Below are 288,358 nucleotides of genomic sequence, written 5' to 3' on the forward strand. Positions count from 1 at the left end.
TGCTTTAGCCTCTGTTAGAAAATGCTTCCACTCATATCATTTTCATCAGTTCAATATTGTTTCACTGAAAGCACCCATTCATTCATTCAAGCCAATCTGAGGAAATAAGGCTGTTGTCTGACCCCGAGAAATGAATTTCAGCAGACCATCTACACAAGAACTAGTCATGCACCTGAGGACCGTGACTCCAGCATTAAATGCTCTTGCTTGGATTTTCCTCAGTTCATCTCTTGTTCAATGTGAGCATCCAATGGGCCACAAGATGAATATGACTACTTTTTCACACATCAGTGACCTCTTCTTATCAAAGGTATGTGAACTTCAGAAACATTTTATTTATGAAGGTAACTTTTCACAGTTAGTTATCATAACTAGACTGGTATCTGATTAACTTTAAAAATGTTGTGGTGTGAATACCTTTCTCTTAGACCGACTTAGCAAGCAAGTTAGGTACACTCACTCGTTTAACCTCCTTTAGGGTAAGTCCAGAAGATCTCGCCTGAGGAAACCATTTAGGCTAACAGGCCAAATTGTGCATTTTCCTGCACATTTTGGAATAACTTAGCAAAACACCAGACGTTTTGAAGGGGCATCATTAATATATTCCAACACTTTTGAAGCATACCAGACAAGACTATCTGCCCAAGAGGTGTTGAGATGCTCTCTTTCTCTCTCTCTCCACTGTCTCCCTCTCTCTCTCCACTTTCTCTCTCTCTCCACTCTCTCTCTCTCTCTCTCTCTCTCTCTCTCTCTCTCTCTCTCTCTCTCGCTCTCCACTCTCTCCCCCCTCTCTCTCTCTCTCCCGCTTCTCTCTCTCTATCTAAAAACATCTATCAGAAAAATGGCGGTAGATAAGTTGATTTTTTTTAAAACAATTTTTATTGAACATTCCTCATGGTATTGATTTGACCTTATTTGTATCCGGCATACAGACATATATTCAGCACTATATGTACAGTCATTCCCATAATCTTTAAAATACAGTTCCATCAGTACCGTTATCATTTTTGTGTCTATCTATCTGTTTCCAGAAACCATACATTCGAAAAGGAACCCTTGACGCAATCTGTTCACATGCGAGTATCAGACTCAGAATCCTCCAACTGGGGGGGGGGGGGTCACATATATTGCCCCTATAAGCATTCCAGCCTCCCCAGATCTTCGCTCACTTTCTTGGACATCCTCGATGTATATACACTGATTTTTCCGCCATCATTGCTGCATCCATATCTTTACACCATAGGCTGAGAGTAGGACCAACCCTGGATCCCCAGCATTGTGCAATGTTTCATTTTGCTATTGTCATGCCCAGAGTTACCCAGTCCTGGGCAACCACATTGAGATCTGTAGGCTCCCAGATGTTGAGTAAGCAGCATCTCGGGTCTGGCAATATTGTAACACGTGTGACCTGGGATAGTGTTCGCATCACCGCCGTCCAGTAAGAGACAATCCTCGGGCACTGCCAAATAGTGTGATAAAATGTACCCTCTTCTCCGCATTGTCTGAGGCAGAGTGGTGTGTCTGTACGGTGAATCTTATGGGGGAGTGTCCTAGCGTAATACGTGCAGTGTAGAATTTTTAGCTGCACTGACCTAAGTTGCGATGAAATTGCAGCCTCTCTGGGAGAGGCAAGTGCTTCCTGCCAATCTGCCTCATCAATGTCTCCTAACTCACGTTCCCTTGTAGACTTCAGTGTTGTTGTGGGATCCGAGTAATTGTTAATTGTTTTACGATAGATCAGTGAGATTGTTTTTTTGTGCAAATGATCTGTTAAGAGTCTATCCTCAAGCGGTGAGGATTCTTCAGGTCTTGTCCCTAGCGGTAGGAGGGATTGGAGTGCATGCCTAACTTGCAAATATCGAAACAGTTCTGTTTGCGCTAGGCCATAGGTGGCCTGTAGATGGGCAAACGTGACCATTTCCCCTTTCTGCCATAAGTCCCCAACTTTGGATATACCTATTAGGTCCCAGTTGCGGAAGCCTTTGGATTGCCCAGCATCCCAAGTCTCTTTGTATCCCATAGCAGCATCGCTTGCGTGACCACCCCTTCCCAGCCCAATGCCCTCTGCGCCTCAAACCATATGCGTATTGTGTGTGAGATTGGACCTGTTAAATTGTGTCGCTTCTTTTTATTGTATAGTGCTCCCATGATCCTTGTTGAGGCTAGCACATGTCTGTCTAGTCTAAACGCTGGATCCTCTTTGGGGATGCGAAGCCATTGGTTAATAGCCACAAGCTGGGATGCCCAATAGTATACTTTGATGTTAGGAAGAGCTATTTGTCCATCATACCAGCTCCTGGTTAGTTTGTGTAGTGCTAAATGGGGCGCTTTCCCATCACATCAGAAGGTTGTCACTTCCGCATTTATCACAGCGAAGTAGGCAGCGGGGACCGGGAACGGCGTATTCTGTAGTGCGTACAAGAACCGTGGGAGTGCCATCATCTTAAAGAGGGCGGCTCTCCCCAGTAGCGGCAGAGGTAGTGTGCGCCAGTACTTGACATCTTTTTTGAATCGCGATAAGGGTTGCGTCAAGCTCCTTTCCGTAAACTGTGCACGGTCATGTGTTATATCCCAAGGTACTTGAATCCGTCTGTGACTATCTGAAGTGGACAGCCGCGTGGGATTCGAGGAAGGGGTCATGCAAGACATAGAGAAGCGACCTTTCCCAGTTGATGGTATATCCCGATACGCGCAGATAGGCCGCACAAATGTCTAATAGACAGTTGATGGATACTGTCGGGGACGCTAAGTATAATAATATATCATCCGCATAAAGCGAGATGTGGTCTTCCCATCCGCTGGTCCATTTCACCCCTCGTATAGTCAGGTCTTGCCTGATCCATGCCGCCAATGGTTCAAGTACTATCGTAAATAGAAGGGGCGATAAAGGACAGCCTTGCTGTGTCCCTTTACCTAGTTGGAATTTAGTAGACAGATGCCCGTTCCCCAATATCTGTGCCACTAGTTGCTTGTATAACAGCTGGACCCATGTACATAACTTAGGTCCAAATCCCATACGCCTAAGCACTGCGAAAACGAAAGGCCATTCCACCAGGTCAAATACCATTTGCGCATCCAGCGAGAGTATAGCTGCGTCTTCTGCAATGTTCGATCTACGTTCCATCACACCATGCAGTCTTCTGAGATTTAGCGCCTTGTTGCGGTGGGGCATAAAGCCGGACTGATCCAGATGGATCATCACTGATAAGTGTAGTTGTACCCTAGTTGCAAGCGTCTTGGCTAGTATTTTAGCCTCTGCATTCAGGAGAGAGATCGGTCTATAGGATGTACATTCTTGTGGCGGCTTACCAGGCTTATGTATCGCGACTATGATGGTAAGTCTCTGGTATTTAGGTAGGATCCCTCTGTCTAGGCTCTCCCTATACGTGGCCAGTAGGTGTGGAACAAGCTGTGGATCTGTCCGCTTATAAAACTCGACTTGGATCCCGTTTGGCCCCAACGCTTTCCCTGTGTGTAACGCCCTTATCGATTGTGTAAGTTCCTCCGGTGTAATATCCTTATCTGGGGCTGCTATGGCCTCTGCACCTAGCGCGGGCATGTGTATATCATGTATAAATGCAATGTTCTCGTCTACTGTTGCAGAGGCAAGGGGTGTATAGATTGTTTTGTAGTGTCGTGCAAGCACTTCACTAATTTGGTGTGGTGTAGTGACTAAGTCCCCGTCAGTGGACCTTATCTGAGCAATCCAATTGTGTGCCCTTTCTTTCTTTCCCAACCAGGCCAAAAACGGCCTGCCTTATCCCTTGCTCATAGATCGTGTGTTGAGTCTTAGTCAGTGTAGTGGTGGCCTCTTCATGTGCGAATGTCTTATAGTCCTGCTGTGCCAAGTGTAGTCTATGTGCGGTCTCTTCAATAGTGCTGGCTTCTAGGCCCGCTTCTGCCATTGCGACCTCTAGTTCCAGCCCGTCAATGTGTTTTCGGCACTCTCGCTTATGCACCATAATTAGGGAGATAGCGTGCCCTCTGAGCACCGTCTTGTATGCCTCCCATAGGGTTGTTGGGGAGGAGACCGAGTGGTGATTTTGTTCGAAATAGCATCTCGTCGCCTTAATGAGATCTTTGCTTATTTTACGATCCTTGAGATATCTTGGGCGGATCGGGAGCAACCTCTAGTTTTGTTGTGCATATGGTAGCCAAGTCCTGCAGTGGCCAGAGTAAATATGTAGTCAATTCTGGATAGGCTATTATGAACTCCAGAATGGAATGTGAACTGTCTGTCATCTGGATGTCTAGTCCTCCATATATCCAGCAGCCCAAGCGCGTCTACAAACTCCAGTAGTCTGTGAGTGGAGTTACTTGGGTTTCTCTGGGGCTGTCAGCATTGTCTGCATTCATGGTGGTATTGAAATTCCCCCAATAATTAGTTCCCGCAGGGAAGTGAATGCAGGAACTTCCCGAGATCCAGGAAGGTGATCTGATGTAGCGTCGGCGGTATGTATACTGACACGATATTGTACATCCTACCATCCCACTGGCATGAGATTGCCACAAATCTTCTCTGCTCGTCATGATGGGACCCGGTTACTATTAAGGGAAAGCACTTGTTTATGAGGATCCCAACTTCCCTAGAGCCAGAGGTAAAGTCGAAGTGCACTACCATCCGAAAGCCACAGTGGTCCAAAGCTTTGACCGGTGTTCCTTGTAGGTGGGTCTCTTGGAGGAGTGCCACCGCTGGAGTCTTCCACCTAAGACATTGTAAAACCAACCCACGTTTAATGTTGTCCCCTAACCCATTTAGGTTCTATGAAATCACAGTCAGCGGGGGGCCTTGCCGCTGGGCGGTTTGCGTCTGCAGGGCACCGTCCCTGTCATCTTGGAGTACGTCTGTCATAGTTGTCATTCATATTAAAACTATCCTGAGCTATTTCAGGTCTGTATGCCATGTAATACCTTAGAGCAATTCTTCTGACAACCGTACAACAAAAGACTTGAAACATATCCAATAACCTTGCCATTAACTGATCCCCTCCCTCCACCCCCTCCCTGCCTAACGGATTTAGAACTACCCACCTCCCCAACTTAGCAGAGTACTTTAACCCCATAAATGTGTACTTGCGTGAGGGGGAAGAGTCGCTCCGTGCCCCCGCAACACTCTGAAACAGTTGTTCAGTCTATGACATGCAATCCGCACTGTGTGTCCTTCCCATCTGGGGTGCAATGTTCACATAGCATCTCATAATTGAGTCTAGTGTTCTTTGTATATAGTCTGCAGGGTCAATGATTTTGTCTCCGCTTGGCAGCCTTCCTACATGTTGGTGGGTGGGCTCCGGCCTGCTATAGAAATGCATCCCAGCATAGTAGCAGCTCGTAGGACGCATCTCATATTGTAGAGGTATTTCCTTCAGGGCGTCATTCTTCTTCACTCCCATTTTCTGCGTTAGTGCTCGTTACTGGTGATCCTTCCATCTCCTCGGGCAGAGCAGTTTGCGAGGGTTGTTGTCTGCTTCAGCCACCCGTCTGTTGTTTCCCTAGGCAGGGCGCCAGCCCTCCAGCCAGTCTTACTCCTCTTCCAGCGATGTAAAAAAACGTCTCCTGCCTTCTGCTTCGACTCTTAACTTTGCCGGAAAGAGCATTGCATATTTTAGTTCTCTTCTGCGGAGCTCTCTCTTGACTTCTGTAAAGTTCCGCCGTTGTTTAGGGACTGCAGCTGTGTAGTCCGGGTACAGGGTTACTTATCTCGCAGTTATCAATCCGCAGGGGGGACCGACCCGAGCCGCCTGTAAGATCGCGTCTTGGTCTCTGAAGTTGAATATGCACTCGGTGGGCTCTTTCCACCGAGACGAATTTAGAGTCCCCGTAGTTGTAATTGGGATTGGATCAGTTCTGCCACAACTAGATCTAGAGCCGGCCCTTTGATACTTTCTGGCACACCTACCAGGCGGACATTATTGCGCCGCGATCGCCCTTCTTGATCGCCCAGCTTCTCCACCAGCTGCTTGGTTGTAGCTTCTAGTTGGCTTACCTGTTGCTGCAGGGTGACCATGTCTGTTGTTAAGGTTGTCGTAGTGGCTTCAAACCCCGCTATTCTCATGCTCATTTTGGAGATGTCGGCTCTGAGCACCAATATGTCGCAGGATATGGTGCCAATTGAGTTTTGCATAAGCTGTAGTGCGGACGTTACATCGTGTAAGGTGATCTCCTTCGGTTGCTCTGGCTTCTGACTGCTCATGGCGGTCGACGTCGCGTCTTGCGCCTCCTTGTGTTCCTTGGCGGTGGCGTATTTATCTATGCGGTTGCTCTGCACCATCCTGGGTCCCCTTCCGGCCATGGTGTTCCTGGTGTGGTGTGGGCCGATCCCGCCCAAGCGGTATACAAAAACAACAATTGGGGGGCAGCACAGGTCACTCACTGTCCTTGCCTGATCAGTGCTGCGGGTGGGCGCACGTCAGTTCTTGTTGTTGGCGCCTTGCTGCACCCCTGCAGGCATGGTGCTTCCTCACTGTCTGGCGGGCAGCTCACAGGGGCCAAAGGGGTTGATAGTGAGAACTGGCTAACGTCCGACTTTTACTGTGTGCAATCTCGTGGTGGCCCTATGGCTGTGAACCCAGTTGCTCCCTCGCTGGGCAATAGTCACACTCCCTTCATGTTCATTTCCTGCAGCCTCCCCATAGTCTGCCGCCGTCTCCCAAGGCAATATTCTTGCTACCCGGAGTGCCCCGTTTCCTCCTGCCCCAGTCAGTCCACTGATGCGTCCACTCGGCGTCTCGGCCTCGCACCCCAATCAGACTAGTTCAATGCAGTTGCTGGAGGTCTGCAGTGTGAAGTGTGGTTAGCTGCGACCCTCCGCCATGCATTCCCCAGAGGCACTTCTTCTATTTTGCCACACCGCGGCTCTCGCCCCGGGCCCACTGTGGTGCCAGACTTTGTCTCCCGCCTCACCTCCACTCTGTTGGCTGTCCGATTGACGCCGACTTTGCGTCCTCAATGCTGGGTTCCTTTGGCCAGATTTTGTCTGAGGCCAGGAGCGCGATCCGCTGACCGTGCTGAGCCGTCTGGCAGTCGCTGCAATCAGTGGGGGCCCCGGCTTCTCCACAGGGTCTAGGCCGCTGCTCTGACCCCCGGTCGCCCGAAGGCACCGGTAGCTCGTTTCTCGCACGTACTTTCACAGCTGCTACCGGAGGTGTTGCGGTGCTTCGGCTGCTAGTTTCCACAGCGGGGAAATCAGGATTAGTGGCAGGATTACTGGAGCTCTCTTAGGCTGCGGCTATTTTCGCCGGTCACAAGCCACGCCCCCCATAAGTTGATTTTTTAAGGATGGTAGTTCCCTTTCACTGTTGGTTAAAGAGATATGTAAATCACAGGCAGTTACGAAAAATCTGGTGACGCATGATCACAGTCTCTCATTTTTGAAATATACACAACATTTTAACTCACTTCATTTTCCATCAGTTTATTGATGGATTCCACCAAAGGTGCCATAAAATAGCATTGCACACACATATGCATGATTGGCATTGGCAGAATGTGCATGCATCCTTTTATGCATATTCATTAAGGACAACACCCACGCTGTGCATAGACAATGGTGGAGGTGTTGTACCGATGTAGTGAGCCAAAATGTGGTACCACATTCTAAGTAGTGTCTGCATGCTATGTGTAGTAGTAACACAATAGCTGAAAATAAGATAAATAGAGATTTGACGGAGTGCACCGTTTGTGTACCGTGGCCTCTGCTGGCCCTGTGCATGTGACGATAATAATGGGTGCATGCTCTAGGGTATATGTTTCCACCTCTAGATGGCTCATGCAGGGGAACACTTTTTACATTTTTTTATTTTTTTTAATTTGTATTTTACAGAGTTATATATAGCGCAAACTTGACCCGAATCTGGTATCAGAGTGCTTTACATAGCACCAGTTGCATTACATGAGGACATATTCATTTTTGTTAGGCACAGGGAGATTTAGGGGCAGATGTGGGTAATTCCAGTTTTCCGACTCGTAAATACCGAATCATACCGAATCGGTATTTCAGAATCGGAAAACGGGATGTAGGAAAAAAATCGGAAAAAATTACTGATTCGGTAACACTCGGAATATGTAATCGGTATTTACCGAATCGGTATTTTCCGAATCGGTACATACCGATTCGGTAATACCCATTCATTCCTATGGTCCTCCTGGCCCATAGGAATAAATGGGAATTACCGAATCGGTATTTTCTTCAGTAAGTACTGAATCGGTAAATAGAAAAATAACCCATGTGAGCCTGTGAACCAATCAGGAACACCCACCACACCCCACAACAAAGCTACAGAGGAACCAACCAATCAGATGCAACCACCCCTCCCCAGTACCTGGAATTGGCGACACCCATACAGGTGCAGAGCAACTGAGCTGTTTGGAGAGCAGGAGGAAACACTTATGTCCAGCAATGCATCATGGGAGACGTTGTCATAGGTACATACATCAATGCAGTCACCATAGAATTACGCAAGGCATGCCACACACTACTTCCAGAAGCTGATGAAGACTAGGCAATTGTGTGATAGGAATGTGATTTAATTATGACACACAGGGGAACAACACCACTGACCCAATGTCCATATCTGTCCACAGGAGAGTCATTGCGCAATACAGCACAGGAAAGGGAGGAGAGGGCACCGATAACTGAGAGGAGGGAGAAGACAAAAGAAAGAGCAGGCCATAGCGTTGTTCAGAAAGACAAAACCACAGCGCAGGCAGCCACTACACCTGAGCGACCCACCACACCACAGCCTCCGTCACCTCTGCTGTTTGGGTCACAAGAGTTGGAACCACCAGCAATTTCCCCCACACCAACATCACAGTCATCTGTGCAGGGAAGGGCAAGGAGGCTTGATATGCCCCCTCTCAGGATTCTGGAGACGCCAGATGAGGAAGATGAGGAGGGTGTCACACCAAGTTCCACCTGTGGCTGACAACGCTGGGCAGCAGACTTCATCAGGAGCTGTGCGGTCCAGTGTCCGAGGCCGAAGGGTACGGTAGAGAGGCGAAGGCCAGGATGGAGAGGGGTTCTTCTGTGGTCTTGAGGCCACCATGGTAAAAGTACAGAGCCTGCAGGCTAAGGCAATTTTAGCAGTTCACGGGCAGGTGCGCAGTATAAATTGCAAGATGTCAAACATAGACCAGGGTATTGGCAACATGACAGAGAGCATGCAGTCCATGGCAAAGGGGATGATGGACATGACACCTTGCATGAGTGCTCTCTGTGACAAATTAGATAGAGACCACTCCGAGAGGCGCAGGGATCATCAGTGCATGCGGCAACAGACAAAAGCCATGAACCGCTTTGCTACAGCAACCTCCCTGCTGTGCCGGAGTTCTGTCGGCATGCATTATGCAATTGTGCACTGTTGCTCTGATTTGTCAAGGGGGATGGGGAGAGTCACCTCTGCCATGGAGCTTATGCTCACACACCAGGCAGCCACTGCTGGAGACACAGGTGTGGGGGAAACAGAAGACTCCACCAGCAGGAGTGGCTCTGGCACTCCTGTCCCTGACATTCGTAGGAGAAGCAGGCGCCAATCTGCTGACCCAGGCACCACCGAAAGCGGTGAGACCCAGCCTTGTGCATCCCGCACTGTAATGCGTGGGCACAAACATTGAAGATAGAGTTCTGCTCACTGAGGGGATTGGTAATCAATACTGATAAAACTAAGTATTTGATTATGAATCCCCCCAAAAAACCTGGGCGACCTCCGGTTTTGAATTCTGTTCCATTGGAGAGGATATCCGAGTTTGACTATTTGGGTATCCGCCTTAATGATTCATTTAGCTGGAACTCACACATCCAAAAAATGCTCCTCGGTCATAAAAGGGTGGGTGGAGTATTATTCAAGGAACAACGCTCCTCCACAAGCAAACCTATAGCCCCAGTTGTGGAGATATACAAAGCTAGAGGGGTTAGTGCTGCCCTATACAGGGCGGAGCTGTGGGGTACTTGCAACCTGGATGAACTAGTAAAATCGGAGAGCAAATTTTTGAAAGGTCTGATGGCTCTCCCGTTGAGTACTCCTACTGTACCAGTGTTACTGGATCTAGGTTGCAGATCGATCAAGAACCAAGCCCAACTCCGCCCCCTGCTTCTTTGGGCTCAGTTGTGGCTAGGAATAGTTGTTCCTATGCAGAAGCGCTATCAGAGGTAATGGCCATGGAAGGCCGGTCTAGGATCAAATGGTTGAGGGACGTAAAATGGCTATTAGTCGAGATAGGGCTAGGCGATGCATGGGCATTGAGAACCGCCCCACCTAAAGCCATGATTAACATTACAATTGACACAATCTGTGTCACTCCCGTGCTGCGCTGTTGAAGAATTACTGAATTAGTGTAATTATATTTATTAGCTTTGCCTTTACCTTAAGCCTAGCTGCAGTACCACGGTGCGTCCAGGGCTTAGTGGGGCTACAGCACTACGCCCCAATGGACGCACCGAGGCTGCTGGGGTGCTGTGTAGCAGGCCAGCCAGGGGCAGGTGTGAGACTTCTGCATCATGACAGGGAGTGGCGATATTTAAAAAACATGAAGGTTTAGGAAGCTGCTTGACAGCTTTCCATGTTCTGTTGATTTTCTTCTTGCCTTTAGTTCATTCACAATTTCATGTCCCTCACCTGTGTTTTTTCCCCCTATGACTTTCTGACCTCTTTGCCTGTTATGCTGACCTTGCTCGTTGTATTTCATGATTTAACTTCTTTTCCCTCCGGTGTTTGGTTTTGTCTGGTATTTCCTTCTTGGTACAGATGGAGCCACATTTTGGGGAGTGAGGCAGATTGCCATCAGAAGATCATTTACGCAAAACCTGACAAACTGTTTGCGCCATAAAGATATTTCAGATTATTGGCAGATCGCTGCAAAGCATGGGAGCTAAAATGCAGGTGAACCTGAAAGGGTAATAATGGAGGATAGCTGAACAACTGAACAACCCACTTTGTACAGTTATATGAGGAAGAAAAGTTACTTCAATTAGATGAGAGTGAGCTTGTAACAGAAGTGATTATGAGCCCTATGTTTACATTCTAATATTTTCTCAGGTCGGTTAGGCAAACTAAAAACATTGTAAGCTCTGGGCCCAAATAGCCTACCAATTGCAGTTTTAAGAATTAAACCGAAATTGTGGGTGGCCCACCTCTATCTACTTTTATACTTCTGGGTCTGCTACTTGTAGTTTTCCAGAGTCGTGCTGGAGAGCGTGTTGGTCTCTATTCATTGGAAATGTGCCGGATCACACCAGAGAATTGTATAATAAAAGCTGTTTTGTAGTATGAATGGCAACAATACACTTGTTTAAGTTGGATCACCCAAAGAAATGGATTAATTATATAAATCTTTAACCAGTTGAGCAAAGTGGTTTTAGCAAAGGTGCAACTGCAACACGTAATATTATAATTACAGTTCAATAGCCACGACTGCATTATAGAAGGAGAAAAGGTGAAATTGCGGTTTGATTTTTCCAATGCCGCCTTTGAGAGTGTTAGAGGCGAGTGACTATGGATTAAATTGTCAAGCATGGGTATAGACGATAGACTATTAAAAATAATAATGATGTTCTATAGTAAAACTTGGTTTACGGTACAAATAGGCAAGGAAAGTGCCAACGCACAAGGATTTTATCTAGGAAATGGCCTAAAACAAGACAATGTGTTGGCCCTAGAGTTTTAAAAGTGTACATGGCTGATTTGCTAGGGTATTAAAGTAAAACTATGCAACATGAAATAGCGTAAGTATATCTCAAAAGCAAGATTCACAAAGATTATTTCGTGAGTAGGTGTGTCAGAACTAAGTCAAGAGTTAGACACAACTACTCACAGACAATGCTTGGTGGATTGGGCCCAAAAGGAGGTGGGATTAGGGCCCTCATTACAAGGGGCTCAGGATATGGTCTAAAATGTCCCCATCCCTGGAGCCACCTTTACCAAGAGTACAGGTAACTCCAGGGGTGGGAAAATCCTATACATTATGGGTTGGACCTTGAGGGTCAACTGAGATTCGAGACATTACTGGGGGATTCCCCCAGTGACTCCTCATTTCGGCCAGAGTTAAAGCTCTAAGTGAAAGTAAAAAATGCTGAATTCTGATGGGGTTGGTAACAAGCAGATTTAGGTGCACCTAATCTGCATGTCTCGTTATTTACCAGGCCTTTTGCACCCCGTAGATCTCGGCATATCTGAGCTGCCAATCAATATGTATCAGGTGGAAAATGTGACTCTGCTTTAACAGTTATTCTCAAAAATCAGACAACGTTTGCAGGGCGAGGGGGGTTATTCAAGGCACTCATAATTGTAATGTTACTCTTTCTTCCCCCAATAACTCTCGGAGTCGGATGGCGGTACCAACCTCTTTATTCAAGTACATACATACAAGGAGCGCAAAGCATGTCCTGCGCCCAGCCTGCTCGCGCTCTGAATGCCGCGCTCCGCCTGCCGCGCCTCTACGTCAACGCACGTCACGTAGCCACGTGACGTGCCGTGCAAGCGCGCTCACTACATATCTCCCTTTTTTCCAAAGAGTTATGTGAACAAGTCCTGACTCATATCATAGTCTCTGAACCTCACTGGTGGGACCACCGCCCTGCCCCTTCTCGTCAGTCTTACCGGGGAATTGGCAGTCGTTGCTTCTTCACTCTGTCCACTCTCTAGCGCAGCCGCGCCAGGCACACTCCGACTGCTGTCTTCCTCCGGCTGACATTCTGCACTGGCCCCTTGATCTTCGTTACTACTTTCTCCTAAGTCCGGGTCTTCACCTCCATAGTCACTGGAGTGGTCACTGTTGCTCTCACTCTCATCCCTGTTGTCTCTGCTTCTCCAGTTGAGTATTTTATTGCACCTGGCCATGCGATCCTGCGACCACACGTTTCCATCGCTCAGCAAGGCCGCCCGGCCCTTGATTTCCACAACTCTCAGGGGCCTGCTGTACTTACTTTCCCCTTTTTTCTGTAGAGTGGGCAGTCTTACTCTCACCCATTCCCCCTTTTCGAGGGCAGTGTCTTTTACATTCCTCCTCGCATCATAGTGTTTGGTATACACTGCTTGTGCCTTCTTCAGATTGGCTTGCACCACTGCCGGTGACCACTCACTCTTGATAACTCTGTCCTTCCATATCCTGTTGTCTTGGGTGAACGGCTCCCGGCCCCTTAATATCTGGAAAGGGCTATAGCCAGTGTTCGTGGGAGTTATCCGATACGCCCACACCATGTGCCATATCTCCGCCTCCCAGTCTTTGTTGTCTGCAATAGCCGCTTGTATCGAGCCCATCACCACTCTATTGAAGCGCTCCACCAACCCATTCCCCGCCGGGTGATATATGGATGTGTGTTTAGACGCTATTCCATTTCTTTGCATAAATTGGTTCCATCTGTCAGAGCGGAATTGGGGCCCATTGTCACTGAGGACACACTTAGGGATGCCCTCTCTCACAGGTCTCTGCCATGAAGCTCACTATTTTCTCAGTGTCCATTGTTTCTTCGATCTTTACTTCCGGCCATTTCGAATAACGATCCACCATTACACAAATGTATTTCTGTATACCCTGTGCATTCAGCACTGGCCCCAAAATGTCTATGGACAGTTCCTCCCACGGGTTTTGTGGAGGATCAATCTTTCCCAGGGCAGGGCGCAATGGTTTGAGCGTTTTGTCCGCGCCTTGGCACCTCAGGCACTCTCTCACGTGTCTTTCCGCTCTTATGTCCATTCCTGGCCACCAATAATTCTGCTTGGCCCTTAGTTTCAGCTTTCCCACTCCCAGGTGGCCTTCGTGTAACATGTCCATCAATCTGGGTATCATCGTTGACGGGGGTATGACTCTTTCCCCTCTGTATATAAATGTTCCCTGGTCATCCATAGATAGTTCCTCTCTCACCTCGAAGTAGGGAACAAGGCCACGCTCTAATTTGCATTTGTCCGGCCAGCCTCTCACAATGTAGTCCTTCACTTTCTCCATGTTCGGGTCTCCTTCATATGCCGTTTTCCATTCCTGTTTGCTGATAGATACTTCGAGGTCCTCGGTGAGTGGACCCACTCTTCCCCCGCCTCGGGGCATTCTGTGCTGGGCTCCATCGCTGCCGCCCTACTCAGGTAGTCCGCCACTTTGTTCCTGTTCCCTGGAATGTGTTCAACATCATAGCGGAACTCCATTAATTTGAGCGACATTTTCGAGATCCTCGGTGTTGCTTCCGCATGTCCACTAGATGTGAGCACTTTGAGGAGGGGCTTGTGATCGGTCCTCAACCGGAACCTCGTGCCCCACAGGAACTGCCGGAACCGGGACATGGCCCACACCACCGCCAACATTTCTTTTTCAATCACACTATATCTCTTTTCAGTGTCATTCAGGGTGCGGGATGCGAAGCATATGGTCTCAACTCTCCCCTGACCTCGGTCTTGCATGAGGACTGCCCCCAGTCCTTTATCACTTGCATCTGTGGTTAGTATGGTGCTTCCTTGGGGGTCGAACCCTTGCAGTGGAATTGCCCCTGCCACTTCTCTCTTTATCATTTCAAAATTCCCGTTGAGCTTCCTCTGACCAACAGAACTCGCTGTTCTCACGGGTTGACAGCCTCATGTGGTGAGTTTTCGAGGCGAAATGTTCAATGAATTTCCCATAGTATTCCGCCATTCCCAGGAATGACCTGACTTCCTCCTTGGTAGCTGGTGATGGTGCGTCGCAGATCGCCTTTACATTTTCACTCTTGGGAGTCACACCTTGAGCACTGATTTCGTGGCCCAAGTACGTTACCTTCTCCATCCCTATCCGGCATTTGGCCCATTCTGCTGTGAGGCCCTTCCCTTCCAGGATGCCCAACACCGCCTCCAGCTTCCTGTCGTGGTCCATCCTGTCCTGGCCCATCACCAATATATCATCCTGGAAGTATTGCACTCCCTTGAGGTCCTGAAACAGCTGATGCATGAGCTTTTGAAATACTGCAGCCGCCGAGGCTAGTCCGAACGGCATGCGGCGGAATCGATAGCATCCGAAGGGAGTTATGAAGGATGTTAAGCTGCGGCTCTCTGGGTGTAACGCTATCTGGTGATACGCTGAAGTCAAGTCTATGGTGGAGTACCTCTGAATACCCCTTGTGCTGGCCAGCATCTCCTCTATCCGGGGAAGAGGAAACTTCTCCACCACTATATTTTTGTTCAATTCACGTAGGTCCACGCATAAACGGACCTTTCCGTTTGGTTTCTTCACCACCACCAACGGCGATAGCCATTCAGCACAGGCTATCGGCTCGATGATCCCTCTTTTCTCCAGCTGTTGTAGTTCTTCCTTCACATCGTCCCTCACTGCTAGCGGGATGTTCCTCACCTTGTGTGCCACCGGTACAGCTCCTTTTTTGAGTACGATCTTGTGTGCAAATCTGTCGAGTTTGCCCACTGAGCCTCCGAAGACCGTTGGGAACTTCTTCCTCCATTTATTCGTGTCCAGCGCTTCCTCCGGCTCCGTCAATAATATCTGTTCCTTGCCTCCCGGGTCCAGCTTGATGCCCAGGTCTCCTTGGTCGAGCCACCCTAGGACGGAGGGACCTTTCTCGGAGACATACAGTTTGCACCTGGCCTCTCTGCCCCTGAACTCGAAGTTCAATCTCCTGCACCCGGCCATGGGGATTCGATCACCGTTGTAGGTAACGGGACGTATGTCCAGCTTGTCCAGCTCGGGGCCCAGTCGCGGAGCGAACTTCTCTTCCCACACGCTCCGGGGGATGATGGTGTAAGGCGACCCTGTGTCTGCCACCACCTGGACTTCGACGCCTCCGATCTTCATTTCCATGACGGGTTTCATCGTTCTTCCTCCGCCGGTGCCACGGCCTCGTCGTTTATGCTTAATATTTCGTCGTAGATGCAGAGGACTGTGATCACCTCTTCCTCTGCTGCTTCTTCTGGCTCCTCCGATGCTTGGGCCACGTACTTCACTGCGTTCTTGGCTGCCTTCTTCCTGCACGCCTTTTCAAAATGGCCGATTATTCCGCAGAACGTGCATTTGGCGCGAAGCGCGGGGCACTTCCGGTCGTGCGCCTCGTGCGTCCAACTGCCGCATCTGTAGCAAGGCCGTTTGTTATTTCCGGCCTGTTTGCCAGGGTTGCCTGGGCTGTTCCGCCATTTGTCGGGACCCTTTTCTGGCTGTTTCCGTGCCTGATTATCCTTGTGGTGTTCTTCCTCGTCTACTTTGTTCACCGTCCCGCTGGGCACGATCTCCTTCTTCGTAGCCGCAGCACATCTTCGTGCCAGTTCAGCCCTTTTCACTATCACCAACACGTCCTTGAGAGAGGTGTCCCCTGCGGCCCATAGCTTGTCCTGCACGCTCGTGCACGTGGTGTGCATCACCACTTGGTCTTTTATGAATTCACTTTCCCAGTTGGCATATTTGCACGATACCGCCAGTTTCTTCAACGCCGCCACATACTCTTCCACCGTTTCCCCGGGTAGTTGCTTCCTTTGCTGGAAGTTAAACCTGTCTACTGAGACGCACACTGAGGGTTTGAAGTGTTCTTCTAGGTCTTCCAGCGCATGGGCATACACGTCGTCATCCTCTGTCTCTCTCTTCTTCGGCACCAAGCTTTTGTAGATCCTTAGGCCTTCAGGGCCCAGATTCAGCAGCAGGATACGTTTCTTTCTCGGCGGCTTGAACTTCTCCTCACTCTCGTCTTCCATCACTTCTATGAAATTGTCTATGTATTCCTTCCAGTCCTCCCATTTCATGAGCGGTTCTCCTGGTCGGGGAAGGAACTGGACTGGCGCTATCGCGTAGCCCGCTTGTGCATTCATCTTCTCCGCCCGGGCTGCGGGTAGCGTACCTTCCAGGCTTCTCGGACTCCCTGGTGCACCGTTTCGCTCTTCCTTCTTGAGCAAGGGTGGAGGGCTGTTCCTTTCAGCCCTTTCCTGTTCGGGTGGAGTAGCCAGTGCGTATCCCGGTGGGCCGTGACCGTGACTGGCTTCCTACCTCGGTTGTTCAGGGTTCTTCGACCGTCGCTATTTGTGCTCTCGGTGCTCTGTTCTCCTTGCTGATGGTTGCGTTGCGCTCCTTGCCGTGCCCTATGAGGATGGGGTCGCTGTGCGTACCCTCGGGCCTTCCTCGTTTCTCCTGCGCCACCACTCCGTTCCGCCGTGCTTCTCGTAGTCTGCGTGGTGGGGGTCGTGGGTCGGTATCCCACCCTCGTCGCCACTGTAATGTTACTCTTTCTTCCCCCAATAACTCTCGGAGTCGGATGGCGGTACCAACCTCTTTATTCAAGTACATACATACAAGGAGCGCAAAGCATGTCCTGCGCCCAGCCTGCTCGCGCTCTGAATGCCGCGCTCCGCCTGCCGCGCCTCTACGTCAACGCACGTCACGTAGCCACGTGACGTGCCGTGCAAGCGCGCTCACTACAATAATCTAGGCAAAAGTGTTGTAAAATGTAGGCAACCGAACTTTACAGCACCCTACTCAAGTGAAAATAAATAACTGGGGTGCCAGATTCCTTGTCTTTTTTTTTCTCTTAACGTCATTGAGCAACTCCCTTTCGGCATGTAATGTGATAGTGTATGCAGAAGGAATGCATTTCCTTTCAATAACATAAGCGCGGGATTTTCCCTTATGGGGGAATTTTCCTAAACTTGGCATGAAGTCGATAAATACCACTACCGTAATTTCCGGGGAATTTCTTTAAGCAGGCAACCCTTGCCTTCAAAGCATGTGGCTGATCATTCTCTCTTGACCAAATCGGTTTCACGCAGATAGATAGGGTTTACACTTCTTTTCTCTTTTGAATAAAGGCCAAGGGGCCCAATCAGATATTATTCAAATGAGCAGAGACGATTATACAGTTTTTGTGATTTAATCACTAGTTGTCATTTTTTTCTGCGTGTGCAAATGAAGGAAATTATTTGTACCAGACTGAATTAACAATAAAAAAAATACAGAAGTATTACATCATGACACAAAAATGCCTTATATTATAAGTTTGGCTTAGAACGCACAAATAGCAGTTATATAAACAATAATAAGACTTATTTAAAAAAAAATTATGACACTAGTAAAATAATGTTTACATACCACTTCACACCGCGCGTCTTCCGTTTTAAGAAATCTAGAATAATTATTGTCCTTTACTTGAGACTTAGGGGCCCATTAGGGTGACGGGCGGACTTTGTCCGCCTGCCATCTTGTCGTGTAAATGGACCCCGCGCCATAAGGGCGGGGGTCCCGTAGTTACTATTATGATGCGCCCCTAACATTGTGGCGGGCGGTGCACTCAGCACCGCCCGCCACAATGTTAGCGAGGCATTTATGCACTTCCATGCACAACATGGCAGGCACCGTGCGGTGCCTGCCATATTGTGCATGGAACTGCAGGGGGGTACCTATGGTACCCCCCATGTGCACCCCCCACACCCCCCGGAGTCCCTAGGGGCCCGCAATGGGCCCCCCTTGCAGACTCCGCATGCCTTTCCGTGGCGGAAAGGCATTCCTTAATGCACATTGTAACATGGCTGGCGGTGTTAGACAGACACCACCACCATATTGCAGCATTTTCCTCCCCCCGGTCGCAAGTCGACCGGGGCGGAAATGCGGCAGATGTTCTTTCCGTCCGCCGCGGACCTCCCAGCCATAATAATATGGCGGGGGTCTTTCCTACAGGGATGGCGGGCGGATTGCTCCCGCCGGGCCGGCAATGACCACCTCCGGCCCGGCGGGGGCAATCCAACCGCCATCCTAATGGGCCCCTTAGTTGGAGCAACTATTTGCATAACTAAACTTTTCCCTTATGTCCAGATCAGCAGGTGGTGGAAGGGTGCAACGTTGTTCGTCAATAGGGGTCAGCAGCTACTCTCTTCCCCTCAGTTTATGGGTAGGTACAAGGACTGGAGTTAAAGTTTCACCAGAGTTGCAAAGTATGTTCTGGTCTCCTCTTTTCCAATACCAGGAATGTGATGCAGATGGTGAAACAGGTTATGCCTTCAGTCTCAAATTCAACTGGTCATTGCCAAAGTCAAGTCTAAGATGGTGCTTACTCTACACACCTTTCACCACCGTATTATGAAAACAGGATTCTGGAGTTGGTAATGTGTGAGAAGAACGTTTGTGCACATTTGCTGTGCAGCATTTTTTTGTGCTGGTGATGTGTTCTGTTTTATTTTTTTGCATTGCTGTCTTTCGTGCTGCATTTTTGCAATGTGTTTTTGTTTCTATTGTACTGCAGTTTTTGTGCTGAGTGGTTTTGACTGTTTTGTTGCGATGTGCTTGTTAGGTTGTCATATTGCCTTTTCTAAAATACTGTGCTGGTTAATTGTTTATTTTTGAAATGTCAACAAACACTGCTATATTTTCAGCCAAAAGCACAAAAAGCTTTGAAAATTTCTGGAATACACAGTGGCGGCCAACACAATGAAGAGGTGGTGAGGCGGGTGGAAGGGGTGCGGGGGAGCGCTGGATGGGAAGGATGGGGGGGGGGTTAATATTTTTTTTAAAACACCTACCTGAAGCTGCCGCCTCATTGTTCTGCTGCTTCCTGGTCCCATTAGACACTGGGACAGCACTAGCGGCTCCCCGTGCAATCCCCACTCTGCTCTCATTCTATGACAGCAGTGTAGGGATTGGCCTGAGTCTGCTGTTTTGATGTGCTGTGCAGGGTAAGAAGACTGTGCTGTTTCTCCAAACCGGCTGTTCTATACAGCCCGGTTGGAGAAACCTAAGTGCGCATGTGTGTTTGGCCGGCCTTAGATGACTGCCCAAACACACATGCACTTATAATTCCCCTTCCTCCTCCCATGAGCCCGGCCCGCCCCTCCCTGCACACTCTATCTCAGAGCTGGCAAATGAAAAATAAAACGATTATAGTATATTGCTTTATTTTTCTCCTGCTGGCTCTGAGCCAGTGAGGTGACGCACCTCCGCCATTGCGGAAGAGCTGCCCCTGGGGACACACACCTGCTTGGTAGTTTCTAAAGTGGTAAAATAGCACTTCTCCAGCTCTTCAACCACATAAGACACCATCCAAAACTGTGGCCGCCACCAGTGCTCACTTTTTGTGATACAGCCCTGGAAGTTCTAATTTAAAGTAGATAGCTGACACAGTTTTAAACTGACTTGTTTCTTAAATAGTTGAAAAGCTGAAGGAGTGCTACTTTACCACATTAGACAGTGGTGAATGGTGTCATGTCACAGGAATCTTAAAGGGGTTGCTCCTTTTGGCTGGGAATATAGCATTTGTTGACATATTTAAAGTAATAAGCAGACCATAATAGAGTGACATACACAAAGCTAAATCTCAAAACAATTTAAACATAACAGGGCACAATACAAAAAAGCAGACATAGTGTGAACATAACATCCAGAGTACAACACAATACAAATACACTGCAGTAATGCAGCACAAAAGCACACAACAAAAATAACACAACACATCCAGCCTCAACAAAATGCCACAAAATAAATTTGGTTGTGCATGTGTATTGAATACTCATTTATACAGAAATGGTATGTATGCAGAGGGTATTTGCAGGCGACAAATAAATATGGATGAACAACGGAGGCTCGTGTGCACAAACTCAGTAAATGTGGATGGGAGAATACTGTACACAAAGTATATGGACTGGCTGGATGCAAATGCTCAGTGCCCATACTGTGATCAATGTGCTGGCACTGTGCACTACATGAGAAAACTGTTCAGACTGGATCTGGAGGGTAATGGTGAACACGAAAGCTGTGTGCACAACTCCATGCCCCGTTTGAAGTTTGTGTGCATGAGTTAATTGCAGGAAGTGTGCAGGAGCTCAGTGTGCAGGAGTACACCATGCAGGCTCTGCTAGAGACTTAATTGGTTTAATGCGAGTACAACCCCAACATGCATGCAAGAGATCAGCATGCAGATGTATGGGCTGGTCATTGTGAAAGTTGTTAGGATAGGTTTGTGAACAGTGAGCAAACTGTGTGCACATGCCTGTACTAAACCTAAAGGGTGCCTGTGCAGAAGCATGGGCGATGTGCACTCTTTCTGCACGCAGGTTCTGACAAATGGATGCGGGCAAGGACTTTGCTTTCAAAGAAGTGTGTGCACACTGGGTTTGCAGGCTGTGTTCATGGGTTCAGACTGCAGGTTCAGGTTTTTGTGTCTGTTTAAAGTCAGTGGGAAGGCTGATTGCCAGTGTAAAACTTGTGGACACAGAATCATGGACAGTTTTGAGGCTTTATGCTCAAGGCTATATTGGGTCATTGTATAGGATGAATGCACAGACATGAGCACGATACTTACCACTCCCCAATGCTCCCTAGTCCTGTTGCTTCCCATTAGCAGTCGAGCCCTGCAGCTGTGCATTTTTATAAAGCATACATGTTGCTCTGTGTCAGAGGTGTTGTATGTGCATGGACTTATTGTGAGTACTGCGTGTGTCCATACCTTTATTGAGAGTACAAGTGCAGGGCACGTTACTCCATTCCAGAATGTGGCAGCCATCTTGTTGTTAACACAACTTAAAGATACATGATAGTAATAGCATATTATTAGATCACCGCTACTGCAAATCATGTCAAAAGTGTTGTGGTTGGTGAACTATGGAACCATACTGACGAACATAGGTTTCTTTTTAAATAATAAGGAAAATGAAGTGGATCCGCCAGCAAACCCAATTGGATTGTAAGAGGAATCCCCTGATCTAAAACCACGAAGATGAAGAAATTCCCTGAGTGCACCTTTCAGTACATTCAAAGGTATGCAACTACTAAACAATTAAATGATGCCTGCGGTTTGCTGAGGAACAGTGGCCCAAAGACTGGAAAATCTGCCTCTCAGCAGTTAGCACTGTTCCAAAGGTAAGTGTTGCTAACTCCAGCCAATTTAATTTGGCACACACCTGAAGTTTTTCTAAAATTGTAGCTCCTAGGTTTGACCCAAAGACCTCTCAGTAGGTCTGGTCTAAGTCCACTCCTAGGTTTAGCTCACAGACAATGTAAAATGGTTTGCTGTAGTCCCTCCTGCGTTTAATCTACAAACATCTCAGTAGGTTTTATCTATGTCTGCTCCTGGATTTTACCCATGGAAATCTAACTTGGGTTGTACTAGTTAGTTCTGGGTTTAACTCGCAGACTTCTCAGTATGGTTGAACTAACTTCTCTTTTGGGTTTTGCCCACAGACTACCCAGTTGGTGGGCCAATTTTATTTCCAGATGTAATCTGGATTGGAAAAGTCCCTCCTGAAAAGCAACAGTTGTGATCATCATAGAACATTCTTGCAAAAGTGCCAGTAAGTTACAAGAACACCACAATAAGACACTAATATGGCTGCTGTAACCAGCACAGGTTCGATAAAATTGGTGTGCACGTTGCAAGAACCACCACAATTCAATCAGACCAGGCTGGTACTGGTATACCACCTCAGCTGTCAAGTTCAGACAATTACTCAAACATCACAGGAAGCAGGATAACTGGATTCTAGATTGGCTGGATGTAATCAATGCAGGCTCAATGACAGTTACACCATTATTCTTCCTAATGAAACACTCATAGCGCAGATGTCTATTATCTTGACAAATCAGAGCTAGTTTATAAGAAGTTTATGCTGTCAAAAAACTACTACCTATCTAGACCAAACCACTAAATACCAAATAGGGCATGCACCCAATTCATGAAGATATCTGCCTAGTGCCTAACTTATAAAATAATCAGTGCCAGTGTCCAAAGGTCTTCTCAGTAGTGCTTGCCCCATGCAACTGAGTTCCGACTCCCTAAATACAAAGGCTGTGTATTCCTAAATCCACCTCCTGCCTTTTTAATCCAGTTCAAGACACTTCCTGGACGTTTTTCTCACTCTTGCAGGTTCCTGTTTTCTCCCTTTGTGACATCGTTTTTTTCTGTCTTCCTCTGTTTTTCCATTTTGTGAGTTTTTCCCTCTCTTGCTCTTATAAATGTCTATTGCGGAAAGATAAGTTACAGACCCCAACAATAAGTGCTGGTGGCCCCCATCAGCAACCACCAGCTCAAATTAGGCTCCAGATCTGCCGCATATGATGCAGTTCCAATCCTCATTTCCCACCATACTCAAAATCGGACACCCTAAAACATTATTCCAACATGGATAACTATAACACAAGCGTATGCATGTTCTCCCTCTGCCATAGCTTTCTCTTTTCTAAATTCACAAGGTTCACAGTGTGGGGGGCAACTGTTGAACGCATAGAAGAGATTGACTGAAAATGATATATAGTAGCTATAAACTCAACATGTTATGTTAGCGAGATTTGTAGAGCGCACTAATGCCTGAGGCGTCTAGGCGCTATCAGCTCCAGCAAGGGAGAGAGCACAGAGAGTGAGCCATGCAGGGACCTGCAGGAAAAATGACTGCAACCAGCTTATTAGAAACTCTTATGTATCTTTCCTCCATCATACCACTAAGGTTGGCGACCCAGGACACAATTAATGCACCAGTCTCGGCCCACACATACAACACCAAAACATTTCCCACATAGGTTTACTTTAAGTAAAAGCCCTTCCAACCAAGTACTCCACTACGGGGTAACATGTTACCCATCCAATATTGGGCTTCAATGCCCTCCAAACGGTTATGAGGTGGTATATTAATGCAAGTATAAAACAAAGAAAATCATATTTTTTCTTGACCGTGTGAGTTCTTGCATACAACGTTTTCTCTAGCTAGACTTAAAATGTGACCGTCAATGGACTTTATGTATATAGACACTTTTAAAACAGTGTGACATTTTATTTCTCAAGCAATGCTGTTATTTGAATTTTACAAACAACAGGGGACTATTGATGGTATTCAACCTGGATTTGGACACTGCATGTGGGGGGGAAATAATTAGCATTTGCAATGCATGCTGGTAATTGCAGTCTCTACAAAGACTTTCATGACACTTATTGGCTGTTTTATACTGGAGGGTTGAGCATCATGACAATCACCCACACCTGTGAACAAGGCCCATGAAAGGGCTATAACGGGTCAGGGACATGGTAATTTTGAACTTTGTCACTTTAAATTGTGAATAAAAACAGAGAGTACTGCAAGGTTTGGCTTCATGATCTCCCTTCTGATATCTATATCGTCCTTCATGGCCTATAGTACGACGGCACACAAACTCCTCAGACGCCGTCCTCCGTAAATATCACCCTATCACCCTTTTATTTTTATTTTTCTTCTCTCTCCCTCTATATATATATATATATATATATATATATATATATATATATATATATATATATATGTATATATATATATGTCGCAGTTTCCGTATCAGCAAACACAGAACTACAATCCAGGTAGTCAAGAAAGATACGGACACGGACCACAAATTAGTGCTTCTTCTTTATTTTTTGTGCTTAAGCGTCACGACGCGTTTCGGTCCCGCCTTGGACCTTGATCACATGACACAGTGTAAAGAATCACATTGGTTTAGATACTATGCAAACAGTGATGACATCAGCACAGTACAATAGGTAAACGTAACCATAGACATGGAAGAGTTTGATTAAAACAAGACCACGGTTCATTCAATGACTTGACTCGATATGTCAATTGAAAGGCACATAAAACCAATGTTGATTAAAAGAGATTTTTAAACGTGATAAAGTGCAATTTTGAACATAAATAAAAAATTTAAATTTTTAATCAAAGTGCAAGTGCAAGTGCAAAACAGGTAACCTCTCATAGGTGCGCAATGATGTCTACAAAAGTAATCACAATTTTGAGCCCAAAATTGGTCAGATGTTATGCGCAAAGGTATTTCGGATGACGGTATAAATACCCAAAATGTCCCATCACTAAAGATGGACATATAAAAAATGGATAGTTGGAGCCCCAATAAAAATAGTTTGACAAATCAGTTTCAAATTAGGATAAAAATCTGTTGAGTTATAATCAACCAGGAAAGACTAAAGTATATATAACCACACTCATTAAGCAGTTACGTGGTCCGAGTATCTGTATTCTAACAGTGGTCTCATCATCATTATTGCACTCTTGTTGTGGCCAATCTAGTTACGAAAGGTATAAGGTTGTCCACATTTGGGAAACGCAAGGATCTTCATAGGATGATCTCGTGCTAATGTGTATATATACTCATGACTAATAAAATTCATAAATACATCCTAAAATTCATATAAATATAAATATCAATATAAATATGGATAAAAATAGGATTAAAACTGCATACACATTGTATAGACAACCAACAACATATCATATATACGAGTCTAGATTGTTTTCATATGAGTGAGGTGACTGTCAGGATACAGACATCTATTTTAGTTTAAATAATGAGGTATTTGGATTTGATCACACAGAAAAACATATGTGCTTATGTATGCCAGTAAATCTAACATGAGGAGGATTACAGACAAGTGGATAAATCCTCCGTCATATTTAGGCCTGTTGGTTGGTTAGTATTGAGCTCCAGGATATATATATATCGTAAAATTCCGTCCTTCATCCTCACTCGTGCAAGAAACGGAGACGGACTACTTTGATAGTGCCAAATTAATTTATTTGCTGTTGCCTGGTCGGTCCTAACACGTTTTGGCTCGGGGTGAGCCTTGATCACATGACACGGTACAACAACCTTTTTTCATTTTTAAAGTGCAAGTGCAGGTGATAGTGCTCATGTGTTACTACACAACAATAGACATAGTGGACATACTCTTATGGCATGGTGAAAATGTTACCGATATATTCTAAACACTGTTATATATATATATATATATATATATACACATATTCACTGAAAAAAACATAGGTTTCAGGCACGTTTCTGGCATGTTATACTTAGGAATTAGCATTTAAAAAACCTTAGAAATTCACAGACAAAACCATAGGTTTTAGGGGCATTTTAGTTAGCTGGACATTTCACTCGTACAAAACCATTGAAATTCCTCCGTTATAGATAGTTCAGTTAACTATAACTCACGCGCTGGCAATGCACTGCTGATGACGTCACATATTACATCACTCATACAGTGGCTATATGTCTGGGGACAAGGGCTCTGGAGTTGGTTCTCAGCATCTCAGACTTGCTCTGGTGGCTGCAGTTCAAGAGTGGTCTCAAAATCCCCTCTTCACAGTCCTCTTACTGTCCAAAACTCTCTACCCTTCCACACTGCTCCCCTCCTTCCATGCTGCACCCCCCACACTGCACTCCCATCCACACTGCATCTTTCCTTCCACACTGCTCCCCCTTTCCAAAACTCTTGCTGGTCATCATGCTAGCGCTTCTGCAGCCACGGGAGTAGCAATACCCACAACATCGCAGCACACTGCATGCTTTAGTAATGTATTTATTTATGTTAACAAACCATGCGCTGATTGGATTACATCACAATGTAGATTGTTTTTTTAGTTTGTCACAAGTATTCTCGCACCACTGCATCTGCCTGCTGTCCCCTTTTGAAATGTTTAACCACTTCAGTGCTGATGACGAGCCCAGGCTCGTCATGCAGCACAGTGCTCGTGTGTTGGTGACGTGCCTGGGCTCGTCATGAGCCGTGAAACACTCACATGCAGGGATAATTCCCCCGCTGTGCTGAGCGTTCCATTGCGCGGACGGGCTCATGACGAGCCCAGGCTCGTCACCAGCACACGAGCACCGTGCTGCATGACGAGCCTGGGCTCGTCATCAGCACCGCGGCGCCCTGCGCGTTCCCCCTACTCCCCGCACCGCAGTGGAATTAGCCCCTCGGCGAAGGGGTTAAAGGCAACAATAAATCGCAGGCTTTTGCTTCACTAAACTTGTAATACTCGAGGTGTTTGCATTTCAAGATCTCCCTCTAAATGCATCAGCTTGGTTTAGGGGTGGGTTATCTCCGTTCTCCTGAGTCACCCTCCCATCATGCACCCACCCTTAACCCCTTCCTCTCTTTTGTTTTCCTGAGCCCCAGCCAGCACAGGACAAGCACATTCACTAAAAACATACAGCGCCTCGAATCTGGAGTCTCTCTTCTGGGGCCCCTCCATTCCAGCCCTCACAACATCCGCAGCAACACATAGCTTGTCATGTTCATCGGGCCATGTATTTTCACAGGCTGTCCATTTGCTTTGCTCTCAATTCCACTCTCCCGTTGTCCGTGTGTTACAAATGCTTGTTATTTAAAATGAAGAGAGTACGTTTTTATTTTTTATTTACCCGGGAGGATTCCTACAGCCCTTTTTATTTACACCAACCCTCTCCGTTTACCTTTTAAACGTAACTCTTCCCCCCCCCCTTTGCACCATCTCCCTTTGACTGCCCCCAAACAACTAAAAGTCGGAAGGTTCTAGAAACCCATGTAACCAGCACCCTGAGCGCCTACGTAGAAACCAACCACTGCCTCTCCCCTCGGCAGGCGGGCTTTCGCCCCCTCCACTCCACGGAGAAGGTGGTGATCTCAGTGATGGACAGCCTACGCGAGGGCATCGATACCAACCTCCCTCAGGCCCTCATCCTCTTAGATCTGTCCGCCGCTTTTGACACGGTGGACCACTCCATCCTCCTTACCCGTGTCAAGGCGGCGGGCATAGAGGGCCTGGCCCTCGCCTGGCTTACGTCCTTCCTGTGTGATAGGGCTCAGGCGGTCCACCTAGCTGGTTTCACCGCCGCCTCTTATAAGGTTGCATGTGGAGTCCCCCAAGGTTCCTCACTTTCCCCTCTTTTGTTTAATTTATACATCTACCCCCTTATTTTTATGTTACAGCAGCTCGAGGTCACGGTGTTTAATTACGCCGATGACCTCCAGCTAATTTTTAACCTTTCCCACTCTTCCTCATCTTCCTCGAACGTCCAATCCGTCATGTTGTTCATCCAGGATTGGATGTACTGCAACCACCTCAAACTCAATCCGGATAAGATGGAGCTGGTCCTGACCGGAGGTGGTTGCAGTCCTTGGTCCCCCTCCCATTGGCCCTCTTCACTTGGTGTCCCCCCGCTCCCAGTTCCCAAGGTCAAAACCCTTGGCATCTCCCTGAATCCCTCACTTTCTGTTCACTCACAGGTTAATTTGGTTGTTTCCTCCTGTTTTTTTTCTCTTAGAATCATTAGGAAGATTTCTCGATTCTTCTCTCTCCCTGCCCTAAAAATCATAGTGATGGCCATGGTGCTCTCGTGCCTTGATTATGGGAACATCATCTATAATGGCGCTGCAGCCTACGCCATTCGCCGTCTGCAGCTAGTGCAGAACCAGGCTGCTCGCCTGATCTACGGCCTGCCCAAATTCCATCGAGCCACGCCTCTATTGCAGGCCCTGCACTGGCTGCCGGTGAAAGAGCGTGCCTTGTTCAAGCTCGGCTGTACCACCTTTCAGGCCAAAATGGGCCCCGCCCCGGAATTCATCTGTTCGGCCATCACCCCCTACACTCCAGGAAGAGAGCTCCGATCCACCCATCAGGCCCTGTTAACTACCCCCCGCTTCAATAAGAAAAAGGCGGGTGGAACAAAATTTGCAGTGCTCGCTCCTGCGTTTTGGAACTCCCTCCCGACGGAACTCCGTATGACACCCTCTTACATCGAGTTCCGGAAAGGTCTCAAAACTCTGCTCTTCTCCCGAGCCTATAATGCCTAAACTCCCTCCGCTCCTGTCTGTCTCCTCACAATCCAAAAGCGCCAAGAAACCGCATGGTAGAAGTGCGCTATATAAATGTTTTTAAATTCAAATTCAAACTAAAACAAGCATTTACAATGCAATAGGTCTCGCATTTCGAGAATTTGAGCCATTTTCATTGTAAATAACAATGCCTTTTTTATGCCTTTTATTTACATATTGGTTTTCAAAACAGAAATAGAAGGCATTGTCATTTATAATAGTTTAAACGCTGGCAAATGCGAGACCTATTGCATTGCAAATGCTTTTTTTATTGCATTGTGATTTACTATTCTTTAAAGAAGTGTGCTTCAAATCTTTCGTACATTGCAGCATTGTTCGGGTGGTGTTAACGGATATGAGGATGTTGTTCTAGATACTGGGTGCAGAGATGAAAAAGTCTTGTTCTTTTGCTTTTTAAACTTCTTAGTCTTCAGTCTGATAGTATCCTGGTGTGCCCAATCCCACGAGCCCTCTTTATTTATCGGGCTTCGCTATTCATCCCAAACATTTACACCCTCACCATTTTAAAATGTCACCAGCCGCCACTGGTGATAGCATGGGACATCATCTAGCATAACGTCCAGATTGAAACCATATCACATGACGCATTTATCGAGCTGCAACAAATGACGCGCGATGCTACATTTCCTGACCTTTGAGACTTTTTTTTAAATTGAAAAATGTGTGAGTATTGTGTTGAGGTATTGTTTGTCAAGGGCGAGCTTTTCTGTAAAGCACTTCTTTTTTTGCATTTGTCATTAATGTGTGCTGTTGACGTGTACTTCTAAATATGTACCCATCTAAACATAATTGCTCATCAAGGGAAAGCACCTACACTACTCCTTTTAGGGCAACTGGGAGTGGGAAGGTTTCCTACGGAAAAAACACGCACTTACATTTGATAACTCTTCCCAGACTGAAAATATTTTTAAAACCTGGACGATTCTGTGAACCCGAGGTCCCACACAATCCTGTGCACCTCTTCTAAATGGACGGGAATCCCGGGTGAACCGTAAACACATCACAAACAAGTCATTCTTTTACAGTGAGGTGCGGCTGCGCGCATTTTCCAGAATGTTCCTGTTTGACCACTAAGTATACGAGACATCACAGCGCTGTCCTTACGCGATTCTATTGCTGATTTGTGTAACCCCTTCAGTGACAAGTTAAGTACATGGCTTTTTTGAAAAACATTTGTTTTCTTCTGAAAACAGATTTTAAATCATAAAATAATTCTCCAGCAATCACGTAATAAGGAAGCGGGGACGAGTGACACATTGAACTTTTTTTTTTTTTGTGCTTACCTTTCTTAAGTGCTTCTTCCCCCAGCGCCGAGAAGCTGTTTGTTTGCTGCTGGGTCACAGCGCAGTGGTATATAAGTTTCTTTATCCGGGCACCAGGTTAAGCTCGCCCTTTGAAATAAGTAATGAGGAAATGGACGCTGGAAATTCCTCCACTGTTCCTCGTAGATGCCCAGCGTTCTACCTACCACAAGCAAACACCCACGCATCTCGTTTCTTATTGTTGCCAATGAAACTTTCTTTCAGGGTTTTTAGTAAAAAAAATGTTTTAAAATTCTTGTTTTTCTGGTGACCCCATTTGAAGGTACCCCCAAGAATGAATGACTGAACACATTAATGAATATTGAATTTATAAAGCCCAACTGCTGCAACATCATGTCCTGGCACTTATCAAAGTTGCCTGTTCGACCAGGGCTGTCACAAATTCACAATTTTACCAGCACTGAAGAATCCTGGTAATATCGAAGTCTTTTGAGTATGCTGTGGAACAAAGGAATACGAGATATTGTAAAAATAAAAAAAATAGCACTAGCATAGAAAGATTTAACTTTATATGGGGGAAAGAAAATCATCTGTATCTTGTTGTATGTGCTGCAGCTTTCCAATGTCGGGAATTTTTACGGTTGCCCGGCAATTAATAAATGTGCAATTGTTACAAGAAACAAGGCATTTTGGGAGAGAATTTTAGCAACAAAGTGAATTGCGTCTCAGATGATGGAGAAGGTGTCAAGAGTTTTAATCCCAATATTGCTTTCTGGGTTTGTGACAGCAAGCATTTAGGTTTTCCAAAGTGCAATATACATGTGGTTGGGAAGGATGTGCAGATGATGGCTGAGTTGTGTGCATGATTCACGATTCTTGGGAAGTCATTGCTATGTGAAATTTGGGGAGAAAGATGTAACTATCACCTGGTGTTCAGTCAGTTGGTTACACAGGTCATAACGAAGAGTTGATTGGGTATTTCTGGGGCGAGATGAAATTTGAGGGAAAAAAAAACTAAAAGGAAAATGTACGTAGCATAGCGAGAGGATCCCATTCTTGGATAGCCGCATCAACAGGATAGGTAATGCGTCTTGAACCTGATGCTGTTCGTCATGTGAATGTCATTGGGGATAATTAATGTAATACATAATTGGTATTGTTGTTGAAGCAAAGATTTTACAAGGTTTTCAGGGAAGAGATGGGTCAACTTGAAGATTTCAAGCATAGAATCAGTTTGCAGGATAATACTGTATCAGTCAGACATAACAATCAGAACCTGCCATTGACATACAGAGAGAAATTGAAAGGAATGCCTAAGGATTTATACGCAAAGAACATAATTGAGCCTGTGGTGATTTCTTTGAAAGAATTGGGTGATTTGAGACTGAGCATTGACCCGTGTAGCTTAAACACTTAAATATGGATAGAAAGGCATCCTTTACCTACTCTCCATGAAAGGTTTTCCACTTTGACCGGTGCATCACTTTATTTAACAAGAGCTTATCACCAGACTGCATTTGTGGAAGAGTCCAAACACCTGACAGTATTTTTGATGGCTGAAAGGATGTTCAGTATCACTGAACACCCATCGGTCTAGCAAGTGCAACTTCAGTCTTTCAATACTTAATGAAAAACACTTTAAAAGATGTGCCTGGTGCAGTAGCATTTTAGGATGATGTTTTAGTTTTTGGCAAAGACTATAAGAAACATAACAATCTTTTTGATGTGATAAATATGTTAAAAACACTTAAACTGGCTAAGGAGGTATAATATTTGGGACACAGGCTTTCAAAAATAGAATTAAACTGGCAATCATGTATGCTCCTACACTTCAGACTCATGAGCAATTAATATAATTTCTAGCCTAACAACCCTTTATCCCAGATTTGTCAAGGGCTATGCAAGCAAAGTGGCTCCATTAAGATGTCTTTAAAAAAATCTGTTTAGTCGGGTAGCAGATCAAAAGCATGCATTTGAGGGTCTAAAGAATGAGGTTGTACAAGCACCATTTTTTATATTATTTGAGATTGATAAAAGGTGTGTGGTAGCAGATGACACAAGTTATTGTGGAGCGTGGCAGCCCTTATACCACACAATACAATTTATGAAAGGGATGTATCCTTTGCATCAAGAACATTGAAGGATGATGAATGCAATTATTCTCTCTTCAAGAGAAAGTTATTGGTGTGCACATTGACAGCAGAACATTTTAGGATTTTTGTGTGGGGAACTATGTTTGGGTTTAGAACTGACCAAAAACCATTTGTTAGTATGCTGCCACCCAGTAGTGAAAGATCACTTACAGTATGCATGGTTTGGTTAGTGTCCAAGTTGCAAGCATATCTGTTTGCTGTGGAGTACATTCATGGACGAGCAAATGTACATGTCGCTTGCATGTCATGGTTACCTCAGGATGCTTTGAATGTTGCAGAAGAGGAGTGAGAAATGGCTTTTACACTGGAGGAGAGGAACTTGCGGAGTTGTGAGAAGTATGTTCACAAGTGACACTGTAGGAACTGAACGGAAGAGGATAGGGAGTTGAAGATTAATTTTGAGTATTTTGTCAAAGATTGGCTTGAAGAACACAAACTGAGTGGTATCCCTGGTGTGGTTTTTAAAAGGAGGACTTGATGGTGAGCAATAGGATCCTGATGACAAGAGATAAGATTATTCTCACATTTAGATTAATAAGGGGACATTTTATTCTGGAACATGAATCGTACTTAGGTATTCCTGGAACCAAAAGAGGAATTATAGTGCATTATTGGTGGCCTGCTATTAACAAAGTTAATGAGTGACTGAGAAAATGTGCAGCATGCGCTGGTAGTGACAAATCGACTGAGCCTTGTATCACACAGTCTATGCCTGTTGAATGTCCAGAAAGGCCTGGAAGGAAACTGGTGATTGATCTCATGTGCCCCGTTGGGAAAGAAGAAAGGAATCAAGATTCTGTGTAGGTTAAGTACTTCACCAAATAGTTGGAAGTGAAGATGGTTAAGACAGCTCAAGAGCTGGAAATGAAGATGATCAAGAGAGTTACATCTGGGATGGTGATTGAGTTTTTGGAACATTTCCTATGATAATTGTTTATGATTATCTGATATGAGTAAAGAAATGTATTCTCCTGTTGTCTATGACCCTATTCCGAGTATGATCTTGTGCTTTTCTCATGTTAGGCGCCTGTCTTCCACGTTTCAGGAATTAGTTATTGATCTTGCTATTTTGGTTTCTGTGTGACATTATTTGTTGTATGTGTGCTTTATTGTGTGTTAATTGCTTTATGGTAAGGTGTTCTCTCTTGTGGGGTTTGTGTGAATGTGTGTGTTGGAATGTTAGCATGATTCAAGAATGTGTTGGTGTAATAATTTGGGTTATTGGTTGAGGGAGGTGGAAGCCCAACTCAGGCAACAACCATAAACCTTGTCAGGGTGAACCACAACAGTCACTAAATGGGGCTATGTTGAGGGTCACTGCTCCATGCCCTGGCAGGGGACCCCACTCCTATGAGCAAGTTGCCCTCATCCATTTCCTCCTCAAGGTGCTGCACCCAAGGGCCTGTGGCCAAGTCATCTCTTTTCACCTCCTCCTTCTCTAAGTCCACCTCCCCCTTCTCCTGCTCCTCTGCAGTGACCTGCATCCTACTGCCTCAAAGACTATGAGGGATCTCTGCTAGTCCACATTGGTGGCCATCCTTCCCAAATTCAACCCCCATTTCTCCTGGCAGAGCCTGTGCAGCTCTACCCTGCTGAGGTTGTTGATGTTGCTCAGCCATCTCCATTGGAGCAAAAAGGATGTGAGACAAGACTTAAATTTGCAAAAAGAAATTAACAGCCAAATCAAAAAAGTTAGGAGGATTTAAAAAGAGGTTGAATATGATGTAAGATTATTTATATGAGACTTTAGTGTTATACAAAATCACTGAGTGGTATTGCACAAACACAAGTACTGGATCTCACCGCCACCACCAATGTAAGAAATTGTGTTATTGGTTGAAGGGGTGGAAGCCCCACTCGGGCAACAACTACAATCCTTGTAAGGGTGAACCACAAAAGTCACTAAATTACCGGGCTTATCCCATTGATCGCTTAGCACAAAGAGTGAAGCTTTACTTAGAGGCAAAGTGTAAAGTATTTATGCAGCACCCAAACAGTAATATGGTGAAAACACAACACAATAAAAATCCAAAACCAGTTTATAAATATAAAGTACATTTTAATAAATTAAATTAGAGCATAATAAAAAAATTCCAACCAGTAGAACCATAGATATGCAATTTCAAAGTTTAAGGTAGATATAGCAACTAAAAGCATAAAGTGTCATTCACGGTTATCTAGTTGTGCTAGACCGGAAGAAAGTCATAGGTTCAGGCCCACCACAACCGAGACCGGGCTGGGTTACTGGGGCAGGTTATTCCAGCTGGAAAAATACTTTTTCAAATCCGGCATGAAGAGTTCCATTCACAAAGGGGAGGTTGCGAGGAGCCGGAATAGCATTAATGTAGTGCGCAGAGCAAACTGGCCAGCGTGGGTTGTCCTTGCTGTCGCGCAAAACGCTGGTCAAGGGTCATAGATGGTCTTTGCCGAAGCTTCACGTTAGAAGTCAGGGTGGGTTGTCATTCCTGTAGCTCAAAGTGTAGATCTTGTAGCACGAACAGTCAGGTTTGCATTGGTAATCGTAGCGGGCAGCAGATTCTCAGTATGAACTGGCCCGTTCACGGTTGCGAACATCTCAAACATCAGGATTTCACGGTTTTTACAGGAAGAGCTCAATTGAGGCCAGCCAAGAGTCCAGGACCTGGAGAGGCACCTTTTGGGGATCAGGAACTCACTCCAGCAAAAGCCAGCAGGGCTCAGACAGAGCACGTTGCAGGTCCAGGCCTCAGGCACATCCTGTTGCAGGTCCAGTAAGGTCCATTGCAGCAGCTCAGCTGGGCATTTGCAGGGAGTCCTTTGGAGCTTGTTGAGTACCAGTAGCTCAGACAAGAGGTCAGTCAACTAACCCTTTAAGTCACCAAGTTTAGCCTGGGATTGTAATTGTAATTGTAATTATATAGCTCTTACAACCGCTAACGAAGCGTCAAAGTGCTTTTTCGGCGAGTAGCACACTACTCCAGAACCCAAATAGAGTTAGAGATTACATTAATTGGAGCAGTGGACATGTGAGTTTGTTATTTCGATTGAAAAAGAATAGTGGAGGAATAGTAGAGGGAAGGGTTTGCATTTATATAGTGCTTGCTACCCTTGATGAGCTGTTGGAGCACTTTTCGGCGATAGCACAGTACTTTGGAACCCAAACAGGATTAGTGGTGAATTAATATAGGGAACAATGAAATTAATTTGTGCAGTGGACATGTGTTAGTTGGAATGAAAAGGATAGTGGAGGGCTAAAAGAGGGAAGGGTCTGGAAAGTGGTTTTTCTTAGAGCTCATAGCAATGGAAGGAGGTTTGGGATGAGTAAAGAGGAGCTGGAGGGGGGAAGAGTCAGAGGGAAGGGTTTAGAAAGGATTGTTAGGGAGATGTGAATAGTAAAAGAGATATGAGATGATGCAAGGAGAGGTAGAGGAGCAACGATTCTAGAAAGGGGTGTTCTGTGGATTATAGTAGTAAAATGGGGTTTGGGATGAGACCGAGTATGGAGGAAGAGGCTCTATTGAGAGAAGTATAGGGTGAGAAATAGTGCAGTACATTGGAGAGAGTAGTAGAATGAGGTTTGAGATGAGGTAGAGAGTGGAGGTAGAGGATATATTGTCAGAGGTATAGGGTGAGATATAGGGTAGTGCAGTGGAGATGATGAAATAAAAGTAAAGTAATAAATATAAAGATACATAAGTAAATTGAAGATATATATGTATAAGTAAGGTAATGTATGTAGTTGTAAGATGTATTTAATAAACTAAGACTTTCAAGAGTTGCTGTAATTTAGGTTAGTTCATTAGTTTTTATATATTTTTTGTAATTCAATAGTGAAGCAATTGTAGAAAAATAGTTATGATAAAAGATTTACTTATTTATGCTGTCACCTATATACATGTTAAACATAGAATAATATAAGTAATATGTATATTTGTTAAGCAGAACTAACAAATATCTATATATGTATACACATAATTAATACACATCTTTATACAAAGTAATACACATATGTAGGTACGCATCAATAGTCCCGAAAAAGTTTATATACAGAGGGAAATGCTGTATATTTATGTTTGAGTATTTGGGGAAGAGCCAACTCTTGAGCAGTTTTCTTAAGATAAGATAGTTCTCCTTGGATCTTTTGTTTGGGGTTAAAGAGTGCCCTAGTTTGGCTGCTTGAACAGAGAAGGATGTGCCACCTATAGTGTTTTTCTTGTATGGTGGGATTTTGAGGCGAGGTGCCAACCTAGATCGGAAGTCCCTTTGATGGATGTATTTGGTGATTTTATTCCTGATGAACAGCGGTCCTATTCAATGTATTGCTTTGTGGGTGATAAAAAGCAGTTTGAATGTGGATCTCTGGCAACCGGTAACCAATGTAGGGCCTTCAAGGCGGGGCAGATGAGGACTTGTGGCTTTATATGTGAGAGTAGGTTGGCAGCAGAGTTCTGAATCAGTCGTAGTCTTTTCATAGTTGTTAAAGATGATCCGTGCTAGAGGCTATTAGTGTAATCGAGTTTAGACAGAACAAGAAAGATAGTAGCCTGGACCTTGTGTGGAAATCCCAGGTGGTGGAAGATGCATGTCAGACTTTTTATGATAACGAAGCATGATCTTGCTAGTTTGCCCGCTTGGAGTCCATGTCAATTCTGAGGTTTCTTACTTCCTTAGATACTTTTGGCTGCATATCAAGATCAGATAAAGAGAGCTGGTCCAGTCTACCTTTTCAGAGACCAAGGGGTCCTCATGTTGCAGGGCAGCACTCTTGGAGTCAAGGTAGTCCTCAAGCAGTGGGTAGTCCTCAGGTAGCAGCAGCACAGTCCTCTGGGGGATGCAGCCCTCACACTGCAGGGCAATCCTCCGGGGAATAAGGCAGTCGTTCTTCTGTAATTTGCACAGGGTCTAGGAGTGTACTGAAGAGTGGCTATGAAGGTCCAATATTTGTACCTGATGCCAGCCTTTGAATTGGGGGTAGTCCCTATACTATCTTCACATCTGGTTCCCTTCACTTGTCAGGACTCCAAGAAACCCGAGGTAACAAAAGACTAGTGTCAGGTTTCTCTGTATGTGCAGGAGGCAAAGCCATTTGAAATGCAAGTGGGACTGGGTACAGCTCAGCCCTAAGCACCCTGGCAGGTATTACATCCTGTCAATACCTAATCCCCTTTTGTATCAACGTCTGGAAGGAATACACAAACCCCAACAGCAGAGCCATTCACAGTCATGTGACCCAAGATACTGGTAGAAGGCGCTAATGGGTAAGACAAGAAAATGCAAATTTCTACAAGTGTTATTTTCAGAATTATGACTTTAAAGAGGATTTTAAATTACAACTCATGTGAGTGTAAACACCATGGCCCAGATTCACTAAGGTGAAGTTACGCTTCTGTGTAAGTTTCCGATTTTGTGCAATTCACAAAGGAATTTTATTAGTAGTATATTTACAACTGCCTATCTATTTATGTGTGAAGTCTCCACCACGACTCCACAGTCATAAAGATACTACTCGTAAAATTCCTTTGTGAATTGCAGAAAATCATAAACTTACAGGAAAGTGTAAGTTTACCTTAGTGAATCCGGCCCACTATTTCTATCTGCTCCCAATCTAAAGTTATAATCTATTAAACCTAATAAGGTAACCCAGTGTTAGTCATTGGGAGACATAAGTCATACAACAGTGCAAAACGATGTTGAAGTTTTTCACTGCGACGACACGTAATACTTACTCAATACCACATGTCCGTCTTTTTAAATAGTATGCACTCTGCCTTAAGTGCCCTTGGGGCCTACTATAGCAGTGCTTTACATGTATTAAAAAGGATGGTTTAGGCGTGGTAAAATGTTTTGCCAGAGTGAAATGACAGTTTAAAACTGCACTACAGGCTGCAGTGGCAGGCCTGAGACACGTTTTAAAAGGGTTCTTTAGCTGGTGGCGCAATGAGTGCTGCAGGCCCACTAAACGCATTTAATTTACAGGCCCTGGGGATATGTAGTACCATTTCCTAGTGATTTACAAGTACATTAAATGTGCCAATTTGTTGTAGGCCAATTGTATCATGCTTTAGAAAGAGAGCACAATCATGTTAGCATGTATTAGCAGTGGTAAAGTGCACAGAGTCCTTATGCCAACAAAAACCATATCTGGCAACATTGGGCAAAAATCTGTGGAGACCCTGCAAAAGGGGACATGTCCAACAGTTGGGGTTCTATTGCTTTAAGGAGCTAGACTCTTGAGCGGTTATGAAAGGTTGTAGCTCGTAAGATGTGGTCATCTTTGTGGCAGCTCCTGTAATTTGGAACAAACAGCTTGCTCAAATCTCATTTGTCTGAATTGGTCTTTTCATTTTACATTATTTAAACCAGACTTGACCTGTTCCCTTGAGATGCAGCTAACCCTGCAACACCACCAGATAGTGCTAAATACAATGGTTTCCCTTTCCCTAGCATGTTTTCAAAATTGCGCACTGCAGCTTGGTGGGAAACCAATAAGGGCCCCAAAAATGTTTGTTCTCTAACCCCAACAAAGCTTCTGGTATACCAAAATAAACACAGGACTCTGCAAAAGCAAACTAGGCAAAAAAAGCCAATTTTTTGCTGCTTGATTACTAGTACGGCAGCTACAGGACCGCCATACTTGCAGTGGGGTGGTGGAAACTGCCGCACTGGAGATAAGCTAAGGGGCACCTGCTGGGCCCCATATTTCCTCATGGCCATGGGATGCATTTAGGGGCGGCACATGTTGTGCCCCCCTGTGTGCATGAACACCAGTTTCTGCATGACATGGACTGCACCAGTTCTTGCCATGCAGGAATGGGCTGTGGTGCTCCCTCAGGGCTGCAGTACAACCAAAGCTCAGAGCAGCGCTCTGAGTGAAAAAGAGGTGCTGGATCCTGGAAGAATGGACCAGCCCTCCTAGAACAGGGCAAGAAGACTGGGGGGACCAGCTTCTACGCAGAACCCAAGTCAGAACCCCTCTTGCCAGGAAGAGGACTTGGTATTCTGAGAGGGAACTGAGCGTGAAGAGATTGGACCTTACCAGGCAGATCTCTTGGGCCCAGGGGGGCCCTCTAGGATGGATCTGCACCACGGACAAGAAAACTGGCCTACTCTTGAAAGCCAAAGTCAGTAGGCTGCTGCACAGGAAAGGGGTGATATCAGTGGCACCTACAGGGTCCATGGTGAAGATGGGCTCCTATACTCTGAGGGAAGAGACCCCAAACCTGGTGCAACCAGGACAGTGGTAGTGCCTCAGAGATTTAGAGAATTTCTCCTTACTTTGGCCCAAGGTATACTGTTAGCTGGTCCCCTTGGCCAGTTAACTACTTCTACTGGCCAGGGATGTCTCAGAAGCTGAAGGACTTTTGCCAGTCCTGTGTCATCTGCCAAGCCAATGGCAAGGCAGGAGGCCACAAAAAGTCCTCCTTAATTTAACTTCCAGTGATCGGGGTACCCTTTGAAAGTGTAGGGTCGACATTGTTGGCCCCCTGTACCCTCCAACAGCCTCAAGGAACAAATATATTCTGGTGGTAGTGGAACACACCACTAGGTACCCTGACACTATTCCCCTAAAAGCCACCACTACTCCTGTGGTGGAAAAAACCCTCATTAGTATATTCACCAGGGTTGCTTTCCCAAAGGAGGTAGTATCAGACAAAGATACATACTTCATGTCTGCCAACATAAAATACATGTGGGGTGAGTGGAGATTGCACTACAGATTCACCACACCCTATCATCCACAACCCAATGCCCTAGTAGAGAGATTCAACCAGACATTGAAAGACATGAATGGTGGGCTCCCTAGAAATCTCAGAAACTACTGCCATGCCTGTGTTTTGCCTACAGGTAAGTGCCACAAAAGGGAGTGGGGTTTTCAACCGTTGAACTTTTGTTTGGGCACCCTGTTAGTGGTCCTATAAACCTTGTCAGAGAAGGTCGGGAAAATCTCAAAGAAGCAAAACAAGACATAATGTACTATGTGCCTGGCCTTCATTCCAGGATGACGGAGTACATGGAGAATGCAAGCCAAAAGCTACAGACCAGACAAGATCTGCAAAAGCAGTGGTATGACCAGAAAGCTGTTCTGGTAAAACTGAAGCCAGGACAGAAGGTATGGGTATTGGAGCCTGTGGCCCGTAGGTCCCTCCAAGACAAGTGGAGTGGGTCCTACCCTGTCTTTGAAAGAAAATAGGAGGTTGCCCATCTGGTTGACCTTGGCAGTTGCAAACACCCCCAAAGGGTAATACATGTCAACCAAGTGAAGCCCTATTATGACAGATATGACATGACCATGCTCCTGGTCACAGATGAGGGTCAGGAAATTGAGAGTGAACCTCTCCCTGATCTCCTCTCCTACAATCACCAAGATGGGTCTGTTGATGGAGGTTTTTTCAGATACCCTCACTGACCAACAACAGGCTGACTGCAGGCAAATTCTATGTCAGTATGCTGAGGTCTTCTCTCTGACCCCTGGTCAGACAAGCTGGTGTACCCATGATATGGACACTGGTGGCAGCCTACCTGTCTAAGATTTACAGGCAGTCTGATAATGCCAGAGAGAGCATCCAAGCTGAAGTCAGAGAGATGCTGCAATTGGGTGTATTGAACCCTCAGAGAACCCCTGTGCCAGCCCAGTCGTCTTAGTCCCCAAGCCTCACTCCCAGGGTGAAAAGAAAGAAATTTGGTTTTGTGTGGACTATAGGGTCCTAAACACTGTCACGAAAATGGGTGCACACCCAATACCTAGAACTGATGAACTAATTGACAGGTTAGAGGCAGCCAAATATCTCAGTACCTTTGATCTCACAACTGGGTGCTGGCAGATAGGTCTGAACCCTGGAGCAAAATATCAGTCAGCATTAGCCACTCCAAATGGGCACTTCTAGTTTACAGTGATGCCCTTTATATTAAATAATTCCCCTGCCACCTACCAACGGTTGGTAACAAGGTCCTTACTTGGATGGAATCCTTTAGTGCAGCTTACCTTGATGATATTGCTGTCTACAGCTTGAGGTTCCGTGACAATTGTAAGTGGTGTTTTCGACTCGCACGAATATGGTGGAGTCTGGTATCTATGAACCGCAAATGATGAGTTTAGTGGGTGTACGCGTTTTCGCTGTGCTAGCCTAAACCGTTTGTTTGTTTCATGGGTTTCTTCATCTGAACCCACGGGTTCCATCTTAGATACGGCATCCATTTTGTTTCTTGCCCTCAAGTAGCCAGCGAACGGACGCTGTCCGCTTCGCGACCCTGGGATTCCCAAACTCCTGCGGAAGACACGTGTTCCTTTGAAGGTGTCTTTATGATGAGGGGGATGACACTGTAAGGCAGATGGCCCCGCTCGAGGCTCATCTTGCCGTGCCGGTCTATTGTCTCAGTTGTGCATTCATTAGGCACGTCCCCTTTGATGCCTGCAACTCGTGTTTCCTGATACCACCCCTTTTACACCCTCTTCGATCTGTTCACTGTTCTCGTCTTCCTCTGCACCTGTTTCTGTCTCTTCCTCAATTCGTTTACAGCCAAACGGAATGTACTAATGGTGGGAAGATGTACTTTTACAGTTGGGAACTGCTAAATGCTACTGTAATTATGTTCCGGGCCCTGAATACATGAAAGCGACCCCCTATGACCTTTACGATAGGAACCAGGTTGTAATCCTTTGTGCATCATGTTATCCTATGCCCAAAAACTGTATAAGAAGAGCGATCCACAGATACAATTTGAAGCAGACTCCTCGAACTTGCACATGTTGTACTTCCTGTGACTTCTGTGTTCCCTGCAGTAATAAACCTTGAATCTTTGACGCCGAAGGAAGTGTCCCGTGTCTCTGTCATTTGTACACCGGAACAGGTTACCCACGAAGGTTTTAGGTGTTATCCCTGGCACCGCTGGGTCTTAGAAAAAACCCAGTCCTTCAAGCTCCACCTGGCAGGATCATCTGATCCCTATTGGTAAGGTCCTGGAGGCTCTGAGAAGTGCAGGCCTCAATATCAAGGCAAGCAAATGCCAGATAGGGAAAGGTTGTGTACTTGGGTAACCTGGTAGGTGAAGGCCAAGTTCAGCCACTCCAACCCAAGATCCAGACAATTCTGGGCTGGATAGCTCCAATAACCCAGACCCAAGTCAGGGCATTACTTGGCTTGACTGGCTACTATAAGAGACATGTGAAGGACTATGGGTTCATAGTGACTCCCCTCACAGAATGCACCTCCAAAAAGATGCCCAAGAAAATAAACTAGACAGTGGGCTGTCAAAAGGCTTTTGACATTTTGAAGGATGTGCTCTGCCCTAGTCCTGAAAGCTCCAGACTATACCAATCAGTTCATTGTGCAGACAGATGCCTCTGTGCATGGGATAGGTGCAGTCCTAGCCCAAACAAATGATGAAGGTCATGACCAACCTGTTGCTTTTATACATAGAAGACTGCTCCCTAGAGAACAGGGTTGGTGTGCCATAGAGAGGGAAGCCTTTGATTTGGTCTGGGTCCTGAGAAATGTTAAAGCCTTACCTGTTTGGCATTCACCTCCTAGTTCAGACAGACCACAACCCTCTCAGGTGGTTAAAACACATGAAAGGTGAGAACCCCAAACTGCTAAGTTGGTCCATATCCCTACAGGAGATGGACTTCACAGTGGAACACAGACCTGGGACTTCCCATTCCAATCCAGATGGCCTTTCCAGGTTCTTCCACTTAGAAGATGAAGGTTCTCCCAGTGAAGGTTAGTATTATCCTCTTTTGTTTGGACGGGGCAGTCATGTGGGAAAGTGCCTCTTTTGCATGGTTAGACCCCACTTTTTTCCTGGTTTTGATGTGGTTTTGAATGTGGTGCACAGAGTCCCTGCCATCCAGGTCCTTGAGGGATCCACTTGGTCCCACAACCCGAGTTGCCTACACAGCTCTAGGCCCAAGAGACTGTACTCTCCGTCTAGTGGCTTTGCAGGTTACCTACTGCACAGCTGATCTGACTGCGATCTCTCCAAGATGATCCAACAACAGCAGACCGCCATCCAAAGTACAGCCATCAACCACCAGCGACCGTGACGGTAACTATGTTGGCTGCCTGATAAAACGTATCCCGCTCATTGCCCCGTCGACCGCATGGGTAAAGATCCTTTCTGGTATCGACAGCCCCGGCAAAGATTCTGAAATCCGCACCATATGGGTGCCCCTGTCCCCCACGACCTGCACTCTGTGTGGGTCTGACCACCCGAGAAGAGTGGGGTTGAGTGTTCCTAAGGTAGGGTGTAATGGCCCTGTCCTTACAATGGAGGACAAAGACAGGTTCTAGGTTCCCGAGGTGGTTTCTGTGTGGAGCTACTTAGGGAGGAGTTGCTGCAGGGTTGTCTGATGAGGCACCCACTGTGCTCCTCTCCTAACACTGCCAGTGTGATGGCGAGTCATAGTCTCGACTGGTGTACCCACTGGGAGCCAGGCCAAGGGTACATCTCCACAAGGTAGAGGTACCAGGAGTTACGAGTGAGCAGTTCTTTCTTTAGTGAAGACAGTCATCCCGAAAGGGTGGTGGCAGCTAAAGACCCCAGTATTCCTGCTGTGAGTTCATCTTCGGGATGTAGAGAGCAGGAATAAAGAGGGTACTCAGTGGGGTAATCTCCAAAAGGGGGACCAGCCCATGACCCAAAGGGATGGGTTCTAGACCTTATCTGATGTAGAGGCATCTGTGCGGAGGCACTGAACCCTTGTCCCAGGGAGGGGTAGGCATAGCGTTGCGTGAGGCATGGAAATGTTAGGCCTAGTTATGCCCAGTCCATGTAGGAAGTCAGTGACCTAAATGAAGCCAACCTAGATCTATGAGGGTTCTTATTGTAGACTGGGTTCCCTGAATGAAAAAGATGTCGTGTGGATGGATGAGGTAGGTCTTCACGTGTGAGGGCTCTGGGTGGGAGAATCATCTCATATGCAGCCCAGTAACTCGCGCTCCGGTTTGGCCGCTGGCCGTGATCTTCAAGGGTCCTTGTGCTTGCCCTAAGGATGTGGGTAGGTGCTCACGCGCCTATCTCCGTTTACTTTGTCAGCCGTCTTGGGCAGTGTCATTCAAGCCCTCTCAACGCGCTCCTGGCTTGTGTGTGGTTGACACCATTATTAGCGCGTCATCATCATCCTCTCCCCGACAGGGTTTTGCCGCCACCGTCCTGATGCTGCCGCTCGCTCGCGGATCTGTGCGTGCGGCCGGCTGGCTGCACGGCGTTTCCTTTGCTCACCTTTCTTTCTGTGATGCGCGGGGCTCACGCAGCAGCTTCCATTAGTTCGGGGTAGGGAGAGCAGTTGAGAGGTGGGAGCAGTAATGTGCAGGGGGGGGCCGCGGGCAGCAGCGACAAGAAAGGGAGTGAAAAAAGGCAACAGAGAAAACAAAAACAAAACAGGGAAAACAGAAGACAGAAAAATGGCACAGACAGACAAAAAGGCATAGACAGACATAAAAGGCACAAACAGACAAAAAGGAAAACAGTAGACAGAAAAAAGCAGAAAGGCTGGCAGAGCGGACCTACAGAAGAGCAAGGCTCTCCCACTGGACCAACAGGGATGAGGCGCAGGCAGGAGCCTGCGGGTGGAGGAGAGCCTCGAACACCTACCGGGAGACCAGAAGGCACTGGGGCAGTGCCTTAAGGACAGAGCTGCGCAAGGGGAGAACGGTTACCTTGACCAGGAGGTTGTGGACCCACTCCAGTGTGTAGAAAGATGACAAGTCCTCTGTGCAACCACTGTATGAAGCCATGGTTCAAGATAGCCAATCATGTCCCTGCCTTCCACTTTTTCAGGCAATCCCACCACTCGGATATTGTTTTTTCTGTTGCGGCCTTCCGCATCTTCGACTCTGCACTTGAGTGTTTTCACCCTGCCCGGAAGGTCCACCACTGGTAGTGTCAGTGCTGTGTCTGCAGGTGCGAGTTCTGCTATGGAAGACTCTGCTGTGTTTACTCTGTCGGACAACTTGTGGTGTTTAGCTCTTAAAAGGCCCAGTCCCACTGACACTGTGCTGATATCCTGGTGCAGCATGGCTTTGGTGTCTGCTATGGCTTCTAGGATCTTAGGCAGCTGTTGTTGCACTGGGTCTTCTGGTGCCAAAGATTTCGGGTTCAATTGTTGTGGGTCCAGGGAATCAACTTCGTGTTCCTGGGGTACCTCAGCTGATTTTGTTCTGGGCTTAACATGACTGCCCATGCTGCTGTGTCGAGTGTCATCATCCCCCGGCGTATGTTTGTGGATTACTCTGACTAAGGCGTTTCAACACGTGAGTGGGGTGTTCCTCAGCAGGGCTCTGAGTTTGCCCACCGGCCTCTGGGAACCCCCTGTGTAGACAGTGTGCCCAAGGATCACACTCCCAATAATTCTCAAACTGTGCATGCTCAGCCTCTGTCCAGGGACCCATAGGGGCCACCTCTCTCCGCCACTAGCACTTCAATGTCTCCGCAACGGCTCCTCATCTCCACCTGCCTCCTTGAAGAGAAGGGTGAATGATGCGCATGGAAGTTCACTCTTGGTCTCTCACTATCCGCATAGGGCCCCTGATTCAGGTCTTGGCCTCATCCATGCGTGTCACAAGTTCAGGGTGAAGGTAAGAGTCAACCTGCATCAGGAGTTCAAAGATGGGAGGGGAGATGGTAGCTCCCCAGGTGTCTCCTACCCCACACCGGGCTTTGACTCAAGCTTCATGCAACTATCTATTGTCTGCAGGACCCCTCTCTCATTTGGCAAAAATATTCCGGTGGAGCCTCTGCCTTCTCACCACACAGCAAAGTAATGCCAGTACCTGCCCGAGGTAGAATCAGCTGAGGAATCATTACGGCTTAATCCACACCCATCAGTGGGCTTCGGGGGGACCTATTGCTCCGGTCAAGGGCCTCCAGGTCTCCCCATTCCCCCAATGATAGTGTCTGTGGCTCCCAGCACCCACACTCTTTGGCTGTCTCCGCCACCTCTTTTTGAGAGGGTCCTGCCGTCTGGAGATGCCTTCAGGCCCTGGTTCAGCCTTTTGTAAAAGCTGCGGGGACTAAGCAATAGCCCACCCATGCTGCGTCGGTATCGTCTCCTGGCTCACCTCCTCAGTAATCCTCCTCTCTGCCGGGACCAGCCCCCTCCAGCACGGCAGCCAGCAGGCTCAGTCCCGGGCCGGGTTGGGCCTCCGATAGCAGGCCCCAGCAGTGCACCACAGCTGGGGCCTTCTACGGCCTCAGCTCTTAGGGACTCAGCATTGTCTCCAGTCCACAGGCCCAATCTCCTGTCAACCAGCCGCTATCATCTCGGAAAGTGGCCCAGCCGAGCTTTTAGAGGCACCCACACTCTTTGGCTGTCCCCGCCACCTCTCTCTGAGAGGGTCCTGCCGTCTGGAGATGCCTTCAGGCCCTGGTTCAGCCTTTTGTAAAAGCTGCGGGGACTAAGCAATAGCCCACCCACGCTGCGTCGGTATCGTCTCCTGGCCACCTCCTCGGTAATCCTCCTCTCTGCCGGGACCAGCCCCCTCCAGCACGGCAGCCAGCAGGCTCAGTCCCGGGCCGGGTTGGGCCTCCGATAGCAGGCCCCAGCAGTGCACCACAGCTGGGGCCTTCTCCGGCCTCAGCTCTTAGGGACTCAGCGTTGTTTCCAGTCCACAGGCCCAATCTCCTGTCAACCAGCCGCTATCATCTCGGAAAGTGGCCCAGCCGAGCTTTTAGAGGCTCTGCCTTTATCGCCTACCTTGGGCCGTTGTATCCCCAGAAAAAAACTAAAGTAGTGGCCCGATGCGGAGCTTCAGGCTCACGCATCCTCCATGATCGGCTGCCAAACCATACCCCGTCCAATTATTGCATTTTAATACAAGTGAATGTTTTGGCATGTGATGAGTGGAACTATATCCCCTTTTGGGAGAAGTAATAGTGATTTAGAAATGTCATCAAAATGTTATTCCGTCAGCTAATGTATATTTTTAAATTACTACATAGCAATGAGTAGTGATGTGTGTGTAATACATTTTCCTTTTTCTTTATCAAAAGAAAAAGCACAACCTGGACAATCACTTATTGAGTGTTACTACTAGGTATCTGTGAATGTTGATTACTAGCCCACACCACCTGCCTATAGCAGGTGGTGTGCTCTACTTTGCTACCCTGAGGGAGTTTAGCGCTACAATGTAGTGTTTGGTTCCCAGTGGATGACACCACTAATGACCCATTTTCTGCACTCACAGTCTGAGATCACTACACAATGACCAACTGCCAGCTACACCTAGTCATGTGACCCAGGATACAGTCTGCAGGAACCAAATGGTTACACCAAGAAAAAGCTGACTTTCTAAATGTAAAAGACATACAGAAAACTATGGATTTAGGCCCAGGTCTCTGTACTGGGGTGAATGTATAGCACTGTTCTGCATTCTGTCCATCAATTGTTCATTTTGCATTTGTCAACCAGAGTGGGATGGGTATGCCCAGACGTGGGTCCCGTGCCCTCCATGCCACTGGAGTCAAGCTATCATTGCTGATCAGGGCTGAAAGCCCGAAACTGGTCCTAGGATGCTTGTTTCCAGTCCAGAGAGGATTTGGCCTAGCAGTTTGGGCTGGACTGTTCCTATTGGGCGCAGGGTCAAGACTGATTTGCATATGACTGGGTCCAAACTGGAATGGCATGGTGAGCAAAAAAAGGATGGATTTAGTCCCAGATCTCTGTACTAGGGTGAATGTATAACATTGTTCTGCATTCTGTCCATCAATTGTTCTTTTTGCATTTGTCACCCCGAGTCGGACCGGTATGCCCAGATGTGGGTCCCGTGCTCTCCATGCCACTGGAGTCAAGCTATCCCGGCTGATGAGGGCCTAAAGCCCGAAACTGGTTCTGGGATGTTTGTTTCCAGTCCAAGGAGGACCTGGCCTGGCAATTCGGGCTGGACTGTTCCCATTGGGCGCAGGGTCAAGACTGATTTGCATATGGCTTGGTCCAAACTGGAATGGCATGGTGAGCAAAAAAACAATGGATTTAGGCCCAGATCTCTGTACTGGGGTGAATGTATGACATTGTTCTGCATTCTGTATATCAATTGTTCTTTTTGAATGTCTAAAAGTGGCATTTCGAGAATTGGGACTTAAAATCCGACTTTATCATTAAAGAGGGTTTTAAATTACAATTCTCTAGCTACCAAACTCCATATTTCTACTTGCTCCCAATTGAAAGTTAGCACTTATTAAATATAATAAGGTAACCCAATGTTATCCTATGGGAAAGGTAGGCTTTGCAGTAGTAGTACATGAGTTTAAGGGTTTTTCACTAACAGGGCAAGTATAATTTAAAAGTATATGTCCAACCTTTTAAATACTCTGCATCCTGCCCTTTGGGCTGTTTAGAGCCTACTCTAGGGTTGACTTATCTATATTAAAATGGAGTTTTAGGCTTGGCAATTCATTTATTAAGACAGGTCACAATTATAGTTTAAAAGTGCACATAGGCTGCAATGGCAGTCCTGGGACATATTTAAAAGGCTACCTAAGTGGGTGCCACAAGGATTGCTGCCTGCCCACTAGTAGTATTCAATTCACAGGCCCTGGGTTCTTGCAGTACCACTGTTCTAAGGACTTACAAGCATATTAAATGTGCCAATTGGATGTCAGCCAATTTTCCATGTTTATTATTTATTTATTTATTTATTAGTCTTATAAAGCGCACTATCACCTTGCAGGTATCCTGGCGCTGGAAGCTTAAAAGAAGGACAGGACAAAAGTCAGACGGAGCAGGACAGTCGGATTACATCACTTGGGAAAAAGCCAAGTTTTAACCTTTTTCCTAAAGGGGAGAAGCTCCTCAGTTTGCCTAATCTCGCACGGGAGCAGATTCCATAATTTGGCAGCAGCCACCTCAAAAGATCTACCCCCTGATCTAACCTTCTTAAACCTAGGCACTCTCACCAGCCTAGCTGCTGAAGAGCGCAGCCGCCTGGCTGGGGTATACCAGGAAAGTTTAGCTTGCAGGGGTAGAGGACCTATTCCTTGAAGTGCTGTAAAAAACTAGGCATAGGGCCTTAAATTGTACCCTCTGTCTCACCGGGAGCCAATAAAGTTTTGCCAGGGCTACCGGCGCATGTGCTCTCCTAGGAAGCCCCAGGACCAGCCTAGCAGCCGCTGATTGCATTCTTTGAAGCCTGTCCAACAAAAAGCTAGGGGACTCCAATAGTAGGGCATTACAGTAATCTATCCTGCTAAGGATAGTGCACCTGACCACTTGGGCGCGCGCCTGAAATGGAAGTAATGGCATGATCTTCTGCAAAGACCGCAGGATAGCAAAACAACAAGAGGTCATTTTTTTAACATGAGTCTCCATGCTCAACTTCGGATCAAGCATAACCCCTAAGTTGCGGACTGATTCCACTGGCCGTACTGTGGTCGTTGTCTCAGGGGGCCAAAAATTCTCTGGTAAAGGACGGGAGATTTTATTCCCAGTGCTGAAAAGCACCTCCGTCTTCCCAGCATTGAATTGAAGAGAGTTGTTCTTCAGCCAGCGTGATGTATCCCGCAGACAATTGTGGAATACCTCCACAGGAATCGTTTCCTCTCCCTCAAAGGAGAGGATCATATGCGTATCATCCGCATAGTTTATTATCTTGATTTTATAGGCTTTCATAAGCAAGATCAGAGGTCTTAAGTATAGGTTGAAGAGGATGGGGCTAATTGCTGATCCCTGTGGCACCCCGTGTGGAACATGAGAAAACCCAGATTGAAAAGGAGGCTAGGACACCGCCTGCTGTCTGTCCTGCAAGAATGACCGAAACCACAACAGAGCACTACCTCTCACCCCCGCATCACTTAAACGGCCCAGTAAAATCTCATGGTTAACCGTATCAAAGGCGGCAGACATGTCAAACAGAATCAGAACCGCTGCCTGTCCCTTGTCTGCACGCCTTTGAAGCTCATCCACGGTGGTGACCAATGCCGTTTCGGTCCCATGAGCTGGCCGGAAGCCAAATTGATCCCCCTCTAATAAGTGATGCTGTTCCAAGTGTTTTGAGAGAGTAGAACTGACCATACTCTCAACAATTTTGGCTGGGAAAGGCAGCAAGGAGATTGGTCTATAATATTTGGAACAGTCAGGGTCTAAGGATGGCTTCTTCAACAGGTGAGATACCACAGCCTGCTTCCACTGGGATGGAACAATACCAGTGGCAAGAGATTGATTACAGATTAGGCGAAGTGTCGGAAATAATTCCTCCTCGTACTCCTTCCAAATCTTGTGTGGCACGGGGTCCAAAGGAGATCCATAGGAAATCCCCTGTGCCAGCCCACTAAAGGCTTCTCTCGTCAGAAGTGGAAGCTCTAGTAAAGGTTCACCCAACTGCCAAACTGGATCATTAGTCTTATCAACCAGAGACCCGTGTCCGGTGGCCAAGAGTCCACCGCTCTCAGGGGAGTCCTCTAAATCCTCAATGATTAACTAAATTTACTCCTTGAAGAATTTGGCAAGACTCCCACAGAGCTCCTGAGATGGGACAATAGAGTTCTTGGTACACTCAGGACTTGTGAGACTGTTTAGTATGTTAAAAATACTCCTAGAGCTGTTGGTAGCATTACAAATCAAGGACAAAAAGTAGTCAACCTTATATTTCCTGATCAGAGTCTTATATTCCAAGATTTTATTCTTCCACTGCAGCCTATTAGATTCCTCATAATCACACCTCCAACTTCTCTCTGCTTGTTTACAACCCCGCTTCAGATTTTTCAACGTGTCATTAAACCAAGGGGCAGAAGTTTTCTACGAAGCTTAAGGGGGGCATAAAGCTCCAGTGACCCCATAATTTTTGCGCAGAGTGAGGTATAGTTCACCCTCCACTTGCTTATCCAGAGCGAAACCATCTCCAACTTTAAACACCAAGTCAGAGGACTTCACTCGAGCAAGAGCCTTCCAGTCTCTGCACAAAAACTCCTTAGTTACCTGAGGATCCATAGTCTGGGAGCCCTTAATTTTGACATAAAATTCGACGAGGGAATGGTCTGTCCATTCCATAGGCAAGATTTCCCCCATAACCAGTGAGTCTGGAACAGAGAACACCATATCGAGTAGGTGCCCCGCTTTATGAGTAGCTACTTTGACTTGCTGAGAAAGACCAAAACTTTCGCAAGATTGGAGCAGATTTACTAAACCTGGGTCTAAGGAACCATTCAACCAAAGGTTAAAGTCCCCCACAATTATCAGCTTATGGTGGGTAGCTGCCATTTTAGTGAGGGTAGCTAGTAGCTTTTTTTGCTGCTGAGCACTAAAGGCCCCAGGAGATCTTTAACATAAAACACTAGTAAAGATAGTCCCGGAGCAGCTTTGAACAGATAGGCCCAACAGTTCACTACCATCGACAGGGTCCATGTTAATGGCTTCAATCTTCCAAGTTGCTTTAAAAATTACTCCTACCCCCCCACCCCTCCCTTTTGGCCTGGGGAGATGTATAAATTTGAAACCAGATGGACAAGCCCAGCCGGGATCAACCATACAATCAGGGCGAGTCCAAGTTTCCGTCATGAACAAGACGTCAAGCTCAAAGGACAGAGCAGTCCTAAAAGCTAACAACGGGTTCATAAAACAGGAGGGTGAAGGCGCAATGTTTGGGGATGATCCTGTAGAAAGTGACAAGTGCAACTGTTTATCAATGATTTTTTAACTCATAAACACTACATCATGTTGTCACACGGAAGAATGCTACTCTGACCCCCATAGTTATTCTTACTTAGCTTTAGCCAAAGGTATAGTTTGGGTAGAACATTTTCAATTGGTAATTACATCTCCAGTTCTCCCATCTTGCCCCCAAATTATTTTAATATCGATGTCTTTTATTGTTAATGTCATTATGATCAATGTTTCATTCCTTCATTGCAAAACTACACTTTTTTTAAAATGATGGTGTTTATTGTTATCCTATGCTCTTCCTAATAATTGATGAAAAATTATCGAGCACCTGCCCTACTCATGCTCTCAGTCCCTCCAATATGGCCGCTACCCATTAGTCCTTCTTCTATTCCCTTTCCATGGCCCTCGCACCACTGCAACATGGCCGTCAACCTGCCAGTCCTATTTTTATGATATCACCAAATTGTGTACTTTCCCTCAACACATTGATTCCATGAGCAAGAAGCATTCTCCTTTACTGGCTTGCTCATTCAAAGCATCTTCTTTGCTTCTGGACATTCTCGTGTTGTTTACTACCCTTTATTTCTGCACTCCTGTTCCTCAGGTCAGCTCCCTAGGAAAATAATCCATTTGCAGTTGTTGACCTTCTCCCAAACCTTTTGCCTACTGGCCTCCAATTGTTTTGGTAGTGAAAACTCCAGAATTCATTTTTCCCTACTGTGAGGAATACCCCTCAAAAAGCATAACATTGGGGATTCACTATTACATCTAATAAGCTGTAATTCCTAATTGGAAGGAGGTGGATCTATCATGTGTAGTACTTATGAAGTTGTAATTATAAATCCTGTTTAACGGCAAAGTTGAATTTATCATTACAATTTTATAAATGCCACTCTCAGGAAGTTAGCAACAACATGCATGCCGATACGGATACTTGATCAACAAATGACTTTTTTCAACTTTATTTACCATTTTGGCACATTTTAGCAATACAAGCATAGTTGTTCAATGTCATTATCACATAATTGAAAGAAAAAAGGAGGGACGAAATACATCAAAGTAGGAGTTGGCATGCCATGCATCTAATAACCGAAGAGACCCAGCAATACTTGAAAATACAGTCTCAGAGGCTAGTCCCCTTCCTCGGAGAGTAGGCATTCACCATCCAGAGGTCGGCCACCCGTCCCACCCGCACCCAGACAGTCACAGTTATAACGGCTTAAGAAAAGATTCACAAACACTGTAGGGCTCATTGGTACATTGGTAAACAAACATTTGAAAGTAACAAACACATTACCCTACCCCTTCGGGAACTATGTCCCGCTCTAGTTGTGAGTCCGAGGATTGTCGCACAGATTCCACATAGGTTCTGAATGGTCCCCAAATATCCTTGGGATGGGAGGAGCAAGGCAGTGTGCTGGAGTATTTTTCGCTATTTGTGTTGCAGAACGCCATACTGTTGAGCCAGCCTTGTAATGTGGGAACTGTCTTGCAGCCCCAGTAAAGGGCTATTTCTCTTTTGGCCAGCAGCAAACTGAGTGAAACAAACTTTCTAATGCTTCAGGGAAAGTTAACTACGTAATCCAAACGTGCCACTTCAGGTGTGGGGATGAGAGACAGTTGGGTCATGTCACCCAGCGTTTTGTGTACCATCTCCCAGTAGGGCTGAAGTCTTGGACAGGACCATGTTAGGTGTGCAAAGTCGGCATGCGGGGCGTCACATTTACAGCACGTATGGGGTCTGGACGGGTCAAGCCTGTGGGCTGTGGCAGGGGTGATGTATATTCAATGCAGGAATTTGAAATGGAGCAACTTATCTCTGCTTTTTAGGGAGACTACTTTCATCGCTGCAGCATTTAGCCCATTGGTCATCTGTAATGGGGGCCCATGTCGTCCTCCCAATCTTTGCAAACCCTGTTATCGTTGACTGGTATAATCCCAGAGCACGCCTTGTACAATTTAGAGATGAGGTGTACCCAGTTCTCGCTCTCTATGATCAGGGAAAGTGGAATGAACGAGGTCGGTTCAATGGGAAAGCCAGGCAGGGTAGCTCATTGAGCCAAGCGAATCCGACCGAGAACAAAGCTATCGATGAAGGTGGTGTTTGGAAAGCGGACATCATCCATCACAGAGAAAGCGTGTCCATCAGTGTGCAAATCTCCCGATTTAGAGACATCAAAACATGGTCAGTAATCACTGCACTAGTCTTTCACCAGTGATAGGCAACCAGTGGGCATTGGGGATAGGCAGAACCGAGGAGTACAGTGTGGCGGTGCCAGTTACTCGCCTTAGCTTCTCCAACGCCCAGCTGCTAGTGGAAACTGTCTCTATATCTTTCGGATACCTGGGAACGCCCTTGGATGATACTGTAGACAACCGCTCAGGAAGAACCAAATCTGCCTCAGGGCGGAGAAATTGGATCCTGGCGTCGGGGTGGAACCAAGCGAAGGCGTAGCTGCATTGGGTCACTAGGTAGTACAATTGTAGGTCTGGAACCCCGTACCATCCCCTCTTATACGGTAGTGTAAGCACTTGCCAACGTACGTGTGCCTGTTTGCCCCCCGAGACCAGCCTGATAAGGTGTGAGCGTAATGTCAAAAAGAAACTGTTTGTAAGGGGTACGAAAATATTATTAAAAAGATACTAAAATTTGGGGAGAACCACCATCTTGATGACCACAACCCTGCCGGAAATGGACAGTGGTTACAGGAACCATTACTCCACTTGAGCCTCAAGGGTGCTGACTGCTTGCCCATAATTGAGGTGAAGGATCTGGGCCGTCTATACATGTATATGGATGCCTAGGTAACTAACAGAATCTGTGCACCATTCAAGTGGGTAGTCGCATACCCATGGAGTCGTATTGGAGGTTAAGGGGAAAATAACCAACTTGTGCCAGTTAATGCCCAGGTCAGAATGTTGACCAAATCGGAGTGTCTCCCTGATGAGAGGCTCTAAGTTGACTTGAGGCTCCCTGACATAGAGGATAGTGTAGTCCGCGTAGAGAGAGACAGAAAGGGGGCCAGTGTTGAATTGGAGGCCTCTCTGTAGGTGCTTTTCTTGGAAATGACGGATTAAGGGGTCCATGGCAAGTATAAACAATAAGGACGACAGGGGACAGCCCTGTTATGTGCCGCGAGATAGGGAAAAAGGGCAGGAAATTGTGCCATTTAGGCAAAGCCTCGCCATGGGGAGGCTGTATAGTGATGTAGTGGTGGCTATGAATCCCACAGGCATTCCCATGCGATGCATGATGGACACGAAAAAAGGCCACTCTGAAGAGTCTTAGGCCTTTTCAATGTCTAAAAGGATTGCAGCAGCAGGGACCTTGGACTGATTCTGTGGAGAATTGAGAAGAGCGTCCAGAGATTTAATGATGTAGATCGGTGGGGGACAAATCCGGGTTGGGCAGGAGAAATTATGTATTCCATCAACTGGTACAAGCGCATGGCAAGGATCTTGGCCAGAATGTTATCATCTACATTGAGTATGGACAAAGGTCTATACGATCCACATAACGAGTCTTTGCCGGGCTTGTGGAGGAGTATAATGACCGCCTCGCAAAGGGTGGGGGCAACATTTGTTTCTCGAGGGCCTCCACATATACCTCAATCAATTGCGGCGCCAGTAAATCCTTGTATGCCTTAAAAACTCCCCAATAAAGCCATCTAACCCTGAGGCTGAGGAGCAACGGAGGGTGTCAATGGCTCTAAGGACATCAACCTCAGAGATTGGCTCAGCCAGAAAATCCTGCATGAATAAGCTGTCTGCGCAGAGGGATCTTGATCCACTTTGGAAGTGTAGAGAGCTGCAAAATAATCCATGAATTCATTACGAATCCCAGAGGTGTCAGTTAGTACTTGATTTGTGGAAGACCGCAGTTCGGTAACAAAGGCCGTGCTGTATGGGGGCCGAAGCACCTGTGCTAGTACCCGGCCTGGCCGCGCGCCTTCGCCATATTGACGAGTAGTTTGATATTTGCCTAGAAAGAGGACCTCACGATCTGCTGAGTCCCTGTATTTGGTGAGGAGAGCCAACCGTCGCACCGCCGTCTCTGGACTAAAAGAGCGGTGAGATGCGCTATCCAATTCTGTCAGGTTGCGCTCCAATAGAGAGAGTGTATTTTGGAGAACTTTCAGTACCTCAGCATGCTTGGCAATGGAGACAACTCTAATGTATGTTTAACCTTCCCAGAGGACTGCCTAAGTGTCTACCGAGCGGGTATTAATGGTGAAATAGTCTTCGATGGCTTCGCGCACTTAGGTGTTGAAAAGATTATCGTAAAGGGAGCGACTTGGAAAACACCATTGCCGTTTGTACCCATCTGATCTGGGGACTCTAAGGTGAAGATTGACAGGGGAGTGGTCAGAATATGTTCTCAGGAGTGTCGTCTTTGAGTGGAACCAACTTGAAACGCCGGGGGAGACAAGAAGTAGTCAATCATAGTTCAGGTATTGTGTTATCCAGCATAATGCGTGTATTCAGTAAGGGAGGGGTTACGCATGCGCCAAATGTCTAGGAGAGATAGTTGCTTGAAAAGGTCAAGAAGGGCATGGCGCACAAGAGCTTTAGAGCCAGGAGATTTGGTGGTGCTATCAATGGTGGGGTTAAGGAGCAGATTGAAATCCCCCCCCCCTATTAGCAGAAGAACGGGATCAAGCTGTATGAGCTGGGAATGTAAGGAATTAAAGAATTCCGGGGAATCAGTGTTCGGGGCGCATACGCATAAAAGCGCCGTGTTGAGACCCATAGTGACCCAGTGAAAATTGTGTACCTGCCCTCGCTGTCCCCAATGACTGATCGGAGACAGAAGGGGACCCGTTTGTGGATGAGAATGGTCATGCCCCTAGCATAATTGCTGTAGTTGACAAAATACCTGTGTGCGCCCCAACTGGAAGCAAATCATGTGGAGTCAGATTTGGGCAGATGTGTTTCCTGCAAAAAGGCAATGTCCTTCTTGTGCCGAAGTAAATAGTGGACCACATGTTGTCTTTTACGGTGATCATTTAGGCCCCTGATGTTCCAGAACATCAGGGACAGGCCTGAGGGACCATCAACATTACCCAACTGGGCCATCTAGTAGTCGTGGCATGAAGTACAAGAACAAATAATTGTGGTTAAATGCCAAGTGTGACAGTGAACAAAATAGTAAATAGCCAAAATTGTCCATACAATAGCAAGTGTCCTCCCCCACCCCTACCCACCCTCACTAAGAAAAGAGCGAGGCAGAACCCTATCAGAAAACAATACGTGATGTATCAAGTGGCTTTACAATGGAATGGGAAAACCCTGAAACTGTACATCCGTGTAACTAGAAACAAACCCTAGGTGTACACCAAGAGGGGAGCCACGTCAGCCGGGCAGGCACCCCTACCGTACTGATGTGCAGTATTATCCCAAAACAACCATGTAACCGTGTGGTAAGAGTAAGGCAATAGAGTCAAACAGGTCCGGCACCTGAGAAAAGTTCCATGCTTGCGTTGGAGCCTCTTTGTGATGGAGAAGACCTGGCCCTCTCTGCAACCAACCAATTGTTGTTATGCTTGTCTCTGGCACCCCCAAAAGCAAATATTATTGCGCCGACTGCATGCCTCAATCAATCAATCAATCAGTAATTTGTTAGGCGTACTACATAACCGGGAAAGGTCTCAAGGCGCTGGGGGGATCCCCTACTGATCGAACAGCCAGGTCTTGAATATCCTCCTGAAAGTCAGCAGGTCTTGGGTCTGTCGTAGGCTCAGTGGGAGGTGTTCCATGTCTTGGCGGCGAGGTGGGAGAAGGATCTCCCGCCGGTGGTTGTTCTTCGGATGCGTGGGTCGGTGGTGAGTGAGATGTCGGCGGAGCGTACCTGGCGGTTGGGTGTGTAGAAGGAGAGCCGTCTGTTGAGGTAGGCTGGGCCGGTCTTGTGGAGTGCCTTGTGTGCATGGATGAGGGGCTCGAAGGATATCCTCTTGTTTACGGGGAGCCAGTGTAGGTGTCTCAGGTGGGGGTGATGTGGCCGTGTCGTGGTACATCGAGGATCAGTCGTGCCGAGGCGTTTTGGATGCGTTGTAGTCGATTGATGGGATTGGTCGGGGCTCCCGCATAGAGGGCATTTCCGTAGTCGAGTCTGCTGCTGACGAGGGCCTCGGTGACTGTCTTTCTTGTATCTGTCGGGATCCATCTGTAGATCTTGCGGAGCATGCGGAGGGTGTTGAAGCAGGAGAAGGAGACGGTGTTGACTTGCTTGGTCATTGAGAGCGATGAGTCAAGGATGATTCTCAGGTTGCATGCGTGGTCGGTGGGGGTCGGGGCTGCCCCCCAGTGCCGTTGGCCACCAGGAGTCGTCCCAGGCTGACGGGTTGGAGCCGAGGATGAGGTCCTCCGTCTTGTCCGAGTTCAGCTTCAGACAGCTGATCTCCATCCCGTTGGCGAGAGCCTTCATTCCTTCATGGAGGTTGGCTTTGGCGGTGATGGGGTCCTTGGTGAGGGAGAGGATCAGTTGAGTGTCGTCGGTGTAGGAGATTATGTTGAGGACGTGCTGTCGGGTGAAGGGTGCGAGCGGGGCCATGTAAATGTTGAACAGTGTCGGGCTGAGGGAGGATCCTTGGGGTACACCGCAGATGATCTCGGAGGCTTTGGAACAGAACTGGGGGAGGCGGATGCTCTGGGTTGTGCCGGAGAGGAAGGAGGTGGTCCATTCCAGAGCCTTGTCTCGGATCCCTGCGGCGCGGAGGCGTGCGTATAGTGTGCGGTGGCAGAAGGTGTTGAAGGCGGCGGAGAGGTCTAGGAGGATGAGTGCTGCAATCTCCCCATTGTCTAGCAGGGTCCTGATGTCGTCTGTGGCAGCGATGAGGGTGGTCTAAGTGCTGTGGTTGCTGCGTAACCCTGACTGGGAAGGGTCCAGGATTCTGTTCTATTCGAGGTATCGGGTTAGCTGTCTGTTAACTATTTTCTCAATGAACTTGGCTGGTAAGGGGAGCAGAGAGATGTGTCGGACGTTCTTGAGGTCTCATGGATCTGCCTTGGGTTTTTTGAGTAGGGCGTTGATCTCCGTGTGTTTCCAGCTCTCTGGGAAGGTCGCGGTCTCAAGGGAGAGATTGATGACGTTGCGTAGGTGGGGTGGGATGGAGCTGCTTGTTTTGTTGAAGACGTGGTGCGGGAATGGGTCTGACGGAGAGCCGGAGTGGATTATGCTCATGGTCTTGATGGTGTCTTTGATGCTCACGCTGGTCCAGGCTAGCAAGGGGACGTGGTCGATGGTGTGCGGAGTGTCTGTTGTGTTGCTGTCTGTTGGGGCTATCTGGGTGTTGAAGCTGTTGTGGATGTCTGCTATCTTGTGGTGGAAGAAGGTGGCGAGGGAGTCGCACAGGGCTTACGATGGCGGGATGCCGTTGGTGTTGGAGCTGGGGTTGGAGAGTTCCTTCACGATGTTGAAGAGCTCCTTGCTGTGGGTGGGCTGAGAGAGAGATTTGCATGTAGTTGGTCTTCGGTGATTTTGCACCAGCGGCGACGGGGGAACTGTTGGGTGCGGTGGTGTGTGGTGGGTTTCTGGAAGGTCAAGTGGATGCAGCGGTGGTCGGTCCAGAGGAGTTCGGTAGTGTGGGTGACGGAGACGTGAGGGTTTGAGGAGAAGGAGGGGTCGAGCATGTGGCCGGCGGAGTGGGTGGGCAGTGGGACGAGCTGTCTCAGTCCGAGGTTGGTGAGGTTATCGATCAGGGTTGTGGAGTTGTTGTCGTTGTTGTTCTCAAGGTGAAAGTTCAGGTCTCCAAAGAGGATTTAGTTGGTGGAGGTCAGGGTGTGCATGCTGATGAAGTCGGCGATGGAGTCGCTGAACTGGGGGCGGGGTCCGGGGGGTCGGTAGACGAGGGTGCATCTGAGGGTGGAGTTGAGGTCTGTGTGGAACTGGAAAAGCATGTGTTCGGCGGTGCTGAGCGCGTCGTCGGTGCTAGTCGAGACTCCAATGCTGTTCTTGTGGACGATGGTGATTCCTCCTCCGACTCCATTGGTGCGGTCTCTGCGGGTGATCTTATAGCCGTCTGGGATGGCTATGGGAAGAGTTGTTCAACCAGGTCTCTGTCAGGAAGGTGACGTCTGGGGAGGTTGTGTTGAGCAGGTCCCAGAGCTCGACGGCGTGTTTGCGCGCGTAGCCGGTGTTCAGTAGTCGGAGGTGGTTGAGGTATTTTTTTGGCGGGTGGTTCGTCGGCTCTATAGCTGGTGTAGCTGCAGTTCCGGCAGGTGAAGGAACTGTGTGTGTGTGTTTCGGGGCGGCCTTGAAGCAGTTGTGGGTCTGTCTGGGGTTGAGAGCGTGCAGAGTGCTGGCGTCGTAGTTGCTGCGGTCATCGTGGCGGGTGTGGGGGCCAGGGGTTCTGGAGCTGGGTGCGGTCCAGACGTGGCGGTCACAGACAACCTTGCCGCACGCCAGCGGCGCGACCGCGCAGCGGCCGGCATGTGCGGGGAGGTAGGAGTGAGGAGCAGGTGGGAGACGGGGCAGCGAATAGGCAGTCAGGGGGGCGGAGCCGCAGGGGACGCAGCGGCGGGGGCGGTGAGGGGCGACGAAAGAAACAGAGGGCAAAAGAGCACAACAATTGAGGGGGAAACGATGGCACAGAGGGCAGAAAGGTCACAAAAAGGGCAAAAAGGTCACAAGAATACAGGGGGAAACGAGTGGCACAGAGGCACAAAGGTCCCAAGAAAGGGCAGAAAGGTCACAAAAAACGGGGGTAAATGAGTGGCACAGAGGCACAAAGGTCACAAGAAAGGGCAGAAAGGTCACAAAAAAACGGAGGGAAACGAGTGGCACAGAGGCGCAAAGGTCCTAAGAAAGGGCAGAACGGTCACAAAAAATGGGGGGAAACGAGTAGCACAGAGGCAGAAAGATCCCAAGAAAGGGCAAAAAGGTCGCATTAAATGGGGGGAAACGAGTGGCACAGAAGGCAGAAAGGTCACAAGAAAAGGCAGAAAAGGTCACAAAAAACGGGGGGAAACGAGTGCCATCTTCTATATCCGATACTTGTGCCTCCACCACATCCAAGCCTCTGGGATGCACCTGTATTTTGCCCCCCAAGCTTTCAAGTCGCTTATATAAAGTGTCAAACAGCCATTCCAGCGATCTGAACCCCACTTGTAACTCCTATAGTAGTGAGGAGGACTGGGCTACGCTGTCGTCATCCTGGTCTGCCCTGGCCCCACCCTCAGCCATGTCAGCAATTTTCTCGAAGGGCAGGGTTTTTTGCTTTGGATCTTTGCAGCCCATGCCACTGTGCAGTGTTGAGGGAGGGGGGCAGCAAGCAGATCGCTGGGCAAGTGGAGGGTGTGAGGCAAGCCCAGGACTCCCTGTCAGTAGGATGAGAGGAAAAAGTGGCGACCTAGTGGAGGGTGCACCCCGAGGGAAGGACCCACCTCTGCGTGTGGACCGTTGAGAAGGTTGGTAAGTGCCCAGGCCTCAATCACTCCGCTGAGATTATGCAGGTGATGGTGAATGTGCCACATAGCAGTTATGAGGTATGTCTACAGAAATGTCAGGGGTCAGGAGCAAGAGCGGCATGGGGCATCGGTAGATGAAGCAAGGCAGAGGTGAAGGGCCCAGGCGCCCTGGTTTGGGGCAGAACGCCACCAAGCAGAGCCACAAACCACAGGCTCCCAGATATGGGGGGGAGGGCCTGGGAAGCAGGATCTCCAGCCAGTGGTCATGTACTGATCAGGCCGGAACAGTTTTGCATCGCGCGGGGGCAACCAGGTGCCGGGAATGATGGTTCCACTCCCAAGCCCCCCCCCCACAACCACACAAGCAAACGACCGATTGGCCGCCTCCCAGGCTCACTCGCGGGCCCTCTGGGATCCGGAACAGGCGATACCACCCAGACCCAGAACTCAACGGCGCCCCAGCCGGATCGAAGAATGCGTGGCGCAGTGAGAGACCCGCACCCGGTGCACTCACAGAAGTGACTGCAGGTTACTGTCTTCGGGCCTTGCTCCTTTGCCTTGGCTAGCCTCACGTAAAGCCGAGCAGGGCTGCAGGCCGTGGCCGTTGCAAGCCACGCCCCTCTGGTCTCCAAATGCTGGGATGTCGGTTGCCGAGCACTCAGCAGTGCATCTGGAGGTTCATTTTGGCACCGCATGCTCCTTGTTCTATCGATGTCGAGCTGGGGAATGTTAATGGCGTATGAGAAGGGGATATAGCAGCGGAGCCGGATGCGACAGGCGGAGCTTCAATGCCGCGCAACCATCTTGGTCGGCGGCTTGGCCACGCGCCCATCAACAAATTACTTCATTAAATCACACGTGGCACTCATGGTGACTGAAAAAAAACAATTTGTTAATTCTTTGATTTATATAGGATTTTGAAATTCAATTTTGTCATTAAACTTTATCAGTTCACACAATAGTCTATTAATCAATTTTCATAGACCACACTAGTTCCATCACATACATAACATGAATAACATATAATATTTGTCACATATATTAGACGACACTAGACCATAACGTCTAGTGTCAAATTCACACAATAATGATAATTGAGCAAGCTCAGGTTCCAAACTTTACAAAACATGAAAGATAACAAAAATTAAAAACAGGGGAAAAAGAAAAAGCCCAAAAGTGTTGAAAGTTATTTTAGAAATGAAGGGTTTCTTTTTTTGAAAAAAGCAAAACAACACAACCCCAGTGTGGGCACTGACCAACCAGTGTGTTATTCAGGGAACCAAGGCAATTATTTCCATAATGTTTCAAAAAATTAGTCACAAGTATACAAAAAGAGGTTTGCCTGATAGTGAATCAGTGTTCACTTGTTTTGTCAGAACTTAGTTCAACGTGTTACGAACCGCTCAACAACTTGGGCGGGGTTCTCCTCAGGACCTGGCACAAAAAAAGAGTTAAAAGAAATGAGAGAAAGTGTTTGTGTTATTACTTGCAACACCAATTATATAAGGCACACCTGCCCTATAAACTGTAGCTATAGTTTACCTTATTTGAGATTATCCAATCTCTTGCCAAAAAGCTTGTGTGGCTTTTGCTTAAAAACTGCAGAAAAGAAAGAAAAAAGAACAGAAATAAGAAAAGAAAAAACTGCGTTAGTCTTGTTTATGGCACTTCTCGGAGGGAAACATTGTGGAGGTGCTGTTGTAAATGAATATAGGACCCTAGTGGGAAACATCCTTTACAACGCAACTTTTACAACGCAGTGCCTTTACGACGCAAGTTTCACAACGCAAACCATTACAACGCATTGTGCTGGGGGGCGCTCTAGGATAGGGAATGAGTTTAATTTACTATCCAACGCCTTCCCTAGTGTCCACGGGGATTTTAGTTGGAATAGTAAATTAAACTATTCACTATCCAGCACCCCAAAGCGCTATGCGTTGTAAAGGTTTGCGATGTAAAAACCTCGTTGTAAAGGCATGCGTGGGAAAAGCATGTGTTGTAACGTTATACATCCGACCCTAGTGGAAATTTTCCCGACTCATGCCCTTATATAGGTATACTTTATCATATCCTTCTATAGGCATAGAAATCACTACCATATTTGGCCTAAGCCTTACAGCCCAAATACGACACACCTACTTCAACTAAGTTCTGAGAATCAACAACGATTTCTTGGAAAAACCCGCCTCCAGCAGCTAGGGACTTCTCCCTGCTTGAATATTGAGTTCTCCTGGAAATCCTGGAGTTTTCAAAGAATCTAGCCTTTGAGTGACGTTATTAAGTACAATCATGCGTCAAACTCAGCACCTTCAAAGTATAAATATGCCTAGGTTTGCCCAGACAAACACACAGTGGTTTGGAGCAGATTGACTATCTACTTGCCGACGCCCTGCCGCAGCAAGTGCCGAAGGAAGCCGACCCTCCAGCTGACGCACTGAGAGACTCTGTCTTTTCTCCTGCTTAGAAATCCAGCTCCAGTGTTTCCGGCTTACCCTTGCGGGTATCTGGAAAATTGAACCCTGAGAGAGAGATACAAGGCCTCCTTCATTCTAAAACCAAGGTACGGAGCTGATTAGACCCTTAGAGAATTCTTGGAATAGATTCCTGGCAAGGAACTACTAAACTTAAGCTACTCCTCACTTACTTCTTCCCTTGTACTAGACTTAGGTTAGGTACACCGGGGTAGGCATATATTAGAAGCACCAGTTGAGTATTTGTAGTCATTATTTTATCACTGTATGTATTTTATACATTTTAGGCAACTTATGGCTTAGAAACCATATCATGCTTTTACAGTACTACTTTATAATACTGTTCGTATTATATGCCTTGTACTTTATAACCAGTATTACGATTGTAGCAGTACATTTCTTATGCTGAGAAAGAAGACTGTTCAATAAATACTTTTGTTTAAAAACGCCCATCACTCTATTTTCTCAGCACCTCTGGTGAAACGAAGCATGCACGATTAACTGAGTAAAATAGCTATCCATTGTTTCTGCGACTCTAGAGATTTGATTTCTTATTCTTGGGAAGCAAAGTTGTCATGTTTATGCGGTTGTCAGAAACTAATCCCTTCTTGTTTATTCGAGAAAGTATCTAGTGACCTCTGAGCTAGCTGGCACTCACTATTAAGTTTAATATATTCGGTAGAGACCTAGTCGACCTCAGTCATACGTCCAAACTACAGTATATATTATTCCAATGTGCAGAGCCTATTGGGAATATAGGAACTACACTACAGTGCTTGGGACACTTACTTCAAGTTCGTTTGGAAAATTGCAACAGTGTGGAAGTTGTCTTTAATAGTTTGCTTTTTCAATATGTTGTTGGAGAGGACTCTGTATTTTCATGAACTTTGGAGAAAAGAAACATGAAAATCTTAAGGGGTCTGTTGCTAGCCGCTGTTTTCTTTAATTTTCTTACTGAAAAAAATGAAAGGAACCTTTGAATTTCTTCATGAGCCCAAATGTTAAAGTGAGAATTGTATGCTCTTTTATTAACTGGCATAGTCCATGTCGAACTGAGTTTATGTGGCAGCCCTTCATTTGATCTCTTAAATATGTCATTACTCAGGGTCTGAGTGACTCAAAAATGCCATCCGTGCATTGGTTCAAATACTCGTGCCGCATATGCAAACATTGCTAGTTTGTTACCAAGCTGCCTACCTCTGGTTTTGTCGTAAATCACTGCCCTGTCTCCTTCCAACTCGATACTGCCGCTTCTGACTTTAGTAACGTATATTTTGAAGAAATAGCGTGCGCATGCTGGGTCAGCGCGTCACCACGCTTTTGTGTTATTTGGTGCAGACGGGAGATGCTTTGGAGTACACCATAGAAAACGTAGCGTACAGTCTCCACATGCATAAATAGGCCGTTTCCTGGCTGAATGAAAAATAAGGTTGCCAATTCTTTGATGCGTGCACATGCTGTGCTGCCGCATCGCCACGCCTCTGTGTATTTTTGGGTGTGGTAAAGGTGGCAAAGGTGTCAAAAAATTGTTTTGACTAAAAACAAAAACAATATCAAAGTGTTAAAAAGTGATTTTCTATCAAAATGACTTTATGTGCAGATATTGTAAATATAGCTTTCAAAAGAGGAGAAACTAATGGACTGTAACCTCAATTTGAGCGGTAGGAAATGGTTCAGGTACATTTAACATCAGATAATATGAAGCAGCAAGGGATCTGCAGGCTGAAGGACGTTTCATAAATTGTAAATTTCTGATAGCTCATTTAAACCATCAACAGCAGTGTTAAATTTCACAATAAGCATTGCTTCTCTCTGCATGAGTTTTCTATCTAAATCACCACCACGTGGATCTTTCTCAACTTTTAGTAGAAAAGTCCACTTCAAGTCGTTTTCAGTGTGATTGTTAACTGACCAATGATTCACTAGGGCGTCTTAGCTGTTTTTTTGCGAATCCTCGTTTTGTGTTATATTATTCACTGTCTTATCTCCTGATTGGTTTTGCCTGTATAAAGTTTTAGGCATGGGCACAAAATGCCGTAAACCACATTTTGCAGTTGGGGAACACGTTATGTTTCCATTTGATGTCTTTGAATGAAAATCGAGATCCTTCAATAGTATGAGGGCAGCACACGCAAGTTCCACATTTGTGATGCCCAACAATTATTGGTAAAGTTAGTTGTTCCCATAGTGTGCTACTATTGGATGCTCGTGGTAATGCTGCACGAATGATTCGGTTGCCAATGCTACTCTTCTTTTCAAGGGCAAAAAGTGGTCTAGTGAAAGATGTGTGAGCAGGATTAGGTGCCAGTTTTGATGAATCACTTTCTTTAAGAAGTTGGTGCATGGGCAAAACGTGGTCACACACACAAGACGTTCTGTGTTGGTTTTTTCTTTTTCTGCAGAAGGACTTCTCTAGGTGTCCACCAGGCCCATTTCATGGCATGCTTTAATAATCTTTTGGGTTAACCTCGTAATTTTATTTTCTCAAGCAGGTTGGTCGCATGGTGCATATATTCAGATTTTAATGTACAGTTTTGTTTGATCCCAAGAAATTGTCCAAACGGGAGATTGTCACAGAGACTTTGTGGATGGTGACTTGTTTAGCGCAACACTTTGTTTATGTCCGTCGGTTTTTTATGCAGTGTTGTAATTAATATTCCATCAGAAGCATATATCTCAACATCCAAGAATGTCATCCTGCTTGAATTGTAGTTTGAACTAAATTTAATGTCTGGTGTACGTTCGTTCAACCAGATGTGAAATTGCAGTAAGTCGCTTACATCACCATTCCATATTAGAAAACACATCGTCGATTTAACTGACACAATTTGAAATATGTTGAAAAAATGGGTTGTAATTGTAATTAAATCTCTCCTCAAATTTTGCCATGTACAACCCAGCAATCTACAGCGCAAAGGGACAGCTCATGGCAGTCGATTTGGTTTATATATAGTAGTCATTGCCAAACCTGAAGTAATTTTTCTTGAGTGCAAAGCTGGCCAATTGCATTATAAAATCAGTAGGGACTCTCACTGGTTTTGGTCTTTGCTTCAAAAAAGTTTCAATTGCACATAGCCCATCTTCCTGAGGTATCTGGGTGTATAGTGACACCACATCTAATGTGACCAAGATCTGATCTCTTGGTCTAAACTCTTTGGTTTCTATTCTGTTTATAAAATCAGTAATATCTCGAAGATAAGATGGCACCTTTTCCAGGAAAGGTTTCAAAAAGAAGTCAACATATTTGGATATGGGCTCTAATACTGATCCACATCCAGAAACAATTGGTTGACCTGGTGGATGAGTTTCACTTTTATGAATTTTAGGCAGGATGTACAGCAAGGGAATCCTCAGGTGTTTTTTATTTAGGAAACCAAATTCTTTGGGTCCAATTATTCCTTGCTCAAAACATCTTTGAGTAGTATTGTTAGTTCACCTTGAATTACTAAGGTGGGGTCTTTTTCAATTCGCCAATAACATTGTATGTCTTGTAGCTGTCTTAGAACTTCTGCCTGATAGTCCGAAGTGCCCATAATCATTATAGACCCACCCCTGTCCACCAGCTTTATTAATATAGAAGGATCAGTCTTACATGTGGATATTGCATCCTTTTCAACTTTAGAGATGTTGTGTTTTACAAAATTTCTTTTTACCTCCATGTGGGCGATTGCAGACAAGACCATGCATTCAAATGTTAGTATGTCCTTTGGAACTTTGTTGATGGGAGGACAGAAGGTAGATTTCTCTCTTAGTCCAGTTGGTTCAATATTCATGAGAAACTCATTCTCTAAAAAGAACGACTTCAATCTGATTTTCCTACAAAACTTAATTATCTCTGTTTTCATTTTTACGAAGTTGGTTGGTTTGGTGGGGACAAATGAAAGACCTTTTTCAAGATAGATTCTCCTTCCTCTGCTTCCTCTGAAAAGGGACGATCAGATACGTTGAAAATTGGGAACAGAGCTATGTCTTCTAATATTGTCATCTGGTTGTCATCTCCCATTGTTGGTTTTGATACTTGTTTCTTTCTTGTGGGCGCTGTTGGCCTCTGCCTAAAAAAGATTGTTGTTGTTGGTTATTTGTTCTGCAATTAGACTGTTAGTTGCCTTCCATGGTGTGAGTTTCACCACTAGAGGAGGAGGATGTATCCGAAAAAGAAATAAACTTATTTCTCAATCTTCCTTGGAAGTCAGAGAACTATCTTCTTGAACCCGGACGAGAATAAAAATCTGCTTGTAAGTAAACGTATGTTGTCTCCAATTAGAAATTTTTCTTGTCTTTTCTATATTTTGGCCCTTTTTGATTTATTGTAAAATCCTTAAATTCAGTTATCTCTTTTTCAACTTTGGCCAATATAGTCTTTGCGTCTGTGATTGTTTGGCTGTCCTTTATTTCCTGCACTAAAGTTGAGATTTCAAGTAATTGTTGTTGTGAAAGTTGTTGTGCTGTCTTAATTGTTAACACCTTTAGCTCTCTGCTGCATTTAGTCTCAATGCAAATACAGCCTTTCTTGTATGTTGTGTATTTGTGATCCTGCTGGAATTGTTCAAGTAAAAAATGGTCATGTAGGTCGGTCCTAATGAGCTTTTTTTTTTAGTCTGATGAGTTTTTCGTATTCGTTTTGTTGTTTGGCAGTAGTTCTGAGGGAAACTGAAGAAAATAGGGAAGTTTTTGAATGTGGTCCTCTGTATAAGCAAAGGTATCTTGTTCCGTCATAGTCAATAGAACCAAGGCGTTTGGTAAGTGTACCACAAAGGAAATGAAAGAAGAAAAGATTTTTGAAAGACCCCAAATTCAAGTGGAGGGAAAGAACCTCGCAGGTGGGTGCCCGATACACTATTATCAACAATAGAGGGTTCTCACACATAATCAGTAAGGCTAGGCCAATCTTCATAAGCTAGCAACAACACACATGCCAATACTGATACTTGATCAACAAATTACTTCATCAAATCACAAGTGACACTCATAGTGACTGAAATATATATATTTTTAATTCTTTGATCTATAAAGGATTTTGAAATTCAATTTTGTCAAAAAACTTTATCAGTTTACACAATAGTCTATTACTCAATTTTCATAGACCACACTAGTTCCATCACATACTTAACATGTATAAAATATAATATTTGTTGCGTATATTAGACGACACTAGACATAATGTAGACAACAAATTCATACAATAATGATAAATGAGCAAGCTCAGGTTCCAAACTTTACAAAACATAAAAGATAATAAAAATGTAAAACCAGGGAAAAAAAGAAAAAACACAATTATTTTAGAAATGCAGTGTTTCAAAACACAACCCCAATGTTGGCACTGACCAACCAGTGTGTTTTTCAGGTAACAAAGGCAATTATTTCCATAATGTTTTAAAAAAATTGTCACAAGTATGAAAAAAGAGGTTAGCTTGATAGTGAATATGTGTTCAGTTGTTTGGTCAGAATTTAGGTCAATGTGTTTCGAACCCCTCCGCATCTTTGGGCGGCGTTCCCCTCAGGACCTGGAACACGAACGAGCTGAAAAAACGAAAGAAAAGAGAAAGAGTGCTCGTGTTCTCACTTGCAATACCAATAATATAAGGCACACCGGACCTATAAATTGTAGCTATGGTTTACCTTATTTGAGGTTATCCAATCTCTTGCCAAAAAGCTTGTGTGGCTTTTGCTTAAAAACTGCAGAAAAGAAAGAAAAAAGAACATAAAGAAGACAAGAAAAAACTGTCAGGGTGTTGGTATTTTTTGCTCCAAGCCCTGTTTGCCTACAACCTGCCTCTGATGAATGTCAGGGGATGGTGACAGCTGGGCATTGGGTATTCCACCTAGACAGCCACAAACAATGGAAGCTTGGTGTGACTCGATGGGCCATCCTGGGAGGATGGGAGGGAGGAGCTGGGTACACTCTCACACTTACACCTGAATAGACTGTGTCCTGTCCATGGACATCGATTCACCAAAATGCTAGGAGTAGCGGAAGTGACATCACACACTTTTTAACCTTAATGACATCACAGGAAGAGATATCATATGACCTTTGACCCTGGATCTTTCCAAAAAGTGATGTCATGTGACCTTAATCCTGAAGACATCACAATAACTGTCATCGCTGACTTTCCAAACTGCATTCATAATATGAAAATACAACACAAAAAACTGTCCGTTTTTGATACCACCTATATTATGGTTCTGACATGATGTTCTGAATTGTAACTAGTGGAGCAAATGGGCCAAGCTTTCTCTACAGAGGGGCCGATTCCGATCTTGGAAAAACGCTGTACAAATCGTGGTATGGAGCGTTTTCCCCATACAACTCGTACTTGTAAGGATTCCCCTACAACCTAGGAAGTACGATCCATACAAATAGACCCACTCCATACAAATTGTAAAAAAGACCATACAAATTGTAAAAAAGACCATACAACTCGTATATACAAGCGATTCTGATTCGGATTGCTCTGTACGCAACATTCCCATGTATTCCCGGCAGCAGTTTACAACCCGTCAAGTACGATTCGTACAAACGGCACTCCGTACGGCTCTTTTTTTACAGGAGCCAAAAAGTGCCAGGAAAACCTTGTACGCCCCGAAAACAGTACAAGACAGACCCCCCCCATGTAGGCGTCATACACTCCATGAATACAGGAGTACGGTGCGTATGTACGGTGCGTACAGATGACACGGAAAGTGGGGTACGGTGCGTATATATGCGATGAAGTGGTACTGGTCGTGTACGCACCGTACAAGCACCGTACCCCAAAATTGCATATGTACACACGTACCCCGAAATCGCCTGTGTACGCACCGTACCCCAAAATCACGTATGTACGGTGCGTACATGCGCGATGTTGGGGTACGCACCATACACACGCCTCGGATGTGGGGGGAACCCTGTACGCCTCATACCCCTATACGACCCATACCCCGGTATGAGTCGTACTCCAGAATGAGTCATACCAGGGTACAAGGCGTTTAGGGGTTCGCTTCGTTGCCCGGTACGAGTCATTCCCCGTATACAGGCCATTTTCCATACAAATCGTGTGCTGCCAACCCGGTACGAATCGTACTTGACGGGTTGGACAGCCTTTTTACAAACTGTATGGCCTTTTTTTAAAGTCCGTGTCGTACAGCTTTTCCCGATCCGATTTGTAAGGATCGGGCCGATTTGTTTCTTTTTTCCCCGTACGAATTGTACTACACGGGTTGGAAGGGACTTGTACAATTTGTATGGAAAAAAATACGGATCCGATTTGTATGGAAAATAAAAATCCAGGATCAAAATCGGCCCCAGAGTGTGCATAGGGGTTTCAGAGACTAAGAAAATATTTTTAAATATTGGGGCACAGTAGTGCATTGTAAGGCACATTTTCACATAAACTAGCTATACAGAAGTAGGTTCTGAGTGGGCTCACATTAAATATTCATGTATTTTCATGGTGCGCTAAACCAATCAACTCCATTATTTCAAAATTTCTCTGAGATCCCCATACACTAAAACTTTTCTTTAGCATGTCAAGACCAGCATTTTATCATAGTTGCCCCCTCGCATATGTCACTGTTGCCCTCGCATATGCCAGGTATTACCACCAATGTGCTAGTGTCCGTCCGCATTTTGCCGTGGCTTACCCTCTGCCAATACTTTCCTCAAGTATGCCAGCACCAGCATTTTTTCCAAGGGTGCCCAATATGTCAAGAATTATTTGCAGTACGCCAAGAGTAGTATTTTACATATTTTACCATGGACTAATTATGCCAAGGTTTACCTCTAAAATGCCAGTACAAGAATTTAATCAAAGGTGTCTGCAGTGATCAGATTGCTTTCAGTACACCGGCACAAGTATTTTGCCATAGGTGCCTCCCTAAGCCAAGAATCTCTTGGTTATGCCTGGGCAAATCTAAGACTCACAAGCGGATCACTGACAGAATATCGAGGAGCAAAATATCGACTTGCCAAAATATCGAGGAAAAAATATAGAATGCCAGAATATCTACAAACAGGTAAGTACAAAAATATCTACTCCAAAATATCGATTGTAAAAAACTATAGTCAAAATATCCAATTTTTTAAATGTCTTAAAAGTAATTTAAAATCAATATAATAATAAATATAATTAATTTAAACATACTTAAAATAAAATAAACTTAAAATTAATAAATAATTAATGTAACTTAAAAAAAATAATAATAATAAATATAATTAATTTAAACATACTTAAGATACTTAAATAAACTTAAAATCTTAAAATTAATAAATAATTAATATAACTTTAAACAAAAAAATTAATAATAATTTATATATATATATCAGGAGCCGAAACATCATGCGATGTGCTTGCTCGAAATAAATTGATTTGCACATACTTGGACCGTGTCTGCGTCTTTCTGAGGTGTGGGAGGACGCCTCACCTTGTGGAAATCGTGCGTGGATTTCTTGGATATATATATATATATATATATATATATATATATGTATATATATATATATATATATATATATATATATACATATAAATCCAAAGGTTGCTTGTAAGCATAACGCTGTGAACCCAAGGGGGGACCGAGTTGGCTGTTATGATTTATATGCTTTATTAGATACAGCAGGTAGCAGCCTTTTCAATACTCTAATACGCCTATCCATATTTCTTGCTGGACCCAGTCTGGTCCTTGTAAAATTATGCATTTCTAAACCCTCATGACAATCAGTAATTTAGTTTGGTGTTAATTCACTCCATTCCAAGATGGCGCTCAAATTTACCAGTAATACCAACAAGCCCTGTTTACGTGGACGTTTTCTATGTAGTTTATCAATGTCCATTGTCGATGTTTATTTAACACAAGCAAAATGTTTTGTTGGTTAACGTGTGATCAAGACACACTCAGTGTCGAAACGCGTAACGTTTTTGTGAGGAATAAAACAATTTGAGCATACATATTGCTGAGTGCGCATTATGCTTAAAAGCAACCTTTGGATTTATAATTAATGGTTCGGCATTTCGGGTTCGCCGATGAACGCGCCACCTGACGACGGGAGCAGGATCCCGGAAGAACCCCTCCTTTGAAACTGATCAATATATATATATATATATATATATATATTTGTTACAATTGTCGCTTCACCCAGGAACGCCACAGGAGCACACTCAGGCTTGATTTAAAACACATTTATTTCATCTCGCATGACGCGTTTCAGCCACCAGGCCTTTATCAAATGCTGTGTGATGAAAACCGATTGTTCATATTCCACGGTTTAAATAGCTCCAGAAGCACAGCTTCTTTGTCATGGCAAACAAGGGAGGACTACAATTGCATCATGGTCCTGTTTGTTGTTTTAGCGGCGCCATCTTTGAAGGTGAAAAGGTGCATTTAAGTCCCATCTAAATTGATGTTTCTTTTTATTATCGACTTTGGAAATGAATTTCCTCCCTCGTGATGGATCAGATGTTCATGCCTTTACACAATTGTCCGATATTTTGGGCCATTGTTAGACTCTCTCCAAATGCTGTTGTTATTTGTGAGCTGTTGGTGTAACATGCCTTTCGTCAGCCACTCCGTGCATATTCGAATTCATACCTGAAATTGCTGATATAAGTAAACAGCGCGTTAACATGTCGTCATGTCCTAACTTCAGAGTCAGCAGGCACATCATTCTTTTTGCTTGGGTGGTTCTAGCAGTTTCCCCTAATGTCCATACAAATGCCAAACAAACTGCCGAACTCCTTACGTGACGGGTGCCTCCTTCGTGCATTTGGCTTGCACGTGTTTAACTTGTTACAATTGTCCCTTCACCCAGGAACGCCACAGGAGCACACTCAGGCTTGATTTAAAACACATTTATTTCATCTCGCATGAAGCGTTTCAGCCACCAGGCCTTTATCAAATGCTGTGTGATGAAAACCGATTGTTCATATTCCACGGTTTAAATAGCTCCAGAAGCACAGCTTCTATGTCATGGCAAACAAGGGAGGACTACAATTGCATCATGGTCCTGTTTGTTGTTTTAGCGGCGCCATCTTTGAAGGTGAAAAGGTGCATTTAAGTCCCATCTAAATTGATGTTTCTTTTTATTATCGACTTTGGAAATGAATTTCCTCCCTCGTGATGGATCAGATGTTCATGCCTTTACACAATTGTCCGATATTTTGGGCCATTGTTAGTCTCTCTCCAAATGCTGTTGTTATTTGTGAGCTGTTGGTGTAACATGCCTTTCGTCAGCCACTCCGTGCATATTCGAATTCATACCTGAAATTGCTGATATAAGTAAACAGCGCATTAACATGTCGTCATGTCCTAACTTCAGAGTCAGCAGGCACATCATTCTTTTTGCTTGGGTGGTTCTAGCAGTTTCCCCTAATGTCCATACAAATGCCAAACAAAATGCCGAACTCCTTACGTGACGGGTGCCTCCTTCGTGCATTTGGCTTGCACGTGTTTAACTTGTTACAATTGTCCCTTCACCCAGGAACGCCACAGGAGCACACTCAGGCTTGATTTAAAACACATTTATTTCATCTCGCATGACGCGTTTCAGCCACCAGGCCTTTATCAAATGCTGTGTGATGAAAACCGATTGTTCATATTCCACGGTTTAAATAGCTCCAGAAGCACAGCTTCTATGTCATGGCAAACAAGGGAGGACTACAATTGCATCATGGTCCTGTTTGTTGTTTTAGCGGCGCCATCTTTGAAGGTGAAAAGGTGCATTTAAGTCCCATCTAAATTGATGTTTCTTTTTATTATCGACTTTGGAAATGAATTTCCTCCCTCGTGATGGATCAGATGTTCATGCCTTTACACAATTGTCCGATATTTTGGGCCATTGTTAGTCTCTCTCCAAATGCTGTTGTTATTTGTGAGCTGTTGGTGTAACATGCCTTTCGTCAGCCACTCCGTGCATATTCGAATTCATACCTGAAATTGCTGATATAAGTAAACAGCGCATTAACATGTCGTCATGTCCTAACTTCAGAGTCAGCAGGCACATCATTCTTTTTGCTTGGGTGGTTCTAGCAGTTTCCCCTAATGTCCATACAAATGCCAAACAAACTGCCGAACTCCTTACGTGACGGGTGCCTCCTTCGTGCATTTGGCTTGCACGTGTTTAACTTGTTACAATTGTCCCTTCACCCAGGAACGCTTCAGGAGCACACTCAGGCTTGATTTAAAACACATTTATTTCATCTCGCATGACGCGTTTCAGCCACCAGGCCTTTATCAAATGCTGTGTGATGAAAACCGATTGTTCATATTCCACGGTTTAAATAGCTCCAGAAGCACAGCTTCTATGTCATGGCAAACAAGGGAGGACTACAATTGCATCATGGTCCTGTTTGTTGTTTTAGCGGCGCCATCTTTGAAGGTGAAAAGGTGCATTTAAGTCCCATCTAAATTGATGTTTCTTTTTATTATCGACTTTGGAAATGAATTTCCTCCCTCGTGATGGATCAGATGTTCATGCCTTTACACAATTGTCCGATATTTTGGGCCATTGTTAGTCTCTCTCCAAATGCTGTTGTTATTTGTGAGCTGTTGGTGTAACATGCCTTTCGTCAGCCACTCCGTGCATATTCGAATTCATACCTGAAATTGCTGATATAAGTAAACAGCGCATTAACATGTCGTCATGTCCTAACTTCAGAGTCAGCAGGCACATCATTCTTTTTGCTTGGGTGGTTCTAGCAGTTTCCCCTAATGTCCATACAAATGCCAAACAAACTGCCGAACTCCTTACGTGACGGGTGCCTCCTTCGTGCATTTGGCTTGCACGTGTTTAACTTGTTACAATTGTCCCTTCACCCAGGAACGCCACAGGAGCACACTCAGGCTTGATTTAAAACACATTTATTTCATCTCGCATGACGCGTTTCAGCCACCAGGCCTTTATCAAATGCTGTGTGATGAAAACCGATTGTTCATATTCCACGGTTTAAATAGCTCCAGAAGCACAGCTTCTATGTCATGGCAAACAAGGGAGGACTACAATTGCATCATGGTCCTGTTTGTTGTTTTAGCGGCGCCATCTTTGAAGGTGAAAAGGTGCATTTAAGTCCCATCTAAATTGATGTTTCTTTTTATTATCGACTTTGGAAATGAATTTCCTCCCTCGTGATGGATCAGATGTTCATGCCTTTACACAATTGTCCGATATTTTGGGCCATTGTTAGTCTCTCTCCAAATGCTGTTGTTATTTGTGAGCTGTTGGTGTAACATGCCTTTCGTCAGCCACTCCGTGCATATTCGAATTCATACCTGAAATTGCTGATATAAGTAAACAGCGCATTAACATGTCGTCATGTCCTAACTTCAGAGTCAGCAGGCACATCATTCTTTTTGCTTGGGTGGTTCTAGCAGTTTCCCCTAATGTCCATACAAATGCTAAACAAACTGCCGAACTCCTTACGTGACGGGTGCCTCCTTCGTGCATTTGGCTTGCACGTGTTTAACTTGTTACAATTGTCCCTTCACCCAGGAACGCCACAGGAGCACACTCAGGCTTGATTTAAAACACATTTATTTCATCTCGCATGACGCGTTTCAGCCACCAGGCCTTTATCAAATGCTGTGTGATGAAAACCGATTGTTCATATTCCACGGTTTAAATAGCTCCAGAAGCACAGCTTCTATGTCATGGCAAACAAGGGAGGACTACAATTGCATCATGGTCCTGTTTGTTGTTTTAGCGGCGCCATTTTTGAAGGTGAAAAGGTGCATTTAAGTCCCATCTAAATTGATGTTTCTTTTTATTATCGACTTTGGAAATGAATTTCCTCCCTCGTGATGGATCAGATGTTCATGCCTTTACACAATTGTCCGATATTTTGGGCCATTGTTAGTCTCTCTCCAAATGCTGTTGTTATTTGTGAGCTGTTGGTGTAACATGCCTTTCGTCAGCCACTCCGTGCATATTCGAATTCATACCTGAAATTGCTGATATAAGTAAACAGCGCATTAACATGTCGTCATGTCCTAACTTCAGAGTCAGCAGGCACATCATTCTTTTTGCTTGGGTGGTTCTAGCAGTTTCCCCTAATGTCCATACAAATGCCAAACAAACTGCCGAACTCCTTACGTGACGGGTGCCTCCTTTGTGCATTTGGCTTGCACGTGTTTAACTTGTTACAATTGTCCCTTCATCCAGGAACGCCACAGGAGCACACTCAGGCTTGATTTAAAACACATTTATTTCATCTCGCATGACGCGTTTCAGCCACCAGGCCTTTATCAAATGCTGTGTGATGAAAACCGATTGTTCATATTCCATGGTTTAAATAGCTCCAGAAGCACAGCTTCTATGTCATGGCAAACAAGGGAGGACTACAATTGCATCATGGTCCTGTTTGTTGTTTTAGCGGCGCCATCTTTGAAGGTGAAAAGGTGCATTTAAGTCCCATCTAAATTGATGTTTCTTTTTATTATCGACTTTGGAAATGAATTTCCTCCCTCGTGATGGATCAGATGTTCATGCCTTTACACAATTGTCCGATATTTTGGGCCATTGTTAGTCTCTCTCCAAATGCTGTTGTTATTTGTGAGCTGTTGGTGTAACATGCCTTTCGTCAGCCACTCCGTGCATATTCGAATTCATACCTGAAATTGCTGATATAAGTAAACAGCGCATTAACATGTCGTCATGTCCTAACTTCAGAGTCAGCAGGCACATCATTCTTTTTGCTTGGGTGGTTCTAGCAGTTTCCCCTAATGTCCATACAAATGCCAAACAAACTGCCAAGCTCCTTACGTGACGGGTGCCTCCTTCGTGCATTTGGCTTGCACGTGTTTAACTTGTTACAATTGTCCCTTCACCCAGGAACGCCACAGGAGCACACTCAGGCTTGATTTAAAACACATTTATTTCATCTCGCATGACGCGTTTCAGCCACCAGGCCTTTATCAAATGCTGTGTGATGAAAACCGATTGTTCATATTCCACAGTTTAAATAGCTCCAGAAGCACAGCTTCTATGTCATGGCAAACAAGGGAGGACTACAATTGCATCATGGTCCTGTTTGTTGTTTTAGCGGCGCCATCTTTGAAGGTGAAAAGGTGCATTTAAGTCCCATCTAAATTGATGTTTCTTTTTATTATCGACTTTGGAAATGAATTTCCTCCCTCGTGATGGATCAGATGTTCATGCCTTTACACAATTGTCCGATATTTTGGGCCATTGTTAGTCTCTCTCCAAATGCTGTTGTTATTTGTGAGCTGTTGGTGTAACATGCCTTTCGTCAGCCACTCCGTGCATATTCGAATCCATACTCATGCACGAAGGAGGCACCCGTCACGTAAGGAGTTCGGCAGTTTGTTTGGCATTTGTATGGACATTAGGGGAAACTGCTAGAACCACCCAAGCAAAAAGAATGATGTGCCTGCTGACTCTGAAGTTAGGACATGACGACATGTTAATGCGCTGTTTACTTATATCAGCAATTTCAGGTATGAATTCGAATATGCACGGAGTGGCTGACGAAAGGCATGTTACACCAACAGCTCACAAATAACAACAGCATTTGGAGAGAGACTAACAATGGCCCAAAATATCGGACAATTGTGTAAAGGCATGAACATCTGATCCATCACGAGGGAGGAAATTCATTTCCAAAGTCGATAATAAAAAGAAACATCAATTTAGATGGGACTTAAATGCACCTTTTCACCTTCAAAGATGGCGCAGCTAAAACAACAAACAGGACCATGATGCAATTGTAGTCCTCCCTTGTTTGCCATGACATAGAAGCTGTGCTTCTGGAGCTATTTAAACCGTGGAATATGAACAATCGGTTTTCATCACACAGCATTTGATAAAGGCCTGGTGGCTGAAACGCGTCATGCGAGATGAAATAAATGTGTTTTAAATCAAGCCTGAGTGTGCTCCTGTGGCGTTCCTGGGTGAAGGGACAATTGTAACAAGTTAAACACGTACAAGCCAAATGCACGAAGGAGGCACCCGTCACGTAAGGAGTTCGGCAGTTTGTTTGGCATTTGTATGGACATTAGGGGAAACTGCTAGAACCACCCAAGCAAAAAGAATGATGTGCCTGCTGACTCTGAAGTTAGGACATGACGACATGTTAATGCGCTGTTTACTTATATCAGCAATTTCAGGTATGAATTCGAATATGCACGGAGTGGCTGACGAAAGGCATGTTACACCAACAGCTCACAAATAACAACAGCATTTGGAGAGAGACTAACAATGGCCCAAAATATCGGACAATTGTGTAAAGGCATGAACATCTGATCCATCACGAGGGAGGAAATTCATTTCCAAAGTCGATAATAAAAAGAAAAATCAATTTAGATGGGACTTAAATGCACCTTTTCACCTTCAAAGATGGCGCCGCTAAAACAACAAACAGGACCATGATGCAATTGTAGTCCTCCCTTGTTTGCCATGACATAGAAGCTGTGCTTCTGGAGCTATTTAAACCGTGGAATATGAACAATCGGTTTTCATCACACAGCATTTGATAAAGGCCTGGTGGCTGAAACGCGTCATGCGAGATGAAATAAATGTGTTTTAAATCAAGCCTGAGTGTGCTCCTGTGGCGTTCCTGGGTGAAGGGACAATTGTAACAAGTTAAACACGTGCAAGCCAAATGCACGAAGGAGGCACCCGTCACGTAAGGAGTTCGGCAGTTTGTTTGGCATTTGTATGGACATTAGGGTAAACTGCTAGAACCACCCAAGCAAAAAGAATGATGTGCCTGCTGACTCTGAAGTTAGGACATGACGACATGTTAATGCGCTGTTTACTTATATCAGCAATTTCAGGTATGAATTCGAATATGCACGGAGTGGCTGACGAAAGGCATGTTACACCAACAGCTCACAAATAACAACAGCATTTGGAGAGAGACTAACAATGGCCCAAAATATCGGACAATTGTGTAAAGGCATGAACATCTGATCCATCACGAGGGAGGAAATTCATTTCCAAAGTCGATAATAAAAAGAAACATCAATTTAGATGGGACTTAAATGCACCTTTTCACCTTCAAAGATGGCGCCGCTAAAACAACAAACAGGACCATGATGCAATTGTAGTCCTCCCTTGTTTGCCATGACATAGAAGCTGTGCTTCTGGAGCTATTTCAACCGTGGAATATGAACAATCGGTTTTCATCACACAGCATTTGATAAAGGCCTGGTGGCTGAAACGCGTCATGCGAGATGAAATAAATGTGTTTTAAATCAAGCCTGAGTGTGCTCCTGTGGCGTTCCTGGGTGAAGGGACAATTGTAACAAGTTAAACACGTGCAAGCCAAATGCACGAAGGAGGCACCCGTCACGTAAGGAGTTCGGCAGTTTGTTTGGCATTTGTATGGACATTAGGGGAAACTGCTAGAACCACCCAAGCAAAAAGAAGATGTGCCTGCTGACTCTGAAGTTAGGACATGACGACATGTTAATGCGCTGTTTACTTATATCAGCAATTTCAGGTATGAATTCGAATATGCACGGAGTGGCTGACGAAAGGCATGTTACACCAACAGCTCACAAATAACAACAGCATTTGGAGAGAGACTAACAATGGCCCAAAATATCGGACAATTGTGTAAAGGCATGAACATCTGATCCATCACGAGGGAGGAAATTCATTTCCAAAGTCGATAATAAAAAGAAACATCAATTTAGATGGGACTTAAATGCACCTTTTCACCTTCAAAGATGGCGCCGCTAAAACAACAAACAGGACCATGATGCAATTGTAGTCCTCCCTTGTTTGCCATGACATAGAAGCTGTGCTTCTGGAGCTATTTAAACCGTGGAATATGAACAATCGGTTTTCATCACACAGCATTTGATAAAGGCCTGGTGGCTGAAACGCGTCATGCGAGATGAAATAAATGTGTTTTAAATCAAGCCTGAGTGTGCTCCTGTGGCGTTCCTGGGTGAAGGGACAATTGTAACAAGTTAAACACGTGCAAGCCAAATGCACGAAGGAGGCACCCGTCACGTAAGGAGTTCGGCAGTTTGTTTGGCATTTGTATGGACATATATATATATATATATATATATATATATATATATATATATATATATATATATACATATTATTAAGAAAACATATACAATCATTTTACCGTAGGTTAGCGAAAGGGTTACATTTACTATTCCCACTCCAGTGAGTGCAACAGTAGGAAAAGCGTTGAATAGCGTAGAGGTAAAAATTACTATTCCCACTCCAGAGAGTGCAACAGTAGGGAAAAGGTTGGATAGCGGCATCCTAACAGCATGGGGCGCCGAAGAAGGCTTACTCGCCGAAATGCATCCGCCTGCGCTGGGACCCTAGAAATAAAGCTGTTGTTTTTCTGAACTCCCCTCTTGGTCTTTGTCTTCTTCTCCACGGAAAAGAACCACTTGCAATATTTCTGTGATCGCCAAGGCTCAGCCCAAAGACCCTGCAGCACAAAAAAGACCCGGAATAAACTTTGGCAAACCGCTGCTTGCAGCTACCCTTTTCCAGGTTACTGGAATTTCCGGCGTTCTGCCAGCAACATCAGGAAGATAAAAGAGAGGATCGAGATATTTCATCTCAATTGGGCACTCTGTCTGACATTTGACCGCCCCCACCCTGTTTGACACCTGAGGACGCTGGTCGCTGCAGTCAGAGGGGACTAGGAAGAAAAACGGCCATTTCTTCTGCTCTTCGAGCCGAGCCACTCACCTGTGAAACTTGCACCAAGCCCATGCTTACTGACTCTCCCATGTATGACCATCTCACCTACGCAACTACATTGCATGTTGGGACTTGGAGTTCGACATATTCTACACGAACTCGGATTGGTCAGCCAATTGCTAGGGGGAGGAGACTCAGGTGCGAGTAAAGACCTTTTCAGGAGGAGTAAATTATGGACGGCATCCTAACAGCATGGGGCGCCGAAGAAGGCTTACTCGCCGAAATGCATCCGCCTGCGCTGGGACCCTAGAAATAAAGCTGTTGTTTTTCTGAACTCCCCTCTTGGTCTTTGTCTTCTTCTCCACGGAAAAGAACCACTTGCAATATATATATATATATATATATATATATATATATACATATTATTAAGAAAACATATACAATCATTTTACCGTAGGTTAGCGAAAGGGTTAAATTTACTATTACCACTCCAGTGAGTGCCACAGTAGAGAGAACATTGGATAGCGTAGGGGTAAAAAATACTATTCCCACTCCAGAAAGTGCAACAGTCGGGAAAACATTGGATAGCGTAGAGGTAAAAATTACTATTCCCACTCCAGAAAGTGCAACAGTAGGAAAAGCGTTGGATAGCGTAGGGGTATAAATTACTATTCCCACTCCAGTGAGTGCAACAGTAGGGAAAGCGTTGGATAGCGGGAAATTAAAAATTACTATTCCCACTCCAGTGAGTGCAACAGTAGGGAAAGCATTGGATAGCGTAGAAGTAAAAATTACTATCCCAACTCCAAAGAGTGCAACAGTAGGGAAAGCGTTGGATAGCGGAAGGTTTAAAATTACTATTCCCACTCCAGTGAGTGCAACAGTAGGAAAAGCGTTGAATAGCGTAGAGGTAAAAATTACTATTCCCACTCCAGAGAGTGCAACAGTAGGGAAAAGGTTGGATAGCGTATGGGTAAAAATTATTATTCCCACTCCAGTGAGTGCAACAGTAGGGAATGTAAATACTTCATATATAAATATCAATAACATAAATATTATTACTAATTACAAATTAATTAAAATAATTTTCAATGTTATCAAATATATTAAATAATCAATTAAAATAAATTACAAATTATATTTTAATTAATTACCAATTAATAATTAATTAGCAATTAATTCAAAATAAATACCAATAAATTCATTAAGATATTTAATTTTTTATAATTAAATTACTTACCACCTTACAAAAATTAACATATTTATCTATTAATCCATTAAATTAATTACCAATTATATTTTAAATAATTACAATTAATAATTGATTAACAATTAATTTAAAATAAATACCAATTAATTAAATTAACATATTTATTTAATTATAATTAAATTACTTCTCACCCTATTGCCCTATAAACCCACAACCCGCTACAGAAAATAAATTACAAAAAGTAACATATTTATCAATTAATCTATTAAAATTAATTATCAATTATATTTTAATTGATTACCAATTAATAATTAATTAACAATTAATTCAAAAGAAATACCAATTAATTAAATTAACATATTTAATTAATTATAATTACATTACTTCCCACCCTATTCCCCTATAAACCCAGAACCCATTACAGAAAATAAATTACAAAATTTAACATATTTATCTATTAATCCATTAAAATTAATTACCAATTATATTTTAAATAATTACCAATTAATAAATAATTAACAATTAATTGAAAATAAATACCAATTAATTAAATTAACATATTTAATTAATTATAATTAAATTACTTCCCACCCTATTCCCCTATAAACCCACAACCCACTACAGAAAATAAATAACAAAAATTAACATATTTATCAATTAATCTAATAAAATTAATTCCTAATTATATTTTAATTTATTACCAATCAAAATAAATACCAATAAATAAAATAACATATTTAATTAATTATAATTAAATTACTTCCCACCCTATTCCCCTATAAACCCACAACCCGCTACAGAATTATATTACGCAAAAATTAAAAATTAATTTTAACTTACTTACCTCAAATTCAATATATTTGTAGACTATATTCTGTCCATTCGATAGTTTGTCCATTCTATATTTTTGATTCGATATTATTGCTATTCGTTTCGATATTACTACTATGCTAGTCGATATTTTGGTAGTCTATATTCTGCCTAGTCGATATTAAGTCTATTCTATATTTTTGACTCGATATTTTTGCTAGTCGAAATAAAAAACTCGATATTTTGACTCTATACCCTCACAAGCATAACACTACATTCCCAGTCTCCCTCATTTGCATTTGCTCACTCACACTCATTCTCACTCATTGACACTTGCTCTCACTCATTTGCACTCACTCATTCTAATTTTCTTTCACTCATTTCCAATAACTCTTGCCCATTCTTACTCTGATTCATTCGCACTCGCACTCTTTTACTCTCAATCCCTTAATCTAAGTCACTCTCACTTATTCTCTCTCTCACTGATTCACTCTTTCTCACTTGTAGTTACAATAACTCACTGTCACTCACTAATTCTCACTCACAATCTCTACCACTCCCTCACATGTATTCTTACTAATACATTCTCACTCACTCTCACTCACCTGCAGTCACTCTTGCTCTCACTCATGCTCACTCCCTATCTGTTGGTGAGACTCACACACACACATGCTGAGATACAAAAGCCCACACATGTACAGGTTTCGCTCTCATGGGCACACTGTTGCCCACAAGAACATGCACAACCTACATTTAAAAGCATTTTCATTACCTCAGCTGTCAGTGAAGGGCCATTTTTATATTTTTTGAAACACGCAAAAATGGAGGGTGGTGCAATGATGTCCAAAAGGGTAGGCAACGCCTGTGTTCTTGGCACTGAATGTTCCGCCTCTGAGGCCAGTCAAGGCTGGAAAAGGAACCAAAAGCAGCTCTGGCAAATGATGACATACCAGTCACTATACTGTGCTGAGTGAGCAGAGTGAGTTATACCAACAACTACAAGGGGAGCTTAGGGAGAGTTCTCACCACACCAACGAAATTTTCAAAACAAAAAGTGGAAAATAGTGCATTATACCACACCTGGTTCATCCTACACTAATAGTCCCATCTCCTTTCTGAGCTTTCCTCTTTTGCTCCCCCATCCATTTTCGGAATTCTCATCTCCCTTCCCTAACCATAACACCTCTATACCTCCTTCTCTCAGCCTTTCTTTCGACATCTCTCTCCTTTGAACCAGCACACTCTTGTTTTTACCTAACTTCTTAACTCTCTCTCTCAGGATCCATGCAATTGCCCACATCACTTTCTCTCCTCATTCCCTATGATGTTTAATCGTTTTCCCCATCATTCCTTTTCTCTTGTGCGCACTGTTGCTTTTCCTCCATTCTTTCTCTATTTTTCTCTGGATACCTTCCCCCTCTCTCTCTGTCTCTTCGTCTATCCTCGTCTTCCTTTCTGGTCTTTTTTCCGCTTTTCCTTTTACATTTTGTTTCTTTATCCCATTACTTTTTCCTCCTTTCCAAATCATTAAAAGCACAGGCAATTATCAACAGAGGTAGTGCTTGTCAGACCTGATCTCCAGTAAGGAAGGGTGGATTTGATGACCATGTAGAGTTTGACAATATGAACAAGCTGGACACTGGACATAAACCTGGTGAGTATGTAATGGCAATGGATAGAGAGAGGTGAGCCATTATACCTGTTGCAAATATTTAATGGCAGACAACAAAATAAAAGACAAGTTCCGCTTGCTAAATGAAAACACAACTTGAAACCAAAAAATCCCAGCAGGCACCATCAAAAACAAGTTGCATTGGGAACACGTTTAGAAGTGTGACTGGGAATCGAATGGAAATTCCTCAGAAGATCAGTAGCTATCAAAATCCAAGTACCAGCAACTTTACATTGAAGTGTTGGTTAAAGTGAAGAAAATGTTGCGGCAAGGTATATAAATGTAGATTGCAGCAACTGCTGTTTACATGGATTTTGCAGACCCCATTTTTTTGTCTCTATGTGCATTGCTTTCTTGAGGGCTTACAGTTGTGTCTGCTTTCTAAACCTGTGCTTTCAATAAACAGGTGGTATCCGAGCTGCTCCGGAAAAGCTTTTCCTGCACCTGTCAACAATGCTGATATGTAATAGGGCACTGTTTGTATTTGCCTACAGTGACGATACATTTTCCACAGCCATACCTCAGACTTGTCTTACAATGCTTCTGCAACGTTAATTAATTGATCACTATCTACAGTTGTCATCATTGTTATTATTTAAAGGGGAAGCAACTGAGCCTACTATCAGTGTTTCTACATTCAGCGGGACTTTGTTTGAACTTGTTAGCAATTATGATATATTCATAATCCGTCTTTTTTGCCAGTCCCAGAAGTGTTTGCTTGGTGTACAATAACATTGTGTCAATGACTGCTAATGATGACTAAATAAAATCGATAAATCCCTAATGTTTATTTTTTAACGATTAGCAAAAAGCTTTTACCATCCGTTCTCGTCAGCATGAGCATTTTCCATATATAATTTCCCCTTTCTTTCCCTGTCTGCCAACGTCACCCAGAGCCCCGCCCTCCCTTTTACTGGAGCTGTCCTTGTGTTCAGGTCTGCCTGGGGAATTTGTGTGCCATTTGCCTTAAGTATCTGTTTTTGCTGTGCTCTTCTGGGGCTCTGGCAGAAGTTTACAAGCATTGGCAAAGGTCTTGCGCCGCCGGTGCGTCACTTTTAAAATGGGAAAAAGTGACGCACCAGTGGCGCAAGGCCTTCATAAATGAGGGCCCTAGCCTTTACCAGAACTATTGGCTTTGGCAATGTGTGTTGCCATGTTGTACACCAGTGTGGCAGCATTTCAGCATGGCTAAAAATTAGTAGTGTGGAGTGTCTTAGAGTGGAGTGGGGGGACTAAAGTGTCTTAGATTGGATTTGTTGGAGTAGAAATTTGTAGAGTGGAGTAGGGGAAGTAGAGTGCATATAGTTGAGTAGAGGGGAGTAGAGTTCAGTGGTTCAGTGGCAAAGAGTGCAGTGACGTGGAGTGGCGTGGAGTGGGGTAGAATAGGGTGGAGTGGGATGGAGTGGATTAAGGTAATGGGGTGGATTGAAATGAATTGGAGTAGATTGGGATGGATTGGATTGGGGTACAGTGGGTTGGATAGAGTGGAGTGAGGTGGATTGGATTGGAGTGGGGTGGGGTGGATTGAAATGGGATGAAGTGGATTGGATTGGGGTTGATTGGATTTTGGAGCGGCGGATTGGATTAGAGTAGGGTGGTTTGGAGTGAAGTAAATCAGAGTGGAGTGGAGGGGGTGGATTGGACTAGACTGGACTGGACTGGAGGGGTGGATTGGATTGGAGTGGAGTGGAGTAGGGTGGATTGGATTGGACTGGAATGGGGTGGATTATACATTTAAACTAAACAAAGCATGCTAAAACTTTACCTGAATATTTAGAAGCGAGTGCCACAACCAGGTGTACTGCGATTGGAGCAGCTAGCTTATAGATTGAAGCGAGAATCCATCAGTAGTGTAATCACCTACCACTTGCACAGAATGACTTCACATACATTCTGTAATGATTTAACCCCTTCAGGTGTAGGGCCCTTCTTTCTGTACACTTTTTAAGGAGCACCCTGTGGAAATGCTCAATGCAAGCCATAGTTCAGAGGTCGCAGTGACAGTGACAGGTGTCACAGGGGGCAGGTTAGGGGTTTCTAATGTGACCTCTGATGACCCCTAAAGGATATCCATGCTCTTGTCCCCTCACAAAGGGCTGCATACCCCCCTGTAGTGAGTCTTGACCGAGGGCAAGAGGGGCGGACCTCTGTGCACATCAAAGACCTTTTATTGAAGACTCCCCCACTTCAAAGGCACCACTGGGTATAAAAACTCGACCTCAGACCCTACCACTTCAGTACACTTCAGTACACTTCTGGACCTGTGGATATTCTGCCGGGAAGAAGGACTCCTGTGCTGCTTAAGGACTGCCTCTCTGCTGGACTGCTGCTCTGGAAGAACTGATTTCTTGCTGTGCTGCCCTGCTGCCTGCTGCCCTCCTGGTCTGGGTGAGAAGGACTGGACCTGCATCACTTGACCCTCAGAACTCAGAGTGACTCCAAGGGCTAGTTGGCTGGCATCCTGATCTGAAGTCTCAGGTACATAAAAGACTGCACCTGGACTCTGCAATCTGTGAGTCGACTCTGCCAAGCAGTGACACCCCAGTCCCAGACTCTTGGAAGTGGGCCTAAGGTCCTTGCTCAGCCGAACCAATGCACCATCGCCACTGTGGAGATAGAACCGGTGCATAGTCATTACAGCATGGTCAGTACCGACACATCCTCGCCACTGTGCAGATTGAAACCAGTGCATCGCCCCTGGTGCGTGGACCAGAACCTATGCATCACTGCCTTTCCGTGGCTCATACTCACCTCTCTGCCTTCAGAGCCACCACTTTGCGACGCTCTTCTAAAGTCCATTCATCTCCTTCAACGACTGCCTCAATGAGCTTGTTGATGCTGAGTGATTTTTGGCACTATTTTGACTTCATTCTTTAAAAATCAATATCTCTGGTTCTACTTATTGGATTTTTGTTGTTTTGATGTCAAATAATTTGTTAAAATATAATTTATTTTTTCTAAATTGATTTTTCTTTTGTGGTATTTTCACTGTATCACTGTTTGTGTGGTGCCCAAATACTTTATACATTGCCTCTAAGTTAAGCCTGACTGCTTATTTGGCAATCTACCCGGGGTTAAGCACAAGTTAATTTAGTGACTTTTTGTTGTTCACCGTGCACGAGATTGTGGTTGTTGCTTGTCAAGGGTTCACATCTCAGTCAACTAACAACCCAATTTCTCACAAAAGTGCATTCTCTTTGAACTCACGATCTCTAAGTTTCACATACCACATTTTCCAATTAGACTGCCAGCATTACCTAATTCCACAAGTTCCCTTTCAGATATATCACTTTTGCTTGTGCTCCCGTTCTATCCACCCAGACATCCTGCAGTTTACATGTGTTAGAACAAGTACATTTTAACCCTTTGGTCAGATACTCGTTTTCTCTCCTAATACTCAGTTAATGGACAGACATTTTGACATGAATTACGCTTTGTATTCATAAAGTCTACAGACCTCCTATCAGTGACTCCTCATGTAGAAGCCCCAAATGCCATTGTTATGAAGTAAATGCCTGTGTGGAATTATAGTAAACTGCATATAAAGTGTCTGTATATAATGCACTTATCGTAAAGTGTATATAAAGTGTCTGTATATAATGCAATATACATTTATGTTTTCCATTTTTGTTTTTGTTCTGTTTTGACCCCTCTTCAATGTACAAATGGGGGTGGGGTCACACACTACTCACACACCGGCGGTGTCGCCCCTAAGGACTCTGGTCAATGTAGGAAAGTGTTCGCGATGCATCATCTTTCGATCTTCTGCTATCTTCGCTGTCTTCGCCATCCCTGGACACGTGTTTCGGGGTATTACCCCTCATCAGCAGGGATAGGCAGTGTTCTGGGGTTGCCGATGGCTGCCAATATCTGCCAGGTATAGTACCACTCCGGCGCGTAGGTGCGGGATCCCCAGCTCGTCAGCCCGCTGCTCAAGGGAGCTTTAAAGTTACAAATGGGGGTGGGGTCGCACACTACTCACACACCGGCGGTGTCGCCCCTAAGGACTCTGGTCAATGTAGGAAAGTGTTTGCGATGCATCATCTTTCGATCTTCTGCTATCTTGGCTGTCTTCGCCATCCCTGGACACGTGTTTCGGGGTATTACCCCTCATCAGCAGGGATAGGCAGTGTTCTGGGGTTGCCGATGGCTGCCAATATCTGCCAGGTATAGTACCACTCCGGCGCGTAGGTGCGGGATCCCCGGCTCGTCAGCCCGCTGCTCAAGGGAGCTTTAAAGTTACAAATGGAGGGTGGGGTCGCACACTACTCACACACCGGCGGTGTCGCCCCTAAGGACTCTGGTCAATGCAGGAAAGTGTTCGTGATGCATCGTCTTTCGATATTCTGCTGTCTTCGCTGTCTTCGCCATCCCTGGACATGTGTTTCGGGGTATTACCCCTCATCAGCAGGGATAGGCAGTGTTCTGGGGTTGCCGATGGCTACCAATATCTGCCAGGTATAGTACCACTCCGGCGCGTAGGTGCGGGATCCCAGGCTCGTCAGCCCGCTGCTCAAGGGAGCTTTAAAGTTACAAATGGGGGTGGGGTCGCACACTACTCACACACCGGCGGTGTCGCCCCTAAGGACTCTGGTCAATGTAGGAAAGTGTTTGCGATGCATCATCTTTCGATCTTCTGCTATCTTCGCTGTCTTCGCCATCCCTGGACGAACGCGCTAAACGGATTCTTCTAGATTGTCAATTCTTTTAATTTTCCAATTCAAGTAGGACCCTCGTCCAAATTAAAAGTGACTGAGCGCTACTTGGATCATCCCATTGAGAGATCTTAATTGATTTAAACCAATATTCTCTCCGGAAAGCGACAACCAATTCAGTTGCATTGTCAAAAAACCATCCTTGCCTGATAACGCATCAGCAAGTTTCAGGAGGCTCATCAGTCCTGATGATGATCTAAAGCTATATAGATCGAAACGCCGTCGACCCACCCAAGGAATTTCACTCGTTCTATTGTATATAATTGTTGTGTTTTTAACCTTGTTGTTGTTGTGTGACAGTCCGTTCACTTAGATCACTTATGTCACGTCCTGCACCGTACTATTCACTTGAGCACCTGAAATACAGTATAAAAATATTTATGTTTATCTATAAAAAAGAAAGAGAAAATAAAAATTCCTACTTGTACCTACAATTTTCGCTCCCTAGCGTTTATTAAATACTCGCTACTTTCACCTTTCTCCCTAGGACCTCATTAGGCCGACTCTGAACCATTGTTCCTTAAAAGTATCGTTCTACCCCAGGTTCAACTTTATGGGGTTCCCTTGTTTACAAGAAACACTGGTGAAGGCAAAAGCATGAAGATGCCAGGAAGAGAGTAAGAGGATGCAGTGAGGTAAGTGGGGCTGGGTGGGTAGTTTTCAGGGCTGGGAGGTCATGTAGTTTGAGCGACATCGCGGAGGCGGGGGTAGGGGTAGTGTATGTAAAGGGGCAGGGTTTTAGGCTTCAGGACAAGGGGGGGAATGGGTAGTCGGGGTAGTGTTTAGGGCTGGGGTGTCAAAGTAGGTCTCAGGGCAGAGGAAGGGGTTGGGTTACATTTAGGGACAGCACGGAGTGGGGTGGTTGGGGTAGTGTATGTAAAGGGGTAGGGTTTTAGGCTTTAGGTCAGGTGAGGGGAATGGGTAGTTGGGGTCGTTTTTAAGGCTGGGGGTAGGTCTCAGGGCAGTGGAAGGGTTTGGGGTAGTTTTAGGGACAGCGCGGGCGGTGGGGTCGAGGTAGTGTATGTTAAGGGGCAGAATTTTAGGGGAGGGGAAACAGTAGTCAGGGTAGCTTTAGTGCTGGGGGGGTCGGGGTAGGTCTCAGGGCAGTGGAAGGGGTTAGGGTAGTTTTAGGGTCAGTGCAGTATGGGGGGTCGGGGTAGTGGCAACAGCCACATATACCCACTTATCATTTATGTCTTTACCACAAAATTGTGCGGTAAGGGACTCCGTGGTAAAGGACTGCGTGGTTAGGACGCATTCGGGGTTCAGGCTGCATGGTAGAGGCATGGGTGGTTTAGCCATGCGTGCCTCTATCATACAACCATTGCCCAACAACCATGCCACATCAGTTAGAGCCTTCCTGATACTGTTCAGAAGTTTCTTCCTCCTGACTGTTGGCAATTTGCTGCCCCCAAGAGCATGACCAGGTGCATTTGCCTTTGACATCTTTGTAAGGCTTGCACCAGCTGCACCGGCGTCGTGCCTGGTAGGCCTTACCACTCTATTTTGGTGTTATGCAGCCTGTCTTTCCTTTTGGGCGCTGACATAGTCACCCTGGTTTAGGCCCTTGACACATTTGAGAGGCTGATCACCCACACCCTCTTTGGTTTTTCTCCTGTCAAAACAAACAGGAAACTCTTATCAGGTTGGTCTGTTTGATGGTGTGGGCAGGTGAGCGTATGACTCATTGCAAGCAGGGTTTTAGCGAATGTTATATGCCTTCCATTGCGTTTTCCCTGGTGCCATAATCCTGACTTCCTGCATACCCTGCTGTGGGGCTAACCATGCAAAAAGAATTTGGGCCACACTGGGCCGCAGGCAGTCCCACTTCCGCTAGTGCGTCTGCATTACCACTGTGAACTGAAAGCTGCTATCCTCTGCATTACTGATTGAATTTGAATTTTAAAAAATGTATAAAGCGCGCGTTCACTGTGCAGTTTCTTGGCGCTAGAGGGTTCTTGAGCTAAGGCGGACACAGGGGGCTATGGGCTAAAAGCTTGTTGGAACAGAAAAGTCTTGAGAGCTTTGCGAAACTCAAGATAGGAGGGGGAAAGTCTGACCTGGGATGGGAGAGAGTTCCAGAAGGTGGGTGCAAGAACCGAAAATTTCTGACCTCCGAATCTTTTTTTCTTAAATCGGGGGATAACTAATAAAGATTTAGAAGAGGAGCGTAACGCTCTAGAGGGGCAGTAATTAGCGATGGTGGAGTTGATAAAAGAAGGGGCACTGCCCGCCCGAGCTTGAAAAGTGAGACAGCCAAGTTTGAAAAGAGCGCGTTGTTTGATGGGAAGCCAGTGAAGGGCAATAAGAAGGGGTGAAGAGTGATGAAATTTGGACAGGCCATGTGCCAGGCGAGCAGCCTGGTTCTGCACCAGCTGGAGACGCTGGAGTGCGTAGGCGGGAGCACCATTATAAATTATGTTCCCGTAATCGATCTTGGATAAGACCATGGCCATCACTATAAGTTTCAGTGCAGAGGGGGAAAAGAACCGAGATACTTTCCTGAAAATGCGCAGGGTGAAAAAACAAGAAGATACAACAGGGCTGATGTGAGAATGGAATGTCAAATCATGATTGAGAGTAATACCAAGGGTTTTGACTGAAAAAGAGGAAGTGGGAGGTGAGCCAAGGGAAGGGGGCCAAAATGAAGGAGACCAGGGATTGCCACTGCCTCCAGTCAAAATCAGTTCTTTCTTATCCGGGTTGAGTTTGAGATGGTTTGCATTCATCCAATCCCGGATAAACAGCATGACGGACTGGAGGCTAGCGGTGCCGGATAGGGGGGAAGATACATTAAAAATGAGTTGGAGGTCATCAGCATAGTTGTAGACTGTGACCTCCAGTTGTTGCAGTGCAGAAATAAGGGGGAAAATGTAAAGATTGAATGAGAGGGGGGAAAGAGAAGATCCCTGGGGAACGCCACAATTCACCCTGCGGGGCAGGGCAGAGAATTCCGCATGGTGGACTGCCTGAGTACGATCGGCCAGGAAGGAACCTATCCAGGTCAGTACCTGTTCCCCCATGCCCGCCACCTTGACACGGGACAAAAGGATGGAATGGTCCACCGTGTCAAATGCAGCGGACAGATCTAGGAGGACCAGGGCCTTTAGGGGTGTTAGTGTCAAGTCCCTCCCTGAGTTGGTCCATGACCGAGAAAACCACCTTCTCAGTGGAGTGGCGGGGACGAAAGCCCGCCTGACAGGGTGCGAGATAATTACTGTCCTCTATAAAAGAGCTGAGCACCTGAGTGACGTGGGACTCAGCTACCTTTCCCAGATAAGGGAGAAGGGATATGGGGCGATAGTTTGCCGGGGAGGCGAACTGGAAGAATTGTGGCAGTTTTGAAGGAAGCAGGGACAGAGCCAAGCGTTAGGGAGTTATTCAGGAGGGTGAGGGCGGGGGCTGAGCATTCAGTAAAGATCTGACAGAGGATTCGTGCCGGGCAGATGTCAGCTGGGGAGCCCGACTTGACACGCGTCAGTAGAGGGAGTAGAGATTCTTTAGTCAGTGGTGGAATGGTAGTGAGGGACCGATTATTGTCCGGTGGCTGAAAGGGTGACAGGGTGAAAGTGGGCGAGGGAGGGGGGATGTTAGCTTTGATGCAGACTATTTTTTCGATGAAGAACTCGTTAAGTGAGTTGCCTAGGGACTGGGAGGAGGGGATCTTGGGTGAGGTTCTGTCTGATGATGCCAGCTCGTGGACGGTGGAGAAAATCTCCCGAGACTGGTTTTCTGCGGCTAAGATGCGCCCAGAAAAGTATTCTGTTTTGGCTGTCAGGATGGCTTGTTTATATTCACTGAGTTGGGTGGTGAAGAGTAGTCTTCGGGTCGGGAAGTAGGTCCTTCTCCAAGCTCGTTCGGCCTGCCGTAGCTCTAGTTTCTTGGCTTTAAGGCCAGGATTGAACCACTTGTTAGCATTGTGGGTGCGGTTGATGGTGACCCGTTTCAGGGGAGCCACTGGGTCACAAGCTTTGGTGAGCCAGTGGTCCAGGATAGTGGCCTGAGAGTGTGGGGCTAGGCCCGATAGATCTGGGCAGGTGGCAGTTAGTGAGTTACACAGGGATGGTATGTCGACTTGAGTCCAATTCCTTGCCCAGGGTTTTTAGGGGAGGAAGATGTTATTTTATGGCTCAGATCCAAAGAAAAGGCGAGCAGAGAGTGATCTGACCATGGGCAGGGCGATATGATAGGAGTGGAGGTCGGGATGTTTAATGTCCAAATCTGATCGAGAATGTGGCCCTTGATGTGGGTGGGGCCATGGACATGCTGAGTGAAATTGAGGCTGAGGAGTAGATGGGTAAAATCTTTGGAAGTGATGTCTTCAACGGGGTCAGTAGGCCAGAAATTAAAGTCTCCCAAAACGAGGACAGCGGCATTATTGACTACTAAGGTGGCCAATAGGTCCTGGAAAGCAGAAAGAAAGCCAGAAATTGGCTGGGGTGGTCTATACATCAACACACAGGTGATAGGGATCTTAAACGAGGTTGAACGTACTACGAGGCAGTCAGCTGCTGGCAGCCTGGGTGACGCGAGTATCTGAAAGTGGAATTCCTTGCGGGCAATCAGGGCTACACCGCCGCCTGGTCTATCCTCAGGCCTATCTGCGCGAAGCATGGAGTAGTGAGGCGGGAGGGCTGCCAGTACACTCGGTAGGGAATCAGATCTGTACCAAGTTTCAGTTAGGAACAGTAGGTCAGGGGAGTTGGAATCTAAAAGGTCAAATATTTCAATCTGATGCTTGACGGCTGATCTCGTGTTCAAGAGGAGAGCAGTGGTGGAGGGGGGGGGGAGACGTGGTGCACATAGGAGAGACAATGCCAATGTTTTGAGCGTACATCAGGGTTGCAGGGTTTAGCGGCCAATGTTTATTGAGGGTATGCAGTTGTTCAGAGGAGTAAGTTAGAAAACGTGTGTAGTGGGATGCCCCTGGCCGCGGACGGGCGCAGACGGGCTTGGCTTAGGCGCACTGACTGCGCGCCCGCTGCGAGGATTGCACATATTTATAGGGAGGGGGCGTGGCCTCGCGGCCGTGGGTATGGCCTGTGGGCCAGTGTGGAATGGCGGCGGGTGTAATCTCAAGCCTCGGCAGCGCTAAGGTCCGCTGCACGAGGGGCTGCCACATCTGGTAATAAGGAAGAATGCCCAGAAGAGAGGGAACAGGTAAATGAAAACCAACAATACCATTTTCAAACTTTAAAAAGTCACAAGCATTTGCTCCCGGCTTTCTGCCTCAGGAACAGGATTAGCCTGATGTGAACTGAAACCTACGATCCTCTGCATTATCGTTGTGAACTGAAACCTGACAACCTCTGCATTGCCACTGTGTACTTAAATCTGCTAAAGTACCCCCAATCTGCATGCAAAACAGTGGGCAACCCTCCAGCGACCGTGTCCGCAAGAATTCCTTTAATAGACATGGTGGGCAGCAACACTGGTCAGCTAAACATGCCAACTTCACCTTGGCCCCTTTCCCCACCTGGTTTGTCCTGGACTGTTGCATCTGATTACAGTGTCTGTTTCCACTAGTCGAATTTCGTTCACTTTTAAGCATGTGTCTGCCACCATCTCCTTTGTGGCAGCCACAACTCAGCTCCTATAAATGCCCCGAAGAGGCCAGCGTAAATGCAGATTAACAAAGCATTGTTTCAAACCCTTCCTTCTTGATTGACTCGACTGCCTTCAACATGGGGACCAGCCTATGGAAATCTTTTGGGATGCTTTCAGCCTTTCCTGGGCACCACGTGCACTTTCAGCCTTTATGGCTAATCTCACAGAATGTGAGTCTGTAGAGTTGCTGCCTGTTTCCAACTTTGAAAAGTGAGCCACGGCTGATAAATGTGTCTCTGACCCTGAATTAGCATTCTTTTCATTAAACACCCATTCCATAAATTGCTCTACTGCTCTTATAGTAGCGTACTCAAATCCTGCAGGCTTGTTAACTGCCTCAAATTGTCTGCATGTCTATGGTATCTTTTATCTTTTAACCCCACGTCCATGTGTGTTCAATTAGGCATCCATTTAGCCAGGTCCCACAGATCATCCGGGAAGGGGCTAATCAGTTGGTCTACCTCTGGAGCTAGGTTTTTCAATTTGTTCATCTGTAAGTAAGAGAGCCATCAGTTTGTGAGTTATTAACACCTGGCACATACCTTGACTTCGTTTTTAAGTTCTGCACCAATTGAAGTCTAACCATACAGCGCATGAGTTTAAGAACCAGCGACCGCTGAGCCTGTTCCAGGCGAGGTCGCCCCCACACCGCTGCTCCTGCCCGCTGTCTGCCAGCACCCTGCACTGCTGACTGCTACGGACTTCCTGCTGCTGCCTCATTTTTCCCTGCATTCCGCCGTCTGTTTTTTACCCGTGTCTCCCCTGTTGCCTTTTGCCCTGTTCTCTTAACTCTTGTCTCCCCCTCTGCTCCGCCGTTTGTATTGTGCCTCTGTCCCCCCTGTTGCCTTTTCGCCCCGTGTATTTAACTTTGTGTTCCCCCTCCCCTCTCCCCTTTTGCCTTCTGTATCCCCCCTGTGTGCTTCCTGCCCAGCCGCCGGACAACCCAGCCACCGCTGAGCCGCCCTCGGTCCTCCTTTCCCGCCACTGCCCTCCGGCGTCTCCGCCCCCCTCCCGCCCATTGGCCACCCCACTCCTGCCACCCAGCTGACCCGCCCTCCCGGCTCCTCACTTAAGGGGACCAAATGCTAGGATAGGGAGCGACCGCTGAGCCTGTTCCAGGCGAGGTCGCCCCCACACTGCTGCTCCTGCCCGCTGTCTGCCAGCACCCTGCACTGCTGACTGCTACGGACTTCCTGCTGCTGCCTCATTTATCCCTGCATTCCGCCGTCTGTTTTTTACCCATGTCTCCCCTGTTGCCTTTTGCCCTGTTCTCTTGACTCTTGTCTCCCCCTCTGCTCCGCCGTTTGTATTGTGCCTCTGTCCCCCCTGTTGCCTTTTCGCCCCGTGTATTTAACTTCGTGTTCCCCCTCCCCTCTCCCCTTTTGCCTTCTGTATCCCCCCTGTGTGCTTCCTGACCAGCCGCCGAACGACCCAGCCACCGCTGAGCCGCCCTCGGTCCTCCTTTCCCGCCACTGCCCTCCGGCGTCGCCGCCCCCCTCCCGCCCATTGGCCATCCCGCTCCCGCCAGCCAGCTGACCCGCCCTCCCGGCTCCTCACTTATGACGCCCCCAGAGCGACCGCGCAGCGGACGCGCACAGCGGGAGCGCCGATTGAGCGCCGAAGGTGCGCCAAAGGTAAGCCCGTCTGCGCCCGTCCGCGCCTGGACCGCGCCCTTGGCCCCCTCAGACTCCAGCCCTCCCGCCGGACCTACAACTCCACCGAACTCCACGCTCTCAACACCGGCCGAATCCCGGGATGCTACCGAGCCACCCCGAGACACACCCACGGACCCTTCAGCTGCCACGCCTGCAAGTACACCTGCAACCGGACCTGCACCACACCAGCACCCACCAAGCCAAACACCAGCAGCAACCACCTCAAGTGCATCCTGCTCAACACCCGCTCCGTCCACAGACACTCAGTCGAGCTCTGGAACCTGCTCGATACCACAGCCCCTGACGTCGCCTTCCTCACGGAGACCTGGATGAACGCCTCCTCAGCGCCCGACATCGCCATCGCCATCCCGGACGGCTACAAGATCATCCGGAGGGACCGCATCAACCAGACAGGAGGAGGCATAGCCATCGTCCACAGGAACACCATCCGCATCACGACCAACACCGACGACACCCTCCCACCCGCCGAACACCTGCACTTCCAGATCCACATCAACCCCAAGACCACCCTCAGAGGCACCCTCATCTACAGACCCCCGGGACCACGCACCCAATTCAGCGAAGACATCGCCGACTTCATCAGCCCGCATGCCCTCCCCTCCGCTGACTACATCCTCCTTGGAGACCTCAACTTCCACCTGGAGAACAACAACGACCGCAACACCACCACCCTACTGGACAACCTCGCAAACCTCAGACTCAAGCAGCTGGTGACCACCCCCACCCACTACGCCGGACACACACTCGCCCCCGTGTTCGCATCCAGCAAGGACATCACCTTCAGCCACGCCACCGGACTCCACTGGACGGACCACAGCTGCGTCCACTTCAGATTCAGAAGGACCACGATCCACCACCACCAGCAACAGGTTGCACGCAGAAGCTGGAACAAGATCACAGCCGACCTGCTCGCGACTTCCCTGAGCAAGAACCCTCCCACCGGCACAACGAACCCCAGCCAGGCGGCCACCAACCTCACAAAGTGGATCAGCAACTGCGCAGACGACCTCGCCCCTCTGAGGACCCCGCCTAGCAGACCCGGCAGCAAGAAAGCCCCATGGTTCACCGACGAACTCCAGAACTCCAAGAGGAACTGCCGAGCCCTCGAGAAAACCTGGCGCAGAGACCCAACACCGGACAACATGACTGCCCTCAAGCTCGCCACCCGAAATCACCACCAACTGATTCGCACCACCAAGAAAACTGCATTCAAGGAACGACTGGACAACAACGCACACAAAAGCAAGGAACTCTTCAACATCGTGAAAGAGCTCTCCAACCCCAATGCCGGAAACAACGACATCACCCCCTCACAAGACCTCTGCAACTCCCTCGCCTCCTACTTCCACAACAAGATCGCGGACATACACAACAGCTTCAGCACTCAACCGACGCACGCGACGACCGAACCACCGCCCCCCCACCACCACCCTCCACGCCTGGACCTCGATCAGCACCGAAGACACCATCCGCACGATGAACTCCATCCACTCCGGATCTCCGACCGACCCCTGCCCTCACCACATCTTCAACAAGGCCGACGCTGTCATCGCACCCCACCTGGGGACACCATCAACACCTCCTTCGACACCGCTACCTTCCCGGAGAGCTGGAAGCACGCCGAACTCAGCGCTCTACTAAAGAAGCCATCAGCCGACTCCACCGACCTCAAGAACTACCGCCCCATCTCGCTGCTCCCGTTTCCTGCAAAAGTCATCGAGAAGACCGTCAACAAACAGCTGGCCACCTTCCTCGAAACGAACGGATTCCTCGACTTCTCGCAGTCTGGCTTCCGGGCCAACCACAGCATCGAGACCGCCCTGATCGCAGCCACCAATGACATCCGAGCCCTCCTCGACAACGGAGAAACAGCGGCCCTCATCCTCATAGACCTCTCCGCGGCTTGCGACACTGTCTGCCACTGTACCCTAGTGCAGTGCCTCAGCAACGTCGGAATCCAGGAGAAGGCACTAGAGTGGATCATCTCCTTCCTCGCCGGAAGGACACAGAGAGTCCGCCTCCCCCGTTCAGATCAGAAGCCACCGAAGTCATCTGCGGCGTTCCTCAAGGCTCCTCGCTCAGCCCAACCCTCTTCAACGTCTACATGAGCCCCTCGCAGCCATCGCACGCCAACACAACCTCAACATCATCTCCTACGCCGACGATTCAGAAAACGGGGTGGTGATGAACGGAGTGTCTGAAGTAAGCAGACCACTCTTACCCAGTACAAAGATCAGGGCTTGATCCATCACCGTTATTTATCTCACTGCACCATCCCAGCTCAGAACCTGGCTATATGCAAATCAGTCTGTCCCTGGCCCAGTGCATCATGGGAACAGGGCAGACTAAACTACCAAGCCAATTCTTCACCAGAAAGGAGACAAGCTACCGGGGACTGGTTTCTGGCGTTTCAGCCGTCTTCGGCCCGGCTTGCTTGAATCCTGATGGTGCAGTGAGAAAGGGACTCATGTCTGAGTATACCCTGCCACACCTATAGTGGCCAAAAACGATTCAGAAAAGGGGGTGGTGATGAACAGAGTGTCTGAATTAAGCAGACCACTCTTACCCAGTCAAAAGATCAGGGCTTGATCCATCACCGTTATTTATCTCACTGCACCATCCCAGCTCAGAACCTGGCTATATGCAAATCAGTCTGTCCCTGGCCCAGTGCATCATGGGAACAGGGCAGACTAAACTACCAAGCCAATTCTTCACCAGAAAGGAGACAAGCTACCGGGGACCGGTTTCTGGCATTTCAGCCGTCTTCGGCCCGGCTTGCTTGAATCCTGATGGTGCAGTGAGAAAGGGACTCATGTCTGAGTATACCCTGCCACACCTATAGTGGCCAAAAACGATTCAGAAAAGGGGGTGGTGATGAACTGAGTGTCTGAATTAAGCAGACCACTCTTACCCAGTGCAAAGATCAGGGCTTGATCCATCACCGTTATTTTTCTCACTGCACCATCCCAGCTCAGAAGCGTGGAAGGGTATACTCAGATGTGAGTCCCTTGCTCATTGCACCATCAGGATTCAAGCAAGCCGGGCCGAAGACGGCTGAAATGCCAGAAACCGGTCCCTGGAAGCGTGTTTCCTTCCCAGTATAAGAATTGGCTTGGTAGTTTGGTCTGCCCTGTTCCCATGATGCAATGGGCCAGGGTCAGACTAATTTGCACATAGCCAAGTTCTGAGCTGGGATGGTGCAGTGAGCTAAAAAACGGTGATGGATCAAGCCCTGATCTTTGGACTGGGTAAGAGTGGTCTGCTTAATTCAGACACTCTGTTCATCACCACCCCCCTTTTCTGAATCATTTTTGTCCACCATAAGCGTGGAAGGGTATACTCAGATGTGAGTCCCTTGCTCATTGCACCATCAGGATTCAAGCAAGCCGGGCCGAAGACGGCTGAAATGCCAGAAACCGGTCCCCGGAAGCTTGTTTCCTTCCCAGTATAAGAATTGGCTGGGTAGTTTGGTCTGCCCTGTTCCCATGATGCACTGGGCCAGGGTCAGACTAATTTGCATATAGCCAAGTTCTGAGCTGGGATGGTGCAGTGAGCTAAAAAACGGTGATAGATCAAGCCCTGATCTTTGGACTGGGTAAGAGTGGTCTGCTTAATTCAGACACTCTGTTCATCACCACCCCCCTTTTCTGAATCATTTTTGTCCACCATAAGCGTGGAAGGGTATGCTCAGATGTGAGTCCCTTGCTCATTGCACCATCAGGATTCGAACAAGCCGGGCCGAAGACGGCTGAAATGCCAGAAACCGGTCCCCGGAAGCTTGTTTCCTTCCCAGTATAAGAATTGGCTTGGTAGTTTGGTCTGCCCTGTTCCCATGATGCACTGGGCCAGGGTCAGACTAATTTGCATATAGCCAAGTTCTGAGCTGGGATGGTGCATTGAGCTAAAAAACGGTGATGGATCAAGCCCTGATCTTTGGACTGGGTAAGAGTGGTCTGCTTAATTCAGACACTCTGTTCATCACCACCCCCCTTTTCTGAATCATTTTTGTCCACCATAAGCGTGGAAGGGTATACTCAGATGTGAGTCCCTTGCTCATTGCACCATCAGGATTCAAGCAAGCCGGGCCGAAGACGGCTGAAATGCCAGAAACCGGTCCCCGGAAGCTTGTTTCCTTCCCAGTATAAGAATTGGCTTGGTAGTTTGGTCTGCCCTGTTCCCATGATGCACTGGGCCAGGGTCAGAATAATTTGCATATAGCCAAGTTCTGAGCTGGGATGGTGCAGTGAGCTAAAAAACGGTGATGGATCAAGCCCTGATCTTTGGACTGGGTAAGAGTGGTCTGCTTAATTCAGACACTCTGTTCATCACCACCCCCCTTTTCTGAATCGTTTTTGTCCACCATAAGCGTGGAAGGGTATACTCAGATGTGAGTCCCTTGCTCATTGCACCATCAGGATTCAAGCAAGCCGGGCCGAAGACGGCTGAAATGCCAGAAACCGGTCGCCGGAAGCTTTTTTCCTTCCCAGTATAAGAATTGGCTTGGTAGTTTGGTCTGCCCTGTTCCCATGATGCACTGGGCCAGGGTCAGACTAATTTGCATATAGCCAAGTTCTGAGCTGGGATGGTGCAGTGAGCTAAAAAAACGGTGATGGATCAAGCCCTGATCTTTGGACTGGGTAAGAGTGGTCTGCTTAATTCAGACACTCTGTTCATCACCACCCCCCTTTTCTGAATCATTTTTGTCCACCATAAGCGTGGAAGGGTATACTCAGATGTGAGTCCCTTGCTCATTGCACCATCAGGATTCAAGCAAGCCGGGCCGAAGACGGCTGAAATGCCAGAAACCGGTCCCCGGAAGCTTGTTTCCTTCCCAGTATAAGAATTGGCTTGGTAGTTTGGTCTGCCCTGTTCCCATGATGCACTGGGCCAGGGTCAGACTAATTTGCATATAGCCAAGTTCTGAGCTGGGATGGTGCAGTGAGCTAAAAAACGGTGATGGATCAAGCCCTGATCTTTGGACTGGGTAAGAGTGGTCTGCTTAATTCAGACAGTCTGTTCATCACCACTCCCCTTTTCTGAATCAAAGCATTCAAAATAGGCATATGAGACGATGCAGACAATTGGAATTCATTTGTCAAACAAGATTTGCCCTTCAAAGTGGAAACCTAAAAGGTGAAAACTCTCAGGATGTGCTGAGAGTGGTCAAAAATCTGACAAAGTGTCCACTTTGGTCATCAATTCCCCTTTTCCCACCACTCTCACGAGGCGAATGGTATCAGTGGAGAAGCGTGGCTCAATGATTAGAGCAGCAGATCCTGATGCAGACGTCTACCCCGGGACCAGGGTTCAATTCCCTGCCTCGGCGGGTCTTGGGCTCAAAATTCCATGGACCTGATAATTCTCGCCTCGGTGCCTATTCCAATCATGGAGTCCCACTCTGCAACTCTTGCTTGTGGAGATTAAGCAATAGCTTGCTTAATCTCCACAACGACCTCAACAACGCTAAGGATGCCTGGCCTCCACCTTGGGGGTGCCCAGGAGTGGACGCCTCACAAGGAAAGCCAGGATGGGTTCCACAGCGGTATTCGTACAAGCGCCTTGAGACCCTTGCGGGTGAGTAGTGCGCTATACAAGTATCAATTTACATTTACATTTTTTACATTTATCATCAATGAATGCACAACCAACAGAACACTTCTCGGGATCAATCCCATCAATTGCTGGCTCACCTTTGGAAAATAATAAATGGTAGATTAATGTGTATTGGCTCATGTCATTCTTTGACAGCACCCCCAGCAGGGGATAAGAAAAGACCTATAAGAGAGGGTTGTTTAAATGGTCCCTGAATGCAGCATTATGTTCTTTCTTTTACATATTTTTGGTACACTGACTCCAAATGATCTGCTGTTGATTTGAGATTTTTGACCTCCTTCGTGTCATTTACTCCTTCAAGTGGAATTTTAAAAGCTTAGTCAAAATCTTCCACTAGCAGCAAGGCATCCAACTTGTCGTGGTAACTGTTGAGTAGCTCCTTTTGCCTTGCTTTCGCTGCTGCAGCATTGTTTTGGTTATGGGCAAACTGGCTAAATACCGTGCTAGTGGGCCTCAACAATTTATTCTGCTCCTAGCTAGGTACGTGCTAAAATGGGGTAACACTGTTGTCTAACCTTAAGTTTGGGCTAGATCAGTGTCTAGTGGTCAGCATGTTTCAAGCTCCCCAAGCTTTTCATCAGGACCATACAGGGTCCAGCCCTGTATATTCCACTCCTATATTTAAATAAATAGGATAAAGTAAACTATTGCGCTGTTAATTATAAACATGCGTTTGATACATACGAAATTTGTATATCATTGTAGTATATGTATTAGTGCTAAATTGCACTTCATGGTCTCAGGCGAGGGCGGGATCACCTCGTGGAAACATTGTTCCTTATCAGCGAAACCGCACCGGATTACCTGCTCGATCCTCACCCGACCGCATACATATATATTTTTTTTCTGTCTCTATTATTACTCAGCACTCACCGTAGCTACACTGGCGACGACGGGGGGGCGGATTCAAGCTCCGGCACATCATCGAGGATCAGCCGGCAGCAAGATGTGGCCAAGGCAGCGGCCTGAATCACGCCCCAAGTTTAACATGGTCACCGCCAGCCACAGTCCAGCCCCAGGCGAGAGGCGATCATACCATCAGGGCGGAGGCCAAACCACCCACAGTGCAGCTTTTGACTGCCGGTAATACGCAACCTCTGCCCCCACATCAAAGCTCGCACACAGCAACCTCCACACGCCTGCCTGCACACGCCGCCCCAAGCAGCACTACCCATACGGCCTGCTGAGGACCACAGCGGCTGACCCCAGAGTATACAGGCCCGAGCACACGGTGCAACATTTGCAAGAAAAATAAAAGAAGGAAAGACCAAGACAGTTCCACCAAAGACTCACACATTCGCCAAAACAGCAGCGAGTCCCTAGGAATGCGGGCACAGTAGGCACGACTCTCTGTCAGACGTGGGTACAAAAAACAAGCTATGTCGCCCATAACAAGGAAAAATGGTAGACAATCCTGATGGCCAACCAGCACCAGTCTGCATCATCCCGCGCCTACAGGCGTACTACCCTGGTTCAGTGAGGCGGCTGACCCCACAACAGCATCCCCACGGTGGAAAACGTGGCTGCGTCATCTAGAAAATTACTTCATAGCCACCAGGGAGATGGATGGGGCCATTAAGCGTTCGCATTTACTTCACTATGCAGGGGAGGAAGTCTACCTGTTGTTCAAGCACCTCCCGGGCATTGGGGGCCCAACTGACTATGATGCAGCGGTGGCAGCGCTCAATGCTCATTTAACCCCCAACTGAATCCGGACTATGAGAGATTCAAGTTACGCCAAGCCAGACAACGGGAAGGTGAGTCTATCGATGCCTTCCAACCAAGACTGAGAGAGCTAACGAGCACGCATGTAGTTGATGAAAGGGCCACGGAAGAGATTCGAGCCCAGCGTATCCAGGGAGTGTGCCGCAAGGTACTACGAGGACTCATACTAAGGCAGCCGAATATAGCCCTAAATGACATACTGGTCATGGCCAGGTCACACGACATATCAGCAGCACGAGCAGATGAAATGGACTTACCGTTGATGCGCACAACCGAGAAGAGCACAACCATCAAAACTGAGAGGGCCAATGCCATCACGACATGGTACAAGAGGAGCAGACCACGGGCCTGCCCCAGACTCCAAGAGGTCAGCCCATCGAAGATGGAGATATTTGCATATGGGAGCGATTCACCCCTGCCACTCTGGGGCAAGATGACAGTACCAGAACGATCGGAGGACAACAAGATCACGACCGACATTCATGTCATCAACCAAGAGGCCGACACTCTACTGAGCAGCCATGCAGCCGAAGATGTAGGACTAGTCATGTTTGCAAGGAGTGTGCAGGCAAACCAAACCAAAGAATTACTAGACCAGTTTGCAAACCTGTTCCATGGTCTAGGTTGGATTAAGAGAGCAACAGTCAAACTACACATTGACTCCTCGATCGCACCGACGGCACTACGACACAGAAGGATTCCTTTCCACCTCAGACCCCTAGTAAAACATGAACTGCAAAAACTAGAAGACCAAGGCGTCATCAAAAAGATCTCTGGAACCACACCGTGGGTGTCCCTCATGGTGATAGCCGAGAAGCCCAGGCAGCCAGGGAAAATCAGGCTGTGTGTAGACATGCACCTTCCCAACAAGGCCATCAGGCGCGAATGTCACATCACACCAACAAAGGATGACATAGTGGCTGACGTCAACGGGTCTTGCTGGTTTTCAAAACTATATCTGAACGCAGGCTATCATCAGCAGGTCTTGGACAAAGAGAGCCACTACATAACCACGTTCAGTACCCACCTTGGACTAAGGAGATATAAACGCCTCAACTTTGGGATATCGTCTGCGGCGGAAGTGTTCCAGGACGCAGTAAGGGACATCCTAACTGGCCTGCTGGGAGTATTGAATGTGAGTGATGATATTCTTATCCACCCGGAAACCGCTGACGAGTACTACTTCCATCTGAGGGCCATACTGAAGCGACTTCAGGACCATGGTGTTACCCTACACCGGGAAACGTGCCTCTTTTTTCAAAAACAAATAGAATTTTTTGGCTACATGTTTTATCAGAAATGCATACAAGTAGACTCGCGGAAGTCCCAAGCGATCAAGGATGCCCAAGCCCCAGTAACAGTGTCCGAAGTACAAACCTTCCTGGGGATGGCCACATACTGTGGCTGGTTCATCACCATCACGGAGCCACTCCGAAACCTCACCCGGACAATGTGGAAGTGGGGAGCCCTGGAAGAAACAGCATTTCAGAGGAGCAAGAACGCCCTCCTTGACCACACCACCCTAGTATACTTCGACCCTGTCAAGCAGATGGAATCCTAGTCGATCCCTAGCCCCATAGGCCTTGGGGCAGTACGAGCCCAGGAGCAAGGACCCGGAAGATGGGAAGCCTTAGCATACGCCAGCAAGACACTCTCACCCAAAGAGAGGCGCTATGCACAAATTCAAAGGGAAGCCGTGGCCAGGTGGTGGGCGTGCCATCACTTTCATTTGTACATCTGTGGCCAGTCATTCAGGGTCATTACCGACCACCAACCCCTAGTGCCGCTGTTCAGAGGGGGCACCACACCCACCCCGAGGATCGAGCGGTGGGCCATCGGACTCCAGCAATATGAAATGGAAGTGGCCTATCGCCCAGGCGCCAAAAACCCTGCCGACTTCCTCTCGAGACACCCAGCACCCCAGGATGAACAAGAGGATGAGTTGGTTTTCGATGCACTGGAAGCCCATTTGAAATTTATCTCAAAGATCACATGTCCAAAAGCCCTGACGTTGGAAGATATCACCACTGCGGTAGCAGGGGATCCCGTGCTGTCCAAAGTTCCAGCAGCTGTCCAAGGAGGACACTGGCACCAGTTCCTGCAGTCGGCTGATGGCTGAGCCAGGCCTAACAAGGAGTGCCCACTGAAGATGTGGACTGAGCATAACTCAGGGAGGGACTCTACTAAGAGGATCCTGGATAATCATACCGGCGTCTCTACAACACCAGGTGACCCAGCCAACCCATGGGGGACAATAAGGAGTTAAGAGAATGAAGGCCCGGATGCGAGAAAAAGGTGTGGTTTCCGGGGCTTGAGACTCAGGTGGAAGAAACCATGAGAAGATGACCGACCTGCCAGTTGACCAGAACCTTGGGAGACTGTTACATTCTCTCATGCTTCTGTATATCACTGTTCCTTTAATTCTTGTGGAATGTTGGTGACTCCACTTTGTGTACTTAGGAATGCAAGAGCAGTTAGAGCTTAGCTTTTCTACCTGTGGCATCTCAGGGTTTTATCTCTACAAATAAACTACAGAACAACATCTGCTTCCTGTATTTCTTACTTGTAAAAGTGGCGACGAGGGAGAAAACAACCCATCAAACCCTTTGATGTCTTCAAGTATATTTTAAAAAAAATTGTTTCTACAAAAGGATTCCAGAGAAACATCTCTACAACTTACAGGAAAAGGAAAGATCTTCAAAACTACAACTTACAAGAAAAGGAAAGATCTTCAAAACTATCCACGTCTATGCAGTGAGTTGTGTCTATATTTTTTTTTTGTCAGTATCTGCTCATTTCGATTTTGCTAAAAAGCACTTGTAAATATAAAAAAAAAAACGACATTCTTATGACTGCCATTTCGATTTTCATTGGAAGCGCTTACAAACGCTTGGAAAACGACTCGTAATTGTCTTTGATATTTTTTTTAAAAGTAATCTGAAAAACCAGCGCTTTTCCAAATACTTTGCATCTTTTAAAAAGGCATCTTGTTACCAGCGCGAGTTCTGTGCCAGCGCGAGTGTGTACACGCGCGTAAAACATTCTTTGCTGATCAACCTCTGTACGCGGCATTCAGCGTCATCGCCAAGCGGAAGCCAACGGACAACAGCGTCATCGAGTCTCCTAGCAACCTCGCCAGGCGGAAACTATCAGACAAGTCAGGCGCTCTGCACAACAACGCTGCGTCCCGTAGCGGCCATTTGTATTACCGGTTACTTGGCAACGCTTTGCCGATATTTTTTTTCATAAACCTGTGTTAACAAAACAGCGCTCGATCACAAAATAAACGATCAACGAGGCTTATGATCGCTCATCAATCTCTCTCTTTATACAAACATCAACAGTTTATCTCAGCAATCAACAAACATCCTCGCATTAACAACAAATAAAGCAGAATCGACATGACACACTCACCTACAATTTTCTCCGTTTTTTCTTCGCTAAGCATCCTGGGAAAATGACAATGCATTCTGGGAGATTTTAAAAAAAAAGAGAGAACATACTTTATCAATCAACAAACATTTTACTATAAACAATTTTCTTTCAGCATTTCCTCCTTGAAACCAGCTAAGACAACGGTGACTACTTTTTGTTTGTTAATTTATTATTTTCTTCCATTCTTCCTTCGTATATGCATTTTAATAATATTATTGTCATTGTTGCATTTATTATGTATAGCATATTGTAACCAATTATTCTCAGCATGGAAACTAATAATATTTTAGCTCCCCCAAAATTTCTACAAGATCCTGGTGTACCTCCTATGAATTGGGAGGATTGGCGTGAATCCTTCGAAACTTATTTAGAGGCAATTGGTGGAGAGGTGTTTCTTGCCTCACGTAAATTGGCTTTGCTCAAACATAGTCTTGGTGTTGAAGGTAGGAAAGTACTGAAAACATTACCAATTGTATCTTCCATTAATTCAAAGGTATGTGTAGGCGGTGATGAAGATCTCAGTGAGGAAGAAATTGTATTTGATTGTTCAAAACTTGAAGCATCTTTATCTGATGAATATTTAGATGCACTTAATGCTTTAGAAGAAAATTTTGGTAAAAAAAACCAGTATTGTTGTAGAAAGACACAAATTCTTTTCAAGAGCACAAATGGTTGGTGAAACAGTTGAACAATATGTTACTGCCTTGAGAAGATTAGCAGTTACCTGCAAGTTTAAGGATTTACATGAAGAAATCATAAGGGATCAGTTCATTAATAGAACTAACAATGTTAAAATCCAAGAGAAATTACTTGATTTAAAAGATCCATCTCTTCATAAAACCATTTCTATTGCCAGGAGGGTTGAAAATAATTCACGTTATGTTAAAGAGTTGAATAAGACACATAACACTGATCGAAAGTTATCTGAAAACAAAGATTCTGGCGAGGTATGTACTGTGTCCAGTAAGCCAAAAACTTTTGATAGTAGATATAATGTTAAACGTGATAGTAGAATTAGACCTCGCAATCTTTCTGGTGTCAACAAAAGCACTATATCATATAACAAGGCATTTTCTAACAAGACTATGATTCCTAACAATAAGCAATTTTGTTTCAGGTGTGGTAATGCCAAGCATACCACTGAAAATTCTTGGTGTCCTGCGTCAAATGTCACTTGTTTCAAGTGTAACAAATCCGGTCATTTTTCAAAAATGTGCAGGTCAGGGAATCCTAATGCTTGGAAAAGCTCTGTAAATGTTATTGATGAATCTGTCTACTATAATAGTGATAGTGACATTGAAGTTATGACCATTTGGAATGATGATGAAGTCAATCAAATCTCTGATGAGATTCAGCCACCTAAATGTGAAGTCACTATCAACAACCACAAATTATTTCTTTGGGCTGATTCTTGCTCGTTGTATACCATTATTGATAAGACCATGTGGGAAACGTGTGGTAAACCTGTATTAGTTCATTCACAAAGATCTCCTGTAGGTTATCTATGCATTAGACTACCTGTGATTGGATGTTTCACATCTGAAATCATTTTTAGGGATAGGAGCACTCTTGGAACTGTGTATGTTGTGGAAAAAGGAAGAGCATTATTAGGGTGGAAGGAAGTTTGGAACTTAGGATTGACACTTGATCCTAATCATCCAGACCAAGTTTTACTATCTCCCAATTGGCATAAAAAAACTGCTGAAGAAGTTTTAGTAACTCAGGATGACAATGCTGTGTTGGATTTGCATAATAAGTTCCCTGATTTGTTTAATCCTAAATTAGGTTGTCTCAAAAAATTTGAACACAGAATTGTTCTTAAACCAGATTGTGTTCCTATTGTCCATAAAGTACGAAATGTACCGTTAGTGTTAAGATCTCAACTCAAATTAGAATTAGATCGCCTTTGTCATCAAAACATTATTGAACCAATTGAAGCATCTGATTGGCTTAGTCCAGTGGTTTTGGCACGAAAACCCAACGGAAAATTGCGCATGTGTGTGGATTTAAGAGATTTGAACAAAAATATTTGGGTAGATCGCTACCCCTTGCCCAAAATTAACGAAATGGTTGCTTCTGTTAAAGATGCAAAATTTTTCTCGTCCATTGATCTATCCAATGCATACCATCAGATAAAGTTACATCCAGAATCCCGTCATCTTACATCTTTCATCACTCCTGAGGGTGCATTTCAGTTCTTGAGAATGCCTTTTGGGTTATCTTCTGCCTCAGCTGTTTTCCAAAGAGTCATGTGCAAGGTCCTTGAAGGCACACCTAATATGTTAGTGTTTCAAGATGATGTACTTGTATGGGGTGCAGATAAAAGTGACCATGATATGATTCTACATGATGTATTGGGTAAACTTCAAAAAGCTGGGTTAACTGTAGCTGCTGAAAAATGCAAATTTGCGACAAATGAAATAGAATATCTTGGGCACACTTTATCCGCTGATGGTGTTAAACCAAAAAAAAATTTGTTAGATGCTATCAAGAATGCTCCGGCACCATCTGATAAAGACCAGCTCCGTTCTTTTTTAGGTCTTGCCGAGTATTACTCGAAATTTGTATCAAATTTCGCTTCTAAAGTCTTTTGTTTGAGATTGTTGATGAAAAAAGGCGCCAAGTTTATATGGTCCACTGAGTGTCAAGCTGTGTTTGATGATGTAAAAAGAGAAATTGCAAGTGCTGTTGCACTTAAACCTTATGATCCCAGCAAGAGGTCGATCATAGTTGTGGATGCGAGTGCATATGGGCTTGGAGCTGTTTTGATGCAAAGGAAAGACAAATTTGAGTGGGTGGTAGCTTTTGCATCGCGCACATTGAAAGGTGCTGAACCTTCTTACTCTGTCATCGAGAAAGAAGCTTTAGCTTGCTTTTGGGGTGTGAATTATTTCAGGAACTATGTCTGGGGCACTAACTTTGAGTTGAGAACAGATCATAAACCCCTTGTTGATATTTTTTCCACTAAGGGTGCAGGGAAGGCCACTCCTAGAATTGCCAAATGGATTTATAAGTTACAAGAATATGATTTTTCAATGGAATATGTACCGGGAATCAAAAATGTCGACTTCCTGTTGGAGGTGAAGATGTTGTGGGTGAACAAGATGAAGACTGGTCAATTGCTTCTGTGGATGAAGCATGTGGTGGTGCCATAAGTTTGGAAGTATGGAGACAAGCGGTTCAGGATGATGCGGTATTGAAGGAAGTAATTGCACGCTTAACATCACCATGCAATAATTTCTCTTGGAGTGATTCTGACTTGTCTGAATACAAAACAGTGTGGGCTGAACTTTCTTATGACCTTATGGTTGGTGTAGTTAGAAGAGCTGATAAACTTGTGGTACCGTCTTCGTTACGAAGTAAGTTACTGGATCTTATGCATGAAGGGCACTCAGGCATGTCTGGCATGAAAAGAAGATGTAGGTGTGACTTCTGGTGGCCAGGTATGGACAAGGATGTCGAAAGGTGTGTAAGGAATTGTGCCGCTTGCACATGCAGTGACAAATCTCATGTCTCCCAAGAAACTACAATCTCTGCTGTTTCATTTCCAGACGGACCATGGCAGAAGTTAGCTATGGACATTTGCGGTCCGTTCAGTGTTGGTAACATTACCGGGAAGTTCGCCATTGTGTTAATGGATTATTATAGCAAATGGCCAGAGGTTGCATTCGTTAAGGAAGTTAAAGCTTCCAGCATTGTTAACTTTTGTGAGGAGGTTTTTCATAGGGAAGGTTTCCCTGAAAACATTACGACTGACAATGGCCCCCAGTTCATTGCTTCTGAGTTCCAAAACTACTTACACCAATGTGGTATAAAACATATTACCACGGCTGTTTATTGCCCAAGGGAGAACGGCATGGTAGAAAGGTTCAACCGTGTTTTAAAAGATTGTATACAATTAGCTGTGTCTGGTGGCAATGATTGCAAGGTTGCTGTCAAAAATTTGATTTGGAGTTATAGGAACACTCCACATTCTGCTACCATGGTATCTCCATTTCATCTTTTAAAGGGGCGTTCTGCTGGTAATAAGGTGACTCCTGCATGGATGCTCAAGATTTCTGCTGGTCGTAATTATAAAGAAGGTCTCGACAGTAGGATGAAGTCTTATCAGAAGAAGTATGTGGACAGGCATAATGACAAAGTTATGAAACGTGTAAATAGTTTTCATGTGGGAGAGTTAGTCAGGTCTTCTCGCTTTGGGTTATCCAAGGATGGTTCTTCCAGATGGTCTCATCCTAAAAAGGTGTTAAAAGTATTGGGCAATTGTGTATTACTTGATGACGGACAGAAATGGAATTTATGCAATGTTGCCAGGTGCAATGATCTGGAACGTGATCTTTGGTTGAAAAAGGAGTCTGGTTCCATTTCTGCTTCTAGTTCTGTTCAGTCTTCTCATGTTCAGTCCACGGCACCTGAACTTCCAAAGGAGGATGTTCCTAAGCCCAGAAGATTATCTGGACGCATTATTGTGAAACCTGTCAAGCTTAAGGATTATTTGATGTGATTCTGTACATATGTATAATGACCTTATTTTCATTGCAATGTATATAGTTTTTTTTTGTTTGTTTTTTTTATTTTAAGAGGAAAGATGTGTTACATTCTCTCATGCTTCTGTATATCACTGTTCCTTTAATTCTTGTGGAATGTTGGTGACTCCACTTTGTGTACTTAGGAATGCAAGAGCAGTTAGAGCTTAGCTTTTCTACCTGTGGCATCTCAGGGTTTTATCTCTACAAATAAACTACAGAACAACATCTGCTTCCTGTATTTCTTAGCTTTTCTACCTGTGGCATCTCAGGGTTTTATCTCTACAAATAAACTACAGAACAACATCTGCTTCCTGTATTTCTTACTTGTAAAAGAGACCAGCACCCGTTAGAACAGAGGAGCAGGGCAAAACTCCTTGGGAGAAGGTGAGCATCGATTTCGGGAGTTTCCCCAACCGTCGAACGACCGTGGTGATGATCGACAGCTACTCCAAGTATAGAGCTATTTTAGCAAACTATGCATATAAAATGCACCTGCATATTTAAAACTGTGGGATGTATTAAAACGGGCATATTTACAAATGTGTTTCTTCTCCAGTCCAGCCCATTGAACCTTGGGCCCTGCCCACATCCCCAGCCAAGCCAACAGACTTCTACTTCACAAACGTAATTGGAATACGCAGTTTTGGAAAGGTAGGTATTCCTTACCTCATATGATATCCTGTGTATACAGCTTGTGACAAGCTGTAATTTGTACTTGACTACATCAACATTGGCAAGGTTGACACGATTTTTAAATTCCTGTCTCTTTACATTTCCCGTCCTGTCTGTTGCCCTGTCCAAATTTAAAATCTAAACATTGAGGTGGGTGGTTTCTGGAATGTACCATCCCGTCATAGCCTGCCAGGTTTCTGTTTGCTTCTGGCTCCATTCCACTTCCTGCTATTGTCTTGAGGCTGTCTCCACTAAGCTGGGTATCTAGGCCTAACTCCAGGTACTGTTTAATCTGTACTTGGCAGAGTGAATAACACCCATGGCCATATTATCAAGAACGGCGATAACATTATCGCCGTTTAGAACAGCGATAATGGGCTTGATAATATACCCTTGTGAATTCCTATAGAAACCCATGTACTGGCGTGGAGAACAGCAAACCTGGGCTTCTATAGTAATTCACAAGGGCATATTATCAAGCCCATTATCGCTGTTTAACAGCGATAATGTTTTCGCCGTTCTTGATAATATGGCCCTGTCTTATATGACTCCTGCAGCTGTCCTAGAGCAACAACCCTACAGAAGAAGGGAATGTGTTTCACTTGACTAGTAGATAACCGGAGCACTCAGGGTCTCTCAAATAACAATGCAAATATGGCAGGCAGGGAATGGGGTCAGGTAGGGCTCAAACACCTGAAAGAAACAAAATAATGGCAGAATGTAGTATCCATAGTAAAAATATATATATATATATTTTATTCAAGTTCAAATCATAAATGGGAATTTTAAGGACTCAATAGGAGTATTCAAACTGGGTAATAAAGCAAATCAAATTGAATAATCCTGTACATATTTTTTCATGTTTGTTCCCACAGAATACAATGATGTGATTCATAGGATGTCCGCCAATCCCAGTGAACCATGGCAAATAAACATCTAAAAATCATCAATAACATGTACAACATTCTTCCATCAACTCAATCATACTGTACAAGCATCCATACAAATGTCATACTCAGCATACTAATAATACAATTTGAACATGAAGACAGAAACTTTGCATGAAATGCAATTGTGATATCATGTGTATCTAGAAGTCTGGGTGCAGCCTGTGGTGCAAAATAAGTTGTACAGATACAGGGAACAACAAATGCACCTCAAGGGTATGAATAGATGGACTGGTGTCAACAGATGGCTACATACTTATTTTGTTAGATCTGTCTCACTAGTACAATAAACATTGCTTTGCTTATGTTCATAGGGAGAGAGAATAATGGATTCGGCATTTTTAAACCATGCAGTCTTCTATCTTTTCATAACATGTATTGCTGCAAGGTTCTTGTTTGAGCGAAGTGCAGACGCGCGTTTCGGTGAAGGGCTAAAAGTTAAAGCTAAAGTGTAGCCGCCACCTTCTTCAGGGCACTTGGTTGTCCTCAGCTTCAGTTCCTGACTTAGTTCAAGCACTACCGCCAGACTACCTAATTCAACAACACAACAGACCCTCAGGAATAGGAGGGGGCGTTGCGATCATCTATAAAGATCACCTGTCCTGCCGTTTTGCAGACAGCCCTGTCCAGGACTGTGAAAATTTATACTTCTCCATCCAGCTTTCCCCGTTAAAATCTTTTTCGGGTATCCTTGTCTACCGCCCTCCAGGAGCACAAGGACAGTTTTGCAGCTCTCTGCTGGAAGCCACCACCTCCTATGCCTGTGTGTCCCCCAATTTTACCATACTGGGAGATCTAAACATCCACTTTGATGATCCAACAGACAAAGTGGCTGAAGATTTAATGCTAGACCTTGCTTCCTACAACCTTCACCTGAAAAACCGCTGGCCTACTCACGTCAAAGGCCATCTTTTGGACCCCGTTTTCTCAAACATTCCCGAATTAGACTCAGACCAGCCCCTCCCTGTCCCCTGGTCAGACCCCTATCTAATCCCTTTCAAGTATCAAATTCATTCTGAAATCCCAGGCAGACCCCCCTCCACCCCCATCCCGTCCATGGTCGAAATTAGATATAGAAGACTGGACACAGAATCTCGAAGTCCCCATACCAGCCCTAGACACGGATCCTGTCCTAGCTAACCTGCAACTTGCCACCTGGATCGAAAAAACCTTAGACCTAGTCCTGCCAAAAATACCTCTCCCCCAAAAAAATGGAACATTCAAATCCCCCTGGTTTACTCCAGAGTTGCGTGACCTAAGAAAACAATGTAACAAACTGGAAGGTTTATGGAGAAAGGACTGGTCTATTAAGAGCAAAAGAGATTATAAATTAACCTTGAGGTCCTACAAAGCCAGCCTAAAAAGCTCCCAAGCCGCCTTCTTTGAAGGAAAAATTCAAGCTGCTGCTAATTCCTCAAAGGAAACGTATCGTATCATCAGATCACTGATGAAATTTCCAGACCCACAACCGATTGCCGACCCCTCTGGCCTAAGATGCAATCAGCTGGCCGAGTTCTTCTCCTCGAAGATCCTTACCATCCTAAAAACACTCCCAAACGGTAATCACTCCTTTGATCTCCCTTCCCCCATCCCCGCACCAGACACTCCTTGCCTTGACTCCTTTTCCCAGCGAACCAAGGAGACTTTTCTCACAATTTTAAATTCTATCTAGAGTGGTTCTCCGACTGACCCGGCACCCATTAATAAACTTAAATTGGTAACCCCCACTGTGACCCCCCTCTTCATCAACCTAATAAACTCATCTCTTGGTCAAGGCATCGTCCCTCCCAATTGGAGAAAGGCCACTGTCAGAGCATTGTTAAAAAAAACCTCATCTTGACCCCTCAGACCTGGCCAATTACCGACCATTCTCCCTTCTACCTGGAATCAGCAGGATGGCGGAGAAATCTGATAATCAACAGCTCTCCACCTTCCTTGAATCCAACGGCCTTCTGCGTCTTTCCCCGACAGGATTCAGACCAGGACAGGGAACGGACACCGCCCTCATAGCAGTGGTCGAAGAAGTGAGATTCATCTTGGACGCAGGGGGATCAGTGGCAGTGATCCTTCTGGACCTTAGCGCCGCTTTCGACACGGTGGACCATGCCATTCTTGTCCACCGGCTGAGTAGGGCTGGAGTCACTGGCCTTGCTCTGGCCTGGCTCCAATCTTTCTTGGAGCATAGAACCTTTGAGGTCACTGATGGCATGTCTGCTCTAGAGCACTGCCCCTGCAGTGTGGGGTTCCTCAGGGCTCCTCCCTGAGCCCCACGCTCTTTAATGTGTACATGTCACCACTGGAGGAAATCGTGACACCTCTTGGTATGAAGGTAGTTATGTATGCCGACAACACTCAACTTGTCGTCTCCCTAAACCAGTCGGCTCAATGTCATGAAAACCTAGCCACATGCCTTACGAACATCTCAAAATGAATGAGCGGGTCTCTCCTCAAACTTAATGGGGAGAAATCAGAGATTCGACTACTTGGTAATGCATCCAAACTCCCCACTAAGCTTCTATGGCCACCTTGTATGGGAACTCCTCCCATCCCTAAAAGAGAAATAAAGAGCCTAGGTCTCTGGCTCGACCAGGACCTTAATTTCAAGACACAAGCCAGAAAAACTGCGGGAATATGCTTGTGCCTTTTGCGCACCGCTCGCAAAATACTCCCCCTTATACCCCCTCAGTCTAAGAAAATTTTCATTCAGGGCCTCATCATATCAAGGTTGGACTATGGAAATGCTCTATACTTGGGCGCCCCAAAATTGGTCATTAATAAACTTCAATATGTCCAAAACGCAGCAGCAAGGCTGCTGACTGGCATTAAACGCAGATGCTCCGCAAAACCCGCCCTCATTTCGCTACACTGGCTACCAATCTATGAAAGAATCACCTTTAAAACCCTATGCATCACTCACAAAATCCTTCATGGCAAGGGCCCCCCTATTCTGAGACCCCTTATCAAACCACATAAAGTCAACAGGCAGCTGAGATCTAACATCCTCTCCCTGGCTAGCGTTCCCAGAATTAAAAGAGCGCGGTCGGGGGGTGTCTTTTCTCATATAACGCCCCTAAACTATGGAATGCCCTACCCCTCGACATCCGGAGGGAAACTAATCTGTTGGCCTTCCGCAAGCTACTGAAAACCTGGCTGTTCCCCTGAACCATTTTGCGCCAGATCTAACCTGACGAGTCATAGCGCTGGGACGCCCTCGGGTAGCTACGCGCTCTAAAAATCCAATTCAAATTCAAATTCAAATTTAAACTAGGGGGTAGATATGCTGGAATGTGCAGCAGGGAGCAAATGGAGGAAACTGGTGGGTGCAGCGTCAACACAGACAATCTGAACATGCAGTCCTCAAGAGTTATCAATGGGTGTGGATGCGTGGTCTTGATGAACGAAGGAAGTAGGCATCTGGAGTGAAGTTGGACCAAAGATTGAATAGCTGGAGCAGCAATGATAAAGAAGGGAATAAGACCCTTATGGGCAGGATATTAGGTCACCAGCTATCAGCTGGAAGGATGTTGAATCAACAGTAGAGTGAAGAGATGAAAAGGAGTACGCTGGCACCGGCATAACAGCATCCGGCACTCTGAATGAGACCGGCGCTTGTAGTAGCGGGTCCGTCCAAGATTCAACAAACTCTTTTTTAGCGGACATGAGTTCCTAATGCTGTCCAGGTATTAGAGGATAGAGGCCGTCGGAAGAAACGAACCTCCTCACAGGCAACCCCAAATCTCATCTGCTTTTTTTTTTGTTTCCTTACCTGTTTGTCATTCATTTATCTATTGCTCTTAGCAACTGCTCCTGCTGTAGTTCAGTCTGGACCTTCTGAGTCATTAGCCACTTTACATTTACATTTTTTTTTGCTTATTGCCCCTTTCTCCTCCATATGGCGAGCATTAAGACATTTGGGTTCACAGATGAAGATTTTGTGAAATTACTAGGTCAAACACCATCTGGTAATAAATCTTTTACATTATCCAAGGGCCTCAAAGAGGATTGGATAAGACCTTTGAACCTTTTAAAAAAAAGCCAAACGTACAGACTCCTGCAGCTGTTCTGCCATCTCCAGAGGGAACGGTGCTTCCTGCAACCAAAAGTTTGTTTTTATGCTACTGAAATTGCCAGTGCACTGGGCTATTTACACTCACTGAACATAATATACAGTGTAAGCTGTTTCCAAGGGCCTTGTTTTCCCTACTTCTCTCTACCTACCTCTCTGGCAATGCACGAGCCTGCACTACTAATTTTCCTGGAAACTCTATGACTTTGAGCCCCTTTTTACCAAATATGTCACTTTTGACCAGTATACATTTCAGAGGTCATAAAGAAAGTTTCCCTATCTCCTCTAAACATGAATTAGATAAGAAAGCTGACGGGGATCTAACAATATTTTTTACATCTTTTGCTTGAAAGGCACCCCTTTTCTTAAATTAATGCATAAAGAAGACTAAATAGACCTAAATAATTTCCCCTGTCCTGTCCTTTCTCTGCACTCTCAACCGCTACAACATTTTTTAAAAATCCTTGTGGTTGCATGCACTTTCAGATAACTGACAAATGCTCATTTCGGTTGGATATACACAGGATACCGTTCAAATAATATATTTGTGGAATGCTTTCATTCTTACAGAGACTTGCAGCCAGGGAACATACTGCTCAACTCTCAGGGACACATCATCTTGCCTGACTTTGGGCTGTGCGAAGAAAACATTATCTAGAATAGCACAACGTCCGCCTTCTGCAGCATACCAGAGGTAAGCAAATATAGCATTTTACTGTTTTAATATCAGGGGGCCACTGGCAAGCTTGGCTGACAAAATGATATAATATAAGAAGAGCCACTCTCAGGATCGAGTTGTTATAAGTAGAAGTGTTTCACATACTTGCAGTGCAACATAAATGTGTCACTCACTTGCAGTCATAAATCCAACCACCTGAAGCACTCCACATAATTGAAATCCACTGCATAACACAAAATACCATTCCATATATTTACACGCCATTACCATTACACACAATCCCACAGAATGTAATTTCAATGCAAACAAAAACACATCATTATTATCCAAATAATACAACTCCTCACCATGCCACATAATTCCACTACACAAATCCACTCCACACCTCACAATGCACGCCACGCAATGCCACAACTAACAATCCTATCCATACCACATGCATCCCTCCCAATCCATAACACATAGGTAAAAGACATATTTGATCCACCCTTTGCTTCTGGCCATCCACGTTGCTCCCCCATTCGTTACTTGGGATCAGGTTGTCCATGTACCTAATTAAGAGAGCTAAAATGATTTGGAAAATTCATAAACGAACACAAATTCAAATTACATGATGTGAAAACACACTAAATGGAAAAAAAACATGGTCACGTGGCCCGGTCAAGGGAGTTTTTAATGGAAATGTTCTTGCTTTGTGTCTGACACATGAGCCTCAGACACGCACAGTATTATTACTCCTGAAGGGAAAGCTCCGGATTTATTTGGCAGTGGTAGTCCTTCCTCATCGTGAAAAAAGCGTGCCTTTGTACGCAGACACGTTACGTAAGGAGCTCCACAAGAGACCACAGAGCGGGATAATCCTGGGCGTGAATACAAAACAAGAGAAACCTCTTCTGGCACATAGAGGCTGGTTCCAGTTAGAGGGCTGGTCCGTAGCAAAACAAAAGTGATGACTAAACGTTTGTTTATTGTTTCCAGAGGGACACCGGTGTAAACAGAGCCAGGTAAACATTATCCAGGTGCCAAGTTTGTAGTGGGAAATTGCTGAAACATTACAAGTGGCCAATAAGAACGCTGTAAACCTTTAAATCAGTATAACTGCCTAATGATTGATCTAAAATAACAAAATCACCCTAACTCTGCTGGTGAACACCTTATTATCTAAATTTACAAACACTCTTTCTAACCATGTTTTTCCATATTCCCTTATTATTTCTGCCCGCAGCTATTTTTCTTGGTTCCTACTTCCTCATAGTGTTACATTTTTCTGTTGGTATTTCCCGAAGGGCTGAAATACCTGTGATACCAGGAAATTGAAGCTGTTCCTATGGCTGAAGGGCACAGACTTCAGTACATCGGTGTTTTTTTCTTTTTACTCAGTTCATGGTGAGGCCAGCTTTCCCGGAATTGTAGAAGCAAAAACACTGTACCTCAAGATCTAGTCACCCCAAAATGTATCTCGGTGTACCCACATTTTACTGGATCTGAGATGGTGTTAAAGCTTAGTTTCATGAGGCAATGGGTCTCCGCATTAAGACACCTCCCAAAAATTGTCAAAAATAAGAAAATGCAATTAACTAGTCAATTGAGCCCACTCAGTAAGTGAATTGTAGATCAGTGAAAAGTTAAATGGTTTTAATACAAAATTAAAAAAGGAAGCAGTATAGAGCCAATACCATGGAGGCTCTGAATGCGGAGTTTTAAAGACTATACAAAATTAGAACATATTAAAAATCCCAAATAGGCATCAAAATCAAGAGAAACAAATAGGCAGCATCCCTTGTGGCATTCAGGATAGAACTGGCTCACCCTCAAAATCAAGGTTTTTTTATATATAATATTTGCATATGAAATCTAAATTTCTGCAGCGTCATTATGGTGTGAGCTAAGGTATCAATTCTTCCGCAAATCAGAGCACATCATATTGCCTTAACACCAAAGCACCAACAAACTACAAGAATAATTTCTCGGCGCCCTCTATGCAAATGTCGTCTGGAGATGCTTGAACAGAACAAGATACGTTAACAATAACTTGTTATGTGAATAAATAGGTCTCTGTGAACGGTTCCATGTTTAAATATTGATAACCAAAAATATAGTCAACAAAAATATCGATGTAAAAATATCAATTACAAAAATATAGACTCTCTATACTTAAACAGGTAAGTACAATAATATCGACTCATAAATATCGATGAAAAAAATATAGATGTAAAAAATATCGACTTTAAAAAATAACATAACTTCAATTAAATTAATTAAATAATATTATTATTATTAAAAAAATGTAATATATATTTTAACTAATTATAACAATAAACTTCATTTAATAAATATAAACACAAAAAATGTGTACATATACATATATTTACTAAAATACATTTTAGTACCTATTATCTTTATTTAATTTATAAACTTTATTAATTGTATACAAATAAAAAAACACATATATAAATAATTTAAAATAAATTAAAATATTCTATATTTAAGTAACACATTAAACGATTAAAAAAAATACATACATTTAATAACAAAATAAAAACATTAGTAGTTAAAACATTGGATAGCGGGTGGGTAAAAATTACTATTCCCACTCCAGTGAGTGTAACAGCAGGGAAAGCGCTGGATAGGGTAGGGGTGAAAATTACTATTACCACTCCAGGGAGTGCAACAGTAGGGAAAGCGCTGGATAGCGTAGGGGTAAAATTTACTATTACCACTCCAGTGAGTGCAACAGTAGGGAAAGCACTGGATAGCGTAGGGGTAAAAATTACTATTCCCACTCCAGTGAGTGCAACAGTAGGGAAAGCGCTGGAAAGCGGAGGGGTAAAAATTACTATTCCCACTCCAGTGAGTGCAACAGTAGGGAAAGCTCTGGATTGCGGAGGGGTAAAAATGACTATTCCCGCTCCAGAGAGTGCAACAGTAGGGAAAGTGTTGGATAGCGTAGGGGTAAAAATTAATATTGCCACTCTAGTGAGTGCAACCGTAGGGAAAGTGCTGGATAGCATAGGGGTAGAATAACTATTCCCACTCCAGTGAGTGCAACAGTAGGGAAAGTGCTGGATAGCGGAGGGGTAAAAATTACTATTCCCACTCCAGTGAGTGCAACAGTAGGGAAAGCGCTGGATAGCGGAGGGGTACAAATTACTATTTCCACTCCAGCGAGTTCAACAGTAGGGAAAGTGCGGGATCCCAAAACAATAAAAAACAAAACTATCAACATTTTTATTAAATGTAATTTTCAATTTTAACATAATTAATATATAAATGTAAATATATTTTTATTGACAAAGATAATAAAAATAATTAATTATACATTATTTAGCACTATAATATCCACAACACACACCTAAAATTAATTACACAATTACATTTACTAATTAATTATTGAAAAATTATTTATTATTATTATTTATTAATTAATCAATAAAAAAGTAATTACTTACCAGCTTTTGCACTATTTACACATATAAACAGCACAACACACACCTCAAATTAATTACACAATTACAATTAATAATTAATTAATGGTAATTAATGTTAAAATATGTAATAATTGATCAATAAAAAATTCATTACTTACCACCCTTCACACCATTTACGCATATAAACACCACAACACACACCTAAAATTAATTAAACAATTAACATTATTGATTATTAACTGACTAATTGAAATAATTAACAACTAATCATTAAGCTATTATTAATTAATAAATTAACGCATTAATTAATAAATTAATTTTATATAATTAAATTACTTCCCACCCTATTCCCCTATAAACCCACAACCCGCTACGGAACTAATAACGCAAAATTAAACTTAAAATAAAGTAATAACCAGGAAAATTCTAAAACATATAATAAAATGACAAACAATTCTTATTAAAAACACTAAAATACATAACACTATTAATAAATTCATATTTTTGTCAACTATATTATTGTAAATGATATTTACTACAACTATATTTTTGTAATTGATATTACTTCCCTGTAAGTCGATATTCTTGTCTACTATATTTTTGTTGTCGATATTTCTTCCAAACGATATTTCTGCGGCGATATTAATGTCCCACGATATTTCTCTGTCGATATTCCTGCTCTGCACCGTATCATTAACATTAGTAATTAGTTAGAACAGAGATGAGTTTTAACATTCCTGTATTTGCGTATCCACAGATCCTAGTCCATTGCATTTCATGCACAGGAACTAATTGAGTAGCAACCCCGTGAGGGACTATTTTAATCCTCATCCGCTGAGTTACTGAGGAGCGCTCGGCGTCCAATATTGAACAGAAACAGGTATGCTTCGGCGCCGACTCAAGCTGTCATAAGATTTAGGTCAGGGAGTGGGAGGGCCAATCTATGCCTGATGTGTTCAATAATCATAGGGGCTAAGAATGTCAAAATAGAATTATGGGCTAACCTTAGAAGTGCTTGGTGTCTAAAACTGAATAATAAAGGGTAGGGTTTCTGGCGCTGGTTTAACTTGGCAAAGGAGTCATATCAGTAAATGGGAGGGGCCCTCTTTGTTTGCCATGTACAATAATCAAAGGGGTTAAGACTTTTGAAATAGAATTACTGGCCATACTGGGAGCCTTGCATCTGCACCTTATTTTGCGACAATGTGAAAATATATTAACATACCGTGCAAGTAAGAAGTAAATTGGAGTATGTGAGATAGGGGTAACAAGGTAGGAATGTGTAATGAGTTTACCATGGATTTAGTATTTTTCCAGAGTATATTTGAAGACTCAAATGTGGAGTACTTGATACAAAAGATGGTCGACAAGCATCCAGTAATTGCTAGAAACAACACTGAGAATTGCTAGATACAATACTGAGATCTGCATCTGCCCAAAGGTAATCATGGCAGTACCTATATGTGTGTAATTATTCTGTGGGCATGATGCCTGCTTCATGGAGACAGTTCAGACAATATACTGATCCCTTTATACAGGTATTGACGAATTAGAGCACCTGCTGGCAGTGTCTTCTCTTATTTCCCGCTGGCATTGCATTCTGGAGATCGCTGCGTGCTCAGAATCTACAGGTACATGAATACCACTGTTTTGATACATCTATTTTGATATATGCCATATGTGAGGGCACACTCTAGCATCAATAAGGTGGGAGATATGTATCCCACATACACCCCTGGGATTTGCCTAACATATGTGCAGAGACCGAGATATGGGTGATGAATACGGTGACCCCAAACAAAACCTTAACAATAGAGATATACTAAGGGAAAACTAAATTGTTTCCAACTTGAAAACAGGCATTAAACGTGTGGCATCTGAGTTTATGTTGATGTATGTGTTTGCCTCATCTCCATCACTAGTGGGTTGTGGTGTGGACAGGGGGGTGTTGTATAAAAAAAAGGGCTGGGTCCTGGATTTGTTATAAAAAAATGACTGGGTTGCATATATTTATTGTATTATTCATGTTTTTCAGATGTTTTCTTTGATTGGGACTTTTAAATAAACTTTCCTAAAGAAGGTGTTTGCCAAAAATTAACGCCCACCGAAACGGTTCAATGCTTTTAGAAGAAAACTCTGTAAAATCTGTGGTGACAATTGTCTCAAATTTCAGCATTTTTAAAAATTATTTACAGCTGTTACAATTGATTCATTCTGGAGGACGAGGGAAAGAGCACCAGATGACCTCACACCTTGACGATGCCGTGCAGAAATAAAATAATCGAAGGTTTCAACCCAGGTAGTCCATCTGTTGCTAATATTTAGCTTTTTGCCGTCATCAAAGGGAGACAGTGGTTTCAAGAAGGCAGCAACTCCAAATATTGTGCTTCATTCAGCAGCCATTGAAAGATTTCACGATTCCGACTGCAGCTCACAACCTTTCAGTTGGACCAACAAGGTTGAATGACTCTCTTTACTGAGGTTCTGATCCTCCCATGTTTCAGTGTTCAAATCATCAAATATTTGGCAAAATATAAAGGGAAGAGGTTGAATTCCTATCGCCTTGGGTACTATGGAAAACGAACCGCATAATGCCGCTCACTTACTCTAAAGACTTCTGCAACTGCCCGAGGAAGGATTTCCCAGCACACGGAAGGTGCATTCTGCTGCTAAGGCTTAGTGGGAGGTCGCGCCGCTGGTGGGAGCTCTTCCGCATTCGGCGGACTGCCTGCACGCTCCCAGCGTGCGCTTGACCCTTGGACGAATTGCCGCCTTCACCGGGGGACTGCGAGGACCAGCAGCCTTCTCATCTCCCAGCTGGTTCCTCTTCCCCCGGCGGCCACGCCCCCCCGCCTGCTGCTATATACCTTTCGCGACACCCGCTCCGCGGGTGCCGCTCACTTACTCTAAAGACTTCTGCAACTGCCCGAGGAAGGATTTCCCAGCACACGGAAGGTGCATTCTGCTGCTAAGGCTTAGTGGGAGGTCGCGCCGCTGGTGGGAGCTCTTCCGCATTCGGCGGACTGCCTGCACGCTCCCAGTGTGCGCTTGACCCTTGGACGAATTGCCGCCTTCACCGGGGGACTGCGAGGACCAGCAGCCTTCACATCTCCCAGCTGGTTCCTCTTCCCCCGGCGGCCACGCCTCCCGCCTGCTGCTATATACCTTTCGCGACACCCGCTCTGCGGGTGCCGCTCACTTACTCTAAAGACTTCTGCAACTGCCCGAGGAAGGATTTCCCAGCACACGGAAGGTGCATTCTGCTGCTAAGGCTTAGTGGGAGGTCGCGCCGCTGGTGGGAGCTCTTCCGCATTCGGCGGACTGCCTGCATGCTCCCAGCGTGCGCTTGACCCTTGGACGAATTGCCGCCTTCACCGGGGGACTGCGAGGACCAGCAGCCTTCACATCTCCCAGCTGGTTCCTCTTCCGCCGGTGGCCACGCCCCCCGCCTGCTGCTATATACCTTTCGCGACACCCGCTCCGCGGGTGCCGCTCACTTACTCTAAAGACTTCTGCAACTGCCCGAGGAAGGATTTCCCAGCACACGGAAGGTGCATTCTGCTGCTAAGGCTTAGTGGGAGGTTGCGCCGCTGGTGGGAGCTCTTCCGCATTCGGCGGACTGCCTGCACGCTCCCAGCGTGCGCTTGACCCTTGGACGAATTGCCGCCTTCACCGGGGGACTGCGAGGACCAGCAGCCTTCTCATCTCCCAGCTGGTTCCTCTTCCCCCGGCGGCCACGCCCCCCCGCCTGCTGCTATATACCTTTCGCGACACCCGCTCCGCGGGTGCCGCTCACTTACTCTAAAGACTTCTGCAACTGCCCGAGGAAGGATTTCCCAGCACACGGAAGGTGCATTCTGCTGCTAAGGCTTAGTAGGAGGTCGCGCCGCTGGTGGGAGCTCTTCCGCATTCGGCGGACTGCCTGCACGCTCCCAGCGTGCGCTTGACCCTTGGACGAATTGCCGCCTTCACCGGGGGACTGCGAGGACCAGCAGCCTTCACATCTCCCAGCTGGTTCCTCTTCCCCCGGCGGCCACGCCCCCGCCTGCTGCTATATACCTTTCGCGACACCCGCTCCACGGGTGCCGCTCACTTACTCTAAAGACTTCTGCAACTGCCCGAGGAAGGATTTCCCAGCACACGGAAGGTGCATTCTGCTGCTAAGGCTTAGTGGGAGGTCGCACCGCTGGTGGGAGCTCTTCCGCATTCGGCGGACTGCCTGCATGCTCCCAGCGTGCGCTTGACCCTTGGACGAATTGCCGCCTTCACCGGGGGACTGCGAGGACCAGCAGCCTTCACATCTCCCAGCTGGTTCCTCTTCCGCCGGCGGCCACGCCCCCCGCCTGCTGCTATATACCTTTCGCGACACCCGCTCCGCGGGTGCCGCTCACTTACTCTAAAGACTTCTGCAACTGCCCGAGGAAGGATTTCCCAGCACACGGAAGGTGCATTCTGCTGCTAAGGCTTAGTGGGAGGTTGCGCCGCTGGTGGGAGCTCTTCCGCATTCGGCGGACTGCCTGCACGCTCCCAGCGTGCGCTTGACCCTTGGACGAATTGCCGCCTTCACCGGGGGACTGCGAGGACCAGCAGCCTTCACATCTCCCAGCTGGTTCCTCTTCCCCCGGCGGCCATGCCCCCCTGCACGAACACCTTATCTTGATTAGCTCTACCCGCGACGCGGGACGCGCGCGGGGCGAAGCCCGGGCCAAGGGCGGGCCCGTTTAAGCCCGTTCAAGACTGGGCAGGACTGGACTGGGCCACGGTATTTCCCTTTTATTTTGTTTATATTCTTACACTTACCTGTGATCCCTAGGTAGATACTATACTGAGCTGCACTTATCACTGAACCGGTTGTATTCTCTGCAACAATGAATAAGAGCACCAGAAGCAAAAAGACCCCCAAACTTACCGATATAACTGGACCCATAGACCTATTTATCACCAAGACCCATGAGGTCATAGACAAAAGTATACATATTCTAGAACGCAGGGTATCACACGAACTGGAGGTTGCTAGAAGATCGTCCATGGGGCCCTTGGCTTCTGCCCAAACTCCTATCCAACAGGGACCAATTATCCCACTGCTTAACCAAGCAGAAAACACTAATGTATTAATACACACGGTCCCAAATACTGTAGACCTATCCGCTACCCAACTGTCATTAGGGTCTAACTACAGCGAGCATTTAGAAAAAACACCAGATCTACATCTATCCCATAACCATGTGGATATCTTACTCCCCAACACCACGGATAACCGGGAGGGCGCCATAGCTAAGAGACAAAACACAAAGATGACCTCACATGAGACCACACTCCCTCCGCATAACATCATGACCTCCCTCAATCCAATTAGTGCTACAATTTTGCTAGATCATCCTATCCCCACCAACAGTAGTGCTGATCATATCTTGATTTCTCAAGATAATGGCCGCCGAGAGTTGATAGAGGACCAGGGATTAGGGGGCGGTACATAGAAACCATGCACCGCATGTGTAACACTTCACGATTTCCTCATAAAAAGCTTGGGGGAGTTGATAAAACGCCATCTGCAACCCTTGGAAAAGAGCATTATGATCATCGAGAAACAATTAGCAAAACTAAATACCCCAGCATTCACACAGAAATCATTAGGCACACTTGCCAAGGGGGCGGGGACATCTAAAGACTCAAATAAACTGGCTCAACCTTTGTCCTTACCTGTCACCCGACCGAAGCCTCTGTCGCTCGAAAGAGTTGTAAGCTCCGAAACTCCTAAAAGCGACAGGCAAAACAACCAAAATACCTCAAAACCCGCCCCAATAGAGGGGAATGGAAAATCAAAGAGCAGTACTGATAACTCCCAAAAAACTCCGGCGCTCGTGGAGCCAAACACCCAGTTAGGCAAGCAGAAGGACCCCCCACAGATAACACACAAACCTCAACCATCCCAGCCACAGGCCAACGAGAGGAAAGGCCCTAGGTATAGGCGTCCGATACATCTGCCGCCCGAGGCGACCCCATACACTGTCATTCTCACGGGGGTCCCCGAGTTGGCAGATGGTACAGACGAACCCCCATGGTCTCTGCGTAACAAGGTATTGCAGTGGTTGAGTCAAAATAGACCTCTTCAACCATTTAATCACAGTAGAATCAACTCTATGAGAAGAGTTTTTTGGATTGGCGATACCAAAAAAAGCTTGCAGGGAGACTGCATCATACTAAACTGTGAGGACCCTGCCACAGCCGACTATATTTCCTCATGGCCAGCCTTGGAAAAAAGGGGGGGGATTGACGTACAGCGTCTCTCCTTCTTCTACCCTCCTTTAAATACTTTTGACTATGGCGATTCTAACGGCTGGGAGGAAGTCCAGGACTGGCCGTGGACACAGGTGGGGCACCACAATAGAAATAGAAATAGGAACAGCAATAATTATTGGAATAGAGGGTGGGATGACCGTCCCTGGTTACCTAGAAGAGAAAATCAAAATCCTGGGTACTGGAGGTGGGCCCCCACAAGGAATAGGTACGATTGCTTAGACATGGTCGATTGACCAATAATGACAACAAATGGGAAAGGAAATATCTTAGTCACCCCAGCGGAGACCCTCAACGATGATCCCCAGACCCTTAACAGTAATATCCTCCCAATAGGGAATATACCTGATTCCCCAGCGGGGGGAGCACTATTACAGGTCCAGCAACCACCAGATCACTTAATTAAGGCCTTAGGAGGGGAAGGATCTTTAGCCCAAGAGAAATTCAATGGTGGGACCACACTCACAACCTTGCTGGACACCACACAATCCCAAAAGGAGGCAGAACATAGCATAGAGGGCACTGAGATGTTAATTTCGAAGACGTTGACGGCAGAAGCCAGCTCACATAAATCCAATTTAAAAATAACCTCCTGGAACATTGCAGGGCTAAATAAAAAATCAAGGGACCAGCTATTCTTAACCTTTATGGAGAAGCAGGATATAATTTGCTTACAGGAGTGCTGGGATCAGGAGGAGACCCATATTGAGGGCTTTAGCACCTTCTACATACCGGCGCTACAGGGCAATCGAGGCAGAGGGTCCGGGGGTCTGTGTATTTTTGCCTCCAATCGGAGCAATATAAAACTGACCACATATGAGACGAGTGGATCCAAAGCAGGTGTAGGTAGATCACTACAAGGACTTATGATTAAAGCAAATGGGCGGTCCCTTTTTCTGATTAACATGTATATTAACGTGCCAAAAGCAGATCTCAAAGCCTTAATAGTTGAGCTCACTTCAATGCTCAAGAGAGGCGGGAAGGACGCAGACTGTACCCTTATAGCAGGAGATTTTAATTGCCATCTATGTCCTTATAGCGCCACAAAAAACTGTGGCATTTATAATTTAAGAGGGGATCCCACCACACACTTTGAACACTCCACTTTGGGCAATATGCTAAACCAACTTATGCATGATTGGGACTTGGGTTTCGCTAACGAACTCTGTGAGCCACCTGCAGCATTTCAGATAACCTTTTCTGGGCGAGGGTCAGGCACTGTAATTGACTACATATTAGTGTCAAATAGGAATCAGGGCTATTTGGAGGAATTTAATACGGAAGATCTGGCTTTAAGTGACCATTTTCCGATTAGCGCCAGTATCTCGGTAGGAAAGCCTGGGAGTCATACAACAAGTACATCTAGTATCCTACAAGGTCACTTGGTGTCGTTGGCAAGGAAAAACGGATACGCCATAAAATGGGCTAAAATTGACTCCACAAAGTTCTTGAAGGACTTAGTACAGACAGAATTGAAACAATTCACGACCTGCTTAGAACTTAATATTAATCCCCAGCTAATTATAGTGGCCTATGCCAGGATAATTACCACTATAAATGACAAGCTAACTAAAAAACAAAAGACAGGAGCTGAAAGGAGAGTACGCGGTTGGTTTAACTCCGCCTGCTCCAAAGCCCATAAAGATCTGCTACAGGCACTAAAGACTGTCCCAAAAGACAGCAGTTTGGTTAAGGATGCCAGGCGAGCCTACAAGCAGACCCTTCGAAGTAGACAGGATGAACTGAAAAACCAAGCCTGGGAATCCCTGATAAAGGCAAGTGCCTTACGGGATAATATCTCTTTTTGGAAAGAAATTAATGCCCCTTTCTTTGCAGATAATAAGGCAGACTCGATGGAGATAGCCATAACGGAAGACATTTGGGTTAATTATTTTACCTCCTTATATAAGAAAGATCCAATAGTAACGACCCCACAAGAAGTTTCGAATACCAGGCAGGTGGAACATGCACTGATGCAACGCAGTTTCCCATTAAATGTAGTTATCACCCCCTTAGAGGTTGAGCTAGCAATTACTCAGAGTGCTAACTTAAAGGCCCCTGGCCCAGATGGAGTCCCCATTGATTTATTTAAAGAAAACGTAGATCTTTGGGCTCCTCTATTAGCAAATGTAATAAATGCATATAGTAAAATAGGTTTTCCCGATACATGGCATGAAGCTATAGTAATCCCAATATTTAAAAAAGGGCACAGGCAGGACCCAAGATGCTATCGCCCTATTTCCCTGCTAGATACCCTGATGAAAGTCGCAGGCAGATTGTTGCTAACCAAATTACAAACTTGGTCCAAGAGTAAAGGGATCCTCTCGAAATTCCAATATGGTTTCAAAACGGGTGTGGGCACCGTAGAGCAGGGTTTAAACCTCGCCCTAATAGTGAACAAATACATTGGAGTAAAAAAAGGGAATCTGTTTTTAACATTCGTCGACTTAACCTCGGCTTTTGATTGTTTAGACCATAGTCTCCTATGGAAAGCCTTGGTTAAGTTGGGGATAGATAAAAACATCTTACATTTTATACAGGAATTGTACAGAGATGCAGGTGCCACGGTCAGATACGGCAAAAACGGAGAGCGAACTAGAAAATTCCCAATAGAAAAGGGTGTTCGACAGGGCTGCATCCTCGCGCCATTCCTTTTTAACCTATAAATTAACGATGTAGCAGACTTTTTAAACGATCTTGTAGTGAATTACCCTAAAATAAATGGCATCTCAGTACCACTACTTTTATACGCTGATGATGCGGTGATCATGGCTCGCACACAGCTGGGTCTCCAGAAGGCCCTAACGGGATTTTCAACCTTTATGAGTACCAGAGGTCTAAAAATAAATGAGGGAAAAACATTCACAATGTCATGTACTATGAGAAAAAACATACCAGACTGTAAAACCTTTGTCAACAACACTAAGATAGCCACGACTAAAACATTTTCTTATCTAGGCATTATCTTTAATAACAGGGGCACATGGTCATCAGCAATTACCTCACGGAATTTGGCCTTTTCTCGCACGATAGGTGCTGTTAAACAATTTGCTAAAAGACTGGGTGGGAAACCTGTAGATATACTACTTAAGATCTACACAGCTAAATGTGTGTCCACTGCTGTATATGGGGCAGGCATCTGGGGACTGGCAGATTGCACACAAATACAAACACTGGAAAATGCGTTCCTGAGGCACCTATTATCAGTCCCCCGTTCTACATCTACCACTATATGCCACAATGAACTTGATAGAATCCATATCACCGATTTGATAAAGATAGCGCCAGTCATGCTATGGTTTAAGATCTGGACATGTGAAGATACAGGGTTCAATAGGGAAGTAATTCAAGACTGTCTAAATCAATCCGCTCCTAGTAAGCAGCCATGGTTAGCCTATGTTAAAAAGTTCTTGAACTCTATTGGTAAACCAGATCTCTTTCTAAATCCAACATCATGCTCACGAATATCAAAAAAAGCTTTAAAAGTGGCATGTCTTGATCTATTGGAGGAAAGGAGATGGTATTTAGATGGGAATAAGTCTACTATTGTAGCCCACCGTAGCATCCTTCATGGTTTGGGCCTTCATCCTTATCTGGCACCAACCTACTCGTGCTACCATAGAATGCTCCTGACACGAATGAGGACTGAGTCTTTTTTAGGCTAATAACATTTCCCGCCCCGAATGACTGGTCTGCCAACCTGATAAAATGTCCGTGTGATGACTTATCTAACCAGTCAAACATGCACTGCATTTTTCTTTGTAAATATTATCAGTGGGGGAGAAAAAGATACCTGTTACCTCTGTTAAAGACATGGGGCTTGAGAAATTGTAAACCTGCACTGAACAGACTGTACATGTTGCAAGATGAACTTACCATTGTGTCAGTGATAACATTTTTGACCTTCACCGTAAAATGCAGAGGGACCATGCGTAATGATTAGGACCTTAAGGTTAAAAATGTATTATATTGTGCCTAATTACATCAAATGATACATAATCATGAGAATGAAATATGCATCCCATGAAATTGTTTGAATTTTATGAATCTTTTAATGAACTGTAGAACTATTTCATGCAATTTAAGAATCCCATCTAATTTGTTTATATGTTGTCTATTCTTGTAATAAGTTTTTAATGAGAAAGTTATTAAGCCTGCCTATGTGTGTACTTTGTATTTATGTCTGCTTTTATGGTTTTTTGTCAAAATACCGAATAAAGCTACTTTTGAAACTTTGAAACTTTGATTCATGTATGATTTACTGGTTTTCTTCAGAAATAGGAATTCGTTTTTCCTTTTTATGTTCCCAATTTTTTCTATATATTAATGTGTTTTGTGTACATATATGTGTTTTTAAACAAAGATTATATTGTGCTGTAGACTATATGGTCTGAGTACTATTATTCAGTCCAGGTCTGGAAGCATTATGAACTGTGTATGTATGATGATAAGTACAGTGTTTTTTAATCATGAATACATTTGTATTCTTTTAGATTTGTATTTTCTTAGATCAATCTTTTTTGACTGCATCCCTCGTGTCCATTGTTATCCTACTGGTGAGAGGCAGTTTGTGTATGAATGGCGTGATAAGGTTGCATTGATCCACAGGGGTTTCCACTTTCTTTAATGACTTTGGTCTTCTTTGGTATCCCTCCCTTTGTCCCTCTCTCTTATTCTGAGACTCAGGTATCATGCACCAGACTGATAAAGAGTCCTGTAAATCAGTAGCAAGGTCTTGGAAAGGATACTCTTCCTAGTGCAAAGCCATTGAAGCTCTGTAAGACAGGGGGATACATGAGTTCTTAGTTGCAATCCGAGAAGCGTGCAAGCGGCTACATTTTGGACCACCTGCAATCCGGTAATCAGGCAGGCCCAAATACAGTGCATCCTCATAATCAAATCTAGATGTTATCAAAGCCTGTACTACCAGTTTCATAGCAGAAAGAGACAGAATGGGAAGGAACTTCCCAAGCACACACAGCAGACCAAAGCAGGTCCCTACTACTGTATTAACCTGTGACAAAAAAGAGAGCTCACCATCAAACTTAATGCCCAGATTTTTGACAGAGCTAATGTGGCTCTATGAAAGGAGGAGCACACTCCAGCCAAAAGGATTGCCATGACTCGTCTAATCTTATGCCGAAAAATATTGCTCAGTTTTACCCGTACTACACTTATGCTGTTGGTGAGACAGCCATTTAAAGACTGCCATCAAATAGGTTCTGATTTTTTTGCCAGAAAACACTTCATACCTGTTTGCAAGTGAAAAGTTAGAAATGCAGTTATCTAGCAAGCGCAAGGGTCAGGATTTCAATACTGCCCCAGGTGCAGTGCCTCCGGGACCAAAAGCTCCAGGCACCCCACTAAACACCGATTATGCAGTTATCTTTTAGGCACTAGGGTCATGATTTGATTGGGGTGGGCGTAGTGTGTGTAGTTGGGCTACACAAAGCTTTGTGAACTGGGCAGGAAGCTATGCCCAGCCCACACACTTCGCGTAGCCTCACTACGCGCCGCCCGCCTCCCTCCCGCCCTCTTCTACATGCCTAATTTGATTTAAAAAATAGTGTAAAACAAAATGAAAAGCACTTACCTGAATATGTGGTGTCCCGGGTCTCCCTCTTCTGTTTCGCGCCGACTTCTTCCATCCAAATGTGCATGCGCAGGCGGCCACGCATGCGCATTTCTTGTGAGAAATGGACTGGTGCTTGGACTGGTGCTTGGCTGGCGGTGTGTATGGATGGCGCTTGCCTGGCGTTGTGCGTTGGATGGTGCTTGGCTGGCTGTGTGCATTGAAGACGCTTGGCTGGCAGTCTGCATGGACTGGCACTTGTAGTTGGTGTGTGTGGACTGTGGCTTGGCTAGCTGTGTGGCTTGCTTGGATCCCCCAGAGTTTCTTACCCTCAAATTTATCTAAAAAGTCAGATTTTCCTCACATCTATGTGGGAAAGTTGAAAGATCACTGTGCCAGCTCAAATTTCCTACCACCCAATGTTCCCCTCGATCCCCTGATAAAAATGATACCTCATTTGTGTGGGTGCCCAAAGCACAGTCAGCGTAACAATGTATTTAAAAAACTGCCCCTTTGGGAACGTTTTGGTGCCCCTTCAATCTCTACACGTTTTTGGCTCCTCCCTGTTGCAGGCACTTGACCCACCCACACAAGTGAGGTATGAGTTTTTTCGGGAGACCGATGCAAACGCTGGGTGGTAGGAAATTTGTGCCGACACAGTGATCCCACACAGAACTGTGAGAAAATTTGTTTTTTTAGTTACATTTGAGGTTTGCAGGGGATTCTGGGTATGGAAACCTTGGGATATACACACAAGCCACACCTCCCTCGACTCCCTTGGGTGTCTAGTTTTCAAAAATGTCTGGGTTTGCTAGGTTTCCCTAGATGGCCGCCAAGCCGAAAAAAAACACAGGTGTGCCTCTACCTATCAGAAAACAACCTGTTTTGGCCAAGGGGCGCTTGTGATTGGGTCCCGGGGAATGCTGGGTGGTTGGAAATGTGTGCTGGTGTGGTGATTCCACACAGAAATGTGTGAAAAATGAGATTTCTTTAGCTAAGTTTGAGGTTTGCGGGGGATTCTGGGTAACAAAATATTGGGGAATCCAACACATGCCACGCTTCCTGGACACCTGCAGGTTGTTTTGTGAAAGATAATTTTGATGTCTCCACAATACATTTTTGGCCCTTCCCTGACGCAGTTACTTGGCCCACCCAAACAAGGGAGGTGCTATTTTTATTGAGAGACCTCGGGGAAGGCTGGGTGGTAGGAAATTTGTGTCGGCCTGGTCATCTCAGGACTTTCCCACGGAGAAATGTGATAAAAGGTTTATTTGTTTAGCCCAATTTGAGGTTTGTAGGGGATTCTGGGTAAGAAAACCTTGGGGGATCCACGAAAGCCACTCCTCTCTGAACTCCCCTTGGTGACTAATGTCAGAAATGTCTGGCTTTGGTAGGTTTCCCTACATGGCCGCTGAGCCCAGGACCAAATAATCTGGTTACCCCCTTGCAAAACCAGGTAATTTTGATGTCTACACAATACGTTTTGAGCTGTTTCCTGTTTTGAACAGAGGTGCCAATACTGATGTAATAAATTCAAATTAACAACTATACCATCCAAACCCAGAAAAGAAATTCATGAATGGGAATTGCTACTTAATAGCATTTTATTCAAAAAAGTTTATTTTAAAGGTTTTTTCAAGTTTAGTTCATAGTGCAAAAAGGGATTTATACAACAAACACATAACACATTAAAGCATTAGCCAGGCACTCAATAGTTTCATTCAAAATTTCACACGTATCACAAACAACCAAATCACATTCACATGTTCAAATAGAGGAAGATTATTATACACTTTATAATAATCTTCCTCTATTTGAACATGTGAATGTGATTTGGTTGTTTGTGATACGTGTGAAATTTTGTGTTTGTTGTAGTAGCTCCTTCGTAGGTATTATCTTTATTAAAGTACATCCAAATTCATAGAAACAAACAATAACCAACGCGTTTCGTTAATCAACTGAACTACGTAAGGGTAATGTGTTAAGAGCAAAAGCGTCACTTAAGGTAAAGTGAGGTCCAATAGAGGTCTGTCTAGTAGAGCATCAATTTGTAGCGTAGGTCTCCATGATAAGAGTCCGCGGAAAATAAGCCTGGAGAAGTGGTCTCAGCGTCACGGCATTCCGAGTCACTTTACCTTAAGTGACGCTTTTGCTCTTAACACATTGCCCTGACGAAGTTCAGTTGATGAACGAAACGCGTTGGCTGTTGTTTGTTTCTATGAATTTGGATATACTTTAATAAAGATAATACCTACGAAGGAACTACTACGCTTCATTTCTGAACTCTACATTACCTTGGGAGTGCACTGCTCCATTGTTTTCATAGTTTGTCTCCCGCCTGGGCGGGTTGCATCCCTCAACGGCTGGTGCAGGAGTTGCTTGTGCACACCATTCAACCATCTGATACCTAGACTACACTTTGGGGGACTACTTTGAGGATTGTGCGGCATTTGGAGTCCGCTGTTCGCTCTCTAATGCCTTAATTTCAATATTTGTTTATTTTAACTGTTATTTTCTATAGGGAAACCTTGAAGGATCCAACATTTGACCGCTTTTTGAATTCAAACTTTTGTCCACTTTTCAGAAATGTATAGCTTTCCGGGATCCATTATTGGTTTAAGACCCTTTTCTATCATTGACTGGAAGGAGGTTGAAAGCAGAAAAAAAAGGAAAAGTATGCTATGTCCCAGTAAAATGGCAAATCTGTGTAGAAAATGTGCGTTTTCGGACAGAAGTGTGCCTGTTCCTGAAAGCTGGGACAACAGTGATTTAACACCGCAAACTCTTCATTGATACAATTTGAAGGGAAGAAAAACAGATGCTCTCTTCTGTAGAACTTTTTTTCCCATTTTCCCAAAAAACACAAAAAACCTGCATTTTGGCTAATTTCTCAGTACCCTTCAGGAGAATCCACAAACCCTGGGTACCTTTAGAATCCTAAGGCTGTTAGAAAAAAGGTCTCAAATTTGGTGTGGATACCTTATGTGAACAAAAAGTTATGGGAGCCTAAGTTTGAACTACTTCAGATAGCAAAAAAAGGCTTAGCACAGGGGGAGAAAAGGCCTGGCAGAGGTTAAAACAGTGCTACAAGAGTACTACTTTAAGTATGCTAACAAGCCTTTGTGAATAGGCCCTTTATCTTAGTAAACAAATTAAGACTTAAGTTAAATTAAAATGTTAATTAAATGTAGTAAAATCACATAGTGTGCTGCATTCCCAGTATCACATAAGACATTTTAACGAGTAACAGAGTAGTAGAAAGTTTTTAAACTTCTGAGTTGTGGTTTGAATTTCAGTTGACCAGTTATAAATGAATCATCTTTGGCATATTATTTTTTTGACATGCGCAAGTAGCCTATTTCTAGGTGTATATTTTTCTCTCTATTTAAACCGTCATGCTCTCTTTCTCATCTGTTATCAAATCTACCTTTTTAATGACTCTTTTATTGAAGTTTAAAGAAGCATTCCTCACAGTGTTTTAAATGTACCCTCCAAGCATGACTGGATGTGGTTTTCAAACTGCTATCTTCTGGAAATATTTGCTAACTATACGCAGCCATGCACCAAGAGCCCGATTAACAAAGGGACTTACTATCAGCAGTGGCCGGTGCAGGTAAGTGCGATAGGGCAGGGCTTTGTGGGGGTTGTCGGCAGATGACGGAATAGGGCAAACTAAATAAATAAATAACTCCTATTCTGTTGTATGTCAACATCCCCCCTGCAGCGCCCCACTCCACCCCCTCGCTTACCTGCAAGGCCACTGCTGCTTACTACTCCCAAAGCTATGAGTGTTGAGTGTCCGCACTCGTAGAGGAATCTCCACACCAGGGCTGGTCCTAGGATTTGTGGGGCCCTGGGCAGAATAGGAACATGCGAGGCCGCTGTAATTTGCATAAGGTTTGATCTGACAGGCAGTGACCTCATAGGAGGTAATATCAATTGGCCATTAATTATATGGCATTGTTTGAAGCCGCTTTGCAAGAAGCTACTTACCTAGTTTTGATATAAGTATAATGGGTAGAAATAGCAATAATAATCCTAATTAAATACGTACCTGAAGTTTAAATCTCTAATAAGTGGAAATACATTAGGTGAATTTAACTTAGTTATTGTTCTCGGGCATTCTGGCACTAAGAGAGCTCCAAAGGAGAGTTGTAGACGGTACTAATGTAGAGAAAGGACAGTTTTAAGTTTTTCCCCCGAATATTGGAGTCACACCATAGCTCAAGAGGGAAAGGATCACAGTCCAGCACAACTAGAAAGGATAAGGATCTGTCTCCAAACAGGGCCATCTAAAGTTTAGGATGGCATAGGAGTTTGGATGGCACAGAGTATAGGATTCTGTGCACAATGACAAATGGATAGTGCCTTGCAGACGTAGGGTTTCAAATCAAAAACACAGCAGACAGCAGAAAGGTGAGAAGACGTAGCAGGTGATGAAGCAGTCTCAGATGAGGAGCCTAGCACTGTTCTGAATTATTTGAAGGGTACTGAATGCTAAAAGGCGGGAAGCCCAAGAGAGAGGGCATTTGCATAATCTAGTGAGAAGAGAACTGACTGCACAATAGCTTCACTGTAGTGAGAGGGGAGAAAAAGGGATGATTTGGTGTTGATTATGGATGTAGTAAAAGTAAGCGGATGAAAATTGGTTAATCTGTTCCGAATAAAAAAAGAGAAGATGCTGGAAAATGAATCAAAGATTTTTTTGCTGACTCCAACAGTGTGGGTGATTGAACCAGCTCCACCAGCCACCAAACAAAACACCATAAGGTATGAGATACTTTAAATTGAGAACCCTTGATTTGTCACTCAAAGGTTTGAATGAATTTGTCTTCATTCAGAAATCAACTGTTAGCATACAAGTCCACAAGTCCAAACATATTCTTGGGCAAAGAACAGATTGCCACTGAAGGAAGTGATGTTTGGGTATTAATATGTGCAAGATATCAGCAAGAAACCAAAGTACTGTATGAGTAAGACTAACTGGGAATTTTATAGATTAAACAGTGGAGACCGAATAAATTCCACAAGTCAGAGGTTTAGATCATAATAGAAATAGGTGGCGAGTGGATTGTTTGATTTCTTAAATTGGATACAGGTAAACCACACCAGGGGGATACTTACATTCCAGGTTGTACTAGTTGATTTATAAGCACAGGCTGGGAAACAGTGTCAAATATGGTGCTACGTTTTAGTAGTATTAGGGATGCTCTAACACCACAAACAAGAGACAGCCACAAATCATCTGATATAGCATAAGCGCTACTTCAAACTCCTAGAGTTGTCAGAAGCCGGCACTTTGTCAATGAGTGAATTACGTTTTATGAAAGGATTTTTGGTATTTTCTAGGATTCAAATTTCTCTTGCTGGTTGTGACCCTTCTCACTTGCACCTCTCCCCTCCTGTCTCATCCCGCCTTATCTCTGGCACCTTTCAGTGAACCTGCTTTCTTCCATCCACCTCTCACCAATACTTCTCTCTCCGCTCTGCTTATGTCCCATTGCTGGTTCTGTCTCTCTTGTATCTACACATCGTATCCATATACTCCCCATCAACTCTCATCTCTCCCCCAGCCTCATACCTTCTTTCCTTTTTCTGCTTCATTTACATCCACCTCTCTCTTTCTATCCTCCTGGAGCATCTTATCTTTTCTTGTTGATGTTGACCCTTTTAAATCCACCTCCCCCTCAATGCTCTACTCTTTTTCTCATCTTTCCCTCAGCTTTCTGTGATTTCATCCAGAAGTATAAGAAAACAACTGACTAACATCAAAAACAGCCAGGGGTATTGGTTTTGTCAATGGCTGTTTAAGATAAATGAGTAACAACAATACATTATTTTATGTCCACCCGTCACTGTTTTGACCAATGAGTACCTCCTTCACACACAGTTGCAAAGATTCCAACTCAAACTGGAATATAGGACCGTTGTTATGTGTGCTCTGCAGAGAGGCCATGTATTGAATGATCATGTATTCTGAACACCTTTTTGATCCATCGACAGGTACAGTATGGAAGTTGTACTGCCTTCAGCCTCAACTCCAAAGCCCTCAACTGTAGCCTGTTTTAAACACCTGGAGGCGACTCACTACGATGTATGCCCCATAAAAAAGTAATTTGCTCTGAAATGAAATACAGAAACACAGAACCTGGACATAGCAAACACTCTTGGGGAATGCAAGATTGAGTAAAGCATGTGAAATATAAACAGGAACAAAATCGCTGCCATGGATTACCCTATCATACAGTGTAAGACTGGGTCAGTAAATAGGGCCCGGCACAAAAATAAAAGTGGCCCCCATTAGTGAATCAGTTAGCTAGAAAAGGGTCCCATGTTTCCAAATTAGAGCAGTTTTTGACTTGTAAAGACATGCTGTTTACGTTTTTTGTATGGTATGGGAGGCTGCATGGCTTTGATTTTGCTGCAGGCAATGTTTGTTTTAATATCATGAACATCAACAGTAAAAATTCTCTCACCTGACCATAAAGCAGGCCAACAAACAGCCCAAAAAAGGCCTACATACTAACCTGACAGATTAGACCATCGCACACTGCTTAATTGCCCTATAGGCCAGCCCAACACAGCTACCGTGTTATACATTTATTGTGCTGATACTGGATCATTGTTCTTGCAGGTAAAGCAAAGGACATGAATATAGGGTCCGATAGGGGCCTGGTTCATTGTCCGTTTTAATTGACCACCAGGTAAAGACTCGAGGGACCCAGCACATCTAAAACCCTAGTCCAGCCACTTTTACATTCTTACTGTGCTCCTTTGTGTGCACCACTTATCTGGCTCCTGTACTCACATCTATCTGCTCTCCCGCCCCTTCTCACTTTATTCCATTTGTCGTACCCCTTTCATTCACCTCTGTGTTCCCTTTCCCTAATCCTGGGTGAACTGAGCGGTTTTCATTGTGAGGCGCCAACCTCCTATCTTTTGTTCTGCGCCTTGCCGATTATCCTGCTTTTCATTCAAACAGGGGCAGGGTGCACTTCACACGTAAGGGATCTTCAATTACCTGTCAAATCGCTGCTATTCTCATGCAGCTGCAGCTATTAGGCCAAGAGAGAGGGACCAGCCAGCAGCAATTGATCAAAATAGAAAAAATATAAACTCTTAGGGGGTCCCCTGGGCCTCCAAACTCTGGAGTTTTTGAAAGTGCGAGGCCCCATGGCTGCGAACCGGCGCGGGGCCCTGGGCAGCTGCCCACACTGCCCATGCCTAGCGCCACCCATGCTCGGCAATGAATTGACTATTGAGGTTCCGTGACAATTGTAAGTGGTGTTTTCGACTCACACGAATATGGTCGAGTCTAGTATCTATGAACCGCAAATGACGAGTTTAGCAAGTGTGCGCAGTTTCGCTGTGCTAACTTAAACCGTTCGTTTGTTATGTGGGTTTGTCATCTGTACCCACGGGTTCCATCTTAGATACGGCATCCATTTTGTCTCTTGCCCTCAAGTAGCCAGCGAACGGACGCTGTCCGCTTCGCGACCCTGGGACTCCCAAGATATTTGCGGAAGACACATGTTCTTTGAAAGTGTCTTTATGACGAGGGGGATGCTACTGTAAGGCAGATGGCGCCGCTCGAGGCTCATCTTGCCGCACGGGCTTATTGTCTCAGCCGTGCATCTCATTAGGCACGTCCCTTTGATGCCTGTATCTCGTGCTTCTCGACACTCCCCTTTTACACCCTTTCCGATCTCCCCACTGTCCCCGTCTTCCTCTGCACCTGTCTTCGTCCCTGTTTCGATCTACTTTACTGCTGATTGGAATTTGCTAATGGTGGGAAGATGGGTTTTTACAGTTGGGAACCGCCAAATGTTTCCGCACTTATGTTCCGGATCTTGTGTGTTTCAAAGTGATCTAAGCGACCCCTCTGAGAGCGACTTGTGGGAACCAGGTTGTAAACTATTGTGTATCATGTTATCCTATGGGTAGAAACTGTATAAAAGGAGCGATCCACAAATACAATTTGAAGCAGTCTCCCCGAACTACACTCGATGTACTTCTTGTGACTTCTGTGTTCCCTGCAGTAAATAAACCTTGACTCTTTGACGCCGAAGGAAGTGTCCCGTGTCTCTGTGATTTGTACGCCGGAGCAGGTTACCCACGAAGGTTTCAGGTGTTGTGCCCTGGCACCGCTGGGTCCAAAGAACCCAGTCCTTCAGTTGGCGCCCAACGTGGGGCTGCATCAGTGGTACCGGTCCAAGCCTGACGATCGTGAGGAACTTCGTGTGAAATCTCCGAGGGAAGGTGCACCCCGCTTCATCGATCCTGTTGTCGAAATAAGTGGCCCGAAGACTTTTCCCGCGAAGATTCCCGCCTCCTAACGGCTGCGACGGACTGCTACCCTGACTGTAGACCTGTTTTGGCGCCTGGCGTAGACCTTGGTATAGCGAGACGATTGACGGGCCTTCCTGAGGACGCCATTGATCTTTGAGTTAAGTATTTGTGGGTCGCTCCCAGAGTTCTTGGTTGTAGACACTTTAGCGAGTGTCTTTGTTGTAAACACTTTAGCGAGTGTTTTTGTTGTAGACACTTTAGCGGGTGTCTTTGTTGTACACGCTGTGTGAGTGTTTTTGTCGGTGACACTTTGCTAGCGTACTTTGTTGTTGTTGTATTTGTTTGACGACTGCAGCCGCCAAAGACCGAGGGTTTAGTTCTTTGCTGGGACTTGGTAAATCCCGAAATCCCGTAACCCTTGAAGTTTGTGAAACTCGGCTAGTGTGCAAGATGCCTGGTCGCAGTACTTTGTTCAGTTGCTTTAGACCTTGTGGTGCGGATTCCCTGCTGGAGGACTCGTGTCCGATACCTCCGGTTGGAACTCCTACATATGACTTATATAGCAAACATGGGCTAGGCCCGATTGCTTTTAACGATTATTGGATCAAATATACAAAGAAAGACGGCGATCTTCGTTGGCCACCTCACGGTAGCTTCGAAGCGTCGATCTTAGATAATTTGGAAATAAAGTTGTTCGAACGTAAATCTAGGCCGGCCATGTTTGATGCCTTTCGGTTCTGGCGCAAAGAAGCCCGACAGAAAGAGATCAGACAAAATAAACGTAGTCAGCGAGATACTGTTGCTACTATAGTGAAGAAAGCTGAGCAGTTTCAGCGTGATAAGGAGGATAAGGATAAGGAAGTGTTTGAGAGATTACAGCGTATGTCCATAGACAAATGCTATCCTGTTTTGTCTACGGAGTCGGATAAGAAGGAAGAGGCAGTTGAGGATTCTTTAATGTCCTATCTTATGAAGTCGCCACCTCCGTACGTACAGGGTACCGCAGCTGCTGTGGTCCCTGCCGTACCTGTTCCACCAGTTCCTCAACCTGCACTTGCTCTTCCGACTGTTCCTGCTCCTTTGCCTCTTTCTATTCCTACTGCTCCTCCGCTTCCACATACTCCTGTTCCCGCTACTGCTCACGCTACTGCTCCTGTGTTGTTAACCCCTGTTGCTGCTAACGTCTCTACTCCTTCTCTTGTTAGTCCTGTGTCTTACTCTTCTCCCTCTACTCGTAATCGTGATTCTCCCCTTGCGACAAACTTCTTTCAGTCGCTCGGACCTGTTTTTGGGTCTGCAGGTTCTGATGGTCCACAGAGACGTAGCCAGCTTCCTGGTAATAGAGAACGTGTTGCGCTATACAATATGGCGATGGGTTGGATGATAAACCCTGTTAGAAATCCACCTCGTGTTGTCCTCGAAACGTTTGATCAATTCAACATACCTACTCAGAGATATGTGTTTGATGAAATGTGCAAGTTCTTACATGATCAGATAGCGGACAATGCGCCTGACGAGGTGCTGACCGCCCTGTCTGAACTCCGGCTTCAGTTCGCAACTGGACTGATAGTCGACACTAATGTCCGACGTGCTATTGAACGGTTGCTATCTCTTCGTCCCGCTCCTATTCCTCATGCATTGTTCGTTGAGGACATTGAACAACGAGATGGGTCTGGCCAATATCCTATGCGAGAAGTTCCGCCAGTTTGGGTACCCGCTGATAATACTAATGCTAATGCTCCAATACCAGCACATTTCCAGAGAGTGTGGATACACCTCCCTTGGAAACGATCGGAAGTGCTTCAGGTGAAACAAACTTTGCCTGATCCTCGCAAAAATCCTGCGGGGTATTACAAAGAATTATCGCAGCTCGTAGACGCTACGATAATGAATCTGGCCGATATCGACATGTTGTTTGGCAATATCGTACCGCAACCGGTATGGGCCAAGATTCGTCACCAAGATCACGCGAATGAATTAGGTGGTGATTGGGCTGCCATTACAGCGGCAGACGCTGGACAAGTGGCTGCTACTAAACCCGATCAGTTGATTGAACTTCTTCCCCAGCGAATCATTACGTTAATGAAAACGCTTATGCCAGCTATGAGGGTAAATTGGGACAAGTTGTCAGCCTGTAAGCAGAAGAAAGATGAGAGTGTTTCAGACTTCTTTACGAGGTTCGAGGAAACATTCGTCGATCATAGTGGGCAGGATATGGGTACTGAGGGTGGACAGAGGTTGTTTGTGGATAAATTTGTATCGAACTTATTGCCCGACTTGTGCAATAAATTGAAAAATTCAGAAAGTTCATGGGCCGTTTCTACCTCAGCTCAGATTCTGGCTACGGCACAATATTACGAAAATAGAGAAAAAGAGGAAAATGACCGTGCCGATAAAAAGACGAAAGAGCTGAAAACTAAAGTGTTGTTACAACAAGCATATCCGCCGCGTTCTAATCAGAATGCGCCTCAGCAGAATAGATCGCAGTCGCAATCAAATCGATCGCAGCCGCGTAATGATTCATCTTTTCAGAGATCTTCGTTGGGGTACAACCAATGTGCTTATTGTAGACAGGAGGGACACATTAAATTCAATTGTCCTGCTTTAAATGACCGTAGTGGTGGTAATTCGTCTAGAGGAGGTCGTGGTGGTGCACAGAACGCATCACGTGGTAGAGGTCGTGGTGCTCAGAACGACCGTTCTGATAACTCGTCAAATTCTAATAATTGTTTCGACCAACGTGGATCATCGCAAGGACGATCTGCGCAGTACAATGTAGACGATTATTACGTCGATCAGGGAACTGACGATAGTAATTACTAGGACAGCCAAAGACAAGGAGAGGGAGTGGTATCAGTTCCGGTTGATCAGAGAGGGCCTTACGTCGCAGTTGCTACATCGGGCGTCGTTGAGCCTTTTCTGTTGGACACTGGTGCAGCGAAAAGTTCTATCATGCATTCGAAACTCCCTGGCGCACCTTTGTCTGGCTTAACAAATGTATCTGTTGGATTCTCTGGCGCCCCCGTTAGCAATCCAGTTTCGCGCCCTTTGCCCCTTAAAATTGGGCCTCGTGAGCTCGAAGCTCCGTTGATTTTAACCACTGGTTGTGGTGAAAATCTTTTGGGTCTGGATTTGCTTAAACGCTTGTATGCGACTTTGTATTGTTCTCCTGCGGGTATAAAGCTTACGTTAGGAGAGAGGGTAGTCTCTCCCATGTACTTGTCCCTCGATAAGCTTCCACCGGAATTGAGTTCTCTTCCTGCATCTTTGTGGGCGACGGGTCCAAACGACGTGGGCCTACTTGATATCTCCCCTTATGTTGTTCAGTTGAAATCGAATGTGCGATTGCCACGTATTCCCCAATATCGTATCTCCCTGGATGGTGAACGAGCTTTGTTAGCGATCATCTATGATTTGATCGAGAAAGATGTCATTGAAGAAACTCGGGGAAACGTGTGCAATAGTCCTGTACTGCCCATTCTTAAACGTACTGATCCTACCAAACCGCCTGTTTATCGTTTTGTTATTGATTTACGGGAGGTGAATAAAATTGTGGTTCCTCAATTCCCTGTTGTGCCTGACATTACGGCGCTACTGACTCTGATTCCAGCTACGGCTTCATGGTTTTCGGTGATTGATTTGAAAAATGCGTTTTTCAGCATCCCGATTGCCGAAGAGAGCAGGGACCTTTTCGGTTTCTCTCTTGGTGGACGTAGCTTCCGGTTCAAACGCGCTCCTCAGGGCTACTGTGAAAGTCCATCGATTTACAGTCAAGCTTTGAAGGGTCAACTAGATGCGTTTAGGTTGCCGGTTGGTGCGGCTTTAATCCAATACGTCGACGACTTATTGGTGGCTGCTGATACTCAGGACATTTGCAAAATTGCTACAGTGTCGTTGCTGCAACATCTCTGTGAGTTAAATCACAAGGTGTCACCTTCTAAACTCCAATATTGTTGTCAAGAAGTAACCTATCTAGGTCACTTATTGTCAAAGGAGGGAAGGAGATTGACCCCAGAGCGAATTGCAGCGATTGCGCGCATGGCTGTGCCACAAACCCAAAGAGATGTGCGTGCCTTTCTAGGTATCACATCGTACTGCAGGCAGTGGATTCCTAATTTTTCATTGCTGGCGAAACCATTGGTGGCTCTTACGTGCAAGGATGTTTCGACTCCTTTACCATGGACGGAAGAATGTCAGAAAAGTTTTTCTGAATTACGTGATTCATTGTGTTCGGCTCCTGTGTTAGGTACCCCTGATTACAGTAAACCGTTCACGTTATATGTTCACGAGAGGGAAGGTTGTGCTTTAAGCGTCTTAACGCAACCTTTTGGTGGTAAGCAACGTCCATGTGCATATTTTTCCTCGACCTTAGACCCAGTAGCTAGAGCATTGCCGAGTTGTTTGAGAGCAACTGCGGCAGCTGCGGTCTCCATCCGACAATCAGCAGGATTGGTCATGGATAATATGCTTACGGTGATGGTTCCGCATGCAGTCGATACTCTTTTGAACCGTACGAAAACTCAGCACTTGACGAGTGCGAGGTTATCTGGGTACGAATTGACGCTCTTGGCAAGCCACATTCAGATAAAACGTTGTAATGTCCTAAATCCGGCAACTTTGTTACCAATTAGTGCAGAGTCAGATGTAGTAGCAGAACATGACTGCTATTTGCGTACAGAGGAGGAAACAAAAGGTCGTGTGGACCTTAAAAACACCCCATTGGAAGACCCGGATGGCATCCTGTATGTGGATGGGTCATGTTTTAAATTGCCGAATGGTGATGTGACTACTGCTTATGCTGTGGTGACATTGAATACTGTTGTTGAGACTGCGAGATTGAATCAGAATTCTGCCCAAGCTGCAGAGCTGATCGCTCTTACTAGAGCATGTGTATTAGCAAAAGGTAAACGTGTGAATGTGTACACCGATAGTCAGTATGCTTTCGGTGTAGCGCATAGTTTCGGACGATTGTGGCGAGAACGTGGTTTCTTGACGTCACATGGCACGAAAATACAGCATGGCCAGCTTGTGAACGATCTTTTGGATGCATTGACTTTGCCTGCTCAAGTTGCAATTGTTAAATGTAGTGCGCATCGTAAGGTGACGGATGATGTTGGTCGTGGTAATGCGTTTGCAGATGAGATTGCTAAGGAGACTGCCCGGAACCTTAGCACTCGAATGTATGTGACGAATTCGGTTAGGTGGCCTACAGAATCAAGTATGTGTGAGAATACTATAGAGAGTGTGAAAGCAATTCAGAATGGGGCCACCGACACTGAAAAGATGAAGTGGAAAGAAAGTACGGGAAGGTTGGATGTGAATGGTTGCTGGATTGATTTGTCAGATCAGAAAAGATGGATGTTGCCTGATGCGTATGTACTGGCCGTTGTGCAAATGGCACATGGGTTAGCACATATTAGCGCGAAAGGTATTTGCAAGTTGTTGGTTGATGTGTGGAAGAATGATGGAATTACTAAGTGTGCTGAACGTTTGGTGAAGAATTGTATGGTGTGTATAATGTACAATCCTGGCAAAGGAACCCCAACTCCCCCTGGCAGTTTTGCTCCTCCTTCGTATCCCTTTGAGGTGATCCAATTGGACTTTATCCATATGGAGCGATGCAATAACCTGAAATACGTTTTGGTTGTGGTTTGCGCATTCTCCCGATGGATCGAGGCCTATCCCCTCAAAGATAATACTGCCTTGTCTACTGCGAAAATCCTACTGAAGGAATACTTTCCTCGGTATGGAATGCCTAGAGTCGTGTGGTCAGATAACGGAAGTGAGTTTGTTGGAAGTGTGATGAGGAGTGTGTGTAAGGGCCTTGGAATTAATCAGAAATTCCATAGCGCCAATCATCCCCAGTCAGCTGGATTGGTTGAAGGGTACAATGGCACCCTTAAACTGAAATTAGCGAAGATCCAGGCTACGACTGGACTTTCGTGGCCTGACGCTTTGCCTCTAGCATTACTGTCAACTAGGGCGACTGTACACTCCCGAATAGGGCTTAGTCCCTATGAAATAGTGTTCGGCCGTCCTGCGAATGTGTGGGGGGTTCCTAGGCCAGGTATATTCGTTGATCTTGAGTACCCGATGTTGATTGACTACTTACATGACTTGACTGCTAAACTGAGGTTAATTCATCAACAGGTTTACGACGCCTTGCCGACGCAGACGGAGGGTCCAGGCCACCAGCTCCAGCCTGGTGATTGGGTTGTCACCCGAAATTTTTCGCGCAAGAAGAACCTGGACCCCCGCTTTGTTGGACCTCACCAGGTGCTTTTGGCCACGAGGACTGCCGTTCGTCTTGAGGGACGGAAGAACTGGGTACATGCTACCCATTGTAAGCGAGTCCCTATTCCTTTGCCGGCAGACCCGTGGGTGAGGAAAGGCATTGCGTCAACAGAAGCAGCGACATTGCCGGCGTTTGTACCTTTCAGTGACGCACAACTTGTTGGTGAACACTCAGTGCAGCAGAAAGCCATTGTTGGAACATTGTCAGCAAAAGACTCAAGACCAAATCAGCAAACTGATCAACAGGACGCTGTCTCTTCGACAGATCCTTTGTTCGACGTGCAGACACGTCCCGGGAAACATCGATATTCTTTGCGTTCTCATACTAAGGACAAATAAATTTTTTTCTTGCTTTGCTGAAACTGATAACTGCAATATCTTCGTTTCCCCTGATCAACTGTGAACAATTCGTATCACTGAAAATTGTTTTGTACATATATCAAGATTTTTTTCTTGTATCTTTTTCCTTCCACAGCTGAATTATTGTGCTAAATAAATACATATTGTGTATTGAGGGCCGTAGGGCCGCGCGCGTACTTCCTTCTGGACAGTAGGTCTTGACGCTAGGTTAAAGGCCGTCGGTTCCTAGGAACTCCTGGGAATTGACTATTGCTGCACAGAACGAAGTGCGTCAAGAAACGTTGCGGACGGTCGTAGGGAAATGGCATTTTTGAAGCTGAATGATTTGGAAGGAGCTCAGGCATATAGAGTCAAGCTGCAGAAACTTAGTCGTACGAAATGTTTTGTATCCCAATTGTTTGTATTGTTTTTAACTGCTTCCGCATTTTTGGCGGGTGGGGTGTATTACACTATGTCTTACTTCTTACTTCCTACCCCTACTCCTACTCCTTACCCTAACATTACTTCTACTGCTTCTCCTCATTCCTTTCATATGTTACCAGAACACGAACAGGCTAGACGTGTAGAATTCCGCAACAATTCCTTTATCCAGCTCCTCCATCAGCATCAGTTAGTGGTTAACACTACTAATTGTTGGGTGTGTGGGTTGATGCCACATACTACGGGTAAGGGAATTCCATATCTGGTGTTACCGTATAGTTCCCAAGGGTCAGCTCGAGCATACCAAACAATGCTTCGAAGCGCACTAGGTTTCCACCCCTCTCCAGAACGTTCCCCCAAACCGGGTCCTACCTCATGGCAGTGGGTGGTATCGATGATAATACAGGATTTGGAAGATGAGATCTATGATGCTTATCTCATCCCTAAGGCAGAGGTACAAGCCTATAGGGCACCGAATAAAGGGGAATATAGTACGTTCACTAATGAAAAGCAGCTTAAAAGCTCGTCTCCAATATGGGTCGTACCCCACACTGGTAATCTTTGTCTTGTGGGTCGTGGCTCGCAAGCCTCACTTGGAGTAAGTGCTTGCACTGAAAGTTACGTTCTGTCAATGTCCCCGATCCCTGTGCTTCTGGCTGCCAAGGGTACGTACTTCATCTGTCATGATCGTGCATACACATGGTTGCCCGCAGACTTCATGGGCTCATGTTTTGTTGCAAATCTGTTGCCTCCGACGTTTACTGTAGATGCCGATTATCATAAGACTAGAGTTGTACGAGGCGTAATTAGTGAAGAGGATACTGCCGGTCAAGAGGCAGGAGACTTTTTCAAGGGTTTCCTCCCGTTTTGGGGACCTATGGTTAATAGTAGGAACCTGAGACATTTGACTCGAGTGGTAGAATCGACAGCTAACATTACTGCCAGTGCCCTTGGTAATATCACCACAGAACTTCAGGCGGAGAGACTTATGACATTACAAAACCGTATGGTTTTAGATGTTGTCTTAGCAGATCGCGGTGGGGTATGTAAAGTGATCCATTCGAGCTGTTGCATTTTCATTCCAGATAATGCTCCTACTGTCTATCAAGCCATCTCGAAGTTGCACAAGATCTCCGAATCCATACACGTGGATGTAGGGGATTGGACGCTACTTGGTTGGTTTTGGGGCCTGGTGTCGACTTGGGGTTGGAAGATTCTGACGATCATCGGGGTTGTGGTAGTGTTCCTGTTCACGTGTTGCCTTTGTGTGCAGTGTGGTCCTGCCTTATGTGGCCTCTGTGCTACAACGTGTATGAGACAACCATCTGTTACCAAGGGGACTCGGTTGGACAGAGCTATGCTACAACGACATCTTGATGGTCTGATGAATATCGAGTATGATTCCGACTAGTGCTTGCCTACATGAGGGCAAAAGGAGCGTCTGAGGTTCCGTGACAATTGTAAGTGGTGTTTTCGACTCACACGAATATGGTCGAGTCTAGTATCTATGAACCGCAAATGACGAGTTTAGCAAGTGTGCGCAGTTTCGCTGTGCTAACTTAAACCGTTCGTTTGTTATGTGGGTTTGTCATCTGTACCCACGGGTTCCATCTTAGATACGGCATCCATTTTGTCTCTTGCCCTCAAGTAGCCAGCGAACGGACGCTGTCCGCTTCGCGACCCTGGGACTCCCAAGATATTTGCGGAAGACACATGTTCTTTGAAAGTGTCTTTATGACGAGGGGGATGCTACTGTAAGGCAGATGGCGCCGCTCGAGGCTCATCTTGCCGCACGGGCTTATTGTCTCAGCCGTGCATCTCATTAGGCACGTCCCTTTGATGCCTGTATCTCGTGCTTCTCGACACTCCCCTTTTACACCCTTTCCGATCTCCCCACTGTCCCCGTCTTCCTCTGCACCTGTCTTCGTCCCTGTTTCGATCTACTTTACTGCTGATTGGAATTTGCTAATGGTGGGAAGATGGGTTTTTACAGTTGGGAACCGCCAAATGTTTCCGCACTTATGTTCCGGATCTTGTGTGTTTCAAAGTGATCTAAGCGACCCCTCTGAGAGCGACTTGTGGGAACCAGGTTGTAAACTATTGTGTATCATGTTATCCTATGGGTAGAAACTGTATAAAAGGAGCGATCCACAAATACAATTTGAAGCAGTCTCCCCGAACTACACTCGATGTACTTCTTGTGACTTCTGTGTTCCCTGCAGTAAATAAACCTTGACTCTTTGACGCCGAAGGAAGTGTCCCGTGTCTCTGTGATTTGTACGCCGGAGCAGGTTACCCACGAAGGTTTCAGGTGTTGTGCCCTGGCACCGCTGGGTCCAAAGAACCCAGTCCTTCACTATGGAGATTCCGACCCAAGTGTGTAGACTCCGCACTCATAACTTAATGAGTCATAAGTTCCTTTGTGAACCAGGCTGCAAGTATGAATTATATTAGCCAATTAATACCTATTAGTTATACGAATAATGGTCCTAGACTACTTCTAGTTGATTTTTAGTTCTGAATGATATTAATTAAGTCAAGATCGGTATACATGGTACAAATAGAAATCAAATTGCATGATATATATACCCCAATTCTTTCTCAATTCACTTAAATATATCCTCAACATGACACACAAGCATTATAAATAGCTCCAATAGTGACTGTTTAATTTCACAGTTATAACAGATCACTGTAAACAATGCTTCAAAACAGAAAAAGGGGGTTTCTTCAAGGGGAATGTGAAGAAGAAGAGTGCTTGTGAAATAGAACAGATATATAGGCAGGGAAATCAAAGGATACATTTGAACAATCAATTTCACATAGTAATGTCATTTGTAAACTGGTTGTAGTTTAAAGTAGCACCAGTGTTACAATTGGGCTGGTCTCTGATGGATTTACAAATGTTTGCTGTTACCTGATAGCGCACAGAGTTTATTCATCTGTGAAGAGGCAGGGCTGGGGTGAGGATAGGTACAGGCCCACTGAGGGAGAGTGCCTCACTCACAGTCTCTTACTTGAGGAGTACAGCACGGATCCCCCGGACTGCGCCTTGAATGCCAAATTAGGTCGTTTTATGGTTAGAATGACGGCTCTCTATTCCTGCTCCTTCCTGTCGTATGGGAACTAATTAGCACTTACTATTTTCTTATGGTTAATTTCAGATGTCATGGGTGATTTATTCCCCTGTGTTTATTCTATCAACACTGCATCCTTGATTCCTTTGAACCAATTCACTTCACTGCTGAATTAATGCGGTTAAGTAGACAGTGGTCTACTGAGCTACGACAGATATATTTCTTCCTCTATGATATACATCATATTATAATTTTAACCTCTATATCTTCAATCTTTACAGATCGCCGCCTGAGGGGCTGTAACCCTGACTTCACCTCATCATAGGTCAGTGAGTAGGTACACTTTTGCATATTTTTGGTCACAATTAATTCATGTCTCTAATTAGTCCATTTGCACCATCAGGTTGTCTAACACTCCCCGACCCGCATACAGAGGCTATAAACTACCCTCCATGCGCCTGGGTAGAAATGTCAACACTCTCCCTCAGTGGGCCTGTACCTATCCTCACCCCAGCCCGGTCTCTTCACAGATGAATAAACTCTGTGCGCTATCAGGAAACAGCAAACATTTGTAAATCCATCAGAGACAGGCCCCATTGTAAGACTGGTGCTACTATAAATCACAACTAGTTTACAAAGGACATTACTATGTGACATTGATTGTTCAAATGTAGCCTTTGATTTCCCTGCCTATATATCTGTTCTATTTCACCAGCACTCTTCTTCTTTACAATCCCCTTGAGCCACCCCCTTTTTCTGTTTTGAAGCATTGTTTACAGTGATCAGTTATAATAACTGTGAAATTAAACAGTCACTATTGGAGCTATTTATGATGCTGGTGTGTCATTTTGAAGATATATTTAATTGAATTGAGAAAGAATTATGGTACATAGATGATGCAATTTGATTTGTATGTGTACCATGTATACAGATCTTGACTAAATTAATACCATTCAGAACTAAAAATCAACTAACTAGAAATAGTTTAGGACCATTATTTTGTATGCCGAACATTACCCAGGACCGGGGACTATTGTGGGTCACCCCAATATTTCATAATTATTAGCTATACGAAGGCTGCTCTTTACGTCTTAGTAGGTACTTGCATTAAGTCATGCACTGCATGGCAGGTTACAACAGGCGGAGCACTGGACAAGCCTACAGGGACTTGTTTTGTTTGGTTCATTTATTTGTTTAACTTATTTATGCTGTTTACTTCCTTAGTATCTCATTCAACATGTCCTTGTTTAACTTTCAGATGTTGCAGGAGTTATTTCCAACTTTTCAATGGAGATCATTGCACTGGTTGCTATGGTAAGGGTATGCCAAGATTAGTGGCTGCTTCATTGCAATCTTCTTTGTATCTTTTTGTTTTGGTGGCAACGAAGAAAACATCTAGGCCCTGATCATTGTTGACTTGCTAATTATGATATATGCAGTAACACCTTCTACAGCAGAATTGTGAATAGTGGGACTCTCTGAAGGAACTGAAATCGGACCGCAGAAGGCGCTTTGCTCTTTGCCACCGGCGCTTTGCTCTTTGTAATCGGACCTGCTCTCCACCTCGCCGGACCCGCTACGCGGGTCCCGCGGCGTGGCATCTACTGAGGGGCTGCTGTTCTGGGCTGTTCTCCGGACCGGCAGGGCTGCGAGCAAAGCAGGGACTCCGTGGACCAGGAGCCCCTGCGAGCCCCATCAACATCAGCTGGGCTGCTCTCCCTGCCGGCCGCGACCCCGCCCACGGAGCTTTAACTGGCGGGATCTCCTGAGCCTAAACGGGACTTTCTGAAGGAACTGAAATCGGACCGCAGAAGGCGCTTTGCTCTTTGCCACCGGCGCTTTGCTCTTTGTAATCGGACCTGCTCTCCACCTCGCCGGACCCGCTACGCGGGTCCCGCAGCGTGGCATCTACTGAGGGGCTGCTGTTCTGGGCTGTTCTCCGGACCGGCAGGGCTGCGAGCAAAGCAGGGACTCCGTGGACCAGGAGCCCCTGCGAGCCCCATCAACATCAGCTGGGCTGCTCTCCCTGCCGGCCGCGACCCCGCCCACGGAGCTTTAACTGGCGGGATCTCCTGAGCCTAAACGGGACTCTCTGAAGGAACTGAAATCGGACCGCAGAAGGCGCTTTGCTCTTTGCCACCGGCGCTTTGCTCTTTGTAATCGGACCTGCTCTCCACCTCGCCGGACCCGCTACGCGGGTCCCGCAGCGTGGCATCTACTGAGGGGCTGCTGTTCTGGGCTGTTCTCCGGACCGGCAGGGCTGCGAGCAAAGCAGGGACTCCGTGGACCAGGAGCCCCTGCGAGCCCCATCAACATCAGCTGGGCTGCTCTCCCTGCCGGCCGCGACCCCGCCCACGGAGCTTTAACTGGCGGGATCTCCTGAGCCTAAACGGGACTCTCTGAAGGAACTGAAATCGGACCGCAGAAGGCGCTTTGCTCTTTGCCACCGGCGCTTTGCTCTTTGTAATCGGACCTGCTCTCCACCTCGCCGGACCCGCTACGCGGGTCCCGCAGCGTGGCATCTACTGAGGGGCTGCTGTTCTGGGCTGTTCTCCGGACCGGCAGGGCTGCGAGCAAAGCAGGGACTCCGTGGACCAGGAGCCCCTGCGAGCCCCATCAACATCAGCTGGGCTGCTCTCCCTGCCGGCCGCGACCCCGCCCATAACGTGCATCAGTACTTTAAGGCCCTAGCACGCCCGCTGCGCGGGAGAGCGCCCGGGAGAAGCCCGGGACAAGGGCGGGACCGTCTTAGGCCGTCAGTGGCCGAAGGAGGCCGGGCAGGGCCCCCTCTCTTGATTCCTTTTCGTGCCATAACCAAGGTAATGCCCTCGCCCACACACCGGGATACCCCCTCAAGGGAGGGAGCCTCTAGCTCCGGGACTTTGGATAACTACTTTAAGTCCAACAAAGGTGAGGCGGACACGGACGGCTCACTTGAGAAACGCAGGGCGGAGCGGAGGCGCTCCATTGAATCTATGAAAAACAGGCCCTTGATTGACATCAGCCCATGCCCTCCCACCCAAGAGGGAGGCACGCTATCCAGCAGTCCAAACATTTTGTCTCTAGAGGATTTTCCTCTTCTGTTAAGGGAAATCCCCCCCAGTTTAGGGATAGCACCTGTACGAAATGTAGAGCCAGCCCCCCTAGAGATTTTTCATTCACCTGCCACCCTGGTAACTCAAACTCCACCTATCCAAGTGGCCAATAAGACCAAGCCCAAAATAAACGTAGCGGTGGAGCTACATAGGCCCCCACCCAGCAAACGTGCTCGTAAAACAACGGGAGGGCGGGGGAAACCCCAAATATCCCATCTGGATTTTGGCAAGAAACGACCAAATATTGCTCAACCGGGGAAGCACCCGGAGATCTCAAATACCGGTACCAATGCCACCACCAAAGATCAGGAGGGCACCACGCCAAACCCGAATAATCCACTTTCTGCTAAGGGGAACATTGAATTCCTACTCCGCTCCCTTTTACAGCCAATCACCGACAGCTTAAAAAAAGTCGAGATTAGGCTCACCTTACTAGAAACCTCTCTCACCACCCTGAGCACTCTAGTAAGCAAGCAGACCAAGCCAGTGGAAATCCCTCCCCCGGCTGCGGAACCTTCCAAAGAAGACGTGGCAAATATTGCCAGCAGAGCCCCCCCTAGAAGCATGCCATCTGCCCCCCGCTACAACCCCTTATGGCCATTCAAACCCAGGCAAGGCACAATAATCAAAGCACCAGACCCACCCATCTAGTGGACTCAACCCCACACAGCTCACAAATAGAGTCCTCTGGAACGCATCAAGGCCAGGTCAATGTTCCCCCACTCACGCCCGTTTGTCCAACTCCCAGACCACGGAGGCCAGACCTTCCACCGGAGGCCAATAGATTAATGGTGGTTCTAGCGGGTGCCCCTCACCTAAGATCAGGGGAAAATGAGGATTACCAGTCTCTCAAGAAAAAGGTAATCAAATGGCTCAATTGGAACCGACCCCTGCCTCCCCAATATAATAACGAAATCATCATGGTAAGAAGGGTTCCATGGCTAGGGAAGACTAGGAAAACTATAGTGGGGGACTGCATTATGGTAACCTTCAAGGATCCAGGCACGGTCCGACACATTTGCAGAGGAAGGAACCGATCCCTAGATTCCACCATACAGACCCTCCCAGTATCTTTCTTCTTCCCCCCGATTCCTAAGAGCCAGGCCCCAATATACGATGACTGGACAAGGGTGGAACATAGACGTAATCACAATGGCCCTGCACAACGCCCTTATTTTCAGCCACCAGATACACCTTTCTGTGACTTCAATCGCTTTAACTGCCTGGACGGCTTGGATGGGGTCGACTGACTTTCTGCCTGTAAGACAGTGTCAGGGGTTTCGAGCCCCTATGGGTCGCACGAGCATTTTATCTCTTCCACCGGCCCAAGCTCTGGCCCATTGAACGATCCATCTGCCATAGATCACGGCAGAATTGAATTTTCTAACCTAGTCACTGATGGAGAAGTTCTTGCTGAGGGGATAACTTTGGCTCCCCTCCATTCGGGAGAGGGGGACAGGGGTTCTATGATGCCGCATGCAACCTATGTGGCCCTCGCTCCAGGCCTTGCAACACAGGAGGAGCCAGGCCCGACCTCTTCCAATCTTTGCACTTTGACATTACCCACTCCTGAACATCTGAGGATAATCTCCTGGAACATCGCGGGACTAGCAAACAAACTGGAAGAGCCGACCTGGGAAAACTATATAGAAACTGGCGACATATGCATGTTCCAGGAAACCTGGGCTAGAGAGGACTTTGGACACCAAGGCTACACATCATTTTTCATCCCAGCCAGGTGGGAAGGTAAAGGCCGCCCCTCAGGGGGCCTTGTGATATGGGTTGCTGCTCACCTGGGCTGTGCGGCTTCACGGCTCCCATGCAACTCCGATGACATCCTGGTGGTCTCATTAACATGGCCAAATAAAGCAAACCTCTTGCTGGTTAACATCTATTCACGGCCGATGGGAAAGGCAAAAGAATCACCGACTTTTAATGAACTCTCGAACTTTTTATCTGAACTGTCGACTGATTCATACTATGTGGTGGGTGGGGATTTTAATTCTCACTTCGAGCCACTCCCCGGCCTTCAAGAAGGGTTCTTATCAGATGAAGAAGCCAGGTGGGCAGTACCAGGGGTTGATGTTCCATCGCCGAAGGCCTGGACCCCATTGGCGCTGCAAATCACTGCCCTCACCCTAAGGTATGGACTTAGAGCGTGTAATGGGAGAGTCAACTCGGACACACCAGGCAAAAATACCTACAACCGCCGGGGAAGAGAGTCACACTTGGACTATGTTCTGGTCCAACTAGCGAGGTGGTCTACTATACAAGATTTTAGGGTAATAGACAGGCTGGACAGTGACCACAATGCCCTTGAGTTAGACCTTGTTCATCCAGCACCCCAGGGCTTAGCGACCCAGGAAGAAGGGAACCACCCCACGCTTCTCATAGATAACAGCAGGAGAAGACTCAGGTGGGAGCAAATGGTCACAAAAAGGACAAACTCCCGATGCTCTATGCAGAGATTACCCCTATCTTGGAAATTGTGGGGGACCTTGATAGTGTGGCAAGTAAAATAGACATAAGGAGTAAATTGTCTGATGCCCACAATGACCTTATAAAAATTGCGGCACCCCACTTCACATGTAAAGTCCGGAAGACAAGAGATAGGTGCCATGGCAGAACTCAATGGTACAATGTGGCCTGTAGACGGGCCAAAACAGAACTCCTCGGAGTAATAAAGGAGGGCAAAGGAGGGGAACGCCTTAAGCAATGCAGGCATGCCTACAAGAAACTTCTCGCCCAGGCTAAAATAGAATGGGAGGAAAGCCAGTGGGAAGAACTCACCAAGGCCCTAGCAGTGCAAGACCAACGCCTGTTTTGGAGAATGGTGAACGGGGGATCAGGGAGCTTACATTCGGCCGTGGAGCCTAACATAGCTCCTGGAGTGTGGCAGGCCCACTTCCAGTCCCTATATAGCGCTGAGCCCGGAGAACTCCCTGCGGTGATCGAACCAGAGAGGCAGGGCTCTCAGGCGGACCAAATAACACTGAGGGAGGTCACTGCTGCCATTTCAGGCCTGGCTTCAGGGAAGGCCCCTGGGCTGGACGGGCTACCGGGAGACCTGTACAAGCAGGAGCCCACCGTCTGGGCGCCCTACCTCGCTGCTCTCTTTGATGGCATTCTCGGTGGGATGGAAATCCCTAGTACTTGGCTGGGGGCTGAGGTGGTCCCGATTTATAAAAAGGGATCCCCCCTCCTCCCAGCCAACTACAGACCAATTAGCCTGATCGACGTAGCGCAGAAGTTGTTCGGCAGGGTCCTCCTGAACAGGCTTCAGGAATGGATTGAGGAGGCAGGTGCCCTCAGTCCATACCAGGCAGGCTTTAGGAAAGGGGTATCGACTGTGGACCAGGTCTTTAGATTGAACCTGGTCTACTGGAAGACAGTGAGGTTCGAGGGTGGCAGTTTGTACACGATTTTCGTGGACCTACGAGCCGCCTTCGACCTCGTCCCCAGGGGAAAACTCTGGGTCATTCTGGCAGGGATGGGCGTACCACCAGACATCTTATTGACCTTACAGAGGCTGCATCACAACAATTATGCCCAGGTAAGGTGTGGGAGGTCGGGGGAGTTGACTGAGAGATTCCCCGTGGGCAGGGGGGTAAGACAGGGTTGTGTGCTGGCGCCGACCCTGTTTTGCCTCTTTGTCAACGGGGTAATCGCTCATCTGAACGCCACTGACTATACAGATGCCCCCAAACTAAATGGCAACAGTGTGCCCGCAATAATGTTTGCGGACGACACGCTGTTGGTATCCAAAACTCCCATGGGCATCCAAAGGATACTTGATGCCTTTGTGGACTTCTGTCAGGACAGAGGACTGGAAATCAATGCCATGAAAACCAAATACATGGTATTGAATCCAAGCCCCAAACAGCGCCCGAATCCACTGCTGGGAGCAGTACGGCTGGAAAGAGTAGCCACGTTTGAATATCTCGGCGTGACACTCAACGAAAATATGACCTGGGGGACCCATCAAACCAGAGCCAACCTTAAATTAGTACAAATTACCGGGGGTATCTCCCGGATGATGACCGGCTCAACCTATCGCCCATTGGGGGCCCTAATTCAGATATATAAGGCACAAGCCAGGGGGGCAATTTTGTACGGGGCTGAATTGTGGGGCCATACTCCATGTCGGAATCTGTCAGCCACGGAAAACAGATTCGTAAGGCAAATTACCGCACTTCCTCCCAGCACCCCACTTCTCCCTTTGAGGCTTGATCTAGGGCTACGGCCTCTCGCCGACGAGATAAGTCTAAGACCCATAGCCTTCTGGCGCAGGCTTTGGAGCAGTGACGATCTCGCCGACTATAGGGCGGAACTGGTCGAAATATTAAAACACCCCAAGGCGCTCAGTATCCCCTGGGTCCAAAATATCCAGTCAGTCTGCACAGATCTGGGGCTCCCCGAATTGTGGACTAAACCAGCAGATACAGCACCCAGAATCTCTAAGAGATTTCTGGCGAATCTGTATCATGAACACAAAAAAAGGGCATTAGCTACCCAGACAGAAGGGTCCCTGTCCTCTAAATTCCTGCAAAATAAGGACCTTTACGCATTTGAAAAGGCTTTTGATCCCATATATCCCGTTCTCACTAGAAAGTTATTTCTTCAGTGGAGATACGGCACACTGCCTTTGCGCTCCTTTTCTAGTACCTGGTCGCAAGTCCCTTCCACCAAGTACTGCCCCCTTTGCGTTGACAAAGAGGAAAATGACTTGCATGTGATTTTTTTCTGCCCAGCATATATGGCAGCCAGAAAGTACTGGCTGCTGCCATTGATCAAGAACTTGGGTGGCAGGGAATATATGCCTATGTATAGGATTCTAAAATGTGATGTTTCCGGCCCAATTGTTTTTGCGCTTGCCAAATTTTTTACAAATGTGTGGTATACACGTAATCGTCTTTTAAAAAATGCTGGGTAGACTGTTGAATTGCTTTATTTTTAAGATTGTTAATAATGTTTAATGTGGATCTTAAATCATGCACTGATGTTTTATCAAATCTGACACAATTATGTGATTTTTAAATTATGTGTATCTTTTATGACCAAATGGTCGAAATAAAGATTGAAAAATGAAATGAAATGAATAGTGTGGTAAACACTGAACCCACTACAGTTTTTCACAGATACATTTCAGCACATCAAACCTGAAGAAATTTACTCAGGGAAAAATACACTGAGGATAATGAGGCATGCGGATTCGGGCACGGAAAGAACCAAAATCCATGTTATGATCCAGGTTTCAGAAAATAACTGTAATTTGTGCTATTTATCATAGATGATAAATTCTGAACACTGTGGTGTCATAAGGCCAGATTCATCAAGCTTAATTGCGCTCGAAAAGGGCCAGATTCTGAGAATCTGGCCCTTTGCGAGTGCAATTTTTGCATTTGGGATTCATCATCCCAAATGCAAAATTCGCTATTAAAGAATTTGCACATTTGCAAGGAATTGCATTTAAGGAATCTCTATTTGAGATTCCTTAAATGCAATTCATGAACCATTTTAAAATTGCGAAATCGCAATTTTGGGCCGCTATTTACCGCTTGGTCAAACCTCGTGGTAAAAGCGAAAACTTAGAAAAAGGCATTTAAATGCATTTTTCTAAGTTGAATGTTACATACACACATGTCCTTAGGACATGTGTGTGCGCAACACCAAAGTAGATTACATTTCAGGGGTGCTACAGGGTGTCCTTTGGACACCCCTGGCACCCTTGAAATCGCTTCCTTATTTGCGATTAGCTAATTGCTAATCGCAAATAAGGAATGACTCCCCATTCATTCCTATGGGCCTTTAGGCCTTTAGGCCCATAGGAATGAATGGGGAGTCATTCTTTATTTGCGATTAGCAATTAGCTAATCGCAAATAAGGAATCAGTGGGAATCGCAAATTCAATTGCGATTCCTACATGAATCCCGTTTTGTGAGTCCTTAATAGCGAATCCTTAAAATTCACTATTAAGGACTCGCAATTCCTTACCTTGATGAATCTGGCCGTAAATGTATCCAGTTTCTCCCGGCCAATTGTAATCAGGATGTTAGTTGATCAACGCAGGTACTAATTTTGGGGCCAATAAAGGCTGTCTGTTTACCTGCTGACTCTAGGTCAAACCTCGACTCCAAGTTTACACCCTGTAGGATTGTGCTTTAGACCCAGGGTTAAATGAGATTTTAGTAGAGGTACAATATATTTTAAAGGGTTGCTTCCTACTAACTATTACACCATTGGAATGATGTGGAATGTGAGGTAGATACACAGTAGGAGAATGGTGGCTGGTCTGGCTGCAGAGACCCCACACCCCCTGCAGGGTAAAGGTACTATATAATTCCATGTCACAGAGGACATGGAAAGTGACACTGTAATGCCACCAGGATCAACAGTCACATGACAACTTCCTGTGATTTCATCACGGTGAAAGACAATGTTACATCACTTCCTCTGATGACATACTCTGTCTCTTTCATGCAGCACAGTCAGGGGGATATTCTCAACAAATGGCAAAAACTATTGCTAACCTCAGCGTGCTTTTTTTTATTGCCGTGTACCGGGGGGAACTACCGCCGTGTTAGCGGCGTATTCACAACATGCTGCTAACAGGTGATAGTTTCCCCTACCGGGTAAAATGTCCGGCGATGAGATTAGTGGCACGGCGATAAGAATTATCACGCTAACGTGAAAAAAGTGGCGATGGGCCAATTAGCAGCCAGGAACAGCATGCTTATTAGGGTCAGCGCACTTTTTTTCACATCATCTGGGAAAAACTACTATAATCTTTCAATGGATGGACGCCAACCACCTCCGCTGCAACTCGAATAAAACCGAGATCTTGCCCATTGGAAAGAATGCCTCTTTCTGCCCTGCCCTATGGTGGCCTGACAATTCTGCTGCTCCACCTCAGACAGTTTCATCGGCCAGAAACCTCGGGGTTATTTTTGATTCCGAACTCTCATTCGATATCCACGTTTCGACCGTAGCAGGAAAATGCTTCGGTATAATTAAGTCCCTGAGAAAGTTCTTTGACTTCCTCCCGCTTGACTCCAGAAAGACTATTGCGGTAGCCCTTATACTCTCTCGAGTAGACTACTGTAACAGCCTTCTGGCAGGGACCAAAAAGTCCACCCGATCGAAACTTCAAAGTGTTCTGCACACTGCTGCCCGTCTTGTCCTTAAACTTCCACGCAAATCCTCAATTTCCACAGCTCTTAAATCCTTACATTGGCTCCCCTTACACAAGAGAATACTCTTTAAAAATCTCACTGTAGCCTTCCGAGCCTTCAACAAATCCGGTCCGTCCTATTTGTCTAGACGCTTCCCTCACTACACTCCGGGCCATGCCCTTAGATCCTCACAAGAAAACCTCATGACCCCCACCAAATTCAATCTGAAGTCTAAAGGTGGAAAAACGCTCAGCACCCTGGCTATTATTTATTTATTTATTTATTTTTTTCTATTTTTAAAGCGCGCAAATACCCATACGGGTGTCTCGGCGCTAGTGATCAGAGAACTCCTTGCTCTTTGAGGGTAGTTAGACAGAGGAGAAAAGCCATGTCTTGAGGCTCTTTCGGAATTTGATGAGGGTGGGGGCAGTTTTGATATGGAGTGGGAGGGTATTCCATAATTTGGCAGTAGCTGTAGTAAAGCACCTGTCTCCCCAAGTGGCTTTTTTTGTCCGAGGGACAGACAGCATGCAAGTAGTAGAGGATCGAAGTGTTCTGCGATGCTCCAGAGGATGAAGAGCTATTTTTAGGAACTTAGGCCCTGGATAATTAAGGGTCTTGTAAGCTATACAAAGAGCCTTGAATTTTATTCGGTTCCTGATTGGGAGCCAGTGGAGCTCTTTGATGCGGTGGGATACTGAAGTGAATTTGGAGATTGAAAGTAAAATTCTTGCAGCCGCGTTTTGGACGGTCTGGAATTTGTTAAGGACTCCTTCCTGCGCATTAAGAAGCAGAGAGTTGCAGTAGTCCGTTTTTGAGAACACAAGAGTACTAATGAGAGTTTTGCCAGCTGACTGAGGTAGATATGGAAGAAGTTTCTTGATTTTTTTGAGTATAAAGAAAGCAGATGATGTCACGGCATTGGCGGTGGAAGGTCAGTTTGTTATCGAAGATAACTCCCAAGTTACGAACCTTAGTCACCGGTTCGGGGGGGGGGTCCCAGCTCCGGTGGCCACCATTGTGGGGACCATGCTGGTTTCAAGCTCCCGAATGTCATCACCTCCGTTTTATCAGAGTTAAGCTTGAGGCAGTTTGATGACATCCAGGAGCTTATTGCCTTCATACCCTCCTGGAAGTTGGCTGCTACGCTAGCTCCGTTATCATGTACCGATAGCACTAATTGCGTGTCATCGGCGTATGTGGTCAGTGCAATGCCATAGGATTTTATCACCCTCGCTAAGTCCGATACATAGATATTAAAGAGCGTCGGACTTAGCGAGGAACCTTGTGGGACTCCACAGGGGAGAGAGAAGGTCTGGGAGGTGTAGTTACCCATTTTGACAATCTGTGGCCGGTTGGCGAGAAATGAAGCAATCAGGTCTTTGGCTGTTCCTCCTATTCCCAGGGCTGCGACACGGTCAATCAAAGTGATATGATCGACCGTGTCAAATGCAGCGGAGAGATCTAGGAGTATCAAGACAGCTGATCCTCCCTTGTCCATAGTTGTTCTAATTTCGTCCGCGGCTTTCAGTAGTGCCGTCTCAGTCCCGTGTCCCTGCCTAAAACCGAACTGCGTGTCGTCTAACAGGTTGTTATCATTTATGTATTTTGACAGTTGCAAGTTCATGGATTTTTCAAAAATCTTTGCTGGAAATGGGAGACAAGCGATAGGTCTATAGCTTGCTGGAAGAAGAGGGTCTAGCGTGGGTTTTTTCAGCAATGGTTTTATGATCGCTTCTTTCCAGACTGAAGGATATGTTCCCGTAGCGAACATGGCATTACATATTGTGGATAGTGAAGGGGAAATTGCTTCCGGTATGCGGTTGAGAATGGAAGGGGGACAAGGGTCCAGGGGGGAGCCGGATTTGGTGCTGGCTACTAGACGTTGAATATGATCTATATCTACGGGGTTAAAAGATAAAAAAGTTGGTGAATTGCTAGTAGAGGGAGAAGTCATAGATTGTAGAGGGGTAGATCGCGAAAAAGTCTGGAAGATGGAGCTGACTTTTTCCTCAAAGAAACTGGCCAAGGCATCGGTCAGTGATTGAGAAGTCTCTAAGGGCGGCGTCGGGGGGTTGGATAAGGTGGTAACTACCCTGAATAATTCTCCTGATGAATTTTTTGCCTGATTGATCTGAGTGATAAAGTAGTGACTTTTCTCGGTAGTTATCGCTCTTTTGTAGATAGCGAGGGCAGTTTTGTAGTTGGATTTGTCTGCCGGGCTGTAGTTGCGGCGCCATTGTCTTTCCAGGTTCCTGCAATGTTGTTTCTGCATGCGTAGGGCCTCCGTGAACCATGGGGCTGAAGGTGTTGTTCTATTTCGGTGTGTTGTTTTGGGAGGGGCTAGTTTGTTACAGGCCAAGTCCAGGTTGGTCAGGTAGTTTAGAGATGCTTTGGTAGGGTCTTGCTCAGTAGGGATATATATATCCTGTATCATCTCTGCTAATTGAGATATATCAATATTTTTCCAGTCTCTGTATGTTGATCGAGCTGGTACATCAGTGTTCGATTTAGTGGCAGTTGTTTGTATTGTGAAGCAAATGGCTGAATGGTCTGACCAGATCAAAGGGATTATCTGGGTAATATTTACAAGAGGACTGTTTGTAAATATGCCGTCTAATGTGTGACCGGCCTGGTGAGTCGGAGAGTTAATGAGCTGTATTAGTCCCACAGCTTCAAGATCTGAAATTAATTGCATGGTATCTTGGTTATTTGAAATCTCAAGGTGAAAATTAAAGTCACCTAGTAGCGTAAACTGGGGGGTGCCAGCGACTGCTTCCAGTAAATTACCTATGTTAGATAAGAACTTCGCTCTTGAGCCAGGAGGGCGGTAAATCAGCATTCCCTTAAAGGATGCTTTTGCTGACAAGCCTAAAGTGAATGTAAGTGACTCGTATTCTGAACATATATGTGGTTTGGTCGCGAGTTTGAAGTGGCTTTTATAAATGATGGCAATGCCGCCACCTCTTTTTATTGGTCTATCGAGTCTACAAACATTGAAATTGTTGGGAGTGGCTTCAGCGAAGTCGGGTCCTGCGGCCTCGTCGCCCCAAGTTTCAGTAATAAACAATAGGTCAAGTTTATACGCATCGATCAAGTCAGCTATTTCCGTTTTGTGTTTAGGGAGGGATCTGGCGTTTATTAATGCCGCTAGTATGGAAGGTATGTTATTTATTGAGGATTTACTGGAACGTTTGATGCAAAATGGACATGACACTGGGCCTAAGATATGGTTGGAGTGTCTTAGAATAGGGAGTGAGTGCGGTTGATCCGCTAGATGTCTTAGTTGTCGTAGTTCGCCGGCGGAATAGGTTAATCTCACCGTATCTGAATGAGGCCGTGGGTCTGGAGTTGCAGGGGGGGTGGCCGTTGGCCCGTCCTCGGCGCGGACGAGCGCAGACGAGCTTGCCTTATGCGCGCCTTCGGCGCGCATTCGTCGCGCCCGCTGCGCTCGTCCGCTGCGCTTCCTGTTACAGCACATTTTTATGTCTATGGGCTGGCATAAGATTTAGGCGTGGTCACGTGATAGATCACGTGGTTGGGCGTGTCCGCTGCTGTGACGCGGCGTTGCCCTAGCAACAGGATGCCGTGTCAGCCCTGGATCGGCTGGCCGGTTCTGTCACGAGTGCGCAAGAGATTGGGTGGAAGTTAGCAGTTCTTTTAAAATCAGTAAAGCAACAACACAAATGCAGATTAAAATAAGGGCGAGCTAACTCCCGGCTTCCGCCTCAGGAGTGGAGTTCTTTGATCGCGCGAAAACACTCTGCGCGCGCTCAAATAGAGCTAGTGGTCACGTGATAGATCACGTGGTTGGGCGTGTCCGCTGCTGTGACGCGGCGTTGCCCTAGCAACAGGATGCCGTGTCAGCCCTGGATCGGCTGGCCGGTTCTGTCACGAGTGCGCAAGAGATTGGGTGGAAGTTAGCAGTTCTTTTAAAATCCGTAAAGCAACAACACAAATGCAGATTAAAATAAGGGCGAGCTAACTCCCGGCTTCCGCCTCAGGAGTGGAGTTCTTTGAACGCGCGAAAACACTCTGCGCGCGCTCAAATAGAGCTAGTGGTCACGTGATAGATCACGTGGTTGGGCGTGTCCGCTGCTGTGACGCGGCGTTGCCCTAGCAACAGGATGCCGTGTCAGCCCTGGATCGGCTGGCCGGTTCTGTCACGAGTGCGCAAGAGATTGGGTGGAAGTTAGCAGTTCTTTTAAAATCAGTAAAGCAACAACACAAATGCAGATTAAAATAAGGGCGAGCTAACTCCCGGCTTCCGCCTCAGGAGTGGAGTTCTTTGAACGCGCGAAAACACTCTGCGCGCGCTCAAATAGAGCTAGTGGTCACGTGATAGATCACGTGGTTGGGCGTGTCCGCTGCTGTGACGCGGCGTTGCCCTAGCAACAGGATGCCGTGTCAGCCCTGGATCGGCTGGCCAGTTCTGTCACGAGTGCGCAAGAGATTGGGTGGAAGTTAGCAGTTCTTTTAAAATCAGTAAAGCAACAACACAAATGCAGATTAAAATAAGGGCGAGCTAACTCCAACAGCATGCCAAGACATCTCAGACTTCAGACGCTTGAGAAGCCGTTTAGGAAGCTCCTCAAAACGTGGATTTTTAATCTCTCTGACGACTGGACTAAAGCAGCCATCTAGCCCCCCCCTACCTCTCTCTGTGATCTGGTCTCAGGATTTACAGCGCCAAGATGCTCCCTTTGGAGCGAACGTCTGCGCTCTAGAAATACCCCTCCAAATATCCAAATATCCAAATATAAAACGCACACTTAGCAGCCCAAATACACAAAAAAAGAAACAATTGACAAGAACTATGGAGGAAGCTGGACCCAGTACAGAAGCCTATAACAACCCCCCAACCACTCAGGAGGACCAGCCAGAGACCCAGGGGAAAGCCAAGGAGAAGAGGAAGACCCGGTTCAGTCCACAGGAAAACCAGGTCGCAATTGCGGAGATGACAGAAAACCAACAACAACTATTTGTCAGCTCCACAGTGTCATTGGATACACAAAATGCAGTATGGCAGTCCATCGCAGCCAAGGTGAATGCCGTTGGAGAGGTTAGGAGGATAGTGGACGACTGCAAGAAGCGCTGGCATGATGGGAGATGGGCCTAATGGCACTAATGCACAATCAAATATAGTGCAGTGCACAACCACAATAACTGCAGATCATGTCCCGGATACCCTTGGCACTGGTGGAATAGGCACATATCACCCTTCTCAACCAATACATTGCAAGACACATATGCGTGGGCTCACAGACTTGAAAATGTGCACAGAAATATCATCCAAATATAGCCTGAGTACCATATCAGATCACAAAATGAGGGCTACACGAAAGAGCAAAGGGCCACATTGATTGGAGATGTGGCAGGGTGTCTAAAGGGCCCCCTTGCCTCAACACCATGCACTGGGCAAGTGCAGACCAGTCGTATCTGTGTGGTGTTGATGCAAGGGGGCCATGTAGACATCCTGCTGCATCTCCAGTTAATGTTCCCGCTTGCTCATACAGGAGATGCAGTTCTGTGTACACCAAGTGAGAAAGCATCTAGTGATTCTGCATACCATAAACACATGCATTGTCACAACAAAGTGTTCATGTAGCCTACTGGCTAAAAGGTGCATATCCCACAATGCACACAATCAGCAGACCTGAATCAAAATGTGATGTAATACAATGAGCAGGGTTATATGCCTGCAACACTACAGTGCATGGACAATGCATTTCAGGAATGCGTCGCCCAAATATGTACCACATTACTTGCCCGTGTGCCATACTCACAGAACTACAATCTCCCTGTATAGATGTATGACAATGTTAGTATGACAATAAGCAAGGATAGCAAAGTAGCACCAAATAATGACAAGTAGCTAAATGGCACCATCACCCCTTAGGTCAAATAACACTCCTCCACTATCAAGTGTACACATCTGCTATACAGAAAGCTGCATTCCACATCAGTCCTGGTGTGATTGCCCATTACACCATTATGTACATGTAAATCTATCAGTTTGGTAATTCAACAGTGTCAGTGATGTAACATGCAGTTATGGTCCTAATCATCCACACGCAAAGCCTGGCATCCAATAATCTGGACCATGATAGCATCTATCATCCATGTGACCATCTGCATCGCAATAACACAAACACACATCACCCTGCCATTGGCAACTGTACGGAGTGGGCAGAGACAGGGCTTGAGCACCACTAATACGCCTTAGTAAATCCACATCCCTTAAATCCAGGCCCACTCATACACCACACGTGGGGTCAACATTGAGTGTAATGGGTGTTGACACTGTCTGTACAGCCAGCATAAACAATAGAAACTCAACCTGCACCATACTCACAACAGGTAAGCTATCAGGAGGGTAGTAAGTAATGCACGCAAGAAAAACATGACTGACAACATGCACACAAGATAAAACACAATAGCCCAAGCTAGCTGTATGCACATGGGTGCCAAACTGTGCTGCACACATAGATACAGCAAGTAGGCCTTCATTGTAAATGTGCATAAAAGGGACCCTCCTCACACATGACTATTCTTGCACCAAACCCATGCACATGTGCAATACAGAGTAAAGTTGGCTGTCTGTGAGCCACACTGACAAAGTAAGTGACAGTGCATGATGAATAGCATGCCTGTCCCCAAACATATTAACATGGTGCAGGCCACGTCACTGAACTGCCTGAGTGTAGACTTCATCCTTAAAGGAGCAGGTCACCTTCTGACACTTCCTTGTGTACATACAACCCCTAATGTAAACAAGACATCAGCTGACAAACAATGCACAAGTGTCCCAACTCTGACCAAGACCCATATTTGCCCCACCTTGCAACATCTCATCATTGTAAAGGCACATGAGTGAAAGGCCCACTGACTGAAAGGGATAAGGGACCGCTATACCAAAGCTCCTGAATGAATGAATGAAAGGAGACTTATACCGCGCAACTTAGCCCAAGGGCATCAAGGCACCAAACAGGTCATCTGGATTGTAATTCCCCTAGTGCACAATTACGGGTATGCCTCAGTAAAAAAACAGGTCTTCAAAGCTTTGTAGAAAAGCACAAGGGAGGGTTACCCTGCAAGTTCAGGGGTAAGCAAGTTCCATGGCCTGGGAGCTAAGGTAGAAAAAGCTCTAGCTCCCCATGTTGCTTTTGTAAATCTGGGAATCAGGAGGAGATTTTTGTTAGATGAGCGGAGAACTCTCGTGGGGGAGTAAGAGTGAAGGAGGGACCTGATATCCTCTGGGCCAGTACCGTACAAAGCCCCATGCGCAAGGCATAGGATCTTAAAAGAGATCCTAGACTAGATGGGCAGCCAGTGTAGGTTTCTTCTTGCCAATGATGCTGAGGACAATCTGGGAAGATTGAGAACCATCTTAGCCGCCGCATTCTGAACTATCTGCAAGCGGTGAATAAGACTCTTGTTAATACCCGCATACAATGCATTGCAGTAGTCCAGTCTTGAAGAGACAAGTGCCACGGCGGCTTGCTTCCAAGCATCAGGGGAGAGATAGTGAGCGATCTTTCTAAGGATCCGAATGATACCACAGCAGGTGGAAACAGTCCTGCTGACCTGACGGTTAAATGAAAGCGAGGTATCAATTAGAACCCCCAGATTTCTGGCAAATTGACAGGTAACGGGGCAGTCCCCAAGGGAAGCTGGCCACCAATCCTTTGACCAGATGTCCTGATTTCCCCCAAAGATCAAAACCTCCGTCTTCTCCTCATTTAACTTCAGGAAGTTCTGCATCATCCATTGTGATACCGCCTCAATTAAGTTCCTGAAGTTCAGGGCAGAGTCCTTCACAGATTGGGTAAGAGAGACCATAATTTGGGTGTCGTCGGCATACGACAACACCTCAAGCCCAAAAGCTCTTACTACCCTGGCAAGTGGGGCCACATAGATGTTAAAGAGGGTGGGGCTTAATGCGGAGCCCTGAGGAACCCCACATTGCACAGGTTTAGGTGAAGAAAGGAACTCACTAAGTTTCACCCTTTGTTCTCTTTGGTTGAGAAAGGAGGCCAAAAGGCTTTAGGCTGGACCTCCGACTCCTATCTCCCTGAGACGAGTGACCAGGATAGAGGGAGACAGGGTATCGAAAGTCGCCGTGAGGTCAAGCAGGACCAGAAGAGTAGTATAACCCTTGTCGACCTTCAAGCGAATGTTATTGATGACCACGGTGAGGGCAGATTCGGTGCTATGTGATTTTCTAAAGCCATGTTGTGACGCATCTAGGAGGGTGGAGTCATCCAAAAAGGAGCTGAGGTGGCGATTGAGATGTGATTCAAGATTTTTTGCAGGGGCAGGTAGGAGGGAGATTGGCCGAAAATTCTTCAATACCCCAGGGTCCAGAGTGACCTTTTTCAAAAGGGGTTTGACGACCGCCATTTTCCAAGAGAGAGGGAAGATTCCCTCTGTGATAACAGAGTTCATCACCTCCAACAGGGGAGGAATAGCCACTTCCCTACAAGCCTTCAGAACCCTAAGCAGACAGGGATCTAGAGGGGTTCCGGATTTGGTGGTATCAAGAAGCTGATTGATCCGTTCCAGAGTAAGGAGAGGGAAATTGAGGAGGCTAGGAGTGGGTTCATCCACCTGACACCCCACCGGGGGAATGGCAGGGGAAGAAATGGATCCCAGCTTCAGGTTGAGGGATTCAAGGGTGTCATAGATGTCTACGATTTACGAATGGAAAAAGGTCGAGATTTTATCACATAACTCCTGAGTTTCCACTACGGGGTCAGCAGCCTGAGTGGTGGAAAGGGAATATATAATCTTGAAAAGGTCTCTGGGGGAATTAAGGGAGGCAGTCAGGTTGGCAAAATGGATCCTCTTTCTCTTAATAATAGCAAGCATGTATTCTTTTAGGAGAGGTTTGTGTTGTTCCTTCTCTGCGGGATCAAGCCGCGCCCGCCACAGCCTCTCCTGTTTTCAGCAGCCCTACCTCAACAGCCTTAGACTGTCTGAGAACCAGGGGGCCGAGGAACTCTTTCTAGCAGAATAGTGTTGCTTGGCGGGGGCCAGAGTGTCCAAAGCCCCAGAGATGGGATTTGAGAATTCAAGGGCAGCAGAATTGGCATCCAGCATTTTAGTGGACCCTAGTTTCTTCATGAAAGGGGAGAGTGTTTCGTTATTGATCTCCTTAAAATTCCTTCTAAGTTCCCATTTCTTAGGGGCCACAGGGAAAGGGGAAGTATGATGGTATTTGAGCTCCAGAGGGACAGCCATATGATCAGACCAGGTAAGTGGAATTGGAGAGCCTGCCTTCAATCTAGCATCATTGGAGAAAACTCCGTCAAGCGTGTGGCCGGCCCGATGGGTGGGGCTGGTCACAAGCTGTATTAGGCCACATGAGTCCATAGTTTCCACCAATGAATGGGTGTCCCCAGAGCTCATATTTTCCAGGTGAAAGTTAAAGTCACCTAGAAGGGTGATGTTGGGCCTATCAATAAAGGGTTCTAGCAACTTAGTCACGTCCTGGCTAAAAGCAGATCTAGGACCTGGTGGCCTATAAAACAAGATGCCGGAAAATGAGACGGAGGGAGTGGAGTTATTGGAGAAATACAAAGCCTGAAATGAATCTGAGGGGATAGAGAGACATTCGGTATGACAGATGGAGGAGGTGTTGTGTAGTATTCCCAGCCCTCCACCTCTTCGCCGAATTCTGTCCATCCTTGTCAGGGCATAGCCATTAGGAATTGCATCTACAAGGTCGGGACCTGAGGAATCCGAAGCCCAGGTTTCAGTGATGAACACCCAGGAGGGTTTCCTCGAGGAGATAAAGTCCCTGAAGGCAATATTATTTTTGATAAGAGATCTTACATTGATAAGGAGGCCCTCTTCAATAACCCGGGAGGGGAGTAGCGAAGACACGCTAGCGGGCGGCTGTGCCTTTAGGGTATTCACTTTCCTGGGGCGGTTATCTTTACATCTACAGCTGCAAGAACCCAGAAATGCCTCAGCGCGGAGAGTGTGATGGCAGGTCTTTCTAAGAGGTTTTAGAGCCAAAAGCGCTTGTATGGAGTAATGGACGCTTACTTGAGGAAAGACAGGGGAGTAGCCATTATCCTTGGCCCCTGGCGTGGACTCAGCGCGGACGGGTGCAGACGGGCTTTACTTTGGAGCGACTTCAGCGCGCGCCCACTGCGCGTGTCTGCTGATCGCGAAGGAGAACATGAAGCCTAAATAGGGTGGTGCCCAAGTGCAGAGCAGCGCGTGACCCTCCGTGAACCAATGGGGGCAGAGACTCTAAATGTATGCCGGCGCCCTCCACAGCAATCGGGAAAACCCGTGGTGTACCGGGGCGCTGGCAGGAAGATGCAGGGAGGAGCGAGCGAGCCTCTAGCAGGTAGGAGCAACAAACAATGTGCAAAGAAGCAAAGTTAGTTTAAAAACACAATTTAAAAGCGACGCATAGCAATCATGCACTCCGCTAAAATTACGACCAACAGGCTCTGTGCAGAATGAGAAGCCTAAATAGGGTGGTGCCCAAGTGCAGAGCAGCGCGTGACCCTCCATGAACCAATGGGGGCAGAGACTCTAAATGTATGCCGGCGCCCTCCACAGCAATCGGGAAAACCCGTAGTGGACCGGGGCGCTGGCAGGAAGATGCAGGGAGGAGCGAGCGAGCCTCTAGCAGGTAGGAGCAACAAACAATGTGCAAAGAATCAAAGTTAGTTTAAAAACACAATATAAAAGCGAAGCATAGCAATCATGCACCCCGCTAAAATTACGACCTGAGGTGACTCTACTACAATGCAGTGCATACACACACATAAATCTGAGCTACTCTCATTGACTATAATGTGGGACAAACTGCATCACTTTCACAACTTAACAGAGGACACAACTGGTGCCGCTTGTGTGTAGAAATTAGCCATTTGCATGTGTCATAGCCGTAAATTGTGAGATGACAATGTACAACTACAATGTCACATCTGTGATGTTGCACTAATATTCACTATACAGCACAAATATGTATCTCCTCCCAAACTGTCACAATGGACATTGTCATGCAGTCTGCTTGTAAACTCATCCAATGCATGTTCATACATGAAACACACAATTAAACTGTATCTCCCCTTTACATTGCAGAGGGAGAAACATCACCCCCTGAACAGCAGCCTGTCCCACTCTTCACTGATGAAGAAGAGGAATTCGCCACCATCAAAAATGACACGTCCAACAGCTGCTAGACTCACTCAGCACCTCATATCCAGGAGCAGGGCAATGCAGCAGCATTGTGGAAACTCCAGCCCCTGCACAAACCACACAGCAGCATGCACCTACCACCACGGCTGTCTCACAGGACCTTGAGGACCCACTGCTGGCATTTCAATGCTGTGCGGTCAAGGTCCAGCAGGAGATGGCCGGTCAGGTGCAGGTGGGGGCTGACAGCCCGGCAGCCAAATGTGATGCCATACTTGGGTGTCTGAGTCCCATTCGAGACCACCTACAGAACATCACAGACACCCACAGTCTGCTCCATGCCCTCCGAAATTCCATGGCTGGCATTGCTGGAGTCATGACTCAGAGACAAGAACAACTGTCCAGTCAGAGTGGCTCCAGCGATGGCAGCCAGGAGTTGTCCCTCATGTGACGAATAATGGGGAACATGGAGCGGATGCAGGTGGAACAAATGGCTGCCACAGCTGCACATCAACGCACTGCTTCAGCAAGGTTCGGCACAGATTAATGCTGCTGCAGCTTCTACATCCACATCTCCGCCTCCTGATATGTTAGTGCCTCACAGTGCTGCAGCCAATCTACCACCAAGCCCATGTGAGGCATATGACACATCAGAGGACGAAGATGTGGATTAATCTGCATTATACACTCTGTGACACCCCCCTTGGACTTCAACATAGACTGCCATATTATGTCTTCTTCCCAATGACACAGCAATCAGCCTGCAGAGTGAACTCCGCCTCTTCCTCAGGACATTTTACCCCAAAAGGACTCTGACTGGCCCTCCACTGGGCATCAATGGAATGTGGGGATTGTTTGGCCAAGTACTGGTCCAGTCTAAACCAATGTCAACAGACTTGTAAATAAAATATTTACCTCACAGATTTGTGTTGTCCATGATCAATCAAGTATAGAGTTCCCTAAAAGTGTAGGGCGAATGAATCCAAAAGGTACACCAAGGGAAATAAGGGAAATGTACATGTTTAACTGTGACCCGGATAGGGAGTGAGATGACCGATATGTGAGAACTAGCTGTGTCCTCATTGCTCTAATAAAACAATCTAGCAACATCCCAACTTAGCCCCACGTCCATTAAGGAAATAGACATGCTTGCAAAAATGTCTAAGTCTGTTGCAGCTGCAAAAACAACAATTGCTGGACGGAATGTTGCACAATGGCAAAACATTCACCCCAAGCCACAGATCTGGGTTTAATCCATCGTTATTTGGACTTATGCAAATCAGTCTAGACCCTGTGCCTCATGGAAACAGTCCAGCCTGAACTGCCCAGCCATGTCTTTCCCGGACCGGAATCAAGCATCCTAGGACCGGTTTCTGGCTATCAGCCGTCATTAGCCAGGATAGCTTGATTCCAGTGGCATGGAGAGCACAGTACTTACGTCTGAGCATACCCGGCCCACTTTGCATATGGCCATATCTGAACTGGGGTGGTGTGGTGAGCAACAAAACAATGGATTTAGGCCCAGATCTCTGTACTGGGGTGAATGTGTGACATTGTTCTGCATTCTGTCCATCAACTGTTGTTTTTGCATAGGTCTGTTGAAGGCCACAAGTAGTGTCCCCCTTTAAAATTGCTAAAAACTATCTCTTGCCAGATCTACTTACACTCTACGGGGTAGACAAAGCCTGTTGTGATGGTGCGCATTGCATGTCACATCCCAAGATGGTGCACACCATATTCACATTGATGAAAATTTGTAAGGGTACATGTCTACCAGCCACAATTGGAACCACAATGTCTGCCTCAGTGAAGTACAGTTGGCAAGGGATTCACCCCAAAGTGCAAGGCGTCAGTCAGCCGCTTTCCGTGGACGAACAATGCTTACAAATTTAGGAAACCTCTCATGCTGTGACCACTGTGACCAAATAGGGCAATGTGTCTAGGGATGTGTGGTGCACTGCACATAGCATATAGTCAGATGAAGTACAACCATTTCAATGTGGCTTCGCTATGAGAATGCCAAACGTTACAGTTGGGAGAAGTGGCTATGACACTGGCACTGCAGGGACCAATGCTATATTTCCTCATTTTTGTGCAGCAGAACAGTGTGCCCGCACAAAAATGGTATCTTGGACGAAATCATGAGTTTCCAACTTTAGTGATTCACAAAAGGCATTTAGGAGAAGTGTAGTCAGTATACCTAACTGTACTACTCCTAAATGCCAAACGTGAATACTGGAAATGATAAATTTATGACTTACTCTCAGATGACTTTTGTGACTCAGGCCCACTGTTCTGCCATATGCAGTTCACAATGGACCCACAAAAAGACTACTTCCTGCATGTCCCAGAGTTTGAGCCACTATGTACATTAACATAATATTCGAATGAAGCTGACACACTAGCACTATGCAGAAAGTGTGCCAAGGTCTGTGCATTGTAGATGGACTCTGCGCCAGGAGCATGTGATATGCAGGGGCTTGACTGAATCTGTGGTGCCCGGTGCATACATCCATCTCCATGATGGATAACAGTTGCAAATGCAAAATCCACTCAAGGTCATGTCCAGATGTTGTGTTGTAAATGGACAAGAATGTGCTGTCCAACTCTGTGAGTCACACCTAAGATGTTGAACTTCACAAACAACTGACCTGCTTAGGCCGCAAATCCTACTTACCACCCTGTAATCCATGCAAGTTTAATGTGCTCACATCTAAGGTATCCTGACACAACCCATCCTACCAAGTAACATGTCATGACCACACTTACACATTCAACAGATTGTCCAGTGATGGTATGAGTTGCATATAAGGTAAAAAGCCACACTCCACATCAATCCTGACATAAGTGCAAGCCGAAATCAAAACTAGTAACCAATTATTATTGAAGTACAAAAATGAACTACCCTAAATTGACACTAATCATCACTACTACTAATATAATCTAAATTAACTAGGACACACTGATCAAATAACTAAACTATCTACCCGAACTAATCCTAAAAAGGCAACAACATATCTAAGACATCAATCCGCCCCTCCCACCCTTAAGGCACATCATGTGACAGGACAAAGACATCCACACTATACATAAACTAACTACACAGTTAACCTACACAAAGATATTGTTTTTATTATTATTTTATTTAAATTGTAAACAACAAAGACATCAACCCCCACCCAAAGGAAAAGGAAACGTATCCCCAAATACTGTACAATAATAAATATCTAAAATTACCTTAAAATCTAACACTAACTAGACCTACAATACAACTACACTATCTAACACTTAAAAGACTTACCTAACACTATCTAAAATGCAAGATAAAACATTTGGGGAAGGAAGAAGAGGGGGATGGGGCTGAACATTTTCAGTCTTCATGGGAGACCCAGGGCTGCCTTAATGTCCGTCCGGTGGCTGTGAAACTCTGACATGTCCCTCCATAGTTCTGCCGGTATAACATTATTGTCCAACAATGTTCTCCGGTGCTGCACAGTGAACGGAACCACCTGATCAGCAGGGGGAGGTGGCATTGTCCCTTGGGTGTGTGGTGTTTGGGGGAATGCGTAACTGTCTGTCCACCCTGGGACCCACGACCGACGCCTTAGGGACCTGGGATGGCATGTGTGGCACTCTTACTCCCACGTCTTACATCCTCGGGCACCGACTTCCAACTCCCTGCTGCCCGGTCATCCTGGTACCTCTGTGCAATGTTGGGGTACCTTTTAGCACCCTTCTTTATGTGGAGGTACCGGTCCTTCCTCACCTGGAAGGCGTGGAATTCCTCTGGTGTCATGTTGTCTGTAAAATAAGATAAATGACAAATTGTGAGTCCTTCAAACTATGTCAATGTTCTCCATTCAAATCTGAAACACAAGGTCACTGAAACAAGGGAGCCTACACTCTAGCGTAACAATGTGAAGTCAGAGAGTGACCTGGACAGTGAGATGTAGAGTCCAGGGTCAGTGACTACATGCTGTGGAGACCGACATGACAGTGCATGGCATGGGACATGTACTCAATCACAAAGGAGGGACTGAGGGCTTTTTAGACAGGTCCAGCATACAGGCCCTAATAGTTTTAAAGATACAGAAGTTATGCTGTTCCCAATTACGAGACAAGGGAAAAGTGGTTTAGCATGGTCATGAAGTGTATCTTGGAATATAGGGCCCTCATACAAGGTGTCATGCTTCATCATATGGGCTGCTCTTCGTCAGGTCGGCGCTGCTGTACCTTATGGGATCCCTATGAGGGGCTCTTTGGCCGAGATCTTTTATTGCAATTTAGTGTTTGGTGCCCTGGTGGGTGAGGGGCCTGATCAGTGTAGATGAAGGAGTGGAGGTGTATGACCAATAGGAAATTTAAAACAGGAAAGGGTGTACCAGCAAAAACTATTTTAATGAATGGGTCTCCCACCCTGATTAAAAGTAACAACAGCTCATATCTGAGATTATGTCTCATGTAGGGAGCGCCATTGTGTGGGCCCTTCAGGTATTGCAGCGCGGACTTGACAAGGAGCAGCCCATATGATGAAGCATGACACCTTGCCGGGTGTGTAAGGGCCCTATATTCCAAGAGGAGGAATCCTCATCCTCCTACACTTCATGACCACCCTTATCTCGTAATTAGGAACAGCATACCTTCTGTCTCTTTACTAATAATGGGACATGTACTGTCACAGCCACATGAGGCTGTCAGTGTCAAATGATGGTGCTATGACATACCCTGACTCAGGGTGACATGTACAAGGAATCGGAGGAGGAAGGCATTAGCCCTCTGTGTGTAGCGCCAGCCTCATCCCCTCCAGTTACACTGTGCTGCATTATATGTACAATGCTCATTGGCAGCCCTGCATGTCTCCCAGCGACTGTGTGCAGTTCAAGTCTATGCTAACACAAGCACTCTTGCACAAGAGTGCAAGGTTGTCTGTGTGAAGGGGGGGCTTATTAATGTGTAGGAAGGTTACCCTACCTGCACAGGAGCAATTCTGGAACAGCCCTTCTCACACTTTCATCTGGGCTGCATCATGCAGATGGCTGAACACTCACTTGTACATGAAGCGCTGGCCCTCTCTCCAGCACAACATCACAATAGGTGACGCGTTGCAGCAGAGAGGGAGAAACATCGTCTTCTCAAATTTGTCAGTCATGCATGTCTTGGATCCGCTATGATCACTCCGTAGAACATTTTAACAACACAGGCCTTTACAATGCAAACTGTTACAATGTATTCCCCATTGTAATGGGTAATGCTTTCTCACAGATAGCGTTGTAGAGCGCTGCGTTGTAAAATATATGGCACAGCAATAAATTCAGAGCTAATACATGCAATGTAAATGCAGGCAGAGTAATGTCACCAATTTGGACAGAGGGGCTTGTACATCTGAGCTTGAGTCGACCAGGGAATGACCCCAAGGAGACAGCTTGACAACACCATTGCAGTGACTAAACATGCCAATGAGATGCATAGGCCCATCTATGCTAAATGTTTGGGGAATATGCCATTGATATGCTTGGCTTATAGCTACTCACTGCTACTTCAGTTGAGCTGGTATGAAGCATACCTGCGAAATTACACTGCGGACCGGAGCCTGAGCATGCATGGCCTGAAAACGACTGCCTCCTTGTGCATGATCGGGCACACTTGCACAGTCATCTCAGTCAAGGATATACATGCATTCCATATATCCTCATACTCATCAATGCCACTTACATGTCTCCTCTCCAATCTGTACACTCTGCAATCCACATGCATGTGCTGTTGTAACAGAACCCATAGATCAAATTTGCATGTGTATCACTGACTAGGGATATGCAAAGTTACATCTGGAAGACAAATGCATTGCTCTAACTCTACTTACATATTTACACACACTTTTGACTTCCAAAATACATCATCACACTGCAGGCAAGGTACATTTGATACACACCCATACTGCATACTACATCTTTCATTTGACCCAGACATTCATGAAATGGCACTAGGCCAATTTATGAGGGCCAAACTCACCAGTGGCGTGTGGCTCTTGAAGCTGTCGATGTCCCCCTGTGTGATTAGAGGTCGTCCAGCTATGAGACATGAAAAGAAGTGTGTGTTGGTATCAGACGTAAAATCACACAGGTCATATTCCTCATGCAAATCATCACCATTACTGACAATGCTCCGTAACTGTACTGTTGCATTTCATGTTGGCTACATGATTGGGTCTACTTTGCCTGCCATTCACACAAGACCCGTGAATGCTGAGTTGGCCAAAACAAGACAATAATGCTAGCAAACTTGCACATTATAGTTGTGTGACACATTCACAAGGCCCCATTTGTACATGCAACATGATGCAACATATGATCTGTGTACAATAGCATTGCTGCAGATCTCACAAGGCTGTTTCACAGATGTTAGTATTGTATGACACTCTGGAGATGTCCTGTTACCTTTGATCAATTGGTCAGATCTCATACATTGTCACATGGAGCCTATGTCCAAGGCCAGCATAGTAAACATACCAAATAATGTTGAGGACAGCATTTTTTCACTTCCTTTTTTTCCAGCACACAGGTCCCAGAAACAATACCTTGGATTGTTTCTGTACGGTCACCCTTCCTGTACACAAACAATCTTTGTCATGCACGCAGTATTTTGCAAGGGTGCCAGCCTTGGCACTACAGTGTTAAGTGTTGTGCCAGCGGGTAACACAAACCTGCACCCTATGCTTGTCAATATGAAGCAGCGTTGTGTTGCTGATGTGCTAATGTTAGGCATGAACCCATGACGTCTCCCACCTCACGATTTCACAATTTTACACTTGGACAACAGTGCGTCCCACACAGCATTTATGGGTTTGCGTTACAGTGTTAATATTTAAATTTATAGGCAGAACTTACCACCCTGTAGGCCAACGATGACTCTCAGGCGGTCCAACAGGTCACCCTCACAGCCGAGGCAATCCTGTCAGTGGTGCTTCCACTGGAGCACAGGCCAGTCCACGCCAAATACACGCAACATCTGCACCCGCACATGCTCCCACCTGACCTTCCGCACACTGACACCATATCCGGAGAGGATCCCTCTCCACCATCTAGGACAGGTAAAACTTGATGAACCAGAGGAAGCCCCCCAATGCCCACTCTGATATCCTGTCCTCCCTGCCCACAGCCACCATCTCCCTGCACACACCTAAACCCACTGCCGAAAGGAAAGAAACCCAATAGAATAGCACTAACAAATACCAAGAAAGTTAACTACCCCAAGACAAACACCCTACAATATTGAGGACAAGAGACAAAAGAACACGTAAAAACAAGTACACCACACTTCACAGAGACACTATCGACAGGACACAGAAAACAGCAACACTCTCTAAATCTGCACCACACAACACCAAACACCTCCAACACTCTCCACAATCACCAGCAATGTGCTCAAAAGAGAAAGTGAAAGTGCACAGCACTCCTACAGTAAACAGGAAGCATATAGACACCACTTCTTGTGTGTTTGCGGCCCGTTTTTAGACAAAGCAGTGAAAATCTGCACGCAAATGGGCTTAGGGGTAACATTTCGTATTGTTCAATGTGTTTAGCAATGGTTTTTCCATCGCGAGTATGAAAAAAACATTGTGCTGACATTAATGCGGGCAGATTTTGCGCGCTAAGTGCAGATTCTTACACAGATGAACAGTTTGAGATAAAATTTCACTTCAGCCCTCCAAAAACACCACGAGGAGCTTGTTTTAACCCCAAATGACACCGTAAAATCTATAATTTACCCAAAATGACACATTAAAATTCATAGTTAACCACAAATGGCACCCTAAAATTCATAACTTACCCCAAATGACACCCTAAAATCCATAATTCACCCCACATGACACCATAAAATTCATAGTTAACCACAAACATCCTAAAATCCACAGTTTTCCCAGAATGACACCTTAAAATTCATAGTTAACCACAAATGACACCCTAAAATTCATGGTTTACCCCAACTGATACCCTAAAACTCATGCTTTACCCAAAATGATACCCTAAAATCCATAATGTTCCCCAAATGACACCGTAAAATGTATAATTCATCGCAAATGACACCCTAAAATTCATAGTTAACCACAAATGACGCCCTAACATTCATACTTTACCCCAAATGACACCCTAAAATTTATAATTTACCAAAAATGATACCCTAAAAGCCATAATTTACTCCAAATGACACCCTAAAATTCATAATTCACCCCCAAGGATACCCCAAAATTCATAGTTAACCAGAAATGACACCCTAACTGTCATATTTTGGCCCATATGATACTCTAAAAAGTAGATGTTAGTACCATAATTGACACCCTACAAAGTCTAGTTTTTCACAAATGACACCCTAAAAAGCGACTCTATGTAGAGAGGAGACATACCCAGCATCAAATTACAATTGTGATATTATTTCCACTTTATGTCAAACTTACACTTGTCAGAGTGATGTTCCTAAGCAGAGGATAAACATGCACACAGGGCATGTGTGTAGTATTTTTTATTTGCACATACTGTGCTTGGGGTCATTTTGAACAGATATATGATTGCTAAGGACAGTCACGATACGCCGTGCTCCGGTGAAGAAATTGTTCATGATTCGGTTCCTTTGGGCAGTTCCTGCTTCAGAAGTTGTGGGGTGTGCTCCACCTGCCTCATCTTCCTCATCATCCTGAGCATTGTACGGTGCATCTGGCACTTGGATTCGTGGTGCATTAGTGCGTACACATATATTTTGCAATACACAACATGCTATAATTATCTTGCACTCTATTTCTGGGCTGTAAAACAGTCTGCCACCTGTGATGTCAAGGCACCGGAAACGTGACTTTAGCAAGCCAAATGTGCGCTCCACAATGGACCTGGTGCGCCAAGGGTCAAATTATAATGCGTCTAGGCCTGGGTGTTAGTGGCTCGCAGGGGTGTCATCATCCATGGGGTGAGTGCATATCCTTGATCACCTGTGACTTGTAATGGAGAGATATGTCCATTGGTAGTTATGCATGTGTGCTGGCAGTGTTAGTAGTTTTGTGATGTGTGATTTGTGGTACTTTGGAATTCATGTTTGCCATGTGTAGCTTCTGACAAGTTACCAGCATCAATGTAAATTACATTGCCTCACACCTGCTTGTCCCTCCTCTGAGACTATTTAATTGTGTGTGCTGCGCTTTTTGCATCACTAGCACTCCAACAGCGCACCAATGTCAAGCCTGTCTGCGCATGTCTGCAAACCTAACAACAACACCAGCAGTGACCCTGGCTCTACTAACGTCTAGCGCTGCCACTCATCCGCCCTCCTCGCAGTCAATGGCAGGAGAACGTTTAAATGCCAATGGGCCACACTTGACACAGCTCACATTCAGTTCTGCTGCTGCCGTCAGACCTTCCCCACCGTCCAACACCTGCACTTTCTGATCCAGACCGGACACAAAGCAACAGTCAGCGGCACCCTCCACTGCAGGGCCCACAGAGGGCGGGTACGCTTCGCCAACACCATCAATATCCTCACACACCACCCCATCTACTGCATGGACTACGTACTCATTTCTGAACGGAGCCTCCACCTCACATACCACAACTCCAAATCCATTACCACCTGGCGGATGCTTGCTAACATCGAACTGAGACAACTCTTCACCACACTGAACCACAAAGCAGGGCACACCTTTGACCCCATCTTCACATGTGGAAACTGCGTCCTCTTCATCAACATCATTCAACGTCCATGGAGTGACCAGCGCTGTGTACACTTCCTTGTTGAGAAACCCCATGACACACAAACCCACAGCAGGCACCGCACATAGTTACTGGAGCTGAGTCACCGAGGAGCTGATACACTACACCATCAACAGCAACACACACACACCGCTGCAGCCAACACCAACAGCAATGCGCGGGATTTCCACACAAGTATCTCCAACTACGCATAGACACTGGCCCCAATATGCTATTCCAACATACAGCGTGCAATGAATGCCACCTCGGTCACCAACAACATCCAAGATGACAGATGCATCTGCAGGCACCTGGAGAAGAACTGGAGCTACATAAAGGGGACCATTAGACATCACCACCTACAAGGGCACCAAGCTCATCAAGTTGCAACATTGATGATCAACAGCTGGGGGGTGCTCAACAAAGAGGAGACATTAGTCCTCATCCTCGTGACCACCCCATCAGCATGTGGCAACACCTGTTGGACCACCGCCTTCGGCAGCCCTGACGACTCTAGGTAGCTTTGCATTGTACTCGAGTCCTCCCTCTCCATGAACAAACAGGTTTCCGCATTGGCCTGCAGCTGTTTCGAAAGCCTATGCATCTTCCATACGACCTTCACATGGTTCTCCCCCCATCAGGTAGGACAGTCACCAATGCAGTCCTTGCCTTCATGCTGGTCTACGGAAAACCAATATATGCCCACATGGACATGTCTGTGCTCTGCAAACTCCAGACTGTCCAGCACACCACCACCACCACACTTGGCCTTGTGTACATACTTTCTTCATAGGTCGAGTACCTCCTTCGCACATACTTGGTTACCACCTCTACCCACATTTGCAAATATGTGGCAGAGGGGCTAGGCCTTTGAGGATGGTTTGTGTACATGACAAGCCCCAGTAACCACAGTTACTTCTGTTGTGGTATCTGGTAGGTGGGCATGTTGATTGACATGTTGTATGTGAGCTTGCAACGTGTGCATTTTCACATTTGTGTGTTCCATGATTGTGGAGTTGAGGTATGTGGTGTGTTCAGGTGGTACTTACCAACAAGCAATACATTTCCATATGTGCCATCTTGAAAGCTGTGGTGGAAGATGTAGGAATCATGAACACTACCTGGGAACTGGGCTACGACAGTGGTGGACAGACCCCGGTGGTCCACTATTGCCCACACATTGATGGAATGTGTGTGCTTTCTGTTGCGGTATACGTGTGCAGTGTCTGCAGGTGGCACAAGTAGGACATGTGTGCAGTCAATTGCCCCAACACCTGCAGGAAGCCAGCTATGACATAAAAAAATCTTTCTTGGTCTCAAGCTGTTCCTGCGCAGTGTTAGGGAAGTGTAGGTGCTGGGGTATCAGGCTGATGATGGCATCCAAGACAGTTGTGAGGAACATGGATAAGGCTGGCTGTGAGACTCTTCCAACACTGGCAGTTGTTGTTTGAAAGGTACCAGAGGACAACATGTGCAGCACAGCCAGCAGCTTTGTTTGCGGAGGGATGTTGGTTATCAGCTGTGTTGGTCACATCAGCATGTGGGCTATCTAGGTCAGGATGCGGAGGATGGATGTCCTTTTGACCCTGTAATGGGCAAAGACATCCTCTGGCGTTAGGTCTGTGAGGCTAAGGCATCGGCGATGGACCCGCTGTCTTATTCTGCGCTGCCTCAGTAGTGGTCCTCAGGAGGTGGCACTGGCGGTGGTTGTTGTGGCTTTCTTGGTGCTCCGAGCTGCATGAGTAGTACCTTTGATAGAGCGCCATGTTATTTTGAAAATGTTAGCGGTTTGTCATAATCACGGGTAGTCAGCACCCGCATATTGAAGCCCATAGGAATGAATGGGCATTACCGATTCGGTAAATACCGATTTTCACAAGGGTGCAGGGGGTGTCACTTTGACACCCTCTGGCACCCCCAAAACAGGCTTGGGTGCCATGTGGCAGGCATACATGACCTAAGGGCAGGTCTGCCTGCCACATGGCATAGGTGTGCATGCACACATGTACATGCACACCGGAATCTGTATTTTACCATCAAATTGGATTTGATGGTAAAATACCGATTCGGTAAGGCCTCTGGGACTCTGAAGAGTCCCACCTACATCTGGGTGCCTCAGAATCGGTAAAATTACCGAATTTGTATTTTACCGAATCGGTAAAATTACCGATTCGGTAATTTTACTGATTCAGTAAAATAATGCCCCCTACATACCAGTCACCCATTTACCGGTCGGTAACGGCCAAAATCGGCCATTACCGCTCGGTAAATAGCCTCAAACGGCCACCTACATCTGGCCCCTAATGCTTTAAGAAATGAAATAAAAAAACATAATGCTTTTAGAATGATTTTGAATGTTTTGCTTATGATGTTATGTTGGAAATGCATTTAAACTTGTAAAGGCCTGGTAACATGAAAACGCCAACAGAGGCCTAATGGAAATTTCTATGTTAGCCACCTGCTGTACGCCTGAAAATGTATTTCTCCTTGGGACGGCTCCTTTCTTAGTTGAATTTTGCATTGTAGATCTGTGTGTGTACAAGGCTAATATGTTCACAGGCTTTCCGTTGCAGGTGCAAGGACACACGTTTAGTTAAGCAGAATGACTCTTTGTTTTAGGAGTTAGGATGGTAGGAGCGAGAGATGTGGGAAGATACTGGAATGCAGGGAAGATACTTTTGGTGGAGAAGGTGCCTGGGACCCAAGGACACACCAACGTTTTTTGGACAAGAACGTGGTTTCGATTGAAAAGCACAGCCTGAAGACCTGCCAATGGGGTGTGTTTAGGGCGTGTTTAATGTTTTGGGATTTTGTATCAGGGAAAGTGGCCCGAGGGACAAGAGTCAGTTCTCAGAGTTCTTTTAGCCAGGTCAGAAGGAGTAGGGTAGTAGGAGCTAGGCAGGAGAATAGAAGGAGCATCTTAGAACGAGCTGAGTAGGTAGGCTACTTACCTATAGAAAAGTGAATGTCCGTCTTAGGAAGTCTTCACGGCTGACACCTTATTCTCTTGCCTGGGGATGACGCTAAGTAGGGATGCCACTTTAGTGGTAGTGAAGGGACAGACTAACTTTCTTTTCTTTCCTTTGATCGAATGCAGTCAAAGCTTCAAGCAGGGACTGTCATCATTTGTCTAATGCTTTTAGAGATTACTTTAATCATCATCTTAAGTCATATGAGACTTTTGCGTAGAATTATGTTTGTATTAGTGCACATTTATTTTCTCAACCTCTTACTGAGGTGCCTGTCTGTTCAGTTATTTTTGGCTTTGTAATAAAATCGCTAAAAGTTTATTCAGTAGTCAGTGGTTATTGAGTTGGATTCAATTGGTTGTTTCTAAAGTTATTAGGAACCTGTTGTTCTTCCCTTCACACTTCTTAGCAGACCAGACGGTCCAGTCAACCAAGGATTCTTAAGATTGGTAAGAGAAAAACTTGGGTAATAGTCCTGCTGTAACAACTGATAGCAGAGGATGGTTAGTCTCTAGAGTAAGGGGAGATCTATCAGGTCAGTCCTAGATTAAGATAAGAGTTTCCCAAGGCCCATAGAATTCAGGGTTGTCCAGTGGATTACTGGCAGAAGACGGCGTTTCATGCAAACTGATGGAGAGTGATGGTGCGGTGAAAGCAGCAGTTCGTGGGAGAGTGAGTATGCATAGGGTTATACGTGGTTAGATTGAGGTGTTTATGTTGTGATGTCTTGCGGAGTTGGAGTGACTGTTGTGTGATTGCGATATCAGGCTGTGAGCGTGCGCAGCCCGGGAAAGTCTTAGGCTCGACGAGTAGCTTAAGCAGTTAGGGTGTAGCAGACACCCAGCGTAATTGTCGACCATTGTTAAGGGGATCATGAGGTACCATCGATCGCCTCCTTGGACCGAGATAGGGGGAGCGAATGTGTGAGTGCGTGAGTAATTGATGCTGGTTATGGGTTGTTTTATGTGGAACATTGAGTGATTGTAACCTTTCAGTTGAGGTGATTGTCTGGTTGTTTCGTGGCCAGACAATTGCCAGTTGAGGTAGACAATTGCACAAGACTGTGGCTGTACAGTCAGACTGTGGACGTAGTCAGAGAAGTAACTTGTCCAGTCGTTTCGTGGACAGACAGTTATTTCAGCGTATAAATGGGACGCGTGAGTGGGTGAGAAACGAATTGTGAAGGAGGGGAACTGCTGCGAGCAGAGGAAAGTGACGTCAGAAGGTGCCGCGCTGTGATAGGGCGGTTGGTGTGAAGCTACGCTGGGTTTGGTGGATTGTCATTAGGAAGTAAACAAGCGATGCGGAAAGAGAAACGCTGGTTTAATTTTGAAATGTTTTAAAGTGTTACGAGATTTGTTTAGAAGAGAAATGAAATTAGATGCTCGGAGAGGAGAAGAGGCTTCGCCCGAGGATACTTCAGCTCATTACATGGCTACGAATGTGGGTTTGCATACTATACTTTGGCTTGAGAATTGGTGCAAAATGACTGAAGGAAATGAGGATTTGACATTTTCAATATATATGGAACCTTTAGACTGGAGGTGTTATACCAGTTGAAATCGATTATGGCTTCTTTGCGACCTTTGCGTAGACCTACACAGTTTGAGGCATTACATGCATGGATTAGGGCGGCACACGAAAGAAACAGGGACAAGAGACGGGAAAGAGTGAAAAGGTCGGTCAGGGCATTTCAAGACACAAGGTGCGATGCCTTGGAGAAAAGATGGAGAGTACAGACGATCGAGGGGGATAAGCTGTACCCACTGTTGGTCAAGACAGGGAACACTCAGAAGGGGGTTGGAATGGAAGATGACAGTGATACAGATGATGGTTTGATAGAAAGGCTGCTATCTGCGAGCCCACCCCCATACAACCTAGAGTCAGAGGGGAAAAATCAGCACCGCTGGAGGAAGCCAGAGAATCGCAGGCTCTGCCGAGTGCGGGAGTAGTGGGGAAACTCTCAATAGGAGGAATGGGAACGCAGAACAAAGAGCACACAGATGCTAGAAGGTTACCGGATGCTCTTACGGTGCGGGTCACCATTAGTCCCATAGTGTCGATGTATGATCCAGATCAGGTGAGGAATGAAAATACATCCCAGACAGGAGCGGAAGGGAGGCTTAGCATAAGAGGGGACAGTGTGGTCAGCGGATTGTCTCATATACCGAGACTGGTGGAATCGAGTATGCCATTGCCAGCCACGGCGGACTCATCCAGGGGACCCATGGATTTGAGAGGTCCAAGGCCGAAGCCCTTAGCTGAGCTAAGATCAACCAGAGAACGTGGGATTCACCCAAAGGGAATTAGAGTGTCAGAGCAAGGAAAGATTGGGACCATGGTAATTCAGAAAACAGGATGAGTTTTAGAGATACATCTGAAGCGAATAGGTGCCGAGAACAAGATAACGACTTCACTTCGCGCAGCTGACGCGCTTGAGGTGAGGCAGACAGACCCTGAAAATGCTTGTAATAGGAGCGCCTGGGAAAGGGCTCCCACCACGTTCTCTTTCCCAAAATTGCATTGTTTTAAAGGATACTATCATGTAATTGTATACCTGTGTTTAATAGGAGCGCCTGGGAAAGGGCTCCTACCACGTTCCTCTTTCTTGAAAAATCACTTGTTTTTAAAAGATACTATTGCACAATTGTATACTTGTGTTTTTAAACTGCACTCTTTACAAAATTGCACTTACCGAATCAAAACCAGCATACCATCCCCGGTCCACCGCCGGTCATTCGGTTTGAGTGGAGGATTTTTTGCGTGCTATAGGACGTGACCTACACTTCCTGTTAAGCCTACTAATCAGCTGACCAGCTGCTGATCTTCACCCTCATTAAAATCAGATGCCTCTCACCTCGCGGAGCGGACGCGCTTGAGGTGAGACAGACAGACCCTGAAACTGCTTGTAATAGGAGCGCCTGGGAAAGGGCTCCCACTACGTTCTCTATCCTAAAATTGCATTGTTTTAAAGCATACTATCATGCAATTGTATACCTGTGTTTAATAGGAGCGCCTGGGAACGGTCTCCTCCCACGTTCCTCTTTCTTGAAAAATCACTTGTTTTTAAAAGATACTATTGCACAATTGTATACTTGTGTTTTTAAACTGCACTCTTTACAAAATTGCACTTACCGAATCTAAACCAGCACACCATCCCCGGTCCACTGCCGATCATTCGGTTTGAGTGGAGGGATTTTTGCGTGCTGCAGGACGGGACCTACACTTCCTGTTAAGCCCACTAATCAGCTGACCAGCAGCTGATCTTCACCCTCGTTAAAATCAGATGCCGCGCGCAGCGGGCTCACCGAAGGCGTGCCAAAGGCAAGCCCATCTGCGCCTGGACTAGACCCAGGGCCTTACCCCCTGGCCTGTTTAGACCAAATATGCAGCCTAACATACAAACCTACACCAGTAACCAACTAAAAAACAAAGCTGGCACACTCAGGGACTCACAAACTTGTCCCGATTGTACTTCAGTGCCCTCTCAGAACCATCCCCAGTAAAAATCCACTTTCCTCCAATACACTTTCCTGATCCATCAATCATAGAACTATCTACGCAGCCCTCATTAATGCGCGTTTCCGCCCTAAACACAAATATGAAATACTCACGTTCCTTGAAAACAACAAACTTAACCTCCTATTTCTAACAGAGACCTGGGGTGACCCTTCCCACTGACCTGACTTTGCCACCGTAACCCCTGATGATTTCTGCGTCAAGAGATTAGATAGAACCAACAAAAAAGGTGGTGGACTAACACTTATTCACCGAAACAACTACAAAGTTGGGACAGAAACAATCCCTACCAAGAACTACGAAGCCTTTATCTTCAACATCTCACTCACCAAGTAATACACTTTTAAAGGTATCCTAATGTATCACACTCCTGGATCACAAGCAGAATTTCTTTCATCATTAGACCTCCTAGCAGAACCTTCTGCAGGAGAAGTCAACTTTACCATATTAGGCGACTTCAATTTCCACCTTCAGGCCCACAACGATCATGATACTTTAGCACTACTATTAGAATTTGACTCAATGGGACTCTCCCAATTAGAAACCACGCCCACTCATTTGGCTGGACACACACTTGACGGTTTATTCACAAACAATAAACAAATTACCGTGTCGAACGTTCTCCCTTTATCTTGGACCGACCATTCCGCGGTCCTCTTCAACATTGATACCGAACTTAATACCCACAACCACGTCAGCCCCTCCACCCCACGCAGTTCAAAGCCTAGGGTAGCATCTCCACTGAAGATTTAAAACTGCATCTACTGTCCACCCATCGAAAACTACCTAACAACCCTGAACAGGCAGCCATGCATTACACACAATGGCTCTCTACAGTGGTGTGGAACACACAGTGTTGTTTAAATACCCCTCACACACCAAAAGGACCCTTGGTGTCATGCTTCATCATTGGGGTCTTCGCACCCCTCTACGGGATGCGGCGTGCTTCTACCTACGACTACGCGGGAGCACTTTGACAAAGACTATGCATGGTGTGTGAGGGTTGGATGTGAGTGAGTGGTGGGGTTGTGTATGAGTGTTTTAAAAATATACCTGGCTCGTGGGGAAACGCAAAGAATATTTTTAATGGGTCCCCGGGCTGGTATTGTTAAAAAAGTGAGGACAGAGGTGTTTTTGTCGTGTTACGAACAATACCTCTTGGGTGCGTCGACATGTTTCTGAGATCAACTCCTTCTTCAGGACAGGGTGCATTATTCCCCACCTTACTCACGTTTTTCTATGTAAAAATATGAAGATTACAAACATGTAAAGGTGTATGCAGACTATAATGTGCCTACTGTATTTATTTCAAGGTTCTCTGCTATTTGCATACCCTGGAAAAAAAGAAGAAGCGAAAAAGAACAAATTTGCCATCCGCTTTTCAATAGTTATACGTTCAGTAACCTTGGAAAAATATACATATTTATATATATTTTATATATATTACTCCATCGACTCCCCAGCATCACATAACGCTAACAATACCCCCCACCTTCGTTCCCAGAATTTAGTCAGGTCACTACAGAATACATCACTGACCTTATATCCACCACTAAATCTGGTTCCCCCAATGATCCATGCCCCCCTACTACATTAAAACTTATACCGGAGATCATAGGTCCTGTACTGGCCAACATCTACAACTCAATGTTCACAACAGGAATATACCCTTCCATTTGAAAAGAAACCGTTATAAAACCTCTACTCAAAAAACAGAACTTTAACCCTACAGAGACCAAGAATTACAGACCAATTGCAGGCCTCCCCCTCCCTGCAAAGATCATCGAAAAAGTAATGAACACCCAACTAGCCAGCTATATTGAGAACAACAACTTCTTAGATGACACCCAATTTGGTTTTAGGAAAGGCCATGGCATAGAAGCTGCACTCATCAAGGCATTTGACCAAATCAGGATGACTCTTGATAAAGGAGATGTCGTGGTCCTCGTGCTGCTGGATCTTTCAGCAGCATTTGACACGGCCGACCATTCTACCTCAATCGACCGTGTCTCAGCCACAGGTAATAAAGACAAAGCAAAAGCCCTTCTGATATCTTTCTTGTTTAACCGTATTCAACGTGTAAAGTTCAGCAACATCAACTCCCCTTCCTTCTCACTACCATGCGGGGTCCCTCAGGGATCCTCGCTCAGCCCGACCCTGTTTAATATATATATATCAGACCTGGCCAGGATCATTACGACCCACAATCTGCTTCTTACGTCCTATGCCGACGATACTCAGATTGTGTTGAAGATCCACGACAATGGCAATTCAGTCTTGGCTAACTTCAAAGGGGGAATTTCTGCCATCAGTACTTGGATGGCAAACAAGTGTCTAAAGCTGAACTCCGAAAAAACAAAGGTGATGATCTTCCGAAATCTCTCCCCCAGCTGGTCTCCTTCCTGGTGGCCGGTAGAGCTTGTCCCTAAGGTCAGAAATCTGGGAGTCATGTTTGATAACAAACTTTCTTTCATTCATCACGTTAACCCTGTCGTCTCATCATCCTTTTTTACTATCAGGATGATGAAAAAACCTTTGCCCTACCTTCCACCTAATGCAGGCAAGACTCTCATCAGTACACTTGTCATGTCTAAGATATACTATTGTAATGGCCTACTCATTAATGCCCAAGAAAGAGTCCTTCATCAATTGCAGATGGTGGCTCAATGGTTAGAGCGGCAGACCCTGCTGCAGAGGTCTAGCCCGGGACCAGGGTTCAATTCCCCGCCTCGTCGGGTCTTGGGCTCAAAATTCCACAGACCTGATAATTCTTGCCTCGGTGCCTATTCCAATCATGGAGTCCCACTCTGCAACTCTGGGCAATAGCTTGCTTAATCTCCACAACGGCCCCCACAACGCTAAGGATGCCTGGCCTCCACCTTGGGGGTGCCCAGGAATGGACGCCTCTCAGGGAAAGCCAGGATGGGTTCCACAGTGGTATTCGTACAAGCGCCTTGAGACCCTTGCGGGTGAGTAGTGCGCTATACAAGTATCAATTTACATTTACATGGTGCAAAACGCAGCAGCAAGAATTCTCTCACGCATCCCCAAATTCAAAACCTATCTCCAAGGTACTCCGACAGCTACACTGCCTGCCCATCGAAAGCAGAACAAAGTTCAAGGCCCTCTGTATTGCCTATAAGGCAATCCACAACATAGGATCTGAATTTCTCAAAAACACTCTATGCTCCTTTAGACCGACTAGATCCCTACGCTCCTCTGCAGCTCATCTACTGACGGTGCCAGAACCAAAAAGGACACCTGGGGTGATAGAAGTTTCACTGTCGCCACCACCAAACTTTGGAACACACTTCCTCTACATATCAAATCTACACCCACTTTGTTATCCTTCCATAAACAAATAAAAACTTAGTTATTCAATTAATGATCTTTCCTTCCCCTTCTCTTCCTCATCCCAAGCTGTTCCTCAGCGCCGAGACACCTATGGGTATTTGTGCGCTCAATTAATTGCCTAATAATAATAATAATAAGTAGGGAGGCGAGTGGCACATCCAGTCGAGGTACACTAAGAGCAGCAATAAAGGCAAAGAGGTTATATGTGATGCAGTTGAAAGCAGAGGTGGACGAGATCGTTGAAGGGAACTTGCCATTAGAAAGAGTGGAACTTTATGAGCCAGACGAGTTGCTGTTCGTAGCAAAAGATGTGACTCGCAAAGCAAGGTCCGCACATGAGAAACTAACTGAGTTGGAAAACAGATATGAGGTGGATCTGTCTAAGACAATGTTACAAGGTAGCCATAGGTTGCAGTACAGTGACCAGGACTTGGACGAGAAAAGAGTCATTGGGCTAAAGACTCACGTTAGAAAATTGATCATATGGATACGACCATGAAACAGACTTGACAAGTGGGAAGAAAGATGGTCCAAGAAAAAGAGTACCAGGAAGAGCATGGCAGAGGTACCTACTCCGGGAGGGGGGACATCAGAAATAGGGAACTACCCTTTACGAGAAGTAGCTAGTTGAGGGTATGTGCATGTGCCTGGAGTAGAGGTTATTTGGCAGCATTCACAAATGATTTCCCTAAGCTGAGGGAGAGTCCATGCGAGTGGTACAAGCAGGTTGAGCGGTTTGTCAAAATCTTGAAAGTGTTGTGGATTGATTTGAATACACTGTTTGACATTGTAGTCCTGAGTGATCTGTGGGCAGAATGCAAAATTTCAGTTGAGCGGCATTCTTTAGACCCAGAGAGAGATGCACTCACGAATGGCCCATCACTGATAGTGATGGAAAAATACGAACAAGCTATTACATGGCTGAAATCTAAAGTGGCTCCACAGGATATTGATTGGGTAAAGGTAGATCTGACAGTGCAGGAGCCAAAGGAAACAGTGCATGAATACTATGAGAGGCTTTTGAGAGTCTTTATGCAGTACAGTGGGTTGGATACAATGAACCCCAAGGATATGAGACAGCTTGTTTCTAAGTTTGTTTTGGGGTTGAGGCTTGAGATTTGCCTTATGATACAACAGCACTTGATTTGCTGGCAGAATAAACCGATAGATGAAATACTGCAGTATGCTAGATATTGCTGTGATGAAGTGGATTCAAAGCATAGGAAGCTTAAGGACAAGCTGATGCTAGTTCAGATGCAAGAGGTAGATAGGGGAGCTCAGATGCAGGCAGGTGGAGGAACCCTAGGGAGGAAACAGAATTGACAGAACAAGGGGAAGGGAAATGCCGAGGACCCCAAAGTAAGAGTAGATGTGGCGACATTGTAAAAGATCACCAGGTGTCACCTTTCTCACCAGGTTGGACATTGGAGACGTGAGTGTCCCTTGAATCTGTTAACACCATCAACGCTTATGGTTTTCCCCCCCTGCGCTGAAAATCTGGAATTCCCACTAATCATGACGAGCTCAGCTCGGCATCAGTGTACGAGAGGTGTACCTCATGACGAGCTGAGCTCGTCATGAGCGTCGAAGGTGTTAAATCAGATGCAGCAGGAGGAAGAAGTAGTACAGGTGCCTGAAGTGACAACTACTGTAATGAAGCCAAGATCGATGAAAGGGGGGACATAGGCTCCACAAGTACAAGTTCCCCAGCCACCGAGGATCCCGCAAGGGACTCGGACTTATCAGCAGATGCCTCTTTTTGATGAAAGTGATGAGTATTACTCAGACCCGTTGTTATGATGGTGTCTGAGGGGGGAGGAAGACTGCACTCTTGGGGCAGTCTTGCAGGTAGACCAGAGGGGACCGTTTGTAGCAGCTGATGTTGATGGTCACCCTACCACCTTTTTGGTTGATACTGGTACTACCCGTTCTAATGTGAGCTCTGCAGTAGTCCTCAACCTACCCCTCTCGGGACAATCCTTCCAAGTTGTAGGTATTGCAAATAAAAAAATGACCAATCCATTGACTTAGCCGATTCCTGTGAAAATAGGAACTTTTCGTGACAGGCATCAATTTGTGGTGTGCGACTCAAGTCCTGTCTGTCTGTTAGGGAGAGATATCCTGTGCAAACTCAATTGCAAAATGTATTGCACCCCTCAGGTAGTGGAATTGCAGACAAACAATGATGATGCCACCTTTAAGGTTGCAAATCAGCACTTATGCATGGAGAGTACATTGTGGTGACAGTGAAAGAACTTCTACTTGATTTGAGAGATTCAGTCTCGCAAGAGGTGTGGGACTTCACAGGTGAAGACATAGGGTTGATTAAAGGAGTTGAGCCAGTAAAAATTCAGGTCAAGCCAAATGTTGAGTTCCCAAGAACGTCCCAGTATAATCTGACACCAGAAACGGTTGCAGGTATAAAACCTGTGATTGATTAAGCTGGGGATACTGAAGAAGATAATGTGCAGTCCATGTAACTCGTATATTATGGGATTGCAGAAACCGAGTGGGAAATTTAGGATTGTACAAGACCTGAGGAAAGTGAACAACATAGTTGTTCCATGTTATCCGGTGGTACCAAATCCAGCAGTGATTTTGTTTCAGATCCCATGTGAAGCAGAGTGGTTCACTGTGATTGATCTTTGTTAAGCATTCTTTTCGATACCACTACACGAGGAAATCCAGTATCGTGTGTTAACATGGTGTCGTATTCCTCAAGGGTAAAAGAAAGGATTTCCCCCACGGCTTAAATATTTTTCAATTTTTGACATTGTTCAAATACTTTATAAAGAGTCCTTCAAAACATAACAGGTACACTTGTATTCTTTTTTATTTTCAATAATATATTGATTTTTGTATATATATCAAAAAAGGTTTTTTCTTATTTTCTATATAGTTTTCTTTTTAGTGCATTGTTTTCTCTTAATTATATAAACATTAAAATCCAACACATCATATTTCTCAGAATACATTTCAAAAAGACAACCAAATTGCCATACATCTATCTACACTCACATACCACTCATGCATTCATCTCCACACACTCCTCTTCTATCCAGAGCAATCTCTTTTTTCTGTAGTTGAGGTAACCCAAGTTATAATGTAGATTTCCACGCCACCCTCAAGGGTATACAGAGAGTTCATCAATCTTTAATCAGATCCTGAAAAAGAATTTGGAGAGTCTTGCATTGCCCCAGAACTCCGTTCTCGTGCAATACATAGACGACCTCCGTGTCGCGTCAAAAACCGAGGATGCGTGCAGGATTGACACCATCGCCTTATTGAATCATTTGGCAGAGAACGGACACAAGGTGTCGCCAAATAAGTTACGGTACTGTTTGAATAAGGTGCAATACTTGGATCATCGAATAGAAAAAGGCAAAAGGAAGGTGTCACCTGACAGAAGTGAGGCAATCATGAGTATGACTGTGCCCTCCACTCAAAAGCAAGGTAGGATGCTCCTAGGGATGGTTGGCTACTGTCACCAGTGGATTCCCAACTTTTCACTGAAGGCGAAACCTTTGCAGAGATTGACGCGCAAGGATGTGAGTGATCTGGTACCATGGGACAATGACTGTATGACGGCATTCCTGGAGGTACGAGAGGACCTTTGTCGCGCTCCGACACTGGGAATGCCCGACTACAACAAGCTTTTTTTGCTGCTTTGCCGTGAACGAGAGGGTTGTGCATTGTCAGTTTTAACTCAGGATCATGGAGGTGTCCGTAGACCAGTTGCCTATTTCTCAGCTACTTTTGATCCAGTAGCATCTGCGTTGCCCAGATGTCTCAAATCCGTTGCTGCAACGGGTGTCAGCATTGAAAGATGTGAAAGTGTTGTCATGGAACATTCATTAATTGTTTATGTACTGCATTCTGTTGAATTGCTGATGAAAAGGACCAAGACACAGCACCTGACCAATAATAGACTCACACGCTATGAGCAAGTTATTCTTGCTGCGGAGAATGTGACTCTTAGGAGGTGTTCTGTTTTGAATCCTGCTACTTTGATGCCATTACCAAACACCCTTGATGAAGATTGTGCGACCATGACTGTCTTGAAGTGACAGAACTTTGCACCAAGCCGAGACCTGACATTGTTGATGAACCATTGCCTGACCCTGATGAGATTTTCTTTGTTGATGGTTCATGCATACGAAACAGTGTCGGTCTGTTGAGAGCAGCGTTTGCTGTATGTACTATCACATGAGTGGTTGAAGCTGCTTTCCTGGAAGGAGTATACTCCGCTCAGGTAGCTGAAATAATTGCCTTGATTTGTGCCTATTTGGCAGCTGATCAAATAGGCACAAATTCAAATCACCATTTACATTGACAGCCAATACAGATTTGGTGTGGTTCACGATTTCGGACAGCTATGGTCCCAGAGAGGTTACATGACATCGTCAGGATCACCTATTAGGAATTTGAGAGTTTGTGAGGCTACTCTTAGAGGCCTTACAGCGCCCAAAAGAAATTGCTGTCGTCAAGAGCAGAGCTCATGGAAAGGGGACAGATTTTGTCTCGCTCTGAAACAGATACGCTGATGAAGTTGCACGTTTCTGTGCCGAGCAAGGTTACACCTTTACTGAGAGACACAAAGGAGAGAGCCAAGAAAGAACCGAGTTCAACACGATGTTGGCCATGGCAGATACTTGAGATGAGCTCAAGTACCCGCAGGAACAGATTTCGGAATGGGAGAAAAATGTGTGGATCAAGTCAGGATGTGTGAAAGGTGATGTCGACATTTGTGTTTCAAGTGATGAGAGAGCAGTGTTGCCAGATCATTTGTTGAACCAAATGGCAAGGCAGATTCATGGTGCAGTGTATCTGGGAAGAGATGCGATGGTGCGGGTGTTCAGACAGACGTTGTAGAACCCGCAATTTCATGCAGTAGCTGAAGCTGTGTGTCAGAGGTGTGTTACGTGTCAACAAATGAATGCTGGGAAAAAGTCTGTGGTCACACTGAGTCACATTGGAAGGTCGGGAGGACCTTTCAATAGGATGCAATTGGATTTTATCGAGATGCCTAGGTTCAACGGGTTAAGGTACGTCTTGGTTGTGGTGTGCGTGGTCTCGAGATGGGTGGAGGCTTATCCTACACGTGGTGCGACACATTCACTGTAGCGAAGTTGCTGTTGAGGGAACTCATACCTAGATTTGGGATTCCGACCTCTTTGGAATCGGAGAGAGGAACGCATTCCCACAGTGTTCAGTTCATAATCTTTATTCGGTTTTCATTATTCGAAAAAACCCATAAAAGTACAGATACAGCATGGTTCCAGATAGGATAATTTTTTTAAAAAACACATCATTTATTATATAATTTAAAAAGAAACATACATTAATTAGTTAAGATTGGGTCGATGATTTATATAAAATTTAAAAAAACAGGCAATGGACTTAGCATATAGTTCGTTTTCTAACATCAAAAGTGCTAGGAATGCTGGTCGGCAAGTTCGTATTCCCATTTGTCTCAGTAATGGAAGAATCCATCATCTACGTGGGGCCTCATAGAATTTGCAGAACAGGGACACGTGAATTGAAGATTGAGGTGAAATATTATCACACGGGCACGGTGGCAGAATCTTAGTCCAATCGTTCTGCTTAGGGAACGAGATCAGCCTGTGAAATGTGGTCAGTTTAAGGCGAGTAAGCAAGAATTTCTCAAATTGAGTTAGTTTGTATTTTAGATATGGCTGGATTGAAAAGGAAGTTTGAATGGTCAGCAGGTGTTGAACTGAGCATTTTCCTATTTCTTTAACCAGTCGGAGGGCTCCCAAATGGTGAAGTGAAATCTTTTTTAGGTCTTTTCTAGGTATTTCAGAGATAGTGGTTGGGTGAGTAAAATATCTCTGCAGACCTAAATCATTAAAAAAGGACTTTACATAAGCTAACAATTTGATGTCTTTGTTGTTGTCAAGTTGCATGCATTCCTCTATAAGAGAGCGGGTTAAGGTGCACTGTTCAGTGGTCCATATGCGCCGCCATAGCATTATGGGCTGGATCTTTATAATATCTACTACGTAGTCCAGTCCTAATTCTAAATGACAACCATATGTCGTTGTACTCTGGGGAACTGACAAAAGGTATCTAATAAAATAATTCTCTACCTTCTGTAGCACTTCAGTGTTTGAGTAACCCCATATCCCTGAACCGTAGGTTGCCACACTGATGCATTTGGACTGATATATTTTTAGCATTTCTTCAGGCGATCTCTTGCCTAACTTTTGTGCAAAGGCCACCAGTGCTTTTGTGGTTCTTAAGAATGATAGCTTCCTACTTTCAATTGCCCTTACCCAGCTTGTCTTATTATCAATTAAGATCCCTAAATAGGGGTAAGAAGTGGTGGTCTCTAAACTTGAGTTGTTAACAAATATTGCTTTACTTTTAGTTATATTTCTTCCCTGACCAATATGCATTGTAAATGTCTTTTTATGTTAATTTTATGATTCAGGGACTGCATAAATGTGCAATATGTGTTTAGCAAGCACTGTAGCTGTACAGAGGTTCTGGCCAGTATGACGGCGTGATATATGTAACTGATATATGTTGTATGTTTTGTAAACTGGAAGCAATGTCTATGTGTGTTTAAAAATTGAGTAGAATATATACATTATGTTTTTTAAGGATGTCATTCTAATATGTTTATGTTAAATATGATCCGTTATGTTTACTATCTGTAACTAAGACCGATCTTATTTAATTTTCAGAAGTATTGGGAAACATTTGTACAAATTGCCCTGATGAAGGCGGTTTTATATTGACTATACCGCCGAAACGCGTCGATGCTCATGGAGTGAATTTGGGAATAGAAATTAAGGAAAATTCAAAATAACTGTTTTTGTTTGAGTTTAGTCCTTTTTCCCTGTAGCTCCTTTTTATTGGAATGTTGATTTTATTGATTATTGTTCCGTCCTGTATGTGTTTCCCAATTTTTAACATATGTAATGTATGTTAATAAATTGTCCGAATACTTAATTTTACCATAGTGTTTTCACGTGTATTGAATTTATCACTATTTTCATTGCTTCCTTGTTATTTGTTTGGTATTGGTAAGTTTATTGTGTGTCTGTAAGTACTTATGTATTAACGTTAATTCGCCCAAAGGGAATTAATTTTTGACTTGCGTCAGTATGACGACGTCGTCGGCATATAAAAGTGCCGGTATAGGACGGCGCCGTATTGATGATAAATCTCGACTCTCTCTGGTCATCTCCTGCTCCAGCCCATTAGTATATAGTGTAAATAGAAAGGGGACCAGAACACATCCCTGTCTGACACCCCTCCCTATACTAAATGGCTTGGTCAACTGTTCATCTACCCCTTGCGGATGCATCTGAGTAAAGTTCTCTTAAGAAGTTCACCAACTGGGGATCTGCCCCATGTCTAAAATTATTGCCCACAGCTTTGAATGACTAACACAGTCGAAGGCTGCAGTTAGGTCTACATAGACCATGTGCAGGGCTCCTCCCTTTTCTGAAGCGTATTTCCCTACTAATAAAGTTAGGTTCAACGCCTGGTCCACCGTGCCCAAACCTTCTCTGAACCCATACTATAAATCCGATAGTATCTTGTGGTCGGAGGCCCAAATCTGAAGACGATCTAAAAGGATTCGTCCAACAGTTTTACCAAGGGAATCCAAAAGTGATATAGGCCGATAACAGGCCGGGCTTTCACGATTCCCCTTTTTAAAAATTGGAACCAAAATGGACGTGGACCATGACTCAACCAATCCTATGCTAATTGCTGCCTCCAATACCCTTGTTAAAATAGGGGACCACAGGTCTAAATTATATTTAAAAAGATCTACCAGAACCCTGTCTGGACCTGGTGCCTTTCCGGTTTTTGATTTTTTAAGTGTGGTGATGACTTCTTTATGTGCGATTTTTAATTGTAATGGATAGTTGACTTGATTCAATGACTCTTCTGAACCTGGTGGGTTGTCGTCATCTTTTTTAAAGATGTTTGAAAAATGATCCACCCACTTGGCGGCGTCTATCGCCACTTCCAGCTTCGGAGAGTCATAACCATCGCAAACAAAAGGAGATTTGACTATCCTCCAAAAGGTGATGTTATCTTTCAAAAAGCAGCTCTCATGTAATTGTTTCCATAAGTTGTCCTTAATCTGTATTTTGCGTTTGCTAGCTTGTATCTTTTCCTTAATACCAATATTTCATTTCTGGACCTTGTATCTCTTGTTAGGGTTACCTTTAATTTTGTATAGGCTTTTGTACAGTCGGTATTAAGCCAACCCTTCCTTTCGGACCCTTTTGATTTCTTTTTACATAGCAATTCATCTCTTATGATTTTAGTAATAGAATTATAGTTGGACAATACCAACTCAGGAGTAGTAGACAAATCTAAGCAAGCAAGGAGCATGGGCAGAGCTTTCTTTACTACATTGGTCGTTATTATGTTTTTATCAATCTTGACCCATTTTAATGAGAAGCCATTTAGTTTGTCTAAATGGAGGGATTGCTGGTCTATGATGCTCCAATAAGCTTTCTCTGCATTGGCAGAGCAAATTCTCATTGAGAACGTATTTGGAAAGGGGTTGCTAACTACATTCACTGTTGTTTCAAATTTTCCTAATCTTGGCTTATTGATTTTGATGTAAGTATAAAATCGATTATACTGTTGGCGCCTCTTCCAATAAAGGTTCTAGAAAATGGCACCGGTGGGCCAACTAATTCATTCGCAAAACCCAGATTTGTAGCTACCATTATTTCGTTCATGTGGTCTCCGACCTCGTGTGCGTAAAATGTGTCGGATTTTTTCAAACCTCTTCCTCAATACCACATTTTTTAGAGCCACTATCTTTGCACAGAGTCAAATTAAAGTCACCATCCCATATTAATGTTACCGATCTTTTAATGTATTTCTGAATTTGATTCTGAATTAAAAATGAAATTTCATTTAAAACATCTGTTAGATCTAATATATTCAAATTATTATAAAAATGTATAATGATAGAAATGGTAGAGGCCCTATGTACTATCATTAAAGCCTGATAGTTGGAGCCCAATTTTAGGACTTCGATTTTGTCAGCAAATAGGTTATTAGATACAAATATTATCAAACCCCCCTTTGCTCTTCCAGATAGTGATGGGACAGCTTTTGAAAAATAGGTTTTGTAGCCCAGCAGATGAACTGGGGTGCATAGCCATGTTTCCTGCAGAGCAATGATGTTATGTAATGTTGCCTCTGCACTCCAGTTAATATTCGTAAGTTTATTCTGGAGTCCGGCTACGTTCCAAAATATAGTATCTAATGTTGGGGTCCCTTTATCAGGTTCTGCTGATACTATTGAGGTTATCGGGGAGGGTATTATCTTGGGTATACTGGCTGTATACGTCTGTTTGGTCCCTCCCTCGCCTAATATGTCTCTCCTATCTCCAGTAAACTTTGAGCTTATTGAGTTTAACTGAGTTGATGGAGGTCCCTTGTGGATGTTTAGGTGAACCTTTGTATTTAATGGCGATATGGCCACAGGATGAGTGTCATTAAGTCAGTCAACCCCATCTAAGGTGGTATGGGTGGCGAACCTATTAGAGGTCTGGATGTCAAAGACTGAACGCCCCAGGATGTTATAATTCGGGTTAATAGATCTTCGTTGGTGGGGGAGTAGTGACCTAGGATAAAAATAGCTTAGGTCATGTATTCTAATCCCTTCTCCTCCACCCTCATGGTACCAGTCGTTGATGAACGAGATAACCCTGTGATCTCTAAAATTAATGATTATCACATCACCTTGCGTACCTTTGGGCCTCTGCCCTACCCAGCCAAGCCTTCTCACATTTAAAATGTCCCCATTCATATTAGGGGTAAGGGTCTATTCTTCCCTAACCAGTAAACTTGTTTTTAAGGTCTGAATACCCCTCAGTTTTCTCTGATTTTAATTCTGGGACCCCTGTCAGTATTGCAACATAAGGTGCTGCTTCTGGCGGGAGGTCTATCTGTATGTTGGAGACATTTAAGTTCCTAAGACTTTGCCTCTCCCTCTCGCCTTTCTATATATATCCAGTGGATTATTTTGATGTTCTACGTTTTTTTTCACCGTGGGAGTCTTGGATGTTTTCGGGGCATTCGTTGTCTTCGTGGAGGGGATTAGTTTCTCCGTTGGTGGAGGTATCCGTTTTAATGTTTTATTTCCTTTGTTTGGGTCACTCGGGCCAGCGTTTGCAACTAGTGTTAGTTTTCTAGTGTCTTCTACTAGATCCTTTATTAAGGTTGTATTTGTACTGATGGCTTCCTCTACTGACCCCAAGTGAGTTGCTAGCCTTTTGACTCTTTCAACAAGGGGCAGCAGTAAGGATTTTACTAACACCTCAATATTCCCCATTAGATCTTGGTTTGGATATTGGTGTCTGGTCAACGGCTGGCCCGAAGCTATGATCTCTGTTCCTGTAGTATAAATAGTCGGGTGAAGTTGGGAATTGTTAGGTATTTTAGCCTGCCTCCCTTTTTGACTGTTTACCTCCCTTTTTCTCTTCAATGTGGGCCTTTTAGGTGGTAATGGGGCCTGGGGATTGTTCTTTTGATTAGACATTAAAGGGTGAAGCATTAGGGATTCTTCAGGGATTATTTCTAGGACAAGGTCTGTAGTGGTGTCCATACTAGTATCGGCCCTGATGGGTTCAGATATTGTTGTAGTTTCAAGAAATATAGAGGGAATGCTAATGTCGCTATTTGTAAGTTTTTCCTTCTCATTAATCAAATTTGGGGTGGTTGCTTGCTGTATTCACCCCAGCGAAGAGCGCCTATTCTGGATTTCTGTAGAGAGACGGCGCTCAGCGTTGGCAATTTCTTGTTCCAGCGCTGTGGCCGCCTTTGTAATATACTGATCTATTGTGCCCCTCAGGGACCCTCCCGGTAGGGATTTCCTTCCCTTAGTACCCCTAGCACCGCTTGTAGACATGGCCGACAGAGTTGCAACGTGAATACAGGCACAGTGCTAGTACATTCAACCAAGGACAATATGGGAGACAAGCGATAAATGATAAGTCCAAAAATCGGAGTACCTTATTTTGAAAATAGTCTAGTGTTCCGGGGAGTTTGAATGAAGGGGACTGGGCCCGGCCTGGCCTTCCTCTGGTCTCTGAGGGCCTCAGAGGGCCCGCCCTTTGCCCAGGCTTAGCCCGGCGCTGCCCGCGCGCATCCCACGACGCAGGGATGGTGATGGATTTTAAACACCTCCAGGCACAGAAGTTGTATCGAGCGGCTTCCTGCCGCATAGCACACTGGGAATCATAGTCTCCCCCTCTCGGCGGCCGCGCCGGGATGGCAGAGGTAGCGGCGGCTCAGGGAGACAGGTGGCAGGAACTGGCGGCAAGGAAAAGCAAGGGGATCAGCCCCAGGTATGGCAGGGAATCTGGTGTTACTGCTGGCGCAAAGGTCCGGTTGCAAAAATAGAGAGCACGCTCCTCTAAGGATGGTGACTACTACACAGAATAAATTACACATAATCAGTGATCATGTCACTCAAAATTCAAGATGACCGGTGCCTGATGCATTTTCCCTTCATCAGGGGCAGTGTCCTGTATGCGGTCTTGAATGTAAATCTTCGTAAACAATCTAGTCGGTCAAATGGATACAAGAAGCCTGTGAACCTTCATGAAAAGAAAGTTGGGATGCCTTTTTCCGGGATTTCTGGTTAAAGGTCCGATAAGGTCCTGCCGGTAAATATTGTGGTATCTTGCCTGGATGATGATTCACACTGATCTGTGGTTAATGTACAAGCTGGTCTTGGGCTCAAAAATTCCACTGACCTGATAATTCTTGCCTCGGTGCCTAATCCAATCATGGAGTCCCACTCTGCAACTCTGGGCAATAGCTTGCTTAATCTCCACAACGGCCCCCACAACGCTAAGGATGCCTGGCCTCCACCTTGGGGGTGCCCAGGAGTGGACGCCTCACAGGGAAAGCCAGGATGGGTTCCACAGCGGTATTCGTACAAGCGCCTTGAGACCCTTGCGGGTGAGTAGTGCGCTATACAAGTATCACTTTACATTTTACAAGTGGTGCTGTAAACGTCAGTTGATATATTGGATCCTGATATCCCAAGTCCGTGGTGACTCCTCTATTCTCTTGTCGAAACTGACAGTATGACTCGTCGTGTGGCCACAGTGAAATCATGAAGATGATTTGCACAGCACTACATGTTGACCAGAGAGACTCCATTGTGGCTACCATCCAGAGGCTTCTGGGAAAGTGGGGCAAGTTAATGGGACTTTGAAAGCTCGAATGGCGAAGGTGTGTTCGTCCACATCCTTGAAGTAGATCACTGACATAATATCGAGGGACATAATATCGACTACCAAAAATATCGGTGACAAAATATCGACAGACAGAATATCGACTTTGTATCTACAAACAGGTAAGTACAAAAATATCGAGTAAAAAATATCGTTTACAAAAATATAGTTTGTAAAAATATCGAATTTATCAAAACCAATGTTAAATTAAATTAATATTAAAAATTATTTACTAAAATATACTTTAAAATACTTAAATTACCTTATAATAATTAAATAATTATTATTTCAACAGTAGGGAAAGCGTTGGATAGCGTTGGGGTAAAAATTACTATTCCCACTCCAAAGAGTGCAACAGTAGGGAAAGAGTTGGATAGTGTAGGGGTTAAAATTACTATTCCCTCTCCAGAAAATGCAACAGTAGGTAAGGCGTTGGATAGCGTAGAGGTAAAAATTACTATTCCCACTCCAGAGAGTGCAACAGTAGGGAAAGGGTTGGATAGCGTAAGGGTAAAAATTACTATTCCCACTCCAGAGAATGCAACAGTAGGGAAAGCATTGGATAGCGTAGGGGTAAAAATTACTATTCCCACTCCAGAGAGTGCAACAGTAGGGAAAGCGTTGGATAGCGTAGGGGTAAAAATTACTATTCCCACTCCAAAGAGTGCAACAGTAGGGAAAGCGTTGGATAGCGTAGGGGTTACAATTACTATTCCTACTCCAGAAAATGCAACAGTAGGGAAAGGGTTGGATAGCGTAGGGGTAAAAATTACTATTCCCACTCCAGAGAGTGCAACAGGAGGGAACGCGTTGGATAGCGTAGGGGTAAAAATGACTATTTCAACTCCAGAGAGTGCAACAGTAGGGAAAGCGTTGGATAGCGTAGGGCTAAAAATTACTATTCCCACTCCAGAAAGTGCAACAGTAGGGAAAGGGTTGGATAGCGTAGGGCTAAAAATTACTATTCCCACTCCAGAGAGTGCAACAGTAGGGAAAGGGTTGGATAGCGTAGGGGTAAAACTTACTATTCCCACTCCAGAGAGTACAACAGTAGGGAAAGCGTTGGATAGCGTAGAGGTAAAAATTACTATTCCCACTCCAGAGAGTGCAACAGTAAGGAAAGCGTTGGATAGCGTAGTGGTAAAAATTACTATTCCCACTCCAGAGAGTGCAACAGTAGGGAAAGCGTTGGATAGCGTAGGGGTAAAAATTACTATTCCCACTCCAGAGAGTGCAACAGTAGGGAAAGCGTTGGATAGCGTAGGGGTTTAAATTACTATTCCCACTCCAAAGAGTAAAATTATTAAAATTAACATAATTATCAATTAATCAATTTAATAAAATTAATTCTCAATGAAAATTTAATTAATTACCAAATAAAAATTATTTGACAATTAATTATAAATAAATAACACTACATAAATTAACATATTTAATTAATTATAATTAAATTACTTCCCACCCTACTCCCCTATAAACCCACAACCCGCTACAGAAATGAATTTTGTTAAATTAACATAATTATCAATTAATCAATTAAATAAAATTAATTTGCAATTAAAATGTAATTAATTACAAAATAATACTTAATTAACAATTAATTATAAACAAATACCAATAAATAAATTTACATATTTAATTAATTATAATTAAATTACCTCCCACCCTACTCCCCTAGAAACCCACAACCCGCTACAGAAATTAAATTAGTTAAATTAACATAATTATCGATTAATCAATTAAATAAAATTAATTGGCAATTACCAATAAATAAATTTACATATTTAATTAATTATAATTAAATTACTTCCCACCCTATTCCCCTATAAACCCACAACCTGCTACAGAATTAAATTACGCAAAATTTAAATAACATTAAATTAATTAATTAAATTACATTATAACATAAATAAACACTTTTAACACATAAAATACACTATACAAGATTCAATATTATTAAATGTTCGATATTTTTATTAACCTATATTATGTACTTCGATATTTTGACTATCTATATTCTAAAATTCGATATTACATTACTTACCTTCAAAACTATATTTTTGATGTCTATATTCTGTCCATTCGATATTCTGTCCAGCCTATATTTTGTACTCGATATTATGTCCATTCGATATTTTGTAGTCGATATTTTCACTGTGCACCCCTTGAAGTGGCCTGATGCTCTTCCTCTGGTATTGATGAGTATCTGCAGTACTCCAGATAGGAGAACAGTTCTGTCACCTCATGAAGTGCTAATGGGGAGGGCTATGAGATTACCAGCAGTGCCATCCACCGCCTTGATTAACATCACAGATGATCTGATCCTTGATTATTGCAAGGGACTCACTGATGTGGTCCGTTCTGTGTCTCATTAGGTGCAGGCTGCTGTGGTTCCAGCTTCAAGTGATCTTTGTCACGTTCTGAGCCCAGGGGATTGGGTGCTGGTCTGGAAGCACATGAGAAAAAGCTGCCTAGATGTGCGCTGGAGGGGCCCTTACCAAATTATACTGGGAACGAACACTGCAGTAAAGTGTGGAGGACTGCCAAACTGGGTGCATGCTTCTCCCACCTGCCGAGTTTTAGCACCCTTGGAAGAAACAGCTCCTCTCCCGAATGAAAATCCAGCTGTGGTGGCAGAGCTACAGGAGGGGACAAGCCAAGCTGTGAGGGTGGCTGATGAAGCTGGTTGTTCATTAAATAAGGCTGAGGAGGGTCACGACAACAGTGATACTGAGACTGCATCAGAAAAGGGAAGTGAAGGTGATCCAGAGCTAAGCTGAGCAGAGCACAGTTGTGAGCATGGTGAGCAGGAAGCAAGCAAAAGAACTAGCAGAGCAGAGGAACAGTGACCTGAGAGACAAAGGCGATTGAATCTGCGGCTGGTACCCGAGAGAGATCTTGCTCCAGTGCCTGAGGATTCTGAGTCAGAAGAAGAAGAAGGGCAAGCTCGTGGAGGTCTGAGGAGATCAAGAAGGATGAGAGTGCCTTGTCAGAGATACGCATCTCCAGAGTGGTCATACGTTGTGACTGATGCCAGGAGTGCTGAGATCGGGAAGGCTGAGGGCAGTGGCAGTGGTTAGCAACAGCCCTAATGTGAAATTGGATCTGGTGTTGTTGGTGGCTGGACTTGAAATTGAGTTAGTACTGACCATCACAGTTCCAAATCCCCTGATACTGAGCAGAATTCGCAATCTGATACTGAATAAACAGATATTTCCTACATTTGGAGTTGAAAGCCTTCACATGAAACTATTGTTCTTCGTCTTGAACATTTGCAGCATGTTCTAGAAGCGGTTGGAGAAAATCTTATTTTGGATTAAAGAGACTTTTTTGTAAATAATTGAATTTGATAACCTAGGTTTGAGTGGAAGAAGAAGAAATATAGGGGCTTTCTGTAGATTTTGGAGAAGGGTTAAGGAAGCTTTTTGTGATGTAAATAAGGAACTGAAATTAAATCAGGGGATTTACAGCTCTCCGAGGTGTGGTTCAAGTTGGTTCGCAAGCAACTGAAAGAGGAGTAAAGAGACTTTTGAACATCGTTGCTGAATAGAGAGTATCAATGATCTTTTTGAAACAATGGAGGCTGGGAACCCAAACAGAAGATCTAGGTGCATAGTAGGCACACTTGTAGGAGGAGTGATACTTTTCATAATTCTAGTAGTTGTATTTTCATATTTAGCCGAACACGAGCAGGCAGTGGAGGTACAGGGGACACTGTAGTATGCTTATATTTCATTAGTAGTAGGTTTGTATTATTTTCCTTAGGTATATTTCTTCAAGTAGTATGTGTCCTTTTGAATGTGTGGGTATTCTATGTTCCATCACTTGCTGTTGTAGAATGTTATGTACTTGACTGATAGTCAGTTCCTCATTGGCTACTGATCTATTCAGACGTGCTCTTTACTTCAGAATAAATCTGTTTGCAACTCCTATAAGTGGTTCATTATTTGTGGAGATACTACAACAATTTTGGCGACGATCGGGATTGTGTGGATTTTTTTTAAAGAAATTCCATGTTCTTTTTACTTCTCCTTCCGAAATCAACTTCAACTTGAATCTTTGCTCTACAATTGCTAAAGAGGAATTCATCTATTGGAGGTAAACATTTTCCTTCGAGGATCGAGTGGCTGATCAACTTTACTTTCGCAACAAAAAGGAAATAACGAAAAAAAGAAGCAAGAAATTTGGGATCTTTACAGAAGCAAGCAAGAATTAACTTCTCAAGCTGTGACTTGTGAGTAAAATTGGCGCATTATTTTTTTATATTTTCTGCTTCTTCTATTAAACGCGAGAAAGGTATAGGGTGTTTACCTTTGAATCGCGTCTTCGTTGCTGACTTCACCGCTCTGCTCGCTCTCCCGCGTTCTGAGCCAGCGGTGCATAGCAACGTAACAATGCGCATCACGTCACACGCTTGTGACTAAAGGTCAGATTAACGTGACCTCACGCATATCTGCCGCCATTTTGGATTCTCTGCAAACTATTTCCGAGCGCGTCTGATTCTGCTTTCCTCGTATGATTTTTTCAAGCGAGTTTCTTCTACAACTAAGTTTTTGGTGATTTATTTCCATTTTTGTCATTTCTGAACTTTCGATTGTCTGATTTTTCAAGCGATTTTCTTCTACTTGTAAGTTTTTGGTGATTGATTCCCATTTTTGTCATTTCTGAACTTTCATTTTGAAGCATTTCATACTTTGTGCTCATCTTAATAATAATATTTGTATATTATTCTTGCCTGCACCATGAGTAATTGTAATACAAATGATTCTTCAGCTTCTACCAGTACTTCTAATGCTACTAATTCTTCTTCAAGCATTAATATTAATATCAGCACGCCTAAAGAATTTTTAACCTCACCTGGTGATCCAATCATTAAGTGGGCAGAATGGAAAGACTATGTTTTGAATTACATCGCTACTTTGGAAGATAATGTTGGCACTTTGTCTGCTGATAGGAAAATGAGAATGCTTTTGCATAGTCTTTGTCCTGAAGGATTAAGGGTTTATAACCAGATGCCAAAACCAGAAAGGTCTGGTGATTTTGATATTTTCAAGGCAGCCATTTCTGATTTGACTGAGCATTATTCACCTACTGTCTGCATTGGAGTTACTAGGCGTGCCTTTTTCAAACGTAAACAGCTTCAACATGACACAGTGGAGGAATATGTTTCTCAGCTTAAAATTCTGGCTTCACATTGCAATTTTGGCATTTTACACGATGAACTCATTAGAGATCAAGTTGTTGTTTGTACAAGAAACAAAACCATCCAAGATAGACTCTGGATTGAGGGTGAATCTAGTCTTAAAGATGTCATAACCTTGTTAAAAAAAGCTGAACTTTCTGACAGAAGTTCTAAAGCGTTATCTGAACAATGTGAGTCTGCTTCCACTTCCACTCCTACTGTTAACAACATTTCTGAAAACAAGAAAAGCACTGAGTACTCCAAAGCCTTCCAAAGGAAAAGGTAACAAGAAGTCGCAATTCAACAGCAGGAACTTTCAATCCAAATCTTCTAATTACAGGCTGTTTAACAAATCAAGGCCTAACCATAATAACTCTTCTACGTTTCCAGGTTACCGCTGTGGAGATAAAAACCATAATGCAGCTTCTGACAAGTGCCCGGCAAGATCTGTAAAATGTTCTAATTGTGGTATGGTAGGACATTATGCTAAAGTCTGTAACAAAAACTCCATTCAACGTCCTAAAGTGACTTGCATTACTGATACTGATTCTTCTGATTACCACTCTGATTTGAGCAACTCTACACCTAATTCTACTGGAAACGTACAGTGTAATATAGTCTTAAATGTAGAACAAAATGAAAGGAACAAACCTTTATGTGTTCTAAAGTTTGGGGGTATTCCTTTACAGGTTGCCGCGGACTCTGGTTCCCCGTTTACTATTATTAACAAAGATGTTTGGGAAAAAAATTGGTCAAAGACCTGGGTCCTCATCTGGAACCTACTGATGTTCTTCCAGAAAGTTTTACTGGTGACAAAATTGAAATGTTGGGTTATCGTCCATTAGTATTTGAATTTAAAAATCGTACTGCCTTTTGTAATTTGTATATTGCTATCAATGGTCCTTCTGTGTTGGGCTGGAAGGATCAAAGATCTTTACATATTATTCTCAATCCCAACAGCCCTGAACAAGTTCTGGTTACTGGTGTGTGTGAAGATTCTAAGAATTGAGGGGCATATTACCAACTTTTAGCGATATTTACCACTCACGATGTTTAGCAACGAATTTTTTAACGCTAAGCATCGCCGAAAATTAACGCAGAGATAACTTGCTATTAGCAAGGTTTATCTCAGAAGTGATAAAAATCCTCAAGATAACTGCCAATTGAGGAATTATCGCTGGAAAACCAACGATAACCTCTCGAAGTTTGGCGTTAGCTTGATGATAGGGGCTCACAAACTTAGCCATGATATCCACCTTCCATAGGATATCATGGCTAAGTCAGGAAAATACCAGGTGTAAAAAAAGCAGTGCTAACCACAGTTAGCTCTGCTTTTTTTTTATCACTAACAGGGTTAGCGAAATCCTTGATAATAGGCGAAATGTTGCTTAACAACATTTCTCCTATTATTTTTCTCTGGAACGCCCCCTTTGCATCTCATTAGAGATGCAAGGGGAAGCGTAGAGAAAAAGGGTGCTAACATGCAAATTTGCGTGTTAGCACCCTGTTGCTGATAGGGAGATAATTTTATCTCCGCTTTCTTGGCTTTTAAAGCCAAAAAAGCGGAGATAAATCCCTTGATAATATGCCCCTGGGTTCTCAAGGAATTTCCCAACGTATTCTCAGGTAAGATTGGTAAATTTAGAGGGTTTTCTCACCACATAAAATTGAAAAGCAATGCCATGCCTATAATTCATAAGGTGCGCAACATACCTTTAATTGTCAGGGATGAGGTCAAGAATGAATTGCTAAAATTACAAGAGAATGGTATAATAGAACCCATTGAGGCTGCTTAGTGGATTTCTCCATTATTCGTGGCCAGACGAGCTAATGGAAAAATTTGCCTGTGTGTAGATCTAAGGAATTTAAACAACAATATAATAGTGGACCAATATCCTCTGCCTAGGATTGTTGAAATGTTGTCATTAACTTGTGGAGCTAAATATTTTTCTAAGCTCGATTTGTCTTAAGCGTACCACCAAATCACTTTACATCATTCTAGCCGAGATCTCACTGCATTTTGTACCCCTTTTGTGTGTTTTCATTTTCGCCGCATCCCCTTTGGGTTGGCATCCGCCGCTGCAGTGTTTCAGCGGCTTATGACACAACTCTTTGTAGACATGCATGGTGTCATCTTCTCCCAAGATGATATTCTTATCATGGGAAAGAATGCACATCTACATGATACTAGATTAAGAAAAGTTCTGAATGTTCTGAATGATAAGGGTCTGACTGCTGAAATTTCTAAGTGTAAATTTTCTGAAGATAAGGTGGTGTATTTAGGTCACGAGATTGATTAGCAAGGTATAAGGCATAAAACTAAATTGGTAAGAGCTATTTTGGATGCACCTTCTCCTAAATCCAAAGATGACATGGGATCATTTTTATGTCTAGCCGAATTCTATTTTAAATTTGTTTCTCATTTTTCCGAGAAAACTTATCCCATGAGAAACCTTTTAAAAAATAAAGTCCCTTTCACTTGGTCTCAAGAATGTCAGCAAGCTTTTGTTACAGTTAAGAAAGCCATTTGTCATGCTCCCAACTTGCACGGGTTTGACCCTAGTGCTTCTACATTCGTTACTACTGACGCGAGTTCCAAGGGTCTGGGTGCCGTCTTAACGCAAATTTCTGATTGCAATCAAGAAGTTGTGATTGCATTTGCGTCCAGATCTTTGACACCTACAGAGGAAAAATATTCAGGAATTGAAAGGGAGACTCTTGCGGTAGTGTGGGAACTTGAACATTTTAGAAAATTCATTTGGGGAAAGAGTTTTTGTGTGAGAACTGACCACAAACCACTCACTAAATTGCTGACTACAGATAGTTTTTACAAAGCTACTGCTAGGATTGCAAGGCTTTCTCTGCGTTTACAAGATTTTTTATTTGACATTAAATACGTTCCAGGGGCAAAAAATGTCATAGCAGATTTTTTAAGTAGGTTTTCTTTACCTATTTTTGTTTCTGATCGAAATTCTTGCAATTATTTTTCTGTTGCTAATATTGTTTCCAATGATAACGTTTTTGACAGCATTTCTCAAGAACAGTGGGTTAAAGCGAATTCTGATGATGACATTTTAAATGATGTAAAATGCAAAGTTACATCTGAATGGAGTGATTTTGGTAAAAAAAATCTGGATGATACCTTGAGAGGTTTTTAGGAGGTTAGAGATGAACTTTCTCTTTCTGAACAATTTCTTGTTAGAGGTGACAAAATAATACCTCCTAGTTCTGTAAGAGCTCAAATAGTGCAATTATCCCACAAAGGTCATCTTGGCATTTCTCCCACTAAATCTAGAGTAAGGGATCTGTATTGGTGGCCAGGAATGGGTAATGATATTGAGAAAATTGTTAGATCATGTATTAATTGTGAAACGTCTGACAAATCTAAGAAAACTTTTAATCCACCTTTGGTGAAGTAACTTCTCCAAATCTACCTTGGGAAGAATTAGCTAAGGATATCATGGGTCCTATCAATTGGTTTAATTATACTACTAAGTATATTATTGTTATTGTTGATTTATTTTCAAAGTGGTTTGAAATGAAAGTGGTTGATAAAGCTAACACTTTTAGTATATTTGAATTTTTAGAACACATGTTTATTCAAGAAGGGTGTCCATAGTCTATTTTAACAGACAATGATGTCCAGTTCAAATCTAAAGAGAAGCAAATGTTCTTTACTTCAAAGGGAATTACACATAAATTGAGTCCACTTTACCATCCTGCTTGCAATGGTGTAGTGGAGAGACTTAATAGAGTCATCAAAGGTACTTAACAATTGTGTGTTAAGTCAGAACTTTTGTGGGAAATTAAATTTAAAAAAATTTTTATGGGCATATAGAGTGACACCTCATCCATCTTCTGGTAAATGTCCGTTTTCTTTTATGAGATGTAGAATTCCTATATCTAAAACAAATCCTAGTTGGATGAAAATAAAAGATATGTTCTTTTATGATACTTCTGAGATAAAATCTAATCTTTCTTTGTCTAAGTCTAGGAATAAGAATTATCATGATGTTAAACATGGATCTAAACCTGTGAATTTACAAGTTGGGCAATGGGTTTGTATTAGGAGTGCTAAGTAAATTGCTAAAGGTCAAAGTAAATTCAGTTCACTAAAGAAAATTGTTAGAATTCATCAAAATTCAGTAATTTTGGACAATGGTGAAAAATGGCACTTAAGTCGTCTAGCTCTTGCTGCACAAAAAGATACTCATGTATTTAATGATAATGATTCTGTTGTGAAAACTCATGGTTATTTTTGGTGCTTAGACAATGACAAGAGTAAGAATGATAAATCTTCTATTGAATCTACTGCAAATGTTTTCGAGAATAGTTCAGCTATGGAAGATGAATGTACTAATAATGATTATGAAGCTCTTGTTACTCAGAAATCCTCTTTTGGAAGATCCGTAAAGAGAACTTTGAAATATAAAGAATTTATAGTCTATAAGTAGTTTTTTAGTATTTAAAAAAAAAAAATTGGAAGAGGGGAAGATATGTAGTATGCTTATTTTTCATTCACAGCAGGTTTGTATTATTTTCCTTAGGTATATTTCTTTAAGTAGTATGTGTCCTTTTGAATGTTTGGGTATTCTATGTTCCATCACTTGCTGTTGTAGAATGTTATGTACTTGACTGATAGTCAGTTCCTTGTTGGCTACTGATCTATTCAGATGTGCTCTTTTCTTCGGAATAAATCTATTTGCAACTCCTATAATTGATTCATTATTTGTGGAGATACTACAGACACCTACACCCACCACTCCTAGCAAGAAAGAGGTCAAAATAGGAGACGAAAGAGCTTTGCTGCTAGAAGAGAGTCGTAGGTTTCACATAGATCTTTCTAGAAGTGACTTTAACCTTGATGCGTATGCCACGTTGTTGTATGAATGTATTGATACTATGGATGCGAAGGATTGCTAGGTGTGTATGCAGTTGCCTGCTTCAGTGGATGAGGGTATTAGATACCATCATCTTCCATTGACTTGTGGTATTTCATTTAGTTTATTGCTTAGCATTTTCTATGGACGGAACATATTTGAGTATTTCTTTTCAAATTATGATGCAGTACTTCCTGAAGTACTAGCTAACAAGCATTTGAATAAGTATGATTATTACAAATCAGAAGATAGACTTAGGAAATATTTCATAACTACTGTAGAGTTAGACACAGTTTATGCTCATCGCTATAATCTGATGTGCAGATTGTCCGACATAGAGAAGAAATGTATAGATCAAGTAGAAGATATGTACAGAAAACAAAAGCAGTTGCAAGATTCAGGGAAGGGTGAAGTGGATTGGACGGATGAAGAAAAGCTGCACAAATCAAAGGGGAGTTATTGTCCAGTTGCTCTAGATGAAGTGCAGAAAGGGAAGTTGTGCATAAGGCGTCCACAGACATATTACGAGAATGTTGCAGTGGGACAGACCACGTGGGATCATATCTTCACATTGGAAGATTCAGCTAAGGACTTTTTGTAAAGTGTGGTGCAAGTGATACCGACTGTTTATTTTGTTTGTGGAAGGAATACATATGTGAGATTGCCTGCAAAATGGTATGGAAAGTGTTATTTAGCGATCATTTTCCCTAAGATCTATCATGCAGAGGATTTGGATCTTTTAGAAGGGGGACAGCCTGTCAGAGCGAAACGAGGTGCAAATGCAGCAGCTATAGTTGGGGATGATTTTGGAGCAATGATGCCAGGATTGGGAGTGATTCTGAATGATGTGAAGATCAGAAGGTTGGCGACTATTGTTGATGAATAGTCGATGACTACAGCTAAGTCTATGGTGTTGGTTGAAGGAGAGATGCTGTCAATAAGGACTATGGTTTTGTAAAACCGCCTTACTTTAGATGTCCTTTTGGCAAAAGAAGGCAGAGTCTGTAAACATTTGAAGGTCCAGGAATGTTGCACATATATCCCAGATAACAGCAAGGATCTGGAGAAATTTATAAGTAACATTACTACGATTCATCATGAGATTGAGGATCTGACTGAGGAAGGTGTTTGGGAAAAAGTTGGTAAAGGATTTGGTAAAGTGGGAGGTTGGTTTGCGAGCTTGGGAAAAGGATTCCTTGGCTATGTGTTGAATCCTCTAGTTATAGCTGTGGCTTGTGTGATTGAACTGTGGGGATTGATAAGAGCTTGCAAGTGGTATAAGTCCAACAGAATGGCGAGGTCCATGAGAGAGCAAGAGAGGCAAATGGAGAGACTGCAGGACAGTCAATATAGAAGTATCCAAAACATGGAGATGTTTCGGTGAGGGAGAATGGCAACAAGTACTGTTTAAGTCGGTTCTTTATCCCAAGGATGGTGTAGTTTGGTGATGACACAGGTCATCAAAGGGGGGAACTGATAGAGTGCCATGTTATTTTGAAAATATTAGGGGATTCGTCATAATCACGGGTAGACAGCACCAGCATATTTAGAGGATTGTATTAATGTGTGATCATTAGAAATTTAGTAATTACCCAAAATGATGTTAGAATGTTTAAGAGTATTCATGTCATTTGGAAACTAATGTAGTGTTAACATGAAAAGTGCCTTAACTAATCTAGAAATTATTGCTTCAAGTATAAAACGTTGCATTACAATTAGACTTCCACCATATTAAAGTTGCACGTGTAGGTTGCCTATTCATGAGGTTAAGTAACACTTTTACTAAATGATGTACTGCTTTAAGAAATTAAATGAAATATAATGCTTTTAGAATGATTTTGAATGTAATGCTTATGATGTTATGTTGGAAATGCATTTAAACTTGAAAAGGCCTGGTAACGTGAAAACGCCAGCAGAGGCCTAATGGAAATTTCTATGTTAGCCACTTGCTGTAGGCCTGAAAATTTATTTCCCCTTGGGACGACTCCTTTCTTAGTTGAATTTTGCGTTGTAGATCTGTGTGTGTAAAGGCAGATAGGTTCACAGGCTTTCTGTTGTAGATGCAAGGACACACGTTTAGTTAGGCAGAACACGAACGGTCGCTCCCCTCGCCTCCTCCTCTCTTGAAACGGATGGTATTGTAGCGCTTAACTTTACTCTGCATTAATATTAAATCGTAGCACGTGCCTGCATACTCCCTCTAACATCATAGCGCCCAACTCGGATTGGCATTTTCTTTCACTAGCGCGAACCTGCGGACATTTGTTTAGCTCCTCCCCTTATACCCGTGGTGTTGTAGCGCTCAACTCGGCACTGAATTGATACATAGTAGCGCTTTACTACACATGAACTATTACTATTTTTGCAATCGCTTTACCTCTGATTATTAACTTGTAGCGCTAGCGCGCACTACTGGGCATTTATTAGACTACGTGCGTGTTGTGGGCATTTATTTGACTACATGCGTGTTGTGTGCTACCTGCATATTCTCACAGCGCTCTGACCCTGCGCTTGTATTCCTCCTCAATTGCTGCACTACCCTGACTAGACATAGCCCTATTAGCGCCCCATTACTCCCACTGCCTGTGCCCCAAGCAGCGTTTGTTGTTGTTGCTGCCATTTTGTTTATGGTCCCTGGCCCTTCGTCCACCTCGCTCCCGCCTCCCAGCTGCCCCTCCCACGCTCTGCCCCCTCCACCATCCACTTAAGACAGATGTCCCAACGCGCAGCGTCCACGCGCTACCGCCGCGCCGAAGGTGCGCCAAAGGTAAGCCTGTCTACGCCCGTCCGCGCCAAACCCGCACCCAGCGCCAGACCCCCTGGTTCCCTTAAGTCCCAGCCCACCCGCATTACATATGATTCCGCCTCCCTCCTTGCACTAAACCCCGGCCGACTCCCCAATTGTGCCCAAGCCACACCTGGACACACCCATGGACCCTTCACATGCAACTCCTGCAAGTTTGACGGCACAAAAAACAATTCCTCACCCACTAACACCAAACATAGATCTGACGCCAACCACCTAAAATGCATCCTACTCAACACCCGATCGGTCCACAGCCACGCCATCGACCTTTGGAATCTACTAGACACCATCTCTCCAGATGTCGCCTTCCTAACAGAAACTTGGATGAACGCCTCTTCAGCCCCAGACATCACCATAGCCATCCCGGAAGGCTACAAGATCATCCGAAAAAATCGCACCATCCAAACAGGAGGAGGCATCGCCATCGTCCATAAGAACTCCATCCGCATCTCAACAAGCTCAGACGTCAACCTCGCTAGCGCCGAACACCTCCACTTCCAAATCCACACCGACCCCAAGACCACACTCAGAGGCACCCTCCTCTACAGGCCACCAGGACCCCGTGCACAATTCACTGAAGACATCACTGATTTTATCACCCAACACGCCCTCTCCTCCGAGGACTACATCCTATTGGGAGACCTCAATTTTCACCTGGAAAAGAGCAACGACAACAACACCACCACCCTTCTGGACAATTTCGCCAACCTCGGACTCAAACAACTTGTTAATACCCCCACACACCACGCAGGTCACACTCTCGACCCTATCTTCACCTCCAGCAAACATATCTACTTCAGTCACACCACAGTTCTCCAATGGACGGACCACAGCTGCGTTCACTTCGTTTACAATAAGACCACAACCCACAACCATCCTCAACCTACCCTGCGAAGAAACTGGAACAAAATCACCATCGACCAGATCTCCACATCGCTTCTTCAAAACCCCCCTGCCTACTCATCGAACCCCAACCAAACAGCCATTAACCTCACTCAATGGCTAAGCAACACTGCCGACAACCTAGCACCTTTGAAAAAACGTCAAATCAAGCTAGGCAGCAAAAACGCCCCCTGGTTCAACGAGGATCTTAAGAAATCCAAGAAACTCTGTCGCTCCCTTGAGAAGGCCTGGAAAAAAGACCCAAACACCAACACCAGGGACGCCTTCAAAAACGCCACCCGCATACACCACCAATTGATCCGGACTGCCAAGAAAACCGCATTCAAAGACCGACTAGACAAAAACGCCCACAACAACAAGGAATTATTCAACATCGTCAAAGAGTTTACCAACCCCACTGCCAACTCCAACAACATCACCCCCTCTCAAACCCTTTGCGACTCACTAGCTTCGTTCTTCCACGACAAAATCGCAGACATCCACAACAGCTTCGACAACCAACCCGAAGACCAACCCACCCAACCCTCTGCCGTACCTTCACCCCCTTGAACATCCTTAATGACTGGAACCCAATCTCCACTGAGGACACCATCCGCCTGATGAACTCCATCCACTCAGGATCCCCCACAGACCCATGCCCTCACCACATCTTCAACAAAGCAGACTCCATCATAGCACCACACCTCCGAGACGTCATCAACTGCTCCCTCAACTCCGGCACCTTCCCAGAAAGCTGGAAACACGCCGAACTCAGCGCCCTTCTGAAAAAGCCCACAGCTGACCCCACCGAACTCAAAAACTACCGCCCCATCTCGCTCCTTCCATTCCCGGCCAAAGTCATCGAGAAAGCTGTCAACAACCAGCTCGCCGCCTTCCTCGAAGCCAACAAATCCCTCGACTCCTCACAGTCCGGCTTCCGAGCCAAACACAGTACTGAGACCGCACTCATCGCAGCAACAGACGACATCCGAACTCTACTGGACAATGGAGACACAGTCGCCCTCATCCTCCTCGACCTCTCTGCAGCCTTCGACACAGTCTGTCATAACACCCTGTTACAACGACTCAGAAACATCGGAATCCAAGGAAAAGCACTGGAATGGATCACCTCATTCCTTACCGGAAGAACTCAGAGAGTACGCCTCCCACCATTCAAGTCAGAGGCCACTGAAGTCATCTGCGGCGTGCCACAAGGATCTTCACTCAGCCCCACCCTCTTCAACGTATACATGAGCCCCTTCGCGGCCATCGCACGCCAACACAACCTCAACATCATCTCCTACGCTGATGACACTCAACTGATCCTCTCTCTCACCAAAGACCCTAACACCGCAAAACCAAACTACATGAAGGAATGAAAGAGGTAGCCGAATGGATGAAGCATAGCCGTCTGAAACTGAATTCAGACAAAACAGAAGTCCTTATCTTAGGTACCTCCCCCTCCGCCTGGGACGACACTTGGTGGCCAGAGGCCCTTGGAAAAGCACCCATCCCGACGGATCACGCACGGAATCTAGGCGTCATCCTGGATTCCTCACTCTCGATGACCAGACAAGTCAACGCCGTCTCTTCATCTTGCTTCAACACTCTTCGCATGCTCAAAAAACATTTCGCTGGATCCCCACCGAAACTAGAAAAACGGTCACAAGCCGCCTGGACTACGGAAACACCCTCTACGCCGGTACCACCGCAAAACTTCAGAAAAAACTCCAACGCATCCAGAACGCATCAGCCAGACTCATTTTAGACATCCCGCGTAAAGAACACATTTCTGGTCACCTGAAAAACATCCACTGGCTCCCCATCAATAAGAGGTTAACTTTCCGCCTCCTCACCCATGCACACAAAGCTCTTTACGAACTTGGACCCGAATGCCTCAATACACGTCTTTCCTTCTACACCCCTCCCCCCCCCCGCCAGCTGCGCTCCTCCAACCAAGCCCTCGCTGCTGTTCCCCGCGTCAACAAAACCACCATGGGAGGAAGATCATTCTCCTACCTAGCGGCCAAAACCTGGAACTCACTTCCCATGCACCTTCGCCTCACTCAAAACCACCTAGCATTCAGAAAGCAACTTAAAACCTGGATATTCGAGAAGTAATTCCCCACCCCTCTTCAAGCGCCTTGAGACCCTCTGGGTATGTAGCGCGCTATATAAATTTATTGACTTGACTTGACTTGACTCTTTGTTTTAGGAGTTAGGATGGTAGGAGCGAGAGATGTGGGAAGATACTGGAATGCAGGGAAGATACTTTTGGCGTAGAAGGTGCCTGGGACCCAAGGACACAACAACGGTTTTTGTATGTGAACGTGGTTTCGATGGAAAAGCACAGCCTGAAGACCTGCCGAAGGGTTGTGTAGGTCGTGTTTAATGTTTTAGGATTTTGTATTAGGGAAAGGCCCGAGGGAGGAGAGTCAGTTCTCAGAGTTCTTTTAGCCAGGTCAGATGGAGAAGGGTAATGGGAGCTAGGCAGGCGAATAGAAGGAGCATATTAGAACAAGCTCAATAGCTAGGCTACTTACCTATGGAAAAGTGAATGTACTTCTTAGGAAGTCTTTATGGCTGACACCTTATTCTCTTGCCTGGGGATGATGCTAAGTAGGGATGCCACTTTACTGTTAGTATAGGGACAGACTAACTTTCTTTTATTTCCTTAGATCAAATGCAGTCAAAGCTTCAAGCAGGGACTGTCATCATTTGTCTAAGGCTTTTAGAGATTAATGTAATCATCATCTTAAGTCATAAGAGACTTTTGCGTAGGATTATGTTTGTATTAGTGCCCGTTTATTTTCTCAACCTCTTACTGAGGTGCCTGTATGTTCAGGTATTTTTGGCTTTGTAATAAAATCCCTAAAAGTTTATTCAGAAGTCAGTGGTTCTTGAGTTGGATTTAATTGGTTGTTTCTAAAGTTATTATGAACTTGTTGTTCTTCCATTCACACTTCTTAGCAGACCAGACGGTCCAGTCGACCAAGGATTCTTAAGATTGGTAAGAGAAAAACTTGGGTAAGAATCCTGCTGCAACACCTTTGTGGCATCAATGGGTCTTCAGATGAGGCTCTGGTCTAGTCTTCCTTATATACTACTCTTTATCACCATTTTTAAGACTTCCTTTTTTCTGGTATTAAGTCCCAGCTGCTGACAGGCCTTAGCGTCAGTTTTTTTATCGCATTGCAGCTCCGGTAAGCATTGTGAACATCGCGAAGTGGGTTTAGTGTGCGTTTTTGCACGTGAACACCTACATTGCATATCATTAGCGATAGTGATCGCTACCATCGTTGGCGATGCTGGATGTGGCTGTTATCGCCAGAAAGCTGTCGCTAACAGTAATACTGCGATAAAAATATTGTTGCATTAGTGGCAGAAAAGTGCTGCTAATGTGTGATAACTCCTTGTGAATATGCCACTAAGTTGTTTAGCTGCGCTGCGTTGCGTGCAAAAAATGATAAGTATGCCCCCTGGTATTTTGTTGGCTCGTATTTAATTGGACTGGGGCATAAGGGAGAGAGTGTGAATAAATAATGAAGGGGCATATTACCAAGGTGGGCGATATGTGATTATCGTCGCTTTAGCGGCCGTTTTCGGCCGCTAAGTGGCGATAATTCTATCACCCTATTAGCAAGCTGTCGCTAACAGCAGTTAGCGACAGCTTTGAGGCGATAGCGGGCGGTTTGGGGCCCGCTTTGCATGTCAGCAATATTTATCGCTAATGACATGCAAAGTGGGCGTTCCCAACCTGTTAGTGACTGAAAGCAGTCGCTAACGTCGCTATCGCCTATTAGCAAGGCAAGCGTAGTGATGAAAATATTCGTGCTAAGCGCGAATATCTCCAAAAACTAATGCCTGCTGAGACCAGTTCTTAGCCATTATATTCAATGGGAGTTGGATATTATGGCTAAATCCTCATTAACGATAATCCGTGAATATCGCTGGATTACCAGCGATATTCACGCATTTCGCCGCTAATGCCGGATATTTTATCGCTTTAGAGATAAACGATGCTAATAGCACGTTATCTCTGCGATAATATCCGGCGATGCTTGGCGTTAAAAAAATACTTGTTAAGCTCATTTATTGATAAATATCGCTAGTTGTTGGTAGAATATGCCCCGTAGTTCTGTACAGGAAAAGAGATGGACAGTGTTTACACAAATACAGCTTCGCGAACATTGTAAGTGGGAAAGTCACATGACATTTTCAGAATTTTAATTTTACGATGTGCAACTTGCGTGGGAGCAAGCAACGATATTATTAGCAAGATTTACCAGGACATTCTGAATCATCTCGGTGAAAATATAAGAACTGCTGAGGTAATATGCTTTGTGCCAGCAAAAGCTAGGGATACCAATTTATGTACCGAGAACTTATTTCGCAATCATATATTCACAGAAACAAGAGGAAAGGTCAAATAATTAAGACCTTCGAAAAGGGCATCAAAAGTCTCATGCTTCTACTTAGCGGTGGCATCATTCCGCATATTTTATTTTATATTTTATTTATTTTATCAATAATGAATAATTTAGCAGAACCACACATGTAGCATCTCAACAACAACTCAAAAAGTTAACGTTTTAAAGATTTTAATACACCGCAACATATAATTATTTCGTTAAAAGCAACAATTAGCATTCATACGGTGGTAACATGCTACCATCTAGTGGTCAAAAAGTACTAATCGCCTCAAACTCCGGAGTATTTATTCTAAATGCCTAGTTTACTGTCTACTTTAACACTATGTACAGTATGAGGCCAATTTAGAAAGGATTTCTTGTGGCAAATAAATGGATGTACACTTAAAACGACACATAACTTGCACACAAGTAAAATGCAATTTTTTATTGCGTATAACTAAATGAAGTAAAAACTATTAATAGGTAGGGACCAGTGACTTTAATGACCAGTTTGTAGCTACTTCTCTCCCGCCTATGTTACTCCTTCTTCCCGAGCACAGCCCGAGCTCGGCAAAGATGAAAATAATTAAAAACAAAATGTACTCTCTCCTGTTAAACCCGGACTAGCTTCATACACTCGCCTCACTGATTCCAGGAAACTCTTTAACACCCACCACTTCCCCAGGGGAACCTTTCCGTGCACTGAAATGCCAACCCCTAGTGTGTGTGCCTGGGGCCCCTTCAGCCCACACAGATTAGACCTCATACCCTTTCATCTTGTGTGCTGCCCTCTTTGACCTTCCAAGCGGTCTCTCAGAAGACGTCCTTACGCACAGTGCTTCAAATCTGCAGTCGTCTGCTTCCACCAAAGAAACCCACAGCCTACCGTCCCATCCCTGCGAACTGCTGCACTGTCTCTCCAGGCCTCTTCTTCTCTACAACTTGGAGCATCTTATGTTCACATCGTCTTACTTCATTTTTATCCTATGCATAATCAAATTAAGTCATTACAACCTGGCTTTAATGCTATACATTTCACAGAGATTGCACTTTCAGTGAGTGCAAACGAAAGTGAGGGTGATTGAGTGAGAGAGGGGTAATAGAGTCATGTTTCAAGTTACTTCACAACTGCCTTCTCGCTCATCTAAAATGAACGTATCCTTGTGTAACGCAACTGGTGCTCGTGTAAAGCACTCTGGTAGCTAATACCTTCGGGTCAAGTACGCACTATATAAAAAACTAGGAATAAAACTCCAGAACATTCTTGGTTTAATAGTGTTGTACCAAATATCGAATAAGGTTTTCAACAAAATGTTTACAAGTTTGAGTGCTATACTTTATTATTTTAGTGTTAATGGTGTGTATGTTTTGGTATCTTTTATTATTATTATTATTAAAAATTTTATAGAGCGCGTAGTCACCCTAAGGTATCCCAGCGCTAGAGATCCCTACTTCTGGGGGTTCGGCATCAGAGAAGGGGAAAGGGCCAGTTTCAGAAGGGGAAGGTTGCCATTAAGGAAAGAGATGAGCCTTGAGCCGTTTCCTGAATCGTACATAATTGGATTCTTTTCTCAAGTCTCGGGGAAGAGCATTCCAGAGGCGTGCCGTGTGGACCGAGAAGCGTCTTCCACCCGAGCGGGCTTTCTTGAATCTAGGCAGGATGATGAGGGACTCATTGTCTGATCGGAGGGATCTAAGGGCTTTGTACGGTTTTATGAATTTCCTTAGAATAGGAGGGCCTTGGTTCTGCAGTAGCTTGTGGGCTAGGCAAAGGGCCTTGAAAATCACAAGTTCCCTCACCGGGAGCCAGTGGAGGAGCTTAAGAGCAGGTTTGGCTGAAGCTCTGGCCGGGGTGTTGGTGAGGATCCGGGCCGCCGCATTCTGGATTTTCTGAAGTTTATTTAGGGTTGCTCAGGCGCACCCAGGTAGATTGCATTACTGTAGTCTATCCTGGAAAGTGTGAGGCCTTGAATCAGGAGTCTTTGTGATATTGGTGGAAGTAGGGGCAGGATCTTTCTCATGGATTTCAGTAGTCCGAAGCAGGTGCCGGCTACTTTTTTTGCCTGCGTGGTGAATGAGAGATCAGTATCTATCCATACTCCCAGGCTTTTTACTTCCTTCTATGGGTCTGGGGGGGCCCCAGACATGGTGGCCAGGTGTCCAAGGGGAGGGTAAGTCCTTTCTGACCCAGAAGGAGGATTTCCGTCTTTGATCCATTCAGCTTAAGATCTGAGCTATTCATCCACCCTTGTACCTGCGTTAAGCAGTTAAATAAGTCCGCCGGTTGTTTACTAGGGTGGGATAGGGAGACGACAAGTTGTGTGTCGTCTGCGTAGCTGACGATGCTCACTCCGAACGGAGTGACAACCTCCTCCAATGGAGCCATGTATATGTTAAACAAAGTGGGGCTCAGGGAGGAGCCCTGGGGTACCTCACATTGGAGGGGTGTTTCGGGGGAGCAGGTGTTATTTTCCCATATCTGAAAGGAGCGTTGGGCTAGAAAGGAGGAAAGCCAGGATAGAGCAGTACCTTCTACTCCTACCTCTTTGAGCCGTTTGATCAGGAGTTGATGGTTGACAGTGTCGAAGGCCGCACTGAGGTCGAGGAGGATCACTGCCACTGATCCTCCTTCGTCTAAGAGTGCCCTGGTCTCCTCCACCGCCGCCAGGAGGGCGATGTCAGTGCCCTGTCCTGGACGAAAACCGGTCTGCGAGTTTTTTAGCAGGTTATTCGATTCCAGGAACTGGGAAAGATTCTTGTTCACCAGTTTCTCGGCGATCTTGCTGGTCCCAGGGAGGAGGGATATTGGTCTATAATTAGCCAATTCTGCTGGATCCAAGGAGGGTTTCTTTAGGAGCGCTTTTACAACAGCCGCTTTCCAGCTCGGGGGGACAAATCCCTGTTGAAAAGACGCGTTAATCAGATGGGTGAGGGGGGGAATGATGGTAGGAGCTACTTCCTTAAGCATCCGTAGCGGTGCGGGGTCCCTAGGGGATCCGCTTTTGACGGTTTTTAGCGTGTTCTCGACTTCTTCGATAGATATTTGCCCCCAAGAAGTAAGTTTAGGGGAAATCGAAGTGTCGAGTAGATCGCCAAAGTCGCTCGGATTAGATGGAGGGATAGAGTTCAGAATTTTTTGAATTTTTTCTTGAAAAAAGCTGGCTAACCGATGGCATTTATCCTGATCTGCCTTGGGGTCTCGGGGGTTTCTCGGGGTGGGAGCAGGGACGTTGAGAAGGTCCTTCAGGATGGTGAAGGTTTCTTTACTGGAGCAGGCAGCTTTTTCAATTCTTTCCTGGAAGAAAAGGCTTTTAGTCTTACTGATGGAAGATTTGTAAACCGATAGAGAGGTAAGATAGACATCCTTATTAGTTTTGGACTTCTCCATCCGCCAAGAGCGTTCAGCTCTTTTGCAGTTCTGCCGAAGCGACTTGAGCTCTGGAGTATACCACGGGGCCGGTGGTATTCGTTTGATGTGCTTGAGGGTAGTGGTTTTGGGGAGGAGTGTATCCAAAGAGGATGTAATCCAGGAGCTGTACTGTTTGTCGGCAGTGATAGCGTCAGGGGAAAACAATGGGATGGAATTGGAAAGAGTGGGGGACCACTCTGATGGTATGAGTTTATGCCAACGTCTGTCGGTGACTTCGATTTTTGCAGACTGGGTGATAAAAGAGGGAGACTTCCAGGAAATGGGGACAAAAAAATGATCGGTCCATGGCAGTGGCAAAGGAGGACTCGTGGTGATATTGGTGTCGTTCGTGAGGAGGGGGTCTAAAAGATGTCCTTTATCGTGGGTGGGCTCATTATTCACCAAACGGATGTTAAGTGATAGAAGGTCCACTAGTAGTTCGGAAGCAGACCGGTCAGTGGGATCGGTAAAATGAAGATTAAGGTCACCTACAATAAGAAAATTGGAAACAGAAGCGGCCAATTGAGCGGTCGTTTCAGTCACTGCGTTAAGGAATTTCCCGAGAGTGCCCGGGGGACGGTAAATAAGCAGTCCCGAGATGGAATGCATCGGGGAGGTTAGGAGGGAGAAGTGACAGCTTTCTGCGTCATCAATCTTGGCGTCATTAATTCTACAGCTGAGGTGATCGCGGTAGATTATGGCCAACCCACCTCCTCTTCCTTTGGGTCTGTGGCGGGTTTGTATTAGGTATTAGGGCGATGACAATGTCCGCGTCGGTACTGTCAGAGAGCCAAGTTTCTGTTAGAAACAGTGCATCTAAGCCTTGGTCCTGAATCAGCCCATTGATTTCGAGTGCATGCTTGGGAAGGGAGCGACAGTTGAGAAGCCCGAGTTGTAGCCTGGAATTGGCTGGGGTCTGAGTGGAGGTGTTACAGCACGAGCAGCTTGTGAAGGGTTTATCTACGTTGTGAATGTAGAGACAGCCTTGGCTTTTTGCGGGTCGAAGGTCCCGAAGCATTTCTGCTGAATACATCAGGCGGCTGGGGGTGAATCTGGCAGAGTCCCTGGGCCTGGGTCCGTCCGGGCCCGGACGGGCCCAGACGGGCTTGCCTTAGGCACGCCTTCGGCGCGCAAACAGCGCTCGTCCGCTGCGCTTGCGTGGGAGGCACATTTGGAGTGAGGGGGTGTGGGCGTGGCCTGTAAGGTGGGCGTGGCCTCGCGTGTGCAGCGATGGCGTCCCTGACACAATAATGTCCCAAACAGCGCTAATTCCGCTGAATTGTAAAGAGCCTGCTAGGCGCTTTAGCCCAGAAGAGAGCACAGGTAAGAGTGCAAGTATTTTAAAAAACACAAACAGAGGATCGACAATTTTAAAATTTAACAAGTTTTCTCCTCCGGCTTCCGCCTCAGAGGTTAGGGTTCAACTAATCGTTTCTTAAAAGATTTATGTCTTATTTAATTTTACATTTTTGAAATTTTGTGTTTGGATTTGAAGTCTAGCAGGTGAGAAGTGTATTGCCATGTATGTGTTATAAGATTTAATACATTTTTAATTGATGGTGAACTTACTTTTATTTGATTTAGTTTAAATCATAAACGGGTGGTGCATACACCAATATACACAATCTACAAGGACGATTATATCAATACATTAACATGAATCTCATTAAAATTTACTAGGACAATTATATCAATGCATTAATTAACATGAATTTCATTAAAATTTACAATAAAACAAGTAAAAAAGGATAGAAGTGGGTTGGTGATCTAAAAGAAGACTAGTACCATAGATCGAATCCAGTGATTTGGGGATAAAGTGCTTGGTGCTGTAAACTAATAGTCTGCAATAGAAAAAAATGTTTATTTATACTTCATCTAGGCTGGAGACTACTACCGTTGTTAATTTCCTATTATTTCGCCAGGGTGAAGTATAAGGGACTGTAATAAATGGACATCAAGGGCCAGATGTAGGTAATTCATATTTACCGACTCTTAAATACCGAATTTTACCGATTCGGTATTTAAGAGTCGGTAAATATGAAGGGGGGAGATGTAGGTAATTCGAACTTAAGAATTACCGAATCAGTAGGATTCGGTATTTACCGATTCGGTAAATACTGAATCGGTATTGCCCATTGATTCCTATGGGCCATGAAGCCCATTGATTCCTATGGGCCATGAAGCCCATAGGAATCAATGGGCAATACCGATTCGGTATTTACCGAATCGGTAAATACCGAATTCTGCAAGGGTGCAGGGGGTGTCACTTTGACACCCTCTAGCACCCCAATTCCGGCCTTGTGTGCCATGTGGCACACAGAGATGCCCTAAGGGCATGTCTGTGTGTCACATTGCACAGGTGTGCATGCACACCTGAATTCGGTATTTTACCACCCAATTGGATTGGGTGGTAAAATACCGATTCTTAAGGGCCTGTGACACTCTTAGGAGTGTCACCTACATGTGGATTTACCGAATCGGTAAAATTACCGATTCGTTATTTTACAGAATCGGTAAATTTACCGAATCTGTAAATTTACCGATTCTGTAAAATGATGGCCCCTACATGCCAAATCCTAAATACCGGTCGGTAACGGCCGAAATCGGCCGTTAACGACCGGTATTTTCTCTCCTACATCTGGCCCCAAATTTTTAATTGCAATGTATCACCTTGTGCCCCCAGTTAGTTCTAACTGGCAGTCCTTCTTTTCCAGTTCCTTTGCTGCGATAATAGGAAGCGTTATTGCCTTACAAGCCAGTTGTACTGTTGAGCCTACTAGGCATTTGATTACAGCAATTCTGCCAGTCCTTATTTGTTCTTTTCCAATAGTGGCCGTAGAAGGGTTTCCCGTATGTGTAATAATGCCGGACAAATACATAGTAGGTGGAGTACTAACTCTTCTCCTTGGCTACACAGGCTGCAATCCATTGTGGGCCAAGCCCTTTTCCGTTTTGGAGTAAGATCTTTTGATGAATACACACCCAGTCTCAATAAAATCAATTTCTGCTTTCTTTGATTTGTGAAATGTTCTGTCAGGTATGGTTGAGGTTTTAGCTTTTTCTTTGTTGGCATTACCATCCAGGCATTTTTATTAAGTCAAGGAGGCTTTGTCTATTGCCTGAGATTGTAGCTTGATGGTTTTGTTGACTACTTGTTTAAATTCAGGGTAGGACAATATTGCATTACAAGCGCACTCTAGTTTTAGAGCTGCGATGGATTGCTGTAGGGAGAAGCAAACCCCGTTAGTCGATCTGGATTTCAACCTCCAGCCAGCAATTATGTGTTAAAGAATCTTCTTCTGCTGCCCTCATTCTCCAGCAATATTTGACAAGTGCCCCTTGTCTTGCTGGAATCTTATTTTTTAACCTGAATTCCAGTCTGATCAAGGCTTGTGGAATATAGCGCGGAATTAAAAATAGATTCTTAAAGAGTGTAGTTTGAACAGCATTCAAAATTGTTGCGCCCTTTGTGTTTAGAAGTTCAGAACCATATGTAATTGATGGCAAAAATTTTGCTGCCACGACTGTCAATAGGTGTGTTGTTGAAATGTCGCTTAGTTTTTTCAGCAAAATTTTAAATGCGAATAATAGCTGTTTTGCTCTGACTTTCCATGGTTCTAGCTGTTGCTTGAAACTAAGGTGCTGGTCTAACAGTACCCCCAGATATTTGTATGTTCCCACCTGATCCAGTGGGTCACTGTTTATTGTCCAGGTAGATTTTGGTTTGTTTTTTATGCGAGTTTCAAAAACACATAACTTTTGTTTTCCGGAAATTTATGATTAGTTGAACTGAAGCTGTATATAGTGCTAATTGATTTATCAAGCGCTGTAGACCTCTGGGCATTTGAGCTAGCAGCACCATGTCATCCACATATTGTAAACTTGTTGTTCAAACATTGCCCAGTTTTTGGGGGGGGGTCCCCTTGTGCTAGTCAGTGGCTACCCAGCGGCTGGCAGTGGGAGTACCGGCCGGGTGGTGACGTGGGGAGGGGGAGGGTCAGGGTGGGGGGTAGTAATGTATGGATTACGGACTTTAAAAGGTAAGTAACCATAAAAATCAATAAAACAAATTTTGTTGCGCACACTGCATCACCAATTGCAATGCAGTGTGCGCAAAAAAATTTGTTTTATTTATTTTTATGTTTACTTACCTTTTAAAGTCCATAATTCATACATTACTACCCCCACCCTGCCCCTCCCCCTTCCCACGTCACCGCCCGGCCGGTACTCCCACTACCAGCCGCGGCTGGTGCTAGACGAAGGTTATTGTCTAGGTCGGCTGTGTAGAAGTTGAATAAGCAGGGAACCAAAACTCGCCCGTTTTAAGCCATTTACAGTCGAGAGATTTTAATAGTTAAAATTTGACCATCCCCCAATTTCATTTGGAACAATGTTTTTGAGTATAGGTTAATGATTGCCTCTAACAATTTCATGGGGGCTCCCCAAGACTTCATTTTAGCCCATAGTAAAGATCTACGAACCTTATCAAAGGCTTCTTTGAGATCTACAAATCAGGTATACAAATCATTTGAATTAACTATTGTCTGGTTGGCCAAGAGCGTGGCAACTGATAAGTTTGTTAGGGTGCCCATCCCTGCTCAAAAACCTGTTTGTGTATTAGGGATCAGTTTTGTATGGTTTGACCCAATCCTCTAAATCTTTCAGCAGATTTGTTGCGTAGATTTTGGCCTCAACATCGATAAGTGCAATTAATCTGTAGTTGGAAGGATCAGACCGAGCCCCTGATTTATGTATTGGTTGCAGGATACTTCCTCGCCATGAATCTGGAATGGTGCTGGTCTCTAGTGTATATGCAAACAGGTTGAGCGCACAGACCAGAATGCTGGATCTTTTTTAAATAAAGCGTTGGGTAGACCATTTGGTCCCAGGGCTTCATCAGATTTTTGCTTTTTTATTGCGTACAAAACCTGTTTTTGTGTGAGCTGTAGATGGTAGTCTTGGGGGTCGGACCTTGATGTTTCAAGCAAGCATAGAAGCGAATTACCTGCTGGCTGGTTGATTTGAGGGTAGGGGAGGGATTTTGGTCTTGATGTATAAATCGTAGGCTCTAGTATGTGATTGCTTCTTGATATTAGTACCTGGGAGTTCGATCCCTGAGTGATTTATTTTTTATTGTATTTTATTTTAGGAGTTTTATATAGCGCTGGCTGGACCCGAGGGTATCAGAGCGCTTCACAACATATACAAATATGTGCAGATTGACGGTACAGGTAGTTGGTAGAACAAGAGGGTTCTATCCGGGAAATGAATGAACACAGAAGGGGCAAAAGGGGAGGAGGGTGTAGGTCAAACCAGATGAGCTTCCTAGCGGATCCATTGTTCAATCCAGGCGGGAGTCAAAAAGTTTTCTTGTTCCGAATCAGTGTCTTCAGTCTTCAAGTTAAGGTATGGTGGAGCGCCAGCTGGGGTACTTCCTTGGCTCGTATCAGTTTGCTCTAGAGCGCTAGAGCAAGAGGACTTTGAGTAGGTTCTTGAATCTTGGAAACAAGGGAGTCATTCTGATGTGGGGGGATGGCATTCCAGATTTTGGGGGTATTTCCAGCAAATGATTTGGCTGTGGTTTTTTACTTACGAGTTTTCGGCGGGATGAGTAGCAGAGTGTTGGAGCTCCTGAGGTTTCTGGACTGGCAGGCCCTTTTGAGTTTGGTGGCCAAGTATTCTGGTGTGCCTGTGTGCAGGGCTTTGTGCATGAGGCAGGGTGTTCTGAAGCTGGCTCGCAGCTCAATTGGGAGCCATTTAAGTTCCCTGAGTGCAAGAGAGATGTGTTCGAATTACCTGGTTCCAGTGACCATCCTAGCAGCTGCATTGAAGGTTGTCTCCCGGGGGGCGAGGTGTGATTTTGCTGTTCCAGTCAGGGCTGCAATCCCATAGTCAATTCAGGAGAGCACCAGTGCTTAGGTGGCTTGTTGAAGGGCTTTGGGTGGGAGGAAGGGTTTTATTTTGCTAAGTAATTTCAGGTTGAGAAAGGCACTTTTAGCAGATGTGGAAATGTGTTTTTTCATGTCCAGTTTCGGGTCTAGGGTTATCCCTAGAGATTTTACTGAATCTGCCAGGGTGAGGTTACCATTGAGGGCATCAATGGCTTTGAGCCATTCTTCAATTTAGGGGTTTTCATCTTTGTTGGAGACGAGGAGTATTTCCATTTTCTCTTGGTTGAGTTTCAGGTGATTACTTGAGAGCCAGGGTTGAACCTCCTTGAGCGTGGCGTTAAGTCTCTGGATGTCATCAATAGAGGTGGTTCCCAGATAAAGCGGCGTGTCGTCGGCATATAAGTGAAAAGGGATGTTGGATTTCTTGAGTAGAGTGGTAAGGGGTTCAACATAAATGTTGAAAAGCTGAGGGGAGAGCACTGATCCTTGTGGGACACCCCTGAAGACGGGGTGGAGGTCGGACTCGAAATTTTTAATATTTATTCTTTGTGATCGGTTGTGGAGAAAGGAGGAGAACCAGTGGAGGACCGTCTCTTGAAGACCGGCCCTTTCTTGTAGAACCTTGATGAGCAATTTGAGGTCAACTGTATCGAATGCGGCCGATAAGTCTAGAAGGATGAGAAGGCAGCATTGATCTGAGTCCAGTGACTTGAGTAGGTCGTCTATTTAATTTAATTTAATTGTGGGTTTATATAGCGCTAGGAATCGACTCCCGGAGGAGTATCTCTGCGCTTCGACCGCTGGGGAACCCGTCCTGGCTCACCCTGAGAGATGGTCCCTAATGGGTATCTCTAAGGTGCGACCAAGCATCCCCGGCGGTCTGGGGGGGGCCGTTGTGAAGATGAGGCAAGCTAATGCCCAGAGTTGCCGAGTGTGGTCCCTGACTGGAGTAGGCACCGAGGCGAGAATTATCGAGCCCGCTGACCATGGTCCACGACCCTGCCGCGTCGGGAATCGAACCCTGGTCCTGGGCCGTCCTCTGCTTACGGGTCTGCCACCTCTAACCAGTGAGCCACACCACTCCACTATGACATAGAGGATAGCGGATTCGGTACTACAGCCTTTTCTGAAGCCCGATTGATGGGGATCTAGGAGATTGATGTTGTCCAAGTGTTGGGTCAGCTGAGGGAGTACACATCTTTCCACGATTTTGGACAAAAAGGTAGGTTTGATACAGGTCTGAAGTTATTTAGATCCTCAGTGTCTAGCCCTATCTTTTTCAGCAGAGGCGTGACTGGGCCTACTTTGAGGCAGTATAGTATGATTCCAGAGCTCAGTGAACTGTGAATGATCTTGCACCATATCGGGGCTAGGACAAGCTTCAGGTCTTTGGCCAGGTGTGGGGTTAGCTGATCCAGGGCGTATGATGAGGGTTTAGCATTGGAGATTAATTTGACCATCTACTTCTTGGATGGGGATGAAGGAGGACCAATGTTTTGGGGGGATCAAGGAGGCGCAGTCATGAGTTTCGGACAATTTGTTCTCGATGGAGGGAATGAGATTTGAGCCAAGTGAGAGATCTATCTTGGCGATTTTGTCATTGAAAAAGCTGGCGAAGTTGTTGCATTGTTCTTTGGATGCCTGTTTTGATGATGCAATAGGCCTAGAGGGTTGATTCCTGATGATATTGAAAAGCTCTTTGGGTCGGTTTTTTGCGGTGTCTAGCGCAGAGCAGAAGAAAGCTGTCTTTTTGTTCCTAATGTGCTTTTTGTAAGTCCTGCGGGCTGCTTGGAGTTGATCTTGATGGAGGGCTGTGGGATTGTTTCTCCAGATTCTTTCTGCTTCTCTTAGATGTCTTCTTTCTTCATTGATGTCAGTGGTGAAGCGTGATCTAGAGGGAATCTTCCTGGATATTTTTAGTTTCGAGGGGGCAAGGTGGTCCAAGGTGAGCGTCATATTGGAGTTATACAGCGAGGTGAGTTCGGTAGTTGAGAGGTGATCAGTAGTGGTGGAAAGGAGCAAGCTGATTCTTTATTCTAGGTCAGCTTGAGGGATCTGAGCTGTGTTCTTGACCCATTTTGGAGGGTCTTGCTTGGGGTGTTGAGTAAGGCCTGCATGGTTGATGTGAAAAAGAACTATATGGTAATCGGACCAGTCTACAGGTAGGTTGTGATCGATGGAGACTGCATTGTTTTCGGCAATAATTGCGTCGAGGATTGCGCCTCTATGATGAGTTTCTTCTAAGCAGTGTTGCGTCAGATTGTTTTCAAGTAGTAAGTTGTTTAGGTTTGAATGAGTGGGTTGTTTGTTTCGTTCCATCTTAGATTGAGGTCACCCAGAATTATGTTGTTAGAGTTACTGAGTGCGCAGTGGGCTATTGAGTCAGAAAGGTGAATCCCAAATTCGGAGGAGTTGCCTGGGGGTGGTACAGAAGATGGCAAAGAGTAGGCCTGGTATTGTGTGTTTTGATGTTGACTGAGATACATTCAAAGGATCTGTACGAACAGGAGGTAATTTCTGTGATGGAGATGTTGTTCTTGTGGATGATTGCTATGCCCCCACCCCTTTTCCCTTGCCTGTCTTTGTTGATCATTGTGAATCCAGGAGGCACCAGCATGTCCATGCTGGGGTAGGAGAGATTGTTGAGCCAGGTCTCTGTGATGAATGCTATGTCTATATCATGAGAGAGGATGGTTTCTGCTAGTTCGTTTGCATGTTTATAGGCAAATCTGCAGTTAAGGAGCATGCAGTTAATGGGAGGCCCTTCTTTGCTCCTGTTCTCAGAGGATTGGGCTCTTGGTAGAAAGGCTAGGTGGGCTGCGGGTCTAGGGTCTCGTAAAGGGGGGTGTTCTCTACTAAATCCCGTAATTACTTGGATCGTGGATTTGGAGCAGGAATTCGCAGGGCGGGTCGTAGGATGAGGCTAGATGTGCCACTTCCTGTGAGGAAAGTGAGGTTGTTGCTCTTCTGTTGGACCAGGGTCAGGATCTGGGTGGACATGGAGCTTGTTGGAGGGTGGTATCTTTTCACGTTTGGGTTGGGTGAGAATAGGTGGTTGCGGTCTGGATGGGCTTTCGGGTCAAGGCCAGGTTGGATAGGGGTTTGTTCAGGTCTCGGATCAGGATTTTGAGCCTAGTTTCCAGGAGGAAGAGGTGTTGCGTTGTGTTATCCAAGAAGGGAGGGAGAGTATCTGGGGCAGCATCGCCCTTGGGGGAGGGGGAATTATCCAAGGGGGGAGGGAGGATTTTTGGGGCAGCATTGCCCTTGGTTGATGGGGGTGAGTCCCTGTCGTGGTGGTTGTTGAAGGAGGAGTGAGTGTCCCAGTCCTGATGACTAATGGTGGAGGAGCTGCCTGGTTTGATTATGGGAGGGCTCATGGGCAGGGGGAGTGCTAGCTCATGCCAGGTGTCAGCTCCCATGTGGCGTGAGAATGGGGAGGGGCTGAGGAGAGGCTGCGCATGAGGGAAGTGCTTGATCTTGGTTTTCAGGAAGGGGAGGGGGGGCAGGGGGGGCGAGTCGACTACCATGGGGGGGTGTGATCATTATTCGGAGGTGCTGAGTTGCAGTAGTTGCCTCGGGGTGGTGGAGAGTAGGATCTCGAAGAGGATGAGACAGGGGTCTGTTGCCTCACCTGTCATGAAAGGTTCACTGGGAGGAGGGATGGGGTCGATTCAATTCTAGAGGTGATCACGGGGGCCTTTTTTAATGAGAGAAAGAGGGAGGCGAAGACCTCAAGGTTAACGCTCTTAGCCTGTATTAGGACTGTGCAATTTGCATAGATGGTTATGGAGATATTACCGTTCGTCCTCTGATTGTTCAGGAGAGAGGTCGTCAGTTTGCGGCTTTGGGATGTAATGGTAGTTTTGGAGATGATATGTGTGTTAAGAATGATAATCCAGGTATCGGGTTTTTCAGTGTGGAAGATGAAGTCCATTTTTATCGGCCCTCTAGAGGAGCAGTGGTATGTGTCTGCGAATACTGTCTCGGGTGTTGTTTGATCAGTCTATGTTTGAAGTGTTTCTTCGCTTTGCTAGAGAAGTTGGGGGGGGAAGTGATTGGTGGACTTGGGCCTTTTTGGCAGGTTCACTCCTAGACTTTTTGCCTTTAGTCTCTGGCATGGTGGTAGTGATTTTAGGCCTCTGCGCACTTTAGCACTGTGGCCCAGTGTAAAGTGCATGCGAACTCTGAGCGTGTGTGGTGAGATGGCCTGCCCTCCAATAGGAATGCATGGGGGATATGTGTGTCCATGGTAGTTCCTGATCTGTGGGGAGTGCAGGGTCGAGTTTGATATGTGCGAACTCGTGAGATTAAATGCTGCGCGATGATGTGCACGAATTTATTGTATCTAGTGTAGTAGTGCCACTTTTAGAAGTGGACATTTCTGTGTGCAGTGAATGTGAATTGGACTGTCTGGCTTGTTATTGACAGGAGCTGGCTGCTATGCTTGGCTCCAGGAGTCAGGGTGGGTCTGTCTGGTGGTGAATGTGGAGATCTGCATGTTGATGGCAGGGAGGAGTGCACCTGGGACATAAATAGGGCTGTGCCTTCCCTCCACAATGCTGGCTCCACCCCCTGTGGTGCGTCTGATGTCCCTGGCCTGTCTTGTGAATAGGGAGAAGGGCGGAGCAAACAAAGTGCTCCAGAACCGGTTGCATCTGATTCTCCCCTTGCCTACACTGCTACAGCAAAGGATTTGTGTGTATAAAAGAGGGGCTGTGACCCCGAGTACATGTTCTTGTTCTTAAACTGGAATCTGCCAGGGGCGTGCTGCTGCTGGAGCTCAGGGGAAGGCTTGCCTCTCCTGGACTCTGCCCAGCCCATGGATGCCTGGAGGACTTCTCTTTGGGAACCCTCTGCCTTGCCTGGGGGACTGGAGGACTTTTCTTTGCTAGGAGCTGTTGGTTCCATTTCTTTGCCCCAGGATCCCTTCTTTACCTGTGAGGACCTTTTGCCTCCACAGCGCTGTGCTATAATGCTTCCTAAGGGGGATTCCCCCTGCCTGGGGATTCCCCACTCCTTGTAATCCTAGCAGGTGCCCACCCAGCATTATGTCCACTGGATTTAATCTTTGATTTAAGCAGGTGCCCACCCTGCATCTACGTTTTATTTGTAATCAGATACGGGTGCCACCCTGCTTATTTAATTATTCTTAGAGCGCAGGTGCCCACCCTGCATCTCCGTTTTAATATATACTTAATGCGGGTGCCCCCCGCTCATGTGTGATTCGTAGCGGGTGCCCACCCCGCATGCCGGTGTATTTTTATACTCGAGGGAGCCTACCCCTCATTGCGGCTGAATTCACCGCCGCGGCCCGAGCTGCGCTCTAATTGACACTGGGCTGCTGGAGCTGCCCCAACCCGACCCGGAAGCCAGGCGGCCTTGCCTGACTCGGGGCGGGCCCAGGGTACGTCACATCCGCTTCCCCCCGCAGGCTCTATTTCCTAAGTCCCGGTCCTGAGACGGGGGACCGGGTGAAGAATGGTGCAGAGGTAAGGCGGGGCTCCCGTGAGGAGGGAGAGGCCCGCAGGTGCCAGCCATCGCATTCAGGGCCCCCGCAGTGCTGGTCCCTGGAGTATGGAGAGCACAGCCACAGGGAGCAGCCCCCGCATTGCCGGCGAGTGAGAGCTGAGGGGGCATCATGTTTCCTAGAGCACGAGTGGCTCCCCCATGTGCAGCAGTTATTTACGGAAGTCCCGTGCATATCCAGCCCTCACCCAAGTTGTTTTTGAGCCTAGATGGCTCCAGCCGTGGGGGCAAGCCCTCTCCCTCCATTGTGCCTAGTTTTCTACAGCACCAGCACGCCCTACTTATTTTCAGAGCCTAGAGGGCTCCCACGTTAGGCGCAGTTTCGTCCTGAGGGCCACTGAGGGCCCATGCCACATGTTAACTTTTCCAGCTTCCCAGCATGTAGTGGGCAGCTGCACCGTTTAGGTTTTCCACTCGTAGGGGACATGCTTTTAAACCCAGGAGTGAGATGCACTCCTTTGCCCCATCTTGGCCTGCACAGCAGCGCAGCACTTAGGGCCAGCTGCAAAGTTTAGGCCTTTCCTTCATTCAGTTTCCCAGCTGCCCAGCAAGTAGTGGGCAGCTGCCACGTTTAGGTTTGCACCAAGTGCGCCCCCTTGACTGTCGCTGCATTGGCAGCGGGCTCTGACTTTGTGGACAGAGGGCATTTGAGCCCCTTATAGATGGCCAGTTGGCCCAGGGGGCTCTTAGGTTTAAAGGGAGCAAGACCCTAATGTTATTTTTATATAGGTGCTAGGAAATGTAATGTTTTTAGTATGATATATGCACCTTGATTTATGCTATAGATGTGCTTTTATGATTCTTAGGTTTTACCTACTGTTTTATTTCTCTACTGTGGTCTAGGTTTGATTTATTCCCTACTGCAGGTTGTATTATTAAGTGTATTTCCTGATGGTTAGGAGATTATGGTTTATCCTATTTTAAATTATGAGGTTGCCGCAGAATAGAGTTCTCTCCTTATGTGATACTGTGCCTGTTATGATTTATGTGACAGGTTGACCCTGAGTATAGTGTCTGCCAGTGATAACAGGCTGTGTTCTAAGTTTCTGATTTATTCTTACTTTTACTATTCTTTACCATGTGCTAATTCTGACAGTGGCCCACGTGGCCCTCTTATGTGTAAATAATCCCTTGTAAATATTGCCCGTGCCAGTTGGCCCAGTGTATATTGTGTGATTACTATCTGATGTGTTTTTATTATAATACAAAGGCTATTTTTGTATAACCTTGTGTGGAGTTCCTTTTGTGGTGTGCCTAGTGTGTTGTTACTGTGTGTGTTGCGCAAATGCTTTACACATCGCCACCGAGATAAGCATAGCTTGTCGTGTCAAGCTACCAAGGGGGTGAGCAGGGGTTACCTTTGGCGTGTAACTCCCTTTCCCTGACTAGAGTGGTGGTCTCTGCCTGGCTTTGATGCAAGCCTTAGTCAACCAGAGATCCCCATTTCTAACAGTGATTGTGAAGGAGTTCGGTCCATGGGGTATCTGGTAGTTTGGTATTAGCGAGCGGCAGTCAGTTGCGTGTCCGGTGGCATTTTGTCTGTGTTGTGAGGGAGGCGGATTCTCTCCGGTGTGTGATAGAATGGAGTGTTGTATGGAGAGAGTGCTGTCAGGTCAGAGGTGGTAGAGGAGTGTGGGGTATTGCCTCTCGGGGGAGGGAAGCGGAGGGCGTGGTGGCGTGTGGAGAAGGGCTTCTCTGGGCCCGGGTTTGAGGGTAGGTGTCGGTCAGATCTCTTAGTACTGGGCCTGTATCGATGGTGGTAATCCCTATAGGTGATAGGAGCACCTCTGTCAAGCAGTGGCCGTGGATCAGAGAGTTAGGTCCCAGGTAGGCGCTGTGAGGGCGTGTGTCGGGGGGATGGCTACACTATCCTATGGGACCAAGGCCGCATTGGAGGGGCAGTGAATAAAGCCTTTCTAGTGACCAGTCCTTCTTTGGACCCTAGTAAACTAATGCCCGGGGTCTTCATGAAGTCCTGTTTCTGGTTAGTTTCCTCTGTGAATTATGAGATTGGCAGCCATTGCCCAGTCAGGTATCAGGGGCTACTCATATGTAGATTCCTGGGGCTCTGCTCCCGCTTCGGACAGGTTCAATAGCGTCGCGGGTCACAGATGACCTCCCCCACCTCCTGAGGTACTATCTTGAAGATCCGGCAGTCTGAGATGATTTTAAGGCCTTATAATGAGCCGCTTTCGATCTCGCTTCTGGCGGCCATTACTGGATCAGGCAGCAGGGGCTGAACACAAAATGTCCTGCTTGTACCTGTAAGATCGTGAAATCGGTCTCAGTATCTTTAGAGAAAATTGAGTACTTGATGCATACAGTTGCTGTAACGTGTATCAAAAAAAGGCAAGAGTGTGAAATTAGAGCAATGCTGACCTGTGTAAATGATCCGGACGCTTTCAGTCTCGGTTCATGCGGCCATTGAAGGGCATGCATCCGGGAGCTCCTGCTGCTTTGTTATCCAGGACTCCGTTGCTGTCTTGAGGCGGCCCAGTCTCCCTTAGGGTCGTCACTGACCCACTTCACTCCTTATGGAGGATCCGGGTGTTAAGGGACCTCCCGTGGTCCTAGGGCTGGCTGGATCCTTCTGTAGTTCCGTGACTGGCGGCCATTACCCAGTCAGGCGACACGGCTCTGGTTGAGCGACTCGGTGTCTCACTTTGGGAGTCCTAACCATCAGGGTTTCCCACGCTTCACTGGTCTTAAGCGGAGGTGTCCCTCTTTCTCCTCGGTTGCGGAGGGGTTCCGAGGACCTCTTGGAATGGCTTCGGTACGTGAGCACTGACCGCACTGCAGTAAGGTCCTACTCGCCACTGGATCTTTGTCTTGGATCCGTGTTTACATCTAAGGTTAGTGAATTAGCAGCACCTCTTGTCCGGGGGGGCTGCTGGGTCGATCCAGACAGGATTTAAACAAGAAAGAACCTTGTGGGCACAAGGTGGATAACCTGATCACTCCTGTATGCTAAACAAAGCAATAATCTGGTACTTTGTAAGTATGATGAATAGTTTTATTCACTATGTATCATCTTTGAGTTCAAAACGATTTCAGAATTAATTTCAAAACTTCTCCATATGATTGGATAACATGTTTTCAGTGATAATATTCCAAAGTGTCCAAACGTAAATCACAATCCGATTCAATAATTGTAATCCAAATGACATGAGTAATCAAAATCCCCGATGCATTTCGAGCATCCAGCTCTTCGTCAGGGGGTGAAAGTTACACTGTAGGAAAAAGGAAAAAGGTGGAAGTAAATCAGGAGCTGAGTGTTTCTGACAAGAGTATAAGTAAATCTAAGTGATCAAAAGAGACTGAGGTGTCTGGCGTCTCAGAAAAAAGGTGCTGGCAGGTGACATGCCGGAAAGCCGAACTAAAGCGGATTAATCAGAGGGTGAGGTGCGAGGTATACTAGAAAAGAAATACCCGTGGTGAGCAGGTACAATGGCGGAACATGGGGGAAGTACGTGAAATGAGTGTCATGCGAGCACCCACAAGAGGCTGGAGACGAAGAAAAAAGGAAAGAAATACCAGTAGTGTGCTGAAACAAACGCAGGCGTGTGATTCCAAAGAAACAATAAAAATTCAAAAGGCATGCACGCTAGGTGTCAGAAAGGTGAAACGCGAGTGAAAACTTACCGAGATGTTTGTGAGATACGGCATTATCCGGTGACCGCCATAGGGAAATCCGAAAGTGTGATGAAGGGTAGCGGCGCATGCGTGTTAAAAGGAACGGTGAAAAGAGAAAGAAAACGGACTAGGTATCAAGGGTCTGAAGCATGGAGATAGAAAGCGGCGCACAATGTAAAGAAGGGTGGTGTGTGTCGCAAGTGAATGGAAAACGGAATATGTGAAAATTGGGTGATAAGACTGGGTAAAAGAAAACGGATTAAGGTATAAACATAAAAGGTTATGCCAGCATAAAACAAAAGTACAGTACATTCAATATGCAGCACAAAATCAAGAGGAACCAACATGAACACATTGCATGAAACTTAAGTCAGTTTTAGAGAAAGCTGCTAAATTCCAGGCGCTCATTGAGACTGTTGGAAAAGGTAGACCCAAGTTTATAAATCCAGAACAATTCACGTTGCAACAAATGTTTTTTGGGGTCAATTCCTTCTGGTTTTGCAAATTAATTCCATAAGGAAGATTTGTAGTTCAGGAGATTTATTGGTTTTCAGTAAAGCAGTTTCTATTGCTTGGATGGCGAGATTGTGGGGGATGGATGTGTGTAAAGAGTTCACATCAATTCACACATCATTTGTTTCACTGAAGGCTGTAAATGGCGATCAATGTAGGTGCCAATGGGCTCATGGATAGAATTGCTTGTGCTGACAATGGGTCTGAATGGAGGTTTATTGAGATTCTTGTGAATTTTGGGGATCATATACATTCCATATCTGTATGCTATGCACAATTGATGTGAACTCTTTATACACATCCATCCCCCACAATCTCGGCATCCAAGCAATAGAAACTGCTTTACTGAAAACCAATAAATCTCCTGAACTACAAATCTTCCTTATGGAATTAATTGAATTCACACTGCTCCACAGCTACTTCAGATACCAAATCAAATTCTACATCCAATTATCTGGTGTAGCCATGGGCAACTGTGTTGCACCCTCTTATGCGAACCTGTTCATGCAGGATTTTGAAACAGAACACATACTTACAGTACCTCATTGGCAGAATCACCTCAAAACATACCACCGTTACATTGATGACATTTTTCTGATATGGACAGGCACAGAACAACAATTCAACAATGTCATCAACCATCTCAACATCATCAATGAAAGAATTCAATTTACCCATCAATACAGTCAAACCGAAATAGCTTTCTTGGATGTAAACATTACCGTTAAAGATCACAAATTGGAGACATCGATACACATCAAATCAACTGATCGCAATAACTATCTCCACTATTCTAGTTTTCACCAACCGAGCTTAAAGAAGCATCTACCATACTCTCAACTTCTGCGCGCAAAGCGCATAGCCTCCACTGAATCTTCATTTGTGAAAGACAGTTCTGGTATCATGAAAAAATTTCTGAACAGAGGATACCCTAAAGAAATCATTTCTGCAGCTTACACCAGAGTAGCTTCTACTGATCGCTCCACCTTATTGAAACCAAAACTGCCACAAAGTTCTGACACACAACCTAATGTTTTTGTTTCCAAATTCTCAACCAAGAGTTACTTCATCAAACAAAGCATCAAAACCCATTGGCGAATACTCAAACTGGAACCAGACTTTAACAACATATTCAACGAAGAGCCAATCTTCGCTTACCAACATTCCAGTAACCTACGAACACTGATCAAACCACGCAACACTGAAACTATCACCTACAAAGGCACCATCCCATGCCACAACTTTCAGAATTGCCATAACATTATCGCTGGCAACCACATCAATCATCCCAGTTCTGGTAAAAAATTATTTCTTAAGGTCAATGGAACTTGCGACACCGCCAATGTTGTGTATCTTTTGAAATGCCCCTGTGGCCTGCCTTATGTAGGCAAAACTGAACGCAAACTCAAAACAAGACTTAACGAACACAGAAGCAGTATTAGAAACAAAAACTTAAAATCTTGTGTTTCAGCTCATTTTACAAAATTCAATCATAACAACAGCCAAATTTGTTTCCTCATCTTAGAGGTCATTGCAAAACCAGAAGGAATTGACCCCAAAAAACATCTGTTGCAATGTGAATTGTTCTGGATTTATAAACTTGGGTCTACCGTTCCCAAAGGTCTTAATGAGCGCCTGGAATTTAGCAGCTTTCTCTAAAACTGACTTAAGTTTCATGCAATGTGTTCATGTTGGTTCCTCTTGATTTTGTGCTGCATATTGAATGTACTGTACTTTTGTTTTATGCTGGCATAACCTTTTATGTTTATACCTTGATCCGTTTTCTTTTACCCAGTCTTATCACCCAATTTTCACGTATTCCGTTTTCCATTCACTCGCGACACACACCACCCTTGTTTACATTCTGCGCCGCTTTCTATCTCCATGCTTCAGACCCTTGATACCTAGTCCGTTTTCTTTCCCTTTTCACCATTCCTTTTAACACGCATGCGCCGCTACCCTTCATCACACTTCCGGATTTCCCTATGGCGGTCACCGGATTATGCCATATCTCACAAACATCTAGGTAAGTTTTCACTCGCGTTTCACCTTTCTGACACCTAGCATGCATGCCTTTTGTATTTTTGTTATCGTTTCTTTGGAATCACACACCCGCGTTTGTTTCAGCACACTACTGGTATTTCTTTCCTTTTTTCTTCGTCTTCAGCCTCTTGTGGGTGCTCGCATGACACTCATTTCACGTACTTCCCCCATGTTCCGCCGTTGTACCTGCTCACCACGGGTATTTCTTTTCTAGAATACCTCGCACCTCACCCTCTGATTAATCCGCTTTAGTTTGGCTTTCCGGCATGTCACCTGCCAGCACCTTTTTTCTGAGACGCCAGACACCTCAGTCTCTTTTGATCACTTAGATTTACTTATACTCTTGTCAGAAACACTTGGCTCCTGATTTACTTCCACCTTTTTCCTTTTTCCTACAGTATAACTTTCACCCCCTGACGAAGAGCTGGATGCTCGAAATGCATCGGGGATTTTGATTACTCATGTCATTTGGATTACAATTATTGAATCGGATTGTGATTTACGTTTGGACACTTTGGAATATTATCACTGAAAACATGTTATCCAATCATATGGAGAACTTTTGAAATTAATTCTGAAATCGTTTTGAACTCAAAGATGATACATAGTGAATAAAACTATTCATCATACTTACAAAGTACCAGATTATTGCTTTGTTTAGCATACAGGAGTGATCAGGTTATCCACCTTGTGCCCACAAGGTTCTTTCTTGTTCATTTCACTTTGTCCCTCCTGGACAGCAGGGACAACATCCTGAGCACCCTAAACAAATTCTCGTTCTCTGAACTACTTAGCCTAACCCAGTTTACTTGGAGTGCAGCGGTCCCTTGTATGTTTTGCATTTTGACCAGACAGGATTTACACACTTTAGTGATCCCGGTCCTGGAGCTCAACCCTGCAGCTCCTGCCCTGTGGCCATCTTGAGCAACAGGCCATGGTTGTCCAGGTTCCTTTGTTTAAAGTGGTCTTATTGATCCTTGTCTCCTCCGATGTTTTGTTTTTGACACCAGCCCCTGAGACGGTCTGAGTGTTGAATGTGGCCTCTATGTGCACTCTCCACATATGTTCCGTTATTTCTGAATTGAAGTGCCTATTCTTCCCATTTGTTAGGAGATTAATGAGTGCCCAGAACTGTTTTGAATTTTGTTACTTGCTGATATAAAGCCTTTTCGTCCAGAATTGCCCCTAGTAGGATCGCTTTGCCGCTCTAATATCCTTTTTTAGGTCTCTTTTCATCTGTTTGATTGATATCAAGGTCTCTCGGGCATGTTGGGGCCCTGAGTTCTCAAAGGTTTTTAATTTATTTATGAAGTTTTAATTGGAATATTAATGATGTAAAATAACTGATTGGATTTAATAAGTACGTTTGTGTATTTATGTTTTATTTTTTCATGTATTCATTTTTATTTAGCAATGTTTATATAGCATAATCTGATATTATTTTTTTCTTTTGAAAAACATTTTCAATATTTGGTTGGTTTGAAAAGTAAGAACATTTTTTAATTTTATTTGCTTTAATTACATTTTGTAAATATTTGTATTTAATTGTTTTTATTGTTACTATAATGTAAAACATATAAAAAGATAATATTTATCTAAATTTACAATACAATTTTTTTTTAATCTGTATAACATTTACATTAATATATTTTCTCTTATAAGAACATTTTAATTTCATATATTTCATAATTACATTTGTACATTTCAAATATATTAATTAATTACCAAATGTTTCTTAATTTTTTTTAATTTAAAATATTTGAAAATATTATACAAATTTGAAAATGTTGATGTTATTTTTTGAATAGCAAATTATAATTTTCAATTGAAAAACATATTTTCGCCAAATTAAAAAATTTAAATTTCAAATTTCTAAATTCAAATTAATATTTTTCAAATTTTATTTTTTTATGAAAATGTTGACACTTTTTAAAATACTTCCCACCCATAGGCCCTAAAATCACAACATCCGCTCCCAAAATATATACAAATGTAAACAATTTAATAACATTCAGACAACATTATTAAATGACTACCGACCCTTATCCCCTATAAACCCAACATCCCGCTGCTAAAATATTTACAAATTCTTACATTTAACAAAATAAAATTAACATTTTTAAATTACTAAGTACCCTTTTCCTCTATTAAATAGAAATCCGGCTCCTAAAAATTAATATAAAATTATAAAAAATGTATATTTTCCCATTTATTCTTTCCATAAAAACATAAAAAATTTAGAAAATATGACATAAAATAAATATTAAACAACTAAATAAAAGTCCCATGATAAACATAATATCGATATTTATAACATCAACATTTAACACTCTCGATATTTTGACACAACTAACAAAGCAATATTTTGTACATAGATATTAATTACATTGATATCTAAAACAAACGCTATTCTTACCTCTATATTTATGTATGTCGACATTTCACCGTCGATATTCTTGCTCTGCACCACGGACACCAGCCTTCCTCTTTCCTATAAACGTTTAGGTAACCATCGGTTGCCTGCCCTCTGGTTTACAGAGAACCTCAAGATCGAGAAATCAAAGTGTAAAAATCTGGAAAGGTAATGGAGAAAACACTATAAAACAGATGCTGAGAAAGACTATAAAAGGGCTCTATTAGCTAGATTCATGAAGCCAAATTGCGATCGCAATAGCTGCGAATTAGCAATTGCGATCGCAATTTCAATGAAAGCAATTCATGATAGATAAATAAACATTGCGAGTTCGCAAATAAAATCGCAGAATCCTGGAACAAGCCCAATTGCGATTCTGAAATAGCGAGAAACCATGGATTCTGCTAAAACATTAGTGAACGCGCAAAATATTCGCAATCGCCATTCATGAAAAATCGCAGATTACGATAAACCCGAAAATCGCTTTTTGCGACGCGCAATTTAAGGAGAACCCAAACCAGGTGGTACCCAGTAACAAAAAAAAAAAATATTAGAAAAAAACTTTAGCAAACTACCAACAGGTGCAGGCCTGACCAAACACACTTAAGAACATGCAGCTGGAGCCTCAGGACTCTCACAATGCCAGGACTCTACATGGTGGTCAGGCGGCGAAGGCTACAGCAAGCAGCACGGAACAGACGTCGTATCCAGGAGCGGATATTCCGTCAGCGGGTCACCCTTCTGGGCCAAACCAGGGAGCAAATTTACGCCAAGTACCGCCTAAATGGGGCAATGATCATCAAGCTGATCCGGGACCTAGACCCCCTATGGCAGCACCCAACAAGGAGGACCAATGCCGTTCCCACCCATGTGCAGGTATTGTGCAGTTTGCACCTACTGGCCTCCGGAAGCTTCCAGGCGATAGTCGCTGTTGCAGGGGGGATATCCCAGCCCACCATGTCCCGCTGCCTAAGGAGTTTGCTGGAGGCCATGCTGACCCGCCTACACCACTACATCTCATTCCCCACCAGGCAAAAGGACTTGAATGAACCAAGCAGCAATTTTACAATGTAGCACAATTCCCACATATAATAGGATGCATTGACTGTACCCACATCCACATCTGCCCACCATCACAAACGGAATACATGTATCGCAACCGCAAGTCCTACCACTCCCTCAATATCCAGATGGTGTGCAATGCAAAGACAATCATCACGGACATAGTGGCACAGTACCCGGGGAGCACACTTGACTCCTTCATATTCCGGCACAGTGGCATTCACACACAACTGGCCAGGGGAGACTTTGGTGAAGGACACCTACTGGGTAAGTACACATGCCCCACAATATTACACTGTGATAATGTAGCTGCGTAGAACAGGCACTCAGCCTCTGCTCCTATCATTCAGGTGACAGCAACTACGCTCTCCGTGAGTACCTCCTCACACCATACCTCAACCCTGTAACACCACAGCAACGGCGTTACAATGCAGCACACATACGCATGAAGGACTGGGTTTTTCTAAGACCCAGCGGTGCCAGGGATAACACCTAAAACCTTCGTGGGTAACCTGTTCCGGCGTACAAATGACAGAGACACGGGACACTTCCTTCGGCGTCAAAGATTCGAGGTTTATTACTGCAGGGAACACAGAAGTCACACGAAGTACAACACGTGTAGGTTCGAGGAGACTGCTTCAAATTGTATCTGTGGATCGCTCTTCTTATACAGTTTTTGAGCATAGGATAACATGGTGCACAAAGGATTACAACCTGGTTCCCATCGTAAAGATCATAGGGGGTCGCTTTCATGTATTCAGAGCCCGGAACATAATTACAGTAACATTTGGCAGTTCCCAACTGTAAAAGTAAATTTTCCCACCACTAGTACATTCCATTCAGCAGTAAACGAATCGAGGAAAGGACAGACACAGGTGCAGTGGAAGACGAGGACAGTGAGCAGAACGAAAAGGGTGTAAAAGGGGTGGTACCAGGAAACACGAGTTGCAGGCATCAAAGGGGCGCGCCTAATGAATGCACAACTGAGACAATAGACCGGCACGGCAAGATGAGCCTCGAGCGGGGCCATCTGCCTTACAGTGTCATCCCCCTCATCATAAAGACACCTTCAAAGGAAACATGTCTTCCGCAAGAGTTTGAGAATCCCAGGGTCGTGAAGCGGACAGCGTCCGTTCGCTGGCTACTTGAGGGCAAGAAACAAAATGGATGCCGTATCTAAGATGGAACCCGTGGGTTCAGATGAAGAAACCCACGAAACAAACGAACGGGTTAGGTTAGCACAGCGAAAACGCGCACACCCACTAAACTCGTCATTTGCGGTTCATAGATACCAGACTCGACCATATTCGTGCGAGTCAAAAACACCACTTACAATTGTCACGGAACCTCAGACGCTCCTTTTGCCCTCATGTAGGCAAGCACTAGTCGGAATCATAGTCGATCTCGATATTCATCAAACCATCTAGATGCTGCTGCAACATAATTCTATCCATCAGAGTTCCTTTGGTAACAGGCGGCCGCCTTATACACGTCGTAGCACAGAGGCCACATAAGGCAGGACCACACTGCACACAAAAACAACACGTGAACAGGAATGCTACAACAACCCCAATGATCATCAGAATCTTCCAACCCCAAGTCGACATTAGGCCCCAAAACCACCCGAGAAGCGTCCAATCCCCTACGTCCACGTGTATGGACTCAGAGATCTTGTGCAACTTCGAGATGGCTTGATAGACAGTCGGAGCGTTGTCTGGAATGAATATACAACAACTCGAATGGATCACCTTACATACTCCACCTCGATCTGCTAAGACAACGTCTAAAACCATACGATTTTGCAACGTCATCAACCTATCCGCCTGAAGCTCTGCTGTAATATTGCCAAGGGCACGGGCAATGATATTAGCAGTCGACTCCACCACTCGAGTCAACTGTCTCAGGTTCCTACTATTGACCATAGACCCCCAAAACGGAAAGAAACCCTTGAAAAAGTCTCCTGCCTCTTGACCGGCAGTATCCTCTTTGCTAATCACGCCCCTCACAACTCTAGTCTTGTGGTAATCTGAGGCAACCGTAAAAGTCGGTGGCAACAAGTTTGCAATATAACAGGTGCCCGCGAAGTCCAGGGGCAACCATGTATATGCACGGTCGTAACAGACAAAGTACGTACCCTTAGCAGTCAGGAGAACAGGGTAAGAGAGCATTGGTAAGACATACGTCTCAGAGCAAGCACTCTCCCCAAGGTGAGCTCTCGGGCTTCGGCCACGACCTTTCAGACAGAAATTACCAAGGTGGGGTACGATCCATATTGGAGACGAGCTTCTAAGCTGTCTTTCGCCCACGAGCGCACTATACTCAACCTCACTCAGATCCCTCTAGGCTCGCACCTCTTCCTCTGGGATGAGCGACGGCTCATAGATATCCCTATCTAAATCAGCAATCGCTATTGCTAAAGGCTTATGGTACGGACCGGGACCAAAGTGGGGAGAACGTGGCTCTTGATTGGGGTAGGAATCTAGTGCGCTTCGAAACATTGTTTGAAATGCTCGAGCTGAACCCTGGGAACTGTAAGGAAGGACCAAGTACGGAATTCCCTTATAGGTGGTATGTGGCATTAACCCACACATCCAACAATTGGTAGTGTTCATCACCAACTGATGCTGATGAAGGAGCTGAACGAAGGAATTGTTCATGAATTCCGCACGTCTAACCTGCTCGTGTTGGGGTAAGATGTGGAAGGAATGAGGAGAAATAGTGGAGGTAAGTTTAGGTTCAGAAGAAGGGGTAGGTGAGGCAGTAGGCAACAACGACTGTATCATGTAATACACCCCACCCACCAATAGCGAAGAAACAGTTAAGAACAGAAGGAACACCTGAAACATGAAGCATTTTGTATGTGCAATTCTGCGCAACTCGAATCTATGGGCCTTAGGCTTTTCCAATTCCGACAGCTTTGAGAAAGCCATCCTCTAAAACCGTCCGCAACGTTCTTGACGCACTTCGTTCTGTGTAGCAGTAGTCAATCCCCAGGAGTTCCCAGGAATCGACGGTCTTCGACCTAGTGTCAAGACCTACTAACCAGAAGGAAGTACCCGCGCGGCCCTACGGTCCACCCGGATGTAAGGTATTTTTAATCAACAATATATACAAAATCTGCTAGCTGTGGAAGCAAACACACATATGTGGAAAAAACTCAAAATTTACAAAAATCACAGTTATACAAGTGTGTTCAAACTGGACGGTGATAATGGGGTAACGTGGATGTCCGGGGAGAAAGCAAAGATATCTTTATTAGTCTCTAGTACTGGATCGAAGAAAATATCGGCTTCTCCCAGGACGTGTCTGTTCGTCAAACAATTGATCCGATGATGAGACAGAGTTCTGTTGATCAGTCAATTGTTCAGATGTTGAGTTCCGTGATGACAAATGTTCAACAATATCGTTCTGCTGCACTGAGGTATCTCCGACAGGCTGAGCGTCGCTAAAAGGAACGAAAGTCGGTACAGTTTCGACTTCAGACGAGGCGATGCCCTTCCTCACCCACGAGTCTGCTGGTAAAGGTATAGGTACCTTTTTGGTATGGGTGGCATGCATCCAGTTCTTACGCCCTTCCAAACGAACAGCAGTCCTCGTGTCAAGGAGCACCTGGTAGGGTCCGGTGAAACGAGGCACAAGGTTGCGCTTTTGGGCGAAATTCCTCGTCACCACCCAGTCTCCGGGCTGGAGCTGGTGGCCTGGACCCTCCGTCTGCGTCGGCAGTGCTTCAAAGACCTGTTGGTGAATTAACCTCAGTTTAGCAGTCAGATCATGAAGATAATCGATCAACATTGGGTACTCAAGATCAGAGAACACACTGGGTCTAGGGACCCCCCAAACATTCGCAGGGCGTCCGAACACTATCTCATAGGGACTGAGCCCTACTCGGGAATGTACAGTCGCCCTTGTTGACAGAAGAGCTAAAGGCAAAGCGTCAGGCCACGAGAGACCAGTCGTAGCCTGAATCTTCGCTAGTTTCAGTTTAGGGGTGCCATTATACCCTTCAACCAAACCTGCTGACTGAGGATGATTGGCGCTGTGGAATTTCTGTGTAATTCCAAGGCCCTTACACACATTCTTCATCACACTCCCCACAAACTAAGCATGGGGGGAAAATCCGTTTCGCTCGCGGATTTTGCGGATTTTCGGTAAATTCGCAATCCGCGAGATTTGCGAATCTCCCGCAAAATCTGCAAATCCGCGAGCAGCGGATTTTGCTCGCACTGTTCGCACTGTTCGCGTGAGTTCGCGCCCCGCGAATAAGTGCAAAATTGCAGAAATACGATCTTAGCAAAACTGAAACTACTTACCAGGTTCAAAAGTTCAGGCTCATCATTAGTAGCCATTTCCTGTAGTGCTTCCTGAGGGGCCCCTCCAGAGTTCAGTTGCCAGTTGAAACTATTATATGACCCTGCTCTGAACCTCAGAATAGTTACACATATGCCACAAAGGTCCTGAATTACAGCTAAGGGAGACAAGCAGGAGCCAGGCTGGAAGTTCAAATCCATTAATCAGCCCCTAATTCATTATTGTCAGTTGGGGCAGGGCAGGTGTTGTAACTAATTTTGCAACAATGAAAGCACTTAGCAAGTGCAAAAGATCACTAATCAGGAAGCACTAAGGAAGCAGGTGCCAGCTAAAAAAATATTCTGTGACACATTAATCAGCCCCAAATTAATTCAGGTCACTTGAGGCAGGGAAGGTGTGCTTGCGTTGCCACAATAATGTACACTGACTGGACAACCAGAGGGTGCTGTGATGAAACAGAGGGTGGCATGGGTGGGCCAGAGGGTGGCATGAGTAGTCAGAGAGTGGCAGTGGTGACAGAGAGTGGCAGTGATGAAGAAGGGTGTCCCAAACAGGCTGGACACGTAGAAACAACAAGTTCGCGAAACTTGCGACCCGACAGGTAAGTTCGCAATTTGCGACATTGTACAAAACCCTCGCGAACTGGCAGAAACCCGTGCAAACACAAAAAAAAATCCGCAAATTCGCGGATTTTGCGGATTGCGAGTTCGCAAATCCGCAAAATTCGCGAACGTAAGATTCGCAAAATTCGCCCATGCTTACCACAAACTCACTTCCGTTATCAGACCATACAATCCGTGGCATTCCATACCGAGGAAAGTATTCCTTCAGTAGGATTTTTGCAGTGGACAGAGCAGTGTTGTCTTCAAGAGGGTAGGCTTCAATCCATCGGGAGAATGCGCAAACCACAACTAAAACGTACTTCAAGTTATTGCATCGCTCCATATGAATGAAGTCTAGCTGTAGGCTCAGGCCTACAATGGTTTTGCTCTTTCCTGGCTGATCGAAGTTCTAATAGCCATTGATTTCCTAATGGAGTTCCAGAGGGCTCGGTGCAGAGCCCCTTGTTGTTTAACATCTATGTTTGCCCATTGGCATATATTGCAGAAGAGGCGGGGTTGTCCTTTTTCTCCTATGCGGACCACACCCAGTTAATCTTTTTCTCTTACTTCATTTATCTGCTCTCCAGATAGGTCTGAGAAAAATTGCATTTTGGATGCAAAACAGCTTGCTCAGACTACATGAAGACACAACTGAGGTTATGATTTTAGGATAAGGGCAAGATATCTGGGGATAGCAACATTGGCCCACTAAAATTGGCATTCTACCCCAGTGGGTACATCAAGATCATAACCTGGGTATCGTCATTGACGACCATCTGTCAACTAAACAACTAATCACTAGGGTGGCTGCGACATGCTTTACCATTCTGAGATGGTTGAGGAAACTTCTGTGAATGATACCCCTCTCTGTTCAACGTACTGTGGTTCAGGCCTTGATTACGTCTAGGCTTAACTATGGCAACGTTCTATACGAAGGCTCTCAAAAAACCATAAATCGTAGGTTACAGGTGGTGCAAAACGTAGCAGCTAGGCTGCTGTGTCAGGTACCCAGGATGGTGTCAGCTACCGACTCTCTTCGCCAATTACCCTGGCTAAAAGTGGAGAACCCTATTAAATTTAAGGCCTTGAGCTTTATGTTTAAAATTAAATCCAGAACAGTTCCACAATACTTGCAATCTTTAATTCAGCTGTACACTCCCCCTCGTCTTTTGCGTTCTGCTGGACAGTCTAAATTTGTTATCCCCAGAATTAAACTGACCAGGATGGGCGGTATGTCCTTTTCTTTTTTGTACCCTCCCTGTGGATCTCTCTTCCTATTTTTTATATTGGAAGAAACTGTCCTTAGTAGTTTCCGTAAACAAGTGAAGACCTGGTTGTTTAATCAGTAATTTCTACTTACTCCTTTGGGTAGCAGTGCACCTTATACATTTAAAATAACATAACATAACAAAATCCAATGCTTTCCCTACTGTTGCTTTGGTTGGGGTTGTAATAGAAAATCTGACCTCTACAAAGTCCAACAAATTCCCTATTGCTGTTCGACCTGGAGTGGGGCCCCTCCAAGGTCCAACACTTTCCTATCTGTTTTCTCAGGTTGGAGTGGGAAATGCGTATTATATATATATATTGGGCCAAACCTCCACTATAAGGCACCTATAATACATGGGAGTCTGCATTCTTTGTATGAAATGGGTTTCTAGTTTCCTTATGATAGGGACTTCTGATGTCTCTAGCCGCCTGTAATAATGAAAACTACTTAGCTGCTTAACTATAATAACTTATTACAGTTGAGTTCTGACGTCATAATGTGTTCTGCAAGAGCCACCAGTCCAAGTGCTTGGCAAATTATGGACCATAATTGTAAGTGCCAGCTCCTCCGCTAAGGTGGTAGAGCGTAGCCCCACTGTATTTTTTGCAGAGGAAAAAATAAAATGACAATAACACTATGTTATTTTCATTTTATTTTCCCTTTGTCATGCAGCTTTATGGGGCGGGTGGGCATGGTGGGGCTTGGCTGTCATCACAGGCAGCATGGGGAGGAATGGTGGGCACTTAAGTGAGTATGACAGTTTAGCAGGCCCTCTTTGGACGGCCAAACAGTCCTGCGCACTTTTCATGTTCCCCACCAGGCTGCATTACACAGCCTGGTGAGGAACATTCACCAGCAGCCTGTCCACGGCTGAGCACTGATCCATGGCATTCAGACCAATCACAATGCAGCATTACAGCATTATAATTGGCGTAGAGAAGCCTGTGCTTCCTGTTTCAGAGGACGATGCGTGGCGAGGGGGCAGTGCGCCAGTCAGGCAGCAAGGTAAGTCTCATTTTAATTTATATTTAAATCTCCCCTGCCCCACCCATGCTCCTCAGTAAATGTATGTAAATGTATAGGCATTTATATAGCGCACTACTTACCCGTAGGGTCCCAAGGCGCTTCGACCGCTGCGAAACCCTTCCTGGCTTCCCTGAGAGATGGTCCCTTAATGGGTATCTCCAGGGTGAGACCAGGCATCCCCGGCGGTCTGGTGGGGCCGTTAGTGAAGATGAGGCAAGCTAATGCCCAGAGTTGCCGAGTGTGATCGCTGATCAGAGTGGACACCGAGGCGAGAGAATTATCGAGTCCGCTGACCCTGGTCCAGAAACCTGCCGCGCCGGGAATCGAACCCTGGTCCCGGGCCGTCCTCTGCTCTCGGGTCTGCCGCCTCTAACCAGTGAGCCACACTACTTCACCAGTGGCAGTGGCAGCTACAAATGTTAATTGCAGCTGCAGTTCCCACAAGGCGCAAACAAGAAAACTGGTATTACATTCTTTGGTGAATCATGCTGTCTTCGTAGTATTTGAGATCTTTTGGATTAATTTTGGATTAAGGTTTTGACAACATCATTGGTTTATAATTTTTGATCAATTTTGGAAAACGACAAGTGGATTTGTTTACAGTGAGTATAAATTCTCACATCATACAGTGCTACTGATGGGCGCGTAAGCTACGTGCCTTTGGGGATACTTACATTTAGAAAGTGGGCACTTTCTTGCTTAACCATTCTGTGCCTCTGCCTGTCTGTAGAATCCATGTCTTGGTTAGGATAACAGTTGGGCTCCAGTGCATTCACTCTAGATAGTCACACAAAGGGAGTTGAGGTTTGCCATGCATATCCTAATTGGCCATCAATGGGCCCTCCTGAGCTTGAGTGGTAGGAGGAGTTGTCACTGACATAGGGCTGTACCTGTCCTCACACAAAGGTGTCTCCACCCTCCGCCCCCAGTAGTGTGTCTGGAAACAGGTATGGGAAAGTGTCAGGACTCCAAAAGATCTGCATCTCTCTGTCTGTTTAACGCATCAGGAACAGGCAATTTCAAACACACAGAGAGTAAAGGTCATTACCTGAAAAGAACCTTGGAGATTAAAACAACTCCAAGATGGCCGACGATTCATGGAGGGTGCAGTTCTAGTCTTTCTTTGCGTTGCAGAGTTCTACTTGAAGTGCTCACAATAGAACGCTGATGCACTTCACCTGAGTTTCTTAATAGAAGCGCACGCATTTCAAATTTCCCTTGTCGGTTTAGTTTATTTTAGATTAGGGTTTCGGCGATAACCATCGGTTATCTCTACTCGCGTATTTTTCCAGAGACTATCTTCTAGAGAGAAAACTTGCTGAATCTGCACATTTGCCTCGAGGGAGCAGCGTTCAGAGTTCGAGGTTGGTTAAGGAAAGTGCAGCAGCTACACCAATGGAAATGACATCAAGAAGCTGCGTCAAAGATAAGTACAATTGACTCTTGTATAATAATTGTAAATAACTGTCAGACACTAGTCTCCTGAAATAAACGGAGAAAACATAAAACAAGAGAATAATCATACTCACCAAGACAATTTGCATTACGCCGCATCTATTACCTGAAAAATAAAAGAGAAAGAGATGAAAACTAATGCTGGATTAGAAATGTAGGTATGTATAGAATAATACTATAGAAATAGATAGATAGAGTAGTAAGGAAACATTTGGTTAACACTAGTGTGTTTTCTCTTGGTTATTCTCACAATTTCTTCATGCAAGGTAGAACCAGTTAAATTTTCTAATTGCAGAAAGATTATGAAGACCTATAGAGGAGAGGCAAAAGTCGAAGGTTATTCTGGTATGTAGGTTAGTGATAAGGAAAGAATTCAAGATTAATATAGGTATGTGTGTTAAGTATCATTCAGCCTGATTCATGAAGCAAAATTGCGCTCGCAATAGCTGCGAAAATGCTATCGCGGGCGCAATTTCCCAAATCGGTATTCACCACGAAGTTAGCGAAATCGCAAACACAGAATTGCGAAATCACTAAAAGATTCGCAGAATCCCGGCAGTAGACCATTAGCGAATCGGAAATAGCGAGAAATCACAGAATCTGCGAAAATAATAGCGATTTCGCAATGCAATCGCAATCGGTATTCATGAAAAATCGCAATTAGCGAAAACCCCCAAACCATCAAAGCTATGTTAAAAAAAATTCGAAAAACCGTTGGCCAATCAGTAACTGGTGCAGGCCTGACCAAACACACTTAAGGAGAAGCAGCATCAGCATAAGGAGTGTCAGAATGCCAGGACTGTACATGGTGGTCAGGCGGCGAAGGCTACAGCGAGCAGCAAGGAGGAGACGCAGAATCCAGGACAGGATATTCCGCCAGCGGGTCACCCTGCTGGGCCAAACCAGAGAGCAAATATACGCAAAGTACCGCCTGAATGGGGCAATGATCATTAAGCTAATTCAGGACCTTGACCCCTTGATGCAGCACCCAACAAGGCGGACCAATGCCGTGCCAACACATGTCCAGGTATTGTGTAGCCTGCACCTCCTGGCCTCCGGGAGCTTCCAGGGGATAGTTGCGGCTGCTGGGGGGATATCCCAGCCCACCATGTCCCGCTGCCTACGGAGTTTCCTTGACGCAATGCTGACCCAGCTACACCACCACATCAAATTTCCCACCAGCCAACAGGATTTGGATGAGACCAAGCTTCAATTCTACAATGTTGCCCATTTCCCACATGTGATAGGATGCATTGACTGTACCCACATCCACATCTGCCCACCAGCTGCAACGGAGTACATGTACCGCAATCGCAAGTCCTACCACTCCCTCAACATCCAGGTGGTCTGCAATGCTAAGACATACATCACGGACATAGTGGCACAGTACCCGGGGTGTACACATGACTCATACATATTCCGGCACAGCGGCCTCCACACAAGACTGGCCAGGGGAGACTTTGGGGAAGGACACCTACTTGGTAAGTACACTTTGCCCACAATGTCACACTGCGATGAAGTAGCTGCGCTGCACAAGCACTCACCCTCTGCTCCTCTCATTCAGGTGACAGTGGCTACTCCCTCCGTGAATACCTCCTCACCCCATACCTCAGCCCTGCTACACCACAGCAACGGCGTTACAATGTAGCACACATACGCACAAAGAATTGCATTGAGAGGACTTTTGGGCTACTGAAGAGCAGATTCTGCATACTGCACAAGACAGGTGGGGCCATGTACTACAGTCCTGATGTGTGCTGCCGCATTGTGGCTGTGTGTGCAATACTACACAACATTGCTACCAAGCGCCGGATACCTGTAGACATCTCTGGCTGTGAGTCGGAAGGGGACGACCGGCCACCTGCACAGCTGAAGGCCACAGACGCCGCAACCACATCACAATGAACAGTTTCTAGTGCACCCACTCCCCTCACCCAACAATTCACAATTGCATGCAAATGGAAATAATGACAGGAGGCCGATGTATGATGCAAGAATAAATATTATTGTTGAATTCACAATAATAGTGTTAAGTTTCCATCCTTAATATGCAAGCAGTATTGCCCCATACTGCTGCAAACAAAACACAGGACAGGCTTGTTGTGTCAGCATGTTCCAGCAAAAGTAAATGTAACTCAAGTGCGCCTCCGGTGCGCAGCACCCAAGCGCCTCTCCGGCTCCTCCTCTGCCACGGCACGTGACCCTGCAGTGGGCCTGGTGCTCCGGCGTAACACGGCAACCTGTGAGGCAGACAGGCTGCTCACACTGGAGGTGCCCTCGCTGGTATCGTCCCCCCGACATTGCCTGGCCCAGTGGGATGGAGTGCCAGTACGGCAGTGGTGACCTGCTCCAACACTCTGGCCACGTCCTCACAGCATTGGATCAACTGCTGCTGCTGCGCCAGGGACTGTCGCGAGAGCTGGGAGGTCGCATTCCCTATAACATAGTTGGAGCAGGTGTATGCGGACAGCCGCGTCAGTAGCTGCCGGTGGCGGCGGCGGGCGGTGTTGCGCTGCGATATGAACGCAGCAGTGTTGGCCTCCATGGCTGCCGTCATGCGGTCCATTCTGTCTGCCACATTTGCCACATTGCGGCCAATGTTATGGAGCTGCATTTGTATCGCCCCTTGCCGTCATGCCTGCAGTTGGTGTATGCATAGCATCCGACGCTCAATGCTCAAGCCTGGCACGCGCACATCCATCCCCCTCCTGCCGCTACGTGCATTGTTCTGCAGGCGAGCCCTGCCATGCCTGCTCTGCTGGCTGGCCACAGTGGGTGTGCGCTGTGTCACCGCAGTGGCTGGACCAGATGTAGTGGGTCCAGCTGGTGGTGGTGTTGAGGTAGGCAGAGGTGCTGCGCCTGATGGTGGTGGCGCAGATGCAGAGGCCCTGGCTGCGGGGGTAGGTGCTGCGCCTGATGGTGGTGGCGCAGATGCAGAGACCCTGGCTGCAAGGGTAGGTACTGCGCCTGATGGTGGTGGCGCAGATGCAGAGGCCCTGGCTGCGGGGGTAGGTGCTGCGCCTGATGGTGGTGGCGCAGATGCAGAGGCCCTGGCTGGGGTGGTAGGTGCTGCGCCTGATGGTGGTGGCGCAGATGCTGTGGCCCTGGCTGCGGGGGTGGGTGCTGCGCCTGTTGGTGCAGGATGTGTCGCTGTTTCCACCTCCTCGGCATCCTCTGGTTGCTCCTCGATGAGCAGCCTGTCACTGTCGCTGCTGTTGTCAGCGCCACCTGTGAGGGGAAGTGGACGTTCATTAGTTGCATGTATCTGTCACACGTGCAGTTGCTACATGCATGCGGGATGACATTCCCTGACTGGCTGTGGCATTGCGTACTTTGGGACATGTCTGGCTGCATTGGGTTACTTGTACATTGTGGGCAGACTACATGACCCACAATGCTTTAGGGCATTACCTAATGTGCTTGGATGGTATGACTTTGGAAGATTATGGGTGGCTTTAGGGTCATGGCCATTGATAGGGGACAGGGTCGCAGTCGCATGCCACTTACCTTGGCTCTCTTGGGTGGGGCAGGATGAGTCCAATCTGATGACCCCAATGACCGCCTCTGGCTCTAAAGTATCCTCAACGCGGTCCTCCATGGGGGTGTTGGGAGGGACTGTGGGGTCTCCCCCTCCAGTGGCCAGGGTCTTGCCCAGCCTCTAGGCCACCCTCTCCTTGGCATGACCTCGGAGGTCGTACCACCTCTTCTTGAGCTCCTCCAGTGACCTGTGTGCCACGCCCACAGAGTTGACTTGGGCCGCTATCCCAAGCCAGATTCGCCGTTTCTTCGGCTCTGGCACCCTCCTGGATTCTCTCCCAAAAAGTTTTGAGTGGTTGTCAACCACCCCATCAATGAGGTGCTCCAACTCCTGTTCGGAGAATTTCATGCGCCCGGTGTTGCTGGGCCCTGGTACAGCCTCCTCTGCCATTGCTGCAGTGAGAATAGTAGTGAATTTGCAAGTTTGCTGGTGTCCTGGATTGAGCTCAGTAAGTTGCAGCCTCGAGATCAGCCTCACTGTTCTGAATGAGGGTGGGAACTGGCTGCTGCCTGGTTGTGATGTCATCACTGTGCTCGAAATGCGACTTCCCGTTTTTCCGAGCTCGCGATTTTGCGATCTCGCATTTTGCGATCTCGCAATTAGCGATATCGCAATTTGCGATATCGCAATTCCTACACGGATGTTGACGGCAATAGCGATTATTCTGCGATTTCTGTAAATCGCTAACGCTTTTTGCGGCCACGTGCGAATCGCATTATTTTCTCGGTAATTTTGATGAATGCTGATCTGCAATTTCTAAATTGCGATTCGCTGTGAATCGCAATTTGAAAATCGCAGATTTCGGATTTCATGAATCAGGCTGTAAGTCTTTAGTTTTCAGAATCTACTGCCAGGAGCACAACATAGTGTGGAGGCGAAACAGAAAATTGGAAGCAGATAACCGCAGGCAGTCTCTTTGTCTTCTTTATTTTTTTATCCACTCCCCCTTCCCCCTTTGGGATATTCTTCTAGGTGCTGGTCATATTGGTGCTAGGAGATCTCTTGGACTGGGCATTGAGAAAAGGCATCTCTGTTCCTACGCAAGTATTGAATACGACTCTGACAGAAAGGCAGGTTCTTGTGCACTATAAAGACTTTCCTTTGAAGTTTGCATACTTCAAAGACAGAAAGGTGTATAAGGATTGGATCTCTGACACTCTTAAATCATAACTCTTCTGGACTAAAGGAAATTCTGCCAGGAAATAGAGCGGGATGCTGTAAGAGGGACTGACTTTGCTTTGTTGTGCTAGCCTGCTGCTTCTGTCCTGGGAGTAAAAGGACTGGACTTTGCTTTCTGTATCGTGTTTCCAAGGGTCTCCAAGGGCTTGCGTGTGCTTGCCTCCTGTTAATAAATCTCAGGGCCATCAAAGACTTCACCTACCAGTGCCTGGGGGGCTCTTCTGCTGAGAGTCCTGACTTACAATGTGGTGCAAAAACCTGCCCCTGGGCCCTTGGAAGTAGAATCTGGTGAACTGAAGGAGAAAATTCATGCATCGACTCCCAGCATCTGTTTTTTATCGATGCATCTCTACAAACTTCGACACATTACCGCTGCCAGCAATCAAGAGTGGTTCCTGATCGGTGCATCAACCATGGCTTTCACTGCAGGCCCCTGCTTTCCGTCACAGTGTGTCAGAAGAACCACCACAGCATGAGTTTCGGGCACCGCATCTCCAATTTAGCCTTTCACACATATCTCCGGCCTCTGCCATTGCAGGGCTTGTGCGCTCAATGTTACTGCCGCTGTGACGTGGCTCCTAAAGAGTGTGCGACGTCTGTGACCCCTCTTTTACTGCCTGTCAGTCACCCCTCAGGTAGGCTCTAGCTAGTCCTATGGGCAGGGTGTATTGTAGGAAAAAGGTAGGACATGTTCCTTAAGTGTGTGACATGTCCTGGTAGTGACAAACAACTATTTTGGTTTCTCACTGCTGTGAGGCTCCCTCTCCTAGGAATGCATTGGGGATACCCTGATAAGTGTTTCAGTGGTAATTCCTGGTATGAGAGGAGAAGCGTGGTCAAGTTTGGTATGTTTGGAATAGTAATAATAAATGCTGTGTAATGGTGTGCGCTGATTTATTATCACTATTTTAGAAATGCCACTTTTAGAAATTGGCATTTCTGTGTGCTCTGTGCCTCTGCCTGCCTGATGTGGATTACATGTCTGGCTCTGAAGTGACAGGGGCTGGTGAGGTGTGTGGCTCCAGGGAGGGCAGGGTGAGTCAGCACTAGGCTGAATGCGAGATGTGCCTTTGGATTAGTGGGAGGAGTAGTCCTCTGACCCTGAATAGGTCTGTGCTTGCCTGGGTTAATGCTGGCTCCGCCCCCTGTGGTGTTCTGAAGACAGAGCCCAACCTGACAAAGGAGGGTGGGAGCATTGTACACAAAGTGCTCTTGTACCCCCCAAAACCAGTGAGACTGGTTTCCCAAGCCCTGTGCCAGGGCAGAACAAAGACCAGCCCTATAGAAGTATTGGGGCTGTGACCCCATGTAAAGTGTGCTGTTGTGGGTGCTTGCTTGGACCTGCTGGGCCCCGGGAGAAACCGCCATGAGGGACTGCCCTTCTGCTGGATGGCCCTGTGACCTGGCCTGCCTGGGCTCTGCTTTGCCTTTTTAGGACTCTGATTCTAGCACCTCGTGAGCGCTGCACCTTTTTCTTGTTGCTCCAGGACAGAAGGAGTGCTCGTGCCTTGCAGCACTGGGCTGCGAAGTTTCCTGAAGGAAAACCCGGCATGGGGATTCCCCTGTGGTCCAGGGGTGAAGTGGGAGCCTACCCTGCATTTTTGTGCTTCACGGAACAGAGCGGGAGCCCACGCCGCATGGTTGTTCTCCAGGGGTGAAACGGGAGCCTACCCCACATTGTGGTGAAGCGGGAGCCCACTCCGCATTTTGGGTGCTACACAGTGGAAATTAGATCATAAATATCTAGATGTTCTGAACAGTGGCATCCAAAATACGTTTTGCCCAGAGCCCCAGAAATCCTTAAGATAAAATCCTGGGTGGAGAAGCCATGTTGTGTACAAAAAATGTGACCAGAATTAGACGAATTATTCCTAACAAGAGAATGAGAAATAACATTCCCCATTTAGGATCCATGACCTTGTAGTTGCGGAAACCATTCCAAAACATTCGCAAGAATAATGAACTGTAATCTTAAACATATACCTGAAACACTGATAATGATTGTAATGATGTGAGCAGTCTAGTAGCTGGGTGTGGGTGGAGCTACGGGGTTGGAGGAAGAGGAGGTGCGAGGACAGGAAAGGGGCAGTTAGAGTAGGGACAGGGACGAGTGAGAAGTATGTTAATAAAGCTCCCTAAATATAAAGTAGGTGTCTGTCAATATTTCATGCACGACACTACAGCTGGCGACGAGGGTGGGATGATGTGATCTGCCATCCCTGAATGAACAAGGAACACGTCCTGTCCCGGGCAGCACGAAAACATGGTCGCCGTCGCGACATGTGTGCCCCCAAAGAGATCGCCGCCTAAAGACCCAGGGCAGCGGTAATTGTGTCAGCTCCGCGATTTACTGATCGCGTGGAGCCCTGCCTGACGAGCGTGATCGAGCGCTGGAAGAATCGCAGCCGAGCGCTACTTCGCAGCAACAGTTGGGAGCTTACCCCAGATGCGTGCAACTCGGCACGGCGTCGGAAATGGCTAGCGAGTGAAGGAGTAAAGTCGGGAGCCCACCCCGATCAAATCTGGAGGGTCCAGCAAGTGAGGGTGTGTGGAGCGCTGTCACCGTGTTGCTGCCTGCAGGACCGGCGATTCGGTGAGTCCCGGTGACTGAATCGGCGTGAGAGGAATGAATGAAGCTGAAATCTCGCGGGAGCCGAGATTTCCCTAGCGGCGCCCATCTTGGAACCAGGCAGCCAATAGGACAATCCCTCTGTGCAGTTTGGAAGCGGACATTTTGTGGTCAGGCAGTACAAGACATAGGCCAATAAGCATTGGTAAATGCAAAAACAAGCATTGGCAAAAGCAAGAAGCAAGTAAACAAGCATTGGCAAAGATCAAACAAGCATTGGCAAAGACAAGAGGCAAGCAAACAAGCATTGATACATGCAAAACAAGCATTGGTAAATGTCAAGCAAGCATTGACGAAGACAAAAAGCAGGCAAACGAGCATTGGTAAATGCAAAACAAGCACTGGCGAAAGCAAGAAACAAACAAACAAGCCAGCATTGGTAAATGCAAAAACAAGCATTGGCAAGAGTAAGAAGCAAGCAAACAAGCATTGGCAAAGATCAAACAAGCATTGGCAAAGACAAGAGGCAAGCAAACAAGCATTGATACATGCAAAACAAGCACTGGTAAATGCCAAGCAAGCATTGACGAAGACAAAAAGCAGGTAAACGAGCATTGGTAAATGCAAAACAAGCACTGGCAAAAGCAAGAAACAAACAAACAAGCACCAGTCAGTGGAAAGGTGTCAGTGACACATCTGTCCGGAAATGTCCAATCCACCACAACAGAATGGAGACGGTGCAGCAGCTGCGCCAACTGCGACTGGAGTGTCGCATCTGCGTCCCCCGGAACCACTGACTCTGGTTGCTGGAGGAAGCATGGGGCCCAGATGGCAAGAGTGGTTTGAAGATTTTGAGGACTATATTGAAGGATCAAAAGTCACGGGAGACAGAGACAAGCTAATTGCACTGCGCAATCTGGTGGGAAAGGAAGTTTGCAAAGTGATCAAAGATTTGCCGACAGACGATACAGGAACATATGACAAAGTGCGAGACGCGTTAAACAAGAAGTTCTTACACAAAAGAAATGTGGATTATGAGCGATACATCTTTCACCAGGCCCATCAAGAAAAGGAGGAGATGATGAGCACCTTCATATCTACACTACGCCGACTGTCTCGGTATTGCAGCTTCGACGCATTTTCAACGGAGGATGCCATCCGATTGCGAGTCATTGAGGGGTGTCACTAAGAGACACTTCGAAGGCGGCTGCTAAGGAAAAGCCACAATCTCGATAAGATTGAGGAGATGACCAGGGTGCATGACCAAGCGGAAAAACATGCCAAAAGGATGGAAACAGGGTGTAGTGAAACAAGAGAACAAGCATATAGGGTGCACGCGCACAGCACTCGCAGAAGATCAAACGAACGACAGAGAAAATCCCGACCAGTATCCCGGCATCAGTACACAAGATGCAGACGTTACGAGTCTGGCCGGAGAGACAAGAAACCAGAGCGCTCAAGAAAATGCTATTGATGTGGGTATGACTTCCCGCATATAGATGCGTGCCCAGCGATGGGTCAACAATGCCGAAAGTGTGGAAGGAAGAATCACTTTGAGGTGATGTGTGGAGTGTATAGCAAAGAAAGAATGAGGGAAGCTACAAGATCGTCTCGCCCGGACACAAGGCGGCATCATGCGCAAGCAGTACAGGATCGAGCCAAGTCATCCTCTGGCTCGTCTCACTCCAGCAGGGAGTCTCACAAGTCCCAATGGATGAGAAGGTCACCGAGAAGGTCGCCGTCGAGAGATTTGAGATCAGCATCTCTGGAATCAGAATACACAGATGAGTATGTCTGCATGGTAGCAGACCCAGATCAACTAAAGAAGTATCCCCCATTGGACATAAGTGTGGGAACACATGCAACTAAATTTGTGTTGGACAGTGGGGCGTCACTAAATTACATCCCCGTAACTGAGTATAATAAAAATGAAGCCGTCACCCCCCTTGAGTCCGGCACATGTCAGAGTGTTCACCTGGATGTCTAAAAAACCTCTTACATGTCTGGGCAAATTTGCAACGACACTCCGACACAAATCCACCTCTGTGCCGGCAGACATTCACGTCATTGAAGGGCCAGAAGCTGATTGCCTCCTCAGCCTGCCTACTGCGGAGCATCCAACGGTTAGTTGAGATCTTATACCGAGTCAGTGATGATCCGGACATTATCCACAATTCCCCAAGTTGTTCACAGGGCTTGGGAAAAGGACAAATGCTTGATTCGACTACACATCGATGAGCAAGTGCGTCCTGTGGCACAACACCCCAGGCGAGTGCCTTTTCATCTTCAGCAAGCGGTAGAGGTTGAAATCCAGGAGTTGTTAAAAGCAGACATCATTGAAAGAACTGACGGCCCTACACCCTGGGTATCACCTGTCGTCATTGTGCCAAAGAAGGACACTCCTGAGAAGGTGCGTCTATGTGTGGACATGAGGCTCCCCAACACCGCCATTGAAAGAGAGCGTCACCCAGGACCCCACTTGAGTGACATGATATCTGCACTGAATGGAGCCAGAGTTTTCTCCAAACTTGACTTAAACAAGGGGTACCACCAGCTAGAATTACATAAAAGGTCACGATACATAACAACGTTCGCCACCCACCTGGGTTTGTTTCGGTACAAACGGCTGAGTTTTGGTGTCTCCTCTGCAGCGGAAATATTTGAAGAAATCATTCGCCAGACCATCAGACACATACCCAATACGCTGAACTACAGTGATGACATCTTGGTGTATGGGTCAAACACCCAGGAGCATGACAAAGCATTAGATTGGGTATGCCATGCCCTCCTGGAAGCCAATCTTACCCTCAACAAGTACAAGTGTGAGTTCCATCAATCCACTCTCAAGTTCTTCGGACATGTGTTCTCTGGAGCCGGGATGAAGCCTGACCCAGAGAAAGTGACAGCACTCAACGACACCAAGAGCCCCCAGGATGTGAGTGACATCTGATCTTTTCTGGGCATGGCCAGCTATTGTGCCAGATACATAAAAGATTATGCCACCATCAGTCACCCACTACGAGCCCTCACCAAGCAAGGACAACCGTTTGTTTGACCCCACAGTGTGAGCGGGCGTTTCAAGAGATTAAACAAGCTGTAGAATTAGCGGACAATTTGGCTTATTTTAGCCACAAGAGGAAGACAGAGATAACGGTGGATGCCAGTCCAGTGGGACTGGGTGCAATACTGGCTCAGTATGACAATGACACTGATCAACAACACATTGTGGCCTATGCCAGCCGCAGCCTATCAGACACTGAGAAGGCTTACTCCCAACCCGAAAAAGAAAGCCTTGCGGTTGTCTGGGCCTGCAAACATTTTCATGTATTTATTTATGGCAAACATTTTACTATGGTGACTGATCATCAGGCGCTCGTCACCATCTTTGGAAATCCCAGAGCCAAGATGCCACCTCGAATCGAACGGTGGGGTTTGCGCCTACAGGAATACACCTACACAATAATACACAAACCGGGGAAATCAGCGAATCCTGCGGATTACATGTCCCGACATCCTCAAGCATCCCAGGCCTCACCTCCCTCAATCGCGGAAGAGTACATACACTTCGTGGTGGGTGTAGCCCGGCCACCGGCGGTTCCTCTGGAAGCAATACAGGAAGCCACTGCACAGGACGACATCCTTCAGAAGGTGGTGAGTCGACTGAGAACACACCGCTGGAGAAATGACAGTGAGGAGGAAAGGAATGACCCTCAGGTTCGTCAAGAGATGCAAGCGTTCAGACACTTCAGCGAAGAGTTATCTGCCACCTCAGAGGTGCTCCTACTGAGAGATCATCGGATTGTCATCCCGAGGTAGTTATCAACTTAGCCCACGAGGGCCACCGTGGAGTGGTCACGACTAAAAGAGCTCTCTGAGAAAGGGTGTGGTTTCCACTGCTGGATCAAATGGTAGAGCTCACCTTGAAGGACTGTCCTCACTGTCAATTGGTTAGCCACGGAGATCCGCCCGCCCCTCTCCAAATGACTAAGCTGCCCAGTGGGGTATGGCAAGAGCTTGCCATGGACTTTTATGGACCCCTCCAGTCAGGCAAATATGTCCTGGCAATAATGGACGACTACTCGAGGTTTCCAATACCACAGTTCGTATCTTCCACTCATGCCTCCAGCACGATTGCTGTGCTAGACGAAGTATTTGCTGCCTGGGGCGTCCCCAAGGAACTCAAGACAGACAATGGTCCTCCCTTTAATGGACATGACTTCAGTGAATTTGCGAAGCACCTCAACTTCAGGCACCGCAAGATCACGCCCTTGTGGCCACAGGCCAATGGCACCATTGAAAGATTCATGGCGACTTTGAAAAAGACCTTTCAACAAGCTACCTTGGACAAAAGGGACTTACAGGTGGCTCTCGATGAGGTTCTGAGAGCGTATCGGACTACCCCACATGCCACCACAGGAAAGTGTCCTGCCACGCTCATGTTGGGGCGAACCATTCGAATGCGGATCCCGACATGGGAAGGAGCGCTGTGACCCGTGTCTCCAGCACTTGCCCATCAAGAGCTGGTACTGGCTGATCACGCTGGTAGGAGTAAAATGAAAGTCTATGCAGACACATCTTTTAATGAAGGAGACTGTGTGGTGGTTAAACTCGATCAGCTAAAGAAAATGGACTGTAAATTCAAAGATGAGCCCTTGGTAATCACTCAGCAGAAAGGTACAATGATTACTGCGGAGTCAGAGAAAAGACGGATTACACAAAATGTCTCGCATTTCCAAAAATGCACACCTGCCATGAGGGAGGCTCTTGACAGAACACTAGACCAACGAGAGTCAGAGGAACCTGGTCAAGTGGTCGCAGTACAGAGACCTGAAAGTCAGACTGAAGTTGCGTCTGGAGACCTTGGAGTGAATCTCCGTCCCAGAAGGAACATTCAAAAGCCCAAGAGACGGATTGAAGAACTTTAATCAAGTCAGTTATTTCTTTTGTTAACAAAGGGGGAGATGTAATGATGTGAGCAGTCTAGTAGCTGGGTGTGGGCGGAGCTACGGGGTTGGAGGAAGAGGAGGAGCGAGGACAGGAAAGGGGCAGTTAGAGTAGGGACAGGGACGAGTGAAGAGTACATTAATAAAGCTCCCTAAATATGAAGTAGGTGTCTGTCATTATTTCATGCACGACACTACAGAGATAATTGTCTAAGAGCAACTTTTGCCAATATTGCGAAAAATTAAACATATTTGGAAGTGTTGTCAAGTGAGCTGCTAGAGAAACACCATGATACCACAGTTACTTCTGCTGCTCCCATTAACAATGATTCGAACATTAAGGGTTCTTATCTCAAATAAAACTTTAAAATCAACTGAAATGTTATCATTATTTCAAAACACAGGAATTACACGTGCGTTGTACTGTTTCACAGTAATCTGTCACCTGAGGGAAGTTCCATTGCAACATAACAAAACTCCTGCTATCATGCTATCATACCTGAATATTTTTCCTTCGAAGAGTTAAATTCTTCAGTAGTAGTGTTGCTATTTATTCTCTGTTATTTGCTACCTTCTTCGACATGTAGGTGGCAGTACGACCTTATAGCTTGAGCTGGCAGGAGAGTCGTGCAGTTAGTTGATTATCTAGGACTAAACACAAAATGGTGGATATTGTATGTTATACTATTTTGAAGGTCTTTTAACATTTAGAAATAATAATTGATTCGAGTTCCTCTCACTTTTTACTGTAATTTAAAGCCTATTTTTGTGACGTTTAAGCTTATCTTTAAGCATAACTGCACGCTGGGGAAAATTGTTTTTACATCAGTTTTCAAAGTGAAAACTTCGTTTTGTACATAAAGTAAAAATGAATTATGCATATGTAGTTTTAAACGGCCTTTAAAACTACCATAAAAAGTACGTGTGGTAAAAATATATGCGTTGAAAAGACTTACGATGTAAAAGTAAAAATAATAAATATACCTGTATTTGTGTGGTAAATAAAATCAGCGTAGTAAACTATTGCGTTGTAAAATCATGTGAGGTGTAGTCATGCAGTCATCCTGCAGAGAGATGCTATAACCCGGGAATGATGCAGCAGTCCTGTATACAATAGCTGCACTATTTCTATTTAGGATGCACTGTGACACAAAATGAAACACAGCCTTGCTGGGAACTACCGACATTGTCCAGTTTTAGTATCGCAGGCCCCATCAGGACTGCTAGTATCCTCCTCAACAAGTAACAGCCCTTACCAAAGATTCAACTGATCCCTTGGCACGCGCAGGTCCTTGTCACCTAATAGTATAGCAGCCCTGCTGAGAAGTGTTAGTGTTCTTTACTAGTAAGCCAGGCTGGTCACAAGCATTGTTACTGTCCCACTACAAGCACAACTGAGTCGATGAGAAGTGCTGATAGTGTCCCACTAAAACGGTGAAGCTGCACATGAATAATAAAGTGCTTTGCTGCAAAGTGTTGCTAATGAGAGAGCGCAATTTGAATAAAACGTATATCCGAGTCATATTTAGAAGCATATTGTATAAACGTAGGAAGGAATGTATACTGTAACGTGAAGTTGACGCTTATAGCATAAAGTTAACAGATGTAACTAAAGTAATATAGGAAATGTATACGTATTTACTTTGGAACATGCATTAGATTTAGAAGGCCCGTATACATAGTGGGCTAATGTAGTAATGTGTAGAAATGCTTATGAACAGAAGAACGTGCAAAGTAGAATTCATGTACGTGTGTAACTTTAAAACATGAAAGCGGCGAGAAATGTAAAGATGAAGAAATGTGCAGAGAGCATATATATATAACGATGTAACGAACGAGAATATAACGATGTATTCTGTGTAAAATGTATTCACTTATAAGCCAAGGATTTGCTAAATGCGATATATATATAAATGTGTGTTAAAGGTTATACTGTGTAGAAGATGTTGTAGGAATGTTAGAAGAGTTTAGGTCATTTGTGATTTTAACCTGACTGACCAAGGGTTCGCAGGAGTGTAGTCCATTGTTTGTAATTTAGTGGGCTCACAGGAGTCGTGAATAGCCTTGATGTGAAGTGCGAGCCGAGAGTCTAGGTTCTTGTTAGATTTAAGGTGACAATGCCGGACGAAGTTTATTGCCTAAACGTGAGAGGAGACGCTTGGAATTTGAGTCTTGTTTTGAAATGACCATTCACAGGACCAAGAAAGGTTATACACATAGTCGTAAAGATTAAAGTTCTGCTGAGGTTATAGACTTTTGCTCCGAAAGTGTCAAATGAAGTCACCAGCAAGAAGACGAAGATGGCGTCTAAGAAGAAGGGTCAACTTAACGGACGACAAGAAGAGATGAAGCCATGGAAAGAGCTAGAAAATGACATCATGGGGGAAAGTCCGTGGTGGGCGTCGAAGGGGCGTTCCACCCATACTGTGATTGTGTATTTTAGGGACAGCACCCCGGGGAGAAGATAGCGGGAACAGCGAGAACAGCGAAGAGCTCAGGGCAAGCAAGAGAGCAGATGACTTGAGCAGATGCGCTGAGAGAGATCAGAGCGCAAGGGAGCAGTAGGCCGAGGACCCTTAGAGAGCGGATGGGTAGGCAGAGAGGGTACTGCTTCTTAAACTTAAGTTACCTTTAGAGGCTAAGAGAGTTTGAACTTCTTTGGAAGTCAAACTGCTGACACCTTTTTTAGGTAAGGAACTTGCGAAGTAGGGATGTCACTTAGTATAGAGTAGGGACAGATTTAACTTGATTATTTTTCTCTTTTATGTAGATGACGCAACGGAACCACATCATATCTATGCTTTTTAATTTGTTGATTCTCGAACTGACTTTAATTGTATTCGTTTGTAGACTGAGGTTCTTTAGGGAATATATGTTCCTTCTAGTTCCTGTATATTTGTTGAATCTTATCCTGAGAGGATTGTATTTGCAACTTTTCTTAATTTTATATTAAATCTTTTAAACTTCATCAGTTGTAAGTGGTTCTTCAGAGTGGCGTCAGTTTATGGGGTTCATCTAACCTATGCGGGGTTTGTCTTTTACTCAATGACAGAAAATAACCGATCCAAATTTGACGAATGAGATAAGTTATCAAATTGATCATAAAAGGTATTAAAATCTCATTCCCCGCAGTTGGTAGCAGAGAAAGATGGTTTTCTTCTTGAGGAAGACAACCTAGGTCAGGTTTAGTTTACCCCAAGGTCCCTAGTCATCGACGACCAGAAGAAGAATCCCTGCCGAAGACGGTGCTGACGGTGCGTCAAGAGAAAAGCAGCAGAGTTGGTCGAGCGTGAGTATAAGGGTCATGCGTTGTAAGATTGCGGTGTTTTATGTTGTACTTGTGTTGTAATGTCAAGCGGAGTTGAATGCCTGTAGTGTGATTGAGGGAAGGTTGTGAGCGCGCGCAACCGGATGAAATCTTAAGATCCAGAGAAGGACTTAAGTGGTTCGGGTGTATCGAACACCCAGAGTAATTTGTCTACCATTGAAAGGGGGTCATGAGGTACCATTGATCGCCCGACAGACCGATGATAGGGGGAGCGTAAGAGTGAGTGTATGAGTAACGGACGCTGGTCGCACGTTTACTGTGTGTAAGTAACCTATCAGTTAAGGCAAGCGTCTGACCGTCAGAGGAAAGACGTTTCGCCAGTTGAGGTAGCAATTACAGTTAGACTGTGGCCGTACAGTCAGAGAAAAGTGATCGCTTGGACGGAAGTAGTCATTTTTCGGTGTATGAATGAAACGCATGCAAGACCGCGAGACGAGCTGAGAAAGGAGGGGAACTGCTGCAGAGGGGACAAGTGACGTCAGCGTAGAGCCGCGCTGAGATTGGCCGGTTGGTGTAGAACCGCGCTGAGATAGGCTGATCAGCGAGAGTCGCACAGGGATTGGTGGTTGTCATCGGGACGTAAACAGAGAAGTGAATAAGAGAAAATCGTAGATTGTAAAAAATGAAGTGTTTTAAACGTTTAAGGGCAATCTTTAGGAGAGATAGAAGAAACTTATATGCCGGAGAAGAAGCTCCACCAGAAGGCACACCAGCTTATCATATGGCAGTAAAAGTAGGCTTACACTCGATACTATGGATCTCTGAGTGGAATAAGCTAACTGAAGGGAATAAGGAACTGACATTTCCGAGATACGGAACGTTTAAGCTAGAAGTGTTGAACCAACTAAAAGCGGTAATGCTTGCAACAAAACCTCTACCGAGGCCAACACAGTTCGAAGCACTTAGTGCATGGTTTAGAGCAGCACACGAAAAGAGCGTGAGTAGACGTCAGGAAAGAGTGAGACGTTCGGTAAAGGCAATGCAGGATGCAAAATGGGACGATGAAGCTAAAAAGTGGAGGGTGTAAAAGATAGAAGCAGACAAACTGTACCCGATGCTAGAAGTTACGGGAGAAAAGAAACCTCTAGAAGAAGATGAGGAAAGCGAGACAGAGGAGGATCTGATAGATAGGCTATTAATGGATAGACCACCTCCGTATAATATAGAAACCGAAAGTCCCGTACTACAGCAAGGGGACGGAGCTAGATGGGGGGAAAATAAACCGCTCCCAGTAACAGAGTGGGATTCCAACAAGGGTGAGGAAGTACCTCAATTTAGTTCCGAACAGAGAGTAGTAGGAAGATTTGTGGTCCAGAAGGTACCAGAAACGCAACATGCAAGGTCGTATCAAATGCCAGATGCTCTACAAGTACCTGTTACCATAGGCCCTATAGTGTCAATCTACAACCCAGAGGGGGTCCAGCAGGAGGAACAGGCACGATGGGACAGGGAAAGGGCAGAGATAGAGAATAGGAACAACACGATAAATCCTCAGAGGCAGATACTAGCACCAATGAGTCGGAGTACCCTATTAGATTCCGCAACGGGTCCCTGGATAGAACAAGGGGGTCAAAGAGGACAGATGGACTTAAGGGGACCAAAACCGAAATCCTATAAAGAGTTAAGGGAATACCTGAGAGAATGGGATGCTGCCGAGGAGACTCAGAATAAGAAATTAGAAACAGGAGCAGAATGGAGAGACCAGGATAACAGGATCCTCTCTCATTGTGGAGCTGGCGAAAGCAGCCCGGAGTGGGAGAGAGGGAGTCAAGGAAGCAGAGGAGATACTTGCCATCTTACCAGTGGCAATAGGCAAATGTGCGACGATAGGAGTGCAGGGTGTGGCGAAGTGCCTCGCGTTACCTTTAGTGAGGGAGAACGAAGGACGCAAGAGTATCGAAATACTTTCAGATGCACTCACCATACCCCAGACGAAAATGTGCGACATTGGAATCATGGGAACATGGAGAGTCGCGAAGGGTTTCGCCATGCATCCGGCGATAGTAGACAAAGTCATGAGAATATAGGGAGTCGCAAAACGTCTCGCCATTCATCCGGTGATCACGAAAGAGATCGCGGGAACATGGAGGGCCATGAAGGACCTTATCGTTTGTTGAGCGACACCAGACAGCAAGCGAGTTACAGTGGTTTAGAACAGAACGGTGGATCCTATCTCGTATCTGGAGAAACTGAGCCGAAAAGACGGAATGTAGGGATGGGGGATGGAGCATTGTTCCACCATACCCCACGAGAAGATGGAAAGGCTTGGGATCTAGAGAGGTGGGAACAAAGAGAAGGAAGAAAAACTCCTCATAACTCACCTGTGCTTAGACGTAGGGCGCATAGTGGAGGTGAGAGGGATGTAAGAGAACAGCCTAGGACTGACGTACTGAGAGCTGAAATAAAAGCAAGACGGATTGATGTAATGAGTTTAAAATCAGACTTGGATGAAATAATTGACGGCACAGTGGCAATAGAGAGGTTAGAGCTGTACGAACCAGATGAAATACTGTTTTTATCCAAAGATGTTACTCGGAAAGCGAGATCAGCTCATGAGAAGTTATCTGAATTGGCAGAAAAGTATATGATAGACATGTCACGAACTAAAGCTTTACGGGCCAACCATAGGCTAAATTGCACAGATCGAGATCTAGATGAGCGTAGAACGATTGGGCTAAGAGTACACATAAGGGAACTAATCATGTGTATTAGAATATGGAGAGATCTGGATAGATGGGAGGAAAAATGGTCCAAGAGGGGATCTGTCAGAAGGAGTACACTTGTGAAGTCCCAGGATACAGACCTAATGCGAATGGAAGCTTTCCCTTTGCAAGAAATCGCGAACGGAAACTACGTTCATGTGCCCTGGAGTAGGGGGGATTTAGCGGCATTTACTAATTCTTTCCCAAAACTTAGAGAGACCCCCGTGGAGTGGTACAAGCAGGTAGAGAGATTCGTGAAGATCTCTAAGGTGCTGTGGATCGATTTGAACACGTTGTTCGATATCGTAGTACCCGGAGATTTGTGGACGGCATGCAAGCTTAGTGTTGAATGGCCCGCTTGTGAGCCTCCGAGAGATGCCAGGACAAACGGTCCATCAGATAGAGTCATGGAGAAATACGAGAGAGTAATAACATGGCTAAAAGAGAAAGTGCCGGTGCAGGACATAGACTGGGTTAAGATAGATCGAACAACTCAGGAGCCTAAAGAGACAGTTCATGAGTTCTATGAGAGATTGCTGAAAGCGTTCAAACAGTACAGTGGGTTAGACGTAATGGATCCTAAAGACATAGGACAGTTTGTGTCGAAGTTCGTTTTAGGATTGAGACCAGACATAAGCCTGATGATACAACAGCATTTGATCTGTTGGCAGAACAAACCTTTAGATGAGATTCTGAGGTATGCAAGGTACTGTAGCGACGAAATAGATTCGAAGGCAAAGAAACTTAAGGAAAAGCTGATGCTGGTACAGATGCAAGCAGCTGGAAAGGGTGGACAAAGGCAACAGGGAACAGGAACGCCAGGAAAGAAACAGAATAATCAGAGCAGAGATGAGGAAGAAAGACCGAGACCGAGAATAGATATCGCGCCACTGAAAAAGACAACAAGGTGCCATCAGTGTAACGAGTTGGGACATTGGAGACGCGAGTGTCCTTACAATGTCGAGACAGGGGAATTAGAACAGGAGGAGGATGAGGTACAGAACAACGTGGTTAAGGGAGCAACAATCCCGAAGGGAAAGTTTGTCAAAGGGGGGACTCAGACTCCTCGAGCCCCGTTTCCTCAACCGCCTCGTATTACCAATGGAGGGAAAACCTATAGACAAATGCCATTGTTCGTAGGAGGAGAAGAATGCTACTACGTTGATCCTCTTACAGGGCAACGAGTAAAAAGGGAGGAAGACTGTACTCTAGGAGCAGCCCTGGAAGTAGATCAGAGGGGACCATACGTAGAGGCTGAAGTAGCTGGATGTCCTACGACCTTTTTGGTGGATACGGGGGCCACTCGATCCACGTTGAGATCAGCGGTAGTCCCAGGTCTGCCAATATCAGGAGAAACGATTCAGGTGGTAGGAGTCGCAAACAAGAGGATGACGAATCCTCTGACAGAACCAGTGACAGTGAAGATAGGGAATTACAGTGACGAACATCAGTTTGTGATCTGTGATTCTAGCCCTGTATGCTTGCTAGGAAGAGATCTGTTGTGTAAATTGAATTGCACAATACATTGCACACCTGAAGGAGTAGAAGTGCAGACCAATGATGAGGATGCCGATTTTAAGGTTGTAAACTCGCAGGAATGCGTAGAACTATATCCTACCTTAACCGTGGAGGAGCTTCCACAGGATTTGAGGGAGAAAGTGTCAGCTGAGGTGTGGGATTTTACTGGAGAAGAAATAGGATTGATCAAAGGAGTAGAACCAGTAAAGATCCTGGTAAGACTCAATGCTGAGTATCCAAGAACACCACAATATAAGTTGACACCGGAGACGATTGCAGGAATAAAGCCTGTGATCGAATCCATGATTAAACAGGGAATACTGAAGGAGATCGTGGGTAGTCCATGTAACTCCCCGATCATGGGTTTGCAGAAGCCTAGTGGAAAATACAGAATAGTGCAGGATCTACGAAAGATTAATAATATCGTTGTCTCATGTTGTCCAGTGGTACCGAATCCATCAGTGATATTATTTCAGATACCGTTCCAAGCTGAATGGTTTACCGTGATAGATTTGTGCCAGGCTTTCTTTTCGATTCCTTTAGATGAAGAGAGCCAGTATCTTTTTGCTTTTAAGCTGGAAGATCGCGTTTTAACATGGTGTCGTATCTCTCAGGGGTATACAGAAAGCCCATCGATTTTTAACCAGCTACTGAAGAAAAATCTTGAAAGTCTAGTACTGCCCAAGAATTCGGTTCTGGTCCAGTACATAGACGACCTCCTAGTTGCGTCAGAAACTGAGGAAGCTTGCAGAGTAGACACCATCACCTTGTTAAATCACTTGGCCGAGAACGGACACAAGGTGTCTCCAAGTAAATTGCAATATTGTAAGACTGAAGTGCAATACTTGGGCCATAGGATTGAAAAGGGAAAACGGAAGGTGTCTCCAGACAGAATAGAGGCGATTATGAAGATGAACGCGCCTAAAACACAAAGAGAAGTCAGGATGTTTCTAGGCATGGTCGGTTATTGTCGGCAGTGGATAGCCAACTTTTCACTGAAGGCAAAACCTTTATTACAACTGACGCACAAAGGAGTGAGTGATCCGGTACCATGGGACAAAGATTGTTTGATGGCGTTTTTGCAGCTGAGGGAGGACCTATGTCGCGCCCCGGCTTTGGGAATGCCAGATTACACAAAACCATTTTTGCTTTACTGCTGCGAAAGAGAGGGATGCGCTTTAGCAGTTTTGGCCCAGATACATGGAGATGCGCGTAGGCCAGTAGCGTATTTTTCGGCTACATTAGATCCAGTAGCCGCAGCGTTGCCCGGATGTCTTAAATCCGTAGCTGCAACGGGTGTCAGCATTGAGCGTTGCGAAAGCGTGGTAATGGGACATCAGTTAGTGGTGTACGTACCGCATTCTGTGGAATTGTTAATGACCAGGACGAAGACTCAGCATCTGACGAATAGTAGGCTCACACGCTACGAGCAAGTCATACTGGCTGCCGAGAATGTGACCCTAAAGAGATGCTCCGTCTTAAATCCTGCAACCTTGATGCCACTTCCAAATGAGATTGATGATGAAATTTGTACAGATCATGACTGCCTTGATGTGACTGAACTATGCACCAAACCGAGACCTGATATCGTAGATGAGCCATTGACTGACCCCGATGAAATTTTCTTTGTCGATGGTTCATGCGTAAGAGACGATATCGGTCAGCTGAGAGCAGCTTATGCAGTTTGTACAATTACCAGAGTTATAGAAGCCGCTTGCCTGGAAGGAGTACACTCCGCTCAGGTAGCTGAAATTATTGCTTTGACGCGTGCCTGTTTAGCAGGTAACAAACTTCGAGTCACCATATACACCGATAGCCAGTATGGTTTCGGGGTAGTTCATGATTACGGGCAGTTATGGTCTCAAAGAGGTTACATGACCTCCTCGGGTTCTCCCATTAGGAATGGAGAATTCGTGAGACTCTTGTTAGAAGCATTGCAAGGCCCGACAGCCATCGCGGTTGTCAAATGTGCGGCGCATACAAAGAATGTAGACTTTGTGTCACAAGGCAATCGTTATGCCGATGAAGTAGCGCGTTACTGCGCAGAACAGGGATATTCTCACACCGATGTAAAAGTGGGGGAATACAAGAAAGAACTGAATTGACAATGTTGTTAGACACTGTAGATACGTGGGATGAATTGAGATGCGTTCAGGAAAATGCACCAGATGATGAGAAAAAGAGTTGGGAAACAGCTGGTTGTACTAGAAGTGAGATGAACTTTTGGATCTCTGCAGATGGGAGAGCAGTTTTACCAAATGAACTTGTTAGTCCAATGGCAAGGAAATTGCATGGATCAGCACACATACGTAGAGATGCTATGGTGAGAGTATTTAGACAAACGTGGTTTAACCCGAAGTTTAGAGTAGCGGCAGAAGCAGTATGTCAGCGATGTACGATCTGTCAGCAACTAAACGTAGGAAAGAGAACACCAGTCACATTGAGTCACATAGGAAGGTCTGGGGGGCCTTTCAATAGAATGCAGCTTGATTTTATAGAAATGCCTACATGTAACAGACTCAGATACGTTTTAGTGATTGTCTGCATATTTTCTAGATGGGTTGAAGCTTACCCTACACGTAGGTGCGATACACTTACAGTAGCGAAATTGTTACTTAGAGAGTTGATACCGAGGTTTGGGGTGCCATCCTCTTTGGAATCGGACAGAGGAACTCATTTTAACAGCGAAATAGTGAAGATGTTGTGCTCAGCTTTGGGTATCGATCAGAAACTACATTGCAGCTATCGACCAGAAGCTTCAGGGATTGTAGAGCAAATCAACAGCACAATCAAGTCCAGACTTGCTAAAGTTTGTTCATCAACATCCCTGAGTTGGCCAGACGCACTTCCAGTGGTTCTTATGAGCATACGTAGCACACCAGATAGAAAAACAGGTCTCTCTCCACATGAAGTGCTAATGGGGAGAGCTATGAGATTGCCATCGGTTCCGACTGCAGCGTTGTTGAACATCACAGACGATTTGATCTTGGACTACTGCAAGGGACTATCTGATGCCAATAATTCTGTGTCCCTCCAGGTCCAGGCTGCAGAGGTTCCATCAGCACAAGACTTGTGCCATGACCTGAGTCCGGGGGACTGGGTTTTGGTGAAAAAACACGTCAGGAAGAACTGCTTAGATGTGCGCTGGAGAGGGCCGTTTCAAGTCATACTTGTTACAAACACTGCAGTAAAGGGTGGAGGCCTGCCAAACTGGATACATGCCTCACACACCCGAAGAGTGCCAACACCTCTAGAAGAAACAGCTCCTCTCTCGGATGAGAATCCAGCGGAAAGCGGAGAAGCCACAGAGGGGGAAAGCCAAGCTGTAGAGGTGATCGAAGAGGCCGAGCCTGTGTCGGAACAGGTCGACGAAGGTCAGGACACTAGTGGGACCGAAGTCGCCTCAGGAGAAGAAAGTAATTGTGAGTTCGACACAGATACCGAACAAGCTGAGAGTGACCAAGAGACAAGTCCAAGAACAAGGAGCGGGAGGACAAGGAGTGACGAAGCTAGTTGGCCGGAGAGAAGGAAAAGGCCAAGCTTGAAAGAAAATCAAAAAAGAACTCTTGTCCCGATCGCTGAAGAATCGGATCAGGAAGAAGAAACTACAGACTCAGGAACTGAGAGTCCAAGAAGATCGAGAAGGGTACGTGTGCCCTGCAGAAGGTACGCCACCCCAGAGTGGACTTATCTAGCAGATGTCTTGGGGACAGAAATCTGGGAGAGTGAAGGACGTGAAAGTAATCGATCTCGATCCATTTGTGGCAGTGGAGATATGGATGTTGACGCCTGGACTCGAGACTGAGGGGTTACTGACTTTCACACTTCCTATATCCCCATACTTGAGTCGGATCAAAGATCTAGTGCTAAATCGATTACAATTTCCAACTTTTGGTCATCAAATACCAGAAGAAGAAGAAAAAGTTGTTCGTTTTGAATTATTGGAACTTGTTGTTAAAGCTGCAGGTACGAGAATAATTGTTGATGCATAAAGACTTTTGTATATAAGCTATAAAGAAGAAGATAACCTAGAGCCGAGTGGAAAGAAGAATAAAATTAGGGATTACATTTAGAGGACGGAGAAGGGTTAGGGTTGTCTGTGGCTATAAAGAGAAAAAGACATTGTTGTGAAAAAGAGACTTTTTGATGTTAAAGAGCACTTTACAGATTGGGAAAGCAAATAAAGCAAAAACTGAAACTGAAAACTTTTTCGCAAAAGAAGAGTTACGCTGTTTTGGTAACATGGAGAACGGCAACCCAAACCGAAAAGCCAAATGCATAGTAGGTACACTAATAGCATTAGTAATTTTTCTCATAATTACAGTAGTGACAATATCATACATAGTAGGAAATGAAAGTGATAAGGAAACAGCAGATGTAAAGCCTGTAACGACTTTAAAACCTGCTCTTGTTGGAAAGAAGGAGGAGAGCAATGTTATTCGTGAAAAAGCGTTATTGGCAGATGAAGCTCGTAGGTTACACGTAGACGAGTCACAGGGAAACTTTAGGTCAAATGCATATGCCAAACTATTGTACGAGTATATCGATGCCATGGAGGCCAAGGATTGCTACGTTTGTATGCAATTGCCGGCTTCTGTAGACGAAGGCATCAGATATCATCATCTCCCACTGACTCATGGGATAACATGTAGTTTACTGCTCAGTATATTTTATGGTAGAGAAGGATTTGAGTACTACTTTTCAAATTATGATTCGGTACTGCCTGAAGTTCCGAATTATAAGCAAATGAATAAGTGGGACTATTACAAAAAGGAGGATAGACTAGCCAAATTCTTTCTTCCTTGGGATACATTAGATATATCATACGCACGCAGAAATAATCTGACTTGCAAAGTGTCAGAGATCGAGAAAAAGTTCATAGGACAAGTAGAGGACCGATACAGAAGGCAGAAGATTCTAAAAATGTCAGGACAGTGGAAAACTGATTGGACCGAAGAAGAGAAGGCACATAAAAAGAAAGGTAGCAATGGTCCAATTGCATTGGATAGAACGCAGAAAGGAAAGTTATGTTTAGCTCGAAGCAAGACATATTATGAGAGTGAATTTGTAGGTGAAGTAAATTGCGAACATGCTTTTAAGTTAGAGTATTATACGAAAGATTTCATGAAAGGGATGCAAGCTATTCCTAATGTGTATTTTGTATGTGGAAGAAATGCTTATGTAAAACTGCCTTACAATTGGTATGGTTCGTGTTACTTGGCAATTGTCTTCCCCAAAATATATCATGCAAAGGATTTAGCGATCATAGAAGGAAAGGCTTCGACAAGAATGAAAAGAGACGTAGGTGATGCAGAAGTAGTAGGAGACGTATTTGGAGCGATGTTTCCTGTGTTAGGTTTAATACTTAACGATGTTAAGATCAGGAGACTAGCTACAGTTGTAGATAGATTGTCTGCAAGTACTGCAAGGTCATTAATGCTAGTAGAAGGCGAGATGCAGTCGATTAGAGCAATGGTTCTTCAGAATAGACTTGCTTTAGATGTTCTATTAGCAAAAGAAGGCGGAGTTTGCAAGGCTTTGAAGGTCCAGGAATGTTGTACTTATATTCCTGATAATTCAAAACCACTTGAGAAAGTCATAAGAAATATTACAGAGATACATCAAGAAATCGAAGATTTAACAAAAGTAAATGTTTGGGAAAAAGTAGGTCATGGAGTAGGAAAGGTTGGGAGTTGGTTTGCCAACCTTGGTAAAAGTATCATATGGTATATATTAAAACCTGTATTAATAGTATTAATTTGCATAATTACATTATTAGGATTAGTGAAACTTTATAAATGGTATAGGTCGAACCAGTTACAAAGGTCCATGAGAGAACAAGAAAGGAGATTAGCTGATTTACAAGATCAACAGTATAAAAGTTTAAGAGCACTCGAAACGATAAAAAGAGGGAATGTTGTAACTAGTTCTGTGTAAAGGTGCTATTCAAATTGCATTTAGTGATGACTCCTAAAAGTCATCAAAGGGGGGAAATGAGAGAGCGCAATTTGAATAAAACGTATATCCGAGTCATATTTAGAAGCATATTGTATAAACGTAGGAAGGAATGTATACTGTAACGTGAAGTTGACGCTTATAGCATAAAGTTAACAGATGTAACTAAAGTAATATAGGAAATGTATACGTATTTACTTTGGAACATGCATTAGATTTAGAAGGCCCGTATACATAGTGGGCTAATGTAGTAATGTGTAGAAATGCTTATGAACAGAAGAACGTGCAAAGTAGAATTCATGTACGTGTGTAACTTTAAAACATGAAAGCGGCGAGAAATGTAAAGATGAAGAAATGTGCAGAGAGCATATATATATAACGATGTAACGAACGAGAATATAACGATGTATTCTGTGTGAAATGTATTCACTTATAAGCCAAGGATTTGCTAAATGCGATATATATATAAATGTGTGTTAAAGGTTATACTGTGTAGAAGATGTTGTAGGAATGTTAGAAGAGTTTAGGTCATTTGTGATTTTAACCTGACTGACCAAGGGTTCGCAGGAGTGTAGTCCATTGTTTGTAATTTAGTGGGCTCACAGGAGTCGTGAATAGCCTTGATGTGAAGTGCGAGCCGAGAGTCTAGGTTCTTGTTAGATTTAAGGTGACAATGCCGGACGAAGTTTATTGCCTAAACGTGAGAGGAGACGCTTGGAATTTGAGTCTTGTTTTGAAATGACCATTCACAGGACCAAGAAAGGTTATACACATAGTCGTAAAGATTAAAGTTCTGCTGAGGTTATAGACTTTTGCTCCGAAAGTGTCAAATGAAGTCACCAGCAAGAAGACGAAGATGGCGTCTAAGAAGAAGGGTCAACTTAACGGACGACAAGAAGAGATGAAGCCATGGAAAGAGCTAGAAAATGACATCATGGGGGAAAGTCCGTGGTGGGCGTCGAAGGGGCGGTCCACCCATACTGTGATTGTGTATTTTAGGGACAGCACCCCGGGGAGAAGATAGCGGGAACAGCGAGAACAGCGAAGAGCTCAGGGCAAGCAAGAGAGCAGATGACTTGAGCAGATGCGCTGAGAGAGATCAGAGCGCAAGGGAGCAGTAGGCCGAGGACCCTTAGAGAGCGGATGGGTAGGCAGAGAGGGTACTGCTTCTTAAACTTAAGTTACCTTTAGAGGCTAAGAGAGTTTGAACTTCTTTGGAAGTCAAACTGCTGACACCTTTTTTAGGTAAGGAACTTGCGAAGTAGGGATGTCACTTAGTATAGAGTAGGGACAGATTTAACTTGATTATTTTTCTCTTTTCTGTAGATGACGCAACGGAACCACATCATATCTATGCTTTTTAATTTGTTGATTCTCGAACTGACTTTAATTCTATTCGTTTGTAGACTGAGGTTCTTTAGGGAATATATGTTCCTTCTAGTTCCTGTATATTTGTTGAATCTTATCCTGAGAGGATTGTATTTGCAACTTTTCTTAATTTTATATTAAATCTTTTAAACTTCATCAGTTGTAAGTGGTTCTTCAGAGTGGCGTCAGTTTATGGGGTTCATCTAACCTATGCGGGGTTTGTCTTTTACTCAATGACAGAAAATAACCGATCCAAATTTGACGAATGAGATAAGTTATCGAATTGATCATAAAAGGTATTAAAATCTCATTCCCCGCACTAATGTAACATTAAACGTAAGGCAGCTGGATGGAGATAGGGCACAATGGCGCCAAAAATCTGCTGGAGAACACTGCTAGTCAGTGCTTTAAGTGGGATAAAAAAACTTGGGGGGGGGGATCTCTCAAAGGGGCATGGCCGCTGTAATTAAGGGTGTGGCTTAAAACACTTAAGCAACAAATCTGTGCTTAGCATAGTGTGCTGCCCGACTGGTATGCTGCTGCTTCTGTCCATACATCCAGACATATATCACAAGTAACATTTCACCTACAACCAGCCAGGACTTTTGGCTTTGTAAATGGTTGTAAGTTGCATAAGATAACTAAGTAACAACTATTACTTCGTTGTATATAATATTGAAAATGCGACTCGCTCTTGTGGGTGAGGTTGTGGCAAGGCTAGAGAAGTCGATCTTCGGCCTGGGAAAACATGTTCGATCCTGACGTACTGTTTTTGAAAAAATGAACATGCCCTTGTGTAATGTAACTAACTGGTGCTCGTGTAAAGTGCTCCAAGTTTGCGCTATATAAATCTGAAAAATGAGTCTCTTTTAAGTTACATCAAAGGCAGTAACGGGTTGTACTAATGCAGAGTTCAACTTTTTTATTTTATTTTTTTCACCCGTAGGGTATAAATGGAGGGCCCAATGGGGACCCTTCTTGAAACCTGCTGTTACAAACTGCGGGCCCACTTACAGCCCTGCTGCGAGTCAAGAATCTGCTCTGGTTCAACCCTGGGAAAATCATACATGAGCAATCATTTATGAGTCATTCGTTCAGATTGAATTGGAGACTGAATGAACACCGCTGTGCCATAGCGGGTCGCTCTTCCGTCCCAACTACTTGCGCTGAGGTAATCGGTCCACTTGGCCCGTATCACCTCCCCAGACCGCCCCCACTGCAGCCGAGTAGGTGCTGCTTGGGGCCCGCCATCTTAGGTGAGGAGAAAGCGCCGGGCTAGCAGACTAGTGCTAGGCCCCTCCCGCACTCCTGCCCTCGCCAGGATAATATGGTACTCTATTTTAGGAGGCGCAGCGGACGGGCGCAGCGGGGGTGCCGGCGGGGTGCCGAAGGCGCGCCAAAGGGAAGCCCGTCTGCGCCCGTCCGCGACAGGCCGGGACCAGGGGCCACAACCCCTGCACAATTGACTAGCCACACACCAAGAACAGCAAGGAGTGCCATTACATACTCAAGCTGTGAGCTTAGGAAACTTAACACCTTAGGCGCTAAACACCTTGCGTCATGTGCACAACTAGAGCCCTCGAACACCATGGGGCCAGTCTGCTGTCAGAACTGCAAATGGGAGAGTGATCCCTGGTACTGCCCCGCTAAAATAAGCACCCCAGACCTTGCACTGAGATGTATTTACCTCAAATGCAAGATCCCTCCCAAGATCTGGCCTTCATTACTGAGATCTAGCTCGATAACCATAGTATCCCGGATATTGCATCGGCCCTCCCAGCAGATTACAAAATTCTTAATCTGAATAGGGGAAAAAAAAGGGGAGGTGGGGTAGCTTTGCTGTTCAAAGACTCCCTCACATGCAGACAAGAGCCTATCACACAATCCAACAGCCATGAAGCAATGACATTCTCAGTGTCCATAAACACCGATATTCTACTCGGTGGTGTGATAATTTACAATCCACCAGGCTGCACGTCTGACTTTAGTACTCAACTTCTTGCACAAATCATGCCGGTCTGTCTTAACAACAAAAATATCTTGTTACTAGGGGATTTTAACATACACTATGATAATAGTAATAACCCCCTAGCTAAACATCTAGAGGAGAATATGGAAATTTTACAATTGCCCCAGAGAATCGAACAATCAACACACAGGGCAGGACACATATCAGATCTGATGTTCTCCAATATAAGTTCCATCCTCATTAAAGGGATAAAACCAATGACATGGACAGATCACTCTTTGATTGAGTTTGATATTAACCTACCTGTCAAAAACACCAGACCTCTAGCTCCGGCAGCGGCAAAAACCAGGAGTTGGAAAAACTTTACAGTAGAAGCTTTTCAGCAACACTTTAAATATTCTAATACAACAAAAACTAGTATCAACGACAAAATAGATCATCTCCAGAACCATATCAGGAACACACTGGAACATTGTTCAGTGCTACGTTCCAATAACAAACCCAGACGTACTATGTCAGAAAAGTGGTATGGGCCAGAACTAAAGTTACTAATAAGGAAATGTACATCACTTGAACATAAACGGAGACTTACAAAAACTCAAGACGCCAGATTGTCATATAAGAAAGAACTTATACTATATAATAAAGCCATTAGAAAAGCAAAAAAGGAATATTTCTCTCGCAGAATAACAGAAAATAAAAACTCGTCTAAAGAACTATTTAAAATAGTCAAAGAACTTTGCAGTCCTACAAGCCTTTCTTCGAATTTGACTCCCTCACAAGCAGGCTGCGATAAAATTAATGACTTTTTCTGTGAGAAAATAGATAAAATTTACTCCTCATTCTCCCATGCTAAACCGGAATGCTTAGAGACCCCCGAGTCATCTATTCCCCAGATCAGCTGCTCTAGCTTTGGCCCGTTCTCAGAAGAAGAAGTGGGTAAAGTCATGCTAGAATAAAAATCAGGTTCCCCGCTGGACCCATGATCCCATCATATTTTTTCGCAACTAGCTCCAATAATATGCCCAGCAGTAACACAAGCATTGAACCACTCGCTAGAATCTGCTGAATTCCCAACCAATTGTAAGAATGCCATAGTTACTCCATTACTAGAAAAAGCTGGTTCAGACATCAATAATCCTGCCAACTACCGACCCATAGCTCAACTGCCCTATCTATCGAAAGTTCTAGAAAAACTGGTTAACAGGCAATTATCCACTTTTCTGGAAACTAACAATTTATTAGATATCTCCCAAACGGGCTTTAGGGTCCATAACAGCACGGAGATAACATTCTTGTCCGTGCTGGATAATATCAGAATGCAGGTAGACCGGGGGAAAACAGTCGCCTTGATATTATTAAATCTCTCTGCGGCATTTGATACCCTACCAGACAATCTGCTACTAAGAACTCTTGCAGCAAAAGGTATCCGGGACAGAGCACTGGGGTGGTTGCAATCATTTCTGTTGGATAGAACGTAATCAGTGCGCATGGGTAACTTCTCATCCCCTCACCGGAACATCAAATATGGGGTCCCACAGGGGGCCTCATTGAGCCCAACGTTGTTCAACGTGTTTGTGTCTTCCCTGGCAGCGATAGGAAGAAAGTGGGGTGTCGAAATCTGTTCGTACGCAGATGACACCCAACTAACTGTAATTCTGGAGGAGGATGATGACCCCAAGGACAGGCTATTAAATTGTCTAACCGAATTGTCTGACTGGATGTATAGCCACTGTCTAAAACTGAACGCAGACAAATCACAGATACTGCTTTTTGGGGGACATACTCAGCTGTGGAATAACAGCTGGTGGCCAGCGTCCCTGGGCACCGCCCCCAGCCCGACACTGACTGCAAGGAACCTGGGAGTGACGATCGATAACACTCTGTCTATGAAGTCTCACGTATCAACAATCTGCGGCAAAGGTTTCGCTTTGTTAAAAATGTTCAGAAGAGTCTTCCCCTGGATTCCCATTGAGTGTAGAAGGATCCTGGTGCAGTCATTATTGATGAGCCGGCTGGACTACGGAAACTCCCTGTTTGTAGGCATGGCAGACTATCTCTTCACCAAACTACAAATAGTGCAAAATGCGGCGGCTAAGGCAATCTGCAAGAAAAGAAAACTCGACTCAGCCAAGAGCTGCTTAAGAGAACTCTATTGGTTGCCAATGAGGCAGCGAGCACCCTTCAAAATGCTGTGTATAACACACAGAGCACTGCATAAAACAGGCCCACTTATCCTAAGAAATAGGATTAAGTTTTATGCACCAACTAGAAATCTTCGCTCTCAATTCATAGCAAGAGCAAGAACTACTCGAGTGAAGAGAGCCAGGATGGGAGAACGAGCCTTCTCCCACATAGCCGCAACCAAATGGAATGAGTTGCCCACGGCTCTCAGATTTAGGGATTGCCATCTGTCATTTAGAAAACAATTGAAAACCTTCCTTTTCCCCAAATCAGATTAAACTTGCAGGACTCAGGTCTACCCACCGTTCATCATAGACATTGCAGCGCCGTGATATCCTACGTAGGATGATTGTTAGCGCTTTATAAGAAACACAATACAATACAAATCAATACTCATTTGAAAAAACAACTCACT

Source organism: Lissotriton vulgaris, chromosome 3_2 (genome assembly GCF_964263255.1).
Source record: "Lissotriton vulgaris chromosome 3_2, aLisVul1.2, whole genome shotgun sequence".
Taxonomy (NCBI): Eukaryota; Metazoa; Chordata; class Amphibia; order Caudata; family Salamandridae; genus Lissotriton; species Lissotriton vulgaris.